The sequence below is a fragment of the Mobula hypostoma genome, chromosome 26, assembly GCF_963921235.1.
Source record: "Mobula hypostoma chromosome 26, sMobHyp1.1, whole genome shotgun sequence".
NCBI lineage: Eukaryota > Metazoa > Chordata > Chondrichthyes > Myliobatiformes > Myliobatidae > Mobula > Mobula hypostoma.
In genome coordinates this window covers 38996547-39281516 of record NC_086122.1, presented here as the reverse complement: position 1 = coordinate 39281516, position 284970 = coordinate 38996547, and the positions used below count along the sequence as shown (strand labels likewise).

At 41.7% G+C, this 284970-nt stretch overlaps 1 protein-coding gene, 3 long non-coding RNA genes and 5 other non-coding genes across 20 annotated transcripts; 7 read left to right on the top strand and 2 right to left on the bottom strand.

Annotated features, from left to right (window-relative positions):
* Positions 1 to 63208: 63208 nt before the first annotated feature.
* LOC134338081 (uncharacterized) lies at positions 63209 to 71650 on the bottom strand. Of its 2 annotated transcripts, none has more exons than XR_010016133.1 (3): positions 71466 to 71650; positions 70602 to 70709; positions 63209 to 63352 (listed from the first exon to the last, which is right to left on the bottom strand). It is a non-coding gene; the product is annotated as an uncharacterized LOC134338081 (long non-coding RNA). The 2 variants fall into 2 exon arrangements; XR_010016132.1 differs by lacking the exon at positions 63209 to 63352 and adding an exon at positions 64980 to 65170.
* Positions 71651 to 71799: 149 nt separating this feature from the next.
* On the top strand, positions 71800 to 264360 carry phactr4b (phosphatase and actin regulator 4b). Of its 11 annotated transcripts, XM_063033793.1 has the most exons (17): positions 71800 to 71970; positions 108265 to 108347; positions 128722 to 128784; positions 159716 to 159972; positions 173445 to 173487; positions 225726 to 225893; positions 237688 to 237768; positions 246007 to 246201; positions 247149 to 247499; positions 250987 to 251533; positions 253836 to 254059; positions 254395 to 254551; positions 255910 to 255965; positions 256669 to 256730; positions 258836 to 258973; positions 259617 to 259693; positions 261533 to 264360. In XM_063033793.1, exons 5-17 carry the CDS (start codon positions 173472 to 173474, stop codon positions 261546 to 261548), a joined length of 2088 nt encoding a protein of 695 aa, XP_062889863.1. In that variant the 5' UTR covers positions 71800 to 71970; positions 108265 to 108347; positions 128722 to 128784; positions 159716 to 159972; positions 173445 to 173471; the 3' UTR covers positions 261549 to 264360. The 11 variants fall into 11 exon arrangements, with proteins under 11 accessions (XP_062889863.1, XP_062889859.1, XP_062889860.1 ...); XM_063033789.1 differs by lacking the exon at positions 159716 to 159972; XM_063033791.1 differs by lacking the exon at positions 159716 to 159972 and having other exon boundaries at positions 71813 to 71904.
* On the bottom strand, positions 159995 to 176476 carry LOC134338176 (uncharacterized). Its single transcript, XR_010016158.1, has 3 exons — positions 174580 to 176476; positions 166603 to 169173; positions 159995 to 165274 (listed from the first exon to the last, which is right to left on the bottom strand). It is a non-coding gene; the product is annotated as an uncharacterized LOC134338176 (long non-coding RNA).
* An 8145-nt stretch (positions 264361 to 272505) lies between the features above and the next one.
* Positions 272506 to 280883, top strand: LOC134338166 (uncharacterized). Its single transcript, XR_010016155.1, has 5 exons — positions 272506 to 272579; positions 275711 to 276283; positions 278715 to 278784; positions 279300 to 279329; positions 280704 to 280883. It is a non-coding gene; the product is annotated as an uncharacterized LOC134338166 (long non-coding RNA).
* Positions 274657 to 274864, top strand: LOC134338311 (small nucleolar RNA SNORA73 family). Its single transcript, XR_010016207.1, has one exon. It is a non-coding gene; the product is annotated as a small nucleolar RNA SNORA73 family (small nucleolar RNA).
* On the top strand, positions 276921 to 277128 carry LOC134338312 (small nucleolar RNA SNORA73 family). Its single transcript, XR_010016208.1, has one exon. It is a non-coding gene; the product is annotated as a small nucleolar RNA SNORA73 family (small nucleolar RNA).
* LOC134338305 (small nucleolar RNA SNORA73 family) lies at positions 278819 to 279026 on the top strand. The gene has a single exon (XR_010016202.1). It is a non-coding gene; the product is annotated as a small nucleolar RNA SNORA73 family (small nucleolar RNA).
* On the top strand, positions 279612 to 279827 carry LOC134338310 (small nucleolar RNA SNORA73 family). The gene has a single exon (XR_010016206.1). It is a non-coding gene; the product is annotated as a small nucleolar RNA SNORA73 family (small nucleolar RNA).
* Positions 280015 to 280192, top strand: LOC134338306 (small nucleolar RNA SNORA73 family). The gene has a single exon (XR_010016203.1). It is a non-coding gene; the product is annotated as a small nucleolar RNA SNORA73 family (small nucleolar RNA).
* Positions 280884 to 284970: the final 4087 nt, after the last annotated feature.

Sequence of the window (284970 nt, the reverse complement as noted above, 5' to 3'; positions counted from 1 at the left end):
AAAAGATCATACAGTTTAACATGTGACTAAGGAGTTGATGCAGGAGGGAGGGCTTCATCTTTTTGGTTGACTAGGCCATCTTCCAGGGAAAGCGGGACCTGTGCAGAATGGATGGTTTGTACCTGAACTGGAAGGGGACTAATATCGTAGCAGAAAGGTTTGCTAGTGCAGCACAAGGGAGTTTAAACTGGAGTTGCAAGGGGTTGGGAGCCAGAGTACTAGAACAGATAGTAGAGTGATTGCAAAAGAAGCTGTTAGGCCTACATACAAAGTCAGGAATCAAAAGGTTGAGCATGATAGGACTAATGTTCTGAGCTGCGGATATTTCAATGCAAAGAGTATTGTAGGAAAGGCAGATGAGCTTAGGACATGGATCAGCACGAGGAATTAAGACATTGTAGCCATTAGTGAGGATGCAGGAGGGGAAGGACTTACTTTTTTTTCAATTTTTTTTATTAAGTTTCAAAATTAATAAACACTAGACAACGGGGTGACTCGTTGGGACACCCTTTGAGAGAAGGGTAGTGCACTCTGATGTGACCAGAATGAACATTAAATTTTCCTGAATGTTATTGGTATTGCTTTGCTTTGGAAACTAAAGTAGAAAACCTCAGTTTATTAAAGAAGAACGATGCGTAGCAAAGCAAATATAGCTGCTCCTCATTTATCAAAGTACACTTTTGATGGCATCATTTCCGGCTTATCTGCCACCCTTGTGCCTCTCGTTGTCATTCTGGAGACATGTAGTCCTTTCATCTCCTGTCTCTTCATCTCTTCTGCTGTTTGTCGTTTGTCTCTGGTCCTGGAGAAGTGCATGCCTCTCCTCCTCTGTCTCTTCTTCTCTCATCTTTTTTTGTCCTGACTCTTTGATCCTGGAGTCGTGCGGCCCCGGCCTCATCCGATTCTTGTTCTCTCCCTCTCCTTGCCGCTTCCCGACGATGTTTGGCGTCATCTCTTGACCATAATGACCCCCTTCCCTTTCCACACAGCGTAATTAGGCTGACCATTTTTTTTTACCCTAATGCTGGATAGAAGATATGAAGCACTAACACCAAAGGATGCTGATTATTCTTGATGATGTGGTTGGTGCTCTCCTAAATGGATGTGATATAGTCACCACTGTCCTTTGACTGCAGCAAAGGGTTTTATAGGTGTCTCGAAGTACGTCATTACAATAAAGTTTAATTATCTCTTATTGATGGGTGGCAGTTAGATCTGTCCCAATCCTGCACATGCTGATGGTGGTGATTAGTGAAATATGACCCCTTGAAATAGAGCTGCCCTGCCCTTTTGCTCCAGTAGGTGTCACTGCTGAAGCGGGGCGTGTCCATGCGTCAGGCTGCCGCGTCCTGATTTCTATGATGGCGGATCAGCTCTCGAGTGAAAGCCAGTCTGTTGATTTTTGGCGAACGTGCAATTTTATACAAGTATATAACCCTGAACTTTGCCTGCATTCTGTAAGTTAGTGCATTTTAATTTGATTTAGGCAAAAAAAGTGCCGCTGTAATGCACTGTTTGCGCTAATTGGAGGTCACAAATAGACAGACAGAGCATGAGAGTTTTAGTAGTATATAGATAGATAACAATAGTAGTAATGATACATAGAGATTGGGATTACAATAGTAACAATTAACATGCACAAGCACAGATTCCAAGTAACAAATATAGTTTAGCCTCCCAATCTCATAGTAACTGACCATGAAAAAGATATTTTATAAAGAGAGAAAAAAAACCCTAAACTAAAAAAAACTAAACTAAAAAAAAACAAACGAAGCTTGAGCTGTCATATTACATCGGCTAAAATTATTATTTGTTGTTAACTCCACTCCTCTATACATGAACAAAAAATTACTACAAAGGATTCAGAAAGGGTCAACTTACATCATATGAAAATATTGAATAAACGGCCTCCAAGTTTCTCCAAATTTAACCGAAGGATCCGTAGTACCACTCCTAATTTTTTCCACGTTTAGGCATGCAATCATTTGGGAAGACCATTGAAATGTAGTGGGGGGATTAAAATCTTTCCATTTAACTAAAATGGATCTTTTGGCTATTAATGTAACAAATGCAATTAGATGACAAGCTGACAAGTATAAACGACTAGAGTGTATCATTGGTAGTCCAAAAATTGCAGTAATAGGATGAGGTTGTAAATCAATACGCAGAACTACTGAAATAATATCAAAAGTATCTTTCCAGTGTTTTTCTAGAAGAGGACAAGACCAGAACATGTGTGTCAAGGAAGCTACCTCAGAATTACATCTATCACAAACAGGAATTACGCGGCAGTAAAAACAAGCTAACTTATCCTTGGACATATGAGCCCTATAAACCACCTTAAATTGTATCAAGGTGTGTCTGGCACACATTGAGGAAGTATTGACTAATTGAAGAATCTCTGTAGATAAAGATATTTGAAGTTCTCTTTCCCAATCATTCTTAATTTTATCAGATGTACCTAGCGTAATCAGATCATAAATAATTGCTATTAAACTCTTCTGATAGGGTTTTAAACCTAAAATTTTTTCTGTAACTTCAATTTGATGCGATATCGGAAAGGTAGGTAAAGTAGCGTTCAGAAAGTTTCTAATCTGTAAATATCTGAAAAAGTGTGAATAGGCAAATTATATTTATTAGACAAATGTTCAAAAGACATTAAACAATCATCCATGAATAAATCACGAAAGCATGTTACTCCCTTTGTTTTCCATAGAAGAAAAGCTTGATCAATTCTAGATGGTTGAAAGAAAAAATTAGATATAATAGAACGTGACAGGATAAATCTGTTCAATCCAAAAAATTTACAAAATTGAAACCATATTCGTATTGTATGTTTAATTATTGGATTTATCATTTGTTTATTCAATTTAGTAAGTGCAAAGGGAAGCGCAGCTCCTAGAACAGAAGCCAGCGAAAATCCCTGTACAGACTCACGCTCAAGGTTCATCCATCGTGGACATTGAGTTTCATCCAACTCTTGTGTCCAAAGGCTTGCTTTGCTAGGCTGTGGTGTTTGGCCTAGGTGATGGCTGTGCACTATGTGTCAGCCACTGTCTTCAGCACCAGTTCATGCAACCAGTGATAACGTCCCTCCCCCAGGGCTTTTGGGCAGCAGCTGATGATGTGCTCCAATGTCCCCTTCCCTCGGTATAGGGAGCATGCTGGTGTTTTGGCCTTGCCCCAACAGTAGAGATTCGCTGGGCTTGGCAAGACATCATAGGCCAACTGGATCAGGAATTTGATGTGGTGGGGTACAGTTCACCAAATTTCCCCGCCCGAGATATTGTGCTCCATTATCTGGTACCATCTTGTCCACGTGCCTTGACACCTCTCTATCCTGAAGTTGTGCCCTCTTGTCCTAGACTCCCCTATCATGGGAAACAACCATTCCAGATCTTCTCTGTCTGGGCCTTTCAACATTCGAAAACTTTTAATGAGATCCCCAATATCCTTCTAAATTCCAGTGAGCACAGACCCAGAGCCATCAAACGTTCCTTGTGTGACAACCTTTTCATTCCCGAAATCATGCTTGTTAACCTCCTCTGACCGTCTCCATTGCCAGCAAATCTTTTCTAAGATGAGGGGTCTAGAACTGTTCACAATACTCAAGGTGAGGCCTTATAAAGCCTTAACATCACATCCTTGCTCTTGTATTCTAGACCTCTAGAAATGAATGCTAACATTGCATTTGCCTTCCTCACCATCGACTCTACCTGCAAGTTAACCTTTAGCGTGTTCTGCACAAGGACTCCCAAGTCCCTTTGCAGCTCAAATTTTTGGATTTTCTCCCCATTTAGAAAATAGTCTGCACATTCATTTCTACTACCAAAGTGCATGACCATACATTTTCCAATATTGTTTTTAATTTGTCACTTTCTTGCCCATTCTCCTAAACTACCTAAGTCCTTCTGCAGCCTACCTGTTTCCTCAACACTACCTGCCCCTCCACCAATCTTCATATCATCTGCAAACTTGATAACAAAGCCATCTACTCCATCATCTAAATCATTGATACACAGCATAAGAAGCAGTCCCAATTGCAACCCCTGCGGAACACCACTAGTAACTGGCAGCCAAACAGAGAAAGATCCTTTTATTCCCACTCGCTGCCTCCTACCAATCAGTCAATGTACTAACCATGCCAGTAACTTTCCTGTAATACCATGGGTTCTTAACTTGGTAAGCAGCCTCATGTGTGGCACCTTGTTAAAGTCCTTCTGAAAGTCCAAATAAATAACATCCACTGCATCCCCTTTATCTACTTGTAATCTCCTCAAACAACTCCCAACAGGTTCATCGAGGTTTTCCCTGAAGGAAACCATGCTGACTTTGTCCTATTTTGTCCTGTTCTCCAAGTACTCTATAACCTCATCCTTCAATATTGACGCCAACATCTTCCCAACCACTGAGGTCAGGTTAACTGGTCTATAATTTCCTTTTGCTGTCTTCCTCCTTTCTTAAAGAATGGAGTGACATTTTCAATTTTCCCGTCCTCTTGCACCATGCCAGAGTCCAATGATTTTTGAAAGATCATTTCTAATGCCTCCACAATCTTTACTGCTACCTCTTTCAGAACCCTAGGGTGCAGTTCATCTGATGTGGATGACTTATGTACCCTTAGGTCTTTCAGCTTTTTGAGCATCTTCTCCCTTGTAACAGTAACTGCACTCACTTCTCTTCCCTCACACCCTTCAACATCTGGCACACTGCTGGTGTCTTTCACAGTGAAGACTGATGCAAAATACTCACTTAGTTCATCTGCCATCTCCTTATCCCATGTTTTTATGTTTCCAGCCTCATTTTCTAGCAGTCATATATCCACTCTCAACTCTCTTTTATTTTTTACATACTTGAAAGAGCTTTGTTTGCTAGCTTACTTTCATATTTCATCATTTCACTCTTAATGATTCTTTTAGTTGTACTCTGTAGGTTTTTAAAAGCTTCCCAATCCTTTATCTTCCTGCTAATTTTTGCTTTGTTGTATGCCCTCTCTTTTGCTTTTACATTAGCTTTGACTTCCCATGTCAGCCACAGTCGTACTATTTTGCCATTTGAGTATTTCTTCATTTTGGAATACATCTATCCTACACATTCCTTATTTTACCTAGAAACTGACGCCATTGCTGCTCTGCTGTCATCCCTGGCAGCATCTCCTTCCAATTTCTTTGGCCAACTGCTCTCTCATACCACTGTAATTTCCTTTACTGCACCGAAATACTGCCAAGTCAGACTTTACTTTCTCCCTACCAAATTTCAAGTTGAACTCAATCATATTGTAATCACTGCCTCCTAAGGTTCTTTTACCTTAAGATCTCTATTCACCTTCAGTTCATTACATAACACCCAATCTAGTATAGCTGATCGCCTAGCAGGCTCAACGACAAACTATTCAAAAAAGCAGGCATTCAACAAACTCACTCTCTTCAGATCCGTCACCAAACTGACTTTCCCAATTCAGCTGCATGTTGAAATCTCCCATGACTATCATAACATTGCCCTTTTAACATGCTTTTTCTATTTCCCGTTGTAATCTGTGGTCCACTTCCCAGCTACTGCATAAAACTGCCATCTGTGTCCTTTTACCCTTGCAGTTTCTTAACTCATCCCACAAGGATTCAACATCTTCCGATCCTACGTCACATCTTTCTACTGATATGATGCCATTCTTTACCAGCAGAGCCACGCCACCCCTCTACCTACCTTCTCATCCCTCTGATACAATGTGTATCCTTGGACATTCAGCTCCCAACTACAACCATCCTTCAGCCACGATCCCGTGATGACCACAACATCAGACCTGACAATCTGTAAAACAAGATCATTCACCTTATTTCTTATACTCTGTGCATTGAGATATAACACTTTGAGTACTGTATTTGCTACCTTTTTTGATTCTGCATCCCTAGTGCACTGATACTCTCCCTGCTGGCTGCAATTTTGTCCTATCATCTGCCTGCCCCACCTGACAGTCTGACTGCATGCTATCTTTGCTTTTTCACCATCCGTCTCATTCTGAGTCCCTTCACTCCGGTTCCCAACAATCCCCCCACCCCCCACTGTCAAATTAGTCTAAACCCTCCCCAATAGCTCTAACAAACCTGCCCACCAGAATACTGGTCCTCCTTGGGTTCAGATGCAACTTGATAATCAAGAAAAGAGAAGTAGCAGTCTTAGTATCAGTAAAATGTTCAATTGACAGGTTTTTTTTTTACACAGAAGGTGGTGGGCATATGGAGTGAGAGGTGAACAAAAAGTGTATGGATAGGAATGGTTTGGAGGGATATGAACTAACTAAGCTAGTCTTATTTGCCTGATCCATGGACAAGATGGGCTGGAAGGCCTTTTTCCAAGCTGTATCAATCTGTAACTCTAAACCAAAGTTTTGGTTAGAGAGGGACTTAATATAAACTGATAAACATAATGTAAATATGGATTAGAAATGTCATAATTCAGACTTTGAAGGAGAATGCCTGAGAAATTTAAAACAATGTGTAATGATGAATAAATCTCTGGGTCACACAATGTGTGATTAAGCTCAAGAGCCTATAAGCATAATGGAGCAATGAACTAAAGAGGCTGTATAAACCAGGATCTCAAGTTGGTTCAGTCACACCAACCTAGGGCCTCACGCAAAGAGAAAATCCTGAGTTCAAAACCCAGTGCAGCCTGTCAGCTCAGCTGGAGTAACACACACAAAATGCTGGAGGAACTCAGCAGGTCAAGCAGCATCTATGGAAAGGAATAAACTGTATGATGTTTCTGGCCAAGTCCTGAGGAAGGTTCATGATCTAAACCAGTGGTCCGCGGCCTGGAGGTTGGGGACCACTGATCTAAACAGTCAACTCTTTATTCCTCTCCATAGATGTTGCCTGGCCTGCTAAATGCCTCCGGCATTTTGTGTGTGTTGCCTTAAAACATTGAGTATGTCCCTTCACCTATTATACCTCATCCTTGATGGTGGTAATGAGAAGAGGGCAATTCCTGGATGGTGAGGTCCTCAATGCTGGATGCCACCTTCTAGAGATCAAGATGTCCTGGTTGGTGGGGAGGCTCATGTCCATTATGGAGATGGTTGAGTCTACAGTCCTCCACAGTCTCCTTCAATTAGAAACTCTCGGTATGCTCTCCAGAAATTTGCTACAGTATTGGTGACATACCAAATCTCCTCAAACTCCTAATCAAGTATAGCTGCTGGTGTGCCTTCCTCATCAGTGCATCAAATATTGAGACCAGGAAAGATCCTCTGAGATGCTGACACCCAGAAATTTAAAGCTGCTCACCCTTACCACTGTTGACCTCTTGGTGAGGACTGGTGTGTGTGTTCTCCTAACTTCCCCTTCTGGAAATCCACAATCAATTCATTGGTCTTGCTGACAATGAGTGTGAAATCGTTGTTGTGACACCACTCAATCTGTCCCACTTCGGTACACCTCCTTGTCATTTGAGATGCTGTCAACAACAGTGGTGTCATCAGTGAACTTACACGTGTGGATGAGCTATGTCCAACCACGTAATCATGAATGTAGACAGAGTAGAGCAGTGGGATAAGCATGCATCCTTCAGGGATGTAGGGATAGGGACTGGAGCAACAGAGTGGCACATGCTGTTGAGCCACGGCATCACAGCTCCAGCATTCTGGCTTCAGTTCTGGCCTTCACGTGTCCCCGTGTGCAGCTTGCGCAACTTCTCTCTGTGACTCTGTGGATTCCTCCCACACCCTGAAGTTATCCCCCAAGTAAATGAATGGTAAAACCTAGGGACCAGTGGAGGGAATTTGGGCAGAATAAAGTGGATTGGGGTAGGATGAGTGTACTAATAGATGCCTGATCGATTTAGGCGCTGGGCCGAACTGGAAAAGTCGGATACGGACCGAATCATGGCAGCCGGGTTCAGGCCCCAGAGTTGTCCGAGTAAGGAACAACCAATGTTTGGACGATTTACGTGCCAGATCAGATTGAAAAGGTCAGGGTGTCGGGACTGGAGGTGAACGACGGGTCTGTTCTGCCTGATTCTGCTCAGTACCGTTTGCTGCTCCACGATGTTCACTCAGCTTTGCAATGAACTGAGCCTGTGTCTTGCTCCAGCTGCAGTGATGCCTGGCTTGTGTCTTTCATAAAACTTCAGTTCTGAATGCTATCTGCTTACTTTTATTGTTTGCATGATTTTTTTCTTTCTCTGCACAGTGGGTGTTTGACAGTCTTTTTGTAAAGGGTTCTTTTGGGGTTTCTTTGTTTTGTGACTTCCTGTAAGGAGACAAATCTCAGGGTTGTATAATGTATACATACTATTATAATAAATGCACTTTGAACTTTGATGGTTGCCATGAACGTGATCAGCCAAAGGGCCTGTCTCCATGTTTATGAATCTAAAACACCATCAGCCATGAAGAGTGGAGCATGTTTGATTCTTGTATTTCAAAAGATAGAAGAAGTATTTACAGAGTTTAGGTCAATTGTGTATAAGATGATGAGAGGCGTTGATCACGTGGATAGTCAGAGGCTTTTTCCCAGGACTGAAATGGCTGCCACAAGAGGGCACAGGTTTAAGGTGCTTGGAAGAAGGTACAGAGGAGATGTCAGGGTAAGTTTTTTTATGCAGAGAGTGGTGAGTGCGTGGAATGGGCTGCTGGCAACGGTGGTGGAGGCGGATACAATAGGGTCTTTTAAGAGGCTCCTGGTTAGGTACATGGAGCTTAGAAAAATAGAGGGCTATGGATAATCCTACTAATTCTAAGCTAGGGACATGTTTGGCACAACTTTGTGGCCCGAAGGACCTGTATTGTGCTGTAGGTTTTCTATGTTTCTAGTTTCATAGATTATGAAATTAGAAATATATTTTCTAATTTATAGAAAATTATAAATCTTCTTATGACCTTAAAATGACCTGAAAATTTATCTTAATTAATTGAAGTCAATGTTACCCTTATGAAATTTGTTTGTCTTGAACATAAATCAATTACAATTCACTCTAATTTGCACCTTAGTTATAGGTTTACAATTCTCGCAATTCAAGTAAGATTGTTTTTGCTGCAGTTATGTTTTCTTAATGTCCACCAGATGGTACACTGATCCTGAAAGCAAACTTTGCAAATATTCAACTTGACATTAGGTGGCATTGCTCTCTTTCTCATGGCCTCACTCCGGTTGATGATGTCTTGCTCCCCTTCCAGTTGAATTGTGTATTCTACCCACCTGGTCATTGCATGCGGTGATGGAGTTGTGCTTGCTTCAGGAGTCTTCTGTCTGATACGAGATATGTGACCTGCTCATAGGTGGTAGCCAAATGTAATCAGAGTCAGAATATTGGATTGGTGTGTGAGAGAAGTTGCTTATGTCAGTGGATTTGAAATGTTGTGGGCAACGTTGGTGTTACACCTCATGTACTTTGAGGTGCCCAGTGTAGATAGCCTGTGTTTCTAAAGTGTCTCAGATAGTCCTCTGAGACCGAGGATGGCTTGCTTCCATTACAGCTCTGCAGTTTCCAAGGTGATCAATGAGGCCAATCATGACTCCCAGACTCTGCCACAAGTGGGAATGGAGATAACTGTTGAGGCAAACAGGTGCTTATGTTTGGCTTTTCAGATGGGCAAGCAGTTAAAATAATGGGCCTTACACTCACCATCTACAAATCAAAGTTCCTTACTATCCTGCACCGGATGTAGGGTTAGGGCCAGGGCAATATGGTCCTTCTGCTGTATCAGGGCTCCCTGACACATGGATCTAATGTTAATACAAATGCTTCTCCCCTTTGAGCAATCATGGACCAGTGATGCCCAAGGGACAATCCAGATTTTACAGCTTTTCAAGAATGCTTCCAGAATCTTTTTGCCTGACTTCTTCTGTCCATTTAATAATCTCTTCCCATGACAGAGTTCGATATACAGTTGACTATCTGTTTCACGTATTTGGTGTTGGGTAGGCAAGTAACTTTGTCTGCTTAATGGAATTGACTGAACGTAATTATGGCCACAATGCTGGGAACATTGGCCCAGAGTTAGATGTTAGTTTGTTTGTTCTGCCAGTGAATTTGGAGGACTTTACAGGATAACATAACTGATACTACATTTCTCTTGTGTTTTGACTACTAAAGTTAACCCAAATTTCAGAAGCATTTGGAGGGCAGGGATCATTGGTATCAAGTAGTCCAGGCACTTTGTTCCAGGTTTGAGGTCCTTAACTTCAAGTAGCTAATGGTGGAGCCATTAATGTCATCATTGATATCTGCATTCAGTGACACATAGTCCTCGTAAATTGGGAATTTCTCCATGGTCTCACGGGCCTTTAATATTGTAAAAAAAATGTTGTAAAGTGGGTGCAGGTTAGTAGAGGATGTTTGGTTTGTTGTTGGTGAGTGTAAGGCCCATTATTTTAAATGCTTCAGTGCACAAGCCAAGGATGTCTTTAAGGTTGGCCTCGGAGCGTACATACGTACAAACACCATCTGCAGCCATCTGTAACCCAGCTGCTAAGGTTGGGTGATCTTGCTTCTGGAATGAGGGTAATGTAACTGGAACAGTTTCCCATTAGACCTGTCAATTGGCTCCACGTCAGCAGGAAGCTTGTTAAAAATTGCAGCTTTCTGGCATCAAAGGTTAGAGCAATGAGACAGCCATGCTTGATAATGGTCTACACAGCGATTGGATCTTTGGTTAGAGTCATGGCTTGCGTGCCATGCAGAAAATAGAGATGAACTTCTGCAGGCAGCCAAGTTAAGGAGGGTGATCCCTGGTCCCTACCCAATGATGGAGCCAAAGATTTTAGCAAGGTTGATAAAGGCCTTGTGAAGCGTGGTGCTGCTCCCAACATTTTCTTGGAGATAGTACATGACGAAACTCATGTCTACTGTGCAGCCAAACAGATACAATTCACACTGTGATTCAGAGAAGAGTCCTTACACCGTGAAGTGGAGCAGTTTAGGAGGGCTTCAGCAACAATTTTCCCTATGCCAGACAGTAGGGAGATTGGTTTGATCTCCTTTTCGTTAAAGTTCCTCATGCCAAGTTTTGGAACTTCAGCAGTGATATCAACAGTTCCCAAGGACATGTTCTTTTTTAATTGACGTGGGGCTGTTTGATAAATTATCTTTCAGAGATGTCGGCAAGTTTGGACCAATAAGATGCTATGGGATGAGATCAGAGCTGTGAATAGAAGGATCTTCAATGTGGATTGCACCAGGTCCAGACTAAAACATTTCATCTTCACAGTGCAGGAACATTAAAAATACAAGGAAAATAAAAACTTGACAAAGGGGCACATGGAAATCATTCACAGATGGGTATGGACAAATGCAAATAATGTAGATGCTCTCTCTCTCTCTCTGTAAACTTTGAAATGCTAAATCTACAAGCTACATAAAATGCAAAAAAATGTTGGAAATACTCCAGTCAGGTCACAGCTGTGAGAAAGGAAACAGAATTAAAGTTTTGTGACTTTCTATTTTTGATTTCCTGCATTTGCAGTTTATTGATTTTCTAAGACTGCATTTTGTTCTTGACAGTAGACTGCAGAGCTACTCCAAAGAAAACATCAGGTGGTACCCACTTGTTTGAAGCCCTGAGTTGTGTCTGTTTCCCACTAACGGAGGGTTTCTGCCGTGATATTCATTGTACCTACTCCCTGTTGCTATAGAAACTATGTCTTCAAGTGGAGTCTCAAAATTCCAGTTGTGATGGTACATTTCTGTGTAGATGAGGTTAGAAAAAAAATTACAAGCCAATACAAAGACAAGGCCATTAACAGGCCAGGCAGTGAAATAGTGTATGGTGCTGCTGGCGCAGTTTAGGAAGGTGGAAGTGAAAGGAGGTGATAAGTAAGAGAGCAGAGTCACCTTCCTTATTAATAGTTTTACAGGGAAAGTTCACTGCAACCATAAACCGTCTGTCTCCGGCACATAGAATTGATAAATAGTTTCACAGTTTAAGTCACTTACACTTTTAAAAATATGCTTTCTAAAACAATTAAAGAGCAGAAACATTTTAACATGTATAAAAATTGTCCTGTAGTAAGAGTATCAGATTATGCAAGTTGCTATGATTGCTATGCATGTTGCTATGGCAATGTAAGGATACAACCTGACTGAATGTATGCTGGGGCAGAATGGGTGGGATGCCAAGGGAGTTTGAAATCTCTACCATCTGTTATACTTCTGCTTTTTACCATCAGAATAATGTTGCATTTGTCCCAGTCCCAGTCCCAGCAGGGGATTGCCTACGCCCTTCCACTGGGGCGTGGTTTCAGGACTGCAAGGATAGAACTCAGCAGGTATTGGAGGAAACCATCTCTCATCCATCCGGTGACGTTCTCCCTTTTGTTAGTCCTATTTGACGATTGAGATGAACTCTTCTAGTAAAGCTATCAACAAGAAGAGTGACTTTCCTTCCTCAGCTCTTCCCTTCCCCACCCAATCCCATCTCCACCTTCTTCCAGCCTATGCTTTCTCCATCTCCTTGCTGGGAATTAATGTAAGTCAGTTAGCAAGTGGACTTTGCCCAATACATCACAGGCACATCCCTCCACACCATCAATAGTGCCTACAGGAGGCTCTGTTACAGAAGGCAACATCCATCATCAAAGAACCCCCCACCCCCACCATCCAGGCCATGCCATCTTCTCACAGCTACAATCAGGCAGAGGTACAGAAGCCCAAAGTCCCACACTCCAAGTTTCAAGAACAGACACTGTTCTAACCGTTCAGTTCTTGTTCTAACTGGTTACTCTACTTCCTTAGGAGTCTCTGGACATTTGGCATGACGTCAAAAACTTTGACAAATTTCTGTAGATGTGTAGTGGAGAGTGTATTAGCTGGCTGTGTCATGACCTGGTATGGAAACATCAATGCATTTGAATGGAAAATCCTACAAAAGGTAGTGGATTCAGCCCAGTACATCATGGGTAACTCTCTCCCAACCACTGAGCACATCCACATGAAATGCTGTCGTAGGGGGTAGCATTCACCATCAGGGGTCCTCACCACCCTGGCCATGCTCCTTTCTTGCTGTTGTCATCAGGTGGGAGGTACCGGAGCCTCAGGACTCGCGCCACCAGATTCAAGAAGAGTTACTTTCAGGCTCTAGAACAAAAGGGAATAACTTAAAAAATAGAGGGCTCTGTGGTAGGTAAATTCCAGGCAGCTTCTAGAGTAGGTTACATGGTCAGCACAACATTGTGGGCCGAAAGGCCTGTACTGTGCTGTAGATTTTCTATGCCCTGTGTTCTAACTACATTCACTCACCCATCCATTGAGGTGTTCCAACAACCAGTGATCTCACTATAAGGACCCTTTATCTGCTTTTCTCATCTTCTCGTTAATTATTGCTATTTATTTATATTTGCATTTGTGCAATTTGTTGTTTTCTGCACTCTAGTTGATCGTTCATTGATTCTGTTATAGTTACTATTCTCTAGATTTGCTGAGTATGCCTGCAGGAAAAAGAAACTCAGGAATTTATGTGGAGACATTTATGTACTTTGATAATAAAATTTACCTTGAACTTCGAACTTTGAACCCTAATCTCTTGAGTTTAGCAACACTATGACAACTTTAATCACTTTGCTCTAAAATAGACTGTCGTATTTTTTTGCTTTACTTGTGTTTTTTTCTTGTAAAAGTTGTGCTTTCTTTCTGTCTTTCCATGCGAATGCTCTTATCTGATTCTATGTGCCCGTGATGCAGCTATATATGAGGTTTTCCTTGCAGCTATGCGTGTATGTACTTGCTTATCTGACAACAAACTCGACTGTAACTTTGACTTTGATAGTGATTGCTAATCATGCTTGGTGTCAGGGTATGAGCAGCATAGTTTTGCAAGATCTCCTGTACGTGAACAGTTATGAGAATGCCCTACACCACTGCAGTACAGACAGAAGCAGTTCAGCCACTCAGAAACCGACAAAGCGCATTCAGTCTATTTTCACTCTCCTGTCTATTTCCAGCTCCGGTTCTCTGATGTCTTCTCAACTTTAGCAAAGACACCCATCTGGTACTGATAAATTTCTTTCTTGAGGGCAATTCTCAAGACTGCTCCCAGCACTTTCTCAGGAGTATTGTGGAAATAAATTCTCCTCTGATTCTAATGCCAGTATCCTTAAGTATCCCTCCTGTTCATCAGAATCCTTAACAGTGTGGAGGAACAGAGGGATGTTGGGTCCACATTCATAGACCCCTCAATGTTACAGCACAAGTTGATAGGTTGGTTAAGAAGGCGTGTGTTGTCTTGGCCTCCATTAGTCAGGGGACTGAGTTCAAGTGTTATGAGATGCACCAACCGTGCTAACTTCCGCGGTTTAAGTGCTCCTACTCTGAGTATGGATAGTTGGCGTGGCCCCTTTAAGGGTTCACGACTGTCCCACTAATTACCAATCATGTTTTGGCGCCAAGAATTCAGTATTTAAAGAGCACCTGAACAGCACCTCACTGCTCAATCATAAGTTCAACTAGAGATATTGTCTAGCTTTTTACTTTGTGTTTAGTTCTCATTCCAGTGTCATACCGTCTCTCGAAGGTTGCATCAGATACTCCAGCATTTGGGTCCTAACTATCCTTCGTCATAGTGTCCCATCACAGTATGATTGAGCCAACATGGACCTAGTGGGGTATCAGATTCTATCATCCGCTGTCGCCAGCCACAGCAAAAGGATTCTAGACAGAGCCTGGGCCTCCAGGCCGCTGTGTACCAACTATCACAAGGAGGAAGACAGAGATGCTCAGATGAGGCTCTGCAGAACAGGTGCATCTTCCGACCCCGGAGAGATTCAATGGTGACCCGGGTTCTTGCTGCGGCTTCCTCACTCAATGCTCATTAATATTCGAACTCCAAACATCCCAGTTCCCTACAGAGTGTAAGAAGGTGGCCTTCATTACCTCTTCTGACTGAGAAAGCCCTGGCCTGGGCCACCGTGAATTGAGAATGAAGGTCAGGGATTTTCTCAGATTCTTAGGAATTTATGGCCACCATGAGGATAGTGATCCATCACCCTGCCAGAGCAATCCAAGACTTGGACTGTCAGATGAAGGTACGACAGGGCAGTTGGTCAGCGGCCCACTACGCTATCGAGTTTCAGACCCTGGCCGAAGAGAGTGGCTGGAATGGGGAGGCTCTGGCCATGCTATACTGCCACAGACTCCCAGACAAACTGAAGGATGCCCTCACCTTGGGAGAGTCAGCGGAGGACCCAGAGATTCTGATCAACCAGTCCATTCATCTCAATAATCATCTGGCAGATTGAAAGTGGGACTACTTCAAGGGGTCGAAGAGGGCTGGCCTGAGCCCAGCCTTAATGCTTCATAGTTCCACTTCCCAACCTCAGAGCATGACCAGCCCACCCCATGCTCAAGATCCTGATGAGCCCATACAAATCGACTGCCCTAGATTCTCTGCAGGTGTCGGAGTCAAGGCTGCTGCTATTACTGAGGGGAGACAGGTCACCTACGGGCTGAATGCCCAAGGCTGCAACCATCAGAACAGCTAAGACTGTCCTATGCTGGGAGAACTGCGATGCCATGGTTGCAGCCACCACACCCAACCCCTAGAGATTTGGGCGTCACACTGAAAGCGGAAATCTCCTAGGGTAAGAACTGAAGAGAGGTGAGGGCTTTTGTAGACTCTGGGGCAGATGAAAATTTCCTGGACTTGCGGACCACCCGTTGGCTCAACATAACACTGAGAGAGTTCAGCCAGTCCATGCCCGCAACTGGCTTGGATGGCTGTCTGCTAGATTCCAGGCAGACAGTCTTCGGTCTTGCAGATGAGGATTGAGGATCATGTGGAGGACATTAGGTTCTACATCATTGACTGACCTCTCATAGCCCTGATCCTCGGGTACCCTTGGCTGTCCCAGCATAACCCATCCATGGACTGGAAGGACGGAAGAATCATTGCTTGGTCCAGTCCCAGACTCACCCGAGACCAATGACCAACAAGGGGGCAGTCTACAGTGCAAGGTAACCTGGAGCCTTCTGGAGACCTCGTCCTGCCCTCAAAGACAGACAAGCCAACGGGCCTGTGCATGCTCTGATCCTGTCTAGTAGGGGAACGCTGGAATTAGAGAGAGGGAAAATCTAGTTCAGGTGAAGACCAAAGAGGTGCCCAGACAGTCGGGAACTCATTACAGCTAAGCCTAGGGGATCCGGCCATCAGGTCCAGACTAAAGGAAAAACTCCTAAACACAGACCCTTGGAGCCAGCTCCTGGGGGCACAAGGACCCTCTGTAACACCTCACTGTTGTTGCCTGATGACTATAATTAAGAAAAACACAGGCCCCTTTGTCTGGACTACCAACGCGGAGGCAGCTTTTGCAAAGCCTAACCAGCGGTTCACATCAGCTCCCGTCTTAGATTCTCCTGTCATGGACCTCCCCTTCATCGTGGAGATGGATATCTCGGACATCAGAGTGGGTGCAGTGTTGCCTCATTGGTCACCTTCAGACAGTAAACTGCATCCACGTGCATCTTCTCCAGGTGGCTATTCCTGGCAGAGAGAAACTGTTACGTTGGGAATCAAGAGCTACTTGCAGTTAAGTTAGCTTTAGAAGAATGGCGTCACTGGCTAAAAGGGGCCAAGAACCCTCTAATCTTTTGGACTGACCAGAAGAACCTGGCTTATATTCAGGAGACCAAGAGACTGAATTCGAGGCAGGTCATGTGATCTCTGTTCTTTAACCACTTTAATTTCATCCTGACTTATCGACCAGGGGCAAAAAAACAAAAACCAGATGCCTTGACACATCAGTTTGATGAACGCGACGAGAGGAGCAGCCCACCACCATTTTGCCCCAAGCCAAGGTGGTAATGCCATTTTGTTAGGGAATCAACGATCTTGTTTGCAAAGCCTAAGTGCAAGGGGAAGAAGGTCCTCTATGTTGACTATTCGTCCCAAGTTCTGTCTGGTCTCGGGTACTCCAATGGGGACATTCATCGAGAATGACCGCTCACCCCGGGATTGCCAAGACCCTCGAGTTTATCAAGTGAAGGTACTGGTGGCCCAGAGTGACAAAAGGTTTTTGACGAAACATGCAAGGTGTGTCCCAGAACAAGGAGCCCCACACCCAACTTCAAGGCTCCTTCATCCTCTACCCGTTCTGGAACGACCATGGGTGCACATCTCCATGGACTTTGTTATGGATCTCCTACCATCCAAGGAGAAGACCATCATCATGGTAATTGTCAATCGGTTTTTGAAGGCCTGCAAATGCATTGCCTTGAATAAGCTACCATCTGCAGCAGAGACGTCAAAATTGTCCTGGACCAGGTCTTCAGAATCCACAGATTCCTGGTGGATGTTGTCACGGATCATGGTCCACTATTTGTATCACAGGGCGTACCGTAAACTGATTGCCTTTCCCCGGGGTTTCACCCACACTCCAACGACCAGATATAACAGGTCAACCAAAATTTCAAACAAACCCTGAGATGCCTGGCTTCAGAAAGACCTGATGAGTGGTGCGACCATTTGATGAGGGCAGAGGTCGTCCACAACCCGCTTACAGCATTCGGCGCATGGAGTATCACCATTCACACTAGTTTGGGTATCATCCACCAATCTTCTTGGAACAGGAGGCCAAGTTTAGGGTTCCTGCAGCCAAAGATCTCATCTGGTGCTGCAAGCACGAATGGAGATGGACAAGAGAGATTTTGCTGGCCTCTACCAAGACTAAGCGAAGGAGAAGATGGGGTCCTCTTTGCAGCCTGGGCGGTAGGGCCGGCTGTCCACTCAGGATTTGCCTCTCTGGATGTAGTCTAGAAAGTTGGCGCCCAAGTTCATTGGACCTTTCAAAGTCGTGAAGAAAGTAAACCCGGTGGCCTCCAGACTATTAAAATTGCACTATTTAGCTAATCTATCTTACTGCATTCTACCTACATAATAGAGTTTTAGGGCACAGAAACAGCTGTCACATGCATTTGCATTACGTTTCATTTACCAAACATCTGCCTATTTCTCAGCTGTATCCTTGTTAAGTCCTAACCAGTAACTGTAATGGTCGTCACAGAATGAGTAAGGCAATGAGCCAAGTCAATCTGAATCACACCATAATCTCTGGAGGAGATTTCAGAAGTAAGAAAGAGATGGCAATGGGTGGCACATGCTGGCCTGGCACTGAATACAGATGAAGTAAGTGAAGGGGAGTTGGTATGAATTACAACGCTAGAGTTTTGGGCGCGCTTAAGTGCTCATGAGTGTAGGTGGGAGAGCATTGGAATAGACCCATGTAGAGGTGACAAATATGTGAATGAGACTTGTACCAATATGAATCAGGGTAAGCCAACTCCCAAGGAATTAGGCAAACACTAGGTGACTATTATTGTGATTAAAGCAGTTTGCCTTGCTAATATAGATATGCGGTCAGAGCATTATGAACAGATGGAGGAAGGGGGTCTGAGAACTGCATCGACAGCTGGGCTCAGATTCACACATCATAGTTTTTGGAGTCTCTGAATCACAGATTCACACTCCTGGTGCCAAGCATGACCCACTCAAAGTGCAGAATGGGAGCCATGCCTTGGAAATATCTACTCAATGGAAGATTGTTTATTGCTGAGAGTGACAGGCAAAATCAGGACAGGTTCACAGAACAAGCTGACTGCTGTGAAGAACCTACAACCTATGGGCTCAGGTTCAAGGACTCTATAACTCATTTTCTCAGTATTATTTATTATAATTATTATTATTATGATTATGCTTTGTATTTGCATAGATTGTCTTTTTTGCACATTGGTTGTCAGCCTTTGTGTATAGTTTTTCATTGATTCTATTGTATTTCTTTGTTCTACTGTGAATGCCTGCAAGAAAATAAATCCCAGGGTATTATTTGGCGACATATACGTACTCAGATAATAAATTTACTTCGGACTTTGAAGTTTGAATCGCACGGTATAGTTCATATTTAAAAAGTGAAAGTGCTTGGTGGGAAACAGAGGTGGAGCATCACAGGGAAATCAGTGCAGAAACCTGAGTGCACTCATTATTACGAACACAAGAGATTTCGGAAATCCAGAGCAACATGCACAAAATGCTGGAAGAACTCAGCAGATCAGGCAGCATTTATGGAAAGGAAATGAATAAACAGTTGACATTTCAGACCGATATTCCCCTCTATAGGTGCTGCCTGACCAGCCGAGTGCCCTTGTTGTTTACTTATTCAACACCTGGCATGGTATGAAATTGCAGCTGAGTCCTTGCACTAACAATTCCTGGCCTAGGGTACAAGCCCAGAGCGTTTGGATGGCTAAGTTTTGCTATTTGGTTTGATGACGGATAATAGAAAAAGAATGCTTGCCTGGAGAAGTTATTCCAGCATTACAAGATTTCATTTCTGGTTCCCCACCTGTCTATTTCCTTCCACTGGACAGGAAACACAAGAATCCTTCATCATAAAATGGTGGCGCAATCATTCCAAGCCTTCACTTATAAATCCTGGATGACTGCTGTCCCAAGGGTGCTGACAAACTGGATATACTTGCCTCATGTTTGCATGTGCAAAGGAGCTTTAGAGGTTGTGGGAGGAAAAGGCAGAATCTAATTGTCTGGGAGGTCATGACCTTGATATTATATTTTATTTTTTTATTTAGAGATACAGAGGCTCTTCCGGCCCTTCGAGCAGCTCTGCCCAGCAACCCCCAATTTAACCCTAGTCTAATCACTGGACAATTTACATTGAATAATTAGCCTACTAACCAGTATGTCCTTGGACTGTGGGAGGAAACTGGAGCACCCGGAGGAAACGCATACATTCCACCTTGGAGAGGACCTACACACTCCTTACCAATGACATCGGAATTGAACTCCAAACATCGATACCCCAAGCTGTAATAAAGATGTGCTAAATGCTACGCCCCTCCAAGAGGACCACGACATTGTCGAGATTTGGAGGCTTGTGTGTCTCAATGACCCAGAGAGCTGTGGTGGATACGGTCAGGGTTTTATCCTTTGGCTCCTGGTAGGTTCACCCATGCCAAACAGGCAAAGGGTAGAGGCCATGCTAACAGTGATCCATCGATCCTCCAGGTTCGGAGATTCAGCTCAGGGCTAACGACCTTGACTGATCAAAAAAAAATTGTGATGGAAACAGCAATGAGGAATATTTCTACATCTGGGAGTGACGGTACTCCTGAGTCTCCACCCAGGATTTGTATGTCGGACAGTAGAGAAAACCAAGAGGAGGCTACTGGCATGATGAAGGAAGCCCAGAATGCTGCCAAGACCAAGACCAACATTTGTTCAGAGAACCTGATGGCATGAAACAACACCTTATATTCACCTTATATTCCGTCTGGGTAGCCTCCAACCTGATGGCATGAACATCGACTTCTCTAACTTCCGCTAATGCCCCACCTCCCCCTCGTACCCCATCCGTTATTTATTTTTATACACACATTCTTTCTCTCACTCTCCTTTTTCTCCCTCTGTCCCTCTGAATATATCCCTTGCCCATCCTCTGGGTTCCCCCCCCCCTTTGTCTTTCTTCCCGGACCTCCTGTCCCATGATCCTCTCATGTCCCTTTTGCCAATCACCTGTCCAGCTCTTGGCTCCATCCCTCCCCCTCCTGTCTTCTCCTATCATTTTGGATCTCCCCCTCCCCCTCACACTTTCAAATCTCTTACTAACTCTTCCTTCAGTTAGTCCTGATGAAGGGTCTCGGCCTGAAACATCGACTGTACCACTTCCTAGAGATGCTGCCTGGCCTGCTGTGTTCACCAGCAACTTTGATGTGTGTTGCTTTTATTTGTTTACAGAAGATGGCCAAGGGGAGACAGAGATGGAGAACCTTCATTGCTGCTTCAAAAGCCTGCAGGTGTAACAGGTTGTAAGTAAGTAACCGCCATGTTACCATGGTGCTAGATACTACTCTGAGATTCCTCGCTGAGTGTTATATGTTGTTATGATAGGTGGTACTGCTACCTTACAGCTACAGTAGTCTGGGTTTTGAAAGCTGTAGGAATTGAAGACTATGTGGGACTGAGACCTGGGTCAGATTTACCTTGATCATATTGAATGGTAGGACAAGCTTGCAGGTCCAGATGATCTACTCTTGCGATCTTCTTGTATACTTGCATCAATGATTTTACAGCCTTGCTCTGTAGCAAATACCAAATATTCTGGGTGAACAAGTTTCTCCTTGTTTCATTTCTAAATGTCCACTCCCTTGTTTTATTGTCACCCCTCATTCAAGAGTGCCTCAAAATGGTAGAACCATTGAATAGCTATAGCACAGAAAGAGGCGATTTGGCATATAGGGTTGATACTGGCCTCCTACCAGAGCAATTCACTACTTCCATCCCAAGAATCATTCTCCCTGAAACTACCCTGTTCAGTCATCTTAGAAAGTAGTACTTTTCATTGAGGTGTTCTTTCATTGTTCTCAACTTCATAAAGTTCAAAGTACATTTATTATCAAAGTATCTATTTGCGATTCATCTCCTTACAGGCAGCCACAAAACAAAGAGACCCAATAGAACCTACTTTAAAAAAAGATTGTCAAACACCCAATGTGTAGAGGGAAAAAAAACAAATTGTGCGAACAACAAAAGCAAGCAAACAAATGAAGTTCACAACAGCGAGTCCACAGCCATGAATCCGATCATCACTGTAGCCGATCCAGTAACCCATTAGTTGCAGGCTACAGACTCAGTTCAGCACAGAGACAAGTAAACCTTGCAGAGCAGCGAGCTGAACTGGCCTGTCCCTCACCTCTGGTCCCAACACCCTGACCTTTTCAATCTGACCCGGCATTTGAATTGCCCAAACCTGGGGTCATTTCTCACACTCGGATGCAGGTCCTGGTATGTGCTTGGGCCCAGGCCCCAGCCCCGCTGCCTCGATTTGGCCTGTACCCAACCATTACAATTTGACCCAGCAGTTAAATCGATCCAACCTCAGGTCATTCCCTGCTCTCGAACCCAGGCCTGCCACTTTGATAAGCTCTCAGGCTGCCGCCTGGGCCCTGTCGGCTCGATTCAGCCGTACCCACCCTTTCCAATTCGACCCAGCGCTTTAATTAATCAGACCTTGAATCTTTCCTCGCTCTCAGGCCCAAGCCTGCGCCCTGCTGCCTCACCTCAGTTTTGCCACATCAAATCGCCTCCAAGTCCACTTCAGTAATGGTCAAACATTAGCTCATTCCTCAGTCTCGGTCGCAGGTCCTGCCATCTTGATTCAGCCCATAGGTTCCACACTGCATCTGTCCTGCGCTATCGAGACTTCAGTTCACACCACAAAAATGCCAGACTGTACAGGCAGTTCAGAAGCTCAACTCTGCGTGAGAAGTTACAGACTATTGGCTGCAGTGATTGTTTACCAGAAAAAGTGCGATTAATACAGTAATTTATAGCTTTGTTTGTTTTGTTTGCTGCCAACAGAAGTCGCTGTGCTTCACCAGCATCATCTTAAACTGAATGAAAGCCAGATAGAGTAGATCCCCAGACTAATTAATCATGTCTAATATGACAGATCTACCAAAAAGATCAAAAAACATGCATTGTCAGAGTAAAAAGAAAAAGTGCTGGAATCACCCAGCAGGTTAGGATACATTGGACAGAAGAGAAACAGTTAATATTTCAGGTGGAAACCCCCCCACAACCTATGGACTTACTTTCAACTCATGTTCGCAACATCATTATTTATTTATTTATTTATTTGTTATTTTCTTTTTCTGTTTGTATTGATACAATTCGGTGTCTTTAACACATTGGTTGTTTGCCTGTCTTTGTGTGCAGTCGTTTATTGATTCTATTGTGTTTCCTTGTACAGTATCGACTGTGACGGCCCACGAAAAGATAAATCTCGGGGTTGTACATGGTGACATATGTGTACTTCAATAATAAATCTATTTTGAACTTTCAACTTTGAAAATACATTCACAAAGAGTGGTTGGTATAACCTCTGTTCAGTTCTGATCATCAAAATTCATTCAGGTTCAATGGATACAAGGCAGATTCACCAGACTGATACCAAAGATTACAACTTTATATCTGTGCACTGAAAAGATGTTCTGATAGAGGATTTTTAAAAATATTTAATAAAGTAAATAGAAGATATTTCCTTCGGTAAGAGAATTCACCAAAGTGTGTCAAACATTAATCTTGGTGCCAGGCCATTTAGATTACCAAGTACAAAGTTCAAAGCAAATTTATCATCAAAGTACCTAAATGTTATCATATAAAACCCTTAATTCATTTTCTTGCAGGCATTCACAGTAGAACAAAGAAATACAATAGAATCAATTAAAACCGTACACAAAGGTTGGCAAACAACCAATATAGTCATAGAATCATAGAACAATAAAGCACAGAAGCAAACCCTTTGGCCCATCTAGTCTGTGCCGAACCATTAATCGCTTCGTCCCAACAACCTGCACCTGGACCATAGTCCTGCAAACCCCTCCCATCCATGTGCATATCCAAATTTCTCTTTAATGTTGAAATCAACCCTGCATCCACCACTTTTGCCAGCAGCTTGTTTCACACTTCCACCACCCTCTGAGTGAAGAAGATCCTTGCTCATGCTCCCCTTAAACTTTTCACCCTTAATCCATGACCTTGAGATCTAGTCTCTCCCAACCTCAGTGAAAAAGCCTGCTTGCATTTACCCTAAATACATCACTCATAATTTTATATATCTCTATCAAATCCTCTATACTCCAGGGAATGAAGTCCTAACTGATTCAATCCTTCCCCTATAACTCAGGTCCTCAATTCCCGGCAATACCTTTGTACGTTTTCTCTGCACTCTTTCAATCTTATTTACATCTTTCCTGGAGGTAGGTGACCAAAACTGGACACAATACTCCAAATTAGGCCTCACAAGGTCCTATACAATTAGGTCTTATACAATGTCAACTTAACACCCCAACTCCTGTACTTAATACATTCATTTATGAGGGCCAAGGTGACAAAAGCTTCCATTACAACCCAATCTACCTGTGGTGCCACTTTCAAAGAATTATGGATCTCTATTCCCAGATCCCTCTGTTCTACTACACTCCTCAGTGTCCTACCGCTCACCGTGTAAGACCTATCCTGGCTCGTCCTACTGAAGTGCAACACCTCACACTCGTCAGCATTAAATTTCATCTGCCATTTTACAGCCCATTTTTCCAACTTGTTCAGATCCCGCTGCAAACTTTGATAGTCTTTCTCACTATCCACTAATCCCAATCTTGGTGCCATCTGCAAGTTCATCACATGATCATCCAGATCATTGATATAGATGGCAAGCAGCAACGGACCCAGCACCAGTTCTAATGGCACACCACTAGTCACAGGCCTCCTGTCAGAATGCAACCATCTACATCGACTCTCTGGCTTCTTCTGTAAAGCCAACGTCAAATTTGCAACTGCACCTCCTTGACTAACCTCCCATGCGGGGCCTTAACAAAGGCCTTTCTAAAGTACATGTAGACAACATCCACTGTCTTGCCTTCATCAACTTTCCTGGTAAATTTCTTGAAAAACTCTGTAAGATTGGTTAGACATAACTTGTTACACACAAAGCCATTTTGACTAATCTAATCAGTCGCTGTCTATCCAAATATTATATCCAGTTCCTTAGAATACCTTCCAATAACTTTCCCCACTACTGATGTCAGGCTCAGCAGCCCATAAGCTCATTGCTTATTCTTAGGGCTTTTCTCAATTATTGTCATATCACACTCTCTTGTTAGGACTTTGAAGTACTTATTAAAGAAATTTTCCTGAACACATTTGACAAACTCTATCCCATCTAGTCCTTTTACAATATGTGGAATAATGTGCAAATACAAAAAAAACACAAATAATAATAAATCTTTCATTCACGTTTGAAATTACTCATGTTGTTATATTAACTACCAAAAATATTTGATTGGAACGTTAGAAGGTTTTTGACAAGAACAGGCCATTCAACCAAACAAAGCTTGCCAAATTCCTGTTCACATAGTGTATTGAAATAGCTATCCGTCCCACACTCATAGTTAATAGAAGCTTTTAATATATATAAACTTCATCCAATTCTTGTGAAGTTCATACAACGGCTGATGAAACACTGGCGTACTATAATCACCCTATCTATTAACAACCGAAAAAGAATAATCACTGTTAACAAAATAAACTGAGGCATTTTTCAGGGTGGCTCTCTAAGTCCACTATGGTTCTGTCTAGCTTTAACTCCACTCCCTAATCTACTGAATCAGATAACAAAAAGATATCAAATCAGAGACAATCAAATGAATTATACTTTGACACACCTATACATAGAAGATTTGAAATTATACACTCATTCACCAGAAAAGCTAAAGTAATTAACTCAAATAGTAGAACTATTATCTAAAGATATGAACATGAACTTAGGACTAGAGAAGTGCAGAACATCACACATTAAGAAAGCTGCTATAGAGCTAATAGAATACAAAACAGAGCGACAGGATATAATACAACTGAGAGATGAATATGAAACATATAAACATCTGGGATATCCACAAGCAAAGAAAATACATCATACTGCGATAAAGGGAAAACCTTCGACAGAAATTACTTCAAGGCTTAAGAAAATCTGCCAAACAGAGCTCAATCGTAAAGAAGTAACAAAGGCAATAAACACTTTTGCTATACCCATATTAATGCATTCTTTCATTAATGTACTATCTCGGTATGAAACCGATTTGGAAAATTTACAAAGAAAAATAAGAAATGAAATGACAAATTTCCAAAAACACTATGTATGCTTGAACGTGCTTAGATTAACACAATATAGGACAGAAGGAGTAAGAGGAATAACACAATAGTCAGGTAAAACTTCTGAGGATATACTTTCATCAGTGAAAACAGGATTCAACACTCCATGCAAGCATATGCAGTTCCAATAAGAAGTACATGCCGTTAAACTTTAAAGAGCACACAATCTAGAAAAATGAAGAAATTATCACTTTTAAATAAAAAGTTAACCAGTGGAAGATTATGACCCTCCATGGAAGACATCCCCATGGTCTGAACAGACTAGATGTCGACAAGAAAGTGCCGAAAGCCTGGCTCAGAGTTGGAGACCTCTTCCCAGAAACAGACGGGCTCTATGTAGCAATACAGGACCAAAGTTAGCAAAAGAAATAAAAGACCAACAAATTCAAGACAATAAATGCAGAAAATGCCAAGAGAAACGGAAACAATCCAACACATTACAGGATTCTGCGGCAATTTAACTCAATCTGATTACTTACACAGACACAATCAAGTGGCAAACATCATTCACCAAGATCTTGCTTTAGAAGACAAACACATAAAAGAAACCATACCTTACGATAAATACAAGTCTGAACCAGTTTGTGAGTCAGAGCCCTACAAACTATTCTAAGACTGATCCATTATTACAGATAAGGCCATCCATAATAACCATCAGGACATAACAAGCAAGAACAATTTACCTAATCGATATGGCCACCCCAAACTCCGATAACATAGAGAAATCAGTAAGCGAAAAACACCAGAAATATGCTGAATTAAGAGTGGAAGTTGAAAGATTATGGAACATGAACAGAGTATAAATTGTCCCAGTAGTAATATTTACACTGGTATCATACCAAAGTCATTACTCAATAGCATTAAACAATTAAGCCTACACAGCAATATTTATGTAAGCCTCCAGAAAGCCACAATACTAAACACCACTAGAATAGCCTGAAAGTTCCTAGCAGTTGAGAAATGAGTGTGCGAGGTTATGCCTGTACCTCAGGTTTTACAGGCTTGAGCTGAGAAAAAAATAAAACTAGAACAATAATATTAAATAAATAATAGTGAGAACACAAGTTGTGGAGTCCTTGAAAGTGAGTCCTTAGAATAAGAAATCAGTTCAGTGTTGAGATGAGTGAAGTTATCCACACTGTGAAATTAGAAAAAGGGAAGCCGAAATCTGATGTGTCGGTGTTTCAGTGGAGTAAAGGAAATTACAGTGGCACGAGAGAGGAACTGGCCAAAGTTGACTGGAAAGGGACACTGGCGGGAAAGACAGCAGAGCAGCAGTGGCTGGAGTTTATGCGAGAAATGAGGAATGTGCAAGACAGGTATATTCCAAAAAAGAAGAAATTTTCGAGTGGAAAAAGGATGCAACCGTGGTTGACAAGAGAAGTCAAAGCCAAAGTTAAAGCAAAGGAGAGGGCATACAAGGAAGCAAAAATTAGTGGGAAGACAGAGGATTGGGAAGTTTTTAAAACCTTACAAAAGGAAACCAAGAAGGTCATTAAGAGAGAAAAGATTAACTATGAAAGGAAACTAGCAAATAATATCAAAGAGGATACTAAAAGCTTTTTCAAGTATATAAAGAGTAAAAGACAGGTGAGAGTAGATATAGGACCGATAGAAAATGATACTGGAGAAATTGTAATGGGAAATGAGGAGATGGCAGAGGAACTGAACGAGTATTTTGCATCAGTCTTCACTGAGGAAGACATCAGCAGTATACTGGACACTCAAGGGTGGCAGAGAAGAGAAGTGTGCGCAGTCACAATTACCACAGAGAAAGTACTCAGGAAGCTGAATAGGCTAAAGGTCGATAAATCTCCTGGACCAGATGGAATGCACCCTCGTGTTCTGAAGGAAGTAGCTGTGGAGATTGCAGAGGCATTAGTGATGATCTTTCAAAAGTCAATAGATTCTGGCATGGTTCCGGAAGACTGGAAATGTCACTCCGCTATTTAAGAAGGGGGCAAGGAAGCAAAAAGGAAATTATAGACCTGTTAGCTTGACGTCGGTGGTTGGGAAGTTGTTGGAGCCGATTGTCAAGTATGAGGTTACAGAGTACCTGGAGGCATATGACAAGATAGGCAGAACTCAGCATGGATTCCTTAAAGGAAAATCCTGCCTGACAAACCTATTACAATTTTTTGAGGAAATTACCAGTAGGCTAGACAAGGGAGATGCAGTGGATGTTGTATATTTGGATTTTCAGAAGGCCTTTGACAAGGTGCCACACATGAGGCTACTTAACAAGATAAGAGCCGATGGAATTACAGGAAAGTTACATACGTGGATAGAGCGTTGGCTGATTGGCAGGAAACAGAGAGTGGGAAGAAAGGGATCCTATTCTGGTTGGCTGCTGGTTACCAGTGGTGTTCCACAGGGATCAGTGTTGGGGCCGCTTCTTTTTACATTGTACATCAACGATTTGGATTATGGAATAGATGGCTTTGTGGCTAAGTTTGCTGACGATACGAAGATAGGTGGAGGGGCCGGTAGTGCTGAGGAAACGGAGAGCCTGCAGAGAGACTTGGATAGATTGGAAGAATGGGCAGAGAAGTGGCAAATGAAGTACAATGTTGGAGAGTGTATGGTTATGCACTTTGGCAGAAAAAATAAATGGGCAGACTATTATTTAAATGGGGAAAGAATTCAAAGTTCTGAGACGCAACGGGACTTGGGAGTCCTCGTACAGGATTCCATTAAAGTTAACCTCCAGGTTGAGTCAGTAGTGAAGAAGGCAAATGCAATGCTGGCATTCATTTCGAGAGGAATAGAGTATAGGAGCAGGGATGTGATGTTGAGGCTCTATAAAGCGCTGGTGAGACCTCACTTGGAGTACTGTGGGCAGTTTTGGTCTCCTTATTTAAGAAAGGATGTGCTGACGTTGGAGAGAGTACAGAGAAGATTCACTAGAATGATTCCAGGAATGAGAGGGTTAACATATGAGGAACGTTTGTCCGCTCTTGGACTGTATTCCTTGGAGTTTAGAAGAATGAGGGGAGACCTCATAGAAACATTTCGAATGTTAAAAGGCATGGACAGAGTGGATGTGGCAAAGTTGTTTCCCATGATGGGGGAGTCTAGTACGAGAGGGCATGACTTCAGGATTGAAGGACGCCCTTTCAGAACAGAAATGCGAAGAAATTTTTTTAGTCAGAGGGTGGTGAATCTATGGAATTTGTTGCCACGGGCAGCAGTGGAGGCCAAGTCATTGGGTGTATTTAAGGCAGAGATTGATAGGTATCTGAGTAGCCAAGGCATCAAAGGTTATGGTGAGAAGGCGGGGCAGTGGGACTAAATAGGATAAAATGGATCAGCTCATGATAAAATGGCGGAGCAGACTCGATGGGCCGAATGGCCTACTTCTGCTCCTTTGTCTTATGGTCTTATGGTTCAGGAACCACCTGGACCATACCTCTTTCCACCCTGTTATTTGTAAAAGTGCCATCCCCTTCCCTTAATTCATCTATCTCCATTGCTCTCAGGATGAAGCTGTTCATTCCAGAACTAAGAAGACCTTGCTCCTCCACCATCAACGCTGCCCTCAACTGCATCTCTTCCATTTCGCACATGTCTGCCCTCACCCCATCCTCCCGCTACCCCAACAGACATAGGGTTCCTTGTGTCGTCACCTACCACCACACCAGCCTCTGCATCCAGCACATAATTCTCTGTAACTGCTACCATCTTCAATGGGACCCTACCACCAAGTATATTTTTCCCTCACCCCCCTTTCTGCTTTCCGCAGGGATCACTCCCTACACGACTCCCTTATTCATTCATCCCTCCCCACTGATCTCCCTCCTGGCCCTTATCCTTGCAAGTGGAATAAATGCTACATCTGCCCCTACAACTCCTCCCTCACTACCATTCAGGGCCCCAAACAGCCCTTCTAGCTGAGCCACACTGCACCTGCGAGTCTGTTGGAGTCATCTACTGTATCTGCTGCTCCCGGTGTGGACTCCTGCATATCAGTAAGATCTGTCTTAGATTGGGAGACCGCTTCACCAACCACCTATGCTCTAAGCGTCAGACAAAGCAGGGTCTTCCAGTGACCACCCATTTTAATTCCACTTCCCATTCCCATTCCGACATGTCAGTCCATGGCCTCCTCTAATGCCATGATGAGGTCACACTCAGGTTGGAGGAGAAACAACTTATATTCTGTCTGGATAGCTCTAACCTGATGGCATGATCATTGATTTCTCAAAATTCTGGTAATGGCCACCCTCCACCCCCTTCAGCATTCCCCATTCCCATTTCCCTCTCTTACCTTATCTCCTTACCTGCCCTCACCACCCTCTGGTACTCCTCCCTCTTCCCTTTCTTCCATGGACTTCAGTCCTCTCCTCTCAGATTTCCCCTTCTCCAGCCCTTTATATCTTTCACTAATCAACTTTCCAGCTCCTTACTTCACCCCTCCCCCCTCTCGGTTTCACCTATCACCTGCTGCCTTGTATTTCTTCCTCCCCTCCCCCCACCTTCTTACTTTGGCTTTTCATCTTTATTCTCCAGTCCTGATGAGGGGTCTCGGCCTGAAATGTTGACTGTTTATTCTTTTCCATAGATGTTATCTGGCCTGCTGAGTTCATCCAGCATTTTGTGCGTGTTGCTTGGGTTTCCAGCATCTGCAGATTTTCTCTCTTCTGTGATTGAGACTTCCAGTAACTAAGGTTTTGTACTGCAACATTATTCATCTTCTTCTTTTCCCCACTCTTCTTCTTATCTATGAAAGGATGTGCCTACATTGGAGAAGAGTTCAAAGCAGATTCATGAAAATTATTCTGGGATTGAAAGGCTTGTCATATGAGGAACAATTATAACTCTGGGCCTCTACTCACTGGAATTCAGAAGAATGAGGGGTGACCTCATTGAAACCCATCAAATGTTGAAAGGCCTGGATAGAGTGGATGTGGAGAGGATATTTCCTATGGGGGAGAAGTCTAAGACCAGAGGACACAGCCTCAGAATAGAGGGACATCCTCTTAGAACAGAGACGTGAAGGAATTTCTTTAGTCAGAGAGTGGTGAATCTGTGGAATTCATTGCCATTGGGTATATTTAAGACAAAGGTTGATAGATTCTTGATTGGTCAGGGTATGAAGGGATACGGAGAGAAGACAAGAGATTGGGGCCGTTAGGGAAAATGGATCAGCAATGACGAAATGATGGAGCAGACTTGATGGGCCAAATGGCCTAATTCTGCTCCTATATCTTATGGTCTCTTTCAGATGATGCACTCTGGAGATTCACTCAGTGCATTATTTCACTTTTCGTGATTTTCTTATTGACCTTAAGCCTTTGCCCTCTTGTCACCGATGTTTCTTGGTCACATTTTCACTGATCTCTTCGATGCTGTTCAGGTTCCCCTGGAGCAATTATACTCCAGATAACAAAATCTCTGCACTGCCATAACCTTCTAGATCAAGGTCTCCCAACCTGGGGGTCCACGAATCCCTCAGTTAATGGTAAGGCTTCCATGGCATGATAAAGTTGAGAAACTCTGTTCTAGTTGTCGAACTCCAATGACTATTGATTTAAGATTGAATGTATATCACTGAATATCTTATTTAAACCTAGTTTGGCACAAGATTGTTGCATTCAATACACTGTCAAAGCAATAACCTGCTCCTGATGCCTCACATTTAATCCTAGATCAGGCCAAGGTCCAGATTAGTGTTTCAAGTTTATTTGGATTTGAAAATAATTTTGCTACCAGGCAGCATTTACAATTAAAACGTACTCTTATAAATGACTGAAGAGACCAGGATTGGTCCTGTCATTGAACCAACCCAAGACAAATCCAGCCAATTTCAGTTGGGTAAACACAAGCGTTTCTTCAGATGCTGGAAATCTAGAGTATCACATACAAAATGCTGGAGGAACTCAGCAGGTCAGACAGCATCTATGGAGAGGAATAAACAGTCGACATTTTAGGTCAAGACCCTTCATCAGGACTGGAAAGGAACCTTTCTAGTCCTGATAAAGGGTCCCCACCCAAAACATTGACAATTTCAACGTGAGCTGCCATGGTGGCCTGACACTTGCAGGGATTATTTGAGTTACTGTCGGCTTCCTGTCAGCTTGAACCAGTCCAGCCAATCTCCTCTGGCCTCTTTCATTAACAAGACATCTTCGCCCACAGAACTGCTGCTCGCTGGAGTTTTTTTGTTTCTCGCACCATTCTCTGTAAACTCTAGAGACTGTTGTGCATGAAAATCTCAGGAGATCAGCAGTTTCAGAGATACTCAAATCACCCTGTCAGATGCCAACAATCATTCCACGATCAGGTGACTTAGATTTCCTCCCCATTCTGATGTTTGGTATGAACAACAACTGAACCATTTGACCCACTCTGCATGCTCTTATGCATTGAGTTGCTGCCACATGATTGGCTAATTTGATATTTGCATTAACGAGCAGGTGTACAGGTGTACCTAATAAAGTAGACACTGAGTATCTATGTAAACAAAGATTATTAGGATGAATATAGGATTGGTGTTGTCCTTAAATAAAGGATGAATATTCATGTTTGATTTTCCTTGCTGTTAAAAGTAAATGACAATGACCACTGAGCTCATCAGAACCAATAGAATGGAAATGAAGCTTTGGTCTCCTTTACATAGACATGTGGGTGGTGGGGTAGAGATGCATCTCTACTAAAGGAGGTGTATGGCACTCTTGGGCAAGGTGTAGCACCTGCTTAGCCCCTCCAATCAGAGTCATGTGAAGCCATGGGAGCGGGTGGTGTATGGTCATATGAGCAACTGACACGTATCACAAGTCCTGGTTATGCAACTACTGACACCAGGCAGACAATTCCTGAAGAGTATTGATAATGGCTGGGGTCACCCATCTTGTTAAGACACTGCCCAGAAGAAGGCAATGGCAAACCACTTCTTGACAGAAAAAGTTGCCAAGAACAACCATGAGCATCCACATCAAACCACACGGCACATAATAACGATGACCATAATGATGATGATACAGGCATGGTGGCCCGAAGTCAGTTTCTGTAGTTCAAAATTCAGCATCCAATCTCGAAGTCAGAAGTGGGTATTAGTCCTTTGGTACAGTATCGTTGTCGTCGTGGCTATCCCTCGAGGTCGAGGATGATGGTCTTGGTTCTGTTGATCTCTTATGGGCTCTCAAGTGGCTTATGAGTCCAATCTTGGCTTTGAAGGTACAGTATATGCATTAGAGGGAGCTTACAATTGGTATGAAGCATTTCCCAAGAGATATGTTTAGCTTCAAGAAACTCAGTAAAGCTCACCTTTAAGCAGTCTCAGGCAAGTGACCAAGGCCTCAAAATCAGGATACCTCAGATCTGCCCATTCTTTCAATAATAACTATGCCCAAACCAGTCTTCAGGGCAGCAAAGAGTAAGATAAATTTTGAACTGTATTCCTTTCTTTAGATTATAATTTTACTTTAACTAAAGCATTCAAATCCTGCAGCTGAATGTAAGAGTTTTATTTCCTGCTGAGATTCTGCAGTTAATGAATGCAGCACAAGTCTGTTCATTCTAGCACAAGGCTGCACTGAAACAGTACAAAGCTGTTTCCTCGTACTGGAACAAACTCTCTCAGGAAATCATAACCCACTTCTCAGCCAATTATGTATGTGCATGTAGATAAAGCATCTGTTGACTGGCATTACCAACACTGATGACAAACCGGGGGTTAAACATCCTACAATCTCAGATGCTTTTCCTGGATACGTTGCTGCAAATAGTCTGACGTCAATTCTGAGTCATCCCAATCTGCCAGTGAACAGCAGAATCAGCTAGCTTCTACTATGCCGACTGAAACCAGAACAGGAAAATGAGGACTATGACCCAGTTACTGTTGTTTTCCTATCAGAGTGAGGTCTTCAAGTTCAAATTCAAGTTTAATTGTCATTAAACTACCCATGAATACCCATAAATACAGTCAAATGAAACAGCGTTCCTCCAAGAGCAAGGGGCAAATGCAGTACCAAAAGTCATGCACAGCTCAAAGCACATTTCGCACATTGAAGATAGTGGTAAACATGCAGACATACAAAGTATGTCTGTAATGTAACCCAAGCCCTAGAGTCCATGGATGTTGTTAACAAGAGCCAGCCCACACAGTCTGCAGAGGAACACAGTCCAGTTTGTCTTCCACTGGTTGAAAGTTTTCTATCAATGGGCCAAATGGCCTAATTCTGCTCCTATATCTTATGTTCTTATGGAGTGAACACTGGCCAGCATGGACCCGCACCGCACTGCCTGCTCTTCTCTAACGGTGCAGCGATCAAATCTTGTTTACATTGGATTAAGCTTCAGAAGCACTTCCCTGTACCAGCGACAATCACAATGATGGCACAAGATTAATAACATACTTTTGACATAGGAATAATTTGCTTCATGTGGCCAGCATCAAAAATTTAATTTACAAATAGGTTACAACAAAAAGACAGATTACAGGGAGAAGGCGGAAGAGCTCAAGGCCTGGTGCCAGGCAAATAACCTCTTCCTCAATGTCAAGAAGACAAAGGAGAAGGTTATCTACTTCAGGAAAACCTGCAACACTCATTTCACATCAGCAGCACAGCAGTGGAAACAACAGGTAGTTTCAAACTCCTAATAGTGCTCCTCTCACATAACCTCTCATAGTCCCAGAACACATCCTCCAGAGTCAAGAAAGAACGCTCTCCAACACTTTCTGAGGAGACTGAAGAGAGCTGGATTTTGCACATCCATACTCATGTAATTCTACAGATGCACAGTTCAGTGCATCTTAACATGATGCATCACAGTGTGGTACGAAAATTGCACTGCAGCGGACAGGAACGCTCGACAACAGGTACGTAAGACTGCCCAACACATCAGCATCACCAGTCTACCCACCATCGAGGACACATATACAGAAAGATGCCAGTAATATCCCACTCACCCTGCTCATGAACTGTTTTTCTCATTCACATCAGGGAAGAGGCTACTCAGCATCCACGGCAGGACAACTAGAGTCAAAACCAGTCCCTTTCCCCAAGTTGTCAGGTTAGTCAACACCTCCAACCATTAATCCACCCCACCACTACATATACAATGCCTAGTGTCACTTTATGTACATAAAATCAGTCTATATATATAACAGTAACTTGTACATTGTGTTTTATAGGATTGCTTTTATATTAATGTTTATTCTGATTTTTTATTGTGTTCATTTTATTGTGTTTAAAACCATTTCATTTTCCTTTAAACTCTTGTGCTGAAGAATGACAATAAACAATCTTGCTCCCTTCTTGTTGCTGCCATCAGATAAAAAGTACGAGAGCCTCAGGACTCACTCCAGCAGATTCAAGAGCAGTTACTGCCCCACAACCATCAGGCTCTTGAACAAAAGGGGATAATTTCACTCACTTATCCCATCATTGAAATGCTCCTACAACCAAATGATCTCACTTTAAGGGCTCTTTATCTCATGTTCTCATTAGTTATTGCTATTTATTTATATTTGCATCTGTACAGTTATCTTCTACACTCTGACTGATCTTTCATTGATCCTGTTATAGTTACTATTCCATGGATTTGCTGCGTATGCCCACTGAAAAAAAAATCTCAGGGTTGTATGTGGTGACATATACTGTATGTACTTCGATAGCAAAATTTACTCTGAACTTTGAACCAACTGAAAGAGAATGGAAAGGGAAAACAGGAAGATCAGATACTTGACCTGGTGTCTCTGTCGTAACAAAACAGCCTAAAGGGCTGGAAACTCATTCCCAGAGCGAGGATTAGCGATTATGACTAAAGGAATTGTCAAATGTTCTAGAGGCCTTTGAAGGTAGAAAGATGTGTCTTGCTTCTGCCACCAGTTCCCATTTTTTTTTTCAAGTATCGCTGCGGTTCAATTCTCACAAAATGCTGGAGGAACTCAGCAGCTCAGGCAGCATCTATGGAGATGAATAAACAGTCAAAGTTTCGGGCCAAGACTTTAATTAAGGGCAGGAAAGGAAGGGTAAAGGTACCAGAATAAAAATGGTGGGGAAGTAGAGGAGGCTAGCAGGAAGGTGATAGGTGGGAAAGGTCAAGAGCTGGAGAAGAAGGAATCTGATAGGAGAGGAAACTGAACCATAGGAGAAAGGGAGGAAGCAGGAGATGATAGGCAGATGAAGAGGAGAGTTACGAGGCCAGAGTGGGGAATAGAGAAGAGGGAAGGCAATGGGAAAAAGAAAAAAAAACTGGAAAAAAATTACCAGAAGGAGAAATCAATGTTCATGCTGTCAGGTTGGAGGCTACCTGGACAGAATATGAGGTATTTTCTTTTAGTGTCACTGTCATTCAGCTGTAAGGCTGGTTGGTCATTGCTCTCCGACCCCACACTCTCTGTTCTCTTTCTCATTATTGTGCCTCAGTGAAAGTGAAAGTACAGATCAAGATAGCACGGGAACAGGCCCTTCACCCACAATATTGTGCTTAACTAATTTAATTAATGACATCTTATCCCCTCTGCCCACACACAGTCAGTGTCCCTCCATTCTCTGTGTGTACATACACCAGTCCAAAAGCCTCTGAAATACATTTATTGTATCTGCCACCTCCACAACCCCTGGCAGCACCTTCCTGTCACCCACTCTGTGTAAAAAATAACTGGTCACTTTTCACCTTATTTCGACCCTGGGGAAAAGATACTGGCTAGTTAATCAGTCTCTCATGATTTTATAAATTTCCGTCAGTTTCTGCTGCTTCAGAGTAACCAGCCCCGGCTTCCCCAACCTGTCATTATAGCACATGCCCCCTAATCCAGGCAACGTACAAGTGGACGTCTTCTACACCCTCTCTAAAGCTTCCACATCATTCCTATAATAGCACTACCTGAACTAAATAATACAGTCTAACTCGAGTTTTAGAAATCTGCAACATAACTTCCTGAGTCTTGAGCTCAATTCATCGACTAATATAAACCCAGCGCTCACTATTATTTCTCTGACTTCTGGAGGCTGACAGAATGGACAAGCTTTGTGGACAGTCAGCTAATATCAGGGCCATTCCCAATGCCCATGTCAAAGTAACTGTTTCTTCAGATAATAAATTAATTAATTAACTGGTCCAAGAACACACACGCTCCAACAACTCAAGAATTTAACTTGCACAACAAGAACAGCATGGGCTCCTGTCACCCACATCACGGTTCTGAAGACTGAACTGAAAACTGCTCTCTTTATACAGAATTGGTTTATCAGTTATGAAAATTGATCATTAATCACAATTGAGCGCATCCCGACTGGCTGCATTACTGCCTGGTATGGGAACTGTACTTCACTAAATCGCAGGGCTCTGCAGAGAGTGGTGCGGACAGCCCAGCACATCTGTAGTTGTGAACTTCCCATGATTCAGGACATTTACAAAGACAGGTGTGAAAAAAGGGCCTGAAGGGTCACTGGGGACCCGAGTCACCCCAATCACAATCTATTCCAGCTGCTACCATCCGGGAAACGGTATCGCAGCATAAAAGCCAGGACTAACAGGCTCCGGGACAGCTTCTTCCACCAGGCCGTCAGACTGATTAATTCATGCTGATTTGAGTGTCATAGTCATAGTCATAGTCATAGTCATACTTTATTGATCCTGGGGGAAATTGGTTTTTGTTACAGTTGCACCATAATAATAAATAGTAATAGAACCATAAATAGTTAAATAGTAATATGTAAATTATGCCAGTAAATTATGAAATAAGTCCAGGACCAGCCTATCAGCTCAGGGTGTCTGACCCTCCAAGGGAGGAGTTGTAAGGTTTGATGGCCACAGGCAGGAATGACTTCCTATGACGCTCTGTGTTGCATCTCGGTAGAATGAGTCTCTGGCTGAATGTACTCCTGTGCCCACCCAGTACATTATGTAGTGGATGGGAGACATTGACCAAGATGGCATGCAACTTGGACAGCATCCTCTTTTCAGACACCACCGTCAGAGAGTGTATTGCTATGTTACATTGACTGTTCTATTTATTATAAATTACTATGATTACACATTGCACATCTGGATGGAGACATAACGTAAAGATTTTTACTCCTCATGTGTAACCCTAACCCTAACCCTAATGCGAAGGATGTAAGATATAAAGTCAATCCAATTCAATTCAATTGTAAATTGTACGTTTGAATTCCTTACTCACAAGATCAATCGCCGTTCACAATATTAAAGTCAATCGAAACTTCAAGCAGACCTCTGATGATATTTTGAAGTTAGTAAAGTCAATAGAGCCTTAGTTGTTGAGTACATTTCACATCCCTCCATTATCCTTAACTCATCTGCTCCAGCACATTCTATTGTGTAAAGGGACGCTATATTTTTGGAAGACTTCCGTAAAAATCTTACTACAGAAGCCTCACTCCTCTGGTTTGAGTACACACTGCCACAGTCACCCCAGCCTAGCTCTTCAGTAGCAAGCAGAAGTGTCTCTGGCAGTCTCACTTCAAAGATCCCACTTGACTAAAACTATAAATTATGCAAGCTATCCTTGCATTAACCTTTGCCACACCACAACTTCCATACCCAGAGAATACAATATTTCTTTGTTGCAGCTATCTTTATTTGCATTCAGTCAGTATTCACAAAAATACTGGAATTTCGTAATGCCCCGAGCTGTAATAGCATTGCACTGACCGCGATGCCACTGTAGGACCGAGCTCAGGTTCGTCTCGCGGGCAGACCTGTGCCAAGAGCTTAAGGAGTCAGCTAGACAGAGCAGCAACCGCACACTTGCAAAGAAAATGTTTCTCTTCCCATAATGTACAGAGCAGAGTCTCCGCTTCCTATCAAACCATTTCTGCTGCTTGCATAAAATGGGGAAGTTTCATTCCTAGCAGAAACCACTCTCGTGTTCAGTCATAATATCAAATGATAAGATGTTGTGATCAGGTCCAGTTGCCATGGTTACACTTTGTTGCAGTATGAGACTCTATTAGAATTTCTGCAATTGTAACATGAGAATGGATTTATTATGATTGCTGTGTCTATTCATAGAATTCACTGCATAGAAAGAGCCATCCATCATTAACAGTTTTAAACTGGTACTTATTCTGATTGGGAGCCTTCTCAAACAATTCCCAACTTTATCTTACACTACTAACATATTCCTTCAAGTTCTTTCTCAATCCTGCAGCAATCCAGCCTCCCTCAAGCTGCACCTGCACCATTTATCTCCACTATTGCTGCCGCTGGGCGGTCAGGTGAAGATACTGTCCGCCTCTACCAAAGGAAGTGAAGGAGCTCCTTCCCTCCACTAGCCTGCAGGTCATCCTTGGGGAAGGCGTAGCACCTGCTTATCCCTCCAGTCAGGGTCAGGTGAAGCCATGGGAGCAGGTGGTGGATGGTCGTATGAGCAGCTGGTGCACATCACAGGTCCTGGTTATGCGACCACTGACGCCAGGCAGACAATCTCTGAAGGGTATTGATAATGGCTGGCGGCACCTGTCTTGCAAAGACACTGCACAGAAGAAGGCAACTGGAAACCGCTTCTGTAGAAAAATTTGCCAAGAACAATCATGGTCGTGGATAGAACAAGATCACCTACTATACGTCATATGACTTGGCACACAGTGGTGATGATGATCGCTGTTAACTGGAGATGTACTTCCTTCTCTCTCTCCTCCCCCTCGCATTGGATATCAGTTAAAAAGTCTCAGGCTCAAGGGCAGATTCTATCGAACTGTGATAATACTCTTGAGCTAACCGCATACAATAAAGATGAACTCTTAATCTCTCAGTTTACCTCATGGTGATCCTTGTACAGTACTGTGCTTGTTTACCTGCAGGACACTTTCTCTGTCAATGTAACATCAAATTCTGCACGGTTTTTCTTTTTGTACCACCTTGATGTTTGGAATGGTCTTTCTGGATGGTCATAAACAAAAGCTTATTGCTGCATTAGGCAGGGCCCCGGTGAGAAGTGCGTTCAGCTGCAGCTTCTAAAAGACCGTGTTAAGGAGTTGGAGCTGGAACCAGATGAACTCCGGATCATCCGGGAGGCTGAGGGGGTGATAGATAGGACATATAGAGAGGTAGTTACAGTCAAGATGCTGGATACAGGTAACTGGGTGACCGCCAGGAGAGGGAAAGGGGAATAGGCAGCCAGCGCAGCGTACTCCTGTGGCCATTCCCCTCAACAAGAGGTACACTACCTTGGATACTGTTTGTTGGGGGAGGGGGGTTCCCGAGCAGAGCAAAGCCACAGCAATCAGGTCTCTGGCATTGAGTCTGGTTCTGTGACTCAGAAGGGATGCAGGGAGAAGAGGTGAGCTGTAATGATGGGGTATTCATTGATTAGAGGTACAGAGAGGAGGTTCTGTGGATGAGAATGAGATTCCTGGATGGTTTGTTGCTTTCTAGGTGCCAGGGTCGGGGACATCTCAGATCGAGTCCACAGAATCCTTAAGTGAGAGGGTGACTAGAGGTTGTGATTCACATTGGTACCAATGACATGGGTAGAATGGGTGATGAGATCCTGCAAAGTGAGTTCAGGGAGTTAGGTGCTAATTTAAAGGACAGGAACTCCAGGGTTGTGATTTCAGGATTGCTACCTGTGCCACATGCCAATGAGACCAGAAATAGGAAGAATGTACATGTGGCTAAGGAGTTGGGGCAGGAGGGTGGATTTTTGGACCACTGGTCTCTCTTTCAGGGAAGGGCGCACCTATACAGAAGGGACAGTTTGCAACTGAACTGGAAGGGGACCAATATCCGAGCAGGAAGGTTTGCTAACGCTGCTCAGAGTTGCAGGGGGATGGGAACCAGAGTGCCAGAACAGAGATGGAGAGATTGTGGAGACAGATGTTGTTAAACCCACATACAAAGTCAGAAATCAAAAAGTGAAGCATGCTGGGAGTAATGACCTGAGCTCTGTATATTTCAATGCAAGGAGTATTGTAGAAGAGCATGGATCAGCATGTAGAATTATAACATTTTAGCCATGAGTGAGACTTGGTTGCAGGAGGGGCGGGACTGTCAGCTCAATATTCCAGGGTTCTGTTGTTTCGGACATAATAGAGCAGGAGGGCTAATATCACTAGTCAGGAAAAATGCCATGGCAGTGCTCAGTCAGGACAGACTGGAGAACTCACCTTGTGAGGCTTTATGGGTGGAACTGAGGAATAAGAAAGGTATGACCACGATAATGAATTACAGTACAGACTACCCAAACATCCACAAAATTTGGGGAAGTAAATTTGGTCGCAGATTGTTTCAAGAAAAATGCTGTGATAGTAAGTGATTTTAACTTTCCACATGCTAACTGGGGATCCCATGATGTAAAAGGACTAGGTGGAATAGTTTGTCAAATATGTTCAGGAAAGTTTGCTCAATCAGTACATAGAAGTCCCAACTAGAGAGAGTGTGATATTAATCTCCTATTAGGGAATGAGACAGAGCAGGTGACAGAAATTTGTGTAGGGTAACATTTTGCAACGAATGATCATAATGCCAGTAGTTTGAAGGTAATTATGGAAAAAGGTAGGTCTGGACCACAGGTTGAGATTCGAAATTGGAGAAAGGCCGAATCTGATGACATCGGAAAGGATTTGACAAGTGTGAATGAGGACAAATCATTTTCTGGCAAAGGTGTACTTGCTGAGCGGGAGGGAGGCCTTCAAAAGTGAAAATTTGAGAGTACAGAGTTCGGACGTTCACACTAGAATAGAAGGCAAGAACAGAAGGTTTAGGGAACTTTAGGTTTAGAGAAAAAAGTTGGAGGTGTGTAGTCGGTATAGGCAGGTAGGAACAAATGAGGTGCTTATGAGGTATAAGAATTGCATGAGAACACTTCTGAAAGAAATCAAGAGGGCTAAAAGAAGACATCAGGTTTCCCAAGCATACAAAGTGAAAGAGAATCATAAGGACTTCTATAGATATATTAAGAGCAAAAGGATAGCAAGGGATTAATTTGGTTTTCTTAAAATCAGATTGGTAATCTATGCATGTAGCTGAAAGAGATCAGGGAGATCATAAATAGATTTTTTGAATCCGTGTTTGCTCTGGAGCTGGATACAGAGTTCATAAATGTGCGGCAATGTAACTGCAAGGCCATAGACCCTATGCAGATCACAGCAGAGGAGGTGTTTGCTGTCTAGACATAAATTATGGTGAATAAATCCCAGGACCTGACAATATGTTCCCTTGGACCCACTGGGAGGACATTGCCAGAGGACCTGAGTTATAGTGAATGGTTGAATAAGTTCAGACTTTATTCCCTAAAATGTAGAATATTGAGGGAAGATTTGAAACGGGTATACAAAATTATGAGAGGTACAGATAGAGTAAATGCAAGCAGGCTTTTCCCTTGGGGTTGGGCAAGACTACAACTAGAAGCCATGGGTTAAGGGTGAAAGGTGAAATGTTTAAGGGAAACACGAGGTGGTGAGAGTGTAAAATGAGCTGCCAGCACAAGTGATGGATACAGGTACAATTTCAACATTGTATAGGTACATAGATGGGAGGGGTATGGTCTACGCAGGTCAATGGGTCTAGGCAGGTCAACGGGTCTAGGCAGGTTAATGAGTCTAAGCAGGTTAATGGGTCTAGGCAGGTTAATGGGTTTAGGCAGGTTAACGATTCAGCACAGACTAGATGAGCCAAGGAGCCTGATTCTCTGCTGGACTCTTCAATAACTCGATGACCCTAATTACTAATTACCTGGGTATATGCAAGGTTAAGAAATGTGTTGCTAAGAAAGGACTGAATGGGTGGATGGGGGCAACCAGTACATAGTCTCCACGCTGAAGTGTTGATTTAATATTACTAATGTGTTGATACAATTTAATGTGAATGATACAGTATGTGTGTATTGAATGCAACACGCTAAATGTATTCAACTGAAGTTCTTCTGCATCAGTGTACATCTCAAACCTCTAACACACAAGGGATTCTTGCAGATGCCGGAAATCCAAAGCAACACATACAAAATGCTGGAGGAACTCAGCAACTCAGGTAGCATCAGTGGAAATGAATAAATAGTTGCCGTTTTGAGAGGAATCCCTTCTTCAGGGCTGGAAAGGAAGGGGAGAGATGCTAGAATAAAAAAAGGTGGGGGGAGGGGAAGGAGGATAGACTGAAGATGACAGATGAAGCCAGGTGGTTAAGAAAGGTAAAGGGCTGAGGAGGAAGGAACCATAGGAGGGGAGAGTCAACCACAGGAGAAAGGGAAAGAGGAGGGGACCCAGGGGCAGGCGACAGGCACATGAGAAGATGTAAGAGGCCTGAGTGGGGAACGGAGGAAGAAGGGAGGGGAAGGGTAACATTCTTTTTCACCAAAGGAAAGAATTAATAGTTGGAGGATACTCAGATAGAATATAAGGTTTTTCTCCTCCACCCTGAGGGAGGCCTCATCACATCATAAGAAAAGGCCAAGGACCGACATGTCAGAATGGGAATGGCAATCAGAATTAAAATGTTGAGCCACCAGGAAGTTCCAGTTTTGGTGGATGGAGCAGAGGCACTTGACAAAGCAGTTGCCCAATTAACAATGGGTGTCACCAATGTAGAAGAGGCTGCACTGAAAGCAAGACACACAATAGGCAACCCCAGCTGATTCGCAGGTGAAAGGGTTCCTCACCTGCAAGGACTGTTTGGGGCCAGAATGGAGATGTGGGAGGAGGTGAACGGGCTGGTCTAACACTTTGGCTGCTTGCCGGAATAAGTGTCAGGAGGGATGAATGGACAAGGGAGTGATTCCAGTGGAAATTGGAGAGTGCAGGAAGATAAAGATGTGTTTGGTGGTAGGATCCTGTTGAAGATGGAGGAAGTTGTGGAGAATGATATGTTGGATGCAAAGGCTCATGGAGAGGTAGGTAGAGTCTAGACAGCCATGGGAAATATAAAAGAAGTCGATTGACAGTTTGTTTCCAGAGATGGAGACAAAGAGATTGAGAAAGGGGAGGGATGTATCAGAGATGGACCAAATGAATTTAAGAGCAGCGTGGAGACTGGAGGCAACATTGATGTAATTAATGGGCTCAACATGGATGCATGAAGCAGCACCAATGCAGCCATCAATGCAGCAGAGGAAGAGTTGGGGAGCATTACCAGGGAAGGCTTGGAACATGGACTGTTCTACATAGCCAACAAAATTCAGGCATAGCTGGGGCCCATGCGGGTGCCCACAGCTGCCCCTGGAGTCTGGAGAAAGTATCACTCACTCATATCTCATATCACTCACTCCTTGCTATTATGTGAGTCAGATATTAAGGTAGTTACGTTTCCCTCTACTCCTCACACATGAAAAAGTAACAACATTAATATCTGATACACCTAATAACAATCACTCTTCAGATGATGATTCTGGTCTTAGCGTTCCCTTGGGTAAGTTATTTATACAGCTGCTTTTCAGAAATATGATTGCACCTGTCGCTGTCTACTTCAGCAGTTGCCTCTCCATTTCTTGGGCCTGATCATTAGCAGCACAGAGACTGATGATTTTCCAATCAAGATCGCACCAGTGTACACTGCTCCCTCAGTCGGCATCTCCCAGCTGGCTCAGAAAAATGTGTTTACAGACTGCAAACTTTTACAGACCTACAGTTTGTATATTCTGTGTTTTTTATCACCCATTCCTTTTCTGTTTTGTGCTGGGGGAGAGGGTTTTGGGGTTGATGATCCCAAAACCATCTCCTGTTGTTCTTTATGCAGTGGGGGAGGGGCTGGGTTCGATGTTTCTCTCTGAACGACTTTTGTGTTCTTTCTTTGTTCCATGGCTATCTGGAGAAGACAAATTTCAGAGTTGGAAATGGATACGTGTTTTGATAATAATAAATGAACCTATTAACCTATGATGTTAACCTAGGGAGGTGGATAATATGTTCTGCTTTTAAAGTATATCTTAGCCTGTGGTCTTCATCAGGGAAGAAAAGGATAAATAATTAAACCATTCATTGTACAATTAGACAGCTTAACTGCATGTCTTGTTACACTTACAGCTTCAAGCAGTATCTGCTCCAAAGGTCAAGGCTTCAAAGCTGGAAAAGCACAATTCACAGCTTCTTATTTGATCAAGCTTCTATGTATGTTGAAGTCAAGACCAACTCTTCAATGTGCTGGATCTCAAAATTGACAGATTGATATTGCAAAGCATATGTAGCCATTGTCCTTCTGGAGAAGCCCTGACCATAGGAAAGAAAATAGAACAGATGTCTGAGAAGCTGCCATTGGCATTAATGAACAGGGATCAATCAATATCAATTTGTAAGTCCTTGAACAGATAGAGCAAAAAGAAAAATGCTTTAAAAATAATTTTTTACCTTTAAGTATCCACAGATAAAGATTTTATTTCTGGAACTGTCATTCATCTTTGAGAATTATTACTTCAATTCCTACTCCAGAGATTAGCATAGGAAGGGAATATTATATCATCAAAGTTGCCAGTTTTTTGGAATGTTTGTTAAATAGAATTGCTTCTCACATGTAAAACAGCTATCTTATGGCTTTTTTATTCAGAAAAGGGGAGCCTTTGTCTTTTTGAAGTACTGTTAAGGCAATTAACTCATTCCAAAACCCTGGTCTTCTCAAATTTAGTGAGATTGCAAAGCATATGTCACCAAGGCTTCTCCTGAGAACCTGAACCAAAGGAGCATTCATTCAGACAAATATATGGATTTCAAACTGCCTCATTCAGAAGTAGAGAGATGGAGATTTGGGATAAACAAATCAAAATTATTATGCCAAAGAAGAAAGAAAGATTAACTATAAGCCTACTGACTCTCACAGCTATCTAGACTATTCCTCTTCTCACCGTGTCTCTTGCAAAAACGCCATCCCCTTCTCGCAATTCCTCCGTCTCCGCCGCATCTGCTCTCAGGATGAGGATTTTCATTCTAGGACGAGGGAGATGTCCTCCTTTTTTAAAGAAAGGGGCTTCCCTTCCTCCACTATCAACTCTGCTCTTAAACATATCTCCCCCATTTCACGTACATCTGCTCTCACTCCATCCTCCCGCCACCCCACGAGGAATAGGGTTCCCCTGGTCCTCACCTACCACCCCACCAGCCTCCGGGTCCAACATATTATTCTCCGTAACTTCCGCCACCTCCAACGGGATCCCACCACTAAGCACATCTTTCCCTCCCCCCCTCTCTGCTTTCCACAGGGATCGCTCCCTACGCGACTCCCTTGTCCATTCGTCCCCCCCATCCCTCCCCACTGATCTCCCTCCTGGCACTTATCGTGTAAGCGGAACAAGTGCTACACATGCCCTTACACTTCCTCCTTTACCACCATTCAGGGCCCCAAACAGTCCATCCAGGTGAGGCGACACTTCACCTGTGAGTCGGCTGGGGTGATATACTGAGTCCGGTGCTCCCGATGTGGCCTTTTATATATTGGCGAGACCCGACGCAGACTGGGAGACCGCTTTGCTGAACACCTACGCTCTGTCCGCCAGAGAAAGCAGGAACTCCCAGTGGCCACACATTTTAATTCCACATCCCATTCCCATTCTGACATGTCTATCCACGGCCTCCTCTACTGTAAAGATGAAGTCACACTCAGGTTGGAGGAACACCACCTTATATTCCGTCTGGGTAGCCTCCAATCTGATGGCATGAACATCAACTTCTCTAACTTCCGCTAATGCCCCACCTCCCCCTTGTACCCCATCTGTTATTTATTTTTATACACACATTCTTTCTCTCACTCTCCTTTTTCTCCCTCTGTCCCTCTGAATATACCCCTTGCCCATCCTCTGTGTTCCCCCCCGCTTGTCTTTCTTCCCAGACCTCCTGTCCCATGATCCTCTAGTATCCCTTTTGCCAATCACCTGTCCAGCTCTTGGCTCCATCCCTCCTCCTCCTGTCTTCTCCTATCATTTTGGATCTCCCCCTCCCCCTCCCACTTTCAAATCTCTTACTCACTCTTCCTTCAGTTAGTCCTGACGAAGGGTCTCGGCCTGAAACGTCGACTGTACCTCTTCCTAGAGATGCTGCCTGGCCTGCTGCGTTCACCAGCAACTTTGATGTGTGTTGCTTGAATTTCCAGCATCTGCAGAATTCCTGTTGTTTGCGAAGAAAGATTAACTATTTGTTTTAAGTTGACAATGCGTAGTATTCCACACTCATCAAACATTTTATGGAACAAACAGTAAAAATGAGTTGTGACCATTGTAAATCTGTATGTGAAAAGATATAAAAATTAACTCTTAGGCATTATTCTCTGGATCAATAACCTTTGATTTGAAAAGTTAAGTGTACTTTCTCAATCCACATGTCGAAATAACAGTAGTTTTCTGACATAAAAGAAGTTATATGAAATAAAAGTACAAGATGCTGGAAATGGATGGAGAAGGTAGAAGCTGCAGAGAGAGAAAATTGAGACCCTTACTGCTTGTTTTCGTGATGCCCAACCATGGATACCTCTCCATGGCATGCACCTTGATTGTCTTCATCTTGTTTCTCAGCCCTTACTTTTCTTCCAAGAACCCTACTGTACATCCTCTGTCCTGTGTCTGTCACAGTGTCACCACACTATGCTCTGCGCCCATTCATCAGTCTCTGCCTTTTGGTGAAATGGCATTTCCTGCTCTGTGTGTGCTTCTGTAATGAACTCGGCTGAGCTTGAAGAACTGCACTTCAGAATCAGGTTTAATATTATCAGCATATGTCATGATATTTGTTAACTCTGTGGCAGCAGTACAATGCAAAACGTGATATAATATAACCATATAACAATTACAGCACGGAAACAGGCCATCTCGGCCCTTCTAGTCCGTGCTGAACTCTTACTCTCACCTAGTCCCACTGACCTGCACTCAGCCCATAACCCTCCATTCCTTTCCTCTCCATATAGCTATCCAATTTTACTTTAAATGACAATATTGAACGTGCCTCAACCACTTCTGCTGGAAGCTCGTTCCACACAGCTACCACTCTCTGAGTAAAGAAGTTCCCCCTCATGTTACCCCTAAACTTTTGCCTTTTAACTCTCAACTCATGTCCTCTTGTTTGACTCTTCCCCACTCTCAATGGAAAAAGCCTATCCACATCAACTCTATCTATCCTCCTCATAATTTTAAATACCTCCATCAAGTTCCCCCTCAACCTTCTACGCTCCAAAGAATAAAGACCCAACTTGTTCAACCTTTCTCTGTAACTTGGGAGATGAAACCCAGGTAACATTCTAGTAAATCTTCTCTGTACTCTCTCAATTTTGTTGACATCTTTCCTATAATTCGGTGACCAGAACTGTACACAATACTCCAAATTTGGCCTTACCAACGCCTTGTACAATTTCAACATTACATCCCAACTCCTATACTCAATACTTTGATTTATAAAGGCCAGCATAAGATTCTGTACCCTCAAAATTTCACCTTTAAATGATCTCCATTTCTCTATGACATCCTTCCCATAAAACAAATTGTCCCAATTCATTCCTTCTAAATCCTTTCGCATCTCCTCAAAGTTAGCCTTTCTCCAATCAAAAATCTCAACCCCAGGTCCAGACCTGTCCTTCTCCATAATCATATTGATACTAATGGCATTGTGATCATTTGGATGATAAATAAACAAAAAAAACAAAATACAATGAATATATATGTATATTAAATAGTTAAATTAAGATAAGTATTGCAAAAAACAGAAATTTTTTTAAAAAAGTAGTGAGGTAGTGTTCATGGGTTCAATGTCCATTTAGAAATCGGATGGCAGAGGGGAAAAAACTGTTCCTGAATCACTGAGTGTGTGCCTTCACACTTCAGTACCTCCTTCTTGTTGGTAACAATGAGAAGAGGGCATGTCCTGGGTGGTGGGGGTCCTTGATGATGGAAGCCGCTTTTCTGAGTCACTGTTCCTTGAAGATGTCTGGATTCTATGGAGGCTAGTACCCATGATGGAGCTGACTAATTTTACACATCTCTCTCTGTAGCTTATTACGATCTTGTTCAGTAGCCCACCCCGCCCACCCCATACCAGACAGTGATACAGACAGTCGGAATGCTTTCCACGGTACATCTGCAGAAGTTTTTGAGTGTTTTAGGTAACAAACCAAATCTCCTCAAACTCCTGCTGAAATACAGCCACTGACTTGCCTTCATTATAGCCACATCGCTATGTTGGGACCAGATTAGATCCTCCGAGATCTTGACACCCAGAAACTTGAAATGGCTCACTCTCTCCACTTCTGATCCCACTGTGAGGATTGGTTTGTGTTCCCTTTGTCTTACCCTATCTGAAGTCCACAATCAACTATTTGGTCTTCAGTCCCATATGTAGAGAGAATGTGTTGTTCAAGTTTCACAGGCATGAAGCTGAGGTTCTTTTATTGTACCTCAGTTTAGATCAAAACTAAGATCAGGAAGAATTTCTTTGGCCAAAGGGTGGTGAATCTGTGGAATTCATTGCCACAGATGGCTATGGAGGCCAAGTCATCGGGGGTATATTTAAAGCAGAGTTTGATAGACTCTTGATTAATAAGGATATCAAAGGTTATTGGGGTGAAGGCAGGAGAATGGGGTTGATAGGGAATCAGCCATGATGGAATGGCAGAGCAGACTCAATGGGCTAAATGGCCTAATTGCATTCCAAAAATTATGATCTTATGGTCTTCAATAAATTGGCGAATTTATTCAATGGTTCTGGCAATTGTGAGGTCATCCTAAAGTATCGACTTAATTTAATCCTCATTCTTCCTGGCAGGGTTGTTATTCAATTGTTGAAGCCATAATACTAAGATCTTGTCTTTAATTCATTGTTAAAGTTAAATTGTCATTAAATTCATTAAAGTATCAAGTGTAAACCTTTTTGTTAAATTGGTTCATGATGTGCCTGTCCATTGTGTAAAAACCAATGACCTCATTAACCAAACAAGTAGCATTGTTATAGTTTCAGATTTCTCTTATAACAGAATGAGGCTGGCCCATCAGGCCAGTGTTACCTCTCTGAACAATCCCACCAATCCTGTTCCCCATTTTATCCCCAGAACCTGTCTCTCTCAAATGCCTGTTATCTAAGATCCCTGACCACCCATCTTCATGGAGGGAATTTACCACAGCCAATTAACCTGCCAGCCAGCAGAGGTTTAGATGTGGGAAGAAGCTGGGATATCCAGGAGAAACCCAAACAGTCACAGGCGTTATCCATGCAGGGAGCACAGGAGGTCAGGAGCAACCCAGGTCCATGGGGTAGAGAAGCAGCAGCACTACCTGCCAGTGACAAAGACTGGGCACCAATATGGGCACCACGATAGTGTAGTGGTTAACACAATGCTTTTACAGCTCAGGGTGTCGGAGTTTTGAGTTCCACTCTGGTGCCATCTGAAAGGAGTCTGTGTGCTCTTCCCGTGACTGTGTGGGTTTCCTCCTGGTCCTCCAGTTTCCTCACACAGTCTAAAGACACGCTGGTTAGTAGGTTAATTGGTCATTGTGAATTGTCCTGTGATTAGACGCATGTTAAATAGGCGGGTTGCCGGGGCCATGCGGCTCGTTGGGCTGGAGAGGCCTGTTCCACACTGTATCTAAATAAATAACTATTTATTGAAACAGCAAAACAGTCTTAATTTATTTATATACAGCAGCTGCGTGTCCGCATTAATCTATAATCTTGTAATTATATTCTGATGCATTACAGAGCAGATGTTAGAATAATAAATGCTCAAAATCCTCCAAAGTTCTGATCCAAGGTCATTGACCTGAAATTTTCATTCTCTTTCCTTTGCCAAGGATGCCGCCTGACTAGCGGAATATTTCCAGCAGTTTCTGTTTTTCATTACTTCAGAAAGGTTTTAATTTAGTCAATCATACCTGAGATGTTTCACCTGATTGAATATCTACATATCGTTTGGCACTGAGCAACATCAGGAAATATTAGTACTTATAGCAAAGAAATTGATTCTAGGCATAGGTTTTAAGGAAAAAGGGTTTTAAAGGGGAGAAGAAAGGTTGAGGAAAGAAAATTACAGAGCTTAGTGTCTTGTCAGAGGAAGATGCAAGCCCTAATGAAACATAGAACATAAAACAGTACTGCATGGTACAAGCCTTTTGGCCCACAATGTCATGCTGACTTTTTAACCTACTCCAAGATTATTCTAACGCTTCTCTCCCACATAGACTTCCATTTGTCTTCCACAGACCTCTTCGGCTGAAGCAGGACCTCACTTTCTAAGCTCTCTAAGTCATTTAAATAAACTTATTTTTCTTTACACTTACTGGCACATTGCTAACATCTTCACAGGTGAATACGTAAGCAAAATATGAGTTAAGAATATCTGCTATGTCTGTTTAGATTAGTTTTTTTTTGGAAGGTTAGATTTTTTTTTTCCTTTTTCATGATTTTTCTTCTAGCTATTTTTCTTTTTGCTGTGTACATACATCTACTGATGCTTCTGGACACATCTTCAGTGATGTTCCTGGAATCATCGGGTGTTTCGGGTCTTTCAACATCATACAACCTCCTCCAGGTGACCCAGCCGGGGCTGATCAGACCCCAGCTTGTGTCCAGATGGCTAGCTACTTATGACTCCATGGCTCCCCTCTTTTGAGCCACAGCCATCTTGAGGCCCTCTCTGCCGCATCGGTGGTACTGCGGATGGCTCTCCTCTTCCTCTCTCCCTCGATGCCCAAATTGCTGAAGGCTCTAACTAAGGAATGGGCTGCAAATCCCCTACAACCAACCTCCACTGGGAGACACCTCGCTCTCCATCCAGCCTGCTGACAGTTGCTGACCAGTCCTGCGTACTTGGAGAGCTTCCTTTCAAAGGCCTCTTCCAAGCTATCTTCCCATGGGACTGTCAGCTCCAGCAGCACCACTTGCTTAGTAGACTCAGACACTAGGACAATGTCTGATCGCAGGGTGGTGGCTGTGATATGGTTGGGGAACTTCAGCTGCCTTTCGAGGTCCACCAACAGCTGCCAGTCCCTTGCAGAGGTGAGGATGAACAACTTTATATATTGTTCATTTGTATCCTGTATGATTGGGAGTTTTATCATTTAAGTGTCAACTGGCTTTATAACCACTTATGCTAATTATAGCAATGTATTCCCAATAACTTTGTACCACTATCATGTTATGTTTATTTTTATAAAACTAGTAAAAAGATTGAAAAAGAAAAAGAGTATCTGCTATGTCCTCTGCATAATTTATCACCCCGCTATTATTCCTAATACACTTAACTCCCTCCTTGGCTTTTCTTTTACTACTGAAGTATTGAAACAAGCTCGTAGCATTAGTATTATCAGCAATATCTTTCTCAACCTCTTTTGGCATTCCAAGTTTCCCTCTTGACTCTAGCTCTCATATTTTCATATGCCTTATGTTTACCATCAGTACTATTTTTCTGTATTCCTTATATAGCTGTCTTTTATTCAATATCTTTAGGTATACTTTTATTCATCCATGTAGTTGATCCATTGTTTTTACTGCTTTCCCTGACCTTAGGTATGAATATTTCTTGCACACTCTTTAAATCAACCCCTTTGTTCCTCAGCTGACTCAACACCAAGCAGATCCTTCCAGTGTGCCTTCGGAAGCCTTTGCTGGATCTACATAAATTTTGCTTTTCTGAAATTCAATTCAATAGCTTTGGGTTTTACTGATATACTCTCCCAAAAAACTTCGAGACTAACTATGTTATGATTGCTTGTTCCAAAAGGCTCAACAACTTCTGTACTCAAAATTCTATTTTCATTGTTATAGAATATCAAATCTACACAAGCCTCCCCTCTTGTTGGTGCATTAACATACTAGGTCAAAAAACAATCATTCAATAACTTAATAAATTTACTTTCATGTAATCCATTAGTCACTGGGTTCATTTCTATATTTGGGAAATTAAAGTCACCCATAACAATAACATCACCGTCAGAACGTGCTTTTTTAATATTCTGATAGAGCTGAATATTAAAACCACTATCAGCATTAGTGGATCTATAATATACGAACAATGTTATTGATGTATCCTTATAGCTTTCAATTCTCACCCAGACATAAGATATAAGACCATGAGATATAGGAGCAGGATTAGGCTATTTGGCCCATTGAGTCTGCCATTTCATTGTGGCTGATCCAATTTTCCTCTCAGCCCCAATCTCCTGCTTCTCCCCATATCCCTTTATGCCCTGACCAATCAAGAATCTATCAACCTCTGCCGTAAGTATACATAAAGACTTAGCCTCCACAACTGCCTGTGGCAAAGAATTCCACAAATTCACCAATCTCTAGCTAAAGAAATTCCTTCTCATCTCCTTTCATCATCCAAATCATTGACATATACTGTGAAAAGAATTGGTCCCAACACAGACCCCTGTGGAACATCACCAGCTGCCTGCGGCCAATCAGAAAAGGCACTCTTTATTCCCACTCTTTGCCTCCTGCCAATTAGCCACTGCTTTAGCTATGCTAGAATCCTTCCTGTAATTCCATGGATTTGTAGCTTGTTAAGAGGCCCCATGTGTAGCACCTTGTCAAAGGCCTTCTGAAAATCCAATTACGCAACATTAACCAATTCTCCTTTGTCTATCCTGCTTGTTACTTCTTCAAAGAATTCCAACAGATCTGTCAGGCAAGATTTTTCCTTGAGGAAACCATGCTGACTATGGCCTATTTTATCATATGCCTCCAAGTACCCTGAGACCTCATCCTTAATAATCAACTCCAACATCTTCCCAACCACTGAGGTGAGAAATTGGCCTTTACTTTCCTTTCCTCTGCCTCTGTCCCTTCTTGAACAGTGGAGTGACATTTGTAATTTTCCTGCAAACAACAGAAATTCTGCAGATGCTGGAAATTCAAGCAACACACATAAAAGTTGCTGGTGAACGCAGCAGGCCTGGCAGCATCTCTAGGAAGAGGTGCAGTCGACGTTTCAGGCCGAGACCTTCGTTTACACTCTCACCATTCGTTTACACTTTATGTATCTGAAGAAACCTTTGGTATCCTCTTTAATGTTATTGGCTAGCTTACTTTCATGTTCCTTCTGAATAACTTTTCAGTTGCCTTCTGTTGGTTTTTTAAAAGCTTTTCCATCCTCAAACTCCCCAATATTTTTGCTCTATTATATGCCCTCTCTTTGGATTCTATGTTGGCTTTGACTTCTCTTGCTAGCCATGGTTGTGTCATCTTTCCTTTAAAATACTTCTTCCTCTTTGGGATGCATATATCCTGTGCCTTCTGAATTGCTTCCAGAATTTCCAGCCATTGTTGCTCTGCCTTCATTCCCGTTAGTGTTCTTTTCCAATCAATTCTGGCCATCTCCCCTCTCATGCCTCTGTAATTTCCTTTACTCCACTGTAATACTAATACATCTGACTTTAGCTTCTCCTTCTCAGATTTCAGGGTGAATTCAATCATATTATGATCACTTGCCCCTATGGGTTCTTTTACCTTATGACCTCTAATCAATTCTGGTTCATTGCACAATGCCCAGTTCAGAATAGCTGATCCTCTATTGGGCTCAACCACGAACTGCTCTAAAAAGCCATCTCATAGGCACTCTAGAAATTCTCTATCCTGTAATCCAGCACAAACCTGATTTTCCTAATCTACCTGCATATTGTAATCCCCCATGACTATTGTAATGTTGCCTTTTGCCATGCATTTCTATTTCCCCCTACTCTTGATTCATCTCCTATCATAAGCAGCCTTGTGTTTAAATGTTTTCTTATGTATATGGCTACTCCTTCACCTTTACAAGCTTGGCTTTCTTTCCTAAGTATATCCTTTAATACTATATTCATCACCATCCTTTGCGGTCAGCCAGATTTCTATAATTGCTATTATATCATTCTTATTTCTATTTTCATTAGTAATCATTCTTTGATTTTATGTAAGGTGTAGAATATAAGTGGGAAAACTGGTTTTCTTTATGTAGGAAGAATATATAGGAGACAGGTTAGTACTGATATTCACTGCTTGACATCATTCCCTTGCAGTCAGCTGTTAGGCTGTGCTGAAATACCAGGTGCTTCAGTATCATACTGAGCTCTGGTGTAGCTGTGATTAATACTAGCAGCAGCCCTTTAAAATCACCACGAAACTGTCTTTAACAGAATGAAAGGGCTTGTTGTTCCAAAAGTCCTGCCCTGTTGTGCATGTGTATGTGTGGATGTAACTGAGCCCCGTGACAGCTGTTGTCGTTTACTTAATGAATGGAGCATGGTGAATCATAAATATAAAACACCAGCTGAAACTTTCTAATTTTCTTCCAGGGGTGGCAAGAATGGAGTTTCTTTCAGAATAATGTTTTTCCTGGTGCTGAATTCTTGCACGTTCTTAAACCCCTAAACGACGGAATCGGGACTCGCAGGATGCACTAAAAGGATCTAGGGAATATAAACACTAGCCTCAGGTATAAAGACACAAAAGATTGCAGATGTAGGGTTTCCAATCAAAACATTGACAATTCCTCCTAGCCTAGGCAGCTGGGCTGAAAGATCTGTTTTTTCTCCTGTAGTTTTTGAGACTATTCAAGAGAAAATGTTTAAGGATGTAAGTATCATCTGAGCAAAGACTAGGCTGTATCCAGAAAGAGATAAGTTCATTACTGTGTCTTCCTTCCTTGTCAATAGTTCTGGTCAAATTGCTTACTTAATTCAATCATTCCTTAAAGTTGTCATAGCCAGCAGTGGTAACCGAGACAAGGTCCCACTACCTATTAAGTGCTCCCAATGGTGTGTGCCTCAAATAGACTCTGACATCCAAGTCCAGCTCCTGGCCTTCATGTGTGGCTTAAGTAGTACGCCGAGTGGAACCGCTTCTACTGACAGGAGAAGGGGCAAAGGTGGGTTACTGTCACCTTAAAACCCGTTGCTTTGGGCAGATGGGGCTCATCTGCTGTGGTTGGCAGCTCATCTAGGAGAAGGAAAACCCTGATCACAAACTTCCGCTGCCTTGTGGCTATACCCACTCATGGAGAAGACCGAGCGTAAACCTTGAGGAAAAATCCAGAGCTGGAGCCTCTACGGCAGTCCTACATTGAGTTCTATGCCGACTGAGAACTCTTGCAATGCTGCTGGTGCCAGACTGTATTGGTTTCTACCATTGCTTTAGGTTCATCAGATGCATTGAAAGGGGGAGCCTGTTGCTTGGGAACAACCTGCTCGCTATATTGTACTTCCCTGGCTTGCGTACTGGCTTGTGTGTCATGTAAACAACTAGGACTCAACATCCATTATTGACCTTGACTAATGAAAGCCTCATAATTAAATCATGCCAAAATGTAAGGCGGAATTTACCATTGTGTGTACAAATCTTGGCAGGCTCATTGTACAAGCCCCTGGAAAAACAGGTTAATGCTCCAATCTAAAAACACACAAAAATATTGAGTAATATACACGTTTGTAAAGATTAGAACCAACGTTCCCTCTAAATTTTTTACAACTGCCTGAACCAACCATTGCTCTGAGCAGGAAATTTTTACATGGGCTGAAAACTGCACAGCACTATTGTGTTTTTTTTGGTAATATGCATATGACAATTTTTAAAATGAAGATTGAAATATGACACGCAAATTGCTGGAGGAAACCAGCAGGCCAGACATTATCTATGGAAAAGAGTAAACAGTCAATGTTCTCGGAAAAATGTCGACTGTTTACTCTTTTCCATAGATGCTGCCTGACCTGCTGGGTTCCTCCAGCATTTCGTGTGTGTTGCTTTGGATTTCCAGCATCTGCAGATTTTCTCTTGTTTGAAATATCATATAATGTGAAATATCACATACTTCTACAGTAAAATGAAATACAGTACTATAAAGAAAATCTTACATGTTTTGTAAACTTTTTCTAGCTGCATCCAATTCCAACTTTGCGGCAATAAAGGCTATGTGGACAGGACCATTTCAGTTACTGTGCAGCCGCACACCTGGACAACTTAGAGGGAACAGTGACTAGAACTAATTAGGAAGCAAATCCTTCAATGAAGTGTGAGAAAGACTTGTTTTTAAATAGAACCTACACAGATATCCAAATTGCCTCACAGCTAATGATGTGCTGAAACTGCAGCAATGTAGAAAAACATTGTAACCTATGAATCATGAGTGATACGTTGTTAATTGCCATTGCTGTTTTCGGCTCTACAGCTTCAGGATTGTCTCATTTGGATTGCAGTAGTGTTCAATATGGAACATGCCACTGTTGTTGAAGCAACCTTCTTTAGCTGGGAAAGGGAATGTGAAGAGATAGGAATTACATTCATTTTTCACTTTTTCTCTTACCAGTTTCCATCCACCCTTCTAAATCAAATTTATATTCTTTATTATTTGTGGGTCCTTATGTTTACACAGAATGTTACTATCATGCATTATGTGCAGCACAGAACAGGATACAGACCATTTGCCCTAATTAGTCTATCTTATGTTTATGCTCCACAGGAGTCTCCACTGTGCATACCCTTCCACTGGTTTTTCCTCATGGACTAACCCACTATGACTGAAGTGTTATTTGTCTCAAAACTTTATTGTGCTTTTTATTTGTGACTTTAACTAATTCCTGAGAAAATTAATGCAATATGCAATAATGGGCCAGCTGATGGTGTAGTGGTATCAGCACTGGACTTTGAGGCAGATGGTCCTGAGTTCAGACCCAGCTGGGTCCCGACCTGGGCAGCAGCAGTATCTGTGCGGAAGAAAGGCCTGGCAATCTACTTCCATGAAAACCCTCTGGACCCTATGGTCCATGAGGTCACGAAGAGTCGGACTCAACTAAACGACTGTACAATAATCCACAACATCACACCTATCGCATTATCAAATTATTTTACAGGCACCTCTCTCTCTCTCTACTGTTATCTGAAACAAAAGCCTTCCTTGGCAGTCCATTCCACCCAAAATGCAAATTAACCAGAATCACACAATGCATAAAAATAGTCAAATTGAAGGGTCTCAGCCAAAACATCAGCTCTTTATTCCAATCCCCCCCCCAACCTGCTGAGTTCAAAGTTTAAAGCACATTTATTATCAGAGTATTATCAAAGAATGGATTTCAACAAAGTACCCCATTTTACAGCATAACATTGTCAAACTGATGTATATTGATAAAATGAGGGCCACCTGGCTGATTATTTTAGTTAAAAACCATTAGCAGATACCCAAAGATATGATATGCAATACTTTATTCTTTATACTTTATTGTCGCCAAACAATTGATACCAGAATGTACAATCATCATAGCGATATTTGATTCTGCGCTATGATGATTGTAGGATGATGATTGCGCTATGATGATGCTGTAAATGGGTATTTGGAGAAAACACAGAAAGTGGAATGATTTTCTGCACCAAAGCTTGTTTGAAAATAAAGTTCTTCTACTTACAGATACAGTACCTGCTGTTTTTCTTTGATAATGATGACATGTCTATGATCTTGATGTCTTTATACAACCTTGAGATTTGTTTCCTTACAGGCAGCCACAAAACAAAGAAACCCAATAGAACCCATTATAAAAAGAAGACAGTCAAATGCCCAACGTACAGAGGGAAAAAAAAACAAATTGTGCAAACAATAAAAGTAAGCAAATAGCATTCCGAACTGAAATTCACAGAAGTGAGTCACAGACACGAAGCCGTGCCAGGCAGCTGATTCAGGGGCCCGTAGTTGCATGCTTCAGCCTCAGATTGCAGAGCAGTGAGCAGAACCAGCTAGTCGCTCACCTCCGGCCCCGACACGTTCACCTTTTCAGCACTTTGTATGTGTTACTTTGCAGTTCCAGCATCAGCAAAATCTCTGGTGTTCAATCAAACCTAAAACTTTTATTCATCACATGAGTGTTTTCATTCTCTTTTCTACTCTTTAGATTCACTCACTGTAAAATCTGAGAAAGCATTTCACATAGCACACAAAACTGTAGAGGAAATCAGCAGGCCAGCCAGCATCTATGGAAAGAGTACAGTCAATGTTTCGGCCGAGACCCTTCATCAGGATTTAACATTTCACATTGTTATCTAAGTTGAGAATTATGAAGTAAAACCATAAGACATAGGAGCAGAATTAAGCCATTTGACCATCAAATCTGGTCCACAATTCAATCATGGCTGATCTTATTTTTCCCCTGCTCAGCCCCACTCCTCAGCCTTCTTTGAAGACTCTTTCAAAATAGGTCAATAGCGTCAATAATCAGAAGCCAGAGATCAGAAATAATCACCAATGGAGCCAGAGGAAACAAAAGAAAACTATTTCCGTTCCCAGTGAGCTATTATGATTTGGAAGCAAACTTCCTAAAGCAAAAGTACGTGGAATGGGCTGCCGGCAATGGTAGCGGAGGCGGATATGATAGGTTTGTTTAAGAGACTCCTGGACAGGTACATGGAGCATAGAAAAATAGAGGGCTATGGGTAACCCTAGGTAATTTCTAAAGTAGGTACATGTTCAGCACAGCATTGTGGGCCGAAGGGCCTGTATTGTGTTGTAGGTTTTCTAGGTTTCTAACTTACTATAAGTTCTGAAAATCTAAAACAGAAAAGAAAACAGTGGATATGTTGAACATGCCAGATGGCAAGAGAGAAACGAAACTATTAACATTACGGAGTCCACAACTCTTGCTGAAAGGCAGTTGGAGACACATTCTGGTATAACTTACAAAGGGAACTTGGATTAATGAAAATTAAGCCTTTTCAGGGTTTTGTGTAAACACAAGAGAAGAGTGGCTGCAGAGACCTGTCAAACACATAATGTATGAAACGGTTCATGTACCTGACACACACTTTTATCATTTTCATCTTATTTGGGTGAACATGTTGGCCATTTTCAGCTATTAGCAATTATGAAACAGCTTGCTGTGTCAAAACTTCTTTGTGGTCTTCTAATGGGCTTTAAGAGGCGATTGACTGCTTTTATGTCAGCTAATCCATTGACTCTTCTGCACAAACAAAAGCAGAAGCAATCATGAAATGAATTACTAGTTATTTGTTAACCTGTAATAATCTTGAATGTCCTAAATAATGTATAATGTTGGAGCGTATCTGTGTTATTATTAAGATATTTGAAGTTACTTGACACCCAGGCAACGTGACATCAGAACAAACTAACCCTGCTAACTATAGCTGAAACTAACTCAAGAGGGCAGAGAATTTGTGTGCAATGTAATTGTGTAAGCAGGATTCTGAGCTAAAATTAGCCTTGCTTTTGTTTTATTATTGTCCTGTGGCATTTCATCAGGAATTTCCGTAATTTATTACCTTCAACTGAAAGCATGACATTTAACTCAACATTTTTCAACTCTGCAAGACACACAAAATACTGGAGGAACTCAACAGGCCATGCAGCATCTATGGAAAAGAGTAAACAGTCGACGATTTGGGCCTAGACCCTTTTTCAGTCCTGAAGAAATTGAAAGGCTATGGAACATGAGCAGGGTATACATTGTACCAATAGTAATATCTACAACTGGTATCATCCCAAAGTCACTATAAAATAGCATTAAACAATTAGCCCTCCACAGCAATATGTACGTAAATCTCCAAAAAAGCCACAGTACTAGCAATCCTAGCAATTGACAAATGAGTGTGCTCATATTTCTGGTTTTACCAGCTTCAGCTGAGAAAAAAAATAAAAATACAATATTAATAATAGATAATTAAGCAATAAATATTGAGAACATGAGATGAAGAGGCTTTGAAAGCGGCTCCATAGATTGTAGACAAGTGAAGTTATCCCCTTCGGTTCAAGAGCCTGGTGCCTGCTGGTGTGAGCCCTGAGGCTTCTGTACCTTCTTCCTAATGGCAGCATCGAGAAGAGAGCAGGTCCCGGGTGGTGGGAGTCCCTGATAATGGAAGCTGCTTTCCTGCAACATCGCTCCATGCTAACCATCTATTCACAGTCCTCAGCAAATGCACAATCTGAGACGCTGTGAATATCAGCCCCCTTTGAAAGGAGTGTAAAGTAGCCCTGATGCTCCATTTATACATGAAGATCCTCACAGGAGTTCCCTTCTCACCAGAACACAAGTAGGATGCTGAGAAGTACAACCCCTGGAAGTTCCGTTGGCTCCTTTTCTGAAGTTCTTCCAAGTGACTTTGAAAGCCTGCATGGAGGAAAATCTTAGCCTCTGATCTGTTCAAATTATGTCACGGAACATGGGGCATGCCAGCAGGAATGTTTCTGTCTGTTTGTACTCTTAAAAGCTTTCATGACCGGTAGACACTGGAGGGATTAGAAAACGTAATGGACACAGACACTGTGAGTAGACTTGACGCAATTCAATTGGTTTCACTCAGTTGGAGTTAACTGTTTTTGTATAAGCTTAAAAGAGGAGCATTTTTGTTTTAATTGTTTGCGATCGATGACTCAGTCATTCAGATTGATAATAAAAGAGAACAGATTCCAAAACCTGGACTGGAGTAAAGCCAATGGAGCAACACACACAAAATACTGGAGGAACTCAGCAAGACAGGAAGCATCTATGGTGAGGAATGAATTGTTGACCTTTTGGTCCAAGACCCTTCATCGGGACTGGAAAGGAAGGGGGCAGAAGCCAGAATAAGAAGGTAGGAGAAAAGGTGGGGAGAAGTACAAGCTGGCAGGTGAGACCAGGTGAGGAGGAAGGTGGGTGGGTGAGAGAGGGGTGGATTTTGTTCCCTCCATAGATGCTTCCTGACTTGCTCAGTTTCTCCAGCATTTTCTGTGTGTTGCTCAAGGCTTCCAGCATCTGCATAATCTCCAGTGTTCGCGATGAAGACAATGGAGGATACCTTCTTATCTAAGAAGCAACCATTGCGCCATGCATCAATACTGTCTCAAAGGGGCATGGAGTTAAACGTTCCAAATTCCCAAATTTAATTGCGCTGATCAAAGAAAATAAAGGAGCACGTTAAGACATGGTCCTTCACCACTGGATTCCATTGCCAAGTTTTCATGTTTACCATGGCAGACTCCGGCTCAGTAGACTCATATGGGCATTCGTCCAAAGTCTCAAGTTCCTGTAGCACTTTGACATAAAGTCAACATAGTGACATATTTTGTTGCTTGGTTTCCCTGCTGTGTGTTTTTTGTATAAGCTCCTACTCTATCTGTGTAATAGTTATATATAAAATGCGTGATGAGAGAAATATAATAGCAAATCTTGGATGTTACCATGGGGAGATGATGAAGGAAATCATGGGGGATTTTGATGGAGATTATATTGAGGTGTGGGTATTCTCTCATGAAGCATCATTAGAGTACAGATTTTATGGAAGTTGTATGTCCTTATCATGTCATTTGATTGTCCTTGCATTGAGTAACAAACAAGATGAGTGTGGTATACGCTATAATTTTTGATTAATTAAAAAATTTAAAACAATTGCTCCATTTCTAAAAGTCAGCATAACCCAGTCCTCATAAACAAGATTACTACAAATTTTACAGTCCATGTAGGCAGCTTTACATGATTTATATGAGCAAAGATCAATTAAGTTGCAGCAGTGTCACAAGGAGCAATAATTCAGGCTGATTATCAGGAAGTTCTTCTTTACATTAAGATATGTGGATTAGAACCTAGAGAAGAGAACTTCTTTAAGAAGTAATTTGATAATGTAAAGGAAAACTTTGCAGGCAATGACCGAAGAGAAGCTGAATAGATACTGTAGCATTGTCAAAGAGGGCCAAATAACCTTCTCCTGTGCTGTGCATATATCATTGTGTTGAATGCGGTGTTGAAATGGGAGAAACAATGGATTATTTTTGGATATTTGAAATGTAGTGGTTTAAGTAGCATTCTCCTCTCTATCCCATTATGGTGGAGGAATAATTGCCTCATCAAATTAAAAACTGGTAACTAGAATATGTGAAGTGATTACGCTGCAAAAGAACTTCATCACCCTGACACTGGTGTCAAGACAACGACCTCTCCCTCAACCTCACAAAAACAAAGGAGCTGGTTGTGGACTACAGGAGGAATGAAGACCAGCTAACCCCTATAGACATCAATGGATCTGGGATTGAGAGTGTGAACAGCTTTAAGTTCCCTGGTATAAACATCACCGAAGATTTCACATGGTCTGTACATACTGGTTGTGTGGTGAAAAAGGCACAGCAGCGCCTCTTTCACCTCAGATGGTTGAAGAAGTTTGGTATGGCCCCCCCAAATTCTGAGAACTTTCTATAGGGGCATGACTGAGAGCATCCTGACTGGCTGCATCACAGCCTGATATGGGAACTGTACTTCCCTCAATCGCAGGACTCTGCAGAGAGTGGTGCAGACAGCCCAGCGCAACTGTAGATGTGAACTTCCCACGATTCAGGACATTTATAAAGACAGGTGTGTAAAAAGGTCCCAAAGAATCATTGGAGACCCGAGTCACCCCAACCACAAACTGTTCCAGCTGCTACCATCCGGGAAACGATACCGCAGCATAAAAGCCAGGACCAACAGGCTCCAGGACAGCTTCTTCCACCAGGACATCAGACTGACTAATTTATGCTGACGCAACTGTATTTCTATGTTATATTGTCTATCCTGTTGTACATAATATTTATTATAAATTACTACAATTGCACATTGCACATTTGAACGGAATGTAACCTAAAGATTTTTACTCCTCATGTATTTGAAGGATATAAGTAATAATAAAGTGAATTCAATCCAAGTCAATTCCTTACCTGTAAAACCATGGGCACAACATGTTATCAAAAGTGCTATGTAGATGCAAATTCTTCTGTGAACCCAATCCTCTTGATAGTTGTACCACCAAAGGCTTTTATCTTTCAGCAGATTGTTCTCCATCTGCTTCAGACTCCAGCATCTGCAGTCTCAAAGTTCAAAGTGTAAATTTCAAATTTCAAAGTAAAATTTATTTGTCAGAGTACACGCACGTCACCACATACAACCCTGAGATTCTTTTTCTGTGGGCATACTTAGCAAATCTATAGAACAATAACTGTAAACGGGATCCGTAAATAGTAAACAAGCTATGCAAATGTAAATAATAAATAAACAGCAATAAAAAATGAACATGAAATAACAAGATAAAAGAGTCCTTAAATGAGTGTAGTTATCCCCTTTTGTTCAGGAGCTTAATGGTAAGGGGTAATAACTGTTCTTGAAACTGGTGGTGCGGGATCTGAGACTCTTGTACCTTCTACCTGATGGTAGTAGTGAGAAAAGAGGCATGGCCTGAGTGGTGAGGATCTTTGATGATGGATAACACTTTTCTACACCAATGTTACATGCAGATGTGCTTAATGGTTGGGTAGGTTTTGCCTATGATGTACTGGGCCAAATCCACTACCATTTGTAGGATTTTCTGCTCAAAAGCATTGGTGTTCCAATACTAGGCTGCAATGCAGCCGGTCACCACACTTTCCACCTCACATCTCTAACAGTTTTTATCTGCTCCGGCAATTAACATCAATCTACTGACATTGTTCTCAGCAGATGATAACACAGTAATTATTTCCATTTGCACAAATAGTCCACAGCAAAGTATGCAACAAGACCTGAATAACCTTCGAGCCTTCCCTGCTCACTGGCAAGCACATTCATACCAATAGAAGTTGCAGACAATAGCTATTGACAACATTTCATTGGATCAAAGAAAGGTGCAGAAAAGGGAAACAGATCCATTTACCCACCAAGTCTGTGCCCATCAGCAAAAATGCCCATTTTGACACTTAGCCAACCCTAGACAATTTATTCTCAGAGTTCAAGTAAATTTATTGTCAAAGTACATATATGTCACCATATGCTACCCTGAGATTAATTTCCTTGTGGGCATACTCAATAAATCTAAGAATAATAACCATAACAGAATCAATTAAAGACAGCCCAACTTGTGTGTTCAACCAGAGTACAGAAGACTACAAACCGTGAAAATACAAAAAGAAAGAAATAATAATAATAAATAAATAGGCAATAAATATCCAGAACATGAAATGAAAAGTCCTTGAAAGTGAATGCATTGGCTGTGCGAACATTTCAAAGTTGGGGCATGTGAAGCACTGAAGTTATCCCTTTGGTTCAAGAGTCTGACGGTTGAGAGATAGGAACTGTTCCTGAACTTGGTGGTTTGAATCCTGATGCTCCAAGCAGGAAGGTTTGCTAATGCTGCATGGTGGTGTTTAAACTAGAATTCGCAGGGAAACGGGAACCCAAATGCCAGAGCAGTTAATGGAGATGTTGTAGAGGTAGATGTTGGTAAGACCTCAGGCAAAATTACGAATCAAAAGGTTGAGCGTGGTGTGACTAGTGTCCAGAGCTGCATATATTTCATTGCAAGAAGTATCATAGGAAAGGCAGATGAAGATGAGGTAGCTGGTTTAAAAACAGACGCAATGTGCAGAGAGGAGAGGCTGTTGATAAGGCAAAATTGCAGTCAACAGGATAAGTTGCAAAGTAAAAAGCAGACAAAATCATAAAAGGTGGATACAAGTCTGAAGATGTTTTATTTGAATGTGCACAGTATACATAATAAGGTAGATGAACTTGTAGCACAGTTGCAGATTGGCAGGTATGATGTTGTAGGCATCACTGAATCATGGCTGAACAAAGATTATAGCTGGGAGCTTAATGACCAAGGATACACATTGTATCGAAAGGACAGACAGGAAGGCAGACGAGGTGGCATTGCTCTGTTGGTAAAAAATGAAATCACGTCATTAGAAAGAGGTAACATAAGGTCATAAGGTGTTGAATCATTGTGGATAGAGCTAATGAACTTCAAGGATAAGAAGAACCCAATGGAAATTGTATACAGACCCCCAAACAGTAGTAAGGATGTGGTCTACAAATTACAATGAGAGATGGAAAATGCATGCCAAAAGGTCAATGTTACAATAATCATGGGGGGACATCAATTTGTAGGTAGATTAGGAAAATCAGGTTGGTGCTGGATTCTAAGAGGGGGATTTCTAGAATGTCTATGAGATGGCTTTTTAGAACAGCTCGTGGTTAAACCTACTAGGGGATTAGCTACACACACAAAATGCTGGAGGAAATCAGCAGGCCAGGCAGCATCTAGGAAAAGAGTACAGTTGACATTTCAGAAATATCGACTGTTTACTTTTTTTCCATAGATGCTGCTTGGCCTGCTGAGTTCCTCCGGCACTTTGTGTATGTAGCTTAGATTTCCAGTATCTGCAGATTTTCTTTTGTTTGTCTAGGGGTTTGGCTATTGTGGATTGGGTGTTATGCAATGATTAGAGAACTTAAGGTAAAAGAAGCTTGAGGGACAATGATCATAATATGATTGAATTTACCCTGAAATCTGAGAAGGAGAAGCTAAAGTCAGATGTATCCGTATTGCAGTGGAGTAAAGGGAATTACTAAGACATGGGACAGAAGCTGGCAAGAATTGATTGGAAAAGAACACTGGCAGGGATGATGGCCAGGCAGCAATGGCTGGAATTTCTGGAAGCAATTCGGAAGGCACAGGATATATACATCCCAAGGGGGAAGAAATATTCTAAGGGAAAGTTGACACAACTGTGGCTAACGAGAGAAGTCAAAACTAACATAAATGCCATAAAATAGAGCAAAAATTAGTGGGAAGTTAAAGGATTGGGGAGCTTTTAAAAACCAACAGAAGTTAATTAAAAATTCATTAAGAAAGTAAATATGGAATACAAAAATAAGCTGGCTAATAATATTAAAGAGCACACAAAAATTTCTTCAGATACATAAAGTGTAAAAGAGAGGCCAGAGTGGATATCAGATCAAAAACAATGCTGGAGAGTTAGTGACGGGGGACAAGGAAATGGCGAATGAATTGAATAAGCATTTGGCAACAATCCAACAATCTTCAGTAGTAGTATGGTGGAAGTTCCAGCTGTCAGGGGTCATGAAGTGTGTCAAGCTACCATTACTAGAATGAAGGTTCGTGGGATGCTGAAAGGTCTAAAGGTAGATAAGTCACCTGGACCAGATGGTGTACACCTTAGAGTTCTGAAAGAGGTGGCTGAAGAAATTGTGGAGGCTTTAGCAATGATCTTTTAAGAATTATTAGATTCTGGAATGGTTCTGGAAGATTAGAAAATTGCAAATGTCACTCCACTCTTCAAGAAGGGAGAGAAGCAGAAGAAAGGAAACTATAGGCCAGTTAGTCAGACGTCAGTGTGAAGATGTTGGAGTTGAGTATAAAGGATGAGGTCACAGGATACTTGGAGACACATGATAAAAGAGGCCCCAGCATGGTTTCCCCAAAGGAAAATCTAGCCTGAAAAATCTGTTAGAATTCTTTGAGGAAATAAAAAGCAGAATAGACAAAGGAGAATTGTTTGATGTTGTATAGTTAGATATTCAGAAGGCCTTTGACAAGGTGGCACACATGAGGCAGCTTAACAAGCTACGAGCCCATGGTATTACAGGAAAGATTCTAGCATGGATAAAGCAGTGACTGAATGGCAGCAGGCAAAGGGTGGAATAATGGGAGATTTTTCTGACTGGTTACTGTTGACTAGTGTTCCACAAGGTTCTGTGTTGGGAATAATTCTTTTTATGTTATGTGTCAATGATTTGATATGAAGATAGGTGCAGAGACAGGTAGCTTTCAGGAAGCAGAAAGGCTACAGAAGGACTTAGAAAGATTAGGAGAATGGGCAAAGAAGCGGTAGATGGAATACAGTGTTTAGAAGCGTACGGTCATGCACTTTGATAGAAGAAATGAAAGGGTTGATTGTTTTCTAAGTGGAGAGAAAATACAAAAAACTAAGGTGCAAAAGGACTTGGGCGTCCTTGGGCAGGGTTCTCTGAAGGTTAATTCGCAGTTTGAGTCTGTGGTGAGGAAGGCAACTGCAATGTTCACACTTATTTCAAGGGCATGAGAATATAAATGCAAGGATGTAATGTTGAGACTTTATGAAGTAACGGAGAGGCTACTCTTGAAGTATAGTGAACAATTTTGGGCCCCTTATCTTAGAAAGGATGCGTTGAAACTGAAGAGGATTCAAACGAGGGAAAAGGATAGAAAGTTTGCCAATCACCTGTCCAGCTCTTGGCTCCATCCCTCCCCCTCCTGTCTTCTCCTATCATTTCAGATCTCCCCCTCCCCCTCCCACTTTCAAATCTCTTACTAGCTCTTCCTTCAGTTAGTCCTGACGAAGGGTCTCTGCCCGAAACGTCGACCGTACTACTTCCTAGAGATGCTGCCTGGCCTGCTGCGTTCACCAGCAACCTTGATGTGTGTTGCTACACACACACGCACACACACACACATACACATATACACACACACAGACACACATACATACACACTCACACAGACACGCACACACACACACATTCTATTACCCATCTACACAGTAATAGCAATTTATAGTAGCCAATGACCCTGTGATCCTGGGATGTAAGATGCGGAATAAAATCAGAACATCTGGAGGAAACTTACCCAGGAAAAATGTGCAAACATCTGGCAGACAGCACAGGAGACTAGGATTGGAATTTAGTTGCTGGAACTGTGCGGTAGTGGCTCTAACAGCTAAAACACAGCACAGTCCAGTGAGGCACAGTTCCCTTTCAAAATTCACTGAGCCATCCAGCCACCAAGAATCTGGAGGTCCCCACTGACCAGAAATTTTAACAGTCATCACAGATGGTTTCTAAGGATGAATCCATCTTTTATTTCCTTATTCTCCTTCTCAGCCAACATGGCATTTGTTTCCACATAGTCATTTTTGACACCTGGAATCCTCAGATATAGCTCTCTCGAATGCTCCTCTGACTGCTGATTTACTTCAATGTGTCAGAACTTTGAACACTGTGACAACCTCCCTGGCATCTCTATGAAACTGAGCCAGGCTGCCCACAGTCTCAATGTCCTGTTTGGTGAGTTGTTTGGACTTCGTATCTGATTATCTGTTTTCATTCCTGGAATCTTGTTTGGCTCTAGCCTCTTCTCAGTTCATCTGCTGCTAAAATATGCTCCTCTAGCATCGTTATCCATGGAGATGATTAACCTTTGTGTTCACCCTCCCTCATACTGTTCCCCGAGTTACCAACCAAATCTCTCATCCATTGTACCCAGTGCTTGCAGAAGTCCATAGGGTTCCACTTCACAGCACCATGGTAGTGTGGTGGTTAGCAGGATGCCATTACAGCGCAGGGTGTTGGAGTTCAATGCCAGGGTTATCTGTTAGAAGTTTGCATGTCCTTCCTGTCAGTGAGTGGGTTTACCCTGGGTTCTCTGGTTTCTTCCCACAGTGCAAAGACAAGCTGGTTGGTAGGTTAATTGATCATTGTAAATTGTCCTGTGATTAGGTGTGTGCTGGGCGGTGTGGCTCTTTGGGCCTTAAGGGACTGTTCTGCTATGTATCTCTAAATAAAATAAAATTAAATTTAAAAATACCAGAAGATATACCAGAATAAATTCTCATCACAGTCTTTGCAATCCTTCTCACCTCTTCTAAGTCCATCTAATCTTCTGCCTTCTTTAATCGAAACAGCCACACTCCCCACCAACATATCTGCACGCCTCCATTTCTGACCACAGAACAGTTTCCAGTTGTTCAGTCCCTGGTGGTGGTCTCTTCTTAAACAAAGGTCTAAACCTTGGAATTCCTTCCCAAATCTCTCTGTGTCTCTTCCCCTTCCTTCCTTTTGGACTATCCTTGAAACCCACCTCTATAACTAAGATTTGGATTGTCTGAACTAAAGCATAGTCTTCTGGCTCAGTCTCAGTTTTTGGTTCCATAAAACTCCTGTCAAGTGCTGTTGGATGTTTTTGGAACAATAAAGGTAGCCATTGTGGTTATATTTGTGGGATTGGTACTGATTTATGATACCTGCTGTTTAAAATCAAGAGCATGTCAAAGAATTGGTATTCGGTGGTGACTCATTGATTGCACAAATATTTCCAACATCTATTGGGTACTGGTCAGGACAGTGATGTACTAACCTTTAATTGTCTGCACCAGTTTCAACAACACTCTAGTTTAATCAGTACCTCATTCAACACTTTAAACATTCTCTTCTTCAACCCTTTGTTGTTAGATCCCATGCTCTGAGATTTCACACTCAAGCTTTTCCTAATCCCATGACATCCACATTTAAGGGGGCAAGGGCAAGTGCATGGAAACACCACAGTCTCCAACTTCCTTTCCATGTCACTTCTACATCCAAACAACAGGAATTCTGCAGATGCTGGAAATTCAAGCAACACACATCAAAGTTGCTGGTGAACGCAGCAGGCCAGGCAGCATCTGTAGGAAGAGGTGCAGTCGACGTTTCAGGCCGAGACCCTTCGTCAGGACTAACTGAAGGAAGACTCTGAAACGTCAACTGCACCTCTTCCTACAGATGCTGCCTGGCCTGCTGCGTTCACCAGCAACTTTGATGTGTGTTGCTTCTACATCCACTTACCTTTCACCAGCTCCTGCCTCACTCCTTCCAACACTTCCTTTTACTGTCTACCTCCTGTTTACATTTCCAGTTCTGATGTCCGATCTCAACTCAAAATGCTGCCTCGCTCTTCGTCTTCATGGATGCTGCATGAAACCCTAACTATCTCCAGCAGCTTTTCTTTTGCTTTCTGCATTTTTTTTTCATGTTTGGTTATCCTAACAGTGTTCTGGGTCCACCCTCAACACGAGGTTATAACAGTTCATGACAGTCTTCTCAGGGACAATTAACAGAGGATTTAAATTCTAACATTGCCAATGATGTACACACGCAATAAATAAAAAATTGGAACTTGCCTCTTTGCTATTTATAGCTATTTATTTTAGATGTAAGGTCCAATTTCATGCCCAGGAATAGGAAAACCTACAGAAAGTGGTGGATACATCCCAATCCATCACAGGCAAAACCCTCCCCGCCTTTGAGTACCTCTATATGGACCTCTGCCCAGGAAAGCAGCAAACATCATCGAAGACCCCCACCATCCAGGCCATATGCTCTTATCGTTGCTGCCATAAGGGAGGAGGCACTGGAGCCTTGGGTCCCTCTGGCTCTTGAACCAACATGAATAACTTCACTCAGCTCAGTGGTGAACTGATTCATCAATGCACAGACTCATTTCCAAGGGTCCTACCACTCATATTCTCAATATGATTTATTTTATTTACTTACTTATTTTTATTTGCAGAGTTTATTTTCTTCTGCACATTGGCGGTTTGTCAGTCTTTGCTTATATATATTCATAAGTTCCATTGTACTTCTTTATCTCCTTGTAAATGCCTGCAAGAAAATGAATCTCATTGTTGTATATGGTAACGTATGCATTCTTTGTTAATGACTTGACTTTGACGAATGACTTGTGGCTTGTGGACACTGTGTGCAGGGCCCTACCTCCCTTATACTTTAGCGAACGAGTCTATAATGATCTGGAGTTAATACTTTATACATGTGCAAACATATGCTTTATTTATATGTTGCACCTTGCTTACTGAGTTTGGGGTAACACCAATTCTGGAGTGCAGGATTCTGGAGTGCAGGCACTATAGTCTGAATAGTTTCTGTTTGTCCTCTAAATTGGCTGCATTTCAGCAATAAATTCTGAGCAGAGGTTAGCACCCCATCAGTCTCTCTAACTATTGATTCTCTCCACACTGATGCACAAAGGCTTCAGTGTGCCCTCTGTTATGGGTCCAGTTTATTCCAATGGAACTTTCAACTCCACAATCTCTTCCACCAAGAAGGACGTGGGCAGCAGGTACCATGTGAACATCTATAGGTCCCCATGCAAATTGCACATGAAATTGACTTGGAAATCCATTGCATTCATTGTTACTGCTCTGAATCCGAGAATGTTCTATCCAACAACAATTGTGGAAGTACCCTACTCTGAAAACCTGCAGTGGTTTGAGGTGGCTCAACATCAAAGACAATCAGAGAGGGGCAGTAATAAAAAGAAAGCCAATTTAAAAAAATCTAATTTCTGTATTAGGACAGTACATTAACTTGAAAACAATCTTAGAAGTACTACAAATATACCTTAACTTGAAAACACTTAGAAGATCTACAAGGGACTTGACAACTCCACGCAATTGCAAATTTCATGTTTTTGACGTACAGACTTTTATTGCCTCTCTTAACAGTTCATGTTCTAAATTATTTCTGTTAAACAAAAAATTGATTTCAGGCCCACGTACTTCTTCAGCAACCCCCCTGCACCTGGTCACAACTTCCGCATGGGCGGAGGGATACAGAGGCGGAGAAAATGTGGAGTGGAGAGCATGTTGGGGGTTGTAGTTCGGGGTCCTTTCCCCTTTGCGCAGGTGCGGCGATTTGGAACTACAGTTCCCGTGAGTCATGGGTCGGTTTCCGCTTTCCCAGTCGAGGTGAGGCAGCGGGCGCTGGGGTTCAGCCCGATACCCCGCAGCCAGGCCGAGTACTCGTAACAGCTGGAGTCGCTGCGCCGCTCACGGCCCAGGTACTTGGAGGCTGTGGTCAGAGATTGGGCACCAGAGATCAGCCGGGGTGGCAACAGCAGTGCCAGGTAAGGGCGAAAGGAGCGGGAAGAGAGGAGATTGGGTCAGAGAGGGAAGAGGGAACCAGCCATCGGACACAGGGAGCAGGTGAGGGAGGGAAGGGTGAGGATCCAGAGGCTGAGGGGAGTGCAGGGAATGGACCGGGAAGGGGAGAGGAGACAGTGGACAGTGGCCGAGGGGAGTGCAGAGAGCGAAGGAGGGAAGAAGCTGGTGAAAGAGAGGTGGATAAAGTGTGGAGAGGAAAGTGAAGTGTGAGAAGCAGTCGGGGAGTGGACAGTGGGTCGGGGGGAGGAGGAATTGAGGGAAGTAGTGAAAGATGGAGGGTGAAGAGATGATTATAGAATGGGGAGCAAATGATCACTGGGATAGAGGAGCAGAGATTCTCTGTGGATTAAGGGGAAAAGTGAAAAGGGGTTAGAGGCTGGTGGAAGAGTGGAAATAAGTGAGGGAGGTAGATTGGAGTGGATACCAGTGGAAGAGCTAGCTATTAGAGGAAGGAGACTGGGAATCTGAGTTGAGATAGCCGGTAGTTTGAGGCTAATGAGAGTTTAGGGAACCGGGAGCTATGGAAATGTAAGTTGTCAGAGGAGAGTGAACATCTGGGGAATTACTTTAAACATGGATTGGAAATCTGGGAGGCAGTGGGATCACAGGAGTGATGTGAGGGGAGTTGGGTGGGGGAGACCAAGGTCGACATGGTACTGTTGTGTCACCTTGGGAATGAAGTGAGGTGGCCCAAAGCTGGAAGTTCGGTATGGTGAGTGGGAGACGCTGGAAAACCCGGACAATGAGAACAGTAAATACTGCTGTACTGGAGGGTGAATGTACAGTTGGATCCTGCTAGATACTATAAAAGAAGAGGAGGAGGGGGGCTGCTATCCTGTCCGGGACAGGCAGCATCCATCATTAAGGACCTATCAGTCAGGATGTGCTCTCTCTCACTATTACCATCAGAGAGGAAGAACAGGAGCCGGACGACACATACTCAGCAATTTAAGAACAGCTTGTTTCTCTCTGCCATCAGATTTCTGAATGGCTAATGAATCCATTATCACTACCTCACTATTTTTACACTGCTTGTTTAATTACTTTTATATGTATTGTAATTTATAGTGTGTTTTATATATTGCACTATGCCGCTGCCATAAAACAACAAATCTTAAGGTGTGTGTCAGTGATAATAAATCTGATTCTTATTCTGAGACGCTGGAAATGATAGAACAGTGGAGACTGCTAGCCAGGAGGTGAAGGTTGGTATGGAGGGTAATGGAAATAAGTTTCAGAGGAGCACAAAACAATTGAAGTGGTTCCAATCAATTTTTCATTCTTCAACACTGTGTCAATAACTTGAGAGTGAATTGTCGCTGTGCCAGTGGCTTTGAAAGCTCCCCGAGAGGGTGGCATGGTTGCGTATCGGAAATCTCCCCGAGAGGGTGGCATGGCGTATCAGAAAGCTCCACGAGAGGGTGGCATGGCGTATCGGAAAGCTCCCTGAGAGGGTGGCACGTTGGCATATCGGAAAACTCCCTGAGAGGGTGGCACGTTGGCGTATTTGAAAACTCCCCAAGAGGGTGGCATGGCGTATCGGAAAGCTCCCCGGGCGGGTGGCATGTTGGCGTATCGGAAAGCTCCCCGAGAGGGTGGCATGGCGTATCGGAAAGCTCCCTGAGAGGGTGGCACGTTGGCGTATCGGAAAGCTCCCTGAGAGGGTGGCACGTTGGCGTATGGGAAAGCTCCCTGGGAGGGTGGCACGTTGGCATATTTGAAAACTCCCCGAGAGGGTGGCATGGCATATCGGAAAGCTCCCCGGGAGGGTGGCATGTTGGCGTATCGGAAATCTCCCTGAGAGGGTGGCATGTTGGCATATCGGAAAACTCCCTGAGAGGGTGGCACGTTGGCGTATTTGAAAACTCCCCAAGAGGGTGGCATGGCGTATCGGAAAGCTCCCCGGGCGGGTGGCATGTTGGCGTATCGGAAAGCTCCCCGAGAGGGTGGCATGGCGTATCGGAAAGCTCCCTGAGAGGGTGGCACGTTGGCGTATCGGAAAGCTCCCTGAGAGGGTGGCACGTTGGCGTATGGGAAAGCTCCCTGGGAGGGTGGCACGTTGGCATATTTGAAAACTCCCCGAGAGGGTGGCATGGCATATCGGAAAGCTCCCCGGGAGGGTGGCATGTTGGCGTATCGGAAATCTCCCTGAGAGGGTGGCATGTTGGCATATCGGAAAACTCCCTGAGAGGGTGGCACGTTGGCGTATTTGAAAACTCCCCGAGAGGGTGGCATGGCGTATCGGAAAGCTCCCCGGGCGGGTGGCATGTTGGCGTATCGGAAAGCTCCCCGAGAGGGTGGCATGGCGTATCGGAAAGCTCCCCGAGAGGGTGGCATGGCGTATCGGAAAGCTCCCTGAGAGGGTGGCACGTTGGCGTATCGGAAAGCTCCCTGAGAGGGTGGCACGTTGGCGTATGGGAAAGCTCCTTGGGAGGGTGGCATGTTGGCGTATTTGAAAACTCCCTGAGAGGGTGGCACATTGGCGTATGGGAAAGCTCCCTGGGAGGGTGGCATGTTGGCGTATCAGGTAATTACGACTTAATGTTTCATGGGTGGAGTTTGAACGGTCTCCCTTTAAGTGTGTGTATTTTCCCTGGATGCTTCGATTTTCTTTTTTTCTCCCACACCAGAAAGGAAAGTTGTTGGGTTAATATAAATACCCCCTGGTGTATGTGGGTGAGAGAAGAGGCCAGATGATGGGTATATGAGGAGAGTTAGTGGGGTCACAGGAGGGTCAGGATGAGCCATTTCAGAAAATGGGAAATAGTGTATCGGTGGTGCTGGAGCGAGGCAGCTTGGAAAAGGCCCTTTGTACTAACAATCTGTGTTAAACATCAACTAGCCATTACCATATCCCTTTAATCTTCCATGTTTTCATTCACTGCCCCCAGATTCTACTCCCTCTCACACTTGGGCAACTTACGGTGGCCTACCAACCGGCAAGCATTTGAGATTTGCGAGGAAACACGCTATCACAGGGAGAAGGTGCAAGATCCTCTGCTGAAAGGGATTGGCTCCACTTGCAGGGCTGTTATACAGTCCTCATTGACAGTAATTAACATGGTCTTAAGCAATGCCAAGGCTTCCAGTGGGTGTGTTGCCTACCTGTTGCCAAAACTATGGTCTGTGTTAAAATTTTCATCAGCGTTAACGTATGTGGAGTGCTTGATGGCTCTGGGCCTGTACTCACTGGAGTTTGGATGAATGGGAGGGAATTTTATTGAAAGGCCTGGATAGCATGGATGTGGAGAGGATGTTTCCGATAGTGGGGGAGTCTAGGACCAGCAGGCACAGCCTTAGAATAGAGGGGTGTCCCTTTAGAACAGAGATGAGGAATTTCTTTAGCTAGAGAGTGGTGTATCTGTGGAATTTGTTGCCACACATGGTTGTGGTGGCCAAGTCATTAGGTATAAAGCGGAGGCTGATAGATTCCTCATTAGTCAGAGTGTGAAGGGATATGGGTAGAGTTAGAAGAATGAGGTTGAGAGGGAAAGTAAATCGGGCAGGAGTGAAGAGCAGAACGACTCGATAGACTGAACTTCCTTACTCTGCTCCTATTTCTTGCGTCTATGCTGTTAAATTACAGGAAAAAAATTACAAGGACTGGAGACTGAGTGGTAGGGAGAGGTTGGACAAGGTACGTCTCATCCTTGGAGCATAGGAGGCTGAGAGATGATCTTATGGAGGTATATAATCATGAGGGGTGTAAATAGGTGAATGCACATATTGTTTGGAGAACCAAGAACACAAGGGCATAGGTTGATGGTGAGAGGGGAAAGATTCAGTGGGAACTTTCTCTCCCCATATAGAGGGAACGAGCTGCCAGAGGAAGTGATTGAAGCAGTAGAACAACATTTAAAAGACAGATGGACAGGTGCATTGATTAGAAATGTTTGGGAAACATGGGCCAAACATTGGCAGATAGGCCATCTTGATTGGTGTGGGCCAGTTTAGCTGAAATATGAGGTGAAGTGTCAATATACCATTTCACATAGTGACTTTAATCAAAAATATGCTAAATAAGCAATGTTGCATTGGGAGATCTCAAAAGTTAGTGAGAAATGTTTACAGAAGAATCAAGGCTGGGATAAAAATGGGTAAAAATATTGGCTAATGGGGATATGGAGAAACATTTAAAATGGTGACGGGCAACATGCAGGAAACATGTATTCCACTGAAAGGAAAGGAAGTAAGCATTCAGATTTTGTGGATGAATAAAGATGTAATGTTAAGGGCAAGGATAAAGACAACATGGAATTACTGTATTTGAGAGCAACAAATGTACATTTAGTGAAGGTGAAGAGTGAAATCAGGGAAATTATTAGGAAAGGGAACTATGAAATTAAATTATCAAGGAACTTAAAGCCAAAATAGTGACATATTTTACAACTACGTCGAAACAAAATGGCTGGAATTTGATGGTACAATGTCAAAGGCATTTATAGGCAGATGGAAAAATATTAAATTTCTTTGTATCTATTTATTGGACAAAATCAGTCAGGTGGTTGTAGCATTGGGTCAGGTAGAGAATAATGAAATATTTGTTTGTTATGTTCTGTGTCATATGACATGGACAGTCATGGTCTTTCCATGACCATGATTGTTCTTGGCAAACTTTTCTACAGAAGTGGTTTGCCATTGTCTCCTGGACGTGTCTTTACAAGACAGGTTAGTTGGCATCCATCTGTCTTGAAGGACAATGGGTGATGATGATCATCATCACAAGCCTGGGTGGAAGGTATGGAAATCCTGAGACGCCCAGTCGTCACGATCCCCCTCTCGGCATCACCAGTGTAATCCAAAGTAAAGCTTATGAAGCAATACGTTTGGCACCAGCTTGCCTGCAGGAGCTGCTGGAAGGATGTTCAATGACATCTAGCTGACTTAGGGGCTCCACTCTGGATTTGCTGTCTGGGTTTACTCCCGTAGCCTTTGTCTCTCCCGAGGCTGCCCACAAGGCAGTGGGGCTATTTAGCCATAGCTGGGGATCTGGTTCACGAGCACCAAGGTGTGTCCATACACTGGTGGGCCTGTGTGCTATGTGTGCAGGGCCCAGACCTCCTCCCCATCCTCTGTAGTTCAGCCTGGAGTCAAAAAGGAGTTCAGTTTCTGTGTGTCAGCAGCGAGGAGGCACTAAATGAGTCTAGCTATCGGAGAGGCTGTGTGCTGGCAGAGAGGGATTTGCACATTCAGTTCTCCATTTCGCAAGACTGCTAGCCAGCAGTGGAAGCTGCGAGAAAGAGTGACAAGCTCTACCCACTACACTACCAGACTAGAGACATCACGACAGCCATTTTGACACCACCAGACGGGTGACCCCAGCCATTATCAATACTCTTCAGAGATTTTTTGCCTGGCGTCAGTGGTTGCACAAGCAGGACTTGTGATATGCAGCAGCTGCTCATACGACCACTTGCCATCTGCTACCATGGCTTCACGTGACTCTGACTGGGTTGGGGGGGTGGACTAGGCAGGTGCTACATCTTGCCCAAGGGTGACCTGCAGGCTGGTAGTGGGAAAGAGTGCCTCCTTTGGTAGAGACATGCCTCTACTCTGTCAACTGTAATGAAATACAGTATATACATTTAAAATATGAAAAAGGGACACTTTAAGTAAGCAAAGCCAACTTCAAGAAGATGACATTCAATAAATCTACATGTGTTAAATTAATCTAGGGAATAGGTAGAGAAGAATTTGTTAGAAAATAGTGTGTCAGAGAATGAATGGATATATAAGAAATAACTTGGGTATTTAAGAAAGGGCAATAGACTATGTCCATGGAATTATGTAACACTCAGTTTTAACTTGGTAGAAGGAGATATAATGGGATGCCGAATGAAGCAAAGAATAATTTGGGGTAGCCTAACAATGAACAATCGGCACAGTTTTCAAATTAGCCAGCCATTAGAAGTTGCACCACTGGTTAGGTAGGACATAGAAGTGAATGTAGGAGATGAACAAACTGGGTCCTTTTCTCTTGGAAAAGCAGCTGAGGTCCTTGTAGGTAATGAGATTGGATTTGGATTGAATGGTTTCACTGTTGGAAAGTACATGGTTAGAGGCCATCAATCTTTTATATATATTGATTATTTATAAGATAATCAAGACATTTTAAAAAAGACATTGTAAAAAAGCTCTTTATCCAAAGTATGCAGAATGTCGAACTTATTACCAAAATTTTTGGTTGCAGCTAATAATATAGATGAATTGATTTGGGAGGTTCGACAAGCACATTGAAAAGAGGGTAAGACTGATTCATTAATGGAAGGAGAACAATGAGAGGTGGCTTCAGTAGAGTGTAAATGCTGTTGTGAACTGATATCCTGTTTGTATGCCTGTGTATCTTGTGTATGATGCTGTGAGATTACTCTTCCGATTGGGCAGTGCAAAGCCATTCTTCGTTATTTGATATCTTGTTATGGGAGGGGGTGGGGCATAGTTATTGGCTTGTAAATTGTTGCACAACCTGGTTTTACAATGTAATGCCTTGCTATGAAAGTAATATATTTAAGTGGGTCAGAGAAAATTCTTTTTCTGGCCTGGGAATAGCTGGGCTGATAATGACTGAAACTAGCGAGGAGAGATGAGCTTTTATTGACAAGGTAGATTGCTCGGGTCAGTCTGGGATGTTTGGGCATTAGAGACTACTCGAAAGATGACTAGGAGTCAGGAACTTGTTAGCTAGAGATGGAATATGTATGTTCATTTTAGAAATGGAAGCCAGCTGGAGATGCGTGAAACAGCATAAACAGAACAAAATCTTCTAGTACTGAGAGCAGCCATCAATGTGGAGATACTGAACCAGTGAGTGGAGAATTGGCTCTGAAGGATAGAGAAAGTTTGACATGGAATGAGAGTTGTGAGAGGCAAGATGGTAAATGAGAAAGCAGCGAGTATGTCCAGTTCTGTTACAGCAGACCAGATGGCTTCAGGCCCAATGATACATCAGGCATATTTTCTTATTAAGACTAGAAGACACAGGAGCAGAATTAGACCATTTGGCCCATCAAGTCTGCTCTGCCATTCAATAATTGTGATTTATCATCCCACTCTTCTCCATTTTCCTGCCTTCTCCCTGTATTCTTTGATATTTTTACTAATAAAGAACCTATCAACCTCACCTTAAATATTGAAAGGTTTAGATGTTTTGCAGATAAGTAAGAGATATATATATTTACATAGATAGGAAATAAGATTGGCAAGGACGTGCATGTATTTTACATTTTTGCATTGTGATAAGTCTCATAAACAATTCTGATAAGTTCCACCTAACAGATCAGATTAAGATCTTGAAGCAAAAGAGTTAAGTTCACCCAAATTCAGTGGAGCACATTTTCAGTGAAGTCCAACGTTATAATCTAGGTCATTTTTTAATGCAAAAGTGCGAAGGTGTTTCATAAACAGCTTGACCTGGACAACAGTAGGTTGCTTGCAGAAAATGTACCACATCAAGTTGTCAGGCCTGACTAAGAATCCAATTACAAAATATTCCCATTGCTTTAATTAATTTTTTTGTAACAATTCTCCTTGAGTTGATCATAATTTAGGCAATAAAAATCTCTAGCCAGTGCCTTCTATGCATCAAGACGCAGTTATCAGTGACGGTATCTGTTTCACAGCAAGTCAAAACTGGCAGTTTATGGAACCTTCCGAGTTAACAAAGCAGAATTGAGTTGAGATTTTTTTCATGCACAGAATTGTTCTAATCTGAAACTCATGCTTGTAAAGATGGTGGTATGTTTTGTGGTATCTTGTAAAAGGTTATTGGGTATTTTTTGTAAAGGAAATCACTGGGTTATTAGGAAGGCTGCAGACTAGGACTAATTTTATTGCCTTTTTTTTTAAAAAGAGGACATGATAATGGTGGATCAGAAGACCTTGCATGCAGTATGAATGTGACTTTTGGAACAGTATTCTCAAGCATTTTGTTGAAGAGTTTTGTTGATAGGATCTCTGTGCCCTCAATCTTGTGTCATGTTTGCTGATGATATCAAAGTATTAATTGCTGACTAATCAAGGGTCAGTGTAAACTTTGACTAATTAGTAATAATTATTTGTGTAAATAATAATTATTTGTGTAAATAGTGAACACAAATAGTAAACTGTGCTCCACTGTTAATTTTTAAAGAAATACACTGATGCTGAAGTGCCAGAACAGGTGCTGATGTTCTCATCTCCAACCAGTGGATGGTTTTTGTATTTTCACCCAGCACATTCCTCTTCTCTGTCAGTATTGTAGCTTTGATCCATAGTGTAGCAGTTAGGGCATTGCAATGACTGGTTGGGGCGTTCTGGAGTTTGGAGTTCAATTCTGACGCCATGTGTAAGGAGTTGTATGCTATCCCTGTGAACCATGTGAGTTTTCTGCAGGTGCTTCCACAGTCTAAAGACATGCTGGTTAATAGGTTATTTGGTCCTTTTAACTTGTCCTGTGATTAGGCTAGTGTTAATTAGTTGGGTTGTTGGGTGGTATGGCTCGTTGGGCAGAAAGGGCTTGTTCTGTGCTGTATCTCTAAGTAAAATAGATAACTAATCAATTAAGTGTTAGGAAAAAGTATATTGTTTTCAGGTAGTTTTGTTTTACTGTCAATGTACAGATAACTGATTAGATTCTCTTCTATGCTTTGTGTTTTGTGTATACTTCTTTTGACATTTGGTGGAAGGAGTTTAATGTGATTGATGGGGGCTGAGTTTAAATTGCTTCTAAGCCAGGAAAATGAGCTCTGAGTGCCTAAACCATGCTGATTAGTGGATGGGAAAAGGGTCTTCAACTTGAAAACAAAACTACATCTGTTCTGTCTGATGGGTTAAAATATCCCACAGATCTGCTTTCAAGAGAAAGGTAGGGGAAATCCATATTAATCCTTGAACCGACTTTACAAGAAAAAGTTATGTTGTTTAACTTCATTCTGCTCTGTGTGCAGATTGGTTTTGCTTGACCTGTTAGAAGGGTGTCATATGCTACTTTGGCCACAGCCTGCTTTGGAGCTTCCTGAATTTATGAAAGATGCAATTTATTCAAAATTAAAAGGAGAGTTTATTTTGCATACAAGCATCTAATCTGGAGTACCCTGCATAAATGGGGAGAGATTTAGTAATAATCTTTGAAAGGATTTTGGATCAAAAGGGGTGGGACCATGTTTCTAGCATGGGGGGGGGTAAAGTGGAAGTATGTGGAGTTAGTTGCAGCGAGACCTGGTGTGATGCTACAAAAGTTTAATTGTTTTATTCTGCTCTGAGCCTGGATAAACTGAGTAATTATCATTAAGTTCGGAATACTGATCTCAAAGCAAAATTTAAATCTCTGCCTGACGCTTCAGACTGGATTGCTGTAAGTGCCCATTTGATTCATTAATGTCCATCGTTCTCTTATCTAGTCTAGTCTATGTGTGATGTTTCAATTTGGTTCTCTATGATTCTATTGTATTTCTTTGTTCTGCTGTGAATGCCTGCAAGAAAATGAATCTCAGGGTAGTATATAGTGACATATATGAACCTTGATAATAAATTTAATTTGAAGTTGGTCTTAACTGCCATCAACACATGGGCAGAGAGGGAATGGATGGCCTCACCAATGTCAAAACACATCAACCCCAGTTTTGACTCTTTCTGCTCTGAGCAAACTAAATGCTTAATTCCCAGCAAAGCATTCCAATATTTATTAGTGTTAATTATTCCTTCTCCAAGATTAATGTCATAGAGCAGTCAATTCTACTTATAGGTTTCATTAAGTACATTTAATGTCAGAGAAAAGTATACAATATACATCCTGAAATTCTTTTATATCTTGGACTATTTGGAAGAATAGTATGTAGTCATCTCCCACACAATTAATGGGGAGCAGGTTGACTTATTAGATATTTTCAGTCGTGGTCCTACACTGTTATACCTTTAAATGTACCTGTGTTCCCAATGCAGCAAAGCACTGCAGTGCTTTTCCCAGCATTGTCAAAGAGCATTTGATGCCAGGATGCAAGAGTTTAATAGGACAGATAGCTAAAAGTTTAAAGGAGCAGCTTCAAGTGATTATTTTTTTTTAAAGTTGGAGTTATGAAGAGGATTTTTACAGCATAGAAGGAAGCCATTCTGTACCTGAAGCATCCCCATCATTTCCTTTACTCTGCAATCCTGTTCTCTCTCTCTCTCATCCAATCAAATCACCCACATTTTCCATCACCCAGCAACACAGTGGCCAAATTCCAAAGTGGCATGTCTTGAGGGTACGGGAGGAAATGAGGGCACCTGTAGGAAATCCATGCAGTCATGAGGAGAGTGTGACGCTGATTAGCTTCAGAGATTGGGACAGAAGCAGCTGAAGACTTGGGTTCACGTTGTGGATTAAAATTGGGAATGTGTATTAATTTGAATTAAAGGTACCCAGAGGAGAAGAGGAATTTGCAGAAATAAGAAGGGTCTCAGATTTGTGAGAATTTTATGAAGAAAATTGAGGATTTGTAGACTGTGAGCCTGTGGAGACCAGTGAGCAAAACAGTGTGAGTTAGGATTCAGACACAAAAGTTTTGAATAGCCTCAAATTTGTGCAGTAAAGGTGTGGTGGTGAGTGAGCCCTTGTGCTGGCTGCTGTTCTGGAACGGCCCAGCTTACCATCTGATTTATGAACCTGGTGATGACCATTTTTTGGGAGCAGCTGATCTCATTACTCTCAGCACCTGACATTGTGATAATTGCTGAGGCAGTTGGCAAGAATTGAAAGATCTTTTCACTTTTAAAACTAACATTTTAGACCTGTCCTACTTTTTGGCAATGTGCAGCCTCCTGCAGTGGTCCAGTGTGCACAGCTGATTGCCAGTGTAATATCACATCTACTGGAATGGTTCCAGACATTCTTCCCCAGATCTCTACAACGTCAAGCTGCTTTTACAATGTGCTGCACTAAAGCTATCACTACTGCCTTCAGCAAATATATCCACGAGCATACCCAAGTATTTGTGAACAGTTTTCAAGAACAGGAGATCAGGCGCAGCTATGGCACTGCAGTTGAATAGCTGATGTCCTTGAACCAATTAACAGTCTATAATGTTGGGCATTTTAAATAGTATATGCAGAAGGCTTGTTTAAGTTGTGCTAAGAACAGTATTCTTGCTTACTGAATGATTGTAGGGGGCTAACTTTAGGAATGTGAGCTGGAGGTATTGTGACTTCCAAGGTCTTTGCATGGAGGTTAAGAGAGGTCTGAGGACTTCAGTCTCACGTACGTGAGCCTTTTCCATCAGTAGAGCAGAGCTGTGGAAGAGTTTTCTGGGTCAACAAGTTTTAAGCATGAACTTGGCAAGTCGAAGTTCTGTGTTGCATCTCACTGGGATAGTTATAGTTCCCAGGTTAATGAGAAAGTAAATGTGACTTCATTTACCATGGCCTTCACCCCAGCATTGTTCACCAAAGTTTTGTTTCACTAGAGCATCTCACAGGAGGTAACATTTTTGAATGATACTGGGGAAAATAGTAACTGTAATCTGTTGCCATGACTTTTTGGAGCATGTGATTGCTTAACTTGAGTGGTCTAAAAGGATCTTGTGAACATGTGGATTTTAACTTTCCAAGTGTTGACTGGGACTCCCATACTGTAAAAGGATTAGAAGGGATAGAGCTTGTCAAATGTGTTCAGGAAGGTTTCCTTAACCAGTACGAGAGACTAGCAATATACTGGAAGTTTGAAAGTGTCAGGAGGCAATGAATTCCAGAAGTGTGTGAAGTTGTCATGACAGGGAGAAAGTGCTTGGAAAACTAAGGTCTGAAGGTAGATAAGCCACCTGGACCAGATGGTGCTTAAGTTAAGAGCCCATGGTATTACAGGAAAGATTCTAGCATGGATGGATCATTGACTGACTGGCAGGAGGCAAAGATTGGGAATTAAAGGAACTTTTTCTGGTTGGTTGACAGTGACCAGTGGTGCTTCACAGGGTCTGTGTTGGGACGACTTTTTACATTATATGTCAGTAATTTGGATGATGCAATTGATGGCATTGTGGCCAAGTTTGCAGATGTTGGGTGAATAGGTGGAGGGTTAGGTAGTTTTGAGGAAGTAGAGAGGCTATAGAAGGACTCAGACATATTGAGAGAATGGGCAAAGAAGTGGCAGATAGAATAGTGTCAGGAAGTGTATAGTCATGCACTTTGGTAGAAGAAATAAAAGTGTAGACTATTTAATAAATGGAGAGAAAATTCTAAAATCTGAGGCTCAAAGGGACTTGGGAGTCCTTGTGCAGAATTCCCTGAAGGTTAATTGGCAGGTTGAGTCTGTGGTGAGGAAGGCAAATGCGATGATAGCATTCATTTCGAGAGGACTGGAATATAAAAGCAAAGTTTTATAAAGAACTGGATGATTCACTTGGAGTATTGTGAACAGTTTTGAGCCCCTTATCTAAGAAAGGATGTGCTGACATTGAAGTGGGTTCAAGGAGGTTCAGAAAATGGTTCTGGGATTGAACAGCCTGTCATATGAAGAGTTTTTGATGGTTCTAGGCCTGTATTCACTAGAATTCAGAAGAATGAGGAGTGACCTCATTGAAACCTACTGAATGGTGAAAGGTCTTGATAGAGTGGATGTGGAGAGGATGTTTTCTATAGTGAGGAAGTCTGAAATCGGAGGATACAACCTCAGAATAGAGGGGCATCCTTTTAGAATGGAGGAATTTCTTCAATCAGAGAATGGCAAACCTGTGGAATTTGTTACAGCAGGTGGCTATGGAGGCAAGTCATTGGGTATTTCTAAGGCAGAGGTTGATGGATTTTTGATTAGTCAGGGCATGAAGGGATATGGGGAGAAGGTGGGCAATTGGGGCTGAGAAGGAACTAGATCAGCCATGATGAAATGGGGGAACAAACTTGATGGGCCAAATGGCCTAATTCTTGCTCCTATATCTTGTGGTCTAATTTGAGAAATTCCACAAAGGATGTTGCTCAGGGAGTATTCAAGATGAGGCAGTAAATTGGAATACATATTGGCTTTTGGGAGAAGCCAGAGAGTGGTAGTAAATAGTCGCCTCTTTGACTGGAGGTCTGTGACTCGTGGAGTGCCGCAGGGATCAGTGCTGGGTCTGTTGTTATCTATATTAATAATCTGGATGTTAATGTAGTTAACTGAATCAGCAGATTTGTGGATGACACCTATTTGTGGATTAGGGCTGTAATGGACAGCGAGGAACACTGTCAGAGATTGCAGTAGAATCTGGACCAGCTGGAAAAAAAGGTCTGAAAAAATGGCAAATGGAATTTAATGCTGACAAGTGTGAGGTGTTGCACTTTGGTAGGACTAGCCAGGGTAGGTCTTACACAGTGAAGGGTAGGGCACTGAAGGGTGCGGTGAAACAACGTGATCTGGGAATGCAGGTTCATAATTTGTTGAAAGTGGTGGCACAGGTAGATAGGGTAGGAAAAGAAGCTTTTGGCACATTGGCCTTCATTAATCAAGGTATTGAGTACAGGAGATGAGATGTTGTGTTGAAGTTGTGTAAGACATTGGTGAGGCCTAATTCGGTGTATTGTGTGCAATTTTAGTTACCTACCTCCAGAAAAGATGTAAATAAGGTTGAAAGAGTACAGAGAATATTTACGAGGATATTGCTGAGAATTGAGGAATTGAATATAAGGAAGGATTGAATAGGTTAGGATTTTATTCCTTGGAACATAGAAGATTGAGGGGAGATTTGATAGAAGTGTGCAAAATTATGTGTGGTACAGATAGTGTAAATGCAAGTAGGCTTTTCCACTGAGGTTGGGTGGGACTACAACTAGAGGTCATGGGTTAAGGGTGAAAGGTAAAAAGTTTAAGGGGTACATGAGGGGAAACTTCTTCACTCAAAGGGTGGTGAGAGTGTTGAATGAGCTGCCTGCACAAGTGGTGCATGTGAGCACCATCTCACACAGTCCTGTGACTGTGTGGGTTTCCTCCCACATTCCAAAGATGCTCAGGTTTATAAATTGTGGGGATTGGAAATGTGACACTTGTGGGCTTCCCCTAGCACATCCTCAGATTGTATTGACACATTTCAATGTACATGTGAAAAATCTTACCTTTATCTTTAACTGTATTTTAGAGCAGGTATTATTGTGCTGTTTTGCACCGGATTGCTTATGTAAAAATAAAAGATGATGTTTAATATCTTTGTGTTCATGGGTGTAAGGTAGTTTGCTGCTTAAATCCCAGGGACTGCAGTTGATTTTATGGCTAATTATTGGCTGATTTGTTTGCATTGACTCTTAATAGGACTATAGGTTGGGAAATTAGCAATTTTTAGCACTGATGCTTCATTGGAGGACAAATCAGAAGTTATAAAGATTTGTCAAGTGCAACTTGAATGAATGGAAACCAAAGCTTGAACAGTCTTCATTCTGTCAGGTTTTGAAGTTTGTGTTTCTAAAGAAACATATTCCATATTTATAGAGCATTTTTAATATTGGAGGGAGAGAATCAAACGGTATTTGATGTTGAATTGTTGGATAGATGACCAAAGTGTTGATCAAAAGTTAGGTTTTTAGGTGCTTTTTAATGGAGGGTAGCTTTCGGGAAGGAGCTTTAGAGCCTTAAAAACAAGGTCAGGATTGATGGAACAGTGAAAGTTAGGAATATGTGAGTGGAGGAGCTAAGTACAACGTTGATGAATTAATGTGACTAGGTAGGTAAATTTCACTGGAACTATTATTAAAGAAGCTGGGCTTACGTTCTCTTTTAAGAACGTTGTGGTTACTAGTTAGATTTATGCATACATAGGGCGTTGTCCACTGTGCCTGAAGAAGGCTGGATCAATATTGATGAGCTGTATCCATTGCAAGTTGAGAAATTGCACTTTGGGCTTTTCTGTCACATGATTGTTTTGTTGCAATCCCAGAAAGAGCTGGTTAAATTCTCATAAACTATCTCCAAACTCTAACTTTTTCATTTGCTTTAACACACATCCTGCCAATAAATATTAAATTGAAAATCACTAGGGAATATCAGATGTCTGCTCTGATTTCTGACTCCCTTAGAAGGCAGAAAAATAACCATATTAGAACATAGCCATACAGGCTCGTACTTAGAGATTTATTTGGAATATTATGGACAACTCTAGGAAGTTGAGGCATGATGCTATTAAGCAGAAAAGCAAACTGTCACATAAATTATAGAACATAGAATAGTACAGCCCAGTACAGGCCCTTCGGCCCACATTGTTGTGCCTCAATCCCTGCCTCCCATGTAACCCTCACCTTAAATTCCTCCATATACCTGTCTAGTAGTCTCTTAAATTTCACTAGTGTATCTAATTAAATTAGATTGACTTTAAAACAAAATTGCAGCATTTTAGCAATTCCTGAACATGTTCTTGCAAAAGTGTATGTTATGTGGCTTAGAGTTTCTAATTTATGAGTGTCTAGGCAAATAATAGAGCATCCATGGACCTCCAGGGATATGAGTGTATTTTATTTGGAAGTTTAAATTGTTCCTTTGCAGTTATTCTTGTAAGAAGGTATTGTTTTATCTTAAGATTGTTGGCATTTTCGTATTTCCTCTGGGTTTTCTTCCTGCTCCTGACCGGGGAGTTTGTCTGAACTCTATTCTTTAACATTTCAGATGATTGGCATTCCTCTATGTTCTCTCTTCTTCATAAAATCTTGATTTTGATTAGCTTACAAACAGAATAATACCATACTCCATCCACTTTGAAGTTGCCTGCTTTAAAATAATCAAGCAAAAGAGACCTGTTTGTGTCGTGACAAGATTGTTTCAAAGATGCACGGCAGAGCAGGCTCCTGAGGATTTTGTTTATTCCTATACCCATTTAAATTTTCAATTGAATGTTGTTGACAAGTCTTTATTTATCCTGTGTTATTCAGTGTTTAACTTCAGATCATTGTAGACTGTTTGCTTGAAACAATCTTGTGTCAATGGCACACTATCACAATATGTATGGAAATCTTGGGCATTGACTCAGAGATAAATCAAAGAAAATTGGGTAGAATATGACTGAGATGTGAATCATGGACTGTCAAGCTTTTATGGCTCTTTTCCTTTTTATTTTAAACAAATCCATGGTGATGTAAATTGTTATGAGTATTAAGTGCTAGGATACCAAATTTCAATTGTTATTCACTGGGCACCATGGTGGTGTAGTAGTTAGTGTAACACTTACAGCTGGGGGCGTCAGAGTTTGGAGTTCCGTTCCGATGTCATCTGTAAGCAATTTGTATGTCCTCCCGTGGGTTTCCTCTGGGTGCTCCAGTTTCCTTCCACGTTCCAAAGACGTATTGGTTAGTAAGTTATTTGGTCTTTGAAAATTGTCCTGTGATTAGGCTAGCGTTAATCAGGGTTCCTGGGTAGTGTGGCTCGAAGGAGCTGTATCTCAATAAATAAATAATAAATATAGTTCCATGATAAAGAATCTAGTGCTTCCTGGCGTATATGTCAAATAAACTCTTCTTGGGCTTCCAGCCGGGTACAAGTACCGATTTTAAGCGACGTTTCAATGACTAAATCTGCCATTTTCATCAGGGATGATGCCTGGTCATGTTCAGTCCGGTGGTATTTATACCCAATCATCCATCCCTCCTGATTGGTTAGTCCCACCTTGTTTACAGTTGAATTCCAGTCCTTACTTGGAGCAAGACCTTCACCTTTGTTAAAATTCTTTTCCTCTAGTTTTTTTTTCAGTGGCTTCTTTCACTAGGTGGCCCCAAAAGCTATTGGCGCTGTACAGTAGTTTTATGCTGTCGAAGTCAATCCTATGGCCATTGTGAATGCAGTGTTTCCTCTACCAGTGATTTCTCCAGGTAACCCAACAGATGCATCTCCTGTGCTCCTTGATGCGTGTTTCCACCATTGCCGATATACACTGCTCCGCATTCACAGGGAGTCCTGTAAACGCCAGCTATCCTGATTACCAGGTCATCTTTGACTCACATAAACTGTGACTTGAGCTTCTTTACAGTTTACAGATCCTGTTTATAGTTCCTGTTCTATAGATATGCTAAGTATGCCCACAGGAAAAAGAATCCCAGGGTTGTATGTGGTGACATGTATGTATACTATAATAAATTTTACTTCGAACTTTTTCTGCACTTTATGCAGCAGTGATATTGATAGAGAAATTCTGTAAATAGTAGCAACAAGTATTCTTGCATTTTCCTTTACATCGATTTTCATAATGCATTATGTTATAGGAAACTAATGAATTAATCACTTTAAAGGACATTTTGATTTTATTCCAACACTGTTTCTCGTAATATAAATGGTCTTGGGTTGAAGTAGGGAAATAGACACCAATCTAAGGAGAACCTAATTAGTAAGTGTTAATGCTTTTAAACTTTCAGTTTGATGTTTAGTTTTGCACTGGTGCACCTGTGGTGGGTCTTTGCAGCCTTGGCTTTAAAGGAAAATACGGTGGATTCTGGTTAATTGGGACCATTTAAGTTTGGCCCAATTAAGCAGCTACTCCAATAACAAATGAAATGCAGATCAAAATAGGACACTACCAATAACATTATAGTAGTATAAAACTGTATTAGGTCTTAAGAGTAACAGTGTATGCTGCCGTGTTGATTGACTGTAAATGAACAAAACCGGTGCAGACACCTAGCGTAGATAATGGACTGCCTTTGGATGATTGCATCCTCCAAATCTTCATTCTCATTGTAACATTCAAGATAATTGTAGATGACTTCAAATTCTTTAAACTGTAATTCCTAACTTGTTGAAGTAGTGAAGTCATTTCATTTTCACTCCTGGCTGTCTCTGGCCTCTCCAAGCCTGAATGCTTGAAACCTCAGTGGGCAAGATAGTTCTGAATTGTCTTGCTGTTTATTTCTCACCGACTATCAATGACAAAGATCACTGCTTTTTGAACATTACAATGAGAATGAAGACTTGGAGGATGCAGTCATTGAAAGCTGCACCTGGAGAGTGTTGCCCATGTTTTTTCTGCATTTTGCATGTGATCGTGGACTATATACTCCTTTTTTTCAATCTTATAGATTTTATATACACACGTCCCATTCCCATTCTGATATGTCTATTCATGGCCTCCTCTACTGTCCAGGTCCCATTCCCATTCTGATATGTCTATCCATGGCCTCCTGTACTGTCAAGATGAAACCACACTCAGGTTGGAGGAACAACACCTTATATTCCGTCTGGGTAGCCTCCAACCTGATGGCATGAACATTGACTTCTCTAACTTCCGTTAATGCCCCTCCTCCCCTTCTTACTCCATCCGTTATTTATTTATTCTCTCTTTTTTTCTCTCTCTGTTCCTCTCACAATAACTCCTTGCCTGCTCTCCATCTTCCTCTGATGCTCCCCTCCCCCTTTCTTTCTCCCTAGGCCTCCCGTCCCATGATCTTCTCGTATCCCTTTTGCCAATCAACTTTCCAGCTCGTAGCTCCATCCCTCCCCCCTCCTGTCTTCTCCTATCATTTGGGATCTCCCCCTCCCCTCTCCCACTTTCAAATCTCTTACTAGCTCTTCTTTCAGTTAGTCCTGATGAAGGGTCTCGGCCCAAAACGTCGACTGTGCTTCTTCCTATGGATGCTGCCTGGCTTGCTGTGTTCCACCAGCATTTTGTGTGTGTTGCTTGAATTTCCAGCATCTGCAGATTTCCTCGTGTTTGAGTTTTTATATACTGTTTTTTTGCCCAATTGTCATGGGTTTTTTGTGCGGGGAGGTGGGATTTAGGGGGAGTCAATGTGCCTGATTCATTTTCTTTGTGTTTTTGTGGGGGAGGAGGGATTTGGGGATTGATGTGCCTGTTCCGTTTTGCTTGGTTTTTGTGCAGGGGGAGGGATTTTGGGGTTGATATACCTGATCCGTTTTGCTTGGTTTTGGTGTGGGAGGTGGGATTTGGGGTTTGATGATCGTACTACCTTTCTTTTCTTTCTTGGTTTCATGGCTATCCGGAGAATTGAAGAATTTCAGAGTTGTATACACTCAGACCCCGCTTAATGCTGAGGATGCATTCCATGGAGGTGGAGTGCTATGTGAATCAGTGCTATGAGGGGTCATTATAACAATACGTAAATGGACATGTGTGCCTGATTTAAGAAAAAATCAGACCTGGGATATATGATACATTATTTTATGTCTACACAGTAATTGGTGGAGTACCAAACACACAGATAGGCCTAACCTGTACATCAGTGGAGCAGCAGCAGCAGCTGAGTAAAATGGGTGTTGTTTACACCTTGGCGGAGGGACCAGGCTCCTCCAGCTTTGCCTTCTTCTTCAAGTAGGCATTGAGATTTGACAGCCTCTTCTTAAGTTTCCTCTCATGAAGTAGTTCTCGGAAGCATAAATCACGTCGAGAACACCTCTCTTTGCCTTATTGCTTTACTTCCAGTCAGGGTCATTATCAATGAACATTGCAAATTTCAGAGGTGCCAACATCGACCTGATGCTCACCAGCTTCCATATGCTGTGTCACTTGCAGTTTCACATCCATGCTAGTGCTTTTCCTAGAACTCTTAGGCTACGTCCACACTAGACCGGATAATTTGGAAAATGCCAGTTTCGAGTAAAGACGACAGGCATCCACACCAAGCGTTTTTCAAAGTATCTTCGCCCACATTAGAACGGATATTTGGGCGAATCTCCTCCTACTGGGCCTGCGCAGGACACACAGAAAACAAGCAAAGAGGAAACGGTATACCTGCTGCGCGTTTGTCCAGTTACAGACTAGAAAAACTGTAAAGGAATTACTGTTGGCTGTTGCGCAGGAGGACTTAAAACTAAAAAACAACAGATACTGGAACGTATGGAGGCAAAGGAAAGGTAGTTCACAGACAGTATGACCTGGCTGGCGACGAACATTGAAAAACTGACTAACTCTGTTGCATTAATAAAGCATCTTGATAAATGTATAAAACATGTCTGCATCAGTGTTATCTTGTATTTCCATACAACGTTACATTAGGCTGTTACACGTCTACTTTCAGAGAAGTACTTGCATAAATAGGTAAACCACCTTCATACAAGCAAGGACAGAAAACGGCAAAATGAGTAAACTTAATTATTCAGTAAGCTATGGGTCAAAGTATTTGGTGAGTACATTTCTAACCCTTCTAGCTTCAGTCTCGCTGCCGTCTGTTCTGAAATTGTTAGGTTGTGTGAGGGGTTACGTTTAAGAAAACAATGAGATGCCGTGCTGCCGCCATCAGTTCTGGCATGTCATGACAGCGTTTTTAAATAGTCAAAAAAGGTCTCTTTACAATTTAACTCTCACGCTGTTCACACCGACTGCGCGTTATCCGGCAGTGCTTGCGCAGTACCAAGCAGAAGCAGAAAAAGCATTGTTGTTGCGGTGTTGTCATGACAGCGTTTTAAAATATCTCCGTTTACCCCGTCTACACTGCAACGCGCAGCAATCGTTTTCAAATTTACAAACTCTGGAGAGTGTTGTAGAAAAGCTTCGTTTTCGGGGGATGAAAATGCGGTTTCAATGTGGACGGAGGGTCAAAACGAAGAGAAAAAGCTTTGTTTTCAAAATTATCCGGCGTAGTGTGGACGTAGCCTCAGATGTACGACCTTCACCAGAAGTTGCAGGCCATTTTCAAGACTTCATGGCTGGAAAAAAGGAATAAATTGGCGAGAGAGCAAGAACATTTACACGCAGGAAGGCAGGACATGAGCTAATATGTGAGTGGCGTAGAGCAGCGATCCCCAACCACTGGGTCGCAGACCGGTACCGGGCCGCGAGGAAGCGATATGATTTGGTCAGCTGCACCTTTCCTTATTCCCTGTCACGGCCACTGATCAGCCATTACGCATGCGAGGTCATGACCTGCGCATCATCCGTGTCAGGGCGGGAAGGCGATCAACTCCTCGAGCTTGCAAATGACGCCGGGCTGAAAAGTATGTTTGACATAACATCTCTGCTGGCATTTTGGATCAAAGTCAAGGCTAAATATCCTGAGATAGCCACGAAAGCACTGAAAACGTTGCTTTCATTTCCAACATTTTTCTGCTAAGCGGAGTTTTCTGCAATGAATGCAACTAAAACTAAATTGCGGAATAGACTAGACATAAGGAACCCCCTTCGAGTATTGCTGTCTCCCATCACCCCTCGATAGGACGGTGTTGTTGCAGGGAAACAAGCCCAGGGCTCCCACTGATTCAGCGATATTGGTGTGTTACAATGATTTTATATATTCATACGGGGAAATTATGTGCTGTGCGTTTAATATCCAAATATTACTTAAAATGTTATGATGCTATTGACTTATAAGTGACCTATATAACCATATAACAATTACAGCACGGAAAGAGGCCATCTCGGCCCTTCTAGTCCGTGCCGAACGCTACTCTTACCTAGTCCCGCCGACCCGCACTCAGCCCATAATCCTCCATTCCTTTCCTGTTCATATAGCTATCCAATTTTTCTTTAAATGATCATATCGAACCTGCTTCTGCCACTTCTACTGGAAGTTCGTTCAACACTTCAAGCTCCCGTGATAATTGACTTATCATTATATCCATGCGAGGAAAATATGCGCTGTGTGTTTAATATTAAATTCGTTAGATAATCCCTTTTAGAAACAGAATTGAGGGTATTACCCACTTATCACCTATATTCCGGTAGTGATTAACACCCACCCCCACGAACAGAATCGCCAAAAAGGATTTGCTTGGGGGGGAGGGGGAGAGGAATCGGCAGGTCACGACACGCATGCACATTGGTGCCCACGCAAGGCTTCATGGTCATTGTAGTCTTTTGGGTAAACAACGTATTTGACTGCTACTCTTGTTCGTTGGCAACCCTACCCCCGCCCCCCCCCCCACCCCGGTCGGCCGGTCCTCAAGAATATTGTCAATATTAAACCGGTCTGCAGTGCAAAAAAGGTTGGGGACCCCTGGCGTAGAGCGTATGTAAAGCGCTGCTCTCATTGGCTGATTGAATGTTTACTGTAATGGCAGCTGCTCTTGAGAATTTTTAAGTGTTGTTAAGAATGAATTTTTGCCATTTAAAAAAAATTTCAATAAAGAATCGAAGAACCGCTTTGTAACGAATCAGCACTATACAGGGTAGTGTTATGAGGGGTACTGAGTGTACATTGATAATAAATGAACCTTTGAACAAATACACGCAACCGGTACTGTTTAAGAGCTAAGCAATGTACGTGACTGATGCTAATTAGAAACTGTTCAGCAACAGTTTACTATCCCAGTTAAGCAGCATAGTGTCCCAAATGAATGAAGGAAATCTTGACTATTTTTTTAAATTAGTTATTGTTCTTCAAGGGTTGTTCCAAATAAGCAGTTGCCCTGATTAACTGGTGGCTCAATTAACCAGAATCCACTATCTAGCAGATTAAGTGAAAGTGCAGTGTAGGTACACAATAAATTGCAAGATCATAACTGGATTGTGAGGTCAATAATCTATCTTATCCTACTTGGGAACCATTCAGAATAACCATTCCTGGGATAGAAGCTGTTCATGAGCCATGTGGTCGTACGTGCTTTTGGGCTTCTCCCCAGCAGGAGAGGAAAGAAGAAAGAATATCCAGGGTTGGCAGGGTTTTGACCGTGCTCTGGGGGGGGGGAAACCCTTCATGTCTCTTTTAAGGCAGCACAGGCAAGATACTGGAGGAACTCAGCAGGTCAGGTAGCATCTGTGGAGAGGAGTAAAACAGTCAAAGTTTTAGGTCGAGACCCTTCATCAGGACTGGAAAGGCCAAAGAGTCGGGAGCAGCAAAGATCCAATTGGGAGCAGCGAGAGGATCTTACTGAATGCCCATCAAGGAGAGGACCTGTGTGTGATTCTGGATATCCAGCATCTGGAGAATCTCTTGTGTTTGTAAGTCCCCTTCATCCAAGTGTAATTTTCCTGACTGACAGTCTTTCTTTCCATGTCTGCTCTTCACCTGGCCTCTTCGACAGATAGTCATCAGCATCATTTGCTTTTTGACGTAGCAAATCGACTGCAAAAGTACAACTTGCTGGGATTTAATAGTTGTTAAAGTTAGTAGACAGAATGTTTGCTGCTCTAGAAACTTAAAAGGTTTCTTAAATGTTCGGCAAGATAGTGAGCAATTTACTTGAAGCTGGGAATAAGCTTGAGAAACTTAGATCATAGTGAGCAAATTTTAGTGGATGCTGAGAGTCCTGTGTCAATCTCTTGTCAAAACAGGAAGTGTCCCTAACCTTGACCTCTTTTTTTTAAAAAGAAAAGTTTGTTCAATGCCAACTGTGTACAAGAGGTCAGTCTTACTTGTGGGAAAGTTTAAAATCTCTGCACTGACATGGAAAAACAAATAGGACCTATAATGTCGAAGTTCAATTAGAATAAAAATCTGGTTGCATGTGTTTTGGAAGGACTAAAATGATCAAAAGAATAATTGTATTAATTTTCCTGAATGTTCAGATGTGGCTTATAAAGGAATTTGAATGTATCCAGCATGATTAAATGTGGAATGAAATTTCTGTTCTTTCCCTTAAGGAATAAGCAGTATTTGAATAAAGCATGCATAAACTTTCTGATTCTACCATAGGATTTTGTGAATAAATCATGCGAGAGTCGTTTTATATGCTTAACAAAAGCCAGCCCTTTAGTTCCATTACGAATAAAGCAAAAGCAGTCATCTCACGCTAACGTCATTACGACAGGCACCATCTCTTAAATACAACTCAAGGACAGTGTTTGTGAATTATGTAGAACAGTTTCTATTATGAACAGTATGTGTCATCTCTCACCCACTACATGACGTTACACAGGCCCCCTCAGAGTTCACCAAAACCAGCATTGTAAGTCTGCTTGGAGCTCGTATGAGCCTCTCAGCTGGGGTCCTATGTGGCGTGGTTGGAGAAACAGTCGGAGCCTGTGGCTCATCTCAGGGTTTGTTGACACGTACATGGTCATGTCGTGATGCAGAGGATGTCATAGAGGAACCATCCAGGTCTTGGTGTGTTGGTTTAAGGTGATCTACAGAAACACATTTGGGTTTGCCCTTCCTATCTACAGTAGAAGCCTTTTCGCTCCATTCCAAATGTGGAACAGGTCATTGTAAGAGGGCTTAAAGGGGCATTGATGTTCATCATGGCAATGAATGAGGTAGAACGTAGGTCATCTGGATCCTAGGAATGCTGTGTCCTATGATGGGAGGTAGAAATAGGTGTAAGAGAATTGAGTTTACTGAGGAGGGCAGAATGCTGCTGAGATGCCAACCAGGTGATCGTGGCATCAGGAATGAAATCACACAGCATCTGTAGTGGCTGCCTATACACCAACTTAGCTGCAGAGGAATGCAGGTCCTCTTTTGGAGACATTCTGAGCCCCAGCAGGACCTATGGGAGATGATCATGCCAATACTCGTCTGTCAGGGAGACGCTCAGAGCAGCCTTTAAGGAATGGTGAAAATGCTTGCACAGGCCATTGAACAGCGGGTGATAGACTGTAGTGATGCAAGTTAATGCCGAAGTTCTGGGTCATTAAGACCCAGAAGTCTGATGTGAATTGGGGCTGCGATTGCTAGAACTATCAGGTGGAGTACCCGGTGGCATGGGTCACTATGGTAAAGTGTATGAAACCAGTGCGGAGGGGGCGCGTGGGGATGCCAAACAGGTCAACATTGGTGTGGACAAACCATAATTCGGGGACTTTGAAAAGTAACAATGGTGTCGAAATACGATGGTTAAATTTTCGCCCACTGATGCATATCACAGGCTGTATTCCAATCTCGTACATCCTTCTTAATGCCATGCCACACAAACTTTAAAGGAACCAGTTTCTTTAAAGCCTTCCTGCCTAGCTGTGAGAGGCTATGAATGTAGTTAAAAACAGTACAACTCCAGTGTGCAGGCACAATTCGGTGAGGGCATCCAGTTAAGACATCACACAGGAGAGAAACTCCTGCGTCCCTGAACTTGATGTTAGCCAATCGCAAGCCCGTGACTGTTTTTTTGTAAGCCTGGATCTCTGGGTCAGCTGCCATGGTCAGCCCCACTGTGTAAAGCATTGATGGTGGGCTGTGAGAGGCAAACAGCCACTGCATTATATTTCCCTTTTTATGTGCTGTATGTCAGTCATGAGTTCCGAAATATGGGGCTGGTGGCGTTCCTGCCGTGCTGACCAAAGGTCTGACGCTTTGGCCATCAAGGAATGAACATTGTGAAATGCTGACCCTATCAGTAGAAAATGAAAATGACAGACGGCCAGATAGAGATGGAGAAGCTTGCTGTCAAACGTGCTGTACTTCCTGTTGGAGGGAGCGAAGTTGCGGGTTGAAGAAGGCAGGCAGCTGCCACACACCTCCAACCAACTGTTTGTGTGCAGCATAAGAGTTTCTTTTAAAATGAAACAGGGATGGTGATTGCCCAGGAGAGAAGCATGTGGTCCAGTAGTTCTGAAGGCCAAGCATCAGCTAAGCCAGGCAAGAAGAGCAACTGTTTGGCGGGCTCAGCCTCACAGTCAAATAGTCTGTAATAAGTGAGTTTTAAGAGTGATATGTAGTTGCAAGAAGTTGTTTGCGAAGCCTTTGCAATTACCTGGTTTTCTGTATTAATTACTCACAAGATGTGGTCTGATCTACATTTAAGTTATAATACAATCTGCCTAAACTAATAACACACAAACAATTGTATTACTTCTCATCTGTATAGATTACACCATTTAAACAATCACAGTTTAGGTTCAAAAGAGTATGTGAACCTCTGGGATATTGCCTACTTCAAAAGCTATTTGGAGTTGGACGTTTCAATCAACGAAATGAGATCGAAGGTGTGGGTTGCAGAGGTGCCCTGCCCTATTTAAAAAGAAAGTCCGATTCTTTAGAAGAAGAATTGTAGAGATGCTGAAGCTGGAAAAGGCTACAAAAGCATTTCTGAAGACCTGAGGTGTTCATCTACAAATGGAGGAAATTCAGTGCTGTTGCTACTCTCCTGAGGAGTGGACATCCTGCAAAGATCACATCAAGTGCACAATGTGCAATGCTGAAGGAGGTGAAAAAGAACTCCAGGATAACGCAAAAGACCTGCAGAAATTTCTAGAGCATGCTAAAGTCTCTGTTCATGTGCCCAGTATAAGAAAAACACTGAACAAGAATGGTGTTGTTGGAAGGACACCACGGAGAAACAACTGCTCTCCGAAACAAAACATTACTGCACATCTCAAAATTGCAAAGGACCACAACGCTTCTGGGACAATGTTTTGCAGACAGATGAGACAAAAATTGAACTTTTTGACAGAAATGCACATGGCTATGTTTGGAGGAAAAAGGGCACTGCATGCCAACACCAAAACCTCATCCCAACTGTGAAGCATGATAGAAGGAGCATCATAGTTTTGGGCTGTTTTGCTGTCTCAGAACCTGGATAGCTAGCAATTGGCAAGGGAGCAATGAATTCAAAATTGTTTCAAGACATTTTACAGGAGAGTGTCTGGATAGTGGTTCATCACCTCAAGCTTAATAGAAGTTGAATGATGCAACAACACATTGATCCAAAACACAAGAGTAAATCAACAGAATGGTTTTAAAAAGAAGAAAATTCATATTTTGGATAGCCAAGTCAGTGTCCAGATCTTAACCCAATTAAGATGCTGTGGCATGGCCTGAAGAGGGTTGTTCATGCAAGGTATCCCAGAAATATGGATGAACTGAAACAGTTTTGTATGGAGGAATGGTCTAAAATTCCTCCTTGTTATTGTGCAAGTCTGATCAGCAGCTACAGGAAACTTTTGGTGGAGGTTATTGCTGCTTAAGGAGCTCCTACCATTTATTAAATACAAGGCTTCACATACTTTTTGCAGCCTGGACTGTGAATGATTAAATAACATCTTCAGAAAAGATATGAAAAGTATAACTGTTTGTGCTATTAGTTTAGGAAGATTATGTTTGTCTGTTATCAGAAACAGAATCAATTTAATATCACTTGCATATGGTATGTGTGTGTGTATAAAATTATACATACTATATATATATAATATTACACATACTATATATAAGAGAGAGAGAATGAATGAGAGAATATGAAGTAAATAGTTAAACTAAAAAAAATGCAAAAACAGGAAAAAATAAGTGAGGTAGTGTTCATGGGTTCAATGTCCCTTTAGGAATCGGATGGCAAAGGGGAAGAAACTGTTTCTGAATTACTGAGTGTGTGCCATCAGACTTCTATACCTTCTTCCTGATGGCAACCATGAGAAGATAGCATGTCCTGGCTGATGGGGGTCCTTGATGGACGTTACCCTTCTGAGACACCACTTCTTTCGATCCTGTGCTGTAGTCTTCCCAAACCAGGAAGTGATGCCGCCTGTCAGAATGTTCTCCACAGTACATCTGTAGAAGTTTTTGAGTGTCTTAGGTGACAAACCAAATCTCCTCACGCTCCTAATAAAATATAGCCACTGTCTTTCTTTCTTTACTAGACAACCGGGTGACCCATTGGGGAACCCTTTGAGAGAAAGGCAGGGCAGTCTGGTGTGACCAGAATGAACATTAAATTTCCCTGAATACTGTTGCTATCGCTTTGCTTTGGAAATTAAAGAAGGAAAACTGAGTTTATTAAAGAAGAAAGATGCATAGCAAGACGAATATAGCTCCTCCTCGTCTAACGAAGGACACTTTTCATGACAACATTTCTGGTTGATCTGCCACCCTTCAAGAATACTCTTAACTTTTTCATTTCTTTTTCCCCGGCTTAAAGCCACATACAGTTGACCATACTGGAATACCGGTTTCTCCAGATAAATCAACACATTTTCCATGGTTTGGCCTTGTGCCTTATGTGTTGTCATAGCAAAGCATGACTGTATCGGGAAATGGCTCCGCTGAAGAGGGACATCTTCCCCTTCTGATAAACTGAGAGTAATTCTTGGGATCATGACAATGTCATTTTTGAACGCACCAATGTTTATCTTTGCTACGATGAGATTGTCGTGCAATTCTCCCACCATCATTCGTGTTCCGTTGCAAAGCCTTGGTGGATCCAAGTTCCTCATTGAAATGATGGGAGATCCCCTCTTCAGTTCCAGTTTATGTGGTGGCAATCCAGAGAGTTCGACCGAATCAAGGAACTCTGTTGGAAAATGAATGGCGTTAGCTCCTTCACTTACGGCATTGAAGGAACAGTATTCTTTCATGATTCCAGGGAAGCGTCTAATGCTTGTGAAGTTTATTTTTCACATCATTTCATTGAGAGGAACCAAGATAGAATTCCTCGAGAACAGTTCTGCAGGATTGTCGAATGTCGGGTAGATGAAATCAATACGTTCTTCCATAGTTTTTGCTGGCAGCATCGTATCTTCAGGTAATTCGATTTCAACATTTTCATTTTTCTCAATCTTGTCTTCTCCAACATCCAATAAGAACTCAGAATATTGTCCTTCTTCCTCACTCAATCGCATGTTTCTCTTCAATTGAAACTTGAAGCTTCTCCATAAGTAGGATTTTTTTATGCATGAATTCTCCACACCAGCATCATTTCCTCGTTTCACAACTGCTAGAAGCTGAGGGAAATCGCCACAGCAAATGGTTAAGATACCCTCGAAGGCCTTATTCTTGCCGCATACATCAGAAAGAGTATGGTCCATGGCTTCGAAGCTCTCCCTCCTAATCATGGGGCACTCATTCCAGACAATAAGCCTTGCATTTCGGAGTAAATTTGCAGTATTGGTGTTTTTATCAATGTTACAAAGGGCATCTTCATTGACTTTGAGGGGTACCTTGAATGCGCTGTCCTACCACCAGGCATCAATGTTGCTGCAATACTGGATGATGGTACAGCAATAGCAACACCTCCATCTCCCCTAACTTTAGCAAGGATCAAGTTGATGATAAATGTCTTGCCCATTCCTCTTGGTGCATCAATGAAAATCATTGAAGAGAGATTCCTTTCCAAGCAGTCACACAGATATTCATATACTTCTCTTTGCTTATTATTCAATAGGGGCTCCTTCTGTGAAACAGATTCCTGTTGTTCATCTCTGTTGAATTGCAGTTCACACAATAATTCCAGATTGCCAACACTTTGAGTAATTGTACTGCTTCTTGGTGTCGGCAAGTTTTATTCTTCAAGCGTTTTGCCCAAGTTCTCAAGCTTCTCTTGGAAATACAGAAGAGCTTGTCTATGATGCCTCTCATCAATCATGATATTAGGATCATTGATAGTTCTCCTCTCCATTGGTAAGAAATCCTCAGACATTGCATTCTTGAACCGGTTCCATAATTGCTGTGGATTGTTGATTTCAGTGTTTGTTAGCAAAATGACAAACAAATCTCTCATTGCTCTGGGCATTCTTGTTCTCTCTGCCTCCTTGTTCTCTCTGCCTCTTCCATAGTTTGCTGCCAATGATCGTCAGCTGGCAACAATCCTCTCTCTCTGCAGACGTCTTTGACTGATGGAGGGATATCTCCATCATGTGTTTTCAATGATTTGAAAGATACTGGCCCCTTTATGTGATGAATAAGAAGTCTCAAATAGTAGTGGTCACCAGTTCATGGAGAAACGGTACATACTCGGCCCAGAACATTTGCTTCAAAAATCCCGGAGTACTCCTCCACTCTTTTCCTCATTCTCCTTCTTTCCCATCTCTTATTAGTCCAAGTGTAGAATCTGGGAATATCCACATGGTACAGGGTTCTTGCAAATGGATCGCGAGTGCAAAGATCCATGAATTCCGTTAAAGTGGTTCTTGCCATATCATTATTCAGTTGCACAGCAGCATTATCTCGAAAGAATACTTGATGCTGTTGGGGAAGGTGCACTTGAAGGTGAACAATGGCTGGTTCCCTCTCGTGAATTGGAAATCCAAATGTCGATCCGACAGCTTCAGAGAGCCCAGTGTATCTGCTTGTCAAATACTGTGTGATTTCGTCTTCTCTATTCACTCCAAAAATTGCCTGATCACTCCCCTTCATGGTATACTTGATGGACTTGACAGATGAGCATATTTCTACATTTAGATGACAATTGAACAGCCTCAATAGTTGGGCATTATAGGGTACCACCCATTCAGAAGTTATAGTTTGACTTTGTCGTCTTACTTGATGACCTTCGAATCCTCCCGTTTCCACAGACTGTCTCCTATACGCAGGATATGAATCATCCCCATACCTTGTATGCTCAATGAATGACCTCGGGTACCTCATACTGCATGTACCATTTTGCCAACATGGTGATTTAGTGGTGCAATACAGACCATGCATCATGTGCTTCAAGACCGATTCATGCAGCTCGGGATCTTCATTTGGCTCTGGTATTTCTGCTTGCATGAATCTATCATAATTTTGTGGTCTCGGCTTGGATGCTTCATCGAGCCGCAACAGACAGTGCAAATGAGACAGACCCCGCTTTTGGTATTCAACACTTACAATGTAAGCGATACACCTACCGAAGAGACCATTTGTTCCAGTGAGGTACTTCATAAACAACTTTCTCTTCAAGTCAAACACTCTTGCGATTAAATCCGGCCAATCGTTTGGTTGCTGATGCAAAAAAAGATGCTGTCGGATTTCGGGCCAGTTTGGATTGCATGTCATTGTAATGAAAAATGAAGCATTACCATACTTCCGTATATACATCATGGCGTCCTGACATCATTCCATCATGTATCTTGGTCCACCAACAAATGTTGAGGAGAGGATGATGCGCCTTCTGATGTTTCTGAAATCACTCAATGCATCAGTCAGGTATGTTGTTGATCTCATGGTTGCTTGATTCATTCAGATGTAGCTCAGCCTCTCACCTTCAATCTTAGCAGCCATATCAACCAAGTATTGTTGGAATAGCTGTCCTCTTCTGAGAAGGTTATTAAACTCATTCTCATGGTTCATTGTTAGATATGCATAATAACGCATTGCCATCATTTTCCTGTTGTTCGTCATTCAGAGTTGATGATGCCAGCCATCGTCTCCAAGTGGAAAGAAAAATACGGATTGAGAGCTGTCACAGGAGCGATGGGACTCTGAAATTATTTGCAAATTGCCTCCTCGTTCTTTCTACACAATGTGCCATGATCTTGCTTCAGGTTCAGTGCTGTTCGGTTTAATGACAGCAACTCCGTTGGCAATTTGTGCATTAAATCTCCTCTCATGTTCAAATGCCGGAATCCGGTCAGGATCAATGACAATGGATGCCTCTGGCATGCCTCGAATTTGTTCTTTTGCAAGTCGAAGGGACGCAATGTACGGGTTTCGTTGTCGTAGCAGGTTTTCCAATAATTCAACAATCTCACGTTGAATTCCATCGTTCTGTAGTATCCCCATTCTCAATTCTACGCTGTCTTGAGGATCCATGAAGTAAATTTGAAGGAATCGGGCTTGCTCGTTGGGGTCTGGCATTAAACGTCTGATGTAATGATGGATTTGGCCTTGAGTAATCACAGAAGGATTCCATCCATTCCTCGTTGGAAGGGCTCTGGCACCAAAGGATGCCATTTGGAAGAGGCAATTGTATTGTCTGATGCTCTTCCTGAACTCTTTTGCAATAGGTTCATCATTGCTGTATAAATTGAGGAGTTCATTGGGTAGAGGTTGCAAATTGCCCATCCTGACCTTTCCCTTCATACAGCAGAAATTTGCGGTTTCTCCAGTAAGTAGGAAGGCACGACAGTGAGGGCATACTCTAGTCATTGTACCAACATCAGCAGAAATGTTACAGCATGTGAGTCGTGCATTTTGCCTTGCTCTTTCTCTGTCGAGGTATTGTCGTTGAAAGTGGGCATTGTTGTGTTCAGCAACTCTCGCAATAATTACCCCTTGCCGCATATTTTCAAGTCGATCTTCCCTTTTCTCCTCTGTCTCTTCCTCTCTCCTCCTTCTGTGCCTGTTTTTGTCATTCTGGAGATGCGCAGCCCTTTCATCCCCCATCTCTTCATCTCTTCTGCTGTTTGTTCTTTGTCTCTGATCCTAGAGACGTGGTTTTCTCAGCTCCTTTGTCTCTTCCTCTCTCCTCCTCCTATGCCAGTTGTTGTCATTCTAGAGACACGCAACCCTTTCATCCTTCGTCTCTTTATCTCTTCTACCATTTGTTCTTTCTCTCTGATCCTGGAGTCGTGCAGCCCTGGCCTGATCCAATTCTTGTTCTCTTCTCCTTCTGTGCCTTTTGTTTTCATTTTGGAGATGTGCATACCTCTCCTCCTCGGTCTCTTCTTCTCTCATCTTTTTTGTCCTGACTCTTTAATCCTGGAGTCATGTGGTCCTGACCTCATCCGATTCTTGTTCTCTCCCTCTCCTTGCTGCTTCCTGACGATGTTTGGCGTAATCTCTTGACCATGATGTCCCCCTTCCCTTTCCACACTCATAATTAGGCTGACCATATTTTTTTACCTTAATGCTGGATAGAAGATACGAAACAGTAACACTGAAGCCTCCAGGATGCTGATTTCTCTTGATGATGTGGTTGGCGCTCTCCTAAATGGACGTGAAATAGTCACCACTGTCCTTTGCAGCAAAGGGTTTGATGGGTGTTTCGAGGTACTTCATTACAATAAGATTTAATTATCTCTTATTAATGGTTTGCGGTTTGATCTGTCCCAATCCTGCACGTGCTGATGGTGATTAGCAGAATGTGACCGCTCGAAATAGAGCTGCCCTGCCCTTTTGCTGCGGTTGGTGTCATTGCTGTGAGCATCGTGAGGTGCTGCTGAGGCTGACTGTGCGCTTATGTCGTGGTGTCACATCGCGGTTTCCATGAAAGCTGGAATCGGGTGTGGAAAGCGGAGCCTGTTGACAAGTGAGCAATTTTATATGAATATAACCCTGACCTTTGCGTGCATTCTGTAAGTTAGTGCATTTTAAGTCCATTTAGTCAAAAAAAAGTGCCTCTTTAATGCACCGTTTGGGCTAATTTGAGGCACAAACAGGTAAGCAGAACGAGAATTTTAGCAATGTATAGATAGCTGCATTGATATGTTAGGACCAGGTTAGATCCTTGGATCTGGACACCCAGGAACTCGAAATTGCTTATTCTCTTCACTTCTGACCTTCTATGAAGATTGGTTTGTGTTTCCTTGGCCTACCCTTGCTGAAGACCACAATCAGTTCTTTGGTCTTACTGATGTGGAGGGCAAGGTTGTTGTTGCGACACCACTAAACTAGCTGGCATGTCTTGCTCCTGTACGATGGTTGTGTCATCAGCAAGTTCATAAATGGCATTTGAGCTCTGCCTAGCCACATAATCATGGGTATAGAGAGTACATCTGTGGGCTAAGCACACATCCCCACATCCCTGAGGTGCTCCAGTGTTGATCAAAAAGCAGGTATTATCACCAATCTGCACAGAGTCCGTTTAGGAAGTCGAAGATTCAATTGCAGAGGGAGGCACGGAGGCCCAGGTTCCATTGCTTATCGACCAAGACTGTCAGAATGATGGTGTTAAACACTGAGCTACAGTCAATGGAACAGCATCTAGACATTGGTATTGTCCAGGCTGTGTGAAGAGCCATTGGGATTGCGTCTGCTGTAAACCTATTGTGGCAATGGGCAAAATGCAGTGCGTCTAGGTCCCTGCTGAGGCAGGAATTGATTCTGGCCATGACCAACCTCTCGAAGTATCTCATCACCATAGATGTGAGTGCTACTGAATGATAGTCATTGAGGCTGCTCACACTACTCTGCTGGGGCTCTGGTGTAATTGTTACCTTTTTGAAGCAGGTGAGAACATCTGACCGTAGCAATGAGAGGTTGAAAATGCCTTTGAATACACCTGCCAGTTGGTTGGCACAAGTTTTCAAAGCCTTACTAGGTACTCCATCGGGCCTTCCCCCTTACGAGGGTTCATCATCCTGGCATTGGCCTCCGAGATGCTGATCACAGGGTCACCAGGTGCAGCAGGGATCTTTACAGCTGTAGTTGTATTCTCCCTTCCAAAGCAGGCTTAAAATGCTCTGAGCTCATCTGGTAGTGAAACATTACTGCCATTCATGCTATTGGGTTTCACTCTGTAGGAAGTAACGACCCTCAAACCCTGCCAGACTTGACGTACGTCTGATGTCACCTCCAACTTCGCTCAGAATTGTTTCTTCACTCTTGAAATAGCCCACTAAGTCCTGATATTTTTGTGCAGGCCTGGGTTGCCAGACTTTAGTGCCACAGATCTTGCCCTCAGCACACGACAAATCTCCTGGTTCATCCACGGCCTTTGGTTTGGGAGTGTATAGCACGTTTTTGTGGGCACACAGTCATCCACACAGGTTATAATGAAGTCAGTAACAAGTGTGGCATACTTGTCCAGATTCAAAGATGAATCCCTGAATACAGTCCAGTCCACCAATTCAAAGCAGTCCTATAAGGACCTCTGTGCTTGCCTTGTCCATACCTTCTTGGTCCTCTCTACTGGTGCTGCAGTCTTCAGACTCTGCCTGTACTCAGAGAGTAGAAGTACAGCCAGGTGATCAGACTGCCCAGAGTGAGAGTGTGGAAATAGCACGGTAGGCATTCTTGATGGTGGTGTAACAATGATCCAGTGTGTTGTTTCCTCAGGTACTACAAGTGTTTTGTTTAGTTGTTTAGTGACTTTTTCAAGCTGGCCTTGTTAAAATCCCCCAAAGTGATGAAGGCGTCAGAGTGTGGTGTTTCATGCATGTTGATCACATTGTTCAGATCATCTAGAGCCTGTTTGATATTGCTCTGGAGTGGAATGTACACCACTACCAAAAAAAATCACTGAAATCTCCCACAACAGGTAAAATGGACTGCACTTAATTGCAAGCTATTCCAGGATAATTGGGGCATCACTGACACATTGGTACACCAGAGGAGTTGATCATGAGTCATACACCTCCACCTCTGCTTTTGAGAGACTCGCGAGTCCTATCTCAATGGTGTACAGTGAACCCGGCAATCTGAATTATTGTGACTTGGATGAAGATCAGACCACATTTTATGAGTAATTAAAACAGAAAACAAGGTAAGGGGTTCACAGACTTTTTCTTGCAACTGTATTTATCACGCTTAGGTGAGTGGTGAAGCAGATTCACTACTCTGTCTGCTGGGGAACTAAATTCGAGATGCTATTACATATTAAATTTGAAATTGTCCACCGTGATTCCTCACAGTGCGAATTGTGCTTCTGCCTGTGAAAACCATGCGGTAGCATTCTGCTCCCAAAACTCCAGAAACTTCAGAGCAACTGTGTAATTGACACATGACTCTGGAGTTCTCTGAGAGTGTCGGGGTCCCAGTACAGGATTTTGTGAATAAAACTTGTGGGAGTTGTTGTATATGCACGATGAAAGCTGCAGACTTTTACTTCTATTACGAACAAACCTAAAGCAGTGGCCTTCCACTGACATCATTACAGCAGACACAACAACTCAATGATGGTGTTTGTGAATTGTAGAGCAGCAGTTTCTATTACGAACAATGTGTCATCTGTTACCGATTACATTACCCTACACGACACTTGGAAAACTAAACTTCCCTATCCCGTAAGAGCCAAAAACAAGAGATGTGTTTATTCTGTGCCTCTAGAGTGGATTCTCTTTTGGGCCCCAGTGGTATAAGAAAGTATGTTGGAATTGGGTTCCTAAGGGGAATATAGTTTTAATTGTAGAAATTATAATCAACTTTAATGGGATGGATATTGGTAAACATATGTTTGATATTATGAAATTGATTATGAATGTAAGGAATGCATATATCTGTCAATGCTTCCAGCATTCTGCAGTCGAATAATCTGTGTCGATGTTTTATTTTGGTTGTCTATCATATTCAGTACTGATTGACCTTTGTTGCAAAAGAGGGCAGCTGAATTTTGTTTGTTCTGCGTTCATTTTGTGATCTTGTCTGTTAGTGTATCGGCAGGAAAGTTTAGAATTAAGTACAGAATTAATAATCTTCATCCTGGTGATACTGGTGATTAGGTTCACACATGGCCATCTTGGTAAAGATTTAACTGCTTTTCGTGTTTTCTTCAACCTGTGTATGAAATTAGAGGGGAAAATGGGAAATAATTTCTTATCCCCAACCTCTGAAATTTTATAAAATCATAGAGTGAAGTTTCGGTCTTATTAGCTTTTTGATTACAGATATACAATCTTGTATTTGTCCACAAGTACAATATCAATGTTCAAAAACATTCAAATGAAGAAATGCCTGTGATATTTTTATAGGTCTTTTGATAATGCACCTTTCATCTTTATACACTTCAGACATACAGGACATGGTATTTGCATTGTTACCTTGAGCAAAATGTACATCTCATTATGCGACCTGTCTTATAAAACAGCATAAATTGTGGGTTCTGTACCATGCCATCTTAACTAACCACTCCATCACAGAAGCCATGGATTAGGTTCATCAGCACTCACGCAAGCCAACTTCTCATTTTCTCTCAGATGCTGCGGATCTGTGAAGTCAAGAATGGGAAGACAAGCAGTTCTCCGTTGGCGCTTTGCTGAAGTCTCCAGTTGATTGCCTGGTATGGATTCTCTGACTAATTTAGGAAGACGTTGATACCATTGTAACTCTGGAAAATTTGATTACAGCAGGTGCTTTTCCCTACACAAGGAATCTTAAAGATATTTACAATAACTTAAGAAAACTGCTGCAAATTTTGCATTGTTGATGTATTTAAGGTTAGGGTTAAGGTTGTGGTCAGTTGGATTCAAGAAGATCCCCAAACAAAATTAATACCTCTTAAACCGGAAAGTTTTTGCCCTGGGACAGCAGGATCTCTGGCAACTTCCAGACAGGTTCAGAAGAACTGGGGAAAGAAGCAACAGACATTTGGAACCAATAGTTTCTTCAGATTGGAATGAAATAATTAGGAATGTATCATTAGGTTCTTTGAACCTGTTTGGTCAACAAATAAGACCTCGACTAATCTTTTTGGACTGCATTTTCCAACCAATCTCATTGTTTATTCTCTTGTCCACTAATGGCCTATTTATTGCCTTCTAACTATACATGTATACAACCAAAGGAAACAATGTTCCTCTGGACCATGGTGCACCCATAATACATATATACAGCAAGTTAAATAAAATATTACCACAAATAAATTAATAAAATGTAATTCAAAATGCATGTGAAGTGAGCAAGTCAGTAGCTGGCTGTCCTAGAGATGAGACCTCGGTGGTAGCAGGGTATTCATTAGTCTCAGAGCCTGGGAGAAGATGCTGCCAGTCTGGCAGTCCTAGTCCTGATGCTCCTGTACCTCTTTCCTGACAGAATGTGGGTCAAAGGTGTTGTGGGATGGCAGAAATCCTCAACAATGCTTCTGCCATTATTTTGTTCTTTACCATACTGGGCAATGGAGCATTCACTGAGTTGAGGTTCAGGATTCCAAGGAATTTACAGTCCACTGTTCATCCGATTGTTCAGCTGGGGTAACCTATTTTAAAATTTGTCTTTATTCCCTCCAAGAGCAGTAGGAGTAGGGGCGGCACTATATTGTAGTGGTTAGCATAACATCCTTGCAGCACCAGTGACTCCATTTTAATTCCCACTGCTGTCTGTAAGGAATTTGTACGTCCTCCCTGTGGCCAAGCAAGTTTTCTCTGGGTGTTGCGGGCTCGTTGTACTGGAAAAGTCTGTTACCGCGATATATCTCTTAAAAAAAATCAAAATATTTGGCGCTTGCAATCTAAGGAACATTAAGTTCTAACTTGTTTTCAGAGGTTTAAAGGAACCGGTATATATTTTTTTATCATTGTCATGTGTATAGTGAAAAGCTTTGTTTTGCATGCCATCCATACAGATCGTTTCATCACATCGGTGCACTGAGCTACTACAAGGGAAGGCAATAACAATGCAGAATAAAGTGATACAGAGAAATTGCAGTGCACACAGGGAACAATGAGGGAGATTGTCAAGAATTCCTTCTAGTGCAGAGTATTCTAAAATAATGGAGCCCATATATGAGCTGATAGTTATACATCAAAAATTACGAGTGGAGCAAGAAGAGACCACTTTTTGTGTCTGTCTCCTTTTGAATTCATGTGCATTGGTGTTCTGTTTTACCCTCCCTAACACCATCAGCGCCGATAGTCAGCCATCCAGGATTGCTCTGGGGTCTGTCGTTAATTTCATAGACACTGCTGTAAGTGAGACCTGAGAGAAAATCCCAGATGAACACTTTCAACTCCGCTGTGTCTGCTTGAAAACTCATCCAATTTTGAGTGGAAGATTTGTGTTCTAAAATAGAAACAATTGAAAGGTGCTGTAGCTCATGAGCAGGACAGGTATCTTCTGTTTATCATTCGGCTAATGGTGTTTGACTGGTTGTGTAACAGTAGCTACCATATTTCAGAATCAGGTTTAATATCACTGGCGTAGGTTTTGGAATTTGTTGTTTTCTAGCAGCAGTACATTGCAAAATGTAATGGTAACTGTGAAATAGTGCAAGAAGAGAGGAAAAAGTAGTGAGGTAGTGTTCATGTGTTCATTGTCTATTCAGAAATTTGATGGTGGAGGGGAAGAAGCTGTTCCTAAAATGTTGTGTGTGTGTGTGTCTTTAGGCTCCTCAACCACCATCCTTATAGTCACAATAAAAAGAGGGATGTCCAGGATGATGGGGGTCCTTAATGATGGATGCCACCTTTTTGAGGCATCAGCTTTTGAAGGTGTTCTGGATGCTTTTGCCTAAATTATTTGGTAGCAATGGGAAGGCAGAGCATTATATGGATGCATTTGTTGGTGATGCTTGAAAATGAACAGAGTCTTGGTAGTGTGAATTAGTCAGTGACTGTGAAGAGGTGGGATCAAGAAGTGTTTCTATATTTGTACTCTGGCACTGTTCAGTAAAAAAGATCTTGATTAATACACCAGGTAATGATCCTCCCTTTAGAGACGTAAATAAAACCTCTATTGAAGCAATGGCCTAGTTTGGAATTAATTCTGTTCTCTCCCCCCCCCCACTTATATTTGCCACATTTTCCCTGGCCTCATGTCTTTTTCTTTTGTGATTTCCAATTCTCAAAACATTTTCCTGTAGCCGACCATAGAGCACCTTGAGGTAGGGTCAATAACCAGAATTAAGGTTATTTGCCCACTGCTGAAATCCTAAAGCAATTGCAGTTTACTGAATGCCATTAAAAAGGAGACAATTGGCACTAGAGCTCACTTAAAGATCCTGTAGTTATGAGTAGTGGCTTTAGAAATGCAAATATTCTATTTTTTTATATAACGGCGGCCTTTGTGATACTCCTGTGGCCAAGCTTTTTAAAGCTTAGTGATTTGCAGATTACACCAGATAATAAACTGTGGTTTTCCCTATCTATTATGATCTAAATTATTTGTAAAAACTATAATTTCTTATTAATAGATGCTACAGAACACCAAGCTAATATAGTGTTTCTTTTATTGTGATTCCTGATGGGCCATGTTGAAAATTGCCTAACTGACCAGTGTCTACAGTAGTATGGTGGATTCCAGTTATTGGGACACATCGGGACCATTACATTTTGCCCCAGTTAAGCAGCTGCCTAAATTAGCTGAAGTTTCATGGAAATATCTAAAAAAGGTATATTAAAAAAAACAAGCTACCATTTAACTGAGCAACAAGTTATATATTAAAATTACATACAGAACAAATTAGAACACTACCAATACTAACTACTGCAGTACTCTAAAAGTGTAATTGTTCCTAATAGTTGTTGACAGAGGAATTTATCTAGTGTATGCTGCCGTGTTCTTTTGATTGACTGTAAATGAGCACAAACACCTAGTGCAGATAATGGGTTACCTTCATACAATGCTTTCAACAATTGCACCCTCCAGATCTTCACTTTCATTGTAATATTAAAGGAGTTTGCCGATACCTTCAAATTCTTTGTAGGTCCTAACTTGTTGAAGTAGTAAAATAGGTCTGAATAATCTTGCTGCTTACTTCTCGTCAGCCATCAGTTACATAAATCACTGGTTTTTGAACACAACTACATGCATCTGACACTATTTAAAAACTGTTTGCTCTAAGCATGGTGTAGTTTCTAATGGCCATACAAGTACATGCCACTAACACCACTTAGAAACTATTTGGCAACAGTCTTCTGTCCCAATTATGTGCCATAGTGTCCCAAAAATAATGAAGGGAATCCCGGCTATTTTCTCAATTAATTTTTGTTTTTTAAGAACAAAATTGTTCCAAATAAGCAGCTGTCCTCAATTACTAATGATCCAAATAACTAGAATCTACTGTACTTGCAAAGGCCTTCCGCTCATCTGGTATCAAGATTCATACGTTTCTGTGGTACGTGAGCGTGGGTTCAACTGCTGCAGCAGTTCAAGCCCACAGTGCTGCTCAGGAAAGATATTGTGGATCCATTCCTCAATTCCCATTACTTCTGCAATTTATTCTTCAAATAATAGCTTTACTGTTCCCTTGAAGCTGCAAGACTACATGACCACACAGTAACTGAATTGCTGCTGCGTAGCTGGAATTTTCTTTTATATAATAATATAATTTTGAGATCATGTTAATATAGCTTTGAAATACTCTAATTATGTTAATGAATATAATCCATAAATTTTTAAAATAATAAACATTTCACAACCTTTACTGAAACATTGTAGAGCTTCAATATATTTATATTGTCAGTTTTTCAAGTTACAGCAGTGCTACAAATTGTAACAGTAAACACAGAATGGAAGTCAGTAGCTCATTGTGAATAAACTGGTGGCCTGCTGAGTACCGATGCTGTCTGAGTTTAAAAGTTTATGCAACCTGAAAGATTTTTTTGTTGTACTGTATTTCATTATACCCTTCCATTAATAAATAAAATCAAAAGTGTGATTTATTTAAATTTTCATTCTAAATATTACAAAATAAAATATTACAGCTCACAGCAATGGTTGGTCCATGCAGCTATATAAACAACAGAGGGAATGTTAAGTGGTAGAGACTTCTGTTCAGTCTTCAGTAGGGTGACACAGTAGCATAGTGGTTAGTGTAATGCTTTACCCCTTGTCACATACATTGGCTATTGACATTTCATTTTTAAAAAGTCAGTATAAACAGGGTTTGCTTGTACCTTACTAATAGTTTAAATAGTTATTCGTGCTGCAAATCCTTGTAGCTTGTCAGACTGAGGTTTCATGAAAGTGTATAAACACGAGTTCAAGCTCCTGTTGGGGCTGTTGAAGAAATCATTAGCGTATGCTTAAATTGTAATAATTTACTTGATGTGGAAAGTGGTCAGTGGCAAAAGACTTCTCAAATGCAATCAGAATAAAGTTCACCTAAGAATCCAGTTATTGGTCATTCTGATGACATCCTAGTTTACAGGTTTGGTTTTGATAAAAAAAAAACCACCCATGGATCTTGTTGGCCTTCCACTCAGCAGATAGTATGGCAGTAGAGATTATTAACAGTGTCATGTGTCACAAGGGTGTTGTGCATTTTTAGTTTGGCTTGTCCAGACTGATCTATTCTTTGTAAATGAGAAGATTGAGGGCTGTACTGTTAGAAGTTTGAGATTATACACGTGTTTAATAGAGCGAGAGAGGAAGAAATGCTTCCACTTTAGGTAGTCAAAAAAATGGGGGCAACCAATATGAGATGTTCACTTGCAGATCTAACAGATACTTCTGAAAAAGAATCTTGGTTCAAAGATTAGTTAGAACTTAGGGTTTAGTGGCTACAGAATTGTTTGGTTGATTAGTGTAGATGTATTTAGGGGAAACACTTTGAGAAAATATATCAGAATATGCTGGTAAAGAAAATAGAATTAGAGTTGAAGACCTGTGGTACATGGCACTATTGAGTGGATAGGCTGAATGGTCTGCCTTGTTTTGTATGTGGCTGTCACAATATATGGTACAATTTAGAGCTAGTTTTTAAACATGCTTCTGAATGCATCCTGGAGCTGAAAAGATCAACACGAAGAATACGGTTCATGGACCAAGAACCACTCCCAGTGATACTGGCTCTGATATGAAGGCAGTATAAAATATTGTGCAACATTGAAAGTATTTATGAAAATTCTCATGCAGCCAATGGATGCCCATTATGATTTGCAGCTGAGGGCAAGTCAAGGTGTTCTTTGCACCGACCTAGAATGAGTCATAGAAACAGCCATTTGAAACACATTTGATTACTGAAGTTGATTGGCATGTCACAGTTTTTGATCTCATCCATGAAGAGTTTTTGCATGGCAATTGGCTTTAGCATAACAATGAAACTGAGGTTCCTAATAATCTGAAGATTCAGCAGATTGGAATGCCTACTCTTAAATTCTGTTTTTGTTTTTTTATTATTTCTTGCTTTCCAAGTAGTTAGTTCAAAGGTCAATTATGGTAAAGGGTTTCACTTTCTACTATTTCTTTAGGCAGAGGAGGCAATTCTAATTTCCTTTTAATAGTTTTGGTGGTAATTGTGTTTTCATCACTCATCAGATTGCAGCCAGTAGAAACATTCTTATTGAATTACAGCAGGAAAAGTGATGAAAAATCAAGTCATAAACATGAGGTTCTTATGTGGAGATCCAGAGTAACACACACAAAATGCTGGAGGAACTCAGCATGGCAGGCAGCATCTGTGGAGAGGAATAAAGAGTTGACATTTCAGGCAGAGAAAGTCAATTGAGTTAGTTGAGAATGAGTGAGGTTAATCTGAATAATATTTCTCTAGACAATGTATAAGCACATTGGGATTGCCTGTCACCTTTTTATTGTCAGCAATTGAAGAAAATGAACCAATACTGGGATATCCTTAGTTGTACAGGGTAACTTCTTAGTGAAGGAAAGATTAAGGTGTGTTGTAGAGAAAGACATGGAAAATGTTAGAATTTCTGTCTTTTTTTAAAGACCATAATCAGAGTAGTTATAAAATTTCAATTTTTCTTTTGTCTGTCTTTGGGCCTGGGCTACTAATCTGACGAACACAAATTGGTTTGCAACCATTGCAGTTTCAGAAATCAAAGGCTAATGCTGGTAAAATAATGATGATGATTTGGAATGCAGTAAAAACTCATTTGGTTCATTAAGATCTATTCTGAGAAGGAACACTACACTTTTGCTCAGTCTGACATGTGTAACTCCAATGCCAGTGTAGTAAGTTCTTAACTAACCTCTGGCATGTCCAACCAAGAATTCAGTTGTATCACCATCGACTTCAGGGAAGCCAAGGATGGGTTATAAATCCTGGCCTTGCCTGTAGTATCCATATTCCAAACCTGACTATAAATAGAATGTTTGGCCAGTAAGTGAGTTGTGTTTTATTTTCAGTTTGAAGTACAGAGTACAATCTCTTGACACTATTCTCTGCTTCCCTTCTGCTCCCCGAAACCAAGTATTCATTTTATTCCTTGGGTCTTGGTTTCTATTGGTTGTTTAAGCCTGTGCTAATGAGCAGCATTATATAATTGATTTGTTTATAATTGACTGTCTTTTTGTTTTTGCTGCTGGCCTCATTTCTCTGTGTCTGTTGGATTCTTGCTTAAGCGTGGAGTGATTTTTTTTTCAATTTATTAACAAATCCTGCTGTTTGCACAAAAATTAGTGTTTCTTCATAAATCACTGACATCATTGCCTTTCAAACAGATCCTGTGAAGGAAGAAAAATTGTGGCTGAAGATATTTTGCAGATATGCACATGGCCTCTTTAATTCACGTGACTTTATATATTTGTAATGTAATTAGCTGCAACTTTAAACAGCATCACTGCCTAGATGCTGTCAATAAAGGGAAATCTTCCCAACAAAATATTCTTTCTTGATTGTTGGACTGTAGAAACATTGCAGAATGGGACAGCAGAGGAGGAGGCCATTGCGTTTAATCATCTCCATAAGACAAAGGAGCAGAATTAGGCCATTTGGTCCACCAAGTCTGCTCTGCCATTCAATCATGGCTGATTCTGTCGAATATGTCTTAATATTGTCTAATTTGTTTTGATAGACCTGTTCAGTTAGTCGCACTGCTCTTCCCTCCCATACACTAGGTCGGAATTCTATCAAGTCCTTTTCAAAATTTCAATTATATCTGTTCCTACCATCACCTTTGACCTTCCATTTTCTAAGTCACTATTGCCTGTCTGTGCATACCCTTCCTCCACTGATCCTTTTCCAAATCTACAGTCTCTGGATACCAACCTTCCAACCACTGGAGGCCCATTGCTGTTAACCACTGCAGCTCTTCGCAATGATACCAAATTCTGTAGTCTCTTGTAATTCAAGCTTTACGTCCTTGTTACCATTATGCTGAATTTTCTCTGCACCATTTTTCAGGCTTTACCATTCCTTTCTAATATGAAGTGGCTAGCTTGTGGCTTACCCAGTGACTTTTTAATGTTTAGCTGTGTTTCTATCTTCTCTTGCTCTCCTTGTCCTACACTGGCTTGACTGCACCCTGAGTGGTGCTCTTGAAAGAAAGTTAAGTGGATTCCAGTTAATTGGGACACGATGAGACCAATACATTTTAGCCCAGTTAAGCAGCTGCCTCAAATAGCCGAAGTTTCATGGAGATAGTTAAAAGGGTATAACGGACAAAATGAGTAATAAATTATGTATTTAAATTAAATACAGATTAAATCAGAACACTACTAGAATGCTAAAAAAACTGTATTAACTCTTACTACAAAAATATGATTATGCTACTATTGCAACCTGTGGTCTACATTTTGCTGGTGGGTTTTCGGGCCGATTGGGCAATTGCGGTCTCTGAGGGAGTTTGCTGAAGTTTCACATGGAGTATGTGGCCTGGAGTTCAAGAAGCCTGGAAATCTAGAGCAAGTCCATGATCAACTCCGTTTCTCACTGATCTCACCAATTAAAGCTCGAGCAAGATTGAAATAAATGAGGATGAGAGCAGAAGGCCAGTGGGTGTTCAGTGCCTCTCAGTCTCACTCTTGCTCGCTACTCCCGATGGAAGGTGTCTGTGTTTTGGGTCTTGGGGAAGGTTTAATCAATTTGTGGATTTGCGGTTGTGGATTGGACTCTGCAGTTCATGTTGTGTGTTGGTGGTTACTCCTTTGTTTTTATTGCTATGTTGTGCTTGCAGCCCTGCAGTCATGGAACAACACAGTACTAAATTGAACTGAACTGAACTAGACTGAACATTCCTGGACTGTTTTAATGACTCTGTGGTTTGATATTTAATATTCTGTTTTTCACTGATTTTTTTTGCCATTTGCATGATTTGTTGTTTTTTTTTGTACGTTGGGTGTTTGATGTTTAGTTTGAACAAGTACCACTTATCTGTTTCGTGGCTGTCTGTGGGAAGACAAATCTCATGGTTGTATACTGCATACATACTTTGATAATAAATGTACATTGAATCTTAATACTTGTAGAGGAATTCATCCAGTGTATGCAATCAACAAAATCAGTGTAGATAATTGAATCACAAACAGGAGAAAATCTGCAGATACTGAAAATCCAAGCAACACACACAGAACACTGGAGGAGCTCAGCAGGACAGGCAGCATCTTATGGCAGAGTACAATCGAAGTTTTGGGCCGAGACCCTTCAGCGGATGGGTCTCGGCCCGAAACGTTGACTGTACTCTTTTCCATAGATGCTGCCTGGCCTGGGGGTGTATTGCTCCAGTATTTTGTGTGTTTTGCAGATAATGGACTGCCTTCATATAGTGCTATCAACAATTGCATCCTCCATATCTTCATTTTCATTGTAACATTCAGGATGAGAGTGGTGAATCTGTGGAATTTGTTGCCAGATGTGGCTGTGAAGGCCATGTCATTGGGTAATTTAAGACAGGTTGAGAGGTTCTTGATTTGTTAGGGCATGAAGGGTTACGTGGAGAAGGCAGGAAGTTGGGGCTGAGAGGGAAAGGGATCAGCCATGACGAAGTGAGCAGACTCGATGGGGCAAACGGCATAATTCTGCTTCTATATCTTATGGTCTTATGATTGTCAAACCTTTACGTTCTTCATCGTTCCTAACTTGTTGAGATACTGAAATCGTTCCTTTTTCACTCCAGGTTACTTCTGGCATCTGCAAGCCTGAATGCTTGAAACTGCAGTGAGCAAAACGGTCCTGATTGTCCTACTGCCTATTTCTCACTAACTATCAGTGACAAAAGTCACTGCGTTTTAAACACAAACACATGCAAATGACACTATTTAAAAACTATTTAAAATTAGTTTTTAAATAAAAGCTATTTAAAATGACACTATTTAAAAAGTACACGTGACTGGCGCGAGTTAGAACCTGTTCAGCAACTGCCTCCTGTCCCAATTAAAGAGACATAATGTCCCAAATAAATAAGGTAAACCCTGGCTATTTTCTTGATTAATTTTTGTTCTTTAAATGCTGTCCCAAATGAGCACTGCCCCAATTAACCAATGGCCCATTTAACTGGAATACAATGTATTTGTGTTTATAGAGTTGTATCTTAAGCCCAAGTCAGTGCCAACTATTAACTACGCACTTACACTAATCCTTAATTAAGACCAGTTTTATTCTCTCCACATTCCCATCAGCTCTCCACAGGTTGTTCAAGTTAAGTCAAGTCAAGTCACTTTTTATTGTCATTTCAACCATAACTGCTGGTACAGAACATAGTACAATTGAGACAATGTTTTCCAGGACCATGGTGCTACATGAAACAATATAAAAACTACACTGAACTATGTAAGAAAAAACACAAAAACTACACTAGACTACAGTCCTATCCGGGACTGCTTAAAGTGCACAAAACAGTGCAGGCACTACAATAAATCATTATAAATAATAAACAAGACAACAGGCACAGTAGAGGGTATAGTAGGTCGGTGTCAAGCCAGGCTCTGGGTATTGAGGAGTCTGATGGCTTGGGGGAAGAAACTGTTAACGTAGTCTGGTCGTGAGAGCCCGAATGCTTCGGTGCCTTTTGCCAGATGGCAGGAGGGAGAAGAGTTTATATGAGGGGTGCGTGGGGTCCTTCATAATGCTGTTTGCTTTGCGGATGCAGCGTGTGGTGTAAATGTCTGTGATAGCGGGAAGAGAGATCTCGATGATCTCAGCTGACCTCACTATCCACTGCAGGGTCTTGCGATCCGAGATGGTGCAATTTCCGAACCAGGCAGTGATGCAGCTGCTCAGGATGCTCTCAGTGCAAGCTCTGTAGAATATGGTGAGGATGGGGGGGGGGGGGGTGGGAGATGGACTTTCCTCAGCAAAATTCGCCGAAAGTAGAGATGCTGCTGGGCTTTCTTTGCTATGGAGCTGGTGCTGAGGGACCAGGTGAGATTCTCTGCCAGGTGAACACCAAGAAATTTGGTGCTCTTTAATGATCTCTACGGAGGAGTCATCAATGTTCAGTGGAGAGTGGTCGCTCCATGTCCTCCTGAGGTCAACAACCATCTCTTTTGTTTTGTTTACGTTCAGAGACAGGTTGTTGGCTCTGCACCAGTCCGTTCGCCGCTGCACCTCCTCTCTGTATGCTGACTCGTCGTTCTTGCTAATGAGACCCACCACGATCGTGTTGTTGGCGAACTTGATGTGGTTCGAGCTGTGTGTTGCAGCACAGTCGTGGGTCAGCAGAGTGAACAGCAGTGGACTGAACACACAGCCCTGGGGGGGCCACGTGCTCAGTGTGATGGTGTTGGAGATGCTGCTTCCAATCCGGACTGACTGAGGTCTCCCAGTCAGGAAGTCTAGGATCCAGTTGCAGAGGGAGGTGTTCAGGCCCAGTAGGCTCAGCTTTCCAATCAGTTTCTGAGGAATGATTGTGTTGAATGCTGAACTGAAGTCTATGAACAGTGTTCGAACGTACGTGTCCTTTTTGTCCAGGTGGGTTAAGGTCAGGTGGAGGGTGATGGCTATGGCATCGTCTGTTCCACTCACCCTCATATTAGTGGCCAATTAACCCTACCAGTCTGCAAATCTTTGGGGTGCAGGAGGTAACTGAAGAACCCAGAGGAAACTCGTGCAGGGAGAAAGTGAAAATTCCACACAAATGGCACTTGAGATCAGAATTGAATCCAAGTCACTGGCACTGTGTGGTAATGGCTCGACCAGCTAAACCACTGTGCCACCTACCATATCACGTCTCAGAAAATCCTGAAAGTACTAATATTAATTACCTTGCAGAGGAAATGAAGAAATTGTATGAGGGAGGGTGTGGTGAGACCAAGAGACAGGTAATGCTGACTCATTCCATCGGAATCTAAAATGTCAATATTGGCCATTACCACAGACTTTCCATCATCTGTGTCAGAAGTTGTGCATTTAGGGATTTAACACTAGAACCTGATGATTCAGAAAGGTCCTGAAGTAGTACTGGATTGTTCAGGTGAGCTTAAGAAGTTCTATGATACAATTTGGGGGGAAACTCCTGGGTAGTACCTATTCCTGAACCAGTCTGGGTTGACATTTATGACATTCGTTTTTGTGGGACTTGACATTTCAGCTAGTTAAAGTAATGCCCACATTTTAAAAAAAAAGTAAATTAGCCATGTAATTCCTGGTGACCCACTGAAGTCATTTAAATTGCTCTCTAATTGCAAGTCTTTCTATCTTCAATATATACCTGAATAATTGACTGATCAAGGCCTGTAGTTTAAATCTTAGTTGAAGCATGATCTTGTGATTTTTCTTTGACATTTGTTCTTAAGCTCATGTTCTTTGTGATTTGAATCTCACCAACTTAATGAGTGTGAAAGTTAAGTCTCCAGTTTTTTTTACACAGCTGATACAGAAGTATTTAGAAAGCACTCTCTTTGGATCCATTCTCAGTGCAAGCTACTTGGAGTCTCCATTTTCCTCTACCAGGGATCCATTATTCCTATGCAGTTAATTCCTCGTCATTAAACGAGGCAAAACAGAGTCCGGTTTGAGGGGGGGTGGTATTTGTGTTGGAACCTATGTGAGAGGATCTTTTACTTTCTCCAAAACAATCTAATGTGCATTTATTTTTTTAAAATAGCAGGACATTCTAAAGGCTACTGGAGCCTTTAGAACTTCAAAACTGCTTACAGTATGCATTACAAACTTGCCACCTGATTTAACGTTGTCAGAAGTGCAAGACTAGCAGTTAACTATATTTCAAAACCTTTGGTGTACTGAAGTAGGAATGTTATTGACTGGAATTCACTTCAGCCAGGCTGATAATTCGTGGCGGAATCTTCACCTCTTCTTTCCGTCCCTCCTCAGTACATGAGTGTACATCTACCTCGCCCAATCCCATGACCTTCTCGTGAAGAGACAGGTTTTTCAGTGACCAAATGAGGAAGGAAAATGGAGATTAAACCCGCATTGATCATGATGATTAGTAAACCAGATTTAGGAGAATGTATGGCCTGCATTTGCTCCTATTGTTCAAGTTGTGTTTTCCTTCTTAAAAGAAGAAAAGCATTGAGCCTACATTGGTTTAATTTTCGAGTACTTGTTTGCAATGGTGTCAGTGATGAAGGCAGTGTTTCATGATCACTGAATTCCCGGAATTTGTTATGCCCTTTTGTGTAAATAGCTGGTATAACTGTATTGCAGATAGTCCTGAAACACCTCATCTGCAGCCGGTAGAGTGTGAAAACTGATGCAATAATGAGGATGGGAATTGAAGCCCTTTTTTGTTTCTGACAAAGAAGAAGCACTTGCTGTATTTTAGTCTTGTGACAGTTATGCATTCCGTGCCAAACTTTTACCATACCCTTAAATAAGCAGCAGCATCCAGCATGGTTCTCAGTTTAAGTGTTTTTAGACAAGAGATGAAGAATGGAAGGAACATTGTTTGTCTTTTTCCATTATTGAGACAAAAACTGAGAGATTAGTGCGAGTGGACTGCCATGTTTTCTTCCATAAATATTCACATGTGCAGCAAAACCTGCAGACTCCTTTGGATAATCCTTGGATGCAGGTGTGTTATTTAAACCCAGTAAAGGAAAAACCTGCAAAAGGTGATGGATGGAGCCTGGTCCATCACAGGAAAAGCCCTCACCATCACTGAACTCATCTACAAGGAGCGCTGCCACAAGAAAGCAGTACCCATCAGTATGGATCCCCACCATCCAGGCCATGCTCTCTTCTCACTAGTACCATTAGGAAGGAGGTACAAAAGCCTTAGTTCCCACGTCACCAGGTTCAGGAAAAGGTATTCCCTTTCAACCATCAGGTTCCTGAACCAGTGTGGATAACTTCACTCTCCTCAATGGTGAACTGATTCCACAATCTATAGGCTCACTTCAAGGACACTGCAACTCGTATTTTCAGTATTACATATTTGTTTATTTATTATTATTATTTGTTTTATTTTGCTTTTACAGTTTATCATCTTTTCCATATTGGTTGTTTGTTAGTCTTTGTGTAGTTTTTCAATTATTCTATTATATTTCTTTGTTCTACTGTGAATGCCCACAAGAAAATGAATATCAGGGTAATATGGTGACATATATGTATTTTGATAATAAATTTACTTTGAACTTTAATAGCTGCTTTTAGTTTTGCTAAACAAAAGGTTGCTGTCACTGTCAGCAGGGGAGGGTTGGGAGGAAGAATTCTCTTAATAAGGCTGTGGGGGTGTATCTATCTTTGTACTTGGGCAGCTCACCCAGTTCTAGTTGATTGATTGGTGTAGACCTGATGACCATTGTTGTACTTGATACTTGAGTCTGCTGTGGGTTAATGGTGTTGCTATTGTCACAGATCGAGTACATCAAAATAACCTCAGCTAGCAACTCGGAGAAGGGGAGTTTAACTGTAAGAAGACAGATTATGTTGAGTTCTTGACTGATGAAATTGTGTTGACTATATCTGGTCAGTTTAACAATCTCTACTGGAAATTCACCAGGAATTTACGGAGACATGCTTGTGCAATGTGTAGTTAATGGATAACGTGCACAAAATTCTTGCATTAAGGCCTTTTAGTATGATTGAACTTTTGAAAATTGGATGTATGGATGCCATAATATTGCTGTGGTTTTGAATTCCAATTTGGCAGTACAACTATTTGACTGACAGCTGTAATTTCAAATGAATGGCTGTGCTCAGAATGCCCTGGATTCTCTTGTAGGCATAAGCTTTTCTTTCTCAAACTTATTTTTTTCTCTTTCTGTACTTTTGTCCCTCCTTTTAATTGTTACCCTGAAAGACTTGTTCTTAAATACATAGGATTCTGAATTCCTCTTTCAGAATACTACGGATGGCACCATAGCGTAGCGGTTAACACAGTGCTTTATAGCACTACGGCCTTGGTTCAATTCCAGCCCCTGTCTGTGAGGAATTTGTACGTTCTCCCCATGACCACATGGGATTCCTCCGCATACTCCAGTTTCCTCCCCCGTCCCAAAGGTGTACAGGTTAGTAGGTTAATTGGTCACATGGATGGAATTGGTGGCAAGGGGTCATTGGACTGCCAGGGCTATATCTCTAAATAAGAATAAAGCTTGTTACCTGTACCAGTGTGAAGAGCACTAGATTACTGATACCGAACAACTGAAAAATATTCTACTTCATTGTGAAGAAGCTTGTGACATATGTGAGGAGGAGTTGACACAGGAAGTGCAGTGCAAGTACAAGTTAAAAATATAAAAAAACACAAATGCTGAAAAGACTTCATAACTCCTTTACCTTGTAAAACAATGTGGTAGATTAAATTAATTTTGTTTGTACACTAGATGTTTTGGCTTGCTACTCAGTAGATAAAGGAGGATATTGAGTCTCCAATATGCCAACTCTTTGCAGTGACTGATACACAGTGGAATCTATCTTCACCTGAGGTTGTGCTGAAATTTAATATGATGTAGAATTACATTAAAAATTGACCCAGTTCTGTCAATGCTGTTTTAATTTTGCATGCTACAGTGGTATAAAGATCATTGATCTGACCAAAATGAGGAATAATGATAACTGGAGGAAGTTGCAAAGAGGCTTTTTCCACTGGGATTGGGTGGGCTACAACCTGAGGTGATGGGTTAAGGGTGAAAGGTAAGAGGTTGAAGGCAAACATGAGAGGAAATTTCACTCAGGGTCGTGAGAGTACGGAATGAGCTGTCAGCACAAGTGGCTCATACAAGCTCGATTTCAATGTTTAAAAGAAGTTTGGATAGGTACATGGATGGTAGGGATATTCAGGGCTATAGTCCCAGTGCAGGTCAATGGGAGTAGGCAGTTTAAATGGTTTCAGCAGGGCTAGATGGGCCAAAGGGTCTGGTTCTGTGCCATACTTTTCTATGACTCTACAACTGTATGAGGAAGGTGATTTAGGAAAGCTAGATACAGATGGAGAACATCTGTAATTTTCACTGTTGGCCTCCACAATCATGCACTAAGCCTCTGGGTGTGTTGTGGAGGTTTGCTATCTGTACATGATTAACCCATTATATCCTTTCTTCCCAGAAGGGAAGCACCCAGTTTCTGCTTTTATAGTTTGCATGACAACTGGCTCATATTTTTCCATTTCTCTATTAAATTAGCTAATTCTTGAATGACTATGGCAATGTTGATTCTAGCTGAGATACTGTATTTGTCCCAGGGTAATTCAGCTAGGCCTCATTCTCCCAAATCACAATGTAGCGGGTTACCTTTGGAGGAAAATTGTGAATGTGAAGATTAGTGGAAAGATTGGCCACAGCGATGGGATAGCTTTGGTGTCGTGTAATAATCAATCTTGGGTGCGTAGAATGGTGACTCAGCAATGTTGCTATTTGTTATTAATTAACATGTACTACAAATGTCAGAGACTGATACGCAGGATGAGATAGCAAAGCCTGCTCATTGCATTTCAACAGCTTCTTATGTAAGATGATAGGTGCTGCAACTTTCTAATTATGAGCCTGCACTGAAAACAGAAATATCTAAAGCTTGCATTTGGGCCTTAAATTGTTCGTGTCACTTTGTGTTGTCCAAAGGAGGCAATTACATCATTAGTTCAAGCTTGGCAAAATAACCACATGTGATTCTTTTCCATTTGCTCTGAATTAAAATGCAGGATGGAAATAGTCTGTCACTCCTGGAGATGCTCAATGTCATGTCACAGTCTGCAGATATATTTGTACAGACAGCTTATTTGCTTTCTGTAGGCACAGATATCTTTCTGCTCAGCAGAACTTATGTGTTTTTGTTTCCTTTTATGTATCACAGCAGACTTAAAGCTCGTCTTTGTGACTCTCTACCAATTTAAATTGAGCACTTCATCCTTATTTAGGCTTCAAGGTGACTTTCCCATTGAAGAATGTGGTACCCTTTAGACAGTGGTATGACCTGGAGTTGTAGCTGGAATAATCTTTTTTCTTCTCATTAATTTTTTTCATCCTTCACTCATCCCTAGAAACCAACAACCTCATACATTTTCATTGGAAAAATTCTCCTTTTGCTCAGACTGCCATTGTCTAGGGTGGATTGTGTGTTGTGTCATCTGATGTTTGGACAATTTTTGATCCCTCCTTGTTCTCCAGTGATGGTCCTGCAGTGTGAAGATGTGTATCATGGGTTCTTTGGAGTAAGAAACCATGGAAGTGCTTTGGGGTTAGACTACCAATGTTCAGAACTGTGACCTAGGAGTCAATACTTGTTGCATGGAGGAAGGAGAGCTGTAGATAAGTACATTTCCTTGGATGCATCAGATTCAGATTTACTTATCACATATACACCATTTAGTGAAATTTGTGTTAACAACGAACACACCCAAGGATGTACTGGGGACAGCCCAATGGAGGCCAAGACTCTAGAAGTCCATTGTCACCTGTCTGTGTTGCTAGCCGTCGAACACAGTCCTAGACCGTGGCTTGCCTCTTAACTCCCCCACATCCATGCTCCTAAACCCAACCTGAGCCATAACGTATCTCTCTATCCCTAAAAACCAAACCTACTAACTTAAAAAAAAACACAGCCAAGTCTGAGTCACACCCTCAACAGAGATTGCAGCTCAGCACCATCTTGATCAGAAGGCCGATGTTATGAAGTCATGGAATGGGGATCAGGAGCTAACTTCCTTTACCTCCTGACTGTTATCTCCTCATGCTTGTTCGAGAAATGCTTGGTGAATTGTCATGAGTCACGTGCATTACTTCACTGCTTCACCAAGGATTATTACTTTACTAACTGGATTGGAACAGTCAGATTCACGTTGGAGAGTATATTACCAACATTTTGGCAAGTTCAGTGAAGTATATTTGTACACCTCTTGACTAACGCCAGTACCCTGAGTAATCAAGTAGATTGCCCCCTTTCTTCCACTTGAAGTTGTTGTAATTAAAGGAAAAATGCACTTTTTTTTTGTTTTATTGGAATCATCTTGATGGCTTGTTAAATGAAAATGTCAGTTAATGAACATTGTTAGTTGCTCAGTGTTTGGTAAATGGTGATACGATATCTGCATCATGGCCTGTGAATCTTGTTTAGCCCGTTCATGGTTTTCCAAATTAATGCTCAGTTAGAATTGCTAGTTTAAGTTATGAATTGAAGTTTTTTAAAGTTCATATATGGGAAATGATTTCAAATTTGGATAACTGTCAAAATACTGCAATGCTTTCATTGACCTATTCAACTCTACAGCAGTGATGTTGGATTGTATAAGCTATGTTGAACAGTACCATTAGTCCATGGCCTTCATTAAAACCAATCATTGTGTAGAGACCTTGTTTTGTAAGTGCTTTTCTGTTTGTTACTTTGTGTTGGTCCATTGTTAATTGACTATAGAGTCTAAAGATAGCATGAATTCTGAAAATATGCATTAATTTAAGTTTCTGTGGAAATATCCCTGTGTCTTTTTGCTAATTGAAATTTGATTTGATGCTTCTGTAAACAGGAAATGACATTGAGTCTGACTTGATTAGAAATTCGGATTATGTTAGAATCAAACTGACACTACTATATGAATGATATATCTATAATTAATTACTGTTATAATCTCTCTTCTTCCCTGATGAATAAGTTTTTTAGATTATGAGAACACTCAGTCCTCGTTTATTGTCATTTAGAAATGCATACATGCATTAAGAAATGATACAATGTTTCTCTGGCGTGATATCACAGAAAACAAGACAGACCAAAGACTAACACTGACAAAACCACATAATTATACCATATAGTTACAGTAGTGCAAAGCAATACCATAATTTGATGAAGAACAGTCCATAGGCACAGTAAAAAAAAGTCTCAAAGTCCCTGAGTTACAGTGGTTTAAGTGGTTTCAACCCTTGTTTCTCTTCCTAAATGTCCATTAGTCATAAGAGTTGTATAGTACAGAACTGGATCCTTGGGTAGCCTCCACTTCCTTGTTGACCTTATTTCCCATCCATATACATCTTGTTTATCGGCATTATATCCAAACCTATCAATATTTAAAGTATAGGTTAATAAGTTCTTCATTAGTAAGAGTATCAAAGTGCATTGGGAGAAGGCAGGAGAATGGGGAAGAATGGGATGATAAATCAGTAATGATTGGATGACAGAGCAGACTCAATGGGCCGAATACCCTAATTCTGCTTTTGTGTCTTCTGGTCCTAGGCTTTGCCTGTTCACAAGCGCTTCTAAGTGTCTCTTAAATGTATATTGCATCACCTCCTCTGACAGCACATTGCAGATATCAATCATTCTGTATTTTAAAAAGAAATGAGGAAAACCTTTCTTCTCAAATCCCCTTTAAAACTCTTGTCTCTCTAACCTATGCTGTCCTGTTTTTGACACCCGTTCCATGGAAGAATGATTTTGACTATTTACCCCATCTATGCCCCTCATTATCTTATCTCTATCAAAATTTAATGTATGATAGCAGTTAGAGAAAGTGGTTCAGTAATACAAATATACAAATATCCAAAAACCAATTCATATGAGAAACAAAACTATAGTCGATATTTTCCCTTCATATGTTATTTATTTGTTAAGTTGCAGTGTGGAATAGACCCTTCCAGCCCTTCGAGCCACACCGCCCAGCAAGCTCCAATTTAATGCTAGCCTAATCACTGGACAATTTACGATGGCCAATTAACCTACAAACTGGTACATCTTTGTACTGTAGGAGGAAACCAGAGCACCCGGAGTAAACCCACGCATTTCACATAGAAACTCCTTACAGGTGACGTTGGAATTGAACTCTGAACTCTGCTCTAGGCTGTAATAGTGTCATGCTGAAGCTACCATGGTACCTGTTGATTATAGGAAATTATCAGCAAGTATGCATGTATGAGGATTGCATAGAAAGGTCTCGGAAAGGAGATAAGGCCAGTGGTATCCAGGGCAATTTGATAAACTGGATTCAAAAGTGGCTTGGCAACAGGAGGCAGGTGGTGGGGTGTTTGTCTGGGATTGGTGCCGGGATCTTTGCTGCTTGTAAACTGATTTTGACGTAGATACAGGAAGCAGGATCACTAAGTCTGTATATGATGGGTGGGTTCATGGATGGTATAGAGTGAGTCTCTGGCCACAGAGCAAGATGGGTGAGTTGGTGAAATAGGCTGCTGGAACTCGATCTGGATAGATGTAAGGTGATGGATTTTGGAAGTGCTATTGAGGCTAGGACAGATACCCTGAATGCAGGGTATTAGGGAACATCGATGAATAGAAGGACTTTGGTGTAGAAATCCATCGATCCTTGGAGGTGCAGTGCACGTTAAATAATGTGGTTAGGAAAGCATATGAAATATAGGCCATTATTGGGTGGCATTGAATGCAACAGCAATGAGGTGATGCTCCAACTTTATAAAATATTATTTTGGCTCCAACTGGAGTATTACGCGCAGTTCTGGGCACCATACTACAGCAAAAATATGATGCCGGGGAAGATACAGCTGATATTCACCATAACGTTGCCAGGGATGGGATGTTTCCCTTATGAAGAAGATTGAAGAAGCTGGATCAATTTTACCTGAAATAAAAACAGTGCTGGAATTACTCAGCAGCTGGACAACTTCTGTGAAGAATAAATAAGTTTTGAGTCAGTGATAATGAAATGTCATCAACAGATCTTTTTCTCTCTCCACAGATGCTGCGTGTGTCAGGGCAGGAGGAAATTAAATGTAGGACTGAGGGCACGGTTGAAAAGCAGGTAAGGTGATGGGAGGTGGAGAACCCAATGACAGATTGTTTGTAGATAAAAGGGAGGAAGGTGATGTGTATTGCAGAGATATAGATCAAGTGTATGGTGCAAGAAGTGAACTTGTTTAAGCTGAAATGGTGTGAGGCCAATGGGAAAGTTGAAAATGGAGGAAGCTATTTTGAAACTTCTGTAAGGGGCAAGGGGAGCTGGTGGACTTCAGAAGGGAAATAATTGTGAAGGTTCAATGAGGATCAGAGCTTTAGCTGAAGAGTTGCTTGTGGGTGGTTCATACAATGAAGTCAGTAACAGGACATTGTCTTGCAGTGTGTTTGTCATATGAATGATGTGCTACGATCCTCTAATCTTGACAAAAAATAAATAACCCAGCTTTGAACTATTTAAGGAAATATTTAAATGAGTTAAAAAATGATCATTATTAGTACGTGTGCTTCTTTGCCAAGACTGAGATTTATTGGCCACCCCTAACTGTACATAAAAAATTGGTTATGACCTGCTTTATTAAATGGTAATTCATTGCCACAGATGGCAGTGGAGGTGGAGTCATTGGGAAAATCTAAAATGGAGGGTGATAGGTTCTTGGTTAATCGAAGGTTAATATATTAAAGGGTTGGGGCAGGAGGATGGGATTAAGAGGGATAATAAATCTGCCATCATGGAACGGTGGAGCAGACTGGTTTGTCCGAATGGCCTGTTCTGCTCTAACTGGAGCTGTAACTCAATGATCTTCGGCTCATACAGGAGAGTAAGGAGGTGACAGGAGCTCGAAGGAGGTTATGTTAACTTTCCACATATTGGCTGGGACTCCCATTATGTAATAGGGCTGGATGGGAAAGATTTTGTCAAATGTATTCAGGAGCGTTTCCATAATCAGTATAGAGAAGTCTCAATGAGAGAGTGTGCAATACTTGATCTGTTATTAGGGAATGAGACAGGGCTGGTGACAGAAATATGTTTAGGGGAACACTTTGTATCATGTCATCGCAATGTCATTAGTTTCAAAGTAGATATGCAAAAAGATAGGTCTGGTCCGCTAGTTGAGATTCTACATTGGAGAAAGACCAATTTTGATGGTATCAGAAAGGATTTGGCAAGTGTGGATTGGGACAGATTTTTTTCTGACAAATTTGTAGTTAAGTGATGTGTAAGTTGGTAAGTATAGGAAATACAAATAACACTTAAGCATAAAATTGGTTCTCTGGAAGATCAGTGTGGTAATCTATGCCTGGAGTCAAAAGAGAAAGGGGAGATCTGAAATGAATTTTTTGTATCTAGTATTTACTCGGGAGACAGACACGGTGTCTGTTGATGTGAGGAAGTGCAGCAGCGAGGTCATAGACCCTATACAGATTACTGAACAGGAGATGTTTGCTGTCTTGAGGCAAATTTAGGTAGGTAAATTCCCATCAGACTATGTGTTCCCTCGGACCCTATGGGAGGCTAGTGCAGAAATTACCCTTGCTGAGATATTTTAAATGTGCGTAGCCATGGATGAGGTGCCAGAGGATTGGAGTATAGCTAATGTTCTGTTCTTTGAGAAAGGCTCTAATCAGCTGGATTGAATAGGTTAAGACTTTATTCCCTAGAATGTAGAAGATTGAGAGATTTGATAGAGGTATACAAAATTATGAAGGGTAAAGATCGGGTAAATGCAAGCAGGCTTTTTCTACTGAGGTTGGGTGACACTACAACTAGAGGTCGTGGGTTAAGGGTAAAAGGTGAATTGATTAAGGGGAATATGAGGTGGAACTTGTTCACTCAGGGTGGTGAGAGTGTGTGAAATGAGCAGCTAGCACAAGTGGTGGATTGATTTCAATGTTTTTAACAGAAATTTGGATAGGTACGTGGTTGAGGGGGGTATGGTGGGCTCTGTTCCGGGTGCAGGTCGATGGGACTAGGCAAATTAATGATTTGGCACAGGCTAGATGGGCCGAAGGGCCTGTTTCTGTGCTGTAGTGTTCTATGACTCTGTCTTATAGTCATTATGGCAAGCCCACAACTTCCTCAAAGTAGGAAGTTTCAAGGTTTGACTGAGCAGTGACGAAGGCATAGTATAAAACCATAAGATATAGGAGCAGAATTAGGCCATTCAGTCCATCGAGTCTGCTCCTTGATTTTATGTTCTATTCCTCTTGAAATAAATGCAACCTTGCATTTGCCACCTTACCACTGATTCAGCCAGTAAATTAACCTTCTGAGAGTCTTGCTTGAGGACTCCCAAGTCCCTCTGCACCTCTGATGTTTGAAACTTCTCCCCATTTTGATAACAGTCTGCACTATTGTTCCTTTTACCAAAATGCATTATCATACATTTCCCAGCATGGTATTTCATCTGTCACTTTTTGCCCATTATTCCAATTCGTTTAAGTCCTGTTGCAATCGCATTGCTTCCTCAGCACTACCTACCCCTTCGCCTATCTTCGTATCATCTGCAAACTTTGCCATATAGCCATCAATTTCATTATTCAAATCATTGACAAACAATGTGAAATGTAGCGTCCCAATACTGACCTCTGATGAACACTACTAGATAACCAGAAAAGGCCCTTTTTATTTCCACTTGCTGCCTCCTGCCTGTCAGCTATTCTTTTATCCGTGCCAGTATCTGTCCTGTAACGCCATAGGATTTTATCTTGTTACGCATTCTTATGTGTGGCACCTTATCAAATGCCTTCTGAAAATCCAAGTAAATGACATCCACTGCCTCTCCTTTGTCTACCCTGCTTATTACTTCCTCAAAGAACTCTTAACAGATTTGTCAGGCAAGATTTTCCTTTACAGATACCATGCTGACTTTGACTTATCAATAGTCTCCAAGTACCCAAAACCTCATCCTTAATAATAGACTCCAACACTTTCCCAACCACTCGGGTTAGGCTAACTGGCCTATAATTTCATCTCTTTTGCCTTCCTCCCTTCTTAAAGAGTGGAGTGAAGTTTGCAATATTCCAGTTCTTCAGGACCAGGCAGAATCAAGTGATTCTTGAAAGGTCATGACCAACGCATCTGTTATCTCTTCAGCAACCTCTCTCAGAACTCTGGGATATAGTCCATCAGGTCCAGGTGACTTATTCTCCTTAAGACCTTTGAGTTTGCCTAGCACTTTTTCCTCACTCACTCCTGCTCCCTGACACTCACGGACTTCTGGCACACTGCTAGTGTCTTCACTGTGGAAGCATTGTACAGTGCTTGATGCATTGGTCATGATCTTTCAAGAATAGTGATGCAACTCCGGGTCAGGATGGATTGTAACTTGAAGGGGGTTGCTCGAGAAGCAGTTTTTGAGATATTCCCTTAAAGTGGCTGTTTTCTTATCTCACTCACACAAAATGTTTGGGTGGTGATACTGAAGAAGCATTGGCAACGTGTTGCTCTAAGACTTGTAAATTGTGCATTTTGCTGGGAATGAATGCTTAAGGTGGTGAATAAGATGGTAATTAAGCAAACTGTGTCAATACTGTGCTGTGCTTCTTGTGCTGTCGAGCTTTACTTGTACAAATGTTTCTCACAAGTTGAAAAGCTTATGGACTCACCAGTGAAAGGCTTTTGGGATTACCAAGGGTTACAAAATGTAACCCTCAGTTCGGCTAGCAGCTTAATCTAGGGGATGATAGCCCCCAGCCCAGCCAAACTTAAGAAATCTCATTTGGGTGGATGCTGTGCAATGTGTTCCCTGTTACAAATCAGTACCACAAAATAGTAAACAATGCACAATATGTGATTAAACGATTGAGCTTTATAAATCTTACCTTGACTATATGGTTAGTAAAGAAACCAAAAAAAGAAAAGGGCCCATTCTCATGAAAGAGAGTAATGCACAAATGTTGGAGCTCAGGGTTTCATCCATTTGCTCCCGTCATCCTGCGCGCGTAGCCGACCCTCACTCCTCAGTCCACTCCATCCAGCGGTCTACTAACTCTCTCCATTCGCGTCCTCTCTCTTCATCTCTCCCTGACAAAAGACCGCGAAAATCCCTCTTCCAGACCCACAAGAAAGAACAACACCTCTCTTACTGGCTAACATGTATTGTAAAGTCCCTGTTACTTCTAGTCATAACCCAAACATTGCTGCTACAGAGAAACCATTACCTTAGCCTTAGCAGTGAAACATTACAAAGAGACCATTACATTCGCAGTGAAACTTTACAGCGTGTTACACAAGTGATGCAAGCACTCAATTGCCAACCGAAATTGTATTAAGAGAGCATCAAAGATGTTGAAAGAGAGATAAGGGAATAATTCTCTCTTTGTACTTGGAGTAATTGGGAATTCAGAATGCTTTGCCCAGAAGCAAACTGCCCATTAGTTAAAGATTTGGACAATGGCTTGAAAATGTATCGCTGTACAGAAGGGAGTAGGAAGATTTGATGAAACTGCATATTTGAAGCTAACACTGATTTGCATTCTATTCCCCAACACACATAATGGGTTATTGTTGATGGCAGCCATTACTGTTAATGATGAATGTTTATAGTTTTTGACAACATAGTTTGGTACCATTTTTGGAGGAATTCTAATTTTCGGCTTTGTCTTTCCTTCCAGGTTATTCTACTTTACAGAAATATCGAACACCATTTTAGATTCAATTGCCTAACTGAGTCTTGCTGAGTATCAGTAAATGGGAACTGTCTGCAGTTCAGGAGGTGCAAAATTCTCTGCCAGAGTCCCAGCAATATCTTGCCTTGCTTTCCACAATATTGTACAGTAAATTTGGTCAGTCCTGATCTTGCCCTTGATTAGCGTTCTTTCAGGTTTTGGCAGAAAGTAGAACTTTGGCTTTTTTCCTTTTTTCCAGCCCCTAATTTTGAAGGCAGTTAATGCATCCCTTGCACCAATTCCAGCAAATAATGTCTAGCTCAAAAGCAGGGTCTTGAACCTGGGTTGCTTAATATCTGTAGCATGGTCCACAGTACTTGCCAGTTTGAATTGAATTGACTTTATTACTTACATCTTTCATATACATGAGAAGTAAAAATCTTTACGTTACATCTCCATCTAAATGTGCAATTTATAGTAATTTATAATAAGTATTATGTACAACAGGATAGTCAGTATAACATAGAAATACAGTTGCGTCAACATGAATTAAGCAGTCTGATAGCCTGGTGGAAGAAGCTGTCCCAGCGACTGTTGGTCCTAGCTTTTATGCTGCGATACCGTTTCCCGTGGTTGGGGTGACTCGGGTCCCCAATGATCCTTCAGGCCCTTTTTACACTTCTGTCTTTGTAAATGTCCTGAATCGTGGCAAGTTCACATCTACAGATGTGCTGGGCTGTCCACACCATTCTCTGCAGAGACCTGCGATTGAGGGAAGTACAGTTCCTGTACCAGGCAGTGATGCAGCCAGTCAGGATGCTCTCAATTGTGCCCCTGTAGAAAGTTCTTAGGATTTGTGGGCCCATACCAAACTTCTTCAACTGTCTGAGGTGAAAGAGGCGCTGTTGTGCCTTTTTCATCACACAGCCGGTATGTACAGACCATATGAGATCCTCAGTGATGTTCATGCTGGCGAACTTAAAGCTGTTCACCCTCTCAACCCCAGATCCATTGATGTCAATAGGGGCTAGCCTGTCTCCATTCCTCCTGTAGTCCACAACCAGCTCCTTTGCTTTTGTGACATTGAGGGAGAGGTTGTTTTCTTGACACCACTCTTCTCTGTAGGCTGCCTCATTATTATTTGAGACTAGGCCAATCAGTGTAGTGTTGTCAGCAAAATTAATTAGCAGATCGTAGCTGAGGGTGGCAACACAGTCATGGGTGTACAGAGAATAAAGGAGGGGGCTTAATACACAGCACTGAGGAGCACCTGTGTTGAGAGTCAGAGGGGCAGAGGTGAGGGAGCCCACTCTTACCACCTGCCGGCGATCTGACAGGAAGTCCAGGATCCAGCTACACAAAGCAGGGTGAAGGCCGAAGTCTCTGAGCTTTTTGTCGAACCTGGAGGGAATTATTGTGTTGAATGCTGAACTGTAGTCCAAGAACAGCATTCTCACATAAGCATCCCTTTTCTCCAGGTGTGTAAGGATGGTGTGTAGAGCTGTGGCTATTGTGCCATCTCTCAATGGTTGTATCAGTAGGTGAATTGTAAGGGATCCAGTTTGGGTGGTAGCAAGCTGTAGATGTAGTCCTTGATTATCCTCTCAAAACATTTGCTTATTATTGTGGTGAGTGCGACAGGACACCGGTCATTCAGACATGAACACGAGAGTCAGCTTTATTCATAGTGCTGGCAGGCAGGTTCTTTTGGGCCCTTCTCAGGCTTCCTGGTGACTGGATTAGCGCTGCTTCTCAGCTTCAGTTTTAGATTTGGGAGAGAGTGAGACTTCTGGACTTGCTGTTTATTAGCTGGTACATTTCCTGCTCAGTCTGAGGCAGAAGTGGAGACATAAAGGACACTTTGAACATATTAGAAGTTTAATTTCCCCGTGGAATGTGGTCAGTCTGTTTCTACTGGTTTAATATTGCAAATGGCATTGGATTGTCACATTGACTGAGATACAGTGAAAAGCTTGTCTTGCATATTCATACACATTACGCAAAACATTGAAGTAGAACAAGGTGGAAAATGCAGTGCAGGTAAACAATAAACCAGTGATGGTTTTATTTTTGATTCCATTTTGTAAAAATCAAGTTTCTTCTGATCCTGGTGACTCTGGATGCTTGGAACATGCGGCAGCAAAAGCTGTCACCATGCTGCCACAATGTGTGTGATGGGAAGGCACGTTGGCTGTTATTTGTGAAGTATCTTGGCTAAGAAACATGTTAAAACAAGAAGCAGCAAGAAAGGCAGGAATTTGAGAGTGGATTTATCTGTAGAATCATTTGCCAGTATGGCAAGCAGAAACTTGCCTCGGGAAGGGACGTGCTTTATATTTTCTCTTTCTCTCTGTGCTTTTGTGCTGTGATTTAACTAATGTACTGAACATTGGGAAACCAAACGAGTTTCTGGTATCATATTTGCTTCTTATTGATTTATGTCATTTACCAAAAGATTACAGAATACCTTTTGAAGTTACAGATTAAATCTTGCAACAATGAGACCAGTTCATTTCTTTTGAGAGAAGTTTAACAAGGTAGGGTTCTTTCCTTGTCTTTCGGAAACAGACTCATGTATTTTAATGAAAGACGTTTGTCGTGGGGTATGGTTGGAGAAGAGGAATCTAAAGCTAGAGTCCGTAGATGTAACCGTTGCGTATATCATTTGCAAATATGAGGAACTTAAGGGAAACTTTAATTAATGCATAGTGAGAGCAAGAATTAATTCAATTAATATTATGAACACAAGAAAGTCTGCAGATGCCGGAAATCCCTTGCAATGCACACAAAATGTTGGAGGAACTCAGCAGTTCAGGCAGCATCTATAGAAATCAATAAACAGTCAACGTTTCGGGCCTAGACCCTTCTTCAGGACTAGAAAGGAAGGGGGGAAGATGCCAGAATACAAAGGTGGTTAGAGGGGGGAGGAGGATAGCTTGAAGGTGCTAGATGAAGCCAGGTGGGTGGGAAGGGTAAAGGGCTGGAGGAGAAGGAATCTGATAGGAGAGTAGAGTGGACGATAGGAGGAGGGGTACCAGGGAGAGATGAAAGGCAGGTGAGAAGAGGTAAGAGGTCAGAGTGAGGAGTAGAGGAAGAGGGAGGAAAATTTATTTTACCAGAAGGAGAAATCGATATTCATGCCATTGGGTTGGAGACTACCCAGATGGAGTATAAGGTGTTGCTCCTCCACCCTGAGGGTTGTTCATCGTGGCACAAGCGGAGGCCATAAACCAACATGTCAGAACGGAAATGGAAATTAAAATATTTGGCCACCAGGAAGTTCCGCTTGTGGTGGATGCAGCAGAGATGCTTAATGAAGCAGTTCCCCAATGTATGATAAGTCTCACCAATGCAGATGAGGCCTCATCGGGAGCACTAGACACAGTAGATAACCTTAACAGATTCACAGGTGAAGTGTTACCCCACCTGGAAGGACTGTTTGGATCCCTGAATGGAGGTGAGGGAGGAGGTGAATTGGCAGGTGTAACACGTGGGCTGCTTGCAGGGGAGGGAGTTGATATGAATTGTTTATATAGAGTCATGCGGTTATACAACAGAATGAAGCCTTTCAGCCCGAATTGTCTGGTGCCCAATGATGAGACTTGCTCAGCTATTGGTTTATTTTCACTGAATCTTGGTACATGCGGCAGTAATAAACCAGTACTGGAATGAGTCTCAGCCCTACTTCCCTTTAAACCTATCCATCAATCTGTCTAGTTGTAAGCCATCACCCCTACTGGAGCATAGACTGCTGACAGCAACTTGCTAGAGTCCTCTGTTCTGGGCCAGTCATTCTAGTTGTCTCCAGGTGTAGCCCGTCTTCTTGGTGTCAGCTTCGAGGTTATGGCACCAAGTGTTCTTTGCCCGATCTCTCTGCCAAAGGTTGATTGGCCCTGTGGCGTCCACAGGCTTGTGACTTTTGCCACATGAATTCATGTGTCTTCTAGGCGAAGATCCTTTCTTTCTCAGGGAAGAAGTCTTTGGAGCTTCTGTTTCTGTTTCTACAGCTCTGGATTTTTACAGGATGCGATTGCTAACCCCATGCCCAACCGTTCTCCTTTTGCAGTCAGGCCTGGGACCATCCGTAGCAGAATTTAAACGTTAAATGCCCCTGCTATTTACTGTGACAGCTCATTCCAGTTACCCACCATTCCCACTGTAGGAAAATTTGCCCCTCAGTTATCCTTTAAATCGGAGTCCTCTCAACTTAAATCTGCACCCTCTAGTTTTTGATTCCTCTACCTTGGGAATAAGACTGTGACCGTCCATTATCTGTGCTCGCGATTTTTTGCTCCAGACCAAAAAAAAATCAGTTCCAGTCTTATCCAGTCTCTCCTCATGACTTAATTGCTCTAGTCCTAGCAACATTCCTGTAAATCTTTTTTTTTTGTGTAGCTTAATCCCATTCCTATCATAGGGTGACCAAAATGGCATACAATATTCCAGGAGCAGTCTTTGCAACACGCTGTACAGTTCAAACATGGGGTCCCAACTTGTGTACTTAATGTCATGTTGATAGCATGTCATAAGCCACTCTCACGGTGCAGTGCACTTGTGCCGCTAGCTTCCACTGTTCTACATCAGAGGGTAGAAAAAAACAAGCTAGGAAAATACAGACTGGTGAGTCTGACATCAGTAGTAGGAAAATTGATAAAGGGGATTCTGACACACAGGATCTACCAACATTTGGAGAGACTGGGTCTGAACTTGGAGAGTCAGCGCAGATTTGTGCATGGGAAGTTTAGTCTGATAAATATCTTGGATTTCTTCAAGAAGGTAACCAAAGGATAGATAAGAATATGGCAGTGGATGTTAGCTAATTGAACATTAGTAAGGCTTTTGACAAGGTCCCTCATGGCAGGGTAGTCAGGAAAATTAGATCACATGGGATTCTGGAGGAGTTAGTGGATAGGATTTATAATTGGTTCATTATTAGGATGTTTCTCAAACAGAAGCCCTGTGTTTAGTGGTTGGTGCTGGAACCTTTCTAATATGTATAAATGATTTGGATGTGCATGTACAAAGCATAGTTATTAAGTTTTCAGATGTTACTAAAATAGAGCTGTTGTAGACAGAGTAGGAGGTTATGAAAATGTACAGGGATCTTGATCAGCATGATTTGTAGGCTAAGGATTGACAAACGGCTTTTAGTCCAGATGAATATGAAGTATTACATTTTGGTTGATCCAGCCTGGGTTAGGTTCCTACAGCAAGCCCAGGGGGAAAGTTATAGAACAGATGGATCTAGGAATGAAAGTGCACAGTTCGCTGAAAGCAGCATCACAGGTTGGGTGGTGAAGAAGGCATTTAGTGTGCTGACCTTCATCAGTCAGGGCACTGAATATAGGAGCTGGGAAGTCATGCAGTTTATATTAAAAAAATTGGTAAGGCCACAGTTGAGTAATGTGTACAGTTTTGGTTACCCTGTTGTAGGAAATGTGCTATTAAACCAGAAAGAGTGCAGAAAACATTTTTCAGAATGATGCCTGGACATGGGGGTCTCAATTGCAAGGAGACATTGCATAAACTAGGACTTTATTCCCTGAAATGTAGGAGATTGAGAGGTGACCTGATAGGAATGTAAGATCCTGAAGTGTATAGACAAGGTGAAGCACATAGTCACATTCCCTGGGGAGAGGTTGCTTAAAAACTAGAAAACATAGGTTTATGATCAGAGGGGATAGATTTGAAATGGTCATCAGGAATTTATGGTGAAACACAAGCAGATGGAACTCACACTGGTCAGCAGAGGCAGCAAAGGGCCTGTTTCTGTACTGTATGATTCTGACTCTTAACAGGGCCCTGCATGTACTGTGCAACGTCTGTCCTGATGTAACTTGTCTGAGTTAAAGTCCATCTGACATTGCTCTTTGTGTTTCCTGATCTGGTGCCATTTGTAACTTTAGGCGACTTTCTTCCGTGACCATTACAACACACATTTCAGTGTCATTGGAAATTTACTAATTATGCCGTCTACATTCTCATCGTAACCTTAACGCACACCACCGATGTTGGGTTCACTGGCCTGTAGCTCCCTGGCTTGCCCTTGCAGCCCAAATTAAATAAAGGCACAACATTAGCCACTGGTTCCTCACTCAGAGCTAAGGAAGATACAAAAATCTCTGCCAGAGCTCCAGCACTTTTGTCCCTTGCTTCCCACAACTAAGGTACTTTACAGAACTTGGCCACTTTATGTGCCTTAAGACATCAATGTTATCTCTCTTTTGTAATATTGATGTTTCAGGACATCACTGTTCTCTTTCTTTGATTCTTGAGTCCCCACAAGATTCTCCATGGTAAATTGAGACCTCATCCACACATTGGTGATCACACTGATCCTTAATGGGACCTACTCTTTCCCTAGTTACCCTTTTGCCCTTAAATATTTATAGCATCACTCTGAATTCTTTTTTACTGTGTCTGTCAAGGATATCTCGTCCTGTTTTTACTGTCCTTATTTTCTTCTGAAGTTTTCTCCTACGTCCCTTTGTACTCTAAAAGGAACTCGGTTGATCTCAGACACCTGTACCTGACATGTGCTTTTTCCTGAGCATAACCTCAATATCCCTTATCTGCCAGGGCTGCCTAACCTTGCCAGCCTTGCCCTTCATTCTAATAGGAACATGTTGACCCTGAACTCTCGCTGTCTCACTTTTAAAAAGCCTTCTGCTTGCCAGGCATCTCTGTACCTGCAAACAGCCACTCCCAATCATTCTTTGCAGTTTCCTGTCTAAGCTGATGAAAATTGGCCTTGCTCCAATGTGGGACTTTAACTAAAGGAAAATAATGTATAATTATCTGACAGGAGAATGGTTAGTAGGACATTCGAAGGGCTTGAGTTGGGGGATGGGGAGGAGACATGAATGACACATGGGTTAAGTGGTCTCTTCTGTACCCTACATTCGATGTGATGATTGAAGTTGCCATTTATCCCAGTCCTGTGAGCTGTTTGATAAGCCGAAGGGTCCGATTCTGTACTGTACTTTTCCCTGACTATGTTGATTATCCCAGTCTCGTGAGCTACTCTTGGCTGTTCGCTTTTTTACCAATGACAGATTTTTACCAAACTTGAAGCTATGCCTGCACAAGCTAATGGTGTATGTGAGCTTCAGAGCAGTTTGTCCTCAGCTTCAAATAAAGCATTTTATTTGTTTTCACATTATGGAGCAGATTGGAATTTTGGCAGTGTGTCAGGCAGCTGTGTTGTGTAGCCTCAGATGTGGGCTGGTATTTATCACTAATTTCAACAGTGCAGAGTACAAGCTCCTGAATTGGTACTTGCTGTGCCCTGCATTATATTGATGACGACAGTAGTGTCATTAATATAATGCTTTTAGTGACTGTATGATCACGTTGATGCCAGAATAGGAAGAATTTCTTGAGGCTGATGTGTAGGTGATGGTGTCGGTGATAACAATAGCATAGATCTTTGACTGGTTTGACATCTATAACAAAGCATGTTTCTGTACTGCTTCATCACTAACCTCTGTGACAATCCATCACTAATCTCTGGGATTGTGCAGCTAACATTTAGAGCAAACTACGTGAAGCTGTACATTGCATGCGATTGACTTTTGAAGTGGGAAGAAAACTAAACCTCAAACAACAACTAGTGTGGACGTAAATGATCCAGTCACGCTTTTCGTCCTTCAATTAGATCAAAAACTGAATTGCTTCATTTGCTGAGAAGGGTGTTGTTTGAAGATCACTGAAGCTAAGTGTTTGTATTTGATGTATGTATTTTGCTCAGGGTATATGGGGTGCTGCGTAAATGCAGCACTGTTTTTCTTTCGCCTTTCGCGTATGGCACTTAACATCGGTCCTCCCTGCCTTCTCAAGCCAATGCAAACCATACATCAGCTTTAGTGTGAACAATGAAAACAGGTTAACTGATGACATTACTGTTTCTGGAACCTTGCAGAGTGCAAATTGCATGCCGTATTTCCTCTTCATAACAGTGACTAGATATAATTTTTATTTGTTAAGGGATACTGCTGTGTGAACATGCTGATAGCTGCTGTACGAATGCAAGTGCTTTTTCTTTCCTGTTTGTTTCATGAAGAGACTATGTGCTTTGACTACCTGAACTAATCACGTAGGTTTGCTTCTTTGGGCTTGGGGAATAAGCATCCATCCAGAAATGGCAACAGTGGTGGAGGTGGATACGATAGGGTCTTTTAAGAGACTCCTGGACAGGTATATGAAGCTCAGAAAAATAGAGGGCTATGGGTAATTTCTCAGGTAAGGAGATGTTTGACACAGCTTTGTAGGCCAAAGGGCCTGTATTGTGCTATAGGTTTTCTATGTTTCTAGAAACCTTACTGTTATCTATGTTTGGAAGCATGTAACGTAATCGGGGAAGATTCTTGTTTGCTCCTTTACAATATGACCATACCTGTTCCTCCATTGCCATTGTTCCTTGCTTTCTGCTCTCCTCTTGTAAGGGGACAAAAAGTGCTGGTGAACGCAGCAGGCCACAGGCAGCATCTATAGGAAGAGGCACAGTCGACGTTTCGGGCCGAGACCCTTCATCAGGACTAACTGAAGGAAGAGCTAGTAAGAGAGCTAGCTAGAAGGAAGAGCTCCAACCTGATGGATTGAACATTGACTTCTCAAACTTCTGCTAATGCCCCACCTCCCCCTCGTACCCCATCCGTTATTTATTTATATACACACATTCTTTATTTCTCTCTCTCTCTCTCTCTCCTTTTTCTCCCTCTGTCCCTCTGACTATACCCCTTGCCCATCCTCTGGGTTTTTCCCCCCCTCCCCCTTTTCCTTCTCCCCGGACCTCCTGTCCCATGATCCTCTCATATCCTTTTTGCCAATCACCTGTCCAGCTCTTGGCTCCACCCCTCCCCCTCCTGTCTTCTCCTATCATTTTGGATCTCCCCCTCCCCCTCCCACTTCCTTCAGTTAGTCCTGACGAAGGGTCTCGGCCTGAAACGTCGACTGCACCTCTTCCTAGAGATGCTGCCTGGCCTGCTGCGTTCACCAGCAACTTTGATGTGTGTTGCTTGAATTTCCAGCATCTGCAGAACAGAATTCCTCATGTTTAAGATCCCAGGTATTGATTCTGCCCAGTTAATGGTGACTGGGATGGCAACGGAGGTGATAGCTTGATTCCTTGATCTTGGGTGTTGGTGCAAAGTCATTCAGGGTCTATTGTGATATTGCTTCCGTGGTAGAGAATCAGAAACTGGTTTAATATCACCAGCATGTGTCATGAAATTTGTTGTCTTTGTGACAGCAGTACAATGCAATACATAGAAAAACATGAATTACTGTAAATATATTATAATTAAATTGAATAAGTAGTGCAAAAATAGAAAAAAAAGTAGTGAGGTAGTGTTCATGGGTTCAATGGCCATTCAGATGGCAGAGGGGAAAAGGCTGTTCCTGAATCATTCAAGTTTACAACTCTGCAGCTTATTTCAATTCTGTGCAGTAGCCCCCCTCTACCACCCCCCCCCATACCAGATGGTGATGCAGCCAGTTAGAATGCTGTCCACTGTACATCTGTACCATCTTATTGAAGCTTGCTGGCAGTTAAGTTGAACCTTTTGACGGGTCTGGAAATGGTATCTACTGTCATCATTGCTCCCCAGTACAAGGACCTTTAGAATCATGAGGGTTTTGGACAGACCATCCCCTTGAACATGAAGAGCAGAAAAGAAGCAAAGGATGAATCAAAATTGCATTGACATGGCACCTTTCACATCCCATAGCACTTTGCAGCCAACAAATTATTTTAACTGTAGACTTTTTGTAGGGAGGAGCACCCTAAAGTGGCTATGCGATGCTCAGGTAATTTGTTTGGTGATGTTAGCTGAGGCAAAAATAGAGCCTGGAACACTGGCAACACTAAATTGCATTTGCTAAAATAGTGGCATTGTGTCTTTCATGAAACATTGAAAGTGGACATGTCTCGACTTAATGATTTTTACAAATGATAGTATCTGACATCATGCAGGGCATTGAAATCTTGTGTGAGAGATGAAACTTTTGAACTTTTCAAACTTTTGATTTGGAATGTGGAGCTAGTCTCAGCTGTCAGAGATCAGAGTTGAATCCAGAAGGCGAATAATTCAGAAGCTGAAAGTTTGTTCCTTTGGTGGAAACTGAGGGTGGAGTTGACCAGCGTTCAAAGAAATATGTCAAGTTGTAGAGAAGCCACAGATCAAGATGCCAAAGTTTGCTGATTGATTTTCATCAAACCACAAAACAGCAAAAGCAGAAAATTCTGGAAGCATTTAGCAGATTAAGCAGTATCAACAGCAAAGGTGTGGCTAATGTTTTGGACGATCCAGTTGGATTCCAGATTCGGCTGATGGTTCCACTAGGGGGTATGGAGTGTACACCATTTTATTAAAGATTAAATTGATTTCATAATAGTGAGGAAATTGCTAAAGGTTGAATGAGCAGGTCAGAATCAGAATCTGGTTTAATATCACCGGCACGTGTTAGGAAATTTGTTAACTTTGCGGCAGCAATACATTGCAATACGTGATAATAGAAAACGAAAACTGTGAATTACAGTATGTGTCTGTTGTAGAGGTGCCCTGCCCTATAAAAAAGATCACACAAAGTCAGGTTGTCTATTCTTCTCAAGAAAGATCTGTTTATGTGCACCATGCCTTAATCAAAACAACTTTCAGAGGACCGTAGAAGAACTGTAGAGATGCATGAAGCTGGAAAAGGCTACTAAAACATTTCTAAAGAGCTGAGTGTTCATTCATCAGTCTGCAGTAAGAGAAATTACCTATAAATGGACGGCATTGAGTACTGTTTCTACTGTCCCTAGGAGTGGGCATTTTTCAAAGATGACACCAAGAGCACAATGTGCAATGCTGAAGGAGGTGAAAAAGAACTGAAGGGTAACAGCAAAAGACCTGCAGAAATTTCTAGAACTTGCTAAAGTCTCTGTTCATGTGTCCACCATAAGAAAAACATTGAACAAGAATGGTATTCATAGAAGGACAACACGGGAAACCACTGCTCTCCAAAAAAAAAATGTTGCTGCATGTCTCAAGTTTGCAAAGGACCACGTGGATGTTCCACAGCGCTTCTGGGACAATGTTCTGTAGACAGGTGAGACAAAAGTTGAACTTTTTGATCGAAATGCACACGGCTATGTTTGGAGGAAAAAGGGCACTGCACACCAATACCAAAACCTCATCCCAACTGTAATGCATAATGGAAGGAGCATCATAGTTTGCAGCTGCTTTGCTGCCTCAGGACCTGGATAACATGTAATCGTTAAGGGAGCAATGATTTCAAAATTGTATCAAGATATTTTACAGGAGAATATCGGAGTAGCGGTCCGTCACCTGATGCTCAATAGAAATTAGATGATGCAACAAGACAATGATCCGAAACACAAGAGAAAATCAACAGAATGGTTTAAAAAGAAGAAACTTCTGAAATGCCTGTTTCGCTGCCGCTGCTACTGTGTGATCCGAAATCTCCGGCGGGGAAGGCCCCGAATCCTCAGCTTTGCCTGTTGCTCAGCGGCCGGGGGCGGGGTCGAAGTGCTCAGCAGAGATGGTACTCGGTGTCGGAGGGCTGGTCGGAGGCTCGAAGTTTTTGGACGGACTCAGAGTTGGACTGTGGTTGGGTGCTTCCAGGATGCAGCATCGGCAAGTTTGCGGCGCTGGAGGCTTATGGCAGGGAGAGTTTCTCCCTTCTGCCGTCTGCGTGAGATGTTGGGGCTATCGGGACTTTGAGACTTTTTTTTAACCGTGCCCATGGTCTGCTCTTATCAAATTACAGTATTGCTTTGCACTGTTGTAACTATATGTTATAATCATGTGGTCTTTGTCAGTTTTAGGCTTGGTCTGTCTTGTGTTTCTGTGATGTCATACTGGAGGAACATTGTATCATTTTTTAATACATGCATTTCTAAATGACAATAAACGAGGACTGAGTGTCCTCATAATCTAGGTGCTAAAAAGAAGAAAATTCATATTTTGAAATGGCCAAGTCAGTGTCCAGACCTTAACCCAATTAAGATGCTGTGGCATGACCTGAAGAGGGCTGTTCAAGCAAGGTAGCCCAGAAATATGGATGAATTGAAACAGTTTTGTATGGAGGAATGGTCTAAAATTCCTCCTCGTCATTGTGCAAATCTGATCAGCAACTACAGGAAACTTTTGGTGGAGGTTATTGCTGCTTCTACCAGTTATTAAATACAAGAGTTCACATACTTTTTCCAGCTTGAACTGTGAATGATTAAATAATGTATTCAGTAAAGACATGAGAAGTACAATTGTGTGTTGTTAGTTCATGCATGTTCTGTTTGTCTATTATTGTGACTTGGATGAAGATCAGACCACATTTTATGAGTAATTAATGCAGAAAACCTGATAATTGCAAAGAGTTCAAACTTTTTCTTGCAGGATATATAAAATAGTTAAATAAGTAGTACAAAAGAAGGAAATAAAAGGTAGTGAGGTAGTGTCCATGGGTTCAATGTTCAATCAGAAATCATATGGCAGAAGGGAAGAAGCTGTTTCTGAATTGTTGTGTGTGTACCTTCCTGATAGGAAAGGAAAGGTATGTCACATCCGGAGTTTCTCCGGTTAGTGGACGATTTCCCTCTATGCCTCTCTGACGTAGTGGGGAACCGCATACGAGGCAAGTTACAGCAGTGGTTTGCCATTGCCTTCTGCCGGGTGAGTTTCCAAAGAGATCCAGCACGGATGGAAAGCGTGCAGGGGAGCTGGCTGGATTCGTACTCGGGACCTTTCGTCCCGAAGTCCAGCACTGATACCACTACGCCACCAACCAGGTCAGTACCAATGAGAAAAGGGCATGGCCTGGGTGATGGGGGTGATGGACGCTGCCTTTTTGAGGCACCACACCTTGAAGTTGTCTTGGATACTATGGAGGCGAGTGCCATGATGGAGCTGGCTAATTTTACAACTTTCTGCAGCTGACTTTGATACTGTGTAGTAACCCCCCTCCCCCGCATACCAGACAGTGATGCAGCCAGTTAGAATGCTCTCCCTAACTCATCTGTAGAAATTTGCAAGTGTTTTTGATGACATACCAAATCTCCTCAGGCTCCTAGTGAAGCATAGCTGCTGTCTTGCCTTCTTTATAGCTGCATCGATGTGTTAGGTCTTCAGAGATATTAACATCCAGGAACTTGAAATTGCTCATTCTCTCCACTTCTGATCCCTCTGAGAACTGATGTGTATTCCCTCGTCTTACCCTTTTTGAAGTCCACAATCACTTCTTCGGTCTTACTAATGTTGAGGGCCAGATTGTTGCTGCAACACCTTTCAACTAGCTGGTATATCTTGCTCCTGTATGCCCTCTCGTTACCATCTGAAATTCTGCCAACAATGTTTGTAGCTTCAGCAAATTTATAGATGACGTTTGAGCCATCTTCCTTCATAATGCCTGTTGTGAATCCTACAAAAAGCATGGTGAGGGAATAGACAGGAAAGGATTATTCTTTTTGGAAATGGAACATTCAAAATCAGTGGCAGGAATTCTGAAGAGGAGATTATTTTTCCAACGATTTATCTCTACATCTCAGTGGCCTGTGTAATCAATTGATCTATATGAAGAGTATGCATATAGTAACCAGTTGTTCATTGTACTATTGACAATAAGGGGGAGGGGGGAACGTCGACTCAGACCATGAGGGGCCTGCGTCGGGCATTTTCATGCCTTACAAAGCGCAGATTGGAAGTCTGTGTGGGGTGTCACTCCTTGCACAGACACTAGAGCACTAACACGCCGCCACAGCTGAGGCTTGAACTAGCAACCTTGAGGTAACTAGACGAACACCTTAACCACTTGGCCATGTGCCCAACAAATAAACCAATTCCAATTCCTTTCAACTAATTGTAAAATCAACTCAGACAAGCATTTAGTGATGGGCAATTTGCAGCAAAAATCTCTCCTCTGGGGAAGGGAAACATTACAGTTAAACCCCTGTGTGTTTTTTTAACTAACTAGAACATCTAGTTTCAATGTGTCCTACATACAAATAAGCCTGATTTGCCTTAAAATGCCAAACAAAGGGATTAAGTATTTGACTGAAAGAAAAACAGGGTATGTTGGAAATGCTTGGGTTAGACAACACCTATGGAGTGAGGAGCAGGGTTTTGACCTTTCATCAGAAATCTTTGGTCTTTGATTTAATAAGGTTTGTTGCGGATTTGTATTAAACTGGCAAGTGCGTGACCATGCGGACTAGATGAGTATAAATGGTGAGCTGACTCCCCTAGTGGTGACTATCACAGGATGCAGTGGTTTCAGGTTTGAACCCCAGCATAATTGTCAGCTTTGTTTACTTTCCATAACTGATGTCAGGATGTGAAACAATTTGAATCACTATCAGTAATTTGAAAATATGTAGTAAGTAGATTTTATAATCACTTGACATCAGTTGAGACTGTGTTTTCTGAAACTACTTTAGTAATATGCTGCTGAAAATGATTATTGGACTTTTAGAACATAGAACATAGAAACATAGAAAACCTACAGCACAATACAGGCCCTTCAGCCCATAAAGCTGTGCCGAACATGTCCTTACCTTAGAAATTACCTAGGGTTACCCATAGCCCTCTATTTTTCTGAGCTCCATGTACCTGTCCAGGAGTTTCTTAAAACACCCTATCATATCCACCCACACCACCATCGCTGGCAACCCATTCCGCACACTCACCACACTCTGCGTATAAAAAAAAACTTGCCCCTGAATCTCCTCTGTACTAACTTCCAAGCACCTTAAAACTGTGCCCTCTCGTGCTAGCCATTTCAGCCCTGGGGAAAAGGCCTCTGACTATCCACATGATCAATGCCTCTCATCATCTTATACACCTCTATCAGGTCACCTCTCATCCTCCGTCGCTCCAAGGAGAAAAGGCTGAGTTCACTCAACCTATTCTCATAAGGCATGCTCCCCAATCCAGGCAACATCCTTGTAAATCTCTTCTGCACCCTTTCTATAGTTTTGACATCCTTCCTATAGTGAAGCAACCAGAACTGAGCATAGTACTCCATGTGGGGTTTGACCAGGGTCCTATATAGCTGCAACATTACCTCTTGGCTCCTAAACTCAATCCCACAATTGATGATGGCCAATGCACCTTATGCCCTCTTAACCACAGAGTCAACCTGCGCAGCAGCTTTGAGAGTCCTATGGACTCGGACCCCAAGGTCCCTCTGATCCTCCACACTGCCAAGAGTCTTATCATTGATTTTATATTCTGTCATCATGTTTGACCTACCAAAATGAACCACTTCACACTTATCTGGGTTGAACTTCATTTGCTACTTCTCCGCCCAGTTTTGCATCCCATTGATGTCCCACTGTAACCTCTGACAGCCCTCCACACTATCCACAACACCTCCCACCTTTGTGTCATCAGCAAATTTACTAACCCATCCCTCCACTTCTTCATCCAGTTCACATATAAAAAAATCACGAATAGTAAGGGTCCCAGAACAGATCCCTGAGGCACACCACTGGTGACTGACCTCCATGCAGAATATGACCTGTCTACAACCACTCTTTGCCTTCTGTGGGCAACTTCTTCTATAAGAAGTTAGCATTTGCCAACTAAATGTTCGAACTACAGTAGTCAAACAGTACAGAAGTGAGACTGAGTCACACTGAACGTCAAAGCAGCCCATTATTTTGTTTGGCAATTATAACCTCTCCATCTTGGTAATTGCTTTAGGCAGTTCCACCTTTAGCTTTGGACATGTCGCTCTTCACTCATAGCTTTATCTCTTCTTTTTAATTTTATTGGATTTAAGAACATGAGAAATAGGAGCAGGAATAGGCCATCTGGCCGGTCGAGCCTGCTCCACCATTCAATAAGATCATGGCTGATCTGGCCATGGACTCATCTCCACCAATCTGCCTTTTCCCCATAACCCTTAATTCCCCTACTATGCAAAAATCTATCCAACCTTGTCTTAAGTATATTTACTGAAGTAGCCTCCGCTGCTTCGTTGGGCAGAGAATTCCACAGATTTACAACTCTCTGGGAAAAACAGTTCTTCCTCATCTGTATCCTCAATCTACTCCCCTGAATTTTGAGGCTATGTCCACTAGTTTTAGTCTCACCTACCAGTGGAAGCAACTTTCCTGTGTCTATCTTATCTATCCCTTTTAAAATTTTATGTTTCTATGAGATCTCCTCTCATTCTTCTTAATTCCAGTGAGTACAGCCCCGGGTGACTCAATCTCTTCTCATAGCCTAACCTCCTCATCTCTGGAGTCAACCTGATGAACCTCCTCTGCACTGCCTCCAAATCCAGTATATCCTTCCTCAAGTAAGGAGACCAGAACTGCACACAGTACTCCAGGTGTGGCCTCACCAGTACCCTGTATAATTGCAGTATTACCTCCCTGCTCTTAAATTCAATCCTTCTGGCAATGAAGGCCAATATTCCATCTACCTTCTTGATAGCCTGCTGCACCTGCAAACCAACCTTCTGTGATTCATGCACAAGCATTCCCAAGTCCCTCTGCACAGCAGCATGCTGCAATTTTTAACCACTTAAATAATAATCTGTTCTTTAATTTTTCCTCCCAAAGTACATTTACCAACATGGTACTCCATTTGCCAGACCTTTGCCCCACTCACTTAACCTATCTATATCTCTCTGCAGACTCTCCGTATCTTCTGCACAATTTGTTTTTCCACTCAATTTAGTATCATCAGCAAACTTGGATACACTACGCTCGGTCCCCTCTTCCAGATCGTCAATGTATATTGTGAATAGTTGCGGGCCCAGCACCAGTCCCTGCGGCACCCACTCACCATTGATTGCCAACCAGAGTAACACCCACATATCTCAACTCTCTGCTTTCTATTAGCTAATCAATCCTCTGTCCATGCTAATATATCACCCCCAACTCTATGTATCCTTATCTTATGGATTAGTCTTTCATGTGGCACCTTATCGAACACCTTCTGGAAATTTGCACAGTGGCACTTTACACTTGCTGAATGAGAGTCAGGTCTAATATCACTGGTGTGTGTCATGAAATTTGTTGCTCTGTGGCACCAATACATTACAATAAGAAGTATATATTAAAAAAATAATTAAATAAGGAGTGCAAATACAGGAAAAAATACTGAGGTGGTGTTCATTCAGAAGTTTGGCAGAGGGGAAGAAGCTGTTCCTGAAATGTAGAGTGTCTCTCTTCAGACCTCTGTATGGTACCAATAAGAAGAGGGCCTGTACTGGGTGATGGAGGTCCTTAATGATGGATGCCGCCTTTTTGAGACATTGCCTGGGGAGGAAGTCAATACATTGAATATTACTTTTTAACATCATTAATATGGTGATGATTATTAGAATGTCAACCCACTTCCCAGCCCAAAATTTAAAAATCCGTTTTGACCCTTCACACAGGTAGAAAAATGTGTTTTTATTAACATCCTGTCTCTCTCAATTCATCCTCACTTTGCCAATCTAGATGGATTCTACTTCACCTCTTCAGTTCCTTTCTGGATCCTTAATTCCCATCGATATAACAGTTCCAAAAATCACTCAGTTCACTAATGGCCTTTCCCTGCTGCAAACAGCTAATTTATTTTGTTACTTCTTCAGCTGAAAGATGAGAGGAACAAGGCCTTAATTGGGCTTGTTGAGTGATGTAGCTTTCTAGAGCATTGATCAAAAGATTTTGTGTGTACATCTGAGCTGTGTTGCATTTTGTTTCTTGTGTAAGGCTTCATTCCTGCTCTAGGATAGAACTGGGGTGATGGGGTTTTGAAGATTGATTAGCTCAGTGTTGGCTTTTTTTCACTGTTTTCCCCTTCTCATCCCTTTTTCAAGTAACTAGAGACTTGTGCCATATACTTCCCAGTGGCAAGATGGGGAGAGTATGCAATCCAGCTTGTTTAGAGTTGTGGTCTGTGACATAGATAATCGAATATTCAACACAACCTTCCACCTCATCATCTTCCCCCTGCACGACCGGTGAAACAATATCTGTATAAAGTGAAGTGGCAATGCTCAACTATGTTTAACTAAAGTAGATTTTGGTGAAAATCTACTTTAGTTTTGGTCCAGTCCTGATGAAGGGTCTCGGCCTAAAATGTTGACTGTTTATTCATTTCCGTAGACACTCCCTGCCCTGCTGAGTCCCTCCAGCATTTTCCGTGTGTTGCTCTGGATCTCCAGCATCTGCAGAATCTCTTGTGTTGGTGAATGTCCTGCTTTGCAATCTTTAAATTGGCTTGGCAAAACGTATTCTGATTCTTCATTCAGAATCATAGTTGGAGCTGAGGTGCAAAAGCTATCAAGAGTATGTAATTACAGTAGTGATATTTCCAAACTGCAGGAAATGTCAGTTTTATTCAGGGTGGCATTAGGCATTTACCTGCATCTTGGCTCTTGCAGCTTTTCCCAATTGCAATTGAATATAGTTTGTAGAAAGAGACTGTCTTTCAGCCTTTGAGGCAACTAAAAAAAAGGAAGATGTAATGCACTACTAGAAAAGGAAGTGGGTCCGTTAATGTTGTTTCTACCTTCACAGAAGCCTAAAGGAATTTGGTGGGTCCGTTTTAACTATCACTGATTTATTTTTTAATTGATGCTTCGTTGAAAGCATCCTATCTGGATGCATCGCTGCTTGATATGGCAGCTGATCTGCCCTTGACTGCATGACACTGTAGAGAGTTGTGGACACAGCTCAGCACATCGTGGAAACTAGCCATCCCTCCAAGGACTCTGTCTGCACTTTCCGCAGTCTTGATAAAGCAAGACGCTTGAATAGTTCCCTGGAGGGATGGGATGTAGACTCTTCACCTCACAATCTACCTGTTATGGTCTTGCACCTTATTGACTGCCTGCACTGCACTTTCTCAGTAAAACTTTATTCTGAATTCTGCTGTTGTTTTCCCTCATACTACCTCAGCACACTGTAATGCAAAGCAAAGATTTTTCACTGTACGTGTGACAATGACAAACCAATTTTTTTCTTTACAATTTAATAACTTTGAAAAGTGACCTGGATAAATAAGTTTTTTTTTGGAAGGGAAAGTTATCCTAAACAGCAACTTGCTTCTAATAATAACTTGTCAGAATGTACGGTTGTAATTTTGTAAACCCTTGGTTGTAAAATAGAGCACAATTAAAATTTATATAGACTAAAGGACTTCACAGTAGGTAGCAGTAACAGCAACTATTAACAGGATTTCACCGAACATTATCAATTAAAGTTCAGTCTGAAATGCCTAAGGCAGTGTTAGGATAAGTTGGCTAGTGAAGTGGTCTTTAAGGAAGAGAGGAATACAAAAACAGAAAGATTCAATACTAATACAATGATTAGTTACTTAGACCAGAGGTAATTCTGTAATTTGTTTAGTCTGGGCAGAATCAGTAGTCATAATGGTATTTCTGAAGTTTCAAGAATCCACAGTATACAATATGACCACTGTGATTGGTTCACTGTACCTTTCCACTGCAAATGATTTGTGAAGGGCTATTTCAAGGGCGAAGAGACAATTTCAGACAAGGTTGGAGGCGACATCAGATACACCGCAACTCTGGCAGGGTGCAAGGCATTACTTCCTAAAAAGCGAATGGCAGCGATGTTTCACTACCAGATGAACTCAATGCCTTCTATGCACGCTTTGAAAGGGTGAACACAACTACAGCTGTGAAGATCCCTGCTGCACCTGATGACCCTGCGATCTCCGTCTCAGAGGCCGATGTTAGGCTGTCTTTAAAGAGAGTGAACCCTCGCAAGACATAAGGTCTCAATGGAGTATCTGGTAAGGCTCTGAAGAGCTATGCCAACCAACTAGTGGGAGTATTCAAGGACATTTTCAACCTCTCACTGCTACGGGCGGAAGTTCCTACTTGCTTCAAAAAGGCAACAATTATACCGGTGCCTAAGAAGAGCAATGTGGGCTGCATTATTACTATCACCCGGTAGCACTCACATCAACAGTGATGAAATGCTTTGAGAGGTTGGTCGTGACTGGACTGAATCCTGCCTCAGCAAGGACCTGGACCCATTGCAGTTTGCCTATCGCCACAATAGGTTAATGGCAGATACAATCTCAATGGCTCTCCACATGGCTTTAGACCACCTGGACAACACAAACACCTACGTCAGGATGCTGTTCATCAACTATAGCTCAGCATTTAATACCATCATTCCCACAATCCTGATTGAGAAGTTGCAGAACCTCTGCAATTGGATCCTTGACTTCCTAACTGGAAGACCACAGTCTGTGCGGATTGCTGATAACATCTCCTCCTCGCTGATGATCAACTCTGTGCTTAGCCCTTTGCTGTACTCTCTATATACACATGACTGTGTGGCTAGGCCTAGTTCAAATACCACCTATAAATTTGCTGACGATACAACCATTGTTGGTAGAATCTCAGGTGGTGACGAGAGGGTGTACAGGAGTGAGATATGCCAACTAGTGGAGTGGTGCCACAGCAACAACCTGGCACTCAATGTCATTAAGACGAAAGAGCTGATTGTGGACTTCAGAAAGGATAGGAAGAAGGAACACATACCAATCCTCATAGAGGGATCAGAAGTGGAGAGAGTGAGCAGCTTCAATTCCCTAGGTGTCAAGATCTCTGAGAATCTAACCTGGTCTCGACGTATCAATGTAGTTATAAAGAAGGCAAGACAGTGGCAACACTTTATTAGGAGTTGGAAGAGAATTGGCATGTCAACAAATACACTCAAAAACTTCAATAGTTGTACTGTGGAGAGCATTCTGACAGGCTACATCACTGTCTGGTATGGAGGGGCTACTGCACAGGACCGAAAGAAGCTGCAGAAGGTTGTAAATCTACTCAGCTCCATCTTGGGTACTAGCCTACAAAGTACCCAGGACATCTTTAGGGAGTGGTGTCTCAGAAAGGCAGCGTCCATTATTAAGGACCTCCAGCACCCAGGGCATGCTCTTTACACACTGTTACCATCAGGTAGGAGGTACAGAGAAGCCTGAAGGCACACACTCAGCAATTCAGGAACAGCTTCTTCCCCTCTGCCATCCGATTCCTAAATGGATATTGAATCTTTGGACACTGCCTCACTTTTTAATATACTTTTTAATTCCACATCCCATTCCCATTCTGACATGTCTATCCACGGCCTCCTCTACTGTAAAGATGAAGCCACACTCAAGTTGGAGGAACAACACCTTATATTCCGTCTGGGTAGCCTCCAACCTGATGGCATGAACATTGACTTCTCTAACTTCCGCTAGGCCCCACCTCCCCCTCATACCCCATCTGTTACTCATTTTTATGCACACATTCTTTCTCTCACTCTCCTTTTTCTCCCTCTGTCCCTCTGAATATACCTCTTGCCCATCCTCTGGGTCACCCCCCCCCGTCTTTCTTCCCGGACCTCCTGTCCCATGATCCTCTCGTATCCCCTTTTGCCTATCACCTGTCCAGCTCTCGGCTCCATCCCTCCCCCTCCTGTCTTCTCCTATCATTTTGGATCTCCCCCTCCCCCTCCAGCTTTCAAATCCCTTACTCACTCTTCCTTCAGTTAGTCCTGACGAAGGGTCTCGGCCTGAAACGTCGACTGCGCCTCTTCCTATAGATGCTGCTTGGCCTGCTGCGTTCACCAGCAACTTTGATGTGTGTTGCTTAATATACAGTATTTCTTTTTTTGCATGCTTTTTTTTATCTATTCAATATATGTAATTGATTTACTTGTTTATTTGTTATTTTTTAATTGATTCATTATTTTATTTTTCTCTGCTAGATTATGTATTGCATTAAACTGCTGCTGCTAAGTTAACAAATTTCACGTCACATGCCGGTGATGATAATTCTGATTCAGATTCAGATTCAATGTCTGATTGACCGCAATAGGTTCACCCAGATAACCTTCCAGTGCAGTGATCTGTAAAGGCGTGCAAAACCAGATGCAAAATCATTGTAGAACTATATCCAAGCGTATGTGCTGATTTTGCCAGTTTCAACAATGAATGCTATTTAAACGGTTTGATGTATCATCCATCAAGTTCAAGTTTAATTATCATTCAACCATACATTAATACAGCCAAACGAAACAGCATTCCTCTTGGTCCAAGGTGCCAAAAATACAGAGTAGGCTGCACATAGCATATAGCACAAATAGCTCATATTGTTACCATTTCAGTTAAAAAAAAAGTTACAAAGAGAAAATATGAGTGGCCTGACTGTTGAATTATGGTAATGGTAAGTGGTCCCTGGCCAGCTTGTTCTTCCACCAAGCGAATACCAGAGGGCAGCACTAAGCAAACACCAGCTGGCAGCACCACCTTGGCACCTCCTCCCCAGGCGACTGCCAAAGGTGACCTCGGCCTACAAAAGGAAATGCAACTCCCTGCCGCCCTTGGTCACACAAATGAATCAGTGATCTGGACTTGCAGTATTCTGTGTTACCAACGTCCAAGAAAAACATCCATGACGATCACTGACAGCGCTCACCTTCTCAGCATCACAGTACACAACAATTCCAGATGACTACACAACACTGCTGCACAATAAGTCCAGCTCCAACGCTATCGTGCAATTCACTGATGGGATAGTCCCGCAGTACTTTGATCTTAGTATCTATCAATAACTTGGGATCGTAAAGTAGGCTTACAAGACGAACGAAAGTACCCTTGATTGGATCTGAAGTGGCTGCTGCATCTGTGTGTGCCACCGTCTTGCCGGATTGATCTGTCCATCTCTTCAATAAATAATGTAGCTCTCTCTTAACACTTCGTTGTCTATACCCACACTTGCTTAATCAACCTAATTCTATCTCTTGTAAAGGAAAGCATGCTGCACTTTCACTCACCTGAATCTATGCCCTTTGGAAAATGCTTATTTAGGTTTAGTTGCAAAACTAGTTAGGTTTTTTGAAATGTGATAATGATGATCATGACTGTGCCCTCTGACACCAGAGAGGATGGAAATAAAAATTGTGACGAAGGAATGTTTAAAACGAGACTATCTGATCACTTTTTAAATTATAAGTAGTATATTTGATGCCAACATGAGTATGAAGGGTAAATAATTTCTTCTTTCAAAGAGCTATATAGTCTGACCTGTTTTAAACTCCTAAATGTCTACTAATGTGAAGCTCAATTATAGCCTGCAGTTGAGATCTTTGAACAGAGCTGTTTTTATGTATGTCAGACTGACACAGAAAATGTCAGGACTGTTGCAAATAGATGCATGATGTTGTAAAGATGAATGGGTTGTGAAAGGTCAAGGTTGATTCTGTAACACAGAAGTGAACCTGTTTTAAAGCTGTACCGTCGCAGTTTGTGTGATGCTGTTACAGCTCAGGTTGTTGGAGTTGCCAGGTGTCCTGTGTAAGGAATCTATACATCCTTCCCGTAGAATGCATGGGTTTTCTCTGGGTGTTCTGCTTTCCTCAAACAATCCAGAGTCGTACCAGGTAGGTGAATTGGTTATTGTGAGGCTAAGGTTAAATTTGGGGTTGTCGGGTTTACTAGGCGGTGATGCTTGCAGAGACAGAAGGGCCTATTCTCGCTGTATCTCTAAATAAATAAAATCTGCTACATTTTGCTTTTGGGGCTCACCCTGCAAATGTCTGGTGAAAGACAAATAGGAATGTCACTATTTTATAAATGCTGGCAGTCATCGATTAGATGTTGCATGCCCCACCCTAGGCAAATGAGTCAGTTTCATGTTACAGTGTGGCTGGTATGCAAAACTAATTCTTTTGCTTTCACATGAAATGTAATGTAAAGGCTGTTGATGCTGAGAAATGGAACAGAGTTGGTATTAGCTTTAGACTGTGACCTCTTCTCTATTCCTGAGACCAGCAATGCCTGTTATGAAGCAGATTTTTCAGTAATTTATTTCTAACCTAAATTTGTCTCTTGCCCATGACCTTGTGTGGATGCCATCCACCCTTAGAAGCAGTTTTCCTCTTGCCTCTATCTAAATTTTGTATGGATATATATCTTTAAAAAAACATCAAAATCATCTTTTGACAAGCGTTTAGTCATCCTACTTTATTTTTAGTTTGCTTTCTGAAGTGTTATATTGGCAGTACACACACAAAATGCTGGTGAACGCAGCAGGCCAGGCAGCATCTATAGGAAGGGGTACAGTTGACATTTCGGGCCGAGACCCTTCGTCAGGACTAATGAAGGATCCCGGCCCAAAATGGCGACTGTACCTCTTCCTATAGATGCTGCCTGTGACCTGCTGCGTTCACCAGCATTTTTTGTGTGTGCTGCTTGAATTTCCAGCATCTGCAGATTTCCTCGTGTCTGTGTTATATTGGCAGGTTGCCTCAATGGACAACAATGTTTGTGAATTACAATTAACGTCGTGCTTTTGCAACTTCCAAAGTATTTCACAGACAAAATGTTCGATAACCTGATGAAGGGTTTTAGCTCAATATGTCAGCTCTTTATTCCTTTCCATAGATGCTGCCTGATCTGCTGAGTTCGTCCAGCATTTTGTGGGTGTTATTCTGGGTTTCCAGCATCTGAGGAATCTCGTGTGTTTTAAGTACTTTTGAGAAAAGCGGCTGTTGCCTTAAAATTAATTAGTGCATAAAGTGGTCACAGCAAATGCAATGTGATGATGATCAAATCTAGTCTATTTGTGGCTGAATTGCTATTAAAAATAATGTCAACGTGGCTAGCATCAAGCCTTACTTGAAATAATGTTGTGGGATTTTTAAAAAATTGCCTTTTATTGAGTTGGAGAACAATTTAGCATTTCATCTGAAAGGGTCACTCACTGTGTTGCACTCCCTCACTGATGTATTGGATATAACATCATTTGTGTCCAAGTCTCTGGAGAACCCACACCCTAATGATTCAGATTATCTCCACTGAGGCTGACTATTTAGTTGATGGTTGATAAGCAGAATGTATTCCTCCATTTCATTTATAAGGCTCACCTTTTAAAAGTAGTTATTCATTGGCAGCTTCCACTTCCACTAGACTAGAATCTCCACGATTCAAGCTGATAGTGTAAACAGTCATAAATGTTTCTTCACAAGAGCTCTAACACTCTGATATTGACCATTATCCTGAATGAAGTTTGTCAGGCCGGAGATTCAAGATTGGTTAATGTCATTTCCAGTACACAAGTATAAAGGAGAACAAAATAATTATTACTCCAGATACGATGTAGCACAAAAAAACACAATTAGATAAAGAAGACAATAATAAAAGCAATAAATATAAATACATAAGATAACCTATATATGTAAATTACTTTTATGTCCATAAAGTGATGCTAGGCACAGGGGTGTCTGTACATAAGGTGAATGACAGGAAATAATAAAGTAGTGGTGGTTGGAGATGTTGATCAGACTTGCTGCTTGGGGAAGGTAACTGGTTTTCCATAGACGAGCTCAATAAGTATTTTTTGTCATTTTTTTTTCATAGAATAGCACAACACATTACAGGCCTTTCGGCCCACAATGTTGTGCCGACCCTCAAACCCTGCCTCCCACATAACCCCCACCTTAAATTCTTCCATATACCTGTCTAGTAGTCTCTTAAACTTCACTAATGTATCTGCCTCCACCGCTGACTCAGGCAGTGCATTCCACACACCAACCACTCTCTGAGTAAAAAAACCTTCCTCTAATATCCCCCTTGAACTTCCCACCCCTTACCTTAAAGCCATGTCCTCTTGTATTGAGCAGTGGTGCCCTGGGGAAGAGGCGCTGGCTATCCACTCTATCTATTCCTCGTATTATCTTGTACACCTCTATCATGTCTCCTCTCATCCTCCTCCTCTCCAAAGAGTAAAGCCCTAGCTCCCTTAATCTCTGATCATAATGCATACTCTCTAAACCAGGCAGCATCCTGGTAAATCTCTGCATCTTTTCCAATGCTGCCACATCCTTCCTATAGTGAGGCGACCAGAAATGGACACAGTACTCCAAGTGTGGCCTAACCAGAGTTTTATAGAGCTGCATCATTACCTCGCAACTCTTAAAACTCTATCCCTCGACTTACGAAAGCTAACACCTCATAAGCTTTCTTTAGAGTTTTGAGTCTGATATTCCTGCCATGGATGCTATGTAGCCTCTTCCCTGATGGGAGTGGACAGTCAATGAGCAAGGTGGATGGTATCCTTGAACAAGGAGGTGCCTTGTTCAAAGAAGAAAGAACTTGATAAAATTTTCTGGAGGGCAAACTGAGCAGGAATACTGTCTTCATAGGGCGAAGTTTGCTATGAAGAATGATTTCATCTGCAGTCTGAATAATGAAATAAGTATCCTTGAGACACTTGTGCGATAGAATGAGCATTTCGATAAACCTAACGTAGCTACAGTCATCAACAGGTACCACTCAACAGTGGAAAGTGCCTATGAACATAAATGCAGGGAATTTATTTTGGCTTTGCAGGCTATAATTTATTTGATTTTCATTTTTCAGTGGGTGTGAGCAAGGAGGCATTTTACTCCATCTTAGCCTGACTCTCCTGGATAACTCAGAAAATGCAAATCTGGAACAGCATGACCAGCAAAGAAGAAGTGGGAAGATTAACCTTCATGAAGTATTCTCATGGCAAAATGCTTGGGGCAAATCAGCACAACACCTTGCAGTAAGGTCCTGTTTCCTTCAGTGGCATTTGCTGGATGGCCATAAGCAAGAGACTGCAAAGCATTTCCTCATTGTGTACACCATGATAGGTAAAGATAATTTTGGGCCAGCTACCATCTTGTCTCCATCAACCTTACACCAAAATAATGAAATTGAAACTGTTGCCACTAGAACAGGGATACTCAAAAGAGTCGGGGACCCTACCTATATAACTCTCCTCAGCACTTAACAGACAAAGCTGATGACTCACTAACCAGAAACCAGAGTCTTCGGGTTGTTCTGAAGTCCGTTGTGATCACTTTGTAAATATGGTTATTAACCCACTAGCTACTGAATGTGTACTGATTCTGAGAATCCCAGTGAAAGTGCAACACAATGGATTCCACTTAATTGAGACACATCGGGGCCAGTAATTTTGGCCCAATTATGTGGCTGCCCTAATTAGCTGAAGCTTCATGGAAATAGTTTTAAAAAAGGATAACATTACAAACTACTGTTTAACTGAGTAACACATTATGTATTTAAATGAAACACAGAACAAAATGGAGCAGTACAAATACCACAGTACTATAAAACTGTATTTGTTCCCAATAGTTATCAAGGAAGGAATTCATCCAGTGTACACCGGCGCATTCTTTTGATTGACTGTAAATGAACAAAATCAGTGCAGACACCTGGTGCAGATAATGGTTTGCCGTCATACATTGTTTTCAATGATGGCATCCTCCAAATCTTCATTTTCATTGCAACATTCAAGATGATTGTCGATACCTTCAAATTCTTCATTATTCCTAACTTGAAGTAGTGAAATAGTTTCATTTTCACTCCCAGCCATTTCTGGGATCTCCAAGCCTAAATGTTTGAAACTGTAGTCAGTAAAACGGTTCTGAATTGTCTTGCTGCTTAATTCTCACCAACTATTGAGTGACAAAATCACTGCTTTTTGGACACAAACACATGCAATAGATGCTATTTAAAAACTATTCGCTTTAAGCATGTTGTAGTGTCTAATGGCCACATGTGACTGACGCTAGGTAGAAACTGTTTGACAACAATTTCCTGTTCCATTTAAGTGACATAGTGTCCCAAATAAATGAAGGGAATCATGGCTATTTTCTCAATTAGTTTTTGTTCCTTAAGAGTTATCCCAAGTAAGTGGCTGCCTTGATTAACCACTGGCCAATTAACCAGAATCCACTACATTTTTAAAGGGATGTCGAAGTGTCAAAGGTTTGTGTTGGGCACGTGACCAAGTGGTTAAGGTGTTCGTCTAGTGACCTGAAGGTCGCTAGTTCGAGCCTCAGCTTTGGCAGTGTGTTTGTGTCCTTGAGCAAGGCACTTAACCATACATTGCTCTTGTGTCTGTGTGAGGAGTGGCGCCCCACACAGACTTCCAATCTGCACCTTGTAAGGCATGAAAATGCCCGGCGCAGGCCTCACATGGTCTGAGTTGACATTCCCCCCCCCCCTCAGGTATGCATAAACATTAAAGCAGAAAGTGACTGATTTATAATTTACAAAGGTTCTGTCTCCTGTGTTACGTGTCAATAATGGACTGTTGAAAAATCGGTTGCGTAAGAAGCTGGGCTTGTTGGAACTACAGGGGTTGTAAGACTTGGAAGACATTCCAGTGAGGATTGATTCTATTGAGTAATGTGAAAATGAGGATGAGAATCTTCGTAAATTTATTATGCTGGCATTGAATACTGTTGGAAGACATAACAAAGACACGAATAAGAAGTGGTTGTTACTGGAGGCGGTGGTAGTGGGAGGCAGGAATGGTGTTGTGTAGCATAGAAGAGAGCAGAACTGTGGCATCCTGATACCTATCGATCTTGTGTTGTGATACAGACCAGAAGTATGTTGTGATCAGGTGTAGATGAGGTTTCTGCAGAGTGGTCAACTCTTATTCACGTATATATTGATATGTTCACACTTTTCAGAAGGTCCTAATTTTGCTGATGAAAACTAGCATCCTTTTGCAAATTTGTCTCCAGCAGTGTTGAAGCTGGTTATTCATTGTAAGAAAATAATCTCTTATGGAAATATTATGCAAAGCAGCTGTAACTTGTTCTGCTTCAGATAAAGTTAAATCATAATGTAGTGGGCGATGTTCTCAACATTTTCTTATGCTTCAGGTTAATTGGGATCTTGTTACCACGGTGCATATGTTGTAGAGTAGCTGTTTTCTAGATACTTCAATGGCTTGTACAGTTCATAGGACACCACCCCCACCTGACACTCCTGCTGTATAATTCTTAACAACACTACAAAATAGCCAACCTTGACCCCAATAATGTTTGTTCCTACCATGTCTGTGTTGACCAAGTACCCATCTATATCTCAGTGACCATGGCTTTGTGTACCTTGCTGATCCAGTGTTCATTCATGTATTTAAACATTGTAAGAGTATCTGCCTCCACCGTCCACTCAGGCAATGCATTCCAAATTCCAACTGCTCTCCGGATGGAAAAGGAATTCTTCCATAGATCACTTCCAAGCATGTGTTCTCTCCGAAGGGGAGAATGTTCCTACCATCCAGTGTGTTTTTCTGTGATGATCCAAATTGCAAAGCACTGCAGAATCAAAAACTGCCTTGTATAAACTTTTGACATTTTAGACTTCATCTGGATTGGAAAGTAAGCGGGAAGAAGCCAATGTAGATTGGGGGGGACTGCTTCATTGAGCACCTTTCGTCACAAAAGACAGGATTTTCCAGTGGTCGTCTATTTCATTTTGACTTCCCATTCCAATTGCGACGTGGCCTTCTCTATGGTCACAATGAGGCCACTCTCAGGTTGGAAAAGCAGCACCTTGTATTCCTTATGGGCAGCCTCCAAACTGATGGCATGAATATCGATTTCCCTAACTTCCAATAATTTCTGTCCCTCCCTTTCTCTCTTCCATTTCCCATTCTCATTCTACTCTTACCCTTTCTCTTATCCTCACCTCCCTTTGGTGCCCTCCATTTTCTTTTTCTCCCATGGTCCTCTCTTCTCGATCAGATTCCTCCATTTCAGCCCTTTACCTCTTCCACTCATGAGCTCCCAACTTCTTACTTCATCGCTTTTCCCCCAACCTTTCCCCTCACCGGGCTTCACCTATCACCTATCAGCTTGTCCGCCTTCACCCTCCTATGATGGCTTCTTCCTCTCTGGTATCCAATACTGGTGAAGGGCCTCAGTCCAAAATGTCAACTGTTTATTCATTCCCATAGAGGCTGCTTGGCTTCGTGAGCTCCTCCAGAATTTTGTGTGTTTTGCTCTGGATTTCCAGCACCTACAGAATCCCTTGTTTTTCTGTATAAATTTTTTCTGTGGAGCAATATGCACGTTGAGCTAAATCAATGAGCAAGGCCATCGGATATCAATTCTATCAGTTTGGTTAACGTTGCTTCAATATTTATAATCCTGTGTGAAATATACCTTTTACTTAATTATATGTCTTTAGTATTAGTCCTGAGTTTGTACCTCTGGCAATTGTCAGCCAAATAGGCTCAAACCTTTAAATCGTGGGTTCCCAACGTTTTTTTATGCCATGGCCCAATACCATTCTGCAAGGAGTCCTAGGTTGGGAACCTCTGATTTACGTGGTCCAGTTGTTGTCCGTGAAATTCAAGGAACCTCCCAACCACCAGACAGACCCCTCCTCTAATGACTGCAGTTTTTGAACTTTCCCAAAATTGAGCCATCCCGACTCCAATTTCAATCCACAGAACCTGCTCTTCTCCTTTTTATGGCCTCTATCCTTTCTAGAATGAGGTGCCCAGAACTATACACTGTTTTGCAACTGTGACTTAAATTTTGCACAGCAAAAGCTTGTATACAAGAGTCATAGAAAAGTACAGTACAGAAACAGGCCCTTCGGCCCATCTAGTCCATGCTCAACCATTTAAACTGCTTACTCCCATCAACCTGCACCAGGACTATTGTCCTCTATACCCCTACCATCCATATACCTATCCAAATGTTACTTTGTGCAAATGATAGTGAAATAGCTGACCATAAGACATAAGAACAGAATTTGGCCTGTTTAGTCTGCTTCACCATTCCATTGTGGCTGATTTATTGTCCCTCTGAACTCCATTCCCGCTTTAAATATACCCAAAGACTTGGCTGTGGCAAAAAATTCCACAAATTCACCACCCTCTAGCTAAAGAAATTCTTTCTCATCTGTGTTCCAACTGGACATCCCTCTATTCCGAGACTGTACCCTATGGTCATAGACTTTCCCACTATAGGGAACATGGTCTCCATGTACATTCTATCTAGGCTTTTCAATAGTCAATAGGTTTCAATGAGATTTCCCCCCCCCCCCCATTCTTCTAAAGAATGTTGCTTGAGAGATGGATGTCAACAAGGACAGTTCTTGCTCTTTGTAAAATTGACTTATGATTCTTTTTATCTTTGCGTGAACAAACAGCCATGTTGATCTGCTTATCAAAAATGTTAATACCTGCACATGGTAGTGCCATACTCCATTGGAATGTTGGTTTATATTGAGTGCAGAAAGCCGCCTTTCTCTGAGGTCTTACAGTCCAAAGTACTGAATAAATTTGTTATGTCACCATATGCAATCCTAAGGTTCATTTTCTTGTAAGCATACTCAATAGATCTATAGAATGATCTATTGAGCAGAATTAATGAAAGACCACACCAGAAGACAACAAAACGTGCAAATACAAAGAAGGAAATAATAATAAATAAGCAATAAATGTCAAGAACATGGCATGAAGAGTCCTATCAACATCTGGGGTTTACCATTGACAGGAAACTGAACTGGTCTAGTCATATAAACACTGTGGCTACCAGAGCAGGTCAAAGGCAAGGAATCCTGCGGCATTTAACTCATGTCCTGACTCCCCAAAGCCTGTCCACCACCTACAAGGCTCAGGTCAGGAGTGTAATGGAATACTCTCCACTCACCTGGATGACTGCAGTTCCATGAACACTCAAGAAACTTGAGACCATCAACAAGGCAACCCACTTGATTGGTACCCCTTCCACAAGCATCCAATCCCTCCACCATCGATGAACAGTTGCAGCAGTGTGTACTATCTACAAGATACACTGCAACAGCACACCAAAGTTCCTAAGGCAGCACCTTCCAGACCCACAACCACATCCATCTAGAAGGACAAGAACAGCAGATACCTGGGAACAGCACCACTTGGAAATCCCCCTCCAAGTCACTCACCATCCTGACTTGGAAACATATCTCTGTTCCTTCATTGTCACTGGGTCAAACTCATGGAGTTCTCCCATCTCCCCCCCCCCCCCCAACAGAACTGTAGGTGTACCTACACCTTGAAAGACTGCAGCTCATCACCACCTTGTCAACAGCAACTAGGGATAGGCAGTAAATGCTGGCTTCACTGGCGACACTCACATCCTGTAAATGAATAAATAAAAAATAAAAGGAAAAGTTCAGTGATTGAAATGTTGGAATTATTGCCTTCATGAAGCTTGCACAAAAGCTCTATACTCTGACTAACCTTCGTTTTTTCTTACATAGACTATTTAAAGCTTTCTGAGAACAAGTTTAACAATGAGTCACCTCAGGTATGGTCTACTTCATCCAAGTTAGGAATAAGGTTCAAATTTTTTTTAATTGTTTGACTATGAAGAAAAGGTCAGTGGATGGAACTAGAGTTGTTCTGGCATACGATGGGTTAAATTGCCTCCTAGACTACAACCATTCTGACTTGGTGGAGCCTTGATATTTTGAAGGCTTTAAAGTAATGTTAGATGTGCTGTATAGATCTATAGGCATATCAGATCATCAGGTGCACACCTATCTCTTATCAAATGCTATGAAGAGTATTGAATAACTAAATAATATTCTGCAGCATCTAATGTGAACTATTAAAATCCAACATTTATAATAGAGCAAATGAACTAAAATGCCATATTTCTGTAATTAAATTAAGTAATTGAATATTCTTCTGACCTTGGTAATCCAATCAAGTGTTTGTTTTGTATATTATTGATTTAAATTGCTATCTTGCAATCTACTGTTTGCTGATATTTTGTATTTTCATCCTGTCTTCCTGCTGAAACAAGATCTGTAATCAAATAAGTTGAGCAAGTGAATTTTATTTCATAAGGCTTCATATGTTTTTTTTATCTGAAGCTCAAGAAATTACACAGAGCACAACTGCTATCTTCACCAGCAGCAATGGGTTGTCATTTTAAGCACAAGTTATTGCATGTGTTGAGAGAAAGAAGGGTTCCTCCATTTTTGGTTCAGTGACCAACTTGGACCGTGAGTGATTTTCACACTGGAATGCCTTTAAGCTTTGGTTCATTTCATCAGTGTATCTGATGCTCCATCTGTTAAGGTATTTCTTCTTTCAGAGTTGAATCATTCTCTGTTCTTGATAGTGATGAAGACCAGATGAGCAGATATAATTATGGTGTAGAAAATTGATCGAACATTTCAGAGTTGAGTGGAACTGGCACAGAGGAGGAGTTGAGACCAAGATAAACCAGCCACTTATATTGAATGGCGGGACAGACTTATGGAGCAGAATAACCCTCTGTTTTGCTGTGTTCTTGTGAGTTCTCAGGGCTGAATCAGTAGATGCGAATATGGAATTGGGCTGCATGGGACCTGCATGGGAGGTCAGATTGGGTGTGGAAAGGAGAGTGAAAATGATAGAGTACTGGAAGTTCAGGATCACCCCAACAGACTGAACAGAGTGTCCTTTTAAAACTCACCCAATCGAGATCGTGTTTGACCTCTCCAATGCAGAGGAGATGTCCACTTTAAGCATCCACTAAAGATGATTTGTGATCACCTCCCACATATTCTGCTCTTGGATAACTTGCTAGTAGTGAAGTAGCATCTGCACTGGGCTTCGAGGTGAGCAGTCCTGGGTTCGAATCTGGCCAGTTATCCGTGCTAGGTTGAGCATCAAGCTAGCAATTTGCCTTCGTTAAAAAAAATAGACAAATGCTACAGAAGCTGCAAGGTTGCCACCTGATGCCACACAAGGCACGAAGAGGAACAACACATTACTTGGCTTAAAATGGTATAAAAAGAAATGTCTTCCCCTCCAGTAGCCACCCACTTCAACTCTGCTTCCCATTCCCATTCAGATATGTCCATACATGGCCTCCTCTACTGCCATGATGAGGCTAAACTCAGGTTGGAGGAGCAACACCTCATATACCGTCTAGGTAGTCTCCAGCCCCTTGGTATGAACATAGAATTCACCAACTTCCGGTAATTCTCTCCCCCTCCCTTCCTTTATCCCTATTTCACTCTGCCCCCTCCCCCAGCTGCCTACTACCTTTCTCATGGTTCCACCTCCTTCTACTCTCCATTGTGTTTTCCCTATTCCTCCTTCACCTTTCCTGCCTATCCCCTCCCTGCTTCCCCTCTCCCACCCCTTTATCTTTCCCCTTACTGGTTTTTCACCTGGAACTACCAGCCTTCTCCTTCCCATCCTCCCCCCACCCTCTTTATAGGGCCTCTGCCCCCTTCCTCTTCAGTCCTGATGAAGGGTTCCGGCCCGAAACGTCGACCGATCGTTTCCACGGATGCTGCCCGACCTGCTGAGTTCCTCCAGTGTGTTGTGAATGTCTTCCTTTATTTTTATTTTAATTGGGGTAATGAGTCGTTTAGCAAGAATTAAAAGTTTGCATTAGGTCCAGAAAGTGAATAAGTAATATGTTGAAATAAGCTCTGCGTTGCAGGATTTCAGCTTGCATGTCAGAACAATTTTTTTTTTACTTTGTTCCCTAATTTCTTCCCAAACGACCTTCCTGTATGCATGATTGCCTATGTTATGTTATTCTTTGTCTATATCTGTGATAGTCATCTTATCGTTCAGCTCTTCAAGTTGGGTATTGGTAATAGATGACAGGATCATCAGGAAAATTCATACTGTTCTCTGCAGTTGTGAATGCAAGTCTCAAAAGGTTGCAATACTTGTCTGGTGCCAGAGCTAAGGACGTTTTAGGACTGGAGGAGTGTAAAAAAGGAGGAGAATGGCCAAGTCCAAATGGGAGTTGGAATGGTTGACTGAGAGTAAGAGCATCTGGGATCCAAATCAAATCAACAATCGGCATCACAAAGATCAGCGAGATGAATATGGGGCTCAGAGATTGCAGTGGGAGAACTGAGTTTCAGTTCAGTTTAGTAGTGGAGAAGGAAGAAGCTGTTCCATTTCAGTAGGCTTTGCTTGAAGCAGACAGAAAATGCATTTAGTAGAACATTAATTTACTCGAGATTTGGCAAACCAAAATGATAATAGAAATGTGGAAATGGAATTTGAGGATTTTTTTAGATCGGTAAATTGAAACACATGGAATAAGCAGCTATTTTATATCTGGCATTGTGTAGTGAGAAAGAATTAATAATCTGGTTGCTAAGGGGCCTTCAGAGGAGAGTGATTATAACATGATATATGAAGATTTGAAAACAATTAAATTCAATCAGCACAAAGTAAAGGCTGATGCTGGTGAACTGGGAATTTATATTAAAAGATATGGTAGTAAAATGAGCAATAACTAATTTTTCAAGAATTGATGCATTATTTTCAGGAAATATCTCTTAAGGCACAGAAATCCAAGAAAAGTGGTTCGACCTTGTCTGAAGAAAAGTTAGTAATAATGAGAAATCCAAGGAGGAAGGTCATAAAATGGACAGTAGGGTATGAGATTTCGGCATACTTGAGAATTCCAAAAGGTAAACCAAGAAATATTAAAGAGAGGAAAAACAAGCTACCAAGGAACAGAAGAACTGTCTGTAAAACGTAAAAGAAATTCTTCAGATGCTGGAAATGTGTGTTGCTCAACAGTTTGTAAGGATTTTGATACGTACAGGCAAAGGAGATTATCAGAACTAAGGTAGGTCTGTTACGGATGCAGAGAGAACTTATTCTGGGAAGTAGGGAATACTTATTCTGGCAGAGGAATTGAGCAAATGTTGGAGTATCTTCAGAGAAAAAGTACAGTAAACCTGGAAATAGCACAACAGGTAGTTCAAGTTCAACCATATATGAATACCCATGAATACATCTAAACAAAACAGTATTACAGTGGGGGCAAGGTGCAAAACACAGTACCACAGTCACACACAACACAAGACTCATATAGCACATATAGAGAGCAGTAAAATACAGTCACACAAAAAAATACATGGTTCACTTCCCTGAGCGCATGAATGTTGCAGCAGTCTGCAGTCGAATACATTACAGGTTGTCTTCTGCCGAACGAACGCTCGGGACAGTGCCAACTCCAGCATGGATGCTGCACCACACCGCTTCCGGCTTCCTCTGGCGGCTGTATAGAGGCGACAATGCAACTTGAGGGCTAGTCCTTTCTAAGACCGAGGCCGTGCAGCTGACCCACCAATAAACTAATGAATTTGGACTTGAAGCATTCCACATCACCAATGTCCAACAGGGTCTTGCAATCACTCATTGGTAGACTACACACCTTCTTTGGTATAGAGTGAATAAGGAGTTAAAAGGATTTAACATTTGCTTAATGTTTAAGGGGAACATGAGGAGGATCTTCACTCAGAGGAAGGTGAGAGTGTGTTTCAGTGAGCTTCTAGCAGAAGTGGTGGATGCAGGCTTGATTTCAACATTTAAGAGAAGTGTGGATAGGTACATGGATGGAAGGGATATGGAGAGCTATGAGACTAGGCAGATTAATAATTTGGCATGGATAGGATTGGCTGAAGGGCCTGTTTCTTATTCTAAGACTATGACTAATTTTAAAAAAAAAAGCATTGGAGAAATAATTGGCATAGAAACCTGTCAAGTACCCAGGACCTGATGACCTGCATCCCTAGAGTTTCAAAGGGATGCCTGTGGAAATGTTAGATGTACTAGTTTTCATATTCCAATATGCCATAAATTCTAGAATTGCTCCCACAGATTTGGCAGCACATAGTGGAGCAAGTAAAGTTGCTCCTTTACATCCCCAGTGATCAGGATTCACACCCGACCTTCAGTGTGATGTGAGGAATTTGCACATTTTCGTTGAGACCAGATTGGTTCCTCACACTGCTCTCGTGTCTTTGCAGATCCCAGAAGTATGCAAATTCAAAGTTCAAAGTAAGTTTATTATTAAAGTACATATATGTCACCATATACAACCCTGAAATTCATTTTCTTGCAGGCATACTCAATAAATCCCTAATAGAGCAATAACTATAATAGAATCAATGAAAGACTGCACCAAATTGGGCAATCAACCAGTGTGTAAAAGACATCAAACTGCAAATACAAAAATAAAGAAATAATAAATAAGCAATAGATATCCAAAACATGAGATGAAGATTCCTTGAAAGTGAGTCCATAGGTTGTGGGAACAGTTCACTGATGGGGTTAGTGAAGTTATCCCCTTTGGTTCAAGAGCCTGAAGGTTGAGGAGTAATTATTTTCCCTGAACCTGATGGTGTGGGTTCTGAGGTTCCAGTACCGAGAAGAACGCATGTCCTGGGTGGTTATTAATGGTTTAATTGGCCAAGACACTGCCCAGTTAATGGAAGTGTGAGGAAAATAAAGTGTAATTACTATAAATGGACACTTGCTGGTTACTGTGGATGGCATTTCGAAAGGCCTGTTCCTAGGCCGTGCAATTGTGACACGAAATTGGGAAGGTAGTAAATGTAACCTCATTTTAGAAAGGAGAGAGAGAGAGATCAAACAGTGAACTACAGACGAGTGATCCTATCAGCAGCCAGAAAAGTGCTGTAATATATTATTAAGAAAATGGTAGTGGAACACTGAAATAATAACAGGATTGAGCAGAGTTGGCTTGGACTGAGGAACAGAAAACCATGCTTGACAGATTATGGGTTGAAACAAGCAAAGTAGATGAGGACATTGAGTGAAGTGGTTTTTGTTTGGCCTTTCAAAAGGCCTTTGATAAAGTGCCACCTCTTGCGTGAAACAAAACTAGTGTATCTAGGATGGGAGGAGAGGGTAGGTGGTATTCTGGGATGAGTTGAGTTTTATAGTTAGAAGACAGTTAGTCAAAGTGGCTCCAGAGACCCGAGTTCAGTTCTGTGTTTCAGTGCCATAGGGTGAAATCTTTACATTGTCCTGGTGATCAAGTGGATTTCTTCTGGATGATCCAGTTTCCTATCACGTGCAAAAGATATGGTCAGAAGGTTATTGGCTTCCTTAAATTGTGCTAGTGTTGTGGGTGGCAGGTGAATAAGGGGATGGCAGTGTTGATGGGAATATGAGAGAGTTTTAAAAAATGATTTGTATAGATGGGTGCTTGATGGTTGTCCCAAAAACAGTGGATCATAGAACAGTACAGCATAGGAACAAGCCCTTTGGCCCACAGTGTTGTTCTGAATTAATTAAATTGTTAATCGAATTGCCAACTAAAGTAACTCTTTCTCTCTACAGTGTTCCTACTCTTCCATTTCCTGTATATTCATTCTAGATAGCCTCTATCACATTTACCTCCACTTCCACTCCAGTCAGTGCATTAAGGCATGCAGCACTCTCTGTTTAAAAACCTACCCTGCACAACTCCTTTCAACTTCCGCAGTCTCACTTATACTTGTTGCTGAGAGAGATCCTGCACTCCGTCTCTTCCACTTGCCTCTCGTGATAGTCATCTGACTATCTGCATGGAAAGGTACAACAGTGGCCAAGCTATTCAGCCTGTATTCTTGATGCCTCATTGATACAAAATGTCCTCCTGTGTAATACCCATATCCCTCCATTCTTTTTACAATCACCTGTCTATCTAAAAGCCTCCTAATATCCATCAAATTCCATTACTACCCCAGTAACCTGATAACCCTTGAAACCAGAGGTCCTTGAGCCCGGCCTCATTGGAGAATCAGAAATGGAGAGGGTCAGCAACTTTAAATTGCTATTATTTTGGAAGACCAGTCCTTGGCCCAGCACTTAGGTGCAATTACAAAGAAAGCACAGCAGTGCCTTTACTTTCTTAGGAGTTTGCAAAGAATCGGCCTGACATCTAAAACTTTGATAAACTCATGTACATGTGTGCTGGAGTGTATATTGACTGCTTGCATCACAGTATGGAAACACAGATATCCTTGCACAGAAAATAGTACAAAAAGTAGGGGGTACAGGTGAAGTCCTCCCCACCATTGAGGGCATCTACACGAAGCACTGTCACAGGAAAGCAGCATCCGTCATCAGGGACCCCCACCATCCAGGTCATGCGCTCTTCTCACTGCTGCATTCAGGAAGAAAGTACAGGAGCCTCTGGACCCACGCCACTAAGTTCAGGAATAGTTATTACCCTCAACCATCAGGCTCCTGAACCATAGGGGGATAACTTCACTCAACTTTTCTTGCCCCATCACTGAATGTTCTCACAACCTATGGACTGGCTTTCAAGGACTTGTCATCTCATGTTCTCAATATTGTTTATTTATTTATTAGTTTTAAAAATTATTTTTGTACTTGCACAATTTATCACCTTTTGTACACTGGTTGCACACCCAACTTCGTACTGTCTTTCATTGAATCTATTATGGTTATTATTCTATATATTTATTGAGTATCCCACAAGAAAATGAATCTCAGGGATGCAAATGGTGACATATGTGTACTTTGATAATAAACAGTATTTACTTTGAACTGTGAACTAACCTGTTCCAGGCACCTACCAGTCTCTGCACGTAAGATAAAATAGATGGGTGTGAATGTGGAATAGAATTTGAAAGTTGTGGAGGGTCAGTTACTGAATATACTGAAATAATTGAAAAAATATCTGGAAAAAATCCATCAACTTAAGTTAATAAAAAAAAAGTGGAGTTTTGCTTTGAAACAGGAGATTGAAAGGTGTATTCAGAGGGACTTAATTGTCCTTGTATAATGGCCAATGTGCAAATACAGCAAGAGGATTTGAGTACAAAAATAACAATGTCACTGCCATTATTCAGCTGTTTGATGAGTGTGTCATTCACAGCTCTCGAAAGGGATTTGGATGAAGTTTTCAAGTTGAAGGTTTGTAAGGCTACAGGGAAGTGCCAATAATGTGTGACTACTTGAATAACTCTTGATGGCCTCACCCCTGGTACAGTGAGTCAAATGGAGGACTCTGTGATGTCAGTGTTCCTGTTAACTCCTTTAGTGTGATCTAGTATGCATGCTGTTTGCAAACTGTTCCTCTAGTGCTGATGGCATGAGAGAAGTTTAAAGCTAAGATTTGCTGAACCTTTATGAATTGAATGACAACATATGTTCAAAATATGGTTTCAGTGGCACCTGATAGTGTGACATTAGGCAGAGCTGAAGAAAAACCACCCATTCTTCGCTCAGTCTGAAATGAGTGACTGGTTAAATAAAACTCTTAATATGATTTAACACTGGAGTGATGCTTTGTTGAAATCTGCACTGAAAAGTTAGCTAAAAGAACATTAAAATATTAAATGTTCTGTTTGGTTTGGATTAGGTACAACTCCTAAGTGCAAATAACATGCAGTGTGGTACTTTGGACTTGACCTATAACTTGTTTATCAAGCAAAGTATCTGATTTGATGGCATTCTAGTGTGATCTATCACAGAGCTGCTGTACTATAACTATTCCCTCTCTTTTTGCAGTGTGATCGTGGAGACGTGTAGCTAGGGATGGAAAATCGTGTTGGTAAGTGTCTGACTCCATGTACTGCTCTGCAATTCTAGCATGTGATTTGCTAAATTAATCTGTGCGGTTTCCATTTCACTAGAGTGCGTTAGATCATTAACTAACTGACCAATTGAGAGTCTGAGGGTCCGTGATGGCAGTGAATGCTTTTTGTTTAGACAGTAGTTATGGAGTGGTGATGGGTAATGAAGGGGTAAGGCATCTGTGGTGGAATACATGTGAACACCACTTGAGGTTCCTGATCTTGATGGGTTTAACAAGCCTTCACCTATTTCTACAATTGGTTATGTTGTTGATTTCTGCATCACCCCTGAGTTATGTAACTGGAACACTAAATGTTGCTGTATATTTGAAATTATTGTTACTAAATCTATCACATGATCTGAATCACCACCTTTGACATTCTAATGCTCTGTTGCACAGTGGAAGAATTAGAATATGAGGGCTGAAAAAATTTGGGGCTAGAGTTTCAGCATGAGTCTTCGTGCTTTCCTTTCCGGTCTCAGTTGTAACCATAAGACGATAAAATATAGGAGCAGAGTAGGCCATTTAGTCCATCAAGTCTAATATAACCTAATTCTTTAGCCTGCTCCCCGTAATCCTTGACGCCCTTACTAATCAAGATTAGTGGCCACACATTTTAATTCCACGTCCCATTCCCATTCTGACATGTCTATCCACGGCCTCCTCTACTGTAAAGATGAAGCCACACTCAGGTTGGAGGAACAACACCCTATATTCCGTCTGGGTAGCCTCCAACCTGATGGCATGAACATCGACTTCTCTAACTTCCGCTAATGCCCCACCTCCCCCTCGTACCCCATCTGTTACTTATTTATATACACACACTCTTTCTCTCTCTCTCCCCTTTTTCTCCCTCTGTCCCTCTCACTATAACCCCTTGCCCATCTCCTGGTTTCTCCCCCCGCCCCCCCCGCCTTTTCCTTCTCCCTGGGCCTCCTGTCCCATGATCCTCTCATATCCCTTTTGCCTATCACCTGTCCAGCTCTTGGCTCCATCCCTCCCCCTCCTGTCTTCTCCTATCATTTTGGATCTCCCCCTCCCCCTCCCACTTTCAAATCCCTTACTCACTCTTCCTTCAGTTAGTCCTGACGAAGGGTCTCGACCCGAAACGTCGGCTGTACCTCTTCCTAGAGATGCTGCCTGGCCTGCTGCGTTCACCAGCAACTTTGATATGTGTTGCATCAAGATCCTATTTGTCATAGTTAATTAATCTATTCAATAATTGTGGGCACAGATTCACCAGTCCTGGCTGAATAAATTCCTTTCCATCTCAGTTTAAAGGGTCATCCCTTTATTCTGATGCTTTGCATTGGACCCTAGGCTGTCCTTCTAATGGAAAGATCCTCTTCATGTCCACTGTATCCAGCAGCTGATACGTTTCAATGAGATTCTTCCTATTCACCTTGAGAAATAGAAAATTAAAATTGAGAACGAGTTATTGAATGAAATCCACACTCATCAAAGTGGTGTAAAAATAACCTTTAAAGTAACTTGCATTTGGCCTTGATGTCATTTTCCCACTTCTTCCAGTTTCTTTTTCGCCTCTGTCTGGTCTTCCTGGGCCTTTTTCTCTTGCTCAAACTCGGCATCATTTCCTGAAGAAGGGTCTTGGTCTGAAACGTTGCTGTCTGACCTGCTGAGTTCCTCCAGTATTCTGGCTGTTTTCCTGCCTCTTTATCCTTGACCTTGGCCTAAGCCCCTCCTGCTCTCCCTCATCTGGCTGCTCCGTTCACTTACTGAGAAAGCTCAGTGTTGTTAATGACTGACAATAAATCAAGTACTCTTGGTAATAATGTTGTGAAAGCTCCATATGCATGCATTTGTTGGATTTACAGTCATCTGGAAATTTTACACCAGAAAAACCCAAAGTAACATGAAGAAGCAACTGCTATTTAATTGTTAACCCATTGCGTCTTTTTTGTGTGTATTTGCTTGCTAGCGCGGTCATTAAAAATTGAGCAGTGGTGATTCCAGAAGCAGTGAACTCCCTTTATTTCCTGTTCTTTCAGCCGATACTGTAATGGCTTCATTCACTCTTCTGTCTGATGAAGTATATGTTTTGGGCTTCCTGAATAGTGACCATGTAGACGAGTGATAAGATTGTGTCTACATTGTTTAGGGTGGAGAGCCTTCCGGCAATGCAGTTTCAAAAACCTGAATGCATTCCAATAGAACATTTAACTTGAAAACAAATTAAGCTGTGAATTGAGAACCAGGTGGATTTCTTGTGTTCGGGTTCCTAGTAATGCCTGTTTCTATCACTGAAAAAAAGCTGCTTTACTTACCGTATTTAGCTTTGATGACAGTTTGACGGTTCTGACTAATTACAAGACAGATCACTGGAATGTGTTGTATATAAAGGATGTTATTCAATTCTTTGATCCTGCCCCCCCCTCCACATTGCTTCAGACCTTCGAACTCTGCACCATCACAAATGAAAGGGAAGGGAGCATTTCTCATCTTCTTCACCCAATCATATTGGTAGCATATCCTTGTCTGATCTGGAAAATGTCTAGTGGGTAAAACACCAATAGTCAGCCTTTCGTATGATGCTGATAGCAATACTTTCCTCATTTTCAAAACCTGTATGTTAGACTACTGTATATTTGAGATTGCTTACCAAATGGACAGTTTAAGAAAAAGCTAGCTGTGAAGGTTCCTTCTCAGCTGATGTGGATTGATATCTCCATCCTCTGATGTCATATGCAAACGGGAGCTTTTTATCCATCCACTTTTTTTTTTGCTCCTTGGCTCTCTGAGGATTCCATTAAGTTTTCTTTCTCCTGTACATGGTTTCAGGGACCTTTGCTAGACCCTGACATCTGTTGCCAACTGTGTGGAATTTGCAGATTTTTCCATTGACTTCTTCCCCGTTGCAAAGATGTATTGATGGGTTAGTGAGCGAATGTAAATTACTCCTTGATGTTGATTAGGTGCAGGGTTACAGGAGATCAACGGGCCTGGAAACAAGCATCAAATAAAATGTGTTGAATGACATCCTCTTTGTTATATTATTGTAGGATATAATGTATATGTTTGTCACATTCCTGTAACTAGATTCTTCCACCAGGCCATCAGACTGGTTAATTCTCGCTGATACAATTGTATTTCTATGCTCTTTTGACTGTCCTGTTGTACATACAATTTACTGCTACTATTTATTACAAATTAATATAAATTGCACATTTGGGCGGAGACATAATGTAAAGATTTTTACTCCTCATGTAAGCCAATTCAATTCAATAGATTTATTTTTAATGAATACATTTTAATAGAAAACATTGTGGAATTTATCCTAATCTGGGGAATTCTGATGGATTTACTGTTACAGCTTTACTTATTAAAACCCACATCCATAGTGTCATAGAAAAGTACAGCGCAGAAACAGGCCCTTCAGCCCACCTAGACCATGTCAAACCATTTAAACTGCCTCCTACCACCTGCACCGACCTGCACCATAGCCTTCTGTACCCCTACCATCCACAGAAACAGGGCTCCCTTCACTGTTTATTGGACTTTTCACCCATTTTCTGCTGCCTCCCTCAGCTCAGTACTCCGAAATTATAACTGATCTTGGCACAGTCTCTGTGGGTCCATTTGAGGGGCCCTCAACACATGTTTAACATTTCATGGACAGCTCCCTTTTGCCATCAGTTTTCTGAATGGACAATGAACTCACCACCTCACTAGTTTGTTTTTCCCCTCACTTTTTGCACTACTTTTTTTTCTATATATACTTATTGTAATTCAAAGGTTCAAATGTCCAATTTAATGTCAGAGAAATGTATACAATATACATCCTGAGATGCTTTTTCTTCGCAACCATCCGCAAAAACAGAGAAGGGCCCCAAAGAACGAACGACAGTTAAACTAAAGACTATCGCATTTCATCCGGCATTCAACAAACCACAGGTTCTCTCTCTCCCTAATAAGGGAGAGGGACGTACCCCCCCCATTTTCATAGCGAGGGGGAGACATAAACCAGCGGGTTGTTATTATGATGTTTAAAAGGTCTGTTTTGTTGCTTTTTACAAGCTCTGTGCCTGAAGATCGCAAAGGTCTCAGGTCTTCGGGCCCACAGTGAAAGATTTTCCGACCTCCCCGACGACACACAAGTCTCCTACTGTGACACTGACCCTCGATCCACCCGTCCCAGAGCCCTGAGATCTTAGGCTTCCAAACACAAGCCGGACTCTCAGGCTGACCCTTGGCCTCTTCAAGGTTTTTGGGGACCTACATGAAGCAAATTGGCTGCTGGTTTTCCTACATTGCAAGCATTTGGGACATCTTGAGAACAGTAAAAGTGCTCTACAAATTATAAGTAACACACATCAAAGTTGCTGGTGAATGCAGCAGGCCAGGCAGCATCACCAGCAACTTTGATGTGTGTTGCTTGAATTTCCAGCATCTGCAGAATTCCTCGTGTTTGCGTCAACAAATTGTAATTCAATCGTTTCATTATCAGATACTCCTGAGTTCACAGAGAATTGATAAAAGACTAGTTTGCTAGATACTGAAGTGCTTATTGAGAACTGCTTAATTTGACATCGAACCTCGATGCAGTCTTCTACATAGATGACTTGTTTTTCAGAGCTCCTGTTCTATGCCTGCAGCAACCATTTAATTCTTCCGTTTGTGTCCTTTCAATTCTCCATCCCATTCCTACATCAGCATGTCTGTCCTCTGCCTTCTCCACAGCCATCAAACACAAGAAGGCCAGCATCTTGTGTAAACACAAGAGGTTCTGCAGATGCTGGGAATCTGGTACAACACAGAAAATGCTGGAGGAATTCAACAAATGTGGCAGCATCTATGGAGGGGAATAAAAAGATGATGTTTTGGGCTGACCCTTAATCAGTTTTTCATCACGACTCTAGAAAACAATACTAGTGCTGTGCTTGGGTAGTTTATAGACTGAAGGTATCAACTGTGAGTTTTCTAATTTCAGGTAACCCCCCCCCCCCCAAATGTTTCTTTCCAACTCCTACCTGCATACCCCGGATCTCTGGCCCTTAGTTCACCTTTTCTGTCTTTCTCTCCACTCCATTTCCAAGACTAGACGAAGGATTGTAGGATTAATGTAGATGAGGAAAAAGGTCAGTATAGATACAATGGGCTAAATATGCTGATTCTGTGCTGTGCAGCTCTGACTCTACAATATAACACTCTTAAGCTCTTCAGAGACAAAACAAAAACATTGTGCTCTGGTAGGAAAAAAGTGTGAGGAAGTGAAAGGACTGCAAAGTGCAGGCATGGGATTTGCCCACATGGCTCAGTGGAAATCAGATGATTCCAAGTTCAAGGCGCACTTCAGAAACCCAAGCAGAAAAAATTCTGATGGCTGAGGGGAAGCAGCTGTTCTTAAAACATTGAGTATGGATCTTCAGGCTACTGTACTTCTTCCCCGATGGTAGTAATACAAAGAGTGCATGTCTGGACGGTAAGGTTCTTTAATAATGGACTCTGCATCTTCACACACCAACTCTTGAAGATGTCCTCGATGGTGGGGAGAGTTGTGCTCGTGATGGAATTGACTTAGTCCTCGACACTCTGCAGCCTCAAGCGATCCTGTGTATTAGAGGCTCCTTATCAAACTGTAATGCACCCAGGCAGAATATGCTCTCCACAGTACATCTGTAGAAGTTTCTAGAGTCTTTGGTGATGTAACAAATCTCCTCAACCTCCTAATGAAGTAGAACAGCTGGTGTGCTTTCTTCATGATTGCGTCAGTGTGTTGGGCCCAGGATAGATCTGAGTTGTTAATACCCAGGAAACTGAAGCTGCTTGCCTTTCCAGCACTGACCCCTCACTGAGGACTGGCGTGTGTTCTCCTGACTTCCCCTTCCTGAAGTTCACAATAAATTCCTTGGTCATAATGACATTGAGTGTGAAGTTATTGTTGCAATGTCACTCAACCAGCAGACCTACCTCACTCCTGTATGCCTCCTCGACATCTGAGATTTTGGCAACAATGGCGGTCTTCTCAGCAAATTTATGATGGTGTTTGAGTTGTGCCTAGCTGTGTAGTTATGTGTTGAGAGGAAAGCAGGGGGCTAAGCACACGTCCTTGAGGTCACTGGCATTGGTTGTCAGTGAAGAGAAGATGTTATAGACCTGCATTGAATGTGGTCTCCTGATAAGGAAGTTAAGGATCCAGTTACAGAGAGAAGTACAAATGCCCAGGTTTTAAAATTTATGGATTAGTACTGAAGGTGTGATGTATGATGGTGTTGACGCTAAGGTGTAATCAATTAACAGCAGCCTGATGTAGGTATTGCTGTTGTCCAGCTGCTACAAAGCTGAGTGGAGAGCCAGTGAGACTATATCTGCTGAAAACCTGTTGTGCCGGTAGGCAAATTGCAGCAAGTTCATGTCCTTGTTCAGGCAGCAAGTTCATTCTAGCTCTGACCAACCTCTCAAAGCATTTCATCACAGTAGATGTGAGTGCTCTGGGCAATTAGCATTGAGGCAGCTCTCCCTGCTCTTCTTAGGCATTGGTATTGTTGATATCCTTTTGAAGCAGGTGGGAACCTACTGCTGCAGCAGTGAGAGTTTGAAGATGTCCTGCAACATTCCAGCCAGTTGGTTTTCTGTACCTTGTCAGGTATAACAGCAGGGCCTGATGCCTTTTAAAAGGTATGGAGCTCATTGGGAAGTGCTGCTTCATTGCCATTTGTGCTGAGGTTTCACCTTACAGGAAGCAATGGCATACACATGCTGCTGTAGCGGCTGTTCATCTCTTTGTGCCTTTAATTTCAGCAGAATTGCCCTTTCAATTTCATAATGGCTTTCTCTAGGTCAGACCTGTGCTACTTCGTAGGGTTTTTGGTCACCATGCTTGGCCGGTACAGACCCAGCACACAGCAGACTGTAAATCCTAGCAGACTGGTTTGGCAAGACTTAGTATGTTCTTGAAGCCACATGCAGGTCCAGATGAAGAAATGTTAATTTGGATCCAAAGGGGAATCCCTGAATATGGTCCAGTCCACAGACTCAAAACAGTCCTGTAAATGCTTCTCCACCTCTCTTGACAGTAGTTTTCACAAACTGAGAAAATTTGTTCCTTAAGATACCAGGAAAACCCTAAGATGTGAAAAAAAATTTTCTTCTTACTCTGGCTCCAGCCAGAAGTTGCAGTCCTTATATTTGTGATACTTTGCTCCATCTGGGTTACACCCATGGTCTGTTTGTATTAATTCCATTGTTTTCTAGACACCCTGCTCTCGTTCTTCTGAGAAAGAAATATCTGAAAAGGCTATTTTGACTTGGCTGTAATGTCACTTTAATTGTAAACACTAGCTGTGATCCTCCTCTCAAGCCCTGTGTTAATCAGTGAGCTAGACATTTCCTCCTCCTCTTCTACGTAATTCACTGCTGAATTAAACCTACGCCCACCTCAGTTTCTCACAGCCTTCAACGGCAGCCGGCTTGAAGTGGGAGCCAAAGACAGCTAGCTGATTAGTGGAGCACTGTCTCGGCTGTTTACATGTTTTGTACATCTTGTGTTACGAAGCTGGTGTCTCAGAATGGAAGTAAGTTGATTTTAAGTTCCATTTTTAATGTATAATTTTCACATTCACATCCATTTTCACTTCACCTTTCTCCTTCTATTCTCCTGATTAGCACCCTGAATCTGTTTAAAGGTGTGTCATCATTTTTTACTATTTTTGTTCTGCATAGTGAATTTAAGCAGTTAATTCAGAAAGGATTTGTATAGCATTTGAAGAGGGTTCTGGCTGGGTTTGGACTCTACCAATGACTATCCTTGGGTGGTCCATAAACAGGGATGCACTTACTCTGATTATCACTAAGGTGTTTAGTCTTGAAATATTTTTATTTGTAAAACTCCATTTAATATTGTTAAACTAAGTATAGTGTGAGATGGTAACAGGGCTCTGGATTCATTCAGTACTTTGTTGATTCAATTCTGCACATGGGGAAAAAAGGAATTCAAAAAGAATCTACTACTTTCCTAGTGTGTATGATGAATAAGCTCTTCTTGGGCTTCCAGGCTGGTACAGGTATTGATTTTACCCGACATTTCGATGACAAACTCTGCTATATTCATCAGTGATGCTGCCTGGGCACTTCTTATCCGTTGGTATATATATACCCCAGTCATCACCCCTCCTGATTGGTTACTCCACATCCAATCAGGTTTCCGCTGTCCCACATTGTTTACGATCGAATTCCAGTTCTTTCTTAAGTTCTTTTTCTCTAGTTTTATTTCAATGACTTCCTTCACCAGAGAAATCGGTGGTAGCAGGACATTGCATTTGCAATGGCTGTCGGATTGACTTCAGTGGCACAAAACTACTGTGCAGCACCAATGGCTTTTGAGACTGCCTGGTGAAGGAAGCCATTGAAATAAAATTAGAGAGAAAGAATTTTAACAAAGACAAAGGTCTCACTCTAAATAAGAACTGGAATTCAATTGTGCCTTTGGCTTAGGTACCAAACTCTGAAATTCTCTTCCCAAACCTTTTTGCCCTTCTGTGGTTAAAGATGCTCTTATAACCAAAACCTTTGATCCATCTTCCCAAGCCTCATCTTGTGTAATTTGTTCTCAGATATTTTCCGATAACATTCCTGTATTGAAGTCTGGGAGATGTCTTGAAGATGGTTATTGTAATTAATTGCTTTACAAAATAGACTTGGATTCACAACTAATGTAACATCGTACTGTAGCATTTGAGTTGCTCCCTTGCAGGTCCAGGATGGTTCAGTCCTGACATTGGATGTTGTCCTTGTGGAATGTGTTCTGGTCACCTCACTACAGGAAGGATGTGAAAACTATAGAAAGGGTGCAGAGGAGATTTACAAGGATGTTGCTTGGATTGGGGAGCATGCCTTATGAGAATAGGATGAGTGAACGCGGCCTTTTCTGCTTGGAGCGACGGAGGATGAGAGGTGACCTGATAGAGGTGTATTAGATGATGAGAGGCATTGATCGTGTGGATAGTCAGAAGCTTTTTCCCAGGGCTGAAACAGCAAAATCAAGGGGCCACAGTTTTAAGGTGCTTGGAAGTAGGTACAGAGGAGATGTCAGGGGTAAGTTTTTTGCGCAGAGAGTGGTGAGTGTGTGGAATAGGCTGCCGGCAATGGTGGTTGAGGTGGATATGATAGGGTCTTTCAAGAGACTCCTGGATATGTACATGGAGCTTAGAAAAATAGAGGGCTATGGGTAACCCTAGGTAATTTCTAAAGTAAGTACATGTTCAGCACAGCATTGTGGGCCGAAGGTCCTGTATTGTGCTGTAGGTTTTCTATGTGACTGCGTGGGTTTCTGCTAGATGTTGTGGGTCTCTCCTGCATCCTCAATTGTAGTTAATGGGTGTGGGGCAGCATCTTAAAAAGAAAAAAGGCCAGAAAAATGTAGGGAGAGCTGATGAGAGGCACTATGTTGTAGAGCTACAAAGAAAAATGGAGACGGAGAACGGGACCAATAGGATTGGCCTTCTGGGAACCTGCATGAACATGATGGGTTGAATGGCCTTTGTCTTATTCAGTAGGCAAATGTGTTTGGAGCAGCAGCTCATCTTTAGTACGGCGTTAATCATTCATGATGGGTGCCTAAGGATAGCCTTGCTATTTTTAGAAAGGGATCTTATTTTTAATTTCCTCTGTTTCCTTGTTCTCTGTCCTTAATCTGTGTTGCATTTGTGGTCAGTCTCCTTTGACACCTCTGCTCATAATGTATTTTACTATTCCTGGTGCCCTGTCTCTTTCCCTCTCTCTAGGGAGAGGTTCATCCTGTCTTACTTTCTCTGAACCAATTTCACTGGTGTTTAAAATGGGAAAATTGTTTTTTTTTCACAAGGACAGATTGTTTTTTGTTGCTGGGATAATTTCTAACCTTCAGCTAAGCAGGCTGCTGGTTGCTTGCTGTGTGTCATTCCTAACGCAGCCCCTGCTATTCACAACCTCATCTTACTTATCTGGTAAAACATGTAAGATTTGCAGGTATCTAAAGGCTGTCTTATCAATGATGTGACCCAAGCTCAACTTGCTCTTGCCAGCAGGAGATTCTTGTTAGCTGATCTCCAGGAAGCAATCCCAACTGTAGGACCATTGTGTCATGTGAGATCATCTACTGGACAAATATGGTTATGTTAGGTGTTAATTGGTATGGGGACCAATGGAGCCAGGCTGTCTTCAATTGCTCAGCCTTCACACGAGTGCAGAGGACGCCATGCAAGTCTTGGAGGGGTGGGTGGGGGGGTCAAGGGGAATCAGTGTTATAGTCATAGAGTTAGACAGCACAATCTAACACACCATGAACCAAGGTGCCTACTGGAGCTGCTTGCATTTGCCTGTGTTTGGCCCACATCCTTCTAAACCTTTTTCCACGTATCTGTCCAAATGTCTTTCATACAGTATTATTGTTCATGCCTACACCCTCTTACAGCTCATTGCATAATACCACACCAATTCTAGGTGAGAGATAGTTTGTTCTGTCAGCCTTGGTAGAGCTCTAACCCCTTCCCCTGCCCAGATTTATATATGCAAGCAAGTCAAGTCAAGTTTATTGTCATTTTGACCATAAGCTGCTGGTACAGTACACAGTAAACACGAAACAACGTTCCTCCACGACCCTGGTGCTACATGAAACAACACAAAACTACACTAGACTATGTGAGACAGCACAAGGCTACATTGTCTGTCTAGGTACCATATCCGATGCGGACTTTGGTGACCATGGATGGCTTCCATTTCCTTGATGTGTAGCTATGCTTTTGATGTACATAAGCCGAGGTCTTCCTCCAGGTTTACTCCCCTCAGTCTTTCCAGAGAGTATGAGTTTTTCTAGTTCATCTTTCTGATGTGTCCTAGGAATCTGAATTGTCTTTCTCTTATTGTTGGTATGAGTGATCGAACTGCTTGGGCTCTTCTGAGAACTTCTTCATTTGATGTGTGTGTGGTCCATGATATTTTTAACATTCTCCTGTAGAACCATAATTCAGCTGCTTCTAGTCTCCTTTCCATTGCGGGAGAAATGGTCCAGCATTCACTTCCATAAGTCAGGATAGAATAAATGTAGCGCTGCAGTATTTTGTTTTTAGTGTACGTGCTCATCTTTCTGTCTGTTAATATGGTCTTCAATTTTTGGAAAGCTTCTTTCGCCATGGCTATTCTGTATTTGATATCTGTGTCGCACCTGCCATTACTTGTTATTAAGCTGCCAAGATATTTGAATTTGTTGACTTGTTTGATGTTTGTATTTCTGATCTTGATCACACATTGTCGGATGTTTATCCCTAGTACAACCATGGTTAAGGCTACACTAGACTACGTAAAACAACATAAAAACTGCACTAGACTACCGACCTGCACAGGACTACATAAAGTGCACAAAGCAGTGCAGGGCAGTACAATAATTAATAAACAAGACAATAGGCACAGTAGAGGACAAATTACAATATAATAATAAATGATGTAGATGTCAGTCTAGACTCTGGGTATTGAGGAGTCTGATGGCTTGGGGGAAGAAACTGTTGCACAGTCTGGTTGTGAGAGCCCGAATGTTTCTGTACCTTTTGCCAGATGGCAGGAGGGAGAAGAGATTGTGTGAGGAGTGTGTGGGGCCCTTCACAATACTGTTAGCTTTGCGGGTGCGGCGTGTGGTGTAAGTGTCTGTAATAGCGGGAAGAGAGACCCCAGTGATCTTCTCAGCTGACTTCACTATCTGCTGCAGGGTCTTGCGATCCGAGACAGTGAAATTCCCGAACCAAGCAGTGATGCAGCTGCTCAGGATGCTCTCAATACATCCTCTGTAGAATGTGGTGAGGATGGGGGGTGGGAGATGGACTTTTCTCAGCCTTCACAGAAAGTAGAGATGCTGCTGGGCTTTCTTGGCTATGGAGCTGGTGTTGAGGGACGAGGTGAGATCCTCCGCCAGGTGAACACCAAGAAATTTGGTGCTCTTAACGATCTCAACGGAGGAGCCATCAATGTTCAGCGGAGAGTGGTCGCTCCGTGCTTGCCTGAAGTCAACAACCATCTCTTTTGGTTTGTTCACATTCAGAGACAGGTTGTTGGCTCTGCACCAGTCTGTTAGCCGCTGCACCTTGTCTCTGTATGCTGACTCGTTGTTCTTGCTGATGAGACCACTACGGTCGTGTCACCGGCGAACTTGGTGATGTGGTTCGAGCTGTGTGTTGCGGCACAGTCGTGGGTCAACAGAGTGAACGGCAGTGGACTGAGCACACAGCCCTGGGGGGCCCCGTGCTCAGTGTGATGGTGTTGGAGATGCTGCTTCCAATCCGGACTGACTGAGGTCTCTCAGTCAGGAAGTCTAGGATCCAGTTGCAGAGGGAGGTGTTCAGGCCCAGTAGGCTCAGCTTTCCAGTCAGTTTCTGAGGAATGATTGTGTTAAATACTGAACTGAAGTCTGTGAACAGTATTCGAACGTACGTGTCTTTTTTGTCCAGGTGGGTGAGGGCCAGGTGGAGGGTGTTGGGAATGGTGTCGTCTGTTGAGCAGTTGGGACGGTACATGAACTGCAGGGGGTCCAGTGAGGGGGGCAGCAGGGTCTTTGTGCCTCATTCGAGCCTCTCGAAACATTTCATGATGATGGATGTGAGAGCAACGGGACAGTAGTTGTTGAGGCAGGACACTGAAGGCTTCTTCGGCACGGAGACGATGGTGGCGGCCTTAAAGCACGGTGGAACGACGGCACTGCTCGGGGAGATGTTGAAGATGTCGGTGAGAATCTCTGCAAGCTGGTCTGCACATCCTCTGAGCACTCCGCCAGGAATATTGTCTGGTCCAGCAGCCTTCCGTGCGTTGACCCTGCATAGAGTTTTCCTCACATCGGCCACGGTAAGACACAGCACCTGGTCATTGGGAGGAGGAGTGCTCTTCCCCTCCGCCACGTCATTTTCCTCCTCGAAACGAGCGAGAAGTTGTTCAATGCATCTGGGAGGGAGGCATCACCAGCATAGGCAGGTGATGTTGTCCTGTAGTTGGTGATGTCCTGAATACCCTTCCACATGCGCCGCGTGTCGCCGCTGTCCTGGAAGTGGCTGTGGATTCGCTGGGCGTGTGCACGCTTTGCCTCTCTGATGGTCTGGGACAGTTTGGCCCTCGCTGTTGTTAGGGCTGCCTTGTTGCCTGCTCTGAAGGTGCAGTCACGGGTCCTCAGCAGCGCACACACCTCCGCGGTCATCCATGGCTTCTGGTTAGCGCGTGTAGTGATGGTCTTGGCCACAGTGACGTCATCGATGCACTTGCTGGTGTAGCTAGTCACTGATGCCCTGTACTCCTCTAAGCTGGTAGAGTCGTCATCGGTTGCAGCCTCCCTGAACATGTGCAAGAGAAGCAGTTTAATGCAGGCAAGTAGACTATACAGGCAAGAACAAATAACGTAAATACTTTATACTTCAAGATAGTTAAAGTATCTTGAAGCGAATCTAAAACACTTTGGCACTTCAGTTTCAGTGCTAAACATGCTTATCCAATGCCGAACAGCAACCAAAAGCAACGGTGTGAACTAGAAGTCAGAAAGTTAGTAACAAACATACCTATGTTCTGAGCAAACCCTACTTTCAATATGTAGTCCAGTTCTGGCCAGCCAAACATGAGAGAAACATTCAGTTGCTGGAGGCCATACAGTTAAAATAACACAAAGCTAATTCTTACTGTCAAAGTCTGAGATGAGGAAAGAATGGAGAATTCATTGTTTCAGCCTCAAGCAGCAAATGAGGTGATCTTGGAGGTGTGCAGTTAGTTAAAGAAATGGCAGAGATAAATGCAAAATATGACCTTAAATTGCAAAGCAAGGAAGCATAAATGCTTTACCATGAAATGCTTCTTCAAACGCCAGTAGATGGATTTGACTTCCACCAAAGTCTTTTGTGTTTGCCCTGCTGCTGAGATTATCCTGCGATCTTGGTGCAGATGCAGATATGGCGAGAAAAAAACCTTCTGAAAACTAGGCCATTGGTTAAACAAGGGCCTTGGCATTCCTGAGACAGAGACATCAAATTCTAATATTCTGTATCTGTAGAAAATAAGTACGCAAAACATACTTAAAAATGTGTTTATTGAAGTAGTCCTCTTGGCAGTGTTACACTGTTAATTTGTTTTCATTATAGTCCTCAAAGAGTGGAGGTAGTGAGTGGGTGGGGCTGTGTGCAGGAGCTGATGCTGAACAGAAGGTGAAACATATTTGGGGTGGAATAGGGAAAGGAAGCATGGCTGAAGACAAAACAAGAGATTCTGTGGATGCTAGAGATCATGAGCAACACAAAACATGAGGAACTCAACAAGTCAGGCAGCATCTACTGTGTGTGGAGAGTGAGCAGTTGACATTTTGGGCTAGGTCGTGATGAAGGGTCTCAGCCAAAAACATCGACTGTTTACTCCTCTTTGTTGATGGTTGAAAGGAAGTTTTTAAGTCGCCTTTGCTGTAAATCAGTGCAGTATTGGATAGATGATTTCTTTCCAAAAGTGGTATCCATGCCAGAGCATTGGCTTCCATCTATATAGTGGGAAAAGCTCAATATCAGCAAAAATTAACATTCGTAGCTTAGCAATATTTTAAACCAGGAGTGATGAAATGTTTGAGTTTATTGGCTGAAGTAAATCATTCTTGAGAAAGTAATGAAGAATAATGGAGAGATTTAGAACCAATAACTAATAGAAACAATAAGTAAAAGTAGCCCAGATGCATTTTGATTTATACCTTTGGCCTCCACACATGCTGTGTGCCTCCTTGAGCTCCTCCAGCATTATGCTTCTGATTTTTTTGAAGTAAGTTGTGGTCAGGTTTGTCGGTGACACAACAGTGGTGGGGGTCATGACCAACAAGTATCAGATGGCCTACAGAGAGAATGTGGAAGAGCTAGAGGCCTGGTGCCAGACAAATAACCTCGTCCTCAGTGTCAACAAGATGAAGAAGAAGGTTATTGACTTCAGGAGAATTTGAACCTCTAATATCTGCCTGTACAGTGGGAGCACAGCAAATGGAAACTGCAAGCAGTTTCAAGCTCCTGAGAGTGCACATCTCATACAATCATTCAAGGTCCCAGAGCACACCCTTCACAGTTAGGAAAGCTCACCAATGCCTCTACTTACTGAGGAGGCTGAAGAGAGCTGGACTTTGCATATCTGTCATCTATAGATCCACAGCAGTGAGCATCCTAACAAGCTGCATCACCATATGGTATGGAAACTGCACTGCAGAGGGCAGGAAGGCTGTACAGCAGGTAACCAAAACTGTCCAACATGTTACCAGTACCAGCCTACCTGCCATTAAGGACATGTATACAGAAAGATACTGGAAAAACGCCAGTAATGTCATGAAGGATCCCTCCCACCCACCCTGCTCATGACGTGTTTGTCCCACTTCTATTAGCGAAGAGGCTACATAACTTGCACACCGGGACCAACAGACTCAACAAGTTACTTTTCCCAAGCAGTAAGGCTGACCCAAGCACTAACCCACCCCTCACCTCTACTACTATATCATTTCCTGTCATTCACCTTGTGTACAGACACTCCTGTACCTAGTGTCACTTTATGAACATACAATCAATTTATGTATGTTAACTATCTTATGTAGTTATATTTATTGTGTTCTTTTGTGCTATGTTGGATCTGGAGTAACAACTATTTTGTTCTTTACACTTGAGTACTGGAAATGACATTAAACAATCTTGAGATGTGATGATTACTCAGAAGGGAAGCCTGTGCAATTTCTCCGGGGCAGGGACTGATGGACAAGCAGGGACTTTGAGGGAGGACCTGGCTGGAAAATGTCATCTTGAAACAATAGGCCATGGTGAACGTTAAAGGACAGAAGTTAGCTTATTATTTAATGAGATCAGCATTTCCCATTGTTCCTTTTTCAGGAGGGCAGGAGGAATGCTGATATTTTTTAATGTCAGTATTAGCTCAGTATTCACTTCTGGAACATGGACAGAGAGTTTTTCCACATTTTAATCATACCTGAACTGATCTGTGGCTGAATCCATGTATTCACTCTTACCATAAGCCTTTACTAAAGAAAAATCTGTCAAACCAAGATTTAAGATTAACAATTAATGCAGCATCAAATGTTATTTGCAGTGGGTAATTCCAAAATTATGTCAGGATTTGCATTTCCAGTTATTTCCTCTTTCCATTCCTGTGAGGCCTGCCATTAATTGTTAGGGTTGGTCTTCCGTGCCAACAGAAATAATTTGTTGTTTACTTTGAATATTCTGAAAACTTAATCAAATCAGCACATGACCTAAAAAAAAGAGAAGATCTGCAGATGCTGGAAGTCCGAGCAACTCACTCAAAGTGCTGGAGGAACTCAGCAGGCCAAGCAGCATTCTAGGAAAAGAGTACAGTCAACGTTTTGGGCCGAAGTCCGTGATCTTATCATTGCTGATGAATAGCTCAGTGTTTTTTATTCTGTTTTTAATTTAAATTATGGATTCTAGATGTAATTCTAGGTAATGTATTCTGGATTTACGAAGAGTAGAATATCCTTCCTAAAGTATAATAAAACCTTGTAGTTCAGAAAAATGTTCTTTTACCCACTGAGTCAACACCAAATGTCAAGCACTCATATATATCATCATCATTATTATGTCCTGTGTCGTATGATGTGGGTGATCGTGGTCTTTCATCTGTCTTTAATCTGAGAAGCTCTTCAAACCCTTTGCCTGTCTATCCCTTGCTGCAATTCATGAATGTCATGCGCTGTCGACCATGGCTTTTTCTTCTGTCAGTTTTTCCCATCTCTGCAAGATGTTCTGGTTCCTCTTTCCTCAGTAAATCCCAGAAATCCCAGCTGCTGTTTCCTGATTGATTATATCAGCTGTCTTCTTATTTCTCCCAGATATCCATCAATTCTTCCCAGATTCTACCACTGTTACTACATTCATCTGCCTTTGAGCAATTAACAGTGGGCAGTCAGGAAGAAGCAGATAACCCGGGCAATACCCTCGGGGAGAACAAGCAAACTGCACACAATACCCAAAATCAGCATGGAACCCAGGTCACTGCACCTGGGAGGCAGCACTTCAGTTATCTGCACCACTGTACTGCCTTAAAGTTGTGGTCTAACCAGGGCTTTGTAAAGTTGCAGATTGTATACACCTAATATTTTAGTCCTTTAGTTTCTTTCACACTTACTAATTATTCCCTACTTATATTATAATGATATTTAATGTCAATGTAATTATACAGATGCAGGCAATGTGAAATGCTGCATCTGTGGCAACACCCAAAATAGTAATATTAATGACTCAGTGGGCTGAATGGTTTATTCTACTCCTATATCTTATGATCTATTAACTTTGTAAAACTGTAATTGATTTGTTATTGTCACGTGTACTGAGTTAGTGGATAAACCGGACTGACCATTCCGAACATAAGCACACTGAGCTAACAATGCAGCGTATTATGTTACTGTTACAGCCAAAGTGCAAGCAGACAGATAGAGGCAAGGACCATGATGAGGTAGATTGAAAGATCAAGAGTTCATCCTTATAGTACTGGTGGTCATAAGGGCATAACAAGATAAGAGCAGGAGTCAGCTTACCTCACTATTCAACGAGAACACAAGGATGAGGAGCGGGAGTCGTCCATGTGGCCTTTTAGGCCTTTTCCACTGCTCAGTGAGCTTATGGCTGATCTGGCTGTCGACTTGGCTCCACCTGCCTGCCTTTTCCACGTAACCCTTCATTTTCCTATGTTAGAGAATTTAGTACCGATCAAGCACAAAGTAGGCAAAGACCTCGAAGCTAGTTATTGCCTTTATTTTGTGAATTCACGGGGAACCATTCCTCACAACGTCTCCTCCAATGCAAGGTTACAATTCAAATTTATACCGTCAATCTAATCACACTAGGTCAACTGGTCTCCAGACACTGTTTTCACAATTTATACAAACTTAGCATCCATACAATTGGTTCTTCATTGATGACAAGATCTATTATTAGTTTGTACAAGGAAGATAGACCCATTTTGCTTCCCATCACACCATCCTGAGGACTGTCAACCCCAGTCTTCAAGCTTAATTTTTCCTCCACACCCTACTATGCAAAAATCTAATTGTGTCTTGAATATACTAATGATGTAGCTTCTGCAGATATACAACTCTCTTGAAAAAGCAGTTTCACCTCATCTCTTCTAAATCCATTCCCCTGAATCTTGATACAATGTCCCTATTCTATTTTTGAGTGGAAACAACTTTCCTGCCTCTATTTTATCTACCCCTTTCAGAATTTTGTATGTTTCTCTAAGATGCCCTCACATACTTCCGGATTCCAGTGAATATAAATGCCTGGCAATTCTGAGGTTAACCTCTTCATCTCCGGAATATACCTGGTGAAGCTCCTCTGAACCACCTCCTAAACCAATATATTCTTTCCTCAAGTAAGGAGACGGGAACTCAAACAGTACTCCAGATGCTCCAGGACAAATATCTTAAGAGGGAACTGTGAAAGGGCTGTGTGAAAGAAGTGGGTGTGGGGTGGTGTGGTGTGGTGATGGAGTTTAGAAAACACTGAAGGGGTTGTGTGAAGGGAGGGGGTGTGGGGTGATGTGGTTGGTGGGGTTCAGGAAACAGTGTAAAGGCTGAGCAAGGGGAAGGGGTGTGTGGTGGTGCGGTTCAGGAAATGGTGAAAGGGCTGAGTGAAGGGAGGGAGGTTCAGGGTGGTGGAGTTGGTAGTGATAGTACAAGCAAACCACTGAAAAAAAAACAGAAAATGCTGGAAATACTCTGTAGGTCAGTTCAACAGGCTTTTACAATGCAATAGAAGAGATGTTGTCTAATCTACCTGCAGCCCTGATGAAGCCCAGAATGAGTCTTTATTCCTCTCCATCGACACTGCCTGACCTGTTGATTTGTGTGTTCCTGCTGAGTATTTCTAGCTTTTCTGTTTTATTTTCTAACATATTGATGATACTTGTACATGAATGTTTAAGTCTTCCATAGTTTTTAGTATTTTCATCAATGAGACAGAAGCTTTTGTTCTGTCCTTTTTGTCTCCATTGGCTGCATTAAAATCTATTCATCAAAGTCTGGGCTTTTAATCGATATGCACGTTCATCCTTTCATTTATGACATAACCTAAATGTGTAATATTGGCAAATTAGTGTGGGTAGTTTAAAATTAAGTAATTAATGAAGATGATGAATTTGTTGAAAACACTGAGAGACAGTTCTGCAAATTAGCAAACCTGTCCAGTTTTCCTTCAAACAACACACACAAAATGCTGGAAGAACTCAGCAGGCCAGGCAGCATCTATGGAAAAAGGTACAGTCAATGTTCAGGCCAAAACTCTTTGGCAGGACTGGAGAAAAAGAGCTGAGGAGTAGATTTTAAAGATGGGGGGAGGGGAGAGAGAACCACCAGGTAATAGATGAAACTCGGAGGGAGAGGGGTGAAGTTGATTGGTGAAAGAGACAGAAGGTTATGGAAGAAAGAAAAAGGGGGAAGAAGCACCAGATGGAGATGATGGATGGGCAAGGAGATAAGGTGAAAGAAGGAAAAGGGGATGGGAAATGGAGAAGCCGGGGGGGGGGGCATTACCAGAAGTTTGAGAAATCGATGTTCATACCGTCAGGTTGGAGGCTACCCAAACAGAATATAAGGTGCTGTTCCTCTAACTGAAGTCCGGCCTCATTGCGACAGTAGAGAAGGCCATGGATGGACATATTGGAATGGGAATGGGAAGTGGAATTAAAATGGGTGGCCACTGGGAGATCCTGCTTGTTCTGGCAGATGGAGTGTAGATGCTCGGCGAAGTGCTTTCACAATCTACGTTGGGTCTTACCGATGTACAGGAGGCCACACTGGGAGCACCTAAAATCAGTAAATGACCCCAACAGACTCACAGGAGAAGTGTTGCCTCACCTAGAAGGACTGTTTAAGGCCCTGGATGGTAGTGTGCGAGGAGGTGATGGAGCGTAGATGCTTGGCAAAATGGTCTCCCAATCTACGTCAGTCTCATCGATGAACAGAAGGCCACACAGGGAGCACTGAACACAGTAAATGTCCCCAACAGACTTACAGGTGATGTATTCCGTCAGTGTTTCCCCCTCAGCCTCTTTCTTAACAAGAGCAATAATTTGCTTACAGCTTTGAGGTTCAATTTTAGTTAACGGTCTTATACAGGGGATTTTATCAAATGCCTTCTGGAAGTTCAGATAATAACTCATTAATTATAGACCAGAGTTTCCTGAGGACAGTCATCAGTAACTAATCCATAATTCTCTGATGTCCCCATCTCATTCGGAAGCTTGTGGTTTCAACTCCAATGACTTAAGATTTGTGAGCTCAGGGCCTCACACAGTACTCTGTAATCAGTATGGTAATTTAACGTGCATTTTCCACTGTAAAGTAGATAGAACAGTTGCCAACTTTATGTGGCAGAGTTTCACAAGTAGCATTGACAAAATGCTTAAATGTGCTTATAGTACTGGTTGAGGCTTGTGTATTGGTCGGTGGAGTCGAGCTGATTTTGATTTCTTCTAATAGTGCTGTGAGATCCTTTGTATCCACTCTTGATTGTACATTGATGTCTAATTTAACTTCTCAGCAATATTGCACTGTTTAGAAATTGTACTACACTCTTAACTAGGGTGTGAACAGCATCTTTCAGTTATACAATGATTTCCTGCAGTAAATCATTTTAAGACCCTTTCTAAGAGTATTATTTTTATTTATTTAGAGATACAGCACAGTAACAGGCCCTTTCAGCCCAATGAGCCTGATTATATCAATATGGCCAATTAACCTACCAACCTAAATACCTTTAGAATGTGGGAGGAATCTGGAGCTGTCAGAGGAAACCCACACAGTCACAGGGAGAACATAGATACAAACAGCAGGATTGACCCCGGGTTATTGTCGATGTAATAGTGTTATGTTATCCGCTGTGTTACTGGGTTATGTTCAAACTATATTACCAAATGCAGTGTGACACCAGGCGACATGATATTTTAGGAAAATTGGAGTTGAGGAGTATTTTAGAGGAGGAGCAAAAAATGATTTAAGAAGCTGGGAGATTTAGGAAGAAGATGGCTCCAGCATACAACATGACCAGAGGCAATGTCCTTCAGACATTTCACAAAATTACTTATTTTACTTCCTTTGCTAGTACTATTGATTTCAAATATGATTAGTCTACGACTGGAGCCTGTGATCTACAGTTTGATGGTGTGTTTCGGGCCCGCTGAGCGACCTGGCACTTTGCTGTCTCTGAGTGAATTTCGTGAGGTATTGAGCAAATAGTATGGCCTGGAGACGGTGCAAGCCCATGATCAACTCTATTTCTCACCGATCCCGCCAATTAAAGTGTTGAGGAAGATTAAAATCCATGAGGATGAGAGTGGAAGACAAGCAGGTGTTCAGCAACGGCTGCCTGTGAGTGACTTGTCTCTCTCTTTGCCCCCAGAGGAAGGTTCCTGCATTCGATTGGTGTCTCTCTCTCTCTCTCTCTCTCTCTCTCTCTCTCTCTCTCTCTCTCTCTCTCTCTCTCCCTCTCTCTCTCTCTCTCTCTCTCCCTCTCTCCCTCTCTCCCTCTCTCCCTCTCTCCCTCTCTCCCTCTCTCCCTCTCTCCCTCTCTCCCTCTCTCCCTCTCTCCCTCTCTCCCTCTCTCCCTCTCTCCCTCTCTCCCTCTCTCCCTCTCTCCCTCTCTCCCTCTCTCTCCCCACCTCCCCACCCCTCTTGCTTGTTGCTGGGATCTTGGACGTGGTTCTGTAGTTTGTGATATGATGTGTTTCTAGTTTGTTGTTGCTATTTTGATTGGGGCGGACGGGCTGTGTGACCTGCAGTCACCAACAACGCAGCTGTAGATTGAACTGAGCTGAAACTGCTTAATTGATTTTTGATGTTTTATATTCTGTATTTTTTGCCATTCATGCGATTTGTTCCTTTTTGCACATTGTGTGTTTTTTGTTTTTCTTTACATGAGTTCCATGGTTTTCTTTGTTTCGTGGCTATACTTTGAATCTTGGAATTCCCAAGCTTAGGAACCAGATGAGTCTTGCCCACCTTGACCCCTAGTTAAGGGAGTGACCAACTGAACTGTGGCTGGTTCTTTCCAGTGAATCTGAAGAAAGGATCTGAACATGCTATTTAAAAAATGGTGGGATTGGAGGAGTCAGTTTGTCATATTGTGTTCTTACCAAGCCAAAAATAGCTTATGTGACCTATCACATTTCTCAGCTCTTGTTTGTTGCTTTATAAGAATCCCTGGCAGTTATACTTCAAATGAGGTGTGTCTTCTCCATCTGATACACTTCAGGCAGTGAGGATTCTTGTGGCTCTTTGTACACTCTACTTGAACAGTCTGTATGCTTTAAATTTTAGAAATAGATTCTTTAGCTCTCCCAAAGAGAACAATTGCTGTCTAGTTAATTCAGCTTTAGCAATGTCTTTGCAAATCTTTGTGCACTGTACAGCTATCTAAGCTCTCCTGTGATTATGGGGAAAGTGGAGTGCTGAACTGAAGTAGGTGCCATTCCATTCTGTTTACTGAATTGCTGTTCAGTCCAGACTCCAAACCCTGTCACAGTGACTCGCAGAATTCAAAAGGTTTTGAAAATACATTGCATGTCTTTCTAACTATACTTGTAGCCTAGTGACAGTTTACAAGGATGTAATTAGACAGTAGTCACACCATTACGGTTTGCAGATGACACTCATTTTCACATCCTGGTAGTACCAAAGCTGCTCTTTAAAAATTGGTTTAATTTTGAACCCATCATACATTATTTTCTAAAACCTACAATAGAATATAAACACAATGATGTTATGCTGAGGCTTTATAAGGCATTAATCAGACCACATTTGGAGTACAATGAGCAGTTTTGGAACCTTTATCTAAGAAAAGATGTGCTGATGTTGAAAAAGATTCTCGTGTTCATGGGAACGGACCCGGGAATGAAAGGGTTAACATTTGACTGCCCTGGGACTGAATTCACTGGAGTTTAGAAGATTGAGGGACGAATCTCATTGAAACCTCTTCAATATTGAAAGACCTAGATAGAGTGGACATGGAGAGGATGTTTCCAATAGCGTGGGAGTCTAAGGCCAGAGGGTGTTGCTTCAGAATAAAAGAGCATCCCTTGAGAACAGAGATGAGAAGGAATTTCTTTAGCCAGAGGTGGTGAATCTGTGGAATTCATTACCACAGACAATTGTGAAGGCCAAGTTATTGGGTATATTTAAAGTGGAGGTTGATAAGTTCTTGATTAGTGAAAACATCAAAGATTATAGGGAGAAGGCAGGAGTGTGGGGTTTGAGAGGGATTATAAATCAGCTGTGATCATATGGTGGAGCAAACTCGATGGCCAAATGGCCTAATTCTGCTTCTATGTTTCATGGTGGTCTTGGCTGTCAATGGTGACCCCAAAATGAATTTGTTATATTTTCTAGTTGATATCTCTGATTATTTGAATGAGAATTGCAATACGTCTTTATAAATCTTTTTTAAATGTTAAATTTGTTGTTCAGACAGTTAGCGACTGTCTGAACGTGTTGTTGACTGCTTTTCCTTTCCTCTATCTCTTCCATTCTCACCCAACCCATGAGCCTACCAGGAGCTGCATGCTGATGATTTCTGAGGACAGTCTTTTGTGGCCACATGCAGTACAGGATGGTCCTCTGTGAGACCTCATCAAATTTCATTATTATCGAGTAACTTAGAACTTAGTAATCTCCATTTTCCCCAATGCTCCTTCAGTCTTCTCTCTGCTCGGCTTGGTTCCTGTCAATGTATTTTGATATATGCCATCAGGTGTGAGGAATGTTGTTCTGAGAATTAATATTTTTTTGGTCATGAATTTGTGCACTCTCCTTGTTACGTCTAAGTTTCACAACAGATTAAAGCACCCATGTTGTCTACCAACATGACTTGAACAAAACAAAGAGCATCACCATTCCTGAGCTAGTTTCAGGTTAGTAGGACACTAGATAGTGAGCTAGTGAGATGAACTGAAATTCTGGTGAGAGTAATCGGTGAGTGTTAGTTACTTGATATTTTACTTTTTTATTAAGATTGCTTATGCTCTCTTCCCCCCTCACCCCTCACCCCCTCCTTTTTTCGCATTACCTTTCGTTATTGCCTCCTTTTCACCCCACATCCTCTTTATATCCCATTTTGCTTGCTATCTTTTCACCTATGGACCCTCTTTTTTTTAACCATACTCCACCCCTTCGCTTCTCTTTCTACTCCAAAATGCTGAGTTTGTTTTATACTCAAGTTCAGAAGACTGAGTGGTATTCTCAATGAAACAAAAAAAAATTACAGGGCTTAACATTGCAGACGGAACTGATGATTCCCCTGCCTACGATTTCTAGGACTATGGCCCACTGTGTCACAGCATTGGCCATTCAGGATAGTTCGAAAGATATGTCTTTATTTCTGACTGTGGAAATTTGTGCACTAATATATTCAAGGTAGAGAATGATGGGTTTTTATATATTAAGGAATTTCAGGGATAAAGGGTGAGTGCAGGAATGTGGTGATGAGTTCAAAGGTCAACCTTCATCCCATTTTGAATGATGGAACAGGCTTGACGGCTTCATCTCTTCAGAGTTAAATAACATGGAACCAGGCACTTTTGGCCCAACTCATTCACACAAAGTGATGTTTCTTCCTGACGTAATTCTATTTGTTTGTGTTTACCCTATGTCACACTAAACATTTCTTATCCATGTATCTATCAAATATCTTTCAAACACTTCAATTATACCCGCCGCTTCCACTTACTTTGGTAATATATTCCATTTACCCACTCAAGCTTCTTGTTATCATCTCATCTGTATACTTGGATAGAGCACTTGAAAGTCGCTGGATCACCTTTCCAAGCAGAACCTGTTTCCCAGGTGCACTAAGTCAGGATTTTGAAATCTGATATTATATAAAGTATGAACGTTCTTGCTAAAGTTCAGCTTGCAATCATGAGGAAGCTGTTTGTTTCACCTTCGATCTCAATTGGAATCATAAGACCATAAGATATCGGAGCAGGATTAGGCCATTTGGCTCATCGAGTCTCCGCCATTTCATCATAGCTGATCCATTTTGTCTCTCCATATCCTTTCATGCCCCGAATCATTTTTCAGGAATATCTGGAATCTAATGAAACAGGTTACCATGATGTCGCATCTGCATTTTTTCCATATTTTTCTTTGCCCAAATTGTCAATTTCCTCCTAAAACACTTTTCCCTGTCACAACCCCTCCCATGCCATCTTTGCCTTTTTTTGATGCCTGGAATTGGCAAACTATCAGATCTCCCTGACATTTGAAGCTCAATTGCAGTTTAAAAAGTCAGTCATCACTGCTGACTTGTAATTTAAAATTTTGATCAATAAATATGCTCTGAAGTACTACGGGGTCTTTTGCTTTTAGCTGTCTCTGAAATTTCTTCTTTAAGCTCTCTTAAAATGTACTTGATTTCTCCTGATGTTATCTAGAGACAAACGTTATAACATTCCTGTATTTCTTTATTTTACTACATTAAATTTAAATCATTTCCTGTATTTATAATTAGAATATCTAGCACAGTCATTGGCTCACTCATTTTATATCTTTTATTGCAATTCTGTGAAGAGGCCATTGACTTGTCAAGCTTTTGGTTCTGAATGGATAGTACAGGTGTCCCCCCGCTTTTCAAACATTCGCTATACGAAACCTCACTGTTACAAAAGACCTACATTAGTTACCTGTTTTCGCTAACAGAAGGTGTTTTCACTGTTACGAAAAAAAGAAGCGCAAAAAAAAGCAGCGCTCGCCCCGAGCAGCCGCTCTTCCCCGGATTCGGAACTGCATTCTAGCCGGCATTGCTTTAACACGAGCCTGTGAGCATCCATTTGCAAGATGAGTTCTAAGGTATCAGAAAAGCCTAAAAGAGCTTATAAGGGTGTTACACTTAGCGTAAAACTAGACATAATTAAGTGTTTCGATCGTGGTGAACGAAGCAAGGACAAAGTGAGTTTGGCTTGTGAAAGTTGACGAAGATGATGTTGAAGAGGTTTTGGCATCCCATGACCAAGAACTGATAGATGAAGAGCTGATGCAATTGGAAGAGGAAAGGATAACAATGGAAACCAAATGCAGTAGCGAACGGACTGAAACTGAAGTCGTCCAGGAACTGAACGTGAAGCAACTGCATGAGATTTTCGCTGCAATATAAAGTACGACTTTAATTTTGGAAGGGTACATCAGTTTACGGCATATTAGCAAGATGGTTTGAGTGCTTACAAAGAACTGTATGATAGAAAAACGTGGAAGGCTAGCAGTCAAGCAAGCCTTCAGCAAACGATGAACCTCGACCTTCAACATTGAGGCAGGCAGACATAGAAGAAAATGACCTGCCTGCCCTGATGGAAACAGACGACACCTCAGTGTCCCACCTCTCCAACCCCCAGGCCGCGGACAGATACCGATTCGCGGAGAATGCAGCGGTAGCCGGGAGGCACCCAGCACGTCTTTAAGAAAAAAGCCGAAATAAACAAGCTAATTAATTAGGTGCTGCCTGGCATGTAAATGTCGGCCCAGATCAGAGGTGATTGCCGATTGTGTCGCCTCTGATCTGGGCCGACATTTACGTGCCGGGTGGCATCTAATTAATTAGCTTGTTTATTTCAGCTTTTTTCTTAAAGATGTGCTGGGTGTGTTCCAGCTATCGCTGTACCCCTGCATGCTTCACGTATCAGTCAGCGGCCCGGAGGGTGAGGACCACTGCACCACCCCAACCTCCGACGACTCAGCCTAACACACCATCATCAGTGTGCTCGGTGCTGTCTTCCCGATTCCAGTAAGTGATACTACACTGTACATACGTTATTTCTACTTTATATAGGCTGTGTATTTTTTATGTGTTATTTGGTATGATTTGGCAGCTTCATAGCTTAAAGATTACTGGAGAGCACTTGCGCCTTGTTTTTGCCAAGAGCGCTTGCGTGAGATTTTCGCTACGGAGAACAGTGCAGGCAATGATTGTAGAGAAGTATTTCTACTTGATATAGGCTGTGTATTTATCATAAAATTCCTGCTTTTACTATATGTTATTGTTATTTTAGGTTTTATGTGTTATTTGGCATGATTTGGTAGGTTATTTTTGGGTCTGCGAACGCTCACAAATTTTTCCCATATAAATAAATGGTATTTGCTTTTTCGCTTTAGGATTCCACCTTCGGATCGCGGGGGAAACCGGTAATGTTTTAAGGTGTAAATATTGTGTGTGACAGTCCTGGTGCAAGCCTGGTGGAAAGGTTATTACACTTTACAAGACATTTCAAAGTTCAAAGTAAAATTTATTATCAAAGTACATTCAGTTGAAGTCAGAAGTTTACATACACCTTAGCCAAATACATTTAAACTCAGTTTTTCACAATTCCTGACACTTAATCCCAGAAAACATTCCCTGTCTTAGGTCAGTTCGGATCACTACTTTATTTTAAGAATGTGAAATGTCAGAATAATAGTAGAGAGAATGATGTATTTGAGCTTTTATTTCTTTTATCACTTTCCTAGTGGGTCAGAAGTTTTCATACACTTTGTTAGTATTTGGTAGCATTGCCTTTAAATTGTTTAACTTGGGTCAAACATTTTGGGTAGCCTTCCACAAGCAAGGAGGCCTATAAACCTGACTCAGTTACACCAGTTCTGTCTGGAGGAATGGAACAAAATTACAGCAACTTACTGTGAGAAGCTTGTACCTTCTACCTCATGGCAGCAGCGAGAAAAGAGCATGGCTTGGGTGGTGAGGATCTTTGATGATAGATGCTGCTTTTCCTCGGCACCATTTTATGTAGATATGCTCAATGGTTGAGAAGGCTTTCCCCATGATTACTGGATCAAATCCATTACCTGTAGTAGGATTTTCCGCTCAAAGGCATTGGTGTTCCCATACTAGGCTGTAATGCAGCCAGTCAGTCCACTTTCCACCGTCCCATCCCGTGAGCCTGCTGTGCCTTGACCAGCACAGAAGTAAAAGAGGAGGCTCAGTAGTCTGATAATCTGCCATGATTGCCTGATTCAAGCAAGGTGAGAAATTTTCTGAGTTGCAGGAGTACATGCTGAGGGATGCACTGAAGCTGGGTGGAACTACCGCAAGGGTTCAGAGGGCAAGGACAACAGTGTCTGGAGAGGGAGAGGCTGGGGTGGGTGAGGAAACCCTTCAATTATCGTAGTAGTGTATCTCCTTAGAGGACCACATGCGTGTCAGCAGTACTATTGATGTGTGGGAATGTCACAGAACAGTACTAACAACATCAACTAGGAATGTAAAGAATGAAAAGGAATTACATGGTTTGTTTGTTGTTTGTGTTGTTTACATGGTTTACTGTTGTATTTTTTATTATGAATAAAGTTTATTTTGTTTTTAATTATCTCGTTGCTTGTAGATGATTTCAAAAGCTAGGAAATAGGATCGTTGTATCAGAGGTTGTTCTTGTGGCCTCATCCCTATTAAACTTTGTAACCTCGTAATGTCATGTGTCTGCACATCTCCAATTCCATTACCTTCTACTTCCTAGAACTCCTTTACTCTGCCATCATGAGGCATGCCTTCAGCTGTCTAGGTCCTAGTTTTGCGATTCTCTTCTAAACCTCAGCCTCCCTTTCCTCTTTATTGCTCATTTCCATGGACATTCAGCACCGAAGCAGGTCGTCTGGCCCAACAGGTCCGTGCTGCCTCATATGCCCATGCTTGGCCCATATCCCTCTACTAGAGGTTCCCAGCCTTTTTTATGCCATGGACTCCTACAATTAACAGAGGGGTCTATGGACCCCACGTTGGGAACCCCAGCTTTAAACCTTTCCCATCCACCTGAATTGAGCAGAATGACTTTGTGTTCTTCAGAATTACAAAAATAGAGGCAATTGCACAGAAGCATGTAAGGCTCAGATGATTTAATGCAATGGAAGCAATGAAGCTGTTTACCTTGTTGTGACGTTAAAGAATTAAGAATCTAAGTCTCGCTTGGGGATCAGCCACTTTGTGGTAAAATGAGAAATTTCATTTCCTTCCCAAGAAGATGGTAAATGCTAGGGCATCAAGTATATTCAAGACTGAGAAGCTTGAACTTCAAGAGATTGGAACATTCAAATAAGGCTAGGAAACAGTGTGGGGTGCATGATACAGATTAAGTTATTGATGTGGTGCTGTGGTGATTAAGTTACTGGCTCAACAGGTAAAGTTCAAAATAAATTTATTATCAAAGTACATATGTATCAGATATACAACCCTGAGATTCATTTTCTTACGGACATACTCTGGTCCACTGAAACAGAAACTTGAGTTTAAACCCTACCTTGATCAATGTTAAATGCAAATTCAAGGAATTAAATCAGGAATTAAAATAGTTTAATTAACAATGAGCACAAAGCTGGTGGATCTTTGTCAAAATCCACTTTTGAAGAAAGACACCTGCCATTCTTGACCATATGTTACTAATATCGCCTTAATTGCCACCTCAGTTCAGGGGCAGCTCAGGATGAGTAATAAATGGTACATCACCGGCAATGTCCACATCCCATAAATGAGTAAATAGTAACAAAATCACTTCAATCTGTTACAGTGAGTTATGGGGGGGGCGGGGTGGTGTGGAAGCTGTTGGACAGGATCGAAGGAAGCTGCAGAAACCTGTAAAGTTAGTCATGGATACTAACCTCAGTAGTATCCAAGACATCCTCAAGGAGTGCTGCCTCAGAAAAGTGGCACCTATCATTAAGGACTCACAGCATGTAGGACATGCCCTCTTCTCATTGTTACCGTCAAGAAGGAGGGACAGAAGCCTGAAGGCACACACCCAGCAATTCAGGATTAGCTTCTTCCCCTCTGCCATCTGATTCCTAAATAGACATTGAACTCACGAGCACTACCTCACTACATTTTTTTTTGCGCTACTTAAATTACTTAATATCCATATGTACTTACTGCAGTTCAGTTTTTTCATATATTTGTCATGCATTGCATTGTACTGTTGCCACAAAGTTAACTAGTTTTACGACATATGCCGGTGATATTATGCCTGATTCTGATTCATAATTAGGTATTGTAGTAGGTTGTCCTCTCGGGGTAGTCAATAACTACTGTCTGTGGTCCTTCTGAGATTCATTAGTAAGGAAATTTTCTAACTCCTACATGTTGACATGCCAAGCAACCCACTGAATTTATGACTGAGAAAAATGTAATCCGTTGTCAGAATTGAAGACACATCCTCATTAGTGGGATCAGATGCAGGAACAAGATAATTCTCCATAGTGAAGGAAGGTTTCAATAAAGTGTACCTTTGATTTTGTCCCTGTTCTCAATCTTGACAAAACTTTATCCAAACCAACATGTAACTGCTGAATATTTTCAGTATGTTGGTGTATGGACTGTACTGTCAGGGGTAGTGGTGGAAACCAATATGACAGTGGCATTTAAAGGTCTGTTAGATATATGAATATGGAAGAATGGGGATAATGTACTGGCAGAAGAGATTTAATTTAATTCAGCATTGTATTTGGAACAGATGCTGAATTAAAATCAGATTTATTATTACTGGCTTGTCGTAAAATTGCACTGTTGTTTGCAGCAGCAGTAAAGTGCAAGACATAAAATTGCTGTAAGTTACAAAGTAAATAAAAGATGTCAGAGATAATAAATCATGAAAATCTGATGGTGGAGGGGAAGATGTTTTTTTTGAAAACATTTCAGTGTGGATCTTCAGGCTCCTGTACCACCACTTCGATAGCAGTAACATGAAAGAGGGCATGTCGCGATAGTGAGGGAATATAATGATGGATGCCAACTATCGAGGAGCAGGTAGGGCGACACATTCTGGGAAGGTGTAATAATAACAGGGTTGTCATGGTGGGAGATTTTAATTTCCCAACTATTCACTGGCCTCTCCCCAAAGCAAGGGGTTTAGATGGGGTGGAGTTTGTATGGTGTGTTCAGGAAGGTTTCCCGACACAATATGTAGATAAGCCTACAAGAGGAGAGGCTGTACTTGATCTGGTATTGGGAAATGAACCTGGTCAGGTGTCAGGTCTCTCAGTGGGAGAGCATTTTGGAAATAGTGATCACAATTCTATCTCCTTTACCATAATATTGGAGAAGGATAAGAACAGACTAATTAGGAAAGCGCTTAGTTGGAGTAAGGGAAAATATGAAGCTATCAGACTGGAACTTGGAAGCATAAATTGGAAACAGATGTTCTCAGGGAAATGTACGTCAGAAATGTGGCAAATTTGTGTGGCGATCTGCATAGGTATGTTCCAATGAGACAGGGAAAAGATGGTAGGGTACAGGAACCGTGGTGTACAAAGGCTGTTGAAAATCCAGTCAAGAAGAAAAGGAAAGCTTATGAAAGGTTCAAAAAACTAGGTATTGATAGAGATCTAGAAGATTATAAGGCTAACAGGAAGGAACTTAAGAATGAAATTAGGATAGCCAGAAGGGGTCATGAGAAGGCCTTGGCGAGCAGGATTAAGGAAAACCCCAAGGCATTCCAGAAGTATGTGAAGAGCAAGAGGTTAAGACATGAGAGAACAGGAACAATCAAGTGTGACAGTGGAAAAAGTGTGTATGGAACCGGAGGAGATAGCAGAGGTACTTAATGAATACTTTGCTTCAGTATTCACTACGGAAGAGGATCTTGGCGATTGTAGGGATGACTTACAGCAGACTGAAAAGCTTAAGCATATAGATAGTAAGAAAGGGAATGTGCTAGAGATTTTGGAAAGCATCAAGTTGGATAAGTCTCTAGGACTGGACGAGATATACCCCAGGATACTGTGGGAGGTGAGGGAGGAGATTGCTGAGCCTCTGGCAATGATCTTTGTATCATCAATGGGGAAGGAAGAGATTCTGGAGGATTGGAGGGTTGCAGATGTTGTTGCCTTATTTAAGAAAAGTAGAGATAGTCCAGGAAATTATAGACCACTGAGTCTTACTTCAGTGGTTGGTAAGTTGATGAAAAAGATCTTGAGAGGCAGGATTTATGAACATTTGGAGAGGCATAATATGATTAGGAATAATCAGTACGGCTTTGTCAAAGGCAGGTCGTGCCTTATGAGCCTGATTGAATTTTTTGAGGATGTGACTTAAACACATTGATGAAGGTAGAGCAGTAGATGTAATGTATATGGATTTCAGCAAGGCATTTGATAAGGTACCCCAAGCAAGGCTTATTGAGAAAGTAAAGAGGCATGGGATCAATGGGACCTTGCTTTGTGGATCCAGAATTGGCTTGCCCACAGAAGGCAAAGAGTGGTTGTAGATGGGTCATATTCTGCATGAAGGTCAGTGACCAGTGGTGTGCCTCAGGGATCTATTCTGGGACCCCTACACTTCATGATTTTTATAAATGACCTGGATAAGGAAGTGGAGGGATGGGTTAGTAAATTTACTGATGACACAAAGGTTGGGATAGTGTGGAGGGCTGTCAGAGGTTACAGTGGGACATTGATAGGATGCAAAACTGGGCTGCGAAGTGGCAGATGGAGTTCAACCCAGATAAGTGTGTGGTGGTTCATTTTGGCAGGTCAAATATAATGGCAGGGTATAGTATTAATGATAAGATTCTTGGCAGTGTGGAGGATCAGAGGGATCTTGGGGTCCGAGTCCATAGGACAGTCAAAGCTGCTGCGCAGGTTGGCTCTGTGGTTAAGAAGGCATATGGTGCATTGACCTTCATTAATCGTGGGATTGAGTTTAAGAACCGAGAGGTAATGTTGCAGCTATATAGGACCCTGGTCAGACCCCACTTGGAGTACTGTGCTCAGTTCTGGTCACCTTACCACAGGAAGGATGTGGAAACCATAGAAAGGGTGCAGAGGAGATTTACAAGGATGTGGCCTGGATTGGGGAGCTTGCCTTATTTGAATAGGTTAATTGAACTCGGCCTTTTCTCCTTGGAGCAGTGGAGGATGAGAGGTGACCTGATAGGGGTGTATGAGATGATGAGAGGCATTGATCATGTGGATAGTCAGAGGCTTTTTCCCAGGGCTGAAATGGCTAACATGAGAGGGCACAGTTTTAATGTGCTTGGAAGCAGGTACAGAGGAGATGTCAGGGGTAAGTTTTTTACACAGGGAATGGTGAGTGCGTGGAATGGGCTGCGGCGACGGTGGTGGAGGCGGATATGATAGGGTTTCCTGGATAGGTACATGAAGCTTAGAAAAATAGAGGGCTATGGGTAACCATAGGTAATTTCTAAAGTAATTACATGTTCAGCACAGCATTGTGGGTTGAAGGGCCTGTACTGTGCTGAGGTTTTCGATGTTTCTGTTTCTGGAGGCATCACCTCTTAAAAATGTCCTCAGTGGTTGGGAGGGTTATACCCATTATTGAGCTGGCTGAGTCCATAATCCTCTGTATCCTCTTGCAATCTATCCATTGGAGACGCCATGCCAATTACAGTGCTCTCCACTGTGTATTTGTAGACATTTAATGGAGTATTTGGTGACATAAAAAACCTCATCAAACTGCTGCCATGCTTTCTTTATGATTTCCCCCCCTCCCTCCCTCTCACCCCCTCCCTCCCTCTCACCCCCCTCACCCCCTCCTTCTCCCCTCCCCCACCTCTCCCTCCTTCTCCCCCCTCCCCCACCTCCCCCTCCTTCTCCCCCTCTCCCCCACCTCTCCCTCCTTCCCTCCCTCTCGTCCCCCCACCTCTCCCTCCTTCTCTCCCTCCTTCTCTCCCTCTCGTCCCCCCACCTCTCCCTCCTTCTCTCCCTCTCGTCCCCCCACCTCTCCCTCCTTCTCTCCCTCTCGTCCCCCCACCTCTCCCTCCTTCTCTCCCTCTCCTCCCCATCTCTCCCTCTCTCCCTCTCTCCCTCTCTCCCTCTCTCCCTTCTCCCCCTTCTCCCCCCTCCCCCCTCCCCCCCCCCCCCCCCCCTCCCCCCTCTCCCCCCTCTCCCCCCTCTCCCCCCTCTCCCCCCTCTCCCCCCCTCTCCCCCCTCCCCCCCTCTCCCCCCCTCTCCCCCCTCTCCCCCTCCTCCCCTCTCTCTCCCTGTCTCTCCCTCTCTCTCAGTTTGTAGATCAAAGCACCTCCCCCTTTAGACCCGTGGCTTCACGTAATCTGCATTGTGGAATGATAGGCATTCATCTGAGAAGGGAAGTTGTAAGATTATCTTATTTATGAACGTAAGGCAGATCTCTGAACCAACACTGGACTGTCCAGCTGTAGTTTTCCATGGTTTTAGTGTTCATGGCACTACATGATCCTGAAAGTTAGGACGGGACGAGCAACTGGAATGGGTTATGCTCCTTCGAAGGTGCCCGAGGCTGTCGTTTATGGTGAGTGTTGTGAGTACAGTGTTAATGTATTCTGCCGCAGGTAAACTGATGAGCTGATAGGAATTTACGGGCTCCACAAGGCTGCTCCAGATCACATTTCACTCTGGTGTGTCAGCCAAGGAAAAGAGTTGTAGGCCTTTGATATGTTGCACCTTCATGTGTACAAGAGCTTGTGTATTCCAGGGACTTTGCGTATGGGACCGTGTATTTCTTTCATCGAAAGTAACCATCATCTCTTGATGGGGGGAAGCCACAGCTTTCAGTTTAAGCTGAAGATTGTTTTGCTTTCCCTCGGCTGATACAATGTCCAAATAGTTTTTCTTCCCGAATCATTCTTCCTGTATTACTGTGTATTTCCAATTCATGCCACTTACACTTTACTGATTTTAGTTTGCTCTGACTTTGCAATGGCAGAAGAGAGCTGCATCCTCCATTTATCACCTCAGCAGTCCAAACCAACCCCTCTCTTCCCACCATTATATCCCCCCCTCCACCTTTACGCCTGCCCCCTCTCCCCACCCTTCATGAGCTGAAATGATTAATCCATGTTTGTTGGGTGTGACAGCATGCTGTGTCTTTGAGTATCTGTTTCATTCCTTTTATTGCAATTTTCAATAAAGAACTGCCTGACCTGCTGAGTTCCTCCAGCATTTTGTGTTATGTTGCTCTGGATTTTCAGCATCTGTGGAATGTTTTGTGTTTATGATTCCCCTAGCCTAGTGGATAAAAATTCCAAATTGCTGAAAAAGTGGCTAAGTTTTAGATTTTTAAAAAAAATCAGTGTTTTCTAAAAGCAGAATTTCAGGATTGTTGAAGATGTTTTGGCATTGTGTTCTCAATTCTTGGATTTTTCTGGGACAGTTGAAAGTTGGCCTTGCTGACTCTCTTCATTGTGAATAATAGACAGTTGTTTGTTATGTTTTTAGCATCCCTATTTGAGCGATTTGTAAGATTTTTAATGATGGAGCAAACAAAAGTGAATGGAAGCAAGGGCTGGTGAGAAGCAGTTGTCAAGTTTGAACAACGTCGAACCTCGTCACCCTGAATCATGTTTCTGGAATCTGAAGATTCCGAATTCTGATTTCTTCCCAACTTTTTTCCAGCTTCAGGTCCACACTCCCTCTCTTCAAAGTGCAGACTTAGTAGAGAGAGACCATAATACATTGGAGCAGAATTAAGCTATTTAGCCATCGAGTCTGCTCCACCATTCTATCATGACTGATTTATTATCTCTCTCAAACCCGTTCTTCTGCCTTCTCCCTGTAGACTTTGATACCCCAACTAACGAAGCACCCAGAAAACTCTGCTTTAAATATACTCAATGACTTGACCTCCACAGCCGTCTGTGGCAATGTGTTCCACAGATTTACCACCCTCCGGCAAAGGAAATTCCCTCTAATCTCTTTTCTAACTGGATGTTCCTGTATTCTAAGGCTGTGTCCTCTGGTCCTAGACCTAGCCGCTGTAGGAAATACCCTTTCCACATCCACTCTGTCTCGGTCTTTCAATATTCAATAGTTTTCAATGGGATTTCTCTCCCAGCCCCAACTGTAATCTCCTGTGAATATAGGCTCGGAGCCATCAAAAGCTCCTCATATGTTAACCGTTTTGTTCCCGGAATCATTCTCTTGAACATCCTCTGGACAATCTCCAGTGCCAGCATATCTTTTCTTAGATAAGGGACCCAAAACTGCTCACAATGCTGGATGTGCAGTCTGGCTAATGCCTGAAAAGCCTCAGCTTCACATCCTTGCTCGTATATTGCGAGGGACAAAATTGGTCCTCTGGAAGGTCGAATGATAATCCATGTGTGGAGCCAAGTGAGATAAGGGAGATCTTAAATTATTTTTTTTGCATCTGTATTTATTCAGGAGATGGACATAGAGTATAGAAGTGAGGCAAAGCTGCATCAGCTTCATGGGCCTATACATATTACAGAGGAGAAGGTGTTTGCTATCCTGAGACAAATTAGTGTGGATAAATTCCCAGGGCTGACAAAGTGTTTCCTCGGATCCTATGGAGGCAAGAGCAGAAATTGCTTGGGCCCAAACAGAGATATCCTTAGTGACAGGTGAGCTGCCAGACATTTGGAAGATAACCAATGTTGTTCTGTGTTTAAGAAAGGCTCTAAACATAAACTATAAACCTGGAATTATAGGCCAGTGAGCCTTACATCAGTGGTGGGAAAGTTATTGGAAAGTATTCTAAGGGACTCGTTATATAAGTATTTGGATAGACATGGATCTAGTGAGAATAGTCAGCATGGCTTCATGTGTGGTAGGTCATGTCTAACCGTTCTTGTTGTGGTTTTTGAGGAAGTTACTAGGAAAAACTGAAGGCAAGGCAATGGATGTTGTCTACATGTATTTTAGCAAGGCATTTGACAGGGTTCTACATGGGATGTTGGTCAAGAGGGTTCAATCACTTGGCAGGCAGGATGAGGTAGTAAATGGATTAGATATTGGCTATGTGGGGAAGCCAGTGAGTGGTGGTAGATGGTTATCTATTTTACTGGAGGCCTGTGACTAATAGAGTTCCACAGGCACTGGGTCCATTGTTGTTTGTCAGCTATATCAGTGATCTGGATGATAACGTGGTTAACTGGATCAGCAAGTTTACAGATGATACCAAGACTAGAGGTGTAGTGGACAGCAAGGAAGGCTATCATGGTTTGCAGCAGTATCTGGACCAGCTGGAAAAACAGGCTGAAAAATGGCAGGTGGAATTTAGTGCAACACCTCACACTTGTCTGCATTTCAGTAGGATCAACCAGGGTAGATCACAGTAAATGGTAGAGCAGTGAGGAGTGTGGTAGAACAAAAGGAACTGGGAATGCAGTTCATAATTCATTGAAAGTGGCATCACAGATAGATAGGATTATAAAGAAAGCTTTTGACACACTGGCCTTCATAAATCAAAGTATTTAGTATAGGAGATGTGGTGTCATGTTGAAGTTGTATAAGACATTGGTGAGACCTAATCTGGAATATTGTATGTAGTTTAGGTCACCTGTCTACAGGAAAGATGTAAATAAATAGTGTCTAGTTCTGGTCGCCTCACTATAGGAAGGATGTGGAAGCATTGGAAAGGGTACAGAGGAGATTTACCAGGATGCTGCCTGGTTTAGAGAGTATGCATTATGATCAGAGATTAAGGGAGCTAGGGCTTTACTCTTTGGAGAGAAGGAGGATGAGAGGAGACATGATAGAGGTGTACAAGATATTAAGAGGAATAGAGTGGATAGCCAGCGCCTCTTCCCCAAAGCACCACTGCTCAATACAAGAGGACATGGCTTTAAGGTAAGGAGTGGGAAGTTCAAGGGAGATATTAGAGGAAGGTTTTTTACTCAGAGAGTGGTTGGTGCATGGAATGCACTGCCTGAGTCAGTGGTGGAGACATACACTAGTGAAGTTCAAGAGACTACTAGACAGGTATATGGAAGAATTTAAGGTGGGGGGGTTAACCGAAGGGCCTGTACTGTGCTGTACTATTCTATGTTCTATTAAAGTTATAAAAGTATTAAAGAGTATAGAGAAAATTTCCAATGGTATTGCTGGGTCTGGAGTACCTGAGTTATAAGGAAAGATTGAATAGGTTAGGACTTAGGACTTAAGAGAAGATTTGATAAAGGTATACAAAATTGAGTGGTATAGACAGGCAAGCAAGCCTTTTCCACTGAAGTTGAGTGGGTCGACAAGCAGAGATCATGGGTTAAGGGGAAAGGTGAAAAGTTTAAGGGGAATATATGAGGGGAAACTACTTCACTCGGTGTGTTGTGATAGCGTGGAATGAGTTACCAGCACAAATGTTGCATGTGAGCTTGATTCAACATTTAAGCGAAGTTTGGATAGGTACATGGATGGTAGGGGGATGGGGGCTATAGTTCTGGTGCAGGTTGATGGAAGTATGCAGTTTAAAAGCTTTGGCATGGACTAAATGGGCCAAAGGACCCTTCTGTGCTATATTCTTCTATGACTCTATATTCTTGTCCTCTCAAAATGAATGTTAATTTTGCTTTTGCCTTCCTTACCACTGACTCAACTTGCATGTTAACCTTTGGGTATTCCTGCCCAAGGACTCTCAAGTTTCTGCACCTTTGGTCTTTGAATTTTGTCTCTGTTTAGAAAACAGCCTACACCTTTAATCATTCTACCAAAGTGCATTTCCATTCAGTTCCCTACACTGTATTCCTTCTGCCACTTCTTTGCCCGTTTTCCTAACCTGTCCAAGTTCTGCAGATTCCTTGCTTCTTCAACACCATCTGTCCCTCCACGAACTTTGCCACAAAGCCATTAATTCTATCATCCAAATTATTAACATACAACATGAAAATCAGAATCCCAACACTAACCCCTGCGGAACACCACTCGTCACTGGCAGCCAGCCATAGGGCCTCTTTAAACCCTGTACACCTGACAGCGAAGTTCTGTGGGAGAGGTCTGTGCTCAACAACTCTTCCTCACTTCTACTCTGTGCCTTTTGTTCATTTAATATCTCACATGAAGTACAGTTTTGCTATTTTCTGATACAGGTTTACCATCTGAGTGTAGCCATCTGAGGAAACTTTTTGTTTCCTCAGTTTGGTGCTGAGCTGTCTGCACTTCATTCTGAGACAGTGATCCCTGTGATCTCTTGCCAGTCAGGCCCTATGAAAATTCTGAGGATTTCCATTACAATGCTGTTGGGGGGGCATGGGCTATTAAGTCTCTGGACTTCTTCAGATTAGTTGATCGCACACTTTGATCATCGCATTATACCTCTAACTTCGAAATACAACAATCCACATCATTATCAAACAGTAGGCAACCTTGAAATGTTTCTTTGTGGTGTAATGTTATTTGCAATTTATTTCTCTTGTTTTTGGAGTTGACTTTTAAAGGAAAAGCAAAAATGACACTTTTTTTCATAATATTTAGCCTGTCATCAGCTCCCTTCAATTTTAATAAATTGGTATAAAGCTCTGTAATGGCTGTTTTTAAATTGGTAAATTGGTTTACTATTGGTTTACTATTGTCAACTACTAAAGCAGGGGTCGGCAACCTTTTTGCCTCTGTGGGTCGGATCACGTACTAATGAGCGGACATTGGGCCAGATAAATGCCATAAAAAACTTGAAATATGGGGATTATCCTTTTAAATACGTCTAGTTATGTTTTGCCTCAAATTAATGAATAACGCATGCTAGAAAATCATTTGTGCTTAAGGTTGCCTACCCCTGCACTAAAGCTACAGTGGGAAAATGTGTCCATGTAGATCATTTTGTTACAGCAGAGCATTGAGGTGGCGCAAGTTAAAGCACTAACAGAATGTAGAATAGTGTTGCAGTTAGAGAAAAAGTAGTTTGGAGGAAGACAGTAAGGTGCAAGGCTGCAACGAGGCAGCTTGTGAGGTCAAGAGTACATTCTATCATAGTAGGAGTTCGTACAGTAGTCTTATAACAGTGGGATAGAAGCTGCCCTAGAAACTGGTGGTATGTTATTTCAGACTTTTGTATCTGCTGTCCGATGGGAGAGGGAAGAAGAGAGAATGTGAGCAGAGATGTAGATCGCTGAGCTGATTCTGGAAATCCTAGTTCTGGCAAGGTAGCAGAGAGATTTATGCTTTGAATTACAAACTAAGATACTTGTTAAATTTGCAGATTTCTGAATAATGTTAACCATTTGAGAATTAAAATAATGTGTCCCAAATAAGCAGAGCTGATGTACAGTGGAAAATAGCTTCAAAATTGAACTGGCTGAGCATGTAAATTGTACTTGGTAGCCAGATACTGATCCCTGTGTGAAAGATTTTGTGTTCTTTGATGAGAAATTAAAGAAAAAAAAGTATTTTTGGAACATTTTCAAAACTATAAATATGTCTTAAATATGCTTTCATTCAAGTTTTGGTTTATATATTTTTGAATGTTGACCATCTATAACGAACTTAGAGTCTGCTGCATGCTGCAAAATGCACTTCGACATGCTTCATATAATTAAATGTTGTTATGAGGAAAGGTTGTCTTTCAATAAGGATTTCAAACCAAGTTTTCCAGACACCAGGAACTATTCTGTAGCTCTTCATCAATGATCAGTGAAAATCTATTATATATAAAATCACTTCCTTGATTTGCTGTTCCCCTGTCAGTTTAGAATGAAAAAACAGCACTGGTCTATCTCGCTACATGTTATGCTTTTTAAAAATGCATCCAAATTTGTTTTAACTGTTTATGAAGCTGCTTGCCTCTGCCCTTTTAGAGCTGAGTTCCAAAACACCATCATCCTCTGAGTGAAGAAGCACTCGTATATCTCCTTTCTCATCTTTCTCACAATTAACTTAAATCACTACTCCCATGCTTTTGACCCCTTTAATAGGAACGATGAATCCTTCTCATTTTCTTCTTGTATTTTAACTGTATGTTTCATTTTCATGTTCAGTCCCTTCAGACATATACTTCTATGCACTAAGACCATAAGTCATAGGTGTTATGTTTTGTAACTTCAAAGCATTAAACTAATTAAAATTAAAAGACAGGAGTCTGAAATGAGAGTTTTTACTGTGAGGCACGCACGTTTCACATGGTAGCATCATAACATATACAATTCATGTATTTTTACATATAACTATAATGGATTATATAAACAACAAATAATGTGTAATCAAACAATATATTTACAAGATATTACTCAAATATTACTGTATTATTAAATGCACAACACTCCTCCCTGCTTATCTATAAACTCCAACTCATAGAATACATCTCAACGTACACACAGTACACTATATAACACAACTACATAGACGTGCATAGCATAGTATATTTTAAGTTGTCTCATTCAGGTCCTAAAGATTAAATTTCTGTGGAGGATTTCTTACTCTTATGGTTCAAAATCTTTCCTGACAAGGGAGGTCACTGTGCTTGACAGGTGAGTCTTGTGGCTGTGAACACAGTTTGGGGCTCCTCCATGGTGGTTGTACAAGTTGACTTTGAGACTGCCAGAAGTGATTCTGATGGCTCTGGCCATCTTTCTTTTCCTTCCTTTTTCTTCATCTAGTTTGTGCATCTTGATCTTGGGAAGGTCCATTTAGTTCACTGGAGTATTCTCCTGGAAGAGTCTGCTGAGGGCTAGATCTGTGGCATTTAAGTCTGATGATCCAGCTTTGTATAAGAAAACCAGGTATGATTTGCGGAGGGTTCCGGCCTGAAACGTCGACTCATCGTTTCCACGGATGCCGCCTCACCTGCTGAGTTCCTCCACCATGTTGTGAGTGATGATTTGCGGAGGGTTATTTCAAGAGCCCAGAAACAATTCCGGGAGAGGTTGGTAGCGACATCGGATGCATGTCAACTCTGGCAGGGTTTGCAGGCCATTTCTTCCCACAAAGCAGGCCCAACCTCAGGAATGGCAGTGATGCTTCATTGCTATGAGCTCAACACCTTTTATGTTGGCTTTGAAAGGGAGAAAACAACCACAGCTATGAGGATCCCTACAGCATCTGATGACTCTGATCTCTGTCTCGGAGGCTGACATCAGGCTGTCTTTCAAGAGGGTGAACCCTCGCAAAGCAGTGGAGCCTAATGGAGTTCCTGGTAGGGTTCTGAAGCCCTGTGCCAATGAACTGGTAGGAGTATACAAAGACAATCTCTCACTGCTAAAGTCAGAAGTTCCCACCTGCTTTAAAAGGGCAACAATTATACCAGTGCCCAAGAAGAGCAGTGAGAGCTGCCTCAACGACTGTTATCCAGTAGCTCTCTCATCTACAGTGATGAAAAGCTTTTGAGAGGTTGGTCATGGCTAGAATCAACACCTGTCTCAGGAAGTACCTGGGCACGTTGCATTTTGCCTATCGTCACAATAGGTCTATAGGAGATATGATCTCAGTAGCACTCTATGCTGCTTTGATTCACCTGGACAGTGCAAATACCTATATCAAGATGCTGTTTATTGACCATAGCTCAGCATTTAACACCATAATTCCTACAGTCCTGATCAAAATGCTACAGAACCTCGGCCTCTGTACCTCCCTCTTTATCTGGATCCTCGACTTCCTAATTGGAAGACTATAATCAGCCCATTTTTCCAACTGGTCCAGATCCTGCTGCAAGCCATGATAGTCTTCTTCCCTCTCCACTACGTCCCCGATCTTGGTGTCGTCTGCAAATGTACTGCTCCAGTTTACCACATTATTATCCAGATTGTTGGTGTAGATTACAAACAAATCCTTATCGTTAATAATAGACTCCAGCATGTTTCCAACCACTGATGTCCAGCTAACTGACCTATAATTTCCTTTCTTCTGCTACCTTCCTTTCTTGAAAAGTGGAGTAACATTTGCAATTTTCCAGTCCTCCAGAACCATTCCTTACCACTTCAGTTAAGTTTCCCCTTATCCTTCTCTGATTCTAAGGAAACTGTGTCCCAACCTATCCAATCATTCTTCATAACCAAAGCTTTCCACTCCTGGCACCATTCTAATGATTCTGCACCCTTCCCTTCAGTCTAATCACATCTCTCTTGTAATACGAGGACTCAATCTGTAGACAGAACTCAAGTTTTGCTTCTTTAATGTTGTATACAGATCTAGCATGGTCGATAAGGAAAGAATCCCATTACTTTTATAACTAACTGTTTCTATCAATTAAGGACCAGTAGTCTGAGGTCCCTTGCATTCTTCACACTACTCAACATGATCGCAGTTATTATGTATTCCCTCACCTTGTCCTTCTCCAAATGCTTTGCCTTATGCTGTGGATTAACTTCTATTTGCCACTTTTCTGTTCAGTCTGTTGAAATTCTTCTTGCTGTCCTGTAGTCTAAATTTTGTCTCCTCGCTGTGAACCACATCAGTTTTTGTATCCTGTATTTTGTGCCTCATGTAATTAGGTCTAAATCAAGGGTTCCCAGCCTTTTTCATGCCATAGACCAATACTATTAAGCAAGGAATCCTTGGACCCCGGTCTAAATCATTGATATATCCATCGACCAGCGAGGAATATTGTACTGAGCTCGGTAGAACTCAATTGGAAATGACCATGCATTATTGCAAAAAGTTTCCTTCCAGTCACTGAGCTAACTTTGGAACCAGTTTTCCATTGATCCCACAGACCTATTTTTTTTGACAGATTCTACCATTTTGGGATGTGGTTAAAAGTCTTGCTAAAATCCATACAGTATAAGCTACATTGACCCTTCTTGTTCTAATTATGACAAAGGGTCTTCAGCCTGAATTATCAACTCTTATAATAGCAGAGAGTGGTGAATCTGTGGAAATCTTTGCCACAGGCAGTTGTGGACACCAAGGCTTTATGTATATCTAAGGCAGAGATTGACAGCTTCTTGATTGGTCAGGGCATGAAGGGATATGGAGAGAAGGCAGGAGATTGGGGTTGAGAGGAAACTTGGATCAGCCATGTTGAAATGGCAGAGCAGACTCAATGGGCCAAATGGCCTAATTCTGCTCCTATATCTTGTGGCTTTATCCCATCCACTGTTTCTCCCACTTCCTCCCTTAACAACCACATCTATGCTTCTCCAGACTTGAATCAAATAATTAGGATTGGATGAGGAGACAATAGGAAAAGAGCCATAGAAAATCTTTACTCTGCTGTTGAAAGCAGGGGCACTGCGAATAATATGGGAGAAATTTTGCAGAGCAGTTGAGGGAGGAAACACTATGGTTGGAGATGGAGGAACTTCAGTATGGAGCCTGTGGGGGCAGTTTGAAGTTTCTCTCATGAAGGGTGATCCTGAGTAGTAATGTGGGCTAATGGAATCAGTTAAAGAATAGGCAAGTGTTTTTTTAAACCTTGAATGTGGCACATAAGATGAGCAATAAACCTAGAAGATAAAAATAGTCACTGAACTCCAGGAATCTGGAAGGAAATGCATGGCATGCCATTTGAAGAGAGAGAAGAGATAGGGGTGTGTGTGTGTGTAGGCACTTTTCAATTAGCCTTCTGTAAAAAGTATATGTTTTGAAAACTTTTGGGGAAATGGTAGTTCATGGTGGGGATGAGTGCTAGGTATCTCTCGTAGAATGTTTAAGGTTATGCTGTGTACACAGATTTTCAGAAGTTATCATGAAGGAACTGCATGTGTTTATAAAACATATCTTATTAATTGCTGTTAATGTAGTTCACAATTTTTAATAAGTTTTAGTTATTAACACAGTTTATGGAGTAAACCGCAGAACTAAATGGATGGTTAATTCAGATGATATAACATTGCCTAGATAATCAGTAGGATTCTTTTACTTGTCCCAGAATATCCTAGGAGTATGCTGGGAGGGGTTAGGTGCAAGAGGTGAAGGGCTAGAGAAGAAAGAATGTTTTAGAAGAGGGCGGTTGACCATGAAAGATAGAGAAGGGGGAGAGACACCAGAGGAAGGTGATGGGCAGGTGAGAAGGGATAAGATAGGAAACAGAATAGGTAATGGAATAAACAAGAAAGCGGAGGAGGGAGAATTACTGGAAGTTAGAAAAATCAATGTTTTTGCCATCAGGTAGGAGGCTACCCTGTTGGAATACGAGGGTGTTGCTTCTCCAGCCTGAGTGCACCCTTATCATAGCAGTCGAGGAGGCCATGGACTGTCAATTTGGAAACAGACGTCGATTTGAAGTAGGTGGCCAATGGGAAATCTCACCTTTTGTGGCAGATGGAGCAAAGGTCCTTCCCTTTCTCCTACGGCCCACTCTCTTCTCCTATCAGATTCCTTTTTCAGCCATTTATCTTTTCCAAGTATCCCCACCCAGCTTCTTATTTCATTACCCTGCCCTACCCACCTGCCTTCCCCCTCACCCGATCCTGCCTGTCACAGCCAGGTTGTACTCCTTCCCCTTCTTCTCCCCCCACCTTATTCTGGCTTCTTCCCCCTTACTTTCTGGTACTGATAAAGGGTCTCACCCTGACATCAACCGGTTATCCCTCTCCATAGATGTTGCCTGACTGGCCGAGTGCCTCCAGCATTTTGTGTGTGTGAATCAGAAAGCAGCATTCCTTCCACTAGCATGTCACTCTGGGTGAGGCAGGCCATTTGCTAATCAGGCATTGGGAACAGATTCTACCCCTAAGCCAACATGACACCATGAACTAATACACTTGCACATGCTCATCAGAAGATGATGCGTTTCAAAGTTGGTACATAGTCTCCAATAAATAGCCACAGGAGTTGCACCTCATACAGTACTCTGTTTGGGATCACTTAGAAGTTTAAGGGTTTCAGAATTTAAAGCAAATAATCATTTTTGATACAGTATTATGGCATTAATGCTGATCCAACCGGCACCATGGAAACTGGGTGGCTTTCTTTTTCACATTATTGTAGAACCTTTAATTATAACATCTATAGGTGAAAAAATTCTACAGGTGACTGAGTTCAGCTTGCACTGGGAGTTCCTGCATCTATGCAATGGGAGTTGCTACTCTTTTGAATTTCATATTGTTTATTATTGTCACATATACCAAGATAGAGTGAAATGCTTGTCTTGCATACTGCCCCTACAAATCAAATCATTACACAGTGCATTGAGCTAGGACAAGGTAAAACAATAACAATGCAGAATGAAGTATGAAAGCTACCCCAAAAAGTGCATTGCGTATAAATAACAATGTGCAAAATCTTAATGAGGTAGATTGTGAGGGCTGAGAGTCCATCTTATCCCACAGATCCATTCAGGAGTTTGATATCAGCGGGATAGAAGCTGTTTTTGAGCCTGGTGGTACATTCTTTTAGTTTTTTGTATCTTCTGTCTAATTCAAGGGGAGAAGACAGAATGTCCAGGGTGGGTGAGGTCTTCGATTATGCTGGCTGCTTTACTGAGACAGTGAGAAGTATAAACAAAATCCATAGAGAGAGGCTGGTTCCTGTGATGTGCTGAGTTGTGTCCACAAATCTCAGCAGTATCCTGTGTTGATATAACTGAGTGATGAAATGCTGCTTCCAAATTTTCACTCACTTATCAATCGTTGCTTAGAATGTCAAAGAATTAGCCAGTAAATCTCCTGTTCATTTGCCATAGTTCAGTTCTGCTGCAAGAACTGAGGATCTGTTTAGGTTGGTAGATTTCTCCACGACATTGGTGGAATGTTGGCTCAGGACAGAGGACTCCAGCGAGACACACTCCGCAGCCTGTGCTCCAGTAGGGGAGATGGCCTTAAGAAGTATGAAGAGCAATTAACTTTTTTGCTTCTGCACATTCTCTGTGGGTCCTATGCTCGTGGCATTTAATACAATTCTCAAGATTTATAGAACTATAAGTATTTTCAGCAGTCCTGATGAAGTGTCTCTGCACGAAATGTTGATTGTTTATTCATTTTCATAGATGTTGACTGACCTGCTGAGTTCCTCCAGCATTTTGTATGTGTTACTCAGGAAATACTTGATTTATGTATATTTTAAAAAAACATAAGAATTTTCTTTGTGATCCAAGCAGGAGTTCCCCCTTGAACTCCTTGCTTAATGGTATTTATCCATGGTATAAAAAGCTTGGGAATCCCTGATACAAGGAGATTTAGAAATTTCTCTATTGTGGGAGAAGCTTTAAATAAACCAAATTTAAAGTAATTAACTAAAAATGTGTGAGTTGACGTGGGTCAGAATGAAATAAAAGCATTAGCTTGCATTAAATGGCCTGTTTCTCTACTGTGGTGTTTGTTTAGTAATGTTTTGCTTGGTGTGTGATTAAGATGCATGTATTTTTCTTTAATCTACATGTACTTTCATCTTGGCCCATCTTCCCCTTCTTGTCCCTCCCCACTTCCACTCTCATACTTGCTCTCCTTCCCTTCAGCTCCCCAAACGACCTCCATTCCTGTTGAGAAAAAAGAGCACATTCTTTTAACCAGTATATCGAGACAATTAAATCCTTGGCATGCTGACAGCTTAGAGTTTCAAAGCCAAAAATATTCATACCACAGCTCTTTAACATGCAGAAGTCTAATCTCTGTACTGAAACATGTAATTTTACTTCTGCCGACTAGAGTATGGTAATTGTACACTTCCTGCACTAGGACCCTAGTTTAAACAACAGAATTCTTCCAGCAGTCATATGCATTTCTTAGCTGGACTTGGGTGTCCTCAGCTGTGAGCATGAATCTAAACATTCAAGGGCAACCGAGAAAGAATGCGGACAATACTGGAAACATAAGAAAGTTTGCAGATGCTGGAAATCCAAAGCAACACACACAAAATGCTGGAGAACTCAGCAGGCCAGGCAGCATCGGTGGAAAAGAGTAAACAGTCGACTTTTCAGGCCAAGACCCTTCATCAGGACTGGAAGTGTTTTGTGCGGTTTTGAAAGGATGTGATTTCATTGGAGGCACTACAGAGGAGGTTCAACAGCATGTTGTTGGGGATGGAGCTTTCCAGCTGTAAACAGAGACTGGAGTTAAATTGCAGGGTCTGTTCATTTATTGAGATACAGTGTGAAACAGACCCTTCTGGACCTTCGAACCACACCACCCAGCAGCCCCAGATTTAACCCCAGCCTATTCAAAGGACAATTTACAATAACCAATTAACCTACTCATTGGTATATCTTTGGACTGTGGGAAGAAACTGGAGCACATTCCACAGGAGGGCGTACAGACTCCTTACAGGCATTGCTGGAATTGGACTCCGACCATCGATGCCCCCAGTTGTAATAACGTTGGGCTACTGTGGTGCAATTTCTCATGGCACGGAGAATATGAGTGAGTTGTACAAACTTACGAGAGGCAGTGGTAGAATAAATAGTGAGAAACTTCTCTCCTTAGCACTCAGTGTAGCTTTAAGGGATGAGATAGGGGATTTGAGGAAGAATCTTTTACAATGGGTGGATGTGGAATTGAACAGATAGCTGGCAGATACCACACAAAATTTAAGAACTTTAGATGGGTACATGAAACAGCTTGGCATGGAAGGCTACAGACTGAGTGTAAGGAAATGGAATAGTATAAACAACTACTTGATGGCTGATACATGTGTGGTGATCCGAATGGCCTATTTACCCCTGGGATAGTGTAAACAAGTACTTGATGCTTGGTACAGGTGTGGCAGGCCGAATGGCCTGTTTACCCTGGGATTGTATAAACAACTACTTTAAGGCCAGTACATGTGTGGTGATCCGAATGGCCTGTTTACCCCGGGATAATATAAACAACTACTTGATGCCTGGTACAAGTGTAGTGGGCTGAATGGCCTGTTTACCCCTGGGATAGTGAAAGCAAGTACTTCATGGCTGGTACAAGTGCAATGGGCCCAGTACCAGTTTACCTGCTGCAAGTCTGACTCTCCAGAATTACACATTTTTAGGAATGGATAGGAGCACAATATCTTTGTCGATAGAGGCAAATCCACCTGCTTAATATACAACGATTTGATTGTACAGTTCAAAATAAAATCAAAGCTTAAAATGGTAATGCCAAGGCATGTGAGATTGTTTTACCTTCCAGAGCAGCAGTCACTTTGAATTGCTAACCCGCGTAGAGAACCCAGTCTCACAGAGCTCATGTTTCAGAGAGGTAACTGTACAATTCACACTAGATAATTAAGTATGGTGGATTCTGGTTAATTGGAACACATCGGAACCAGTACATTTTGGCCCAATTAGCTGAAGTTACAGGGAAATGGTTAAAAAAGGCATTAAGAAGCCAAACTACCATTTAACTAAATAACAACTTATGTATTTAAATTAAATACAGAATGTAATAGAACACTACCAATATTACTTCAATACAATAAACTGTGTTTTGGTTTCTAATAATTATTGACAAGAATTTATCCAGCGTACCTGTACACTGTTGCGTTACTTTGACTGTAAATGAACAACATCAGCACAGACACCTACTGAAGATAATGGACTACATTCATTCTTACAATGCTTCAGATGATGGCATCCTCCAAATCTTCATTTTCATTGTAACGTTCAAGATGATTGTACATACCTTCAAATTCTTTATAGTTCCTAACTTGAAGCAGTGGAATAATTTCATTTTTTCTCCTGCCATTTCCAAGCCTGAATGCTTGAAACTGCAGTGAGCAAAACAGTTCTAAATTGTTTCTCACCAACTATCTGTGAAAAAAATCACTGTTTTTTGAACACAAACTCACGCAACTGATGCTATTTAAAAACTGTTCTCTCTAAGCCTGGTGTAGCGTCTAACAGCCACAAATTGCCATGACTAATGCTAGTTAGAATCTGTTCAGCAACAGTCTCCTGTCGCAATTAAATGGCCTAGTGTCCCAAATAAACAAAGGCAATCCAGGTGATTTTCTCAATTAGTTTTTGTTTATGAGTTGCCTCGAATTACCGATGGCCCCATTAACTGGAATGCACTATACTTACAATGAACAGGTTTTCTAAATGGCACTGGTTTTTTTGGTAAATATTTCAGAGGAATTCGCTTAATCTGAAGCTGTATTTCTAATATGAATTTTTGTATATGAATGTATGTGTATATTGTCATGTACTGAGGTCACACGTACAGTGGAAATCATTGTTTTGTATGCCATCCATACAGATCATTTCATTACACACTACACTGAGATGATACAATGATGTAATGCAGAGTAATGCAGTGCAGGCAGAAAGTAAAGTGTAAGATCATAAACGAGGTAGGTTGTAAGGTCAAGTGTGCGTCTCTTGTACTCATGGGATTGTTCAATAGTCTCACAACAGCTGCCTTTGAGCCTGGTGATATGTCTTTCAGACTTTCATATCTTCTGTGTGGTTGGAGGCAGAGAAGAGAGGATATCTGGAGTGGACACACACAAAATGCTAGAGGAGCTCAGTAGGCCAGGCAGCAACTACAGAAAAGAATATAGTTGACGTTTCAGGCCAAAACCCAAGAGTTTCGGCTTGAAATGTCAACTGTACTCTTTTCCATAGATGCTGCCTAGCCTGCTGAGTTCCTCCAGCATTTTATGTGTGTTGCTTGGATTTTCAGCGTCTGCAGATTTTCTCTTGTTGATATCTAGAGTGGATGAGGTCTTTGATTATGTTGGCTTCTTTACCCAGGCAGTGAGAAGTGTAGAAAGAATCCACTGATGGGAGAACAGGTTTCTGTGATGTGCAGAGTTGGGTCTTCACTCTGCAGTTTCTTGTGGTCTCAGGCAGAGCAATTGTTATACCAAGCCATGATACCTCTGAATAGTGTTTTTTATAAATTAAATAAAAATTGGTGAATATCAAAGGGGATGTGCCAAATTACTTTAGCCTCCTGGTGAAGCAGAGAGGCTGATGTGCTCTTTTGGTCATGGATCTGGAAAGGCTATTTGGTGATCAAACCTTGGACTTGAAGCTCTGAACTCTTCTGGCCTCGCAGTGTTGAGGTAAACAGGAGCGTGTGCACTGCCCACCCCTTCCTGAAGTCAATGACCCGCTCCTGTGTGTGTGGTCCGGGGTGGGGGGGTGTGATGTAGGGCATGCAGTAGGCATTTGGTTCTTCTGGTCAATGCTTGTGAATGTGACTCCATAGTCCTACAATTAAGAACCACTGCTCTAACCGTTGAAAAGATGGTTATTCTAATTTAAAATCTGTTCACTTCCCCTTTTTGAGCACTATCTACCTTAGGTTTCCTAATCATTTAATGAAGCCACCAATTCTTGGGTGTTAATGACAGCATTCGGAATTAATCTGGTTTTGGAGCTGCTTAACACCTGAGCTGTATGTGGAGTCAGAATTTTGAATACTGACAGCAAATTGGCAGTTACTTTCTTATATAAAGAAAAGCTGAACAGAGAATTTCCATCAGTCCAATCATAATTTACTGTTCTCGACTGGAGCAAAGGGTAAGTAGATACAAGTTTATCATTATCTCATGGTCTGAGAGCTAGGGAAATGAAGATATCATGAAAGGGCAGTATGAAATATAAAATGCCTCCGAAAACACTTAACTATACATTCAGGGTCATCGATCCTGTCTTGCTGTCATCCTGTCATCTGCTTAAGTGTTCAGGAGAATGTGTTCTTGCCTTGTCTGAATCAATGCATTTCAGAAGCTTTGCTGTAATGTTCAGTACTGCAACAGATTTTTGCCTGTGGTTTCGTGTTTGGCAGGTTGAAAAATGGTGTTTCCAAGCAAGAAATAGATAAATACGAGTCATTTTTGTGGCTTCTCTTGTAATAGAAAAATAAACTCAATAACTTAAGTGTGGTGGTATGTACAAGAAACAATTTACAATCCACAGTTCAGCTCTTTCGTAATAATGGTGAAGTCGTCCTTCCTTTATTGATGCTGAAATCTCCAGTCAGCATTTTAAAATACTCAACAACTAGTTTAACTGTTCGATTGATGAATTAACATTGCAAAAAAGTATTTTCTTTGGAAAATTATTCATTTTTTTAAAGATCTTCATACATGTATCCCAAAGGGGTCTATGCACCATTGTTCTTTAGAAACCCATTTCTTAGTGGAGGAATCGGTCACCAACAGAGGAAAGTCTGCAGATGCTGGAAATGCAAAGCAACACGCACAAAACACTGGAGGAACTCGGCAGGTCAGGCAGCATCTATGGAAAAGAGTAAACAGTTGTTGTTTCAGATCGAGACCCTTCATCAGGACTTGGAAGGGGGAAGATGCCAGAATAAAATGGTTGGGGGAAGGGAAGAAAGGCTAGCTGGAAGGGAAAGGTCAAGGACTGGAGAAGAAAGAATCTGGTAGGAGGTGAGAATGGACAGTAGGAGGAAGAGAAAGAGGAAGTAATCCAGGAGGAAGTAATAGGCAGGTGAGAAGAGGTAAAAGATTAGGGTGGGGAATAGAGGAAGAGAGGTGAAATTTGCTTACTGGAAGGAAAAGAGGATTCGTTGATAGACATCGGTACTGTGTTAACCAGGTCTTTGGTATTTGGTACACATCCTCCAAAACCACCTCCTGTGCTGACTGACACTGATTGACAATGACTTGCCAGTGACTATTTACTCCATTGAGAAGTAACCTTTGGCAATTTAATTCTCTTCCCCACCACCTGAATTTAACTGTATGATTTTTCTCCTCCAATGCATATTGACAGCTGAGGAAGAGGAGCAGCATCCACCAGTGGGCTCGGGGAATGACGTCTCTGGTTCAAATACGCCCACAGCACGGAGGAAGGGAAAATTTCCAGGATTTGGAAAAATCTTCAAACCTTGGAAATGGAGGAAAAAGAAAAGCAGTGAAAGGTTCAAGGAAACTTCTGCGGGTAAGAAATTTGGGAGCCTTGTGGAAAATGCTTTCATAATTTGAAAGAACAGTATAAAAATGTGAAAGATATTACATTATTTCAAGTCATTCAACCTTCCTACAGAGCAGTGTAAATTTGAAATGATTGAAACTGAAATCTTCACAGCAGTGCCCTCTATTGGACATTGCATGAAAGAACACTCCACAAACATTTGAGTTCCTTTGCCCCATTCTTTGCTTGGCAACCCACCAGCATTCCTTGTCTGACTTGAGCCTGGCTGCAAGGGCAAGCTGCAAAGTATTGGAGGTGTCAATGGTATTGTATCCCAGCCACTGTGCACTTTTAATAAAAAGAAATAAAATATAGTTAGAGTGGATAATGAGTGCGAAAGTGACCACTCCAGATAGCACAATTAGTTAATGCACTGAAGAGGCCATTTCTGTTCTTTAGTTTCATTAGACTTTTCGACTAACACCACCCCCTCTCAGTACATGTGGTCATCTTCAAGTTCTCCTTTAATTATTTTATCTTGTTCATTATTGAGAGTTATAGTTGTCTGCTTTGTCTACCATACAATGCTATGCAATCCAATGGAAAGCAACATTCTGCAAAGAAAAATTGCCTCTTATTAGTTCTGCTTCTGCTGCTAGATGCATTAAATCTGCTGTCTTAATCTGCCTGCTGCTTGAAGCAGTTTTCTTTCTGTACTCTATTAAAACTAAAGTATTTGTAACTTTCAACTACATTATATTATTTCTTAATCTTCTCAACTCCAGGTAGAACGATCCCAACTTGCCACTTTATTCCTGTAATTGTACAACTTCATCTTTGGCACCATTCCTGTGAATCTCGTCAAAAGAATCTTGCTTGGAACTAAATACAAGCTGTCACTGGGTTAAGAGCACTTGACTTGTAGGCATCCCCAACATATGAATGGGCTGCTGTAATGTTAATGAATTCAAAAGTCCAACCTACAGTACTGTGCAAAGGTCTTAGGCACCTTAGATTTTTTTTATATAAATCAGGTTTGATATCATTGGCATATGTCGTGAAATTTGTTATGCGACAGTAGCACATTGCAATATATAACAAAAACTGTAAATTAATATGTGTGTGTGTGTGTATATATATATATATATAAATTTTTGTGTATATATAAACTAGGACAGTATCATCCATCATTTTGTTTTGATGTTCATTTTTTGGCTTCTGCATTAGTGTGTCAGTAGAAAAGAGCAAATTTTAGATTTCCAAACAGTTATCTTCAAAAAAAAATGTTACAAATAACTTTTTGCATTTCATTAAAGAAAGTAACATATTAAGTAATAGACGGCTTTTCAAATAAAAACTTGATTATATAGCCCAGCGCATGATTAAACGAAGATAACAAACAGGTGCTAATGATCAATGACATAATGAGTTGAATAAACTAAACTGATTAATTGATACAGAAGCAGGTGTAGAAAAAATCAAATTGGGTGAAGGACAGCCAAACTAAAAGATGAAGGTGAGACTGTTCAAACTTCAAATCATCGATTTTTACAGCAAGGCAAGAATGAGCATATAGCAACAAAACACAAGGTGGTCATCCTGCATCAGCTGGTCTTTCTCAAGCAGAAATTTCATGGCAGACGGGAGATTCAGGATGTGCTGTCCAAGCTAGTGCAAGGAAACAGGAGGTCTGGAAATGCATGGAGACTGAGTGCAGCAGACGAGGGATACATCAAACTGACTTCCCTTCGACATCAAAGAAGTCCAGCACTGCTATCAGCTTTGAACTCTCAAACTCCTGAAACCCAAGTATCCCCCTCTACAGTCCAGAGAAATTTTGTCAGAAGTGGTCTCCATGGAAGGGTTGCTACCAAAAAGTAATTCCTCTGAAGTGGAAACAAAGCCAAGAGACTCACCAACACACAAAAACACAAGGACTGGGGTGCTGAACAATGGCAGCAAGTACTCTGGACTGACGAGCCAAAAATTGAAATTTTTGGCTCAAGCAGGATGCAGTTTTGTCTGTAGAAGAGCCGGAGAGTGCTACTTGGATGAGTGTCTGCAGTCAACAGTGAAGCACAGCGAAGATAACAATGGTCACAACCTACTGCCAATTTTCTTATAAAACTGCACAGTAGTGCACCAAAGAGAATTAGTACAGATTTAAAGGGCAAAGGGTCGTCACTCCAAATATTGATTTGATTTAGTTTTATACTTTTTACTGCTCTTAATAGAAAATCTTTTGATATTTAGAAACTTTTCATTATTTTTGAAATCAGAGTTTTTTTTACCTGTGCCTAAGACTTTTGTTACATACTGTATGTACTTACGTCCATTCATTTACACAAACAGCAGAAGTAGTTTCTCACTACAGTGGATTCTGGTTAATTGGGACACATTGGGACCAGTGCAATTTGGCCAAATTAAGCAGCTGCTCCAATTAGCCAAGTTTCATAGAAATAGTTAGAAAAGTTTGAAAAGTTTTTTTTTTAAATTTTATTTTTATTTGGATAAGGAGTTCACAATTATCATGTACTTTTTTCACACATATAACCTTTTCCATTTTTTTATATGTATAAAACTACAATTATTTATACATTCTTAAGTACACATTGAGATGATATAAAAGCAAAATAAACATTTAAATAGATAATTATGTACTGTGGTAAATCTAACCTATTAGGCTAAGTAATGAAATTAGTTGTTAAGAAAAATGGTAATAATAGTTTCCATACAACCCTTCTGGACCATTTCCACTGGTCCAAAATGTTGCATACAAGCCTATATACCAACCATTGTAGGTGTTTATATCCCAATTTCTTCGTGCTTGTTCCTGCCCGCAGACATAATTATCCAATCCCTATGTACTTATTTACTTAATTTTTTCATTTTTTTTTATCCCTTTCCCAAATCTTTCCCTTTACTTGTGTTAATTCTCTATTTTCCAAAAAAAAACAACAACAAACATTTAGACTAGGGGTGCTTACGTTAGCAATATTACTGTGTTGATGAGAAGAGCAATATAAATCAATAGGAGAGTCATCTAAAGTCTGCTCGCATTGGGGTTATATATTCAATCCATTTATTCCAGATTTGATAAAATGTTTCTTTTTGAGTTCTCAGGGAGTAGGTCAACTTTTCCATTTTAAATATTTCCAAGATAATTTCGTACCAATCTTCTAATGTAGGTGGTATTGGATTTAGCCATTTTCTAGTGATTGATTTCTTACTTGCCGCTAAGAGGGCCTGCAGCAACTTTATATCTTCCTTCTGTTCAAGGAACAATACATGCAAAAAGGAAAGAACTACTGGTGGTTGTCTGTCATATCTGACAATTTCAGAAAACCTATGCAGGAGAGATTTTAAAGTGGGAAGGCCATTGCACTGGGCCAGTTACACTCTCTTGCCCTCAGAAGTCTGGGACCAGTGAGACGAGTAGTTGTCACAAACTGGGTTCTTCCCTGGTTGAGTGGATGACCATGACTGTTTCTGTGCCTCATCATGCCCTTCGCTCTCCATGGAGTGTTGCAGGACAGACTTCATGGCTGTTGTGTCTTGCTGTAGATCTTACCCACCAGTCCTTTGGAGCTGATTTCACATGCTAGGATAGGCATCTCCCTATCTCACCAGGGCATGAGGCATACTGGCTAGCCTCACCTGGTTTAGCCCGCCTGTTGACACGGTGTACTTGATGTGGCTGCTGTCACATGCAAACAACAACTTTGAGCCATAGGTCAGGGCTGAGTGTCCGGTGGAGACCAAAGGTAACTTTCAAGATGATTGTCAATACCTTCAAATTCTTCATTGTTCCTAACTTGGTGAAGAGTGAAATGGTTTCATTTTCACTCCTGGCTGTTTCTGACATCTTCAAGCCTGAATGCTTGAAACCACAGTGAGCAAAATCATTCAGAGTTACCTTACTGCTTTTTGAACACAAACACATGCAGCTAACACTATTCACTCTAAGTGTGATATACTGTCTAATGGCTGCACGATATTGATGCTACTGGTGCTAGTTAGAAACTAGCAGTAGTCTCAATTAAGCAATATAGTGTCCCAAGTAAATGAAGGAAATCTCAGCTACCTTGTACAGTTTTTGTTCTTTCAGAGTTGACCCAAATATCCGGCTGCTCCGATTAACTGATGGTCCAATTAACCGAAATCCACTGTAATTGTTCTTATCAGTCTTGTGTTACTTTGATGCCATTGATTACAATACTATGGCGATATGATTAATGTTTTGAGTATTTTTGTACTTTTCGACTCATGGACAAATGAACTTAATGATCATCTATAAAAACTGAACCCATTGTGCTCTGGGATGACCTAGCTTTAGTTCTGGATGAAGCAAAACAAGTACTTCAACAGTTGGTATAACTGTTGAGAGATGGGGAGAGCTTCGTTGTTTCAGTTGTTCAAAGTAGCACCTTAGGAGCACATTGATATGAAAAGCAGATGAGATCCTGATTTGAAGTCTTTTTCAGTCTTATGTTGGGGTTGAAAGCTCCAATTTTGTACTTAATTCACTGGTATAACACTAAAATGAACATTCAACTAAGAGAGCCCGAACTGATACCCTAACAATTGCCTGCAAGGCCTACAATGCAGCAAGTTTTGTAATGGTTAGAAAAGGTGAGAGTTTGAGCAGTTTTGGTTAGTTGAAGTCGCACAAGAAAACAGGAGCAGGACCTGGCCACTGAAGTCTGCGTAGCAATTGAGTGTGACCCTGACTAATCTGCAGCAGGCCTTGCTGCTCTCTAACTTTCTTCAACACTCTCAACTCTAGAATCTTTCAGCAAGTTGCCTACCTTGTTTTTAAATACATTCTGTAATTTATCTCCAGGATAGAAAATTCAAAAGATTTACTACTCTTGGTGAAAAAGAAATTCTTACACACTTCAGTTTGAAACAACAGCATCTTCCTTGTAACCAGGACACCTTCATTAGGACTCCTGCTGATGAAACATCTCAACATCTATCTTGTCATGCTTCCATAGCATCTTTGATGTTTCAGTAAAATTCTCCCTTATAAACTCCAAAGAATACATATCTAACTTTTTTAAGCCATCTGTGATAGGATAATCATTTTAGGATAACCCTCTATGGAGTATCAATGTTAGGATAACCTTCTCACGAGCAATTAGACCAATTAATTTATTTCGGTCCAGCTCCAATACTAGCACATTCTTTCTTGTATAACGTGGTGCAGCCTTGCCAATGCACGGAGCATGTAATAGTTTGTCTAAATTCCAAACTCCCTCCTTGCAATAAAGAGCAATATACCATTTGCCTTCCTAGCTACTTGTGCCTGCATTTTGTGTTACATGCTGAAGAACATCTAGATCTCTCCGTACTTCAATTACATGGAATCTCTCTCCAATCAGACATTTGATTTCTGCTGGCAAAGTGCACGATCTCTCTCACTGAACTCCATTTACCAAGTTTTCACCCACTCACTCAGCCTATGTATCCTGAATAAGAGTCCAGGTATTCTCATCACATTATGCCCTGCCATCTTATTTGATGTCATCAGCAAACTTGAATAACTTAACTCTACCCTCTCCTCTGGGATTTTAACATGGATAGTAAATAATTCTTTATAAAATCTAGCATCTTGCCAACAATGTATGTTAAGCTAACTGGTGTGTAGTTTCCCACTTTTAAATGTCTGTTTGTTCTGAAAGATGGGAATACTGGAGTTGTGGAAATCCACAGATTTCCTGTTCCATTTGTAGTAAAAGCTTCAGAATGAGTGGCAGAGATAGAAAGATGAAGAGCAAGGTAATTGTATCTGCCCAGGCATTAGAAATTAATGCAATTTGAGTGTAATATATCATACATAATGTATTAATTTGTATGAGGCATGCAGGTTGGATGTTGTGCACTTTCATCTGTTCTTTATGTTCCAGACATCCGTATTTATTTCTCATTTTCCTCTCAGCTCATGCTTTCACAATAAAATTGAAAACCAAATTAGTTTTTTTAAGAAACAAGGTTCCATTATAAATATTCTTGAAGTTACTTTATCTTGCATTTAAAACTGTCAGCAAGAATACTCAGCATAATATAAACATTTCAAAATGACTAAGGGAACAGAGAAACAGGAACAGGAGCAGACCATGTGGTCTTTTGAGCCTGCTCAGCATGTTCATGGCTGATGATCTGTTTCAGTTCCATATTCTTGCTTTTCCCCATATCACTTGTCTTTTGTGACCAGATATCTACCTCCTTTCTGTTGTGTATTTACTAACTCGATTTCCACCAAGTCTGGGAGAGAATTCCACAGGCTTGCCACTCTATCTCATTTTCTCCTTCTCAATTCCCAGCGTCTTATCCTATGGGAAACTATGACCTATAGTTTTGGACTACTCAGCAGTAGAAACACTCTTCCTACACTGACTATCTATGCATTTCTATTGTCTCAAAGTTTGCTTCATTGTCTCAGGAAATTACGAACTTACAGTAGTCCTAGAGTTCCTTTGATATTGTCTATAAAAATTCCTTTTGTGTTTCATGCCTCTGCTGAGGATCCCTTGTAGTGACAGAAGGTAGCACTGTCAACTGGGAAAGATGAATATTGAAATGCTTCTATTACTGCCCTCATTCATTGATAAAGGGACCATCAGCAAGGTAAACATTTATGGCTCGTCCTAATTGCTCTTGGGAACTTAATGGTAGATCATCTAATGAAACCACAGTTAAGTGAAAAATTCAAGATTTGAACTAAATGATGTTACAAGAATAATAATTTTCCAGGTGAAGTTAGAATTTGGTTGTCTTTAAGATATAATGTCCATATCCTTTTGGGTGTTAGAGATTGCAGGTATGAGATGTTGTCAAAGCGGCCCTAGCAAACGCTACCTTTTCCTTTCATCTCAAGATGTACGTTGCTTCCAGAATATTCCAGTAGAGTAAGGAGTAGTTGCTTAAAGTTACGGAGTGCATGCCAGTGAAGAGGATTGCTGTTGCTTTTGATCTTTCCATATCAGCAATTCTCCTAGGGAGGGCCTTGTACTTTGCTTGTTTCCAAATGCCAGAGTCTGCAGTTATATGGTAGCAGAGAGGATTGAATCTATCATGTTATATTACAACTCAAAGAAAACATTATCCTCATTTGTTTGTTCCACACTCCACCCCTAGTGAATGTCAAAACCGAGAAATTGTTTGCCTCTTTGCCTCTCATCTTGAAGGTCGTTGCGGGCTTAAAATGCATCACAGCCAGGTCTTAATTGATTTCCATGTGGCACTAAGTATAAATAGGAATGCCTGGCTCTTCTCTCCTTAACCCCAGTGGGGAGAATGAGAATTGTCCTTGCCTCATCTTGTTCCAATATGTAGTCCTGCAGAATTCACCAATACACTGCCTCTTGGTTTCAAGCTTTCTGAAAAGATTTATCAGAAATAGATTTATCCTTCATGCTCAGTATTGAGTTTAAACACTGTCTGTACCTTTAGTACATCCCAAACTTGAGATTTAATGTCTTTTGGATCAACTTTTTCTATTGGAGCTGGAGGTGGAAAGTATGTATAAAATACAATTAACTCTTAATCGGAATCAAAGGGGTAACTGCTGAAGTGAAATATAGTTGTATTTAGTTTTACTAGTTATAGTTAGCACCACAACTGAACGAACAAAATTAGAGATTGAAGATAATAATTCATTTAGAAGATAAAATACTTAACTTGGTTTGACCCACTTTTCTTGGTTTCTACTAAACTTTTTGCTTTTTCCTTTTGTGGGTATTTGCACTTTGCATATTCCTCCTTTTCCTTTAACTGAATGCAGTGTTTGATTTATGAGTATACAGATCTGTCATCCAGGAGGTTTGAATAGATAATACTGGTATGAGATATAATGCTTTTCACCCCAGAAATATTGATGTACCACTTCCATGGAAATAATTTCATTGTTGCCATTTAGAATATGTGTTATGAAGATGTTGGAATTTAAAACAAACCTTTTAATGTGGATGGTAAAATGAGGCTCCCCTTGATCGGACCCCCTCAATCCTAGTAAAATCTCCAGTGAACTATCTTGTATCTAATGACAGCATCGCACCTGGGAGTGCTTCACCTCTACAAGGGGTTCTTGTATGTCCTCCCCATGGAATGCCTGGGTTTTCCTTGGGTGTTCAGGATTTGTTCCACAATCCCAAAGTCATACTGCGTAGGTTAATTGGTCATTGTAAATTGTCCCGTGATAATTAGGTGCGGGTTAAATCAGAGTTGCATGGGTTGAAGAGCTGGAAGGACTTATTCTACACTGTATCTCTAAGTTAATAAATAAATTGTTATAAACTGTTGTTTGCCTTAGTGATCAGATGTCCCAGGCACATCATACGGGTGACTATTCTGCATGTACATTTCCAAATGATGTGAGACAGCCTGCCTCATAAGGTCAAATGGCTGAAATTGACCTCAGTGAAATTGGAGGATTTCAGATTAGCAATGGCAATGTATTTTTTATCTTTATTGTCTTCTGTATTCTTGTCCCCAAGGGGCTGAGAAATTAGTTGTGTCAGGGCAATCATCTGGTCAGAGTTGAGCTACCAGAATTCTCCTAGTGGTTCAGTACTACAGAATGTTGTACAGTTTTCCATTCGAGCTGTTCCTGGAACAGCGTGATCCAGCTCACTAATCCACAGTTCCCAATAACATATGGTGAAAGGAAGGTCATTTGTTAATGTAAATGGTTTTATGTTCTTATTTCATCAGATAAGCCATTAATGCAGCTGTTCAAGTTGCAAATCAAAATCGCATTATATATTTTTTAAAAAGCTCCCAATTAATCTATTGTCAATCCACGATACACAATTATGGGCCAGTTTGAATTAGCCAGTTATTAATTTGACATGGTAAATCTCCCTTTTTAACTAAAACAATTACATTTTGAATACACCTCAGAGAGGTGAAGATGAAATTTTCTGAATATGTGGTAAATAATACAGGCTCATGCTCACTGGGGAAAAATAACTGGTTAATTTAATTTGGTGGTCCATTTAAAAAGTGTTTGTACCAACTATTAGACAAGTGTTTGTGATACAATATGTGCAATTGAAAGTAACATATTCTCACACTGTAAAAGCTGAAGCTAGGTTTCAACCAAAGCACACTTGAAAGTAGGAAAGAAAAAAAGAGAGCGCTCTATTGTTGTAAGATGTTCATGACCTATAGATCATAACCCATTGTGTATGTCAGCTCTTCAAAAGCTATTCCATTGTGAGCAGAAAATGAATGGTGCAGTTTCCAGTCAGTGACTGCCTCCATCAGCATTTGAAGTGCTTTAGCTGAAGTGACATTTCTTCATAGGAAATTTATTCCAGTGTGGCAATATGCAGAAGTGGTAGATATAGTCCATTCCATCACACATGGGTAAAGCGGTCTGCACCACTAAGTACGTTAACTGAAGCACTCCCACAAGAAAGCACCACCCATCACCACGACCAAGTTTATGCTGTCTGCTCACTACTATCTTCAAACAGGATGTACAGAGGTACAGGAGGCTTTGGGTCTCACACCACTAAGTTCAGGAACAGTTAGTACCCAAAACTATCAGGTTCCTGAATCGGCGTGGATACATTCACTCACCACAACTCTGAACAGATTCTACAACTTACTGGCTCACTTTCAAAGGCTTTTAAAATCATTCTCAGTGGGGTTTTTTATTCTCAGTTTTGTTGTCTTTTGCATATTGGTTGTTTGTCAGTCTTTGTGTATTGTTTGTTTTACTTATATTTCTGTAAATGCCTGGCCAGAAAATGAATCTCAAGATGATGTTTTGTAACTTCAAAACATAAAAACTAATTGAAAAGAAAACAAAAGTTTGTAGATAAGTTGTGTACTTCGTTTACTTCAGGCGAGGCAGGTGCATATCACATGATAGTGCCATGTTGTATGCGATTCACAATTATTTAGACGAACCAAACTGGTTAATCAATATATTTACAATATTATTCAAATATTAATACACAGCAAAGGTTGCATATGGTGATATATACGTACTTTGATAATAAACTTGCTTTGAACTTTGAAGCTCTGACAGTGTTATCAACAATAACGCATCAGTACGGGTGCCTTGCACTATTAAGGCTAAGCAGAACTCCTTGGTAAGGTGGATTGAAAGAATTTAATTATGTTAAGAATCCATTGACCCATTGTGCTCAGTGAAAAACCAGTCCACTTAATCCTTTGCTAGTACTACTTCCTGATGAATACAATGGAATCTGGTTAACTGTGACACATCGGGACCAGTACATTTTGGTCCAATTAAGTAGCTTGGCCTAATTAGTTGAAGTTTCAAAGAAATGGTTAAAAAGGGAGAAACTACCATTTAACTGAGTAACAAATTATGCATTTAAATGAAATACAGAATAAATTATAGTGTTAAGAATACTGCTACAGCACTGCATTAGTTCCTAATATTTATCGACAGAGGAATTTATCCAGTGTACACTGCCGTGTTCTTTTGATTGACTGTAAATGAATAAAGTCAACACAGACACCTACTGCAGATAATGGACTCCCTTCATACAATGCTTTCAATGAGTGCATCCTCCTAATCTTCATTTTCATTGTAACATTCAAGATGATTGTCAATACCTTCAAATTCTTCATAGATCCTAACTTGTTGAAGTAGTAAAATAATTTCATTTTCTCTCCCAGCCTTTTTCTGAGAACTCTAGGCCAAATGCTTGAAACCACAGTGAACAAAACAGTTCTGAATTGTCTTCCAGCTTATTTCTCACCAACTATTAATGCCAAAAATCATGGCTTTTTGAACACAAACGCATGCAACTGACGCTATTAAAAACAGTGCGCTCTAAGCACAGCGTAATGTCTAATGGCCAAACAAGTGCACACAACTGGTGCTAGTTAGAAGCTTTCGGTAACAGTCTCCTATCCCAATTAAGTGACATAGAATCCCAAATACATGAAGGGAATCACAGCTGTTTTCTCAGTTTTTGTTCTTTAAGAGTTGTCCCGAAGAAGTGCTCCCCGATTAGCCAATGGCCCAATTAACCGGAATCTGCTATATTTATGTTTTGATTATGCTTCAGCATGTGGTGGACTAAGTTTCCATAGTATTTTCTGGTAGGATGTTCCATGACCTACAATACTGTGCAAAAGTCACAGGCACACATATATAGCTAGGGTGCCTAAGACTTTTGCACAGTACTGTATCTGTCAACGTGAAGTGGAGAGAGAATTTGTAAATCTGGCAGAAGCAAGGGATATTGGAAATGGAGATGATGGAGTGCCACGGGAAGTGTGTGGTTCAGGTGGCAGAGAGGAGTGCCAGGACGGGGGTTGATGCAGGTGCAGACACACCCAGCCCTGAGACCACCAGACAAAGTCATTTTATTCCAAACAATTGGTAGATTGATCATTACAGAATGTCTCTGTTGCTTCCTGCTCCCTCCCCTCTCCCTTCCTCTTTTCCCAACCATGATTCCCCTCTCTTTGCTCAATTCCCACTCTCAGTCCACAATAAAGACCCATTATCAGACTCAGGTTTGCTACCTCTCACATGTCATGAAGTTTTTTTTTCCAGCAGCAGTGCAGTGCAATACATAAAATTACTACAGTACTGAGCAAAAGTCTTGGGCACCTTCGAGATATATATACACACATACATACACACGCACACACGCGCGCGCCTAGGACTTGCAGAGTACTATGTGTAACTTGAGTAGAAATTCGTTAATTTTTTGACGTCATTCTTCTGTTTGTGAACTGGAGCGATGATCTGTGTTTCATGAGGAAACTTCTGGAAAAGCATTTATTTGATAGCCTGTTGACAGTAATGTTTTTATAATTGCAGTTTTGGACAGGAAATTGTCTGTGAGACAGAGCAGAGCTGAACTGGTTAAGAAGGGAGTGTTGAAAGAGATTCCTGAACAAGGCAAGTATGATGTGTGCAGAGTGATCAGAGATTTAATCAAATAGTCAAATCAAATCATGAAGTTGGTTCCCTTCTCCCTATTAAACCCTTTGAGGAATATCTTGATGTGGTGTTGTCACCAGGATCTATTTAATTAAAATAGTGTCGGACTTGAGAACATTTCCTAATCTGTAAAAAGTACCCAGCTCATTGTAGAGTTGGGCAGGTATATGGGCCAAGATTTCTAAACTTTGTCATACCAGCACTGCTATACGTTAGTCAGTGACATCAGATAAGTTGAGGGCAGTAAATGAAACGCAACAGATGAATGAATTTTATATGTGTGTGTTCCACAAAATACATACAGTTTGTAACTATCTACACCTGGTGACAACAATAGTTGCAGTTCCTTTAACAAGTATGCTCGTGCTTTCACACTTCAAGCTTTCAGTCAGGATGATTACTGCGAATCAGCCAATAACCCAAATTAAATAAAGCTAAAGCCAATGCCTTAGTGTGATATTGTCTTCACTTGAAGTGTCAGCTTGGTTCTGGCAGGAGAAGTGGCTTTCAGGGGCTGGTTAAAATGTGGAATTTGGTATGGTTGACATTGATCTGATTCAGGCCAATCCGGATACAGATATGAAGGTGGATGGATTAATAAATGATGGCGGGGTTCATTGAAGTAGGTGGAAGGTGTTTTACATGGTACCTAAAATCTTTCTTCTTCAAAGCTCCTCAGCACTGAGCACTTCTGTTAGATTTCATAACCTTCCTTGTTATCATGAGAACCACTGGGGCTTGAGTTCAAGTTTATTGCCATTCAACCATACACATTTAAACAGATAAACAAAACATCGTTCCTCTGGGGCCAAAGTGCAAAACATAGTACATTTAGTATAGTCACACACAGCATATAGAGTTATGATCCAGCAAGTATAGTCACAATATAATAGCACAAGTCTTGGACTGACATGACCTGAAGATTAACAGCTTGACGTAAAGTGCAAAGTACACGTTTATGTAAGACAGTATAATGTTATTGGCACTATTATAATAAAATAGGCAGTCATATAAATATGTGAAACAGCAGCAATAAAAGATTTAAAAAAATTGGTGGGTTGATCAGTGACCAGAGTATTTACACAGAGTATATACAGTACGTTGGCTGGGTGACAGCAGGGTGTTCTCTGTGTAAATGACACACACAAAATGCTGAAGGAACTCAGCAGGCCAGGCAGCATCTATAGAAAAGAGTACAGTCGACATTTTCGGCTGAGACGTGCCATGCTGAAGGGTGAACGTTGTTTGAAAGAAACAGCACAGACAAAAATGGCTTCATGGCAGCTTCTGTTCTGGAAATTTCTGAGCCCATTATTCCAACATTGAATTTTGACACTTTCAGGTTGCACATTATTTCCATAAAGGCCAACAGCTTTATATTAAAACGAAAACATGCGATGAGCATGCCAAATGCTTTCAAGATTCATGCATTTTCAAAGAATGTATTAATTATACAACCTTGAGATTTGCTTGCTCACAGGTAGCCACAAAGCAAGAAACATGAAGAACCCAATTAAAGAAAAAGAAAAGACCAACACTCGATGCGCAAGAGAAAGAAAATAAATTAAAATCGTGCAAACAATTGAAGTGAGAAACAACATCATTCCAAACCAAAATTGAGTCCTCAAGCTCGGACACTGGAGCAGCCTGGAGTAGGCGCAAAGCCTCACTTATTAGCTCATCATATTAGCGGGCATGGAGCACAGCAGCCAGGACAAACTTTATAGCCGTAGCGCCATGGAGAGAGGAGTGACCATCGCGGAGAATGAGTGAAATCAGCTCTCATCCCATCTGACACCCCATCATTTTAGTCTGTCTGGGCCAGCGTTTGGATTGACCCAATGATGGAACAGCAAAAGGCTGCGGTGCCCTGGAGAGAGAAGTGAAGATCACAGAGAGTGAACTAAATCAGCTCTTGCTCCCAGTATGGACCAGCATTTAAATTGTCTAAACAGTGAATCGTACCTCGCACTAGGACTGATGCAGCTGCAGCAAAAGCCTCCAGGCCTAGACCACATCGCCCAGTGACTCGCTCTGGGCCCAGATTCCATCACCCAGCCTGAACCCACTTTCAAGCTCTTTAGATCATCTCAGCACCTAAACGTTCCATCCTCACACCCGGCCAGTTGAACAAGCATTAGATCTTCTCTGCCCTGGGCCCCACTTCTTTCTGTGTCCAGAGTGATACAGCCTTGCACCCGGGCCAGTTGAACGAGCATCGGAACTCCTTCTGCAACACTCCACAAACTCGGCTCATCCAATGAAATCGCCTCACCATTGATTGCCCCTTTGCTGTCTGCGGCAATAATTTATCACAATTTACCACAGGAAAGGTATTTTTAGTTGGATTTCTCATCTTTTTGACTACCAGAAGCTGTCGCACATGTTCAAAAGCACCATCTTAACTAGAAGTTACTTCACGGAATTCTTGAAAATTATGATGGTTCTTGATAGGGTGAATATAATCGTTGTGTGAATCCAAAGTCAATAAGTCCACCAAAAAAATCTGAGGAAAAACCTTTTCCCAGAGCGTAGCTAGAATGTGGAACTGACTATCAAAAGGAAGAGGTGAAGTGTGTATTTAACACAGAGCCATGTCAGTACATGATGCTGAAAGAAATAAGGAATGTATTTATTTAGGAGTCTTCTTTAAAGAATACCAGCTAGATGTGTTTCTTACTGATGATTCAGTGTCAGCCTGTGAAGATGAGGCTCAAGACTGAGGTGACGTCCATCTGTAGATCCAAGTGGGAGCTTTCATTTTTAACCATGTTGTCTGGTTATGGAAGTTTGACTATTAGAACAAAAGAAATCAGAATCAGGTTTAATATCACTTGCATCATGAATTTTGTTATTTTGCTGCAGAAATACATTGTAATACATAAAAATAAAAACTATAGATTACTATAGTTACTAGATAGATACTATCTAATTTTACAGTTGCAAGAAAAGTTTGTGAACCCTTTGCAATTAGCTGGTTTTTTTTGCATAAATTACTCATAAGATTGGTCTGATCTTCATCTAGGTCACAATAATAGTCACTTCATTTTGTGTGTGTTACCCTTATCAATTTGTCGATTGTTTTAATTCATTTAAGGGGTGCATAGCCAAGAAGGGCCAAAAAGCCTGTTTCTGTGCTGTAGTTTTTCTCTGGTTTCTATGGTGCAGATTCACAGGATGAGTAATTACCCAAGTTACCCAAGAAGTGACCTACCTTTTTAAACCAGTGTAAATACGCCCACAATGCTGTTAGGGTGGGAGTTCTAGGATTTTGACAGTGGCAAATGGATAGATTCTGTATATTAAGCTTCTGAAGAATTTGTGTTTAGAGGCTTGTATTAATCTAAAGTATAGATTTATATATGATTTTAGCACAAAGGGAAGTTACCAGTAAAAATATTCGGAAGAGGATCTTGGTGCTCACAAAGCATTTTCAATGGTTTTGACGTGTAATTTTCTGCACTTAATGGGATTTTTGCGACTGCTGTCATTCTGAGTATTTTCTTAATAAGCAAAGTGTATCAACATACCAACCTAACCCCTTGCATTTTCAAAATGTACAATTTTAGAAGGGACAGGATCTGTCATATCTAGCTAATGTATTCACAACAGAGACATTAATCTTTTAAAATAAAATTGGGTCAGTAGCTAGGATTTTAAAGTAAGTAAATATTTTGCAAACTTGGCAAGCTTGCCCTGAAAATTTGTTTTATGCAAAATAAGCTTTTACATGATCTATTTTATCAGTTTATTTGTATATAGTTTGTGGCAATCTTCAAGTGGAACATTATAGCATAAATAGGCTAGAAATTGTTTCCAGTAGACTGTAAACATTTGTAAAGTACTAAAGGGGGCAGTTATTTTTACACTGCATCCAGTGTTTCATCACTTGCGCACCTTGAGTCAGTTCAGATTGGTAGCAACTTCTCCACAATCTCCATTAGCCTAAAACTTTGATAAACTTGAATATATCATTGATGAAGAGTTTATTGACTGTTTGCATCATGGCCTGGTATTGAAACACCAATACCCTTGAACAGAAAACCTAACAAATAGTAGTGGATACAGCGCACTCCATCACGGATAAAGCCCTTCTATATCTACACGAAATGCTGTCGCAGCAGTGCAGCATCCATCATCGGGGACATCCGCTCTCCAGGTCATGCTGTCTTCATGCTGCTGCCATCAGGAAGGTGCACAGGAGCCTTAGGATTCACATCATGAGGCTCTTGAATCAGAGTGGATATTTGCTCAATTTCGTTCACCCCATCACTGAAATTTTCCCACATCCTATGGACTCACTTTGAAGGAATCTTCATCTCATGTTTTCGATATTTATTGCTTATTTATATTTTTTTTCTTTCTGTATTTGCGCAGTTTGCTGTCTTTTGCACATTGGTTGTTCATCTGTTGAGTGCGGTCTTTCATTGATTCTTTAATGCTTCTTGGATTTACTGTATATGCCCACAAGAAAATGAATCTCAGGATTGAAGATGGTGACATATGTGTACTTTGGTAATAAGTTTACTTTGTTATGATGTGGAATGTGCTGCCTGAAAAGATGGTGAAAACAAGTGCTTGGTAATTTTCTAAGGGAAATTGGACAAGTATTTCAAAAGGGAATTGAGTTGCTTGAAAAGAGCAGGTGAATGTGATTAATTGGATACCTCTTTCTGAATCCTCACTGATGCGTTGAAGGAAACAGCTGTATTCTGTGTTGCAACTTGTGCAATTGGGATTTCAAAGCCAACAATTAATTTTTTAAAAATTTTCGCATCATGGTTGCAGCTTGCAGTGGAAAATTAGAATTTAGTTCTAGTCCCATTTGCCTGTGTAACTGGTTCGGATGAGATGCAGCCCCATCTGTCAAGTTGTTTGTTAATCAGTAAACTTGTGTCTGTGATGTTGTAGTAAATACTTTAATATTGGTTTTAAAGCACTTTTTAAATATATGCCAGTTCTCAGAATGACTTGGTGTCATTTGCAAGATGGGTATTTATCTTCAATCCCTGAATGCCCCTTGAGAAGGTGGTGTAGCTGGTGGACCAATGCAGTTCTGTATGATGAAGGTCCCCACTCATAATGCAGAATTGGTTGTGATTCAGCAATGCTGAAGGGATTTCTGAAATGTTTTCCTCTTCGTGTTCGTTAGTGTATCAAGAAAGGACTAGTACTTAGTAGTGAAGTAGTTACGTCTGTCAATACATTATAGCCAAGTTGGGTTACATGCCATTCTTCATTGCAAAAATGTGATTCTGTTATTTCAAGATATTTTTTGAATCACTCTTGGAATGGGTTCAGTACTTGCTTTAATTAGTGAGGGAGGTTGAACTAGAATTTAAAAGAAAAGACATTTAATTGACAGGTAGCAGGAGAGTTTGGGATTCACGATCATCCTCTCATGCTAGGATATCAGCCATATAGGGGCAGGATGAGGTAATCTCTTTACTTAGGGTGATGAATGTTAAAAATTCTCCAGCTCAAGATGGTGGATTCTTAATTTGTTGAATACAGTGAGGAAAAAGATTGTTGACATTCAGAAGTGAAGTGATGGTGAGACATGGTGACATTGGCTCAAGATTCAGGGGACAAGATCGGAGGACGGAGATGAGGAAAAATTGTTTTTTTCCAGAGGGTGGTGAATCTGTGGAATTCTCTGCCCAGGGAAGCAGTTGAGGCTTCCTCACTAAATATATTTAAGAAACAGTTAGATAGGTTTTTACATAGTAAGGGAATTAAGGGTTATGGGGAAAAGGCAAGTAGGTGGAGCTGAATTTATAGACAGATCAGCCATGATCTTATTGAATGGTGGGGCAGGCTCGATGGGCTAGATAGCCTACTCCTGCTCCTATTTATGTTCTTATGTTTAGTGAAATTGAGGTAGAAATGTATTTGTGATTGATCGGATTGAGCAGCTGGTGTACTCATACTCTTGTATTGACCAGCTGAAGACAATTTGATGCAGGTGAATGAGGGGAAAGGTGCATCAGTCGGTGTTCCAACAACTTACGAAAATGGAGAAGGTGCATTGAAGAGGAATGAATGTTGTCCATTCCCTTCAAAGTATGAATGGAGTTTATTCTTACTCTGGATATCCCTGTTGTAAATATTAATAGTTGCCAGCCTGTTACTTTAGTCACACACTTTGGATGTGAATACAGTTCGTCACACAATATAATCGTTTTAGAGTTTTCAGGAATTAAATGTTATTCTTCTGACATTGCTTTCAGAAACTAGAGAAGTGGTAAAGGATTGTTCTTTGAAAATTGAGATTTTGCTCCTTAGCTTGAACATATTTGTGATACAAATCTGGAGGAGCCTGCTTGGCAAGTTTTGCCCTTCTCACTTCCAGGGTCTGTTCAATTTCCAATTGTCAGTAGAAAAATAGAGTTTTGTGAATGAAGATGGATGTGACAGATGACCAATGGCAAGAGTGTGGTAAGAGAGATTTGAAAGCATTATGTCCATAAGACCGGTTTGTTGTATCCGGTTGGTTACATGCCCTCCAATACGAAAATTGTAGAAGGAACATAAGTATCCCATTCAATAAGATTGTAGCGAATCTGAAATTCCTCTAATCTATTTTCCTGTCCTTTTCCCATAACCCTCAATACATTCACTGGTAAGGAACCTATCTAGCCTTGAAGCTACTGATGAATTTTGACACAATCCCCAGCTCTTCTCTCCGCGGTATGGAATTCCAAAGGCACTCAAACCAAAGTAGAAATTCTTCCTAATCTGGGTCCTATTCTGAGACAATGGCCTCTGGACCCTCCCCGTAAATGAAAACTTAATTTCAGTATCAAAAGGTGTAGGTGACAAAGAATCTTGCATCGTGATATCGTTCTTTAAATGAATAGAATCCCAAAACATTTTCCCTTCTACGACACCCCAATGTACCACAGATCATTCTTTAAACTGTGGGTGGTACTGTAGCATAACAGTTAGTGCAATCACTCTATTATACCAGCAATCACCAATTGGGGTTCGATTCCTGCTGCCACCTGTAGGAGTGGGTTTCCTCTGGGTGCTCCAGTTTCCTCCCACATTCCAAAGATGTACCAGTTCGGGCTAGTGAGTTGTGGGCATATTATGTTGGCATCAGAAGCATGGCTACATTTGTGAGATGCCCACAGCACAATCCTTGCTGGTTTGATTTGATGGAAAGTACCCATTTTACTGTATGCTTCGATGTGCATGTGACAAATAATGCTATTCTTTCTCTTGTAAAATAATGTCGTTCTTTAAACAGGGGAACTAGAATTATTCCTAGCACTGCAAATTGGCAGTTAGTGTATCTCGAAGTGATGGGATAGAGGCTGAATTTTCTGAGTCAACTTAATGCCTGGCTACTGAAAAGATTCTGTGTGATCACACCTTGCTTTCCACACCAATTCCACCACTGGTTGAATCGAGGGAAATTCGTGCTCAACGCTTTATGGATGAAGAAATGTTCATGGTGGTTATCCATCATAAATGCCAGAACTTATCTGTAGGCATTTTAAAGAGAAGTGATTGCGGTGGAAGGAAGCCTCTGTCATTTAATGGATCACAGTGAGGGGAGTAAAGGTAGAGATTTATGAGTTGTGGTACGATGAAGACTGCCAAGCAGGTAAAAATGCTTCATGGAGCTAAAAGATAAAGGCTGATTGAGAAAGCTTATGTAATGAAAGGAGGAGGTAGCAGGGCAGCATTGTGTCCTTGGCTACACAACTATTGTGAGCAGTAACAGTTATGTTGAGAGAACAGGTTTGCATTAAGACATGTCTCTGACTGGACTAGAGCATCATTGCTTCAAGTTTATAGAGAGAAAACAGTGTGAACTGTGCAAGACGGGGATTTGGTATGAACTGTGCAGAACGGGGAGATGAGCATTCAAGGCATTGTTTCTCTGCCATCCTAGAAAATTATTATTCCTGCCACCTCCCTCTCTACCTCCTTCTACAAACACTGCAAATTATACTGCTTTACATAGTTGTTCATTTTAAATTGTATTGGCTTCCTCCATCCTCCAGAGACACATTCCAGATTATAACTTGCAATGAAAGATAAAAATTCTGTCAGTTCTATTCTGGAATTTCTGCCGGTTAATGTTTCCACTGGCTCTTGACCTTCCTACCATTGTGGGGGGGGAGAGGGAGAAAATTATCTCAATATCTTTGTCAAACATAGAGTTCTTTCTTTCCCATTTTGCAGATGGAGAAATTAACAGCAAACCTGCCCAGAACAGTACACTAAAGAATGGTCACACCATCCCCTTGGGTGAGTTGGCCACCTCAAAGGAGCCAGAAGCAGCGGCCGGAGCTGAAAAGAGACCAAGCATTTCAAAAACTTCACAGAATGGTGAGGAGGAAATGGTGAGCTCTTCTGAAGAGCCCCTAAAGACAAAAGGTAAGAAATCAAAACCATGTAGAGACTTTTTAAAATTAGGGCCATAAGACAATAGACATAGGGGCAGAATGAGACCACTCAGCCGCTTGAGTCTGCTCCACCATTCCATCATGGGTGATTTATTATCCTTCTCAACCCCATTCTCCTACTAATCAAGAACCTATAAACCTCCTCTTTAAATATACCCAATTACTTGGCTTCCATCACTGTCTGTGGCAATGAATTCTGCATATTCACTCCCATTAGCTGAAGAAATTCCTCCTCATCACTGTTCTAAATGGGCGACCCTCTATTCTGAGGAGGTACTCTCTGATCCTTGACCTCCCCACTATTAGAAATACCCTTTCCATGTTCACTCTATCTAGGCCTTGCAATATTCGATAGGTTTTAATGAGATTCTGTCTCCCCCCCCCCCCCGCCCACCGCCATTCTTCTAAACTCCAGTGAGTACAGGTCCAGAGCCATCACATGGTCCTTTCAATTCCTAGAATCATTCTCATGATCCTCCTCTGGACCCTGTGCAAGGCATTATGCTTTTTCTGTTTTGGTCTCTAAATGTGCTTCAGTACTATGTGATGTACTGTGCTGTGGAGTGAATGGACAGATAGAGGGAAAATATTTATCATTTGCAGAAGAAAGTAGTTAAGTTTATAAGTAAATCAATGTAATCCTCCTCTCCCACTATAAGGAACACGAAAACAGGGTCGGTAGGTCCTGTTGAAGAACTGAGCGTGTCTCCTGAAGGGCACATCATTGTGGTTTTATAAGTCAGTTTTTGTTTGTGCTATAGTTCAAAGGATTGAGAGCAAAGTACATACGCACATGCTCTGTAATTTTAGTGACAAACCATTCTTTTCTAAGTACTGTTGAGTTTATATTTGTATTTATCGTGCTTGCCATCCCTCATATACTTGCCTGATATGTCTACTTTCATTCCTGTTACCCAGCAGAGGTTCTGGACCGACGACCATACTCAGAATTGGAGCCCATGCGTGAGCAGAAACAGGCTTTGCTTCCTCCCAAAAGACCTGTGTCAGCTCCCAATCTGGAAGCAGGCGAGGGGCAAGTGAAAAATTCTGGAGTCAGTATGACTAGCGCCAAGGATGTCTCCCCTATTATCTCATCCTTCTCGACTTCATGTTCCATAACTACCTCCAGTATCACTGAATCTTTGGCTGCTGCTACAAATACTACCACCACCGTATCAAGTGCATCTGTTTCCTCGACTACCACGGCCCCTGCTAAGCAACCTCCCATCCCACCTCCAAAACCCAACCGAAATAGTAATCCTTTATTTGGTGAGTCAGGGAATGCAACTGCATGGCACACTTTATATTAAAAAGTGAAGGTAGAATTTCTGTAGATGCTGACAATCCAGAGCAATGCACACACAAAATACTGGAAGAACTCTGCAGCTCATTTAGCAAGTATAGGGGGGAATAAACAGTCCTGATTAAGGTCTTGGCCCAAATTGTTGACTGCTTATTCCCCTCCATATATGCTACCTGGCCTGCTGAGTTCTTCCAGTATTTTATGTGTGTTGTAAGGCATTATAAATGTCATTTACCTCCATCATTCCCTCTCATTATTTTTTTACAGCTGTGCAGATGAACCATTGTTCTGAGCACTGCCTGAAAACTGAGCAGGATTACTTCAGTTACTGCGTGGCCACGCACCAGCAGTTTAAAGTAAAAATATTTACCTCTTTACTGATTTGTGAATGTAAGAAGATACTTTGCCAAGTGTTTATTGAAAGCTAATGTGATGGTCAGATTGTCCAAATCATGCACTCTGTTGATCACCGAAGATGAGGCAGCACATTATTTTGACTGCGACTCACACAAAATGCCGGAGGAACTCAACAGGCCAGGTAGCATCAAGGGAGAAGAGTAAACAATTGACGTTTCGGGCCAAGACCCTTCTTCAGGATTGAAACGCCAACTGTTTATTCATTTTCATAGATGCTGCCTGATCTGCTGAGTTCCTCCAGCATTTTTAGTGTGTTGTTTGGATTTCTAGCATCTGCAGACTTTCTTATGTTTGTGACATTATTTTGACTATTTGAAATGGAATTGAATCTCTGCTTTGAACTTAATGAAGGGAGAACCTTGACTGAATATTATCTGATTGCAGTGGATATTTTCTCTTTAAAGGTTAGGATGGATTACCATAAGATTACTTTCAACGAAAGGCAGAACTTGGTACATGAGGGTTTGATGTATTCTCTGAACAACATTCTTTCATAATTTAATATTAATAAGGAAAAAGATATTAAAATAAATAATCATAAGTGATTGAGATGCATATTATCCACCTTGTCAGTTTGTTATTTTAGATGTTGGCTGAGTGGAAAAAGAAGCCTATAGTTTTATTGTTCAATCTTGGTGGTGCTAGGTGAAAGTAACTGAACATCAAGTGATGAGAACATTTGTTTTAGAAAAGTAAGCACTTAATATAAATTTTTTTAATGGATTTGAAAAGTTAGGGCAGGATTGTAATGATGGGAGCTTCAGTGATGATTGCTCGTGTGGAAGTTGTGGTAACATCTGGGCAAGGATGACTACAGCAGTGTATAGCCAAACCCATAGAAGGGAGACCATTGAAGTGAAACCACTGGGGGCAATCTCTTGCTTACTGGTGACATAGTTGAGAATGACTATGGCACTAGGTAATCAACCTAGAAGAACATGGCTTCCCTTTACCCAGTAGGGGAGCTGGAGACAGATGAATAATGGGAGAATGTGAAACACACCCAACAACTAAGGGACAGTTGTTTTACTGACTTCAAAATAATCATTGGTTGTTAACTTGAATTTTCGGTTGACTTTTAACACCTCTATTTTGAATAGCGAAGGATCTTGCAAGTCAGTAATTCAAATATATACAACTTACCAAATGGTCAATATCTGTACTTGATAAGCCAATTTTATATAAAAATAACAGTTTTCTGTCCTCCTGGCTTCAGAACAATGTGGGTGACAGGGGCCATGCTATTCTTCTTGTGCACAAGTAAAATAATATGTTTGAGCGACAATATAATTCTGATTGAGTGTAGTTCAAGGACGAGCAAATTGAATAATGAGTTGCCTTCGGTCTTTGCTTTTAATGGACAATGAAGATACCGTAACTTCTTTGAATTAATGAAATAACCTCTCTCTGTGTTCTTATATAGTAGTGTTACTCAGTTTTGAAATTTATTGTTCCTCTGATGTCATAAATTTAGTGTCTGCGCATATCTCATGGTAGTGTAGGAGCTTGGGCTGCGAAGGTGTGCATTATTGAAGGTTATCCTGTGTTCTTTCAAGACAATCTTAAGTGTAGGAAATCGAGAAGAGGAATGTCCAACCTTGCACTAAACAAATTAATGCAATATTTCATTCTAGGACGAGGGAGATGTCTTTCTTTTTTAAAGAAAGGGGCTTCCCTTCCTCCACTATCAACTCTGCTCTTAAACGCATCTCCCCCATTTCACGTACATCTGCTCTCACTCCATCCTCCCGCCACCCCACTAGGAATAGGGTTCCCCTGGTCCTCACCTACCACCCCACCAGCCTCCGGTCCGACATATTATTCTCCGTAACTTCCGCCACCTCCAACGGGATCCCACCACTAAGCACATTTTTCCCTCCCCCCCCTCTCTCTGCATTCCGTAGGGATCGCTCCCTACGCAACTCCCTTGTCTATTCGTCCCCCCCATCCCTCCCCACTGATCTCCCTCCTGGCACTTATCCGTGTAAGCGGAACAAGTGCTACACATGCCCTTACACTTCCTCCCTTACCACCATTCAGGGCCCCAAACAGTCCTTCCAGGTGAGGCAACACTTCACCTGTGAGTCGACTGGGGTGATATACTGCATCCAGTGCTCCCGATGTGGCCTTTTATATATTGGCGAGACCCGACGCAGACTGGGAGACCGCTTTGCTGAACATCTACGCTCTGTCTGCCAGAGAAAGCAGGATCTCCCAGTGGCCACACATTTTAATTCCACATCCCATTCCCATTCTGACATGTCTATCCACGGCCTCCTCTACTGTAAAGATGAAGCCACACTCAGGTTGGAGGAACAACACCTTATATTCCGTCTGGGTAGCCTCCAACCTGATGGCATGAACATCGACTTCTCTAACTTCCGCTAAGGCCCCACCTCCCCCTCGTACCCCATCTGTTACTTATTTTTATGCACACATTCTTTCACTCACTCTCCTTTTTCTCCCTCTGTCCCTCTGAATATACCTCTTGCCAATCCTCTGGGTCCCCCCCTCTTGTCTTTCTTCCCAGACCTCCTGTCCCATGATCCTCTCGTATCCCCTTTTGCCTATCACCTGTCCAGCTCTTGGCTCTATCCCTCCCCCTCCTGTCTTCTCCTATCATTTTGGATCTCCCCCTCCCCCTCCAAATTTCAAATCCCTTACTCACTCTTCCTTCAGTTAGTCCTGACGAAGGGTCTTGGCCTGAAACGTCGACTGCACCTCTTCCTACAGATGCTGCCTGGCCTGCTGCGTTCACCAGCATCTTTGATGTGTGTTGCTTGAATTTCCAGCATCTGCAGTATTCCTGCTGTTTAATGCAATATTTAATACTTTCATACCCTGTCCACTGTTGCCTGACTTTGGATAGATAACTTTGTCCAGGTAAACATTGTAAAACTATTGCCTCGTTGTTTGTTTCACACACAAGGTCTTATGATGTTCTTATTGGGACAATGCTTGTGTTTCTATAGTGCTGCATTGTTTTTAATGGGTGAATTTTGGAGCACCAACTCAATTTACAATATTCTGTTTCAGCGGAACTTAGTCAAGTCATGACCCCTGGCTTAGCTTTGCCAGGTAAGCATTCGCCACCAGTGCCACACAAGAGGATAAGCTTCAACCCACCCGTGACCGAGCCAAACAACACTACCCAAAGCTCAAGTGAGAGCAAGGAGAGAGTACAGTTACCAACAAAAGTACCAACGTCAGTGCACGCACCTGTGTCATCACCATCATTGCCTTCGCGGCCACCTTCCGCTCCAGAACCCGCTCCTCGACAGTCCCTTCCACCAAGACCAGTAGTCAAACTCATTCCTCCCACATTGACGTTCAGTCACGCCAACGTACAACATGAGAAAGAACCAGATCCTTCACCTGATGGCCACTCTGACGCGGAGCTCCTTCCGAATCGCCAGTCCCAAGTTCCTTTGCACATAATGATCCAACAGGCACTGTGTAGCCCTCGACCTGTCATCACAGCAGCTGATGCCTCAAATACAGCAAAATCACAGCTTTTTGAGACAGCCTTTGAAGATGCCAATAAGAATCGAGGGTTGCAAGTCACCCTGGAAAAGTTAAAATGGTAAGTGTGGATTTTCATTTAGTAACTGGTTTGCAATTTTAATTTTCTGTTTCTCAAGGTGAGAAAGAGGAATCTCATTAAAACCTACCAGTTACTGAAAGGCCCAGAAAGACTGGATGTGAAGAGGATCTTTCCATTAGAAGGAAAGTCTAGGATCCAAGGCAGAGCCTCAGATTAAAGTTGAAAAGAGGAATTTATTAAGACAACTGGTGAATATGTGGAATTTTTTACACACAGAAGGATGTAAGGCCAGGTTATTCAACAGATAGTCTCATTTAGTAAGGGGGAGAAAGCTGGAAAATAGGGATTAAGTATCAATTGTGACTGAATAGCGGAACAGTCTTGATGGACCAAATGGCCTGCTTCTGCTCTGATATCTTAAGGTCAAAGTCAACCAATATATGAACTGTACATTTTTCATGACTGTAGCCTCAACGTTCTAAGTTTTGGTTTGGTTGAATGCAGCAGAACAGTTTCCTATGTTCTTCCCCAACCTTGAAAGTATCTCAATCCCTGCCATCATAAAGTTTCTCCAAACCCAACGTATCACTCAAGCAGTCACAACTGTGTGAATACTACTGTCAACTGGTCCCAAGTGAGGTGGCATCTTGTGAGCTTTTGCCCATCTGAAGAGATTCTGGAAATTGGGTCCTGACTGATGCATTTATACAAGCAGGGAAAGAGTAATCAAATGATTCTTCAATTATTTGAGGATATTGTTGCCAGGATTCATGGATCTTTGCATAACTCACTAATGACAGCACAGTAAGGCAGTGATTAGCACATCAAATTACAGTGCCACCGGTGATCGGTGATTAGGGTTCAATTTCTGTGCTGTCGGTGGGGAGTTTGAACATTCTCCCCAAGACTGCGTGGGTTTCCTCTGGGTGTTTCAGTTTCCTCTCACATTCCAAAGACGTACAGCTAGGGTTCGAGAGTTGTGGGTATCCTATGTTGGTGCCAGAACTGTGGCGACACTTGTGGGCCACCCAGCACAGTCCTTGTTGATGTGATTTGATACAAATGATGCATTTCACTGTATGTTTTGATATACATGTGACAAATTAATTTTATTTATGAAGATACTAAATGCAATTAACCCTGATCATCTGGTTTGCACTTTCTAAGCCGAAGTGTATAGCATCTGACAAATAGAAAACCAGTGATTAAAGTGTATTAACAGCAGAGAAGCACAGCTCAAACAGTTGTTGCCATGGTATCAGCAGTCTGAGTTCAAACCTGACCTTGGGCTGGTGTTTGCATGCTCTTCCTGTCACCATTTGGGTTTTCTCAAGGCCATAGTCAATGCACAGAACTGGGCCCCTAAGCCCATGACAGACATGACACCTGTTTTACTCATTTATGCCTGGTTGTCTGAACGAGGACTGCATGCTTCTAATTCTTTCCACGCTAGCTCTGCCAGTATGGTCCAGATGTACTCTGGTTTTGTCTCTCATCTCATAGTTGTGAATGATTGGAAAGTAAAGATACCACGGAGTATGATAGGATGTAGGAGAATTTGAGAGAAATTGCTTGGACGATATGTTACAGGGAAAATTTAATGATGGAATGGGATTGCCAGGCATAGACTTAGTATGTTGAACATGTGACTGGTGTTACCAGAAAATATCAAAATATGGATTTTGAGTACAGACAGATGGAAAAATGATGAGATTAGAGGAGGAGATGTGGAAGGTGATAGGGTGGAATTCAACCATAGACCATAAGCCATAGGAGCAGAATTAGTCCATTCAGCCCATCAAGCTTGCTGTGCCATTCCACCATGGCTGATTTATTTTCCCTTTCAGCCCCAGTCTCCTGCCTTCTCCCTATAACCTTTGACACACTAACTAATCAAGCCTCGGCTTTAAATATACCCAATGACTTGGCCTCAACAGCTGTCAGTGGAAATGAATTCCACAGATTGACCACCCTCTGGTTAATGAAATTCCTCCTCATCTCTATCCTAAAGGGACGTCCATCCATTCTGAGTCTGTGCCCTCTGGTCTCAGGCTACCCTACTATAGGAATTATCCTTTCCACATCCACTACATCTAGGCCTTTCAACATTTGATAGTTTTCAGTGAGGAGGTTCCATAGATTCACCATGCTCTGGCTCTGGAACGGATTGTGCGGTTGGCTTGCTTCAATGCAATACTTGGAAGTTATTGTTTTCATGTTAAACTTAATCTAATCAGTCTCTGTTGTTCAATTGTTCTGTTGTTCTATTAGTCTGTTGTTTCCCATGGAACGCACTCATCATACCTTTCTTTAACCTTCTATATTACAACCTGATCACCAGTCCCTCTGATGATGAGAATACAGAAGATGAAGAGGAGGAAGAGGAGGAGGAGGAGGAACAGACAGAAGAGAGGTTCGAGGAACAGAATGATACAGCATTAGTTTCAACAGTCGTTATCATACCAGAGCTTGTGAGACAGGATGAAGACACGAGTGATTCCGATGATGATGGCCCAATACTGTACAGGGATGACAATGATGAGGATGAGGAAGATGATTATCCCAGTATGTATTTAATTCACTAACTTAAATTATGTACCTGCAAAACAATTGTGTAAAATCCACCTTTTTGATCAACCCGAAAAAGCATTGAAAAGTAGGAAGCATCATATTAGTATAGAATCCTGCGTCTAACTCCAGCTTCGTGAATGAAATGTGACCTTTCACAGATTTAATGTGCCTTGCCTGAAATTGTGGTCTAGATTTTTACTTAAATATTTTGGTAAAGTGAATTGTTTCCACAAAGGATCATATGTAAGAATGTAGTTACAGTATTTTTTTTGAGTAATAGTATAGATACCTTGTCTTCCTAAACATTCTCTTGTCAAAATTGTGCGTAGATTCATTGGCCAATAAGGTAAAGCGAAAAGATACTTTGGCTCTTAAACTGAGCAACAGACCTACGAAGCAGGAACTTATAGAGAAGAATATACTACCTCGCCAATCTGATCAGGAGAGGCTTGAGATTCGACAGCAGATTGGAACAGCTCTCATCAGGTAGGGTATCATCTGAATGTCTGATAGGGAACACTGCTTCTCCTCTTTGAATTCTTTCTGTGCTCTGACATGATGCATGCATGCTGATTGAATGGATGTTAGGCTACAGAGTGTATTGTGCTATCATTGTCGTTCAGTGGCTAGTTCTTCTACCTTTGAGCTAAAATTTGGCTCAAGTCCCATTTCAGTGTTCTGAAACATTCACTACCCAGGCCAAGATTTTGTGAGCAGTACTGAGGGAATACTGCATTACTGGAAATACCATCATTTGAATGTAAAAGCCTGTCAGTTCTCTCAGATAAATGTAAAAGATCCATGTACAATCAAACAGAATATCCAGTTTTGTATTTTCTTATCCTGTGTTGTAAACATTATTTACCTGTTGACTAGCCGTGCTAAAAATAAGTAGGTTATCAGTTATTATCTTCATGCTCTTTGGAGGAGCGTGCTGTACATCTATAAGACCGTGAGACAGAGGAGCAGAATTAGGTCATCTGACCCATTGAGTCTGCTCCATCATTCCGTCACGGCTGATTTTTTTCTTCCTCTTAACCTGATTCTCCTGCCATCTCCCTGTAACCTTTGACACCCTGACTAATCAAGAACCTGTCAACCTCCACTTTAAATATACCCAATAACTTGGCCTACACAGCCATCTGTAGCAAGGACCACTCTCTGACCAAAGAAATATATTATCTTTGTTTTAAAGGGCTATCTTTCTATTCTGAGGCTGTGTCCTCTGGTCCTGGACTCTTCCACTATCCACTCTGTCTAGACCTTTCTGTGTTAGACAGGTTTTAAGGAGATTCTCCACTCCCCCCACCCCCCATCTGAACTCCATCGAATACAGGCCCAGAGAAATCAACACTCCTCAGACATTAACATTTTCATTCCCAGAATTGTCCTTGTGAACCTCTTCTGGACCCTCTCCAAAGCCAGCATATTCTTGCTTAGAGAAGGGGTGCAAAACTGCTCAGAGTACTCCAAGTGTGGTCTGGCCATTGCCTTATAAAGCTTCAGTATTACGTCCTTGCTTTTCCATTCTAGTCCTCTCAAGATGAATGCTATTGTCACATTTACCTTCCTCACCACCGACTCAATTTGCAAATTAACCTTTAGGGAATCCGTGGCTATTTTATCCTTCCAGGAAAACAGTAGCTGAACATACTCCATTGGCTGATGAGTGTCTAGAATATCCTGAGGTAGACAAAACTATACTACAGATTCAAGATCTTTTTTTGTGTGAATTCTGAATCCACTGGCAGCATTATTGTATTATCAGCACTGCCATTATTTTTTAATACTGAACTAAATTTAGACAACCTGACCCAGTAATAATTTGTCCTCCATTCCATCAGGCGTCTGAGTCAAAGGCCAACTGCAGAAGAACTGGAGCAAAGGAATATTCTTAAAAGTTAGTATATTTTATATTCTTCTATCTCCAAATGTAAATTTCATTCAAACTGTAATAAAAGTAAGCTGTTATGGTTTTAATTCTTACTAGTTACTTAACTTTATAAAGCAAGCTAGTGCTTGTGGAGAAATTTGGATAGTTTAAGATTTTTGAAATTTCTGAAACGTATCCTTGGGAATAGCCTTAGAGATGCTTCCCAAACTCAGGACCACCATGTCCATAAGGCATAGGATCAGAATCAGGCCATTTTGCCCCATGGAGTCTACTCTGTTCATTCATGGCTGATTTATTTTTGCTTTCAACCCCATTCTCCTGCATTTTCCCAATTGTTCTAAGTGGATGTCTTCTATTCCGAGCTGTGCCTTGTGGTCCTACACTCCCCCACCATGGGAAATATCTTCTCCACATCCATTCTCCTCAGTTTGGGAACAAAATATGACTGACGATGCAAGGATGATTCTTGGAAACAATCAAAATGATGCAGGGGAGGGAGGAGCAACTGAGCGAAAATGACAGTATTGATTAAAGCTGGTAAAACCCTCTGGATTCATAAAGCTAACCCTCAGGGTAATCTGTGTATAAAAATGCCCATGACTATAATGTCTATTGTGTCACTCAATGTACTGCATATGATATTGACTTTTCTAATCTCAGCTTGAGTAATGGAACAGATGAAATAATTGTTTTTCTTTAACATTTACAGAAAAAGATGAAGAACAGGAACGGGCAGAGAAACGGGAAATCAAGAGACGGCTCACTAGAAAGGTACCCGACTATCAAATGGGCAATTTATAGTTTGTTGGACGCAGGTCTGCATTAATAACAAATCAAATGGAGTGAGTTTGTGGCCTTTTACCTCAACCAAAATTAGGTGTACAGCAAAACGAGAAACTTCCTTGTAAGGTATGCTTGCATAACAGATGTTGAGACTAGGAATGGGAACAGTCGAATTTTCCCAGAGTTTTGAACGAAGCTGCAGGGAAAGGGTGATCGGGATTATCATGTTCCAAAATTGTATAGATCTAGACTGGTTCTTCCAGATCAGAGGGTAGGAAATGTGACCCCACTATACAAAGAAAAAAGGGAGAGATTAAGTGAGCTACCAACTTGTTCGCCTGCTGTTAGTGGTTGAAAAAAATGTTGGCATCTATAAGAAAGAATGTGTGATATTAAAATGCTAAGAAAATAAAAATATGACTCAGCAAATTTACGAAAGGTAATTCATGTTTGATGAATCTATTACAGTTGATAAAAATGAAGCAATAGGTGTGCTTTTGAATTTTCAGAAGGCTTTCAATAAGGTCTCATAAAGAAGGTGACTGAACAAAGAGCATGTGGAAATTGGGGTACTGTACTAAGTAGAATGGGTTACGAGCTGGTTAAGAAAGCAAAGGATAGGAATAAACATATCCCTCTGGAGCTTGTAGGTTTTGAATAGTTGGGTAACATAAGGATTGATACTTAAATCCAATTACACTCAATCCATATAAACAAATGTCAAGTATGATAAGGTTTGCTGATGGCAGGAACCTTAAGTGTGAATGTGAGTAGTGACGAGGCTTCAGGAAAGTAGACAAAGTGAACACGTGGGTGGAAGCATGCCTGAAGATTACAAGAAAGGAAAATGTGATAGAAAAATGGTAAATGTGCTATTCATCTTAAATAGTGAGAGATTAGGAGATGATGATGTTCAAAGGGAGCTGGTGTCCTTGTAGACAAAAGCTGACAACCTGGTATAACAGGTAGTTAAAGGTAGATGCTGTGCTGTCCTTACCTGAGAAGATGTATACTTGTTAGAGGGAGTACAACAAAGATTCATCTAACAGGTTCCTCAAAATTGAAAGTAAAGTTTATTGTTAGAGTAAGTAACATCACCACACACAATCCTGAGATTTTTTTCCTGCAGGCACACTCAGCAAATCTATGGGACGGTAACTAAACAGGGTCAATGGACAACAAACTATGCAAATATAAATAAATAGCAATAAATAATGAACATGAAATAACAAGACAGAAGGCACTTTAAATCAGTGTAATTATCCCCTTTTGTTCAAGAGCCTAATAGTTGACGGATAGTAACTGTTCTTGAACTTGGTGGTCCTAGTATGGTAGGTTTATGAGGAAAAATTCAGTAAACTGGACACACAGTTTTTAGAGTTTAGAAATTGACAGATTGAAATGTACAGTATTCTCAGGGTAAATGCAGGGATAATGTTTTCCATAGTTGAATGTCAAACTAAGGATCAGAGGACCAAATTTAGGGATATGCTATTTAAAACCGAAAGGAGGAGAAATAAATCTTTGTCAGAGGACTAGTGATTCAATCATTGATCACATTCAATGCAGAAATGATTGGTTTCTGTACGTTAGAGGAATAAGGGATATAGATATAGGATAAGAATGTGCTGCTGAGGTAGATTAGCCACTATCACTACATACTGGAGCAGGCTCAAATGGCCAATTGGCCTAGTCTTATTTACATTCTCTTTTACTGCTCTTTGATCTCCAACAAAAAAAGGGGGTGCACAGAGGTGAGTGACTCTTCCCATTCATAGTCATAGAAAAGTATAGCACAGAAATAGGCCCTTCATCCCATCTAGTCTGTGCCAAACCATTTAGACAACTTACACCAGGACAATAGGCCTCCATACTCCTACCATCAATATACCTATCGAAACTTCTCTTAAGCATTGAAATTGAGCTTGCATACTCCTGTCTGCATTTCTAAAATAGTTTATTTGTTCTTCCCAGTTTAAGAATTCTGGACTGTGACATATTGGCAAATAGTGTATGTTAGGAAAGTTCTTTTGATTCCTACCACAAGTCTTCATGGCAGATACAGTATATTCACTGTAATCTCTGATAAACAGCTCAGTGAAAGACCCACCGTGGCAGAACTCCAGGCAAGAAAAATCCTGCGATTCCATGAATACGTTGAAGTAACGGATGCCCATGACTATGATCGACGTGCTGATAAACCGTGGACAAAACTGACACCAGCAGATAAGGTAGTGAAAATGGTATCGTTAGCTGTGATATTGTCTATATTTCACTAGGAGCTTGGACTAATGCTAATTATTGCATTTAGAATTGGTGTGAATTTTATATTTTAATTGCTCACTGGCTTGGGGACTGGGACTGAGGAGGGGAGAAAAGGATCAGCCATGATGGAATGGTGGAGCAGACTTGATGGGCCAAATGGCCTCATTCTGCTGCCATGTCTTATGGTCTTATAAAATGTTTTCTAAATCTTTGTTTGAATTATTAGTGACTGTTTTATATTTGTTGGCATTAAATTTTTTTTCCCAGTAAGTGAAAACATTTGTCTTACCAAATACCGTTAAAACTTTTATTCAAGTAAAGTTATTCTTTATGTTTGTAGTGAATTGGCTTGAGTCAGGAAATTGTCCCTTTGTTTCTTTATGCTGGCCTATGTGTGCTCCCCAAAAGAAGCAAAATGATCCTACTGACAAGCATCTTTCCGTACAGAAGTCAGCTGCGATGATCTTAGCAAGCCATTACATTTGCAATGCCAGTGTAGCACAGAAAATGTTTTTGACAGAATTATTGTGTATTCTCTTTGATACAATAATTTGGAATAAAAATAAAGATTTCCTTCTAAAGCTTTATTTCATGGTTGCAACCTTCCAGGCAGCGATACGCAAGGAGTTAAATGAATTCAAAAGTACAGAGATGGAGGTGCACAAAGATAGCAGGGTGTATACAAGGTAATTTCAGCCTTTTAACTTTAAAGGAACACCTAGAGAGTCCCAACACAAAAACATGCTGCAGGATCAGATCAGGTCAGGTCGGGTGTGAACAGTCAGCGGTCTGAAGTGTTCCCTCTATGGATGCAGCCCGACTTGATGAATTCCTCCAGCACTCCCTGTATTGTGCCATTCTAAATCTGCAGTCTTCTTTGTGTTCCCACTCTTTCTAAACCTTGCATGCCTTTCAGGTGGCGATGATTTCTAATTCGGTGTCCACTCTGCTGGTACTAGGGTGCTTCAGTTTGCAAAGAGGGAATCAGCTGCCTAAATATTGACCTTTGCTGCAACTCTTGACTGCTTCAAAGATGTTCTGGGTAATACCAGCAAAGATATGAGTAGATCACACTCATCCTGACACTGTTCATTCAGGTCAAAAGTGACCTTTTTGCTCATTTAACCACTTTCAATCCATGTCATTTGCCATTCCCAGCAAAAACCCATCAATTTTTTTTTTTCTGAGGGCCTCCATCAGTTTGAGTTGAACGCAGATATTAAGTCCTAGCTGTCTAGATACACAAGCCTGGGCAGTACAATATAGAGACCGAGCTGTTTCCCATGTAGCGGGCTCCCCCCTCTGCACGCATCGGATGAACCCAAAGGAATGGCAGAGACCGAATCAGTTTTGTACCAGCAGCGTCACAGGAGTTGCCAGTCAGAATTGAACTCAATGTTGGACTGCCCTAGGGACTTCAGCTCTGGATTTTTCCCTCAGGGCTTACTCCTGAACGCTTCCTCATGAGTGGGTATAGCTGCAAGGCAGTGGAGATTTGAGATCAGAGTTTTCCTTCTCCTAAATGAGTTGCCAACCACAACTAACGAGCCCTATCTGACCAAAGCAACTGGTTTTAAGGCGCCAGTAACCCACCTTTGCCCACTCACTTCTCAGGGGAAACTGTTCCGTTGGGCTTAATAGCTATGCATCATGTGAAGACCAGGTGCCGGAATTGATTATCAGAGGCTGTTTGGGGTGCACACCATTGGGAGCATCTAATAGGTAGTGGGAGCTTGTCCCCATTACCACCCCCAGCTATGACAGCCTTAAGGAGTACATTGTGTATATGTCCCCGTTACCACCCCCGGCTAGGACAGCCTTAAGGAATACATTCTGTATATGCCCCCATTACCACCCCTGGCTACGACAGCCTTAAGTGAAGTAGCATTCGTGGGTTCACTGTCCATTCAGAAATTTGATGATGAAGGGAAGAAGCTGTTCCTAAAACATTGAGTTTGTGTATACAGACTCCTGTATCACCTCCTTGATGGTAGCAATGAGAAGAGGGCATGCCCTGGGTGATGAGGGTCCTTAATGATGGATGCTGCCTTTTTGAGGCATTGCCTTTTGAAGGTGCCCTCAATGCAAGGGAGTGTAGTGACCATGATGGAGCTGACTGAATTTACAACTTTCTGCAGCTTTTTCCATTCCTCTACAGTGACCCTTCCGTACCAGACAGACCACCGTAGAATATTTCAAAGCTACCTGGTGGAAAGGGAGGGCCTTTGTTTTAAGATCTCCGCACAAAGATGGGCCCTCTCATTTTGCAATAGTCCCTCAATGCAGTGTTACTGTTAATAATGTTCTCATTTCCTGAGGTGTACATTACCCCATATTTTCTGGAAGTGAAAGTCAAATCAAATAAGACTAGGAGAAGGAAACAAAAATAAGGGATTGTATAGATAGATAGACGTACTTTATTGATCCCGAGGGAAATTGGGTTTCGTTACAGTTGCATCAACCAAGATAGCCTCAAGATAGTCAGACACTCTGTGATTAATATTTGTTTTTCTTCTCCCCCCCAGGTTTCATCGACCATAAGAATATGCACAGATACAAATGGAAAGCAAGCTTGATGGTATATGTGCATAGATGGGGATGAGGCCCAAGCACTGTAGCTGATGCCCTGTTACACTGACACTTGTGTTCTATGTACTCAGTACAAATTCAGTGAATCCGGTGCCATGAGAAAAAATTAATACTTGATAAACATATGTAAATTCAGTTTTCAGCAAATCATAATCCTCAGAATGGAGCTTTCCCTTGATCATATCTGTCTCTGCACCTGCAGATTTATACAATACTGCAGTTGTATTGAAGTCTCAGCACTTGTTTAACACTTGCTGGGATGATGTGCCAGGGAATGACTGTGTTTCCTTTTTTAAAGCAGAGATGGAAGAATAGTAGGCCTTTGTATAGACTGTTATCTCTTCACCCCCAATCCCCTGCTCAAGAATATCTTCTCCCTATGAGTGTGCATTTGCACGCACTTTCAAGTTTCAAGGAAAACAGAGTGTCAACTGCTGACGAACCACCGAGGACCCCGATTAACTGTCTGGCCCTCTTCTTCTGCCTTGCCCTCACAACTTCCATCAGTTCTATTGCCCTTTAGTTGCTGGTGTCTCCAGGAGCAAAACTGTCTCCTGGAATAGAAAAAAAACTTTATATAAGGGTTTTCTAACCACCCACTCTGTGTAAGAGCTCCCCCCCCCACCTTTTTTAAAAAAAAAATCAAGTGCTGATTTTCACTGAAGCGGGTCTGTTTCGAAAGGAATATATCACTGTGTTGGGTGCCTTTCTTCTGAAGGCATCATGGGAGAGGCAAAGAGGCCTGGTTGGTGCAGGGAAACCATAACCCTTTGTACATAGGAAGTGACTGGTTTGCGTTGAATGTTGAATTGTGCCTCCGTGGGAAAAGAAAATTGCACCTCCCATTTTTGTTTAGAGTGAATATGTATTCATTTGTCTTCATATTTAAATATTGAATAAAGTATAATTGTGACTTTTTATAAAAAAAAATCAGAATCCATTCAAAACACTATGCTGATTTACTTCACAATCAAACTGTCAAATAGTTCATTTTAGTTTTGTTTTATCTTGACATTTTAAATTGCCTTGTAATTTATAACAAATCAGTTTTCTCAGTCTTGATCTCTAACAGGTGATTGCATAGACAAGATGGCAGTGAAGAATGTAATTTGTTTTTCAATTCCTTGTCTTCTTTACCCTCTGGCAACCAATCATCTTTTATGTTTTATATGAGTGTTTTTATCCAAGTGAACAGTTCAGTTAATTCTAGTCCTTTTTCGCGATGGAATGCGGTGAATGGGTTGTGAATGGGTTGAAATGAATCTATGTGAACTTGCTAAGACTTTTTTTACTTGCAGAGCTTGTGGCACTTGCTCTATTTTTAATTTTCAACATTCTCAGTCCTTGAAATCTGGATGTATATCAGTAAAATTCCAAGAATCTTGTCTATGGATAGACCAGTGGGATAGTTAAAATTAAATATATCTTGAATTAAAGCTTGGCAGTAAAATCAATAAAATCCCATCTAAGTATTTGATTTATTTGAGCTGTAATGGAATTACGAAAGGCCATAATTTTAACAAAAATTAGCAGCACTGAGGTAAAAGGCAGGGCAGCAGTGAACAGCCCCTCGGATGCATTATGATGCCACCACATTGTCAGGTTCAACCATGGTCATTTTTCATGCGTAATGATATTGTTTCTCTGCTGTTTCTTGTCTACCTTTGTGCATTTAAAGTTGGCAAGAATACAAGAGGATTCTTTAATAAGAGATTTTTTTCATTTATTATTCAAGTCATTGTGACAAGTAGCATTTGTAATACATCAGTGCTGCACTTACTTATTGGTTGATGGGGTCAGTAATATAGTAATGACCCTTCCTAATAGAAATCAGAGTTATCCAATGGGTTATTGGTTAATGCAATGGATGGTGACATGTTGTACAGGTTGGAAAGGTCTCTTTCTGATCTCCTTGTGTGCTAACTTAACAGCTTGCATCTCACAGTCTAGACACCATAATTATCCTTGGGGGCCCTTGGGCAAAGGAGGAAGGTCAACTCAGGATTCCTCCTCCTTACTATGTTATTTCCCAGTGGGAAGCCCAGGAGCGGGGCAGGGATATGGTGAGTCATTGAAGAGCCAAGTTGCACTTGAAGAATAGCCACATGGAGCAAGTACTAAAGGAATACCAGTACCCTCCTGCTCCGGTCAATGATCGAGAGAGGGAAGATGAGACAACAAGGGTGCTGCAACACACTGGAGCCTAATGGGCATGCTAAACTGCTAACAATTAAACTTTAGTATTTTTATTAAGCCAGTGCATACAATGCGGCAGGGATTAAGATACCCTCCCCTCCTGGAATGATTGCACATCTGTTGTATGTAATGTTTTTAGCAAAGTATCTTAACACATTTCTTTTTTTTGTAAAGTGTTGGATATTTTAAAATGGTCTTCCTTGTATCTTTTTTTCCCCTCTGATACAGCTTATGAGTTTATTCATTGAAACCACACCATGGTGTTTTTGTATTTTGAGGGGATCCAGGGTATAAAATTGCTCAAGAGCTTTATCATAATTGTTTGTCAGTTTTGAAATTCAACTGTACTGGGAGGAAGAATAAAAGACCAGATTGAAATCCAGCCTCCCTCATTAGAATCTTTCATCAAAGACATGCAAATTTTTTTTTTGCGGTCTGTATAGTTGTTGTATGTACATTTTCATATGAGTTGTAAATAATTGACAATTAATGTTGCTCTTATAAATTTTTTTTGGTGTATTTTGTTCTCATTCAGTGCTGCTTTCTTTTATTAAAAAATAGATTCCTATTGGTTGTGAATCAATGTTCTGTTTTAATGTTGATTCTTGCCTGAAAAACACTTGTACAAGTTTTGTGGTAAAGATTAGCTTTATTTGTCACATACACATCAAAACCTAGTGAAATGCATTGCTTGCTTCAATGACCAACATGTCAGACGATGTACTGAGGGCAGTCTGCAAGTGGTACTATGCTTCTAGTGCCAACACTGTATGCTCACAATTCACCCCAACCGTACATCTTTGGAACGTGGGAGGAAACCAAAGCACCTGGAAGAAACCCAGATGCTCACGGGGAGAATGTACAAATTCCCTATGGTGACGGGAGTTAAAACCTGTTCTTACAGTTGGTACTGCTAAGCATTGTGTTAGCCACTCCACCACTGCGCGAATAGTATCTCCAAACAGCCAGCAGGTTAATTTCACTTCTGCTTTCTAAACAGCTGTAACAATAACTTGGCAGTTGGAGGAGGAGGAGGAGGATCTTTGTCTGGATTTAGATTTTGGTTAATTCTATCCATCCACAGCCTCCTCAAGGCCAGTGGGACTAATCCATTAGAAATCACACAACTGAGAAACTTTTGACTTTCTGTTCAAGTTTTATTACTCCTGGAAGTGTTCATCATCAAATTCATATTCAACCATACTGGAAATAAGAGTGAGAAGACCAAGCAGCATCTGGAGAGTAAATTATTGAAGTTTCCTGATCAAATGGATCTGGGAAAAGAAGCACCCTGTGGTAGGATGGAAAATTGGAGGGATTTGTAATATAAAGGATCATGGTAAATCTGCCCCAGGCCCCAGGCCTCAACACCTTTGCACCTGTTGCACAAAGCTCACAACTCTCCTAATCTTTCAAAAAAAAACAGCCTCCTTACAATGCAGGTACCTCAGTGATGCAGCCATCACAAACCTCTGGCATGTAGCACGCCAGAGATTTCCCACCCTCTGTTTGAAATGATGGTTCTACCATCTGTCCCCTCACTCAGGGCTCTCCTACTGGGGGAAACATGTCGTCCTCTATCTTGTTACATCACCATAAGATCTTACATATTTAAGAAAGAACAGACTTTGTTCTTTTAATCTTCAAAAAATACAAAGCTACCTCAAAGTACAAAATAAATTTATTATCAAAGTACGTATATGTCACCATAAACAGCCCTGAGATTAGTTTTCTTCCAGGCAGACTCAATAAATCTATAATATAAAAATAACCATAGTAGAATCAGTGAGAAACCACACCAAATGGGTGTTCCACTAGTGTGCAAAACACAAGAAACTGTATATACAAAAAGAAATAATAATAAACAAATATGCAATAAATATAAAAACATTAGAACTGTACCTTCCAATACTAAAAATTAATGCACTTTAGTACTCGTGTGATTCATCTGTAGACTTTATCCACATCTTCATAAGTTACTGTGTGTATGTGTACTACTGTGCTTTACACCCTGGTTTGAAGAAACATCTCATTTCTATATACATTATACGTTATATACATGTATATAGTTAAATGACAATAGACTTGATGAGATGAAGAGTCCTTGAAACTGAGCCCATAGATTGTGGGAACATTTCAGTAATGGGATGAGTGAAGTTACCCCCTTTGGTTCAAGAACCTGATGGTTGAGGTGTAATAGCTGTTCCTGAACCTTGTGGTGTGAGTCCTGAGACTTGTGTACCTACTTCCTGATGACAACAGTGAGAAGAGAGCATATAGTTTCCCTTCTTCTGCCCTTCTACCTTCTTGAAGGGTGGAGTGACGTTTGCAATTTTACAGTCTTGCAGAACCATTCCAGAATTAGCAAACATGGACACCTTGCAGTTTGTGCTTTCCACTAAATCATTAAGGTAAGGATTAATCCTTGGAGCAACCTATTAATTACATCTTTCCAGCATAGAAAAGAGAGGTTGCTTTTCCTCAATTATAAAATTTGTACACACTGGGAAAAATGTTCTAGGACCTGCTCAAAATTCAACCATTGTGGAAATAGTACACACACACACACTGGCTTTTTCTTTACATACACCTGCTCATTAATGCAAATATCTAATCAGCCAAACATGTGGGAACAACTCTGTATAAAAGCATGAAGACATGGTCAAGAGGGTCAGTTGTTTTTCAGACCAAACATTAAAAAGGGGAAGAAATGTTAGCTAAGTGACTTTGGCTGTGGAATGATTGTTACCTCCAGGTGGGGTCGTTAGAGTACCTCAGAAACTACTGATCTCTTGGGATTCTCAAGCACAACAGTCCTAGACTTTACAGAGAATGCTGCAAAAAAACAAAAACATCCAGTGAGCCGCAATTCTGTTAGTGATTTCATTAATGAGAGAGGTCAGAAGAGAATTGTCAAACAGGTTCAAGCTGACAGGAGGGTGACAGTAATTCGAATAATCATGCGTTACAACAGTCAGAACGCACAAAACATCAAACCTTGAAGTGGTTGGGCTACAGCAGCAGACCACGAGCATACATTCAGTAGCCACTCTACCAGGTACAAGAAGTAGCTGCTGGGTGTACATCAATAGAGATGAGTACAGAGCAAGTTGCCCTGGGAGTTCAGGTTTTGTGGCAACAGGTCAAATATAAATTAGGAAAGTTCTTAACTGATAATTGAGTTTTCTTCCATGTGAAATACCTAGAAACAGCACTGAAAGTAGGGTACACAATGTACTCTGGCTGGGGGACTTTAATGTCTCTCACCAAGACAGCTTGAATACTACCACCAGTGTCCAAGCTGACTGTTTTGAAGATGGCAGCCTCCAGATTGTCATGAGAAGTATTAGTGAGCATAGCTTTCTGCTCACAAATCTATCTATGGAGATAAAACCTTTATTATACAATCAGATGGGCACCATACAATTATGTGAGGATAATCCCTTCTTCACACCAAGGCCATCCTTAGCATTTTGTTTATTGCCTCAAGCATACTAAACATCAAAGCTGGATCATGAGCAGCGTCAGAAATGTACACCACAGTAACCTGTAACCTCATGACCTGCTATACTCCCTGTCCTTACTGTCAAGGAGAATTCAGTGAGGAAATCAGCAGCACTGGGCTCCTAGCATCACCTAAAAACAAGGTGCCAACATATTGAAACTGAAACAGAGGGCTGGCGGCTTGTGTAATCAAGAGACCTCACGATAGATCGTCTACTTGATTAATTACAGAGGTTCCAAAAGGCAGCAGACGAATTCAACAGATTGGGCAGTAGTCAAAGGAGGAAAAGGACAGTCAACATTTTGGTTCGAGGCCCTCCAGCTGGCCCTTCAACGTTGACTTCATTTTGCTGCATGGATGCTGTCCGACCTGCTAAGTTCCTCCAATGCCTTTTGTTTTGCTCCAGAATGAAGCAGCTGCCACATCCTATGTCACAGTTTAAAAAACACACTGCATTTTGTAAGTGGTGCACGCTGGGTGTCAACATCTCTGTGGATCTAACCTGGTCCCAATATATCAATGTAGCTATAAAGAAGGCAAGACAGTGGCTGTATTTAATTAGAAATGGAACAGAAATCTGCCTGGTTGAACAAATTGTGTTATTCTAGCAGGGGTGAATGTACACCAGACCCATGCAAGTTTAAAGATAAAACTTGTAGAAACTGCAATGAAGTAGGACACATACAAAAAAGCATGTCGGGAGACAAAAATAAATGGACTGCACAGGGAAGAGAAAAAGATTTTTTAAAAAATCAAGTTACAGTTACAAAAGGAGCACTAATCTGCATGCTGTTGATAATGACAAGAGTGATACAGGACTGCGTAGCCTTGAGACGTACAATGTGAAAATTAACAAAAGATAAGCAATATGGCTTACACACCAGAAGTGAACAGTAAAATAATTGAAATGAATTGGACACTAGCTCAGCTCTTTTAGTCATTCCACAAAATGAATTTGAATGGCACTTCAAAGATACTGAACTGAAGCCTGCTGACATCCAACTACGAAGTTATACTGGAGAAAAGATAACTCCTGTGGGAATAACATTTCTAACAGTGAAATACAACAACCATCAAGTCACATTGGGATTGTATATGGTAAAAACAGGAGGGCCAGCACTCTAGGGCTGTGATTGGCTGAGACAACTACAATTTGATTGGAAATCTGTCCTCCATTTGAATGCCACACTCCCTACAATAAACTGAAAGCAAATTAACAAAGGTACTGGATGGATGCCACAACAGTGTTCAAGGATGGCATTCAAAAACTCAAACATATCAAGTGTAAAATAGTATTAAATGAAAATGCCAAGCCCAAGTTTTATGAGGCCTGTCCAGTTCCTTATATCATCTGTTATAAAGTGCCCGGTGAGCTAGATTGCATGGAGCTGAAGAAATTCTCTCCAAGATCAAGTGGAGCTCATGGGCAATCCCAGTGGTCCCTGTAGCCAGGAAGGATGGCTCTGTCCGGATCGGTGCTGATTTTAAGGTCACCATCAAATTAGATCAATACTCTCTACCCAGGATAGAGGACATCTTGGCAAACCTTTAGAAACATAGAACATAGAAAACCCACAGCACAATACAGGCCCTTCGGCCCACAAAGCTGTGTCAAACATGTCCTTACCTTAGAAATTGCCTAGGGTGACCCACAGCCCTCTATTTTCCTGAGTTCAATGTACCTGTCCAGGAGTCTCTTAAAAGACCCTTTCGTGTCTGCCTCCACCACTGTTGCTGGCAGCCCATTCCACACACTCACCACTCTCTGTGTAAAAAACTTACCCCTGACATCTCCTCTGTACCTGCTTCCAAGCACCTTAAAACTGTGCCCTCTTGTGCTAGCCATTTCAGCCCTGGGAAAAAGCCTCTGACTATCCATACGATCAATGCCTCTCATCATCTTATACACCTCTATCAGGTCACCTCTCATCCTCTGTCACTCCAAGGTAAAAAGAACGAGTTCAGTCAAGCTATTCTCATAAGGCAAACTCCCCAATCCAGGCAACTTTGTGAATATCCTCTGCACCCTTTCTGTGGTTTCCACATCCTTCCTGTAGTGAGGTGACCAGTATTGAGCACAGTACTCCAGGTGGGGTCTAACTAGGGTCCTAGATAGCTGCAACATCACCTGTTGGCTCCCAAACCAAATCCCATGATTGATGAAGTCCAGTGTACCATAAGCTTTCTTAATCACAGAGTCAACCTGTGCAGCAGCTTTGAGAGTCATATGGGCTCAAACTGCAAGGTCTCTCTGATCCTCCACACTGCCAAGAGTCTTACCATTAATACTATAGTCTGTCATCATATTTGACCTACCAAAATGAACCACTTCATACTTATCTGGGTTGAAAACATTTTATGGAGGTGTTACGTACCCCGTAACTGGGTTGCCAAACCAGCAGAAATGGATCACTCAGTTGGAGTCTGGAGTACTAGAACTAAGAAAGTTTTATTAAAGAAACAAGCAACACAGTAATCGAAAGGATAATAAATGCAACAGTTCAGCGATGATAAACACACATGTGCACAGAATTAAGATAACAGCATCAATCAAGCTCTATCGTTGTCTAGGGGTAAATGACCAAATTTCAAAATGACTCAAAGTTCAGTCCAGTTCAGTTCGCAGTAATCGTTGCCATGGCGATGGACAACGTGGGGGAAGAGAGACAGAGAGAACAGGAACAACTGATCATTCAGACACTGCTTCACTCACAGACCGGCGAGATTGCTCACATGCAACTTTTGGGCGGGTCCTTGGTGATGTCACCTGAGGTCACCGACTGTGACCCCTCCTCCAGATGTGGTCGATCCTCTGCAGTGAACCCGGCACCCAGGCAAGGGCGGACACACACGGGGTTCCCGCTGATCGTACCTTTCCACCCGGGTCGTTGTCTGGTACTTCTCACCCACTCGTGAGAGGCGCACCGCTTCCAGGGTCTCGTTACCTCGGGTGGCGTGTGTGTGTCTTAGCGAACCTGTCCCTTTTTATCCCCCTGCTGGGGTATCGCCTGTCCATCACTTCAAACAGCTCAGGGTTCAAAGGGGGAGCCGCTCCAGACAGCTCTCTCTCTCCCACGTCCCTTCTTTACACATCTCCAGACGCTGCTCCATTGTTCCTTATCTCTCCTTCCCCTGAGACCACTTGCTGATGTCACTGATGCTAACCCAGACCAGCAAACATCTTAATTTTATGTGTATTCTCGTAACAGAGGAAAACACTTAAGCAAGGTGGACTTAGCTGAGGCCTACCTACAGATGGAGATGGAAGTGTGTCTCACGATAAACACTCACAAAGGGCTTTATTGCTATAAAAGGCTTATTTCTGGAGTAGCATCTGCATCTGCACTCTGGCAGAAAGCTGTGCTGCAAGGCTGCCCAGGCACTCAGTGCTACCTGGAGGACATCATTGTTACCTGTAAAGATGATGAAATAGCTCAAAAATCTCAAAACAATGTTAAAAAAAATTAGGAGATTATGGGCACTACTCAAGAAGTGTGATATTTTTGTAAACCAATCATCACTTACTGTGGTCACACTATTTACGTACAAGATTTACACAAGTATGCAGAGAAAATTTGAACAGTGGCAGATGCCCGAAGGCCAAAGGACGTATTACAACTGTTAATTACTGACACAGGTTCCTGCCAAACCTGGCTACTGTGCTCCACTCCTTGAACACATTACTACAGATCAGGAACAAATGGCAATGGACAAAGCAGTGTGTGGTGGCTTTCCAAAAGATGAAGGAAATGGTTATGTCAGATACTGTACTCACACATTATGATCCACATTGTTCAATGAATCTTGCCTGTGGTGTCTCATTCTACGGGACACGTGCAGTCATGTCACATGTTAAGAGCGATGGAAGTGAACATCCCACAGCCTTCGCATCAGATTCCCTTTCTGCTGCAGAGAAAAACTATGCACAGATTGACAAAGAAACCTTGAGTCCTGTTTGTGGTGTAAAACACTGCAACCAGTATCTGTACAGGAGAGAGTTTACCCTCATTACTGTTCGTGATCCACTAGTGTCTGTTTTCAATCTACAGAAGGGTATTTCAGCAACGTGAATGCAGAAATGGGCTCTGATTCTTGAAGGAACAACTGATCATACAAATGCTGTTGGATTATCTCGTTTACCCTTAGAAAAGGAAATACCTGAAAAATTTACAAAAGAATATACTCTTGAAGTATTCTCCCTAATGCAAATTGGAAGTCCCCCTATAATGGCACAGATGATCCAAAGGGAAACCAGTAAAGACCCCACACTGTCTCAGGTCTCCACACAAACTGGTTGGAATACGCAGCAGAAATCCCATTTCCCCCATTTTTACCAGCATAGGGATGAACTCGCCCTTGATGGTGGTTGCCTTTATATGGGGATTGAGAGTTGTACCGTCCAAGCTGAGAAGTAGAGTGTTGGAGGAGTTACATGTCAGTCATCTTGGCAAGGTCAAAATGAAAGTGTTGACTTGAAGCTTTGTTTGGTGGCCTGGGATAGATCAGCGGATCAAGCAGCTTGCTGTGCACTGTTCAGGATGCAACACGCCCAGAAGATGGCAAGAGAAGCGCCTCCCCATCCCTGGGAACGGCCTGCATTGCTCTGTCAGAGAATTCATATGGATTTTGCCGGACCATTCACAGGTACAAATTTCTCGGTGGTAGTGGTCACAGCTACCAAGTGACCAGTAGTAGCCTCCACTAGTGTTGTTGATGTGTTGAGAAGCCTCTTCTCAAAGGGAAGGGACTGTTTTTTTGTACTGGGGCAGTGGACCTGATTGAATTACCCTCCTCTCAAAACTTGCGATGTTCAGATTGGCTGCTGCTCAAATCTCTTTTTAAAGCTCCCTTTTGATTAAATCAGGGGATTGCTGGGCAGTGTGGCTCGAAGGGCTGGAAGGGCCTTACTCCATTCTATATCTCAATAAATTTTTAAAAACCTGAATATTTGCTGCATTCTTTCCAGCTTAACAATATCCTTCCCACAGACTGACGTTCCAATCCTTCACCACAGTTTTGTATGTTTTTATTATTCATTATTGATGGCAGAGTTTGGGATTTTGCGGTCATAAAGAACACTATCCGATATTCTATCTAAGTCAGCGGTCTGCCAGCCTGTGGGTGGCAGTGTACGGGGAGGCGGTGCGTAGGCGGAGGGGTGACTCTTTATGACCAGACGGCTTGTCGGCCCGAGCCCTATAAAAGGGCGTGTCGGGGACTGCTGGGTCTTTTTCTGACGGAGCGCAGCGGGGGGAATTCGGGTTCTCCGGGTAATGTTTCGGGTGAGTACCGCAGGATGCACTCGGTCTCATAAAAATTACACACTGCGCGTACCCCACCACTGCGCTCCCCGGCAGGGAGAGCAGGATCCGAGTAACCGACTCCGACCGGCAGTGCCGGAGCCGGATGTGATGCGTGAGGCCGCCGACCACATGGCGCCGGGAACGGGGAAGGTGGAGGCCTTTCTCCCGGTTTGTGACCGGGATGAGCCAGCGATTCGCCGTTGCTGCTTTTATGAGCTGGGGTTTGCACCTTCCACCCGCTAATTGGTGGAAGTTATATTTTAATCAGTGGGGAGAGGTGATTGTGGAGCAACTCACCCACTTAACGGCTTCAGAGCCGGGTTCGATGCAGAACGCGGCTATAGGTGATGGTCTGCCCCGAGTTATGTGGTTTTTTTTCTCGGGAGCTCTACTAGCAAAAGGCGTGTTCGCTTATTGGCTGATTTAACGCTAGATATTGCTAGTGGAGTCTGGCCCGACTTTAGACTCGTGGGCCGAAGGAGTTTTTGAGGTGTGTAGCCAGTATTATGCTTTCAGGGAACTGGAAATGAATACCAATGAATTGATCCACTTGACACTCCGCAGTGGGCCATGGCAGTCAAAGCTCAAACTGGGCACGGCACCTGATGATGATGATACCTTGCCCTTTGTTTCACGGGGTGTCCTGGCTGTTGCCACGTGTTCTCTACCTTTCCCTGAGCTTACCAATTTCTCTTTGCCTCGACCAGATTGGCGAGTGATGGCTTCTAGTTAGAAGTGTGCCTCAACTAACGGGCGGCTAAGAGACAAGTTGCAATTGTATATTCACTTAACACGCAAGATGCTGATGAATTCAGAGGCCAGACAGCATCTATGGGGGAAAGCGCAGTCGACGTTTCGGGCCATGACTTTCCGGCAGGACTTCCCCAGTCCTGATGGATCTTTTCCGTAGATGCTGCCTGACCTGAGTTTCTCCAGCATACTGTACTGTCTTGGTTTTGGATTTTATATAGGCTTTTGGGAGGGTAGTCGCAGATTTGAGTGAGATGCTTAATAAAATCATTAGTTGAGGTAAGTTCTAATGTGGACTTGACTTCTGGGCAAATGCAGTGCCTTGAAAAAGTATTTATCCCGCAACCCTTCGTGTACATAAATGAGTATTACAGGGATTTTGGTCAATTTGAGAATTTTTTATTTGTGAATCAAATAAAAAACCACCTTCATAGTAGCGTCCCAGAAAGTAATATTGCGAAGCATGAAAACTAAAAATTTTAAACCTGAAACATCGGCGTTTTCCCCCTGGGGAAGTTCAGTACTTCATTGAGCAACCTCTGGCAGCTTTACTGCCAGTAGTTTTTATCACTATTGGCTTTGCACAATGTGGTCGAGCATTTGCCCATTCCTTGTAAAATTCGTCCAGGCTGTGCCACGATGATTGAGTATTGTGGACAGTAATTTTGAGACCTTGATAAATGTTTGGTTAGGTTATGGTCAAGACTGACTGGGCGACTCGATTACATCAAGTTTCTACGAAGCCACTACTTGGGTCACTATCCTGCTGAAAAGTGAACTTTCCACTCTGGTCATGGGATGCGCTCAGCTCAGAGCCTTTGAGATAGTATTGTACCCTTCCCCAGATTAGTGCTTCTATTATGGTTTCCCTGACTCGAATGCTCTTTGGTCTTTCCATTTTGATTTGGTCTGTTGAAAATCAACCAAAATACTGCACTTTATTCAGGTGGTCCTCCAATTTTCTAAATTAAAACATCACGAGTTGGTAAGGTAATCTAGTGTTGCACATGAGAAATGTTAGTGTAGAGACATTACAAAGGGGACCACTGCTTTTTCAGTCTCAATTTTTTTTTAGTAAATTGCAGGCAGATTTTGGAATTTTTCTTTTGATTTTAACTTAAGCACATTTTTGTAGATTGGCTCAAAGTCCTTCAATACATTTTAAATTTAGAAAATGGGAGTAAAATGAATTTAGATGTGGGGGCTGAATACTTTCCAAGGCACTGTAAATAAGGAGGCCTTCCAATGTGAGAAGTTTTTGACTGACATCTTTTACTCCACTGAACATATTGTTTAAAATATAAACCCAACGTTGACATCCAGCAGTTTCTGCCTGGCACTGTCTGTGTGGTATGAGGGAGCATAGACATTTTGTCGATGATGTACGGTCCCATTCCACGTCGTTGGAGAGCATCTGTGTCCCTGGCTTTTAGCTGGTGAGGACTGAATCCTATATATTCCTAGACCTTCTCTGTCTACTGTGACAGGGGAGACAAACCATATAGGGTACATGTTTATAATAAGCCAGAAGCTCATCTCAGGCACCATCTGAGTTAAAAGTTTAGGTTGATGACCTTTGGTCAAGGTATTTTGATAGTTTAAATTTAGATCAGGATGAGCAGAACAGTGAGCTGAAAATCCTATCCAAAATGTTCTCAATGATTTAGGTAAGCTATATGATTCTGTCTTTCTTTGATACCTTAATCTATCCATCTACCTGTGGCTTTGGGATTAAATCTTGAAATCCAATTTGTTGTGATAAAGTGTGGTCCGTGAGTCCTTAAACTGCTGGAGAACAGTGTACTATTTTTTAATGTTTAATTGTACATATGATTTTTTGTATGTTCTATAGCTGAGCAGCAGTGAACCATCTGATTGACCTATCCGAGTTCTCTTTGGGAACTAGTTGACGATCAGCGTTTCTGATCTGGCTATTGTTCACAATTGCACTTAATTAAAAAAATTAGCATCTCTACAAAGTTGCTGGTGAACGCAGCAGGCCAAGCAGCATCTATAGGAAGAGGCGCAGTCGACGTTTCAGGCCGAGACCCTTCGTCAGGACTCGGCCTGAAACGTCGACTGCGCCTCTTCCTATAGATGCTGCTTGGCCTGCTGTGTTCACCAGCAACTTTGATGTATGTTGCTTGAATTTCCAGCATCTGCAGAATTCCTGTTGTTAGCATCTCTACAAATGTCATCAATTACTGGCAGTGACAACGCAGTGACTATACATTACATAAGATGTACTTAATGTTTCACATTTATGTCTTGTATATCGCCATTTATACATCTATATCCCCTTTGCAGCAGGTGCTTTTTTTTTCACCAGCAAAGTTAATGTGATTTTTTTTCTGTTTCAGGTACTGTGGTGGGTTGGTCCTGCACAATAGAGGACAGAGAAGAGTAGAGTAGATTTAGATCTGGAGTAACTGAATCACTTCAGAATGGAGAGCCATAAGCACAAAGAATTTATTAAGCAGTGTATCATACACTGGAAAACATCAAAAGAAGATGATGACCACTTAGTCCTCAAGACTATGAATCCTGGAAAACATTACTTGAAGCAGCCAAGGTGAGAATCTCTGCCCCTATTTTAGACATTGCTAAAGAACTTGGAGAAAGAAGTCCCAAGAATCTCAATCATCATGGCTGGCTTTGAGAATGAAGACTTAGGAAGGGGGCTGCCCATGTCTGCTACAGGCTTGCTGGCTGGTGGCTGACGAGGCCAATACGAGACAGGCAGGCCCGGCCACAGCGGCTGCAAAAGATATTCTGTTCTGGGTTTGGTGCTGCTGTGTCACGGTTCTCCCTCCTCCTCCTTTTGTCCTCAATGCCAGCCCTGCGTGCGTTCTACCCAGGAATCTACTATCACCGAAGATGCTGAGGCTTCATGAAGAGAGACTCTGAAAAGGAAAGCATTACTGATGAAGCTGGTGAGAATACTTTTCAATTATATCAGAACTGATATACCCAACAAGGTGATTGTAAATCAAAAGAATTCCAGAATCTGGCTGCAATTTACTAAAAAAATTAAAAACCAAGATTGAGAGACTGAAATTGAGTGACCACTTTGGTCACGAATCTTTCATGCTATCTGGTGGAGTTACACTCCTGCAGGATTCTACAAGGAAGCACATTGGTAGGAAACTAGAATCTGAGCTGGCAATTCAGTAAACAACAGGAATTCTGCAGATGCTGGAAATTCAAGCAACACACATCTGGTGAATGCAGCAGGCCAGGCAGCGTCTCCTGACGAAGGGTCTCGGCCTGAAACGTTGACTGTACCTCTTCATAGAGATGCTGCCTGGCCTGCTGCGTTCACCAGCAACTTTGATGTGTGTTGCTGGGCAATTCAGTAGATGTATTTCCAGATGACAAAGGAAAATTGTTAATGGTTCCTGAAAGTGTAGCATTAAGGGACATTGTCTTGGAAAATCAAACTCTACAGAGGGAAGTTTGGAGGGCCAAGGCAACCAATTTCAAGCAGTAGAAGAGCAACTTCTGAAAGGGGACCGATGCTTTTTCAGTCTCTTAATTTAGGTTTTTAATTTTTTAATAAATTGTATAAACCCAACGTTGACATCCAGCAGTTTCTGTCTGGCACTGTCTGTGTGGCATGAGGGAGCATAGACATTTTGTCAATGATGTACAGTTCCATTCCACGTCGTTGGAGAGCATCTGTGTCCCCGGCTTTTAGCTGGTGAGGACTGAATCCTATATATTCCTAGACCTTCTCTGTCTGCTGTGACAGGGGAGACAAACCATATAGGGTACATGTTTATAATAAAGCCAGAAGCACATCTCAGGCACCATCTGACTTAAAAGTTTAGGTTGATGACCTTTGGTCAAGGTGTTTTGATATTTTGATAGTTTAAATTTAGATCAGGATGAGCAGAACAGTGAGCTGAAAACCCTATCCAAAGTTTTTAATGACTTGGGTAAGCTATATGATTGTCTTTCTTTAATAACCTTACAATCTATCCATCTACCTGTGGCTTTGGGATTAAATCTTGAAATCCAATTTGTTATAAGGTATCGCAAGAATATGTGCCAAGTCTGATGCACAATCAGCATTTACGAAATAGCTAAATTAAAATCTTGCAATTTATTGATGAAAACTGATTAAATGGAATTATTTTAGTGTAAGGTGGTCTTAGTGTTAAACTGAAATCGTTACGGTAGTGAATTGCTTCCTGAACTACATTAGGGCTGATGGTCAAATGGTGTTGGTATGTTTGTGTTCATTTCTACAGTACAAGATTTCACGTGGTGGATACTGTCATCTATTCAATGTAGGCAGTCTGCAACTTGTCACCATGGTTCATCAGTGCCATTTTAGCTTCCTATCCTGGCATTAGTGTTCCTATTCCTGGGAATAAAGGCTGTTTTTATGGAGTTAAATATTTTATTTTACTATCCCAATGTATTTTCAATTCATCTGTTCAATTTTTTATAATAAAATCAACTGTGTAAGCATTGAGAAATGATTTTTACAACTTGCATGTATTTTGTTCTCCTTGAAATGGATTCATGTTGATTGGAATGCATCAGAGCAGAACATTTTGGCCCAATTAGTGGCCAAGCTTCATGGAAATAGTTTTTTTTAAAAAAAAGTTAAGCAACCATTTAAACTAAGTGACAAATGATGTATTTAAATGAACACAGAATAAATTCATTTAAACTAAGTGACAAATGATGTATTTAAATGAACACAGAATAAATTGGGTCACCACCAATGCTACCACAGTATTATAAAACTGTTCTTTCCTAATGAGTTAATGACAGGACTACTTTTGATTGACTAAATGAACAAAATCAGCACAGGCACCTAGTGCAGAAGCAACTGATGCTATTTAAAAACCTCACTCTTAAGTACAGTGTAATTAGTGTCCAACGGCCACATGACATGCTGGTGATTGACACTAGTTCGACAATGTTTATCATGTCTATCCCAATTAAATTGCCCAAAAAGTGTCCCAGATGTGTGGCTGGCCTGGGTAACTGATGACCCAATTAAACTGGAGTCTGCTGTATTTGCATAGTGATTTGGGAATTCTGTTAAGGGCAAGTTGTCTGGGCACTCATGCATGTGTTGCATGTTATGGATTTGTCTGCCGCTCACTGAATAACTAGATTGCTTATGCTGGGCTTTGTTCATGTGTGAAGTGATGGCTTTGGCCTTGGATCTGTCGCATTCCACAAGAAAGCAGATTGAGCAGCACCCAAGGCCATCTACGGTATCCAGAGAGAAAATAATGCAGTTGATTGGCTGAGATTGTGATGCGGTGAAAGTGCTAACACATTAGTAATAGATTCAGGGTTTGGTTTTGCCCTTCATTTGCTTTACCTTGATTTTTTTTTCAGGCACACTGAATTTTGCCCTTGTGAATGTGGATGAAAATGTGAGGAAGGCTGGGATCAGGCACCTAATGAGGTAAGCTGCTGAGCAACTCATTTCAAATACAAACCCAACGTTGACATCCAGCAGTTTCTGTCTGGCACTGTCTGTGTGGCATGAGGGAGCATAGACATTTTGTCAATGATGTATGGTCCCATTCCACGTCGTTGGAGAGCATCTGTGTCCCCGGCTTTTAGCTGGTGAGGACTGAATCCTATATATTCCTAGACCTTCTTTGTCTGCTGTGACAGGGGAGACAAACCATATAGGGTACATGTCTGACAAAGCCAATACTTCGGGAATTTGTTTTGATTTTCAGTATCTAGCTTTAGGGTACAAGATTACTTTGAAACATAACATTTTTTTAAAATGTTAAAATAAAATTAAAGTGCTGAAGCGAAATTTTATGCAATAAGTTGCTTCTTGAAATACACTAGCATTTAATCTTCATTACTCAAGGAGGCATATCTCCCTGGTGTGTTAATTGAAGAATACTTGAGTACGTTGGTGAGAATTTCAAAAATTAATTTAAAAAAAATTTTGTTTTGCAGAAGAATGTTTAATAAAGTTGGATGAGACTGGTGAGTATTAGTAGAACCAAATTGATATAAAATACAGGTCTTCAGGGTATGGCAAAGTTTGTTCTGTAATGTTTGACCTGTGTAGTTCATAAATGTTAAATGTGATTTGAGTTCCTCAGCGGCAGTGTGCAGTAGCTGGCAAATCCTGCTAGTCAAATTTGGGTTGCATGAAACTTGAATGTTTGTAATCTGGAGAGGATCTGTAGATCACTTAGAATAATTGAATTTTATTATTAGTTGTCCTTGGATCAATGTTGAATTGTAGAATTAACTTCTGTGATTCCAATGTGGGCATCCAGTGAGGTTATTCTCATCTGGCTCTGTCCATATGGCGTGTGGGAGCATAGACCTATGGTCCATGATGTACAGTCCTTTTCCATGACGTTGGAGAGAAAGCATGTCCCCAGCTGTTAGGCTGGTGAGGACAGCATCCTGTATATTCCTAGGCCTTCTCAGTTATTACAGTGTCTGAGGAGATAAACCATGCAGGGTACAATGTTTGGCGTTTGAAATGGGCATGGAGATGGGGTTGATCAGTGGCTCATTGTTCTGAATTGCTTTGATGTTCCACAGTACCAGATTCAACTTTTCAACTGGGGAAGATGAAAGCTGGAAGTAGTAAAGTATTTATTCACTTATTTATTAAAATGAAATGCCCCTCCCATCCCATTGTGGACATGGACATTCAGCATGTTTTACTCGTGTGGTGTATGGGAGCATAGACCTTGGTCTGTTATGTACAGTCCCATTCCACAATGTTGGAGAACAAGCATTCCCAGTTTTTAAGCTGGTGAGGACTGCTTGTATATACCTAGGCCTTGCCTGTCTGGTGACTGGGGAGATGAATGATGCATGAGACAGTACCTTGTAAACCAGAAAGTTGATCATTATTTTTGAGATAGGTGCCTGCTGTTTAATTGAATACTTTTCACTTGGTCTCCTTGGTTTTTGGGGCTGTCCTCTGGCTGGATGGGCTATGTTAAACCTAATCTGTTAGCCATTCCTGGAGCTGTGATTATTTTTCAATGTTTTCAGCATATTTTCCCATTTATTTCAGTAAAAAGTGATTCTGTTGGTGATTGGGGAATACTGAACAGGACACTAGGATTCCTGCTGACTTGGGATTCTGCCTATGACAAGATTTGGTTGCCTCCAATTAATTTAGCTTTTGTGGTGTCCATGGTGGAGCTAAGTTTCAGCTTGCTTTTTTTTTTGAGGTCACTACGTTCAGTCCCAGTATAGTGAATCTGTGTTAGTACAAGTGAAGTAATGTAAAGACAGTTGTGCAACTGCATTTAGAGCTGTTTTGATGTTAAACCCGTTGTTATGATTGAGTTGTGTTTGCTAATTTTAATGATTCTTATTTTGCTTCAGGTACCCCAATGCTCTAACAAGAGAGCAGTGTGATCTTCAGGTGGGCTCCTGAACGAAGTGCATTTGACTTCTTTTTGAAGCTGCCAACTTTTGACGTTCAGAGGCTGAAATCAACAGTTCTGTTGAATGTGTACTAGTATTTTCTTGGTATTTCACATTTAAATAAAAGTTTATGTTGAAATCACTAATCTGATTGCATCTTAATGACTGGCGTGAATAAGTCATCTGCTGTGTCCTGGCGTAGAAAGTCCTTGTATGAATAGGAGTCAGAGATCAGATCCTTAATGTGATATATACAGAGGAACTGTTTTGAAAGGAATGTCCTTCACTGATCAGTAACTTGTCAAGTTCCATCAGATTTACTAGTGGCTGTTTCTTTACTGCTCAAATGTTGTGTATTTAAAAACTTATGGAGTAGCCATAATGAGACAGAGCTAACATGAGAACAATGGGCTGTTGAAAAAGAGTTCAAATTTGTTACTCAATTTTGTATACTGCCAAATGAAACAATAAGATGCACAACACAAAAGTGATTGTGGATAAATTAACAAGTGAAAATTAATTCCAGAGGATTGAGATGTTAATATACTTGTGAATAAGTCATCTGCTGTGTCCTTCAGCTGTTTAGAGACCTGTGACCATGTGGATTTCTTCCCACATTCCAAAGACCTAGCTATTGGTAGATTAATTGTCCTGTGATAAGGCTAGGGCTGCTGGGGATCATGGTACAAATTTGGATTGCCTAAATTTTCATATGAATTAGTTTCTTTTATAAAAGTCCCTCAGTTTTACTTGCCTCACAGTGGTACAATATATAATTACTGGAATTCAATCTAATCATATTTATTATCACAGACGTGTTGTGAAATTTGTTAACTTAGCAGTCGGATGCAATACCTAGAAGAAATAAATGTGAATCAATTACAGTATATGTATATTGAATAGATTAAAAATAGTGCAAAAATGGATTTTTAAAAAAATGAGATTGTGTCCAAGGATCTAATGTCCATTTAGGAATCAGATGGCAGTGGGCAAGAAACCGTTCCCTGAATCATTGAGTGTGCCTTCGGGCATCTATCTCCTACCTGATGGTAGCAGTGAGAAAAGGGCATTCCCTGGGTGCTGCAGGCCCTTAATAATGGATGCTGCCTTTCCAGGACACTGCTTTTTAAAAATAACCTGGGTACTTTGTAGGCTAGTGCCCAAGAAGGAACCAACTAAATTTACAACCCTCTGGAGCTTTGGGTTCTGTGCTGTAGCCCCCCCACCATACCAGATGGTAATGCAGCCTGTTAGATTGCTCTCCACGGTACATCTATAGAAGTTTTAACGTATTTGTTGACATACTAGATCTCTTCAAACTCCTAGTGAAGTATAGTCGCTATCTTGACACCCAGGAACTTGAAACTGCTCACTTTCCACTAATGATCCTTCGGAGGACTGGTGGTATGTGTTCCTTTGTCTACTTCCAAAAGTCCACAATCTGCTCTCTTGCCTTGCATCGAGTGCTAGGTTGTTGCTGCAACACCACTACTTGGCAAATCTCACCTGTACACCCTTTCATCACCATCTTGAGATTCTACCAACCCTGGTTGCATCATCAGCAAATTTATAGATGGTATTTGAGCTATGTCAAGCCACACAGTCATGGGCATAGAGAGTAGAGCAGTGGTCTAAGCACACACCCCTGAGGTGTGCCAATGTTGATAGCAAGGAGATGTTATCACCAATCTGCAGATTGTGGTTGTCTAGGTAGGAAGTAGAGGATTTAATTGCAGAAGGAGGTACAGAGGCCCAGGTTCTGCAACTTCTCAATCAGCATTGTGGGAACGATGGTATTAAATGCTGAGCCATAGTCAATGAACAGCATTTTGACATAAGTGATTGTGTTGTCCAAGTTGTTTAAAGCTGTATTAAGAGCCATTGAGATTGCATCTGCTGTTGACCTATTGTGATAGGCAAACTGCAGTGGGTCCAGGTCCTTGCTGAGGCAGGAGTTCAGTCTAGTCATGACCAACGTCTTGAAAAGCATTTCATCACTAGATGTGATATACCTAGACTGTGTAGCTAGGCATAGCTCAAATAACCATCTATAAATTTGCTGATGATACAACCATTGTTGGTAGAATCTCAGGTGGTGATGAGAGGGTGTACAGGAGTAAGATAAACCAACTAGTGGAGTGGTGTCGCAGCAACGACCTGGCACTCAATGTCAGAAAGACTGTGGACTTCTGGAAGGGTAAGAGGAAGGAACGCATACCAATCCTCATAGAGGGATCAGAAGTGGAGAGAGTGAGCAGCTTCAAGTTCCTGGGTATCAATATCTGAGGATCTAACTTGGTCCCAACATACGGATGCGGTTATAAAGAAGTTAAGACAGCGGCTATACTTTATGGCCAGGCAGCATCTATAGGAAGAGGTACAGTTGACGTTTCGGGCCTGGCTTGAAACAGATGCTGCCTAGCCTGCTGCGTTCACGAGCATTTTTTATGTGTGTTACTTGAAATTCTAGTATCTGCAGATTTCCTTGTGTTTGCAGCTTCATTAAGGGTTTGAAGAGATTTGGTACGTCAACAAATACACAAAAACTTGCATAAATGTACCATGGAGAGTATTCTGACTGGCTGCATCATTATCTGGTATGGGGAGGGGGTGCTGTTGCACAGGACCGAAGGCTCCAGAGGGTTGTAAATTTAGTCGGCTCCATTTTGAGTACTAGCCTGCAAAGTACCCAGGATATCTTCAAGGAGCGTTGTCTCAGAAAGGCAGCATCCATTATTAAGGACCTTCAGCACCTAGGGCATGTCCTTTTCTCACTGTTACCATCAGGTAGGAGATACAGAAGCCTGATGGCACACACTCAGTGATTCAGGAACAGCTTCTTCCCGTCTGCCATCCGATTCCTAAATGGATATTGAACCCTTGGACACTCCCTCACTTTATAAATATATATTTTTGTTTGCATGATTTTTAATCTATTCAATATATGGTTGTAATTGATTTACTTTATGATTCTTCTTATTTTTTTTTTCTTATTATGTATTGCATTTAACTGCTGCTAAATTAACAAATTTCATGTCACATGCCGGTGATAATAAATCTGATTCTGAGCGCTACCTGGCGATAGTTATTAAGGCAGTTCACATTATTCTTCTTAGGCACTGGTATAATTGTTGCCTTTTTGAAGCAAGTGGAAACTAATGCCTGTAGCAGTGAGAGGTTGAAAATGTCCTTGAATACTCCCACCAGTTGGCACAGGTTTTCAGAGCCCTACCAGGTACTCCATCAGGACCTTCTGCCTTGCAAAAGGGTTCACCCTGTTTAAAGACAGCCTAACATTGGCCGACAGGGTCACCAGATGCAGCAGGGATCTTCACAGCTGTAGTCATAAGCCGTACAGTACTGTACTATTATACAACTTGTGCCAGTACAAGTTGTACAGTCAGCAAAACATCGTGAGCATCTGAATCAGCATCGTTCCATGTCACTGCATTGATCCCTTATCCAACATGAATTTCTATTTTCACAGCTGAGCGTGGGGACTGAAGCATACCTAACATGGCTGTGTTTAAAACATTAAGCCCCGCAATTGCAGCTGTTTATTCTCTGTAAACAGTCTTGACACTGCTGTTTGATTTAACACCCATGGAATATTTTACTGAAATTATTTAGTTTCTAAATAAAAGTACTTCCATTGAAATAAGTTCTCTGTAATGAGATGATGCCTCAAATTCATGAAGCTGCTATTGGGTAGATATGTTTTCTGGCATCAATCAAGTGAACTTGGTGAAGTGTTTGACCCTGACCATGAAGCCCAATTCTGTTCTTGCCCGAAGATCATTAATGAAGAGATTGTAGAGGAATTGCCCAGAAAATTGCTATTCCATTCTTTCTCTCCTAAATTTGCAGCCTAACAGTGACACAAGGGAGCCACAGTAGTGTAGACGTTAGCGTTTTGCTATTACAGCTCTGGGTGTCGGAATTCAATCCGCTATCCTCCCTGTGGAATGCATGGGTTTTCTCTGGGTGCTCTGCTTTCCACCTGCAGTCCAAAGATGTACCAGGTAGTAGGTTATTTGGTCATTGTAAGTTATCCCATTATTATGTTAGCATTGAATAGGAGATTTTCAGCAGTTGCAGGATGGCACGGCTCACAGGACAGAAGGGCCTATTCTGCATTGTATCTCTAAAAAATCTGATTTAGTTATCCTTAATGCAATGAAATATTTTTAGTTTTCTTCACTGGAGTAATCAAAACATTTAATAT

Bases quoted from the DNA above. Each gene is read 5' to 3' on its own strand.
- phactr4b (XM_063033786.1), top strand. From the start codon at position 207,680: ATGATCCTGAAAGTTAGGACGGGACGAGCAACTGGAATGGGTTATGCT. The intron at 207,759-225,725 runs GTGAGTGTTGTG...GCATATTGACAG, and splicing joins GCCCGAGGCTGTCGTTTATG to CTGAGGAAGAGGAGCAGCAT. The intron at 246,202-247,148 runs GTAAGAAATCAA...CCTGTTACCCAG, and splicing joins AGAGCCCCTAAAGACAAAAG to CAGAGGTTCTGGACCGACGA.